Raw genomic sequence first — 236,175 nt, 5'->3', positions numbered from 1 at the left:
GGTTGGAAAGACATTGTTTCTTTCATGGCGAACGCAGGAAGGATCAATAGTGAGTAGTAGTGAAACTGGAGAAACCGTTACGGCGTCAGGTAGAGAAGACGACTGCAATGGTAAAAAGTCAGGGATTGAAAGTCATCGTTTGCTCTGCTGGAATACATCTTCTAGCAGCCAAGATTGTGATCAGTTACAGTTCAGAATAGAGATCGTAAAGTGACATTTTATCTGTGGCAAACACTGCAATCGTTACTCAGGTGAAGTGTACCTCAGATCATCGAAAGACTGCTGGGATCTTTGTAGTCACAAGACAGAGAGAAATTGTAGTAAAAACACGATTGTTTGATGCTAATGGAAGGTCAGAAGTAGTGACGACTTGAAGTCATTATGGATTCATGGAGAAGAAACCAGTAGTCGACACGAAATTAGAAAGACATAGATGAAAAATGAAAAGGCAAAGAGTTCCTCTCAGTGACGACGCAAATAAAAGCACTGACCCATACATTGGCACCAGAATAACCAACAAATCATTTGAATAATGTGTAAATATTTAATAAAATGTGGGAATTTCTCGTCCAGAGAAAAGTGTTTTGGGATCGAGATCCATACCCACGACACCCAAATCTTACTGCCATGGCGACCGGCGCTTCAGCCACTGCGGTTCCCACCAGTTGCCTGAGAAAATGCTGAAGAGCACTCTGAAAATGTACGGACTCATTCTGAAAATACCAATGTATTCCCATGCGTGCAGGCAGACAAAATGTGTCCGGGTTTCAACCTCCAAACATGAACTTGGTCTCGACACTAGACAGTAGCTGCTCTCTCTTGATGCTGATTTACTTTTGACATGACATTGACTGGCACGCCACTATGCCACTTAAAGCGGACACTGTTGAGGGAGATGGCGAGGCACATGTCGGTGGTCATTATCTAATTTCTCCTGGGATGCGGGTTGCTGTCTGATGACTGCTGATCGAATCCGAGGCTGGCCGCGACGATACACGTCAACACTCATTGTGAGTGGGTGTATGTGAGAGTGAGAGAGAGAAAGACCTGTGTGAACTGGAAGTTTCACATATCATTCTGATATGTTGCTTTCGACCCCCATTTCCTTCTCAGCAGTGAAGAAATAATCAACGAACTTCAGGTCTGATAATCCAGCAAGTCGCAGCTCTGGAGAGACAGCAGCCTCATCCGACCTAGACTGCACATACAGCTCCGCTTGACATGCTTATTCTTTATAAAATTGTTGGTTCATAAGAACACATTTTCTTGAAGCTTAAATTTGCTGTTGAAAACAAAATTCGTTCTTAACTGTTAAATTCGATCAGATGCGGAGACCAAAAACAAATACGCTTGCAGCATTGCGGCAAGAACATGTCCTACTTGTTTTATTAAAGCCTGAAGACGGCTGAAGGATGAGCAGAGCTGGAGGCCTAGCCATAAAAGTAATAAAATCAACGGGATATTGATAGAGGGAGACAGGTTTGCCTATAATCAGGTCAGCCATTTTGGTGCTTAGCTATTCAGTCGAGCTTTGACGGAGACTCAAAATAACAGAGCAGCTATCTAGTAATTATCGAGCTTATAATCATTGAAGTCACGAGGCAGCTGTATATTGTTATACAACTTCTGAAGTGTCTCAACTGTGTTATACATGGATGCTATTTCTTCAAATTACCCTAGCTTTGTAATAAGTCTATATAGTCTATATACACTACGACTTTATTAATCCACAAGGGGAATTACATGTAAGCAATATACATTTGAGTGTGTGTGTGTTTTAACTAACTCAATAAATTTTTCTCTCTCTCTCTCTCACACACACAGAGCAACAGTAAGTATAGTTGGTACACTGTACTAGGTCACTTCAGATGTCTTTTGAAGGATTTGCTGACCACGTAAGACCTTCTGCTTGGGTCAGGGTGATATTGGAACAGATATTCAAATGGGAGACAAGACTGTTCCTGTTCCTTAGGGAGAGGTCGTGGGACCAAGAGATGAAAGGAAAAATGATGAGATTTAAATGAAGGACTGATAGAACCGAGTGAGGATGACAGAAAGACTGCATTTCAGTAAGAAGAACAGATGTTGCTGACTGCAACTGAGGATCGTGTCATAGTTGCGCCCCATTTAATCTGGTTATCGAAGATAATATCTAAATGACCATAAATATCGATGGCATCAGCAAGGATAGCACTGTTGACTACATCAGGCGTGTTCATCCTGAAGTCAAAGATCATTTTCCTTTGTCTCTGAGGAAAGGAAAGATTATTAGTCACACAGGAAGAGCGCCACTATGAACATGTTCATTATCATACAAAAGGTGCACCAAGACAGTGTCATCGGCAAATTTTATAAGAAAGCTCCTTACTACCCGTAATGCTTCTACAGCTGTTCTTATATTGTATAAACAGTAGTGGGGACAAACAGCAGCAGTGTGGGAGACCCGCACAGGTGATAGCAATGTCTGATGACAGTTTCCTTCGTGGGTATGACAATGTCAACACAGAAGATGTTATAAGAAGACAACTTCAGCCAAGTCATTAATGTTGTAAAAGGCTGCCAGTCTGAGCAGTCAAAGCACCTTGCAGGCGCTCCCTTCTGTCCAGCACTTTACTGTCTTTACCGCCGGCTTAATTCGATTGTGCTGGATGGAGAAAACACAGGATGGGAGTGGGATGGATATTTTACGCCGAGTCAGCAGCTAAGACTAGATCACTGCAAAGCAACAGATGCCACATGCAGAGAAAGAACAGCGTGCCCGAGTCGAGATCTGAACCCAGGACAGCCAATTCTCACTACATTGGTAGTGACAGGTGCTAACCGTTGCGCCACCGGACCGCCCAAGAAAACGCGAATAGAGGAAGGGCGTGAAGGAAGAGAGAGAGAGAGATGAACAAACAAGATATCGGGGAGGTGCTTTAGGGGTGCATTCAAGTGTTGATAAATATAAGTTGACCTTTGAAGTTCTTTTGGCAGTTTTGATTTCTGTTTCGCCACTTGCATGTTTATCACGCCCGAGGACCACTTGAAGGGGACCGTGGGGCTTATCGTCCTGTGCCATCGGAGCGAGGGACCAGGTCAGGGGATCTCACAATCTGACTAGTTCTTTGGCAGCAACATGTTCTGGCAACGCCTGCAAATTGCGCCAAGCAGAATGTTTCTCCGCTGTACATCAGCATCACTTCATTCTCTCTCATACCTATCCTCAACTAAGTACAAAATTGATTTGGTTGAAAAAAGTACATATATTTTTGAGTGCCACTTCTGGTTTAATGAAATGTCCTTTCTTACAATACGTATTATGAAGAGGCGATCAATGGAGAGGATGATGAGCTGTCTAACAGATGTGAATCTAGTTCACCTCTTTCCATCTTCGCAATTGACAGATATTTCACTGGAAAGAAATAGGACAATGTCGAATCGGAGAGTGTGCCCGAGTTCGGTCCCTAAGACCACATGGATAATGTGGAATATATTTTCTAAACTTTTATAAACAAATGCTGGAAACAGTAAACAAATTGTAATCGTCAAACTGTTAATAATATCTATATTTAGAGTTAGTTTTAAAGTCAACAATTACATTTACCAGTCACAACTCCTAAGCTTTTAACCATCTTTTGGAAAATACTCGAATGAAAACTGACAGGAATTTAATTCCTTCATTATCTGAGCCAGACGCTCTTTTCCGGCCCAGATGTGAGATTAATCTGCTAATCGTTTGTTTATGTAAAAGCCAGCCGCACGCATATCCGATTTAACCTTATCTACGAGAGAGGAGTTCGACTTTCGACACCGTTATCACCGGACACCATTTGGCATGTGTAAATGTTTTAATGTGAAATTAGATGGCGATGATGACGACGATGATGCAGTTCGTCCTGAAATTGATAAAGTTCTCGATGACCACTGCTCCAAACAAACTCGGGCACAATTTTTTTTAAAGTGGCATCAGAAGGTATTTGATACGAAACCGAAACCGAAACAAGGGTGCACCACATTTAAACCCCAAGTTTTCCTGCTTTTTGACTATGTAACCAACCGCTTCAGCTTGAAGTCTGTACTGTCCACAAGTTTTATCTGGGCTCGGAATTCAGGATTTAAAGTAAAGTGGCAGATGAGTTAATCCTTTGTTATGATGCTCTCCTTCCATTGAATGTCCATAACGATTCACTTGGACCCTGAAAGCATCTGTAAACTGAGCATATCTACACTCCAACACATCCCGATTTAGAGTTCTTTGTGCGCACGGGTGAAAATATAATTTGTCAGTACCTCCAGACCAAAAATTCAATCTTTAATAGATTGTTGACCTCTTTTTTATCTTTGTTTTACCAAATAATTTATGTGATAATTAAAAATACTCCTCTTGTTATTTCTTACAAGTCATATTTTTGACACTTATAGGACTAAAGCAGCCGAATAGCTGAGTATGTTTTTAAGGATAGAGGGCACTGCAGAAGCAGACTTTGGCAGGCCATCAGATAGGCGGCCAGCTGTCGCCACAAGCAAGCGCTACATGACACTTCAGGATCAGCTTCGCAAGAACGCGAGACGGAATTTGAACCTGACATCAAGGGAGCTAAGTGCGCTTACAAGATACATGCACTTCCGGTATAAGTGCAAGTAGATAATAAAGGCATTGTATTTGCTGACTTCCACCGAAAGATTGAGAGGAGGGCAGATCTACTAAGCTCCGTGTCACATGATTCGTCATAGCATGAGAAATTAGGAATTTTTAAATGTTGACATTTGGTGTCATGTAGAAGGACATTGACATTTCCGTGATATAACGTGATCTTCCGTGATATAACGTTGTCCGATCCTCTGTAAGTGTTGACAGTATTGAATCAGTTTATCTAATTCCGGGAGAAGTAGAGGAGATAGAAAAGAAGTCATTTCCTGTTTAAGATCCATGGGATAAAGCAATGACTCATGAAAACAATACATCGTATTTAATTTTAAATGTCATAGCAGTGTTGCGTGTTTCTAACATCCCTTTAAGAAAATGATGATATGTATGGACAGATACCACTTAATTCTGACTACAGTGACCGCAAAATCGCATGAAGAATAATAGTCGATAGCAGGAGCAAGGGTGATTTTTTTCCTCTTTCTTTTTTTGTAAATGCGTTCCCTGCCCTCCAAAATCTGGCCGTGGATCCCCTGGAGGAGAACATTGGGAAGCGAGGAGGATACTAGCGGCTTATACATCGATTCAGCGTGTGCCGGAGGCTTGCAGAAGGGACACCTCAAACATACTGGTTACAGGGAGGAGGTGCCTGGGCCAAGTCGATTTTACACCAGACAGAATAGTGGATTAATGAAGCCAGATCTCACCTGGCCTGCGGCTGTAGGAAAGGTCACAAAAGGCACGACTGTCGTGACAGATCGCGTTAAAAAGTTTAGGCTGATCCAGAACGAGCACCTTCTTAATCTGCCATTCGTGACTAAACTTACCGGTTTGGGAAATAATTGTTTCACGTCTCCTGTAATCTGCAGGTCAGCTTCGTCGGGTTTCCAGCAGTTCGGAAGGGCTGGAACCACGAAATGTTGTGAGATTTCTAGCTGGAAGGCCCGTCTGGACTAAATTTAGCTCTAATACTTTGTACGCATCTCTTTTGGATGGTACTAACCCCATCTTGAGACTGCTGTTGCTCGAGGGACGAGCTGCATGAGCGCTCCTATCCCCTGACATACATTTCATTGGGATATATTGTGTGTGGGGAGTGGGAGGGGCAACGGGCACTTCGGGCACCTTTCATGTATGGAAAGTGAGCCAAAGCTGCCCCAAAGCAAGACCTCCTGTCCACTCGTGATAAGAAGGGCTGGGTCTTTTCAGACAAAGTAATCGAGTTACGCCATCTTAACTCGGCCCCACGCGAGTGGTTTTTACCGCCGTCTCGACAGAGGTCGCTGTTCAGGAACAACAAATACTTTTTGGCAGTACAGATGTGTTTCTTCGGCTATTTTTGTTTTGATGTTAATGCTGCTGCTTCCTTGCTCCATTCCTCGCGAAGCTAAAACAGGAAAGTAAAATCAACAAATATTTTGCGAGGTAATTATTAAGCTCGGATTTTTTTTTCTAAGAAATTTAATAAGGGTAGCCCAGTGGGACTTGCATCATGTCACATAACGGATTCATACAGGTCAGCAGAAGAATATATTGGCCGGAAACGGGAATACGCGAAGCGACGGCGGCGGCGATGAAGAAGGCATTGTCGTGGAACTGACAGCCTGACAATCTGGCATTCAAAGGACTAGCTTCCATTTCCCTGAGAGACAGTGCCAGCATTCAAAGGATCAACTGTCGCTTCTCAGGGCCGCATTTCCCAGTATTCAAAGACTAATTTTCTGTCATTTCTTGAGCGGCAAAATATTAGCTGCACAAAGGGCTGTCAATTTACTCTGGAACTTTCCACTTTTTGTGGAATCATCTCTTTCAATGTCTTCAGCTCCTGCTGAGGGAGAATTGCGTTCTTTGGTTTTTATAATCACGTGTACTTGCTAGGGTTATCGTTGCTTTATCTATCATGTATCATGATGAAATATTTATGTGCTTCACAGATTGAGAGATTTTTTTATATTTAGACATTAATGTTTAGACTTCAGGAACCGTCTGCTGAAAGAGATGGAGTCATGTAGTACGAAAATCTTCGTTCAAGTCATTTTTGATTCTTTGTCCACTAAAATTAAATTCAAGTAATTAGAACATTAAGCAGAAGACGATGCTTAGGACTTATCGATGACTTAACAGGAATGATTTTGCTGTCATTTATTAAAGTGTGTAAGCGGCTCTCAATAAACAGTGCAGACTGAACTCTTAAAGAAAAGTACTGTTATTTGGTCAGAACAAGCCCGCAAAGTGTGATGGAAGGTAAAGCATGGCCGGGAGGGAAAGAGGAGGGCGAAAAGAGAAAGAGGGAGGGAAGGGAGAATAAGTTTTTCCCGTTCCTCTGGTTATCGATCAGTGATTTTCGACATAAAAATCTGATCTGTCCTAATGAGGATTATGATCAGAACACCGCGGAGATTTGGGCTGGCCGCGCGTCTGGAGGATGGGCAGCTGGACTCTTTCACGGGTGGCACGTGCCTGTCAGAATCCTCGATCGTATCTGTGGCGGAGCCTCCCGCTGTCTTGCTCGCCCTCGCCAGACCCTCCTGCAAGCTGCGGTGATGGCTTGGGCTTGGGGGAGGAAGTTAAGGGCGTGAAACTGGGTTATGGGCAAGCTTCAGGGATTGTGCATTTTAAACAGGGCGCGCGCTTTGTCGGCACACTTCCCATATGGGCGTCTACAACACGGACTGAAGCCCAGAGATAAAAGTTTGCTGTCACCGAAGTCGTTGGCTCGAAACGGAAATGGTTTGAAACTAGTGCAAATGTTCGGAAACGTTTCACACGCGCGCCCGTGTGTGTGTGTTTGTTTGTTCATGATTTCATGTCAAGGGCAAGTGAACCCTTTGTCCTATTGGTCTATCCCGCAAAAAAAGGCACCTCCCTCTCCACCAATATATAATGGAAACAGCAGCCAGCATCCCTTCCGCCATTAGACTGTTTTGGACGTGCGATTCCAGAATAAGTGCTGCACTCTTGTCATATCTAGCCTGAGGATCGCTGGAATGGGAGGGCGGTGGGTTGGAGAGGGGGTGGACGGCCAGTACAGTTGTCTAGGGGCGCCTGTCGCTGTTCTGCTCAGACAGCCCCCGCCCTGTGGCATCCTGCGATTCTCCGAGGTTCTCGAGTGCGACCATTCTGTCGCCATTTTGACCGCAGCTTTCTCATGCGCTCGCGGCATGCTTCTCTCTCCTAACACAGCCTCTGCGCAGCGATGTGCATCCAGAAAGAACAGACCGCTGCTTTGTCTCAGATTGTAGAGTCGTGGCGCCATAGGGCTCGCTGCTTGACATTAAAAGCCGGAACCGCCGCGAACGCGTGTTATCTCGGTGTTTGCCATCAGCTACGTCTTGTCGCCGTTCGCACAAGCGTCGCGGCTGCTGGACTTGCAGCTGATTGTGAGGCTAGAGTGTCTGCAGTAAGCAGGAACTCGTTTCTTCGCGAAGCACCGCGGCTCCTGCTTCTTGTTGCAAGCTTGAACCCAGCTGACATTTTGTGTATACCTAGAGATGCAAGAATAAAGATATCATCATCATCATCATCATCAATTACGGCTTTAGATAACAACATTGATACAAAGAATGTAGGAAATCGACAGGTTCGCCAAGCAACAGAGGAAATGATATGCAATAATGTGCAAGTAGGCAATAACAATGCCAGTGTAAACACGAAACCCTATTGTGCTGTGTACGGTTCATTTCCTAAGCTGTTTCCGTTTAGCATAGGACATGGAACTCAAAGTCTGTTTGCTTACTAAGTTAATCAGAGTAACACCATAAATTGTGGATAAAATATTTTCTATACTATTGATGTGTGACTGTAAAATCCCCATTGCCTGATTTATGTGGTTTTTATTTACACATCAAAGGATGATCTTATTGTTATTTCTGAAGACTATTAGAATGCCTCATCGTGGTTGCCTATCTTTGTTTTGCTTTCAGATTGCAGAGGATGGCATGATGTTGACATAACGGGATCTTGACGGCTCTTGATGACGTGAAGACATGCGGAAAAGGCCATGCTGCGTGTATGGGCCAGGCATGTGCCTTACCGGAAGTCACTGCTGTTCGTTCTCATCATACTGTCCGCTAGCTTAGCAGGTACAGATAATGAGGACATCATATCTCTGTAGTGTAGTGTAGACAGAAGGTAGTTGGGTGTAGAGGTATGCTACGAGTGTGCAGGAGAACTCCCGACAGTATTGGTTTAGCTGTCGATATGTACTCAGACAGAAGCTGTCGATGCCTGGATGGACTGGGAGAGTAGCAGCTGTTGCGAGTACACGGAGACAAAAGTAGCAGCTGTCAAGAAAAAGTCGAACGCTGGTGTTATCAGGAAGCAGAAGAAGTTTTTATCAGTTACCTTAAAGTAAAAGTGGCTTTCATGAGAAAAATACGAGGTAGCTGATCCCAAGCCTGTGTTTTTAAAAAAAGCTAAACATAGCTCTCACGGGGTAAACATACACATGTAGCTGTCCAGACATACACAAATATTTTTACTTTTTGGATAGGTGTGAGTGGATGTGTGTACTATAAAGGTATACATCATTTTTAATAATATTATATACACTTATGTGCACTTTTTCACTGTTACTGCACAATAAATCCATGATTTATTTTATTGTGTTACGTAAACACTGGTTTTTTTTTCAGTGAATAATTCTTTATTTTCCATTTCACTGTTTCAAGTGCTTTCCAGTTAGCGACAACTTATTTCCACTTTTTTTTCAGTGATTTGTTTTCCATAGTTCCATATAAACTCTTTTTCCGTGGGTCTTAACTAGTTTTTATTTTTTAGTGGACGTGGACACATGCGAAGATCTGCAGTGTCTGAACAGCAACCCTTGCCAGACGTTCCTCACCCAAGACAACCGGACGCATGCTCGATGCAACTGTGGAGGCCGGTGGGCGGGTCCCGAGGTGTGAACACGTCATTCACCTTGCTTCAGAGGTAGTGACATCAACGCGCGTGCAGCTGCGGCTCGACTTGATGAGCTACGACGCCGACAGCGGCGCCTCCGCGGGCACACCAGACCGCTCGACGGCCATGTCCTTGGTGTCTCCGGAGGCGATGGAGAAGATCGTCTGAACTACACGCTGGTCTTCTGGCGAAGGAACGACAGCTTGTCTCCTCCTTCGAGGCAGGAAGCCAGCAACGTTTTGGCTCCTTTAGCAGACGGCCATGTGTCCTGCGTGCTGCTTCAGCGAAAACACTCCAAGAGTCCAGTGCTGGAAGGACTTCTCCCAAGGACTCGCTACACCGTGTGCGTGGAGAATGGATTTCTGGACTCTTGCTATCTCTCCTCCATCGCCGAGATGCGCTCAGCCTCACTGTCCTCTTCTTCTTCTTTGTCCTCTTTCTCTCTGTTCTCTTCTTGGCCTTCAAATTGCGTGACCATCTTCACCCCCGGGGCAAATACTCCGAGAGTGCCTGCCACCCCGTCCACTATGGTAACCGCCGTGGCAACGGTCTCCGTTTTCGTTCTCGTCATTCTCATCATCGTCTTCACGGTCTTTCTCGTCCGGCGACAGAGCGAGACTTTCCGGTCGTGCGTCGACACGGTTTTCTGTGATACCCTGTGCTGCTGTTGTCCAGAGACCTGCGTCCACAGCAACGAGATGCCCGCACGAAGCTACATGGAGGAGCTGACATCACCGCCCGCGGGCCGCGCGCGAAGGTTTCTCGGAGAGACGCCGAGGCGTGGCCGGACGCCCAGGAGGACGTTGCTAGGGAAGCTCTTGGGGCGGAAATCCGCTGCAGAGGACAGTCGTGCGGCTGCCGCTTTGCTCGTGCTGCCTACGTCATCGGAGTCGGGGCTGCCAGGCATCGAGTCGTCTCTGGGCGACATCGAAATCCTGCCAGCCGAGACCGACCCCGCTTTACAGGACCCTATGGCTGCTGACCTGTTCCTCCTTCAAGCGACCTTCGTTCCGCCCGCAGCGAGACCCAAGCGAGGTCACCGATCCGGTAGGCGAAAGAGGGGACACGGCAGGAGAAAGGAACAGGTGGCCCGGCTGACCCCTGTCCTGGAGGCCCCTTCGGAAACGGAAATGACCAGCTCCGAACAGGCATCGCCTGACGATGCAAACACGTGACTGCGTCTATTTTCACGATGATGCTGGAGTATATAAAATGGTGATATCTATGGCATTGGGTCTGCTCATGCGCACACACACACACACATCCATTCACATGCATTCTTACTTCGACAAACATATGGACGCGCAAACCCATTCGAGATAAAAAAAAAAAAAAGTTCAACAACATAAATCTCCCCCTCCATTGAGCTGTACTAGCCTAAGTCTTTATCACCGAGCTTTGGTGTTGTAATAATGCCTGATACCACCAAGAATTAACAAATAGATTTTTATTTTTTTTTTTTATTTTTATTTTATTTTTATTTATTTATTTTTTTGCAACGTCAGTAATGATATCACGCCCCTAAAGTGTGTTGAGGACATTGCAGAGATTATCATGGCCTCCAGATGATGTCTGTTATAGATTCTTAACCTTTCGAGATTCATGACTCGAGTGGCGGACCTGCAGTGGGGTACATGGGCTAGAAGAATGAGTTTTGTTCACAGCACTTGATCATCTGTAGGCTTTTTTGTTTTCCTGCGCTCAAAGGACGCGCGCGCAACTTTCATTTGACCAAGGTGCCTTGAGGCTGGAATCATATAAATATTCTGATGATGCCAACTTCGGAAACAAAACAATCTCTTCGCTATTTTCTGTTAATCTTGAAAGAATTGAAAGCCGATAGTAATTCTAAATTATGGGCCCTGTTGCCCTTACTGCACCGCCCTCTGAACAGTCCGCAAAACAGGAAACTCGACAGCTAATACTGATATCATCTGAGTGATTGCCACAAATTGTATGGACAGACAATGAAAACTGAGTCTGACCAGCGAAGAGTTATTTCCCCACCGGAGGATGACGACCGATAACGTCTCGCCCTAAAAATAAAAATAGATTTGTTGTGTGCATGTTTTGCTTGTGTACGAAAACTACAGACTGGCCTTTGAACCTGTGTGCAGCCTGTGTTACACTTTGTTTACACGAGGTATATTTTGAAAAAAAAGAGCTACGGCGCTGTTGGGGCAAACTTTTCAACCCGAGATAGCTAAGCTGAAATCAACCTAAAACTGATTATGTACAGTTCCCTCCTCTGCCCTTGATGGGTTTAAGAGACTAGATAGCAGGACAAAAACACATCTGTATGGAAGCCCATCAAAAGTCTGCTGTTTTAAGTTATTCTGGCTATATGGCTTTCTTGTGCTTTCTGTTTTATTTATGAGTCCGATCGCTTGATGGACAGAATGTCTCTTGTCTTTTTATTATGCATTTATATCTATGCGTGTTCTGATCGACATTTATGTTCCGGTGCCCGTATAATACATATCAAAGGCGAAGACCTCTCACAGAAAAGAACAGTCGTCTCCTTATTTTCATGCAAATTGCGGATTGAATGTTCGTGTGAGGAACTGAAAAAGTGGTAACTTGCCTATTTCCTTCAATTCATGGTATTGAGTTATCTGTTCGCTGAGCGGATGTCGTGCATATGAAATATTATCAGTATTGTGTATTAAACAGTATGGCATTTACTGCTGAAGCCAAACCACAGAAATACGAGACTTATTGACTGACACCATAATATGTTAACCAGCTGTGCTACTGCATAGTCATAGTTCACATGGAGACAGATACTGCTGCATGGGTAAGACAGACAATTTAGCATCCTGTCCGTGATGTAGACATAAATTGTAACAGCGCCCGGCAGTAGTTGGGTCTTTCGACAGCGCAATTTGTGTTGCAGGCTACGAAAATTTCGGGTCTGTTGGAAATTCTGATCAGTTATCCTATACAATAAATGCTACAAGCGCAGAACTTAAGAAGTTGCTCAGTCCTCAACGGCCTATCAAATTAATTTTTGTTAGTTAAATTGTCGGTAAAAGATTTCCTTAACAGTGTCACTTTCGGGGAAACTGTCAAATTTTTCCATTATTGAAATGTGGTGGTAATAATTTATTTTGCGCATTATCTTGCTTAATAGAAGGCACATTCTGCTTTACATCAGAAAGGCAAATAACGAAACAACGAAAAGACACAAACATATAACACATCTATGAACAACAGACGAAAAGAAATAAACAGCAGTCACCCAGTAGCCAATCAGATGAAAGAAAATTTTTGGCACGCGTGTAAGTGACGTCATTGAAAAAACAACTTTTTAGAAGTCATCTGTTGATTTTTTTTTCTCCCTACTGCTGGACTTTTTAAAAAATTTCAGATAAAATCAGTTTGATGACATGTTTTATGATTATAGTCAGTGCTAAAAGGTGCCCAACATTGTATTTGAAATACTCCCATCATGCACAAGTCTGGACTAGCGATGGAGGATAGATCCAAACACAGTCACGTGTCTGAGGAAGTGAGAGTATTGTTCATGACCTATCTATCTGCTGCAAGTGAAAACATCGCAGTCCGTCGCTCACATCGCATAACGGTATAAGAGTCACTGCATTTGAGAGCAGCTAGCATCAGCTCTGCGTAATCATGACGCGAACATCTGGTCATATGTCCGCACTTGACCTGCACGAGTTGTGGAGAGTTCAAAGGTTGCTTCCTAGCCCGTGTGATCGGAAGCTGACGACCTCTGTTTCCGAGTTCATAATTATGATGTGTTCGTTTACCCATGACGTCACATTTAATGCCCATAAACCAAACATTCGCGTTAGTAAACAAAGTCTTTCCTTGCATGAATCTCCTCGAGCAGCTTTACTGTCAGACCAGTGTAATTGCCACAGCTGAATTAATGTATATTAAATCCTCAGTACCGGAACTACGTCATACCGTTTGAATTGCGAATCCCGGCTAATTACTGGCAAAAGTAGGGCTGACCGAAAACTTCAGCTGTCGACTCTTGGTTTCTGAGTTAATTACAACCATCCTCTTGTCTCCGTGTACTTCTTTAATAGATGATACACGAGCCTTAATATTTCTCTCTCATTCATTCTTGTACTTCATGCGTGCACACACACAAAAAGAGTTAATCACAATCTACCAGACCACTGAGAAAATGTATAACAAATACACAAATAACTAAAGTAATAAATGTAAAAACGCATGGTCAGAGCACAGATTCAAAAGAACCAGTTGCCTGGATCGTTCAAGCTTAGAACTCAGCTACAATACTGATAAAATGTTATAACCAATATAAAATAAAACAGCGGTATAAGGTAACTGATACAGCGAAATCATTTGTCTGGAAAGCTGAAATAAATGTACAAATAAAAAGACCGATAGGGCTATCTTACCCATATAATATGCAATATCAACTAGTATAGGGCTCTGTGATTTCTAAAAAAAAAAAGGTAAGAAATGTTATTTGATATATTTTTGTTTTGTGTGTGTGTTTTGTTTGTTTTTTGCTAGTAGCGTATACATGTATACATTAAGTTCTGACCTAAGTGCTATACAATAATTTCATTTTGCAGTAACTACTAAAAATCCCAGAACCTTGAAATCCTGAATACTTTAATGATACCGTTGCCGCACATGAAGCGCGCTTTAGAACTGATGCTGCTGAACGATAACTCTGTCACAGGAGCTTTAGCAGGATGATGGCTTGTCTCCCTTTATAGCTCCATTTCCGAAGTTTCCTCAAACCAGTGGGATAAGCACTGGGGAGAGAGGGGTGGGGACAGTCGCCCCTAAAAAATGATACTGAGGTGACAAGAATATGAACATCGTTCACTGTCAGAATGGAGTTTGCCCCCTATCCCCCACATCCCTAAAGCCGAGCATCTTCCTACGCCACTATTATATTAACGAAATATTAGTTTCACTTCCAACGACATAGTCTTCATCTTGTTAATAATTTTGGCCAGCATTGTAGACGACCATAACCTGATGCTCTGTATGCAAATTATTTAAAGGAAATCTCCATCTTTCTCTTTCTCCTTTGCTATCTTGTCTACCACCTCTCAGTTTATTATCAAGCCCGCACGCTTATCTTAATCGTAAATGAAAATTGCTTCCTGTTCTTTTAGTATCCAGAAATCTTGTTCATGATCAAGTATTCTTTATTGCACTCTCTTTTCACTCGTGTTCTAGATAGCTACATTAGCTGGCCACTAAGGCCTCGTTACCAACCTAGGTTGTCCGAGCGATCAATACAAACGACATCCACATAGTTGACGACATCATTACTTCTTCCTTTCCAGCAGCTGAAGTCGAGGGACAAAAATCAATGTCGTTACTAGGAAAACTCGCTAATAACCAGCACATTTATCTGTCGGTAAATTTACTTAGACTTACACCCACGCACCTTGATCAAGTCTGTACCGTTGTTTTTATAGACAGGCTGCCCACATTCTACAAAGCTTCAGCTGCAAGCACGCACTGACCGTGGTTGTTGTACTCACAAATATGAGTGTTTGCAGTAGTCCACGCTGTAATTTTACCTGCAGACCAGCCAGAAAACCGACTCCAACGGATTCTACCTTCACAGAACCAGCCTTACATAAAGTCAAATTATATGTCACAGAGTTAAAACACCACATACGTCCTGTTTGTTGGCTTGTCCTTCGCTGGGGTGGAGGATGGGTTGGTTAGGATTTTATTTTTAATTTAGGATTTTAGGCTGCGAACCATGCCTGCCTACGTAGAGAAAGGAGAAAAACGACAGCGGTGTGCATTTCCCTCATATATAGGTACAGCAAAACAAGGTAAGTTTGTGTGTTTTTTTTTCTTTTTGTGATGAAAGACGCGGTAATAGAAAATTAATTTTGATTGGACAAAAGTATTTTTAAATGGAAAATAAAGTTATTTTTGGTTTGGTATATTTCAAAGAAGGGCCTTCAAAGGAGGAATGGATTACTTAATTAACCCTTCTTCCACAACAGGAGAGATGGTAGAACCCTGACCAGTCACAGCTTCCCCAGTATGACAACAGTGTGCACCCCAACTGAGGACTCCATGACCTGGGCATTATTGTATGTTAATTGTACAATGGTCGGAAGTGTGTGCAGCTCTGTCTTTATACTCTATCGCCATTCTTGCAACTTGCTCTGACCAGCGCATATTTCGGGGTCTGATGAGAGGCAGCGTTGCCCGCCTACAGTGAAATGCCGGTGACCCCTAACCCCTTCCCCCGGGTCCCCCGGTCGTTCGAACGCACCGCAAATCTTGGTTTAGTCATCGAGGGCACTGCACTTGCTTCAACGCTCGTGATGATCACTTCCCTTCACGGTCGACCTGTGGTTTGCCCTCTCACCCTTCTATCGAGCGGTCGGAGGTGTCGGCACATGCGCACTCGGTGGTTGCTACCGGTGAAGGCAAACAATTATGGGCTCTAAGGAAGCACTTGAGGCGCGCCCTTGAGTCGGCGGAGGTAAATCCAACGGCGATCGGAGACGACGTTTGTAGGTAAGCTTTGTTCCCTTACAACAACCATCTACATTTTTGAGAGCTTCTCTCATCTTAATGATATCCCCTACAGAGAACAGATCAGTATATATATATATCCGTCATCTGGGACTTACACGGCAACCAATCTGACCTGTGGGTGTGCGAGTGTTGTGTCTCTCTGTGTGTGTCTCTGTGGCTGTGTGGCTGTGTGTCTGTGTGTGTGTAGGGGGAGGGTAGTTGCAATCAAAGGAAAGTGGGTTTTTTTTCCTATCTAGCAAACAATGTACAACTCTATCATAGTCTGTAAAAGCATGGTGTTACATACTAGCTTCTCTGCATATACTGACTACACACACCCGCAATTAATGTTCACCTACACTCTCACGAAGCCATGGACATTCACAAAGAGAAGATGATAATGATTTTAACATTTGATATTCTGGAAATATTGACTGGATGGCTGCACACAAAGTGAGAAAGAGACAGTCTAGGGGCATAACATGCTGAAGAATGGCAGAACCCACCCGTTACACACTCATAATACACTAATATATACAGTATATAGGTACCTTAATGCCGCTACGACTCATGACATACAAGTACCGAGGTCGCTGTCAGAAGCATATCTGGTGAAAGAAAAGAATGGGCTAAAATACAGTGACACTTGCGAAATACTCGATGAAGCTTATTTGAGAGCTGTTTATTGCTAGTTGAAAAGAAAAATAAGTATCAATAAAGATAGAATAACATAATAAAGTTATACAAAATATATAACAAATACAGTGATAAAATAAATAATGATAATGATATAAAGTGATTAAATAAAATAATACTTAATAAATAATAAAATATAGTGATAAGATAAATGGATAAGATACAGGGATACCCGAATATAAACAACCGACTCTGCCTTAGCCTGTGTCTCTCCTCTTTGCTATAGATATATACGCACCACCCCAAATACACGTACACATCAAATACACAAGCACATCAAAACAGACAACTGTCAATGCACCAACACACGACAGGACAGACTGAATGGTATGACTTGGCCACCCCGAATGTACAAAAAAAAAAAAAAAAAAAAAAAAAAGCTGAGCAAAATTCACTGAAAATCAGTGTTATCACGTGATACTGTTTTCATTATCCCCGTCTCCAGGGAAGCATGTCTGAGCGGAAAGTGGTTGCGGTCTTCGGGGCCACAGGAGGTCAAGGAGCATCAGTGGCACGCACCCTCGCACAGACACGTGACTTCATGGTCCGCGGTCTCACGCGCGACGTCAACACCCAGCACGCGCAGAGGCTCCGAGAGGATGGCGCGGATCTCATCCCTTACGATCCGTTCGACCGCAGATCCATCGAGTCGGGCTTAGCCGGAGCCTACGCCTGCTTCGTGAACACCATCACAGATTACTCGGACCCCGACTGCTTCGAGAACGAGAAGCGGCAAGGCAAGCTCATCGCTGATGCCTGCAAAGCGATGGGAGTCCGCCACGTCATCTTCAGCTCCCAGCTGCACACGGCCCGCATCACAGGCATCTTGGTCCGGCACATGGTGTCCAAGGCGGAGATCGAAGAGTACATGCGCGATATAGGACTTCCTGTCACGTGCCTCATTATGCCCATCTACTATGAGGATTTCTGCGGCATCTTCAAGCCAGTCACTGGCGATGGATATAATTTTGAGATCCGTGAGTCTTATTTGTGCAGTGTGTTGTCACGTGTTAGCTTATCATGTGAGTTGTCAGCACCCTTGAGAGCCATTTAATTAATTAATCATCTTTTCTGTGTGGTTTTGTTGGTTTTTTTTTTTTTGTTTTTTTTTTTTTTTTTGTTGTTGCTGTTTTTTGTTTTTTGTTGTTGGTTTTTTGTTTTTTTGTTTTTTTTTGCATTAAAACAGACTATCGTATAGAGCAAATTTTTTCTTGAAGAACATACATCCATTTTATTATTGTTTTTTTAAGCCAATGGGAAAACAATTACTGTAGTTTGATGCGTCTTTTCTGTTGATGGGAAACTATAATATCTTAGATGACACAGTCACTGTCAGAAACCGCTCATTATTTATGTCAGCAAGGACAACAACTACTCATTGACGACTCAGACATTCTACAATATTTATGAAATAAGAGCTCCTTAATAACAAAAAAAAAATTCAAGGTCTTGCTGACATTTTTCGTCCCGGCCCATAGCGATCAGCCAATGCACTTCACGTCGTCTGTTTATACATACCTTCTGTTCTCCAGATGTTTAAAATGATCTTGGCTTATGTTTTATCGGACGTGTTTCATCAGGAACGAGGATTTTGTGTTACCTTTCAGTGCTTGCCAATGGGATTTACGCCCTTGGACATTATGAGTGTCGATGATCTTGGCCCTGTGGTTCTACATGTACTGCTCAACAAAGACGCTTTCCTCAATAAGACCCTCAGCGTCAGCGGCGATAAACTGACGATACATGAAGTTGCCACAGTCCTCAGTAGATATCTGGCGCCAAAAACCTTCAGATACAAACAGGTAAATAGGAATAGTAATCTCATTATTTATTTACAATTCGCCTATCATGCATGTCGAAATTGTCATGCACACTTTTAGTAAAGTTTTTGTCAAAATAAAAAAAATCAGCAGGCTGAACTGATAATTTTTTGCAGATGTTCCAACTGACATTTGCTTCAGTGTATTACTGGTTTGATATTTATTCCAGCCCGTGATCGTCGAAGGGTTTGTACGGGTACTCAGTCTAAATGACAATGTCTGACTTGCAGATAACCGTGCAAGAGTTCTCACGCCTAGGCTTGCCGGGAAGCCTCGACTGGTCTCAGATGTTCAACTTCTTTGTCCGGGTGGACCAGCGCTACAACGTGCAAGCCACGCTTCGACTCAATCCCCACATGCAGAACTTTGAGACGTGGGTCGCGTGCAACGCCGATCTCATCGACAAGGCACTGTCGCGGGCTTCATAAACTAAATGGATAAATAAATAAATTTTTCTAAAGGCGCCATTTTCTCTTGCAAGAGCCTCTTTATGCGACAGCATTCACTGACATCATTTGCGTGCCTAAGATCGGTAGTGCATGATCACAGCGGCATATGAAGACCGCAAAACTGTCCAGCCTGTGCGAGAAAAAAGGACCCTTGTGTAAGGCAATATGTTGTATCTTTATCACCAAAGCGTTCAGCCATATGGAAACTGCAATTAGATTTTTCAAGAATATTGAAAATATCCTTTTGCAGAATCTACAACCACATCATTTGCTCACATTTTCAGAAATAAAGAACTCTATTTTTATCTTTTTGTTTCCTATGTAACTGCAGAAAGTTCATAAAGAAAGTTTTAATATTGCCTTGGTGGCGCAGCTATAGGTTAAGATAAGGAAATCTACAAAACTGGTTTGATTGGCCAATTGCAAAATTTGTGTTAAATTTGTCCTTTCTACTCGATACACAATGATTAATACAACTTGCTAAAGTATACATCCGAACAAACCTATCCATATCCGCTACTATTGAATCCTTTAACTATTACTAACAACAACAGTCCATACAATGCTAGTCCTTTGTCATACTCTTCCTCCCTTTTCCACTTATTGCTGCTTCCCTCTCGTCTTCCTTATGCAAAATCACGATCCTCTCAGGTTCTTCTTAGCGTTTTCCGTATTTTCCGTATTTGTTTTTACTCATCATCAGTACTGTGTTTCTTCTTTCAAAATTCATATGTAGTTTGTTTTCCTGTCCATCGTATGTTGTCCATGTCCAGTTCTTGTTCTTAAGCGCTAAGCTCCTTAGGAGTGTGAGTTTGCATTTATTATTATTATGTTTGCTCAAGGAAATTAAACGAGCATTATTTTTCATAGCATGAAAGCTGATTAAACATTGATGAACCATATAATGACAATAATCAGGAATATTTATAACGCACCTACCTCCTCTGAATGGAGCATCTCGTGACAAATACCAATTTCTACACACGTACCACACACGTACGCACGCACAAATAAAAAAGAAAATAATACCCAACTGCCTAATATGTCTCTGACTGATCAAACCCACATCTCATACACTCAAATATTAATTGCAGCTAGGAGAAAAATAATACCATTATCGGTCCTAGTTTAGATATTAGAAACTCGTCTGAGGAATCCAGAACTGGAAGTTCAAGCATGTCGCAAGAAAATAAATCTTTATGGATCTCCGCCCATCTTTGCACACAGAGTTGTCACGAGTGCAATCCAGAGTGCGGGCCGTCCATCAGTCAAAGTCGAATTTCTCGTTATTCCGGGCTTCGCTCCATTACTGTGGTGCAAAACCACTGCAGAAGCTTTGGGAATCTTGCACATTGAGCCACCTTAATTTATCAGGCGGATGATCACGTTCCTTATCCGGGAATCTTTTATGGCATTGGGAAACTCGAGAATTTTTATGTCACTCTTCATACTGACAAATCGGTCTCTCCAGTTGTTCGGAAACACAGCCATATCCCTTTCCATTTAAGAAAGAAACCAGCCAAAACTTCTATTAAAAACGATGTTACAAAAACAAGTTTCGAGATTTAAAATGATGATTTGAGAACGCTGCTTTACCGGTACAAACGCCTGAGTTTTGATATTATTTTCTATGGAGCACCAAAAAAAACATGGAAAAAGCGAAGTCTGACAGGATGAAGGAAGAAAAGATATTATTTCAGCTGCAGAAATCGTCCAGCACACTATCCACACAGTAACTGAAGGAATAAAAGGAGCAAGAAATGTGTGTGATGACATTAAAGTTCTTGACAAAAATCGAGTTGATCATGACCGCGCCTTACACGATATTTTGAAACATCTACACAAGTGAGGACTTACTGTAAACTGTTAAAATGATGCCTGTTTCATCAACCACAGGCTGAATTTTATGGATCCATATAAAATGTTTGTAAAAAGATAAAGGCTTTAATTAAGCAGCATTTCCTGTAAATGTATCTGAGCTTCGAGCATATTTGGAATCGGCTCAGTACTCATCACGATTTGTTGACTTCCACCTAAATTTCCGAGCCTCACTAAAGAGGATAGGTGATGGTCCTGGCAGGAACACAAGAAGTACATTTCAAAAAGATTGAAAAAGCTAAGTGCAATGCTCCAGCTTATTTTTATGCATATCGTCTTCACAAACTGCAAGAAAGTACAGAACTCTGCTGCACGTCTGATACTTAGAGCTAGGAAACGGGACCACACCACCCCTCTAGTTAGTTTTTACACTGGCTACTCATCCGTTCTTGCAATTGTCCGTGCTATATTTTAATTTCTTTGCTGGCTCCTGTCCTGATTATTTCTCTCAACTTCTCTTCCCTTACATTCCAGCTAGACAGCTCAGCTCCTCGTCTGACAACCCTCTCCTAACATGTCCTGTCATCAGAACAAATGGTCACAGAATTGTTAGTTACTGTGCAGCAAAATCTCTCCCTTTCTATATCCGCCACCTACCCACTATTGAATCCTTTAAATGTACACTGGAAACGTAACTTGAGTATTACTCCTAACAACAGTCCACACAATGCTCATCCTTTGTCACACCCTTCCCCCTTTCCACTAATTGCTACTACCCTGCTCGTTTTCTTTTGCTAAATCATGATACTCTCAGTCCTCGTTACTGAGCCTCTTTAAGTGTTTAGAAGAACAGATTTTTACCATTACTGATCATCATCCATCGCCCATAAATTTGAACAAACCAGATCCATCCCAAGGATTGCTCATTAGCCTTTGTGACTTTAGCCACACATTTTCCGCATGAAGTATTAGCCAGGAAAAACAACCTTTAGACCATCTTCTCGTCATGCTAGATCAAACATCACCTCAATGAACAAACTTAGCTCTTCTCATTAATGAGGTGTGGTTTCCGAAACAATGAATCGAAGCCGTAGGATTCGCAGTCAGCTCTTGTATTCCGTGTGAAGCAAGCAGCTGAACCATTGACAGTCAGATTTGCCGGCAGGTCCCTGGCGACATCTCGGCATTGATTTTGATGGACCACTTCCATTTGGTGAATCCGTATACTTGTTATCACCGACGAATATTACAGGTTTCAGGTTGTAAAATATTATGAAATACAGGCGTATATTTTAATATATTGCAGTAGGAAAAACATTCTCGATGTTCTGACATAACGACTTTGTAAAATGTAAAAGCGCTGGTTGGATGCAGTTCATGAATTTTTGTGGTACAAGACATCGCCTCATCACCCCTCAGTAAGCCGAAAGCCATTCTTAAAGCAGAGTCAAGACAAACCAAGCCTCCGAACTAGCAACAACAACAACAACAACAACAACAACAACAAATAATAAACCTGAAATTTATATAGCGCATTTCCCTGCTTTACAGAAGGCAGTATAGAAAGAATAATTTCTGTAAATCAGACTTCAATTACATTATCAGGGCTTCTGCTAAGGCTAAATTCTTTGGGGTCCCAGTACCCCTTCTTCAGATTTTTAAGGGGTCCCTGTTCTTCGCCCAAATTTGAAGGGGACCCCATTAACGAAAACTGAAGGGGTCCTCCGAACTTTTAAAGCGTACTGTACGCAATTTTTTGCGTAAGCAGAAGCCCTGATTATCAATTGTTCCTTTTCGACGTGATGCTACAAAATTGTCGAACAGATCATATGATTGATAAAGATCATTATTCGACGGTAAAAGTCGCAACAAAAAGCACAGATTAACAGGAAACACCGAATTCAACCGAGATTCAACTTTGACTCATGGATAAAACAAGCAGACGACAGACTGTAGGTGAGGCGAAGGGATATCACTCTCACATAGAATAGAGAACTCTGTAGGCGTAACCAGCTCCTCCAGCAAAAATTCTGTTTATGTGTATTGTTATATATGTGCCAGTGCGATACAGCTAGAAACAAAACATCATCTGCTTATCCTAGTGGCTTCAATGTGTCAGATGTGTTGCAGTTATAGAAGAAAAATAGGGTTGTACATTTTAAAAAAAATAGCGCACGTACGTGACAACTAGCGATCATGTTTTCACTACCAATACATTAATACGCCTTCAGTTAACTATATATATGTGTCTGGCGATTTCTAGGCAAGGATTCAGCTAGGACAACAAAAATTCAAACAGCAGGCTTTAGATAAATAAATGATTAGTTATTTTGCTCATTAGTAGCTTTGATGTCTTTGAACCAACCCATGAATTATCTGCACCAGCTTCAATGAGCTCAGAAATATTGGAGTGTTGAGCAAGCCTTTTTTTCTTGCTGTTATGAGTGATAATTTACTTTTGCGGATTTTAGAGCTGGTGTTTATCAAATAAGGAATTAACCTATCGTAATGGATAACAACGATTATTCTAGCAAGAACAGAAATCATAAGGCGTTTTAAATTATTGTTGACTGAATGCCAGGGTGCAAACTTTTCTTGCAAGTCAAAACATTCAGAGACCACTTAATTGGCACTACATATTTCTCAATTTAAAGACTTTTTAGGAATTAATCTATTCAGATAATCAGTTTTAAAGCAATATGCGGCACTACAAAATTTTAGAGCATCAATTTTGTTTTTAAATAAATTTGTTGAAGTTATACTTTTGCTTCCATCACCCAAATGCTTGTATGCATTTTTACAAAACATCTAAATGACAAATAGCTATTTTTGAAAAATTTTTCTAAATTTGTTTCTTGAGAACAGTTTTAATTTTTAGAAACGTGCAATAATAGCTCCAGAAATTTGTGTGACTGAGCTTTTAAAGCCATTTTAGGATTTCTGACTGGTATCAGCATTTCTTTCACCCACTAAGAACACTGAAACTCATAACACAGAGACTGAGTAACGTGGGCTAGTAATCTAATCATGGTCAGCCGTAGGGCAACAAAAACAACTAGAGCTGGCACAAGTGCTGTTAACGATGAGGATAAAGAATCTTCAGATGGAAAAGATGATGATGTAGAAGAAACCAGGAGACTTATATCCAGTGGTATATGCTTGACAGAGCTTATGTGTCTCATGCTTGTCTTTCGCGGTCCTAGTTAATATAACACTTGTTTGCTTTGCTGTTGTGTTCTTCTTGATCTTGTCCCAATCTATCTGAACTTGTCATACCAGCCTCACAGGTCAGTTTGCTTGGTCCATGCTGGCTTTCTCTCTCTTTTTCTCCTCCTTCTCCAGTGCCAGTATTTGGAATGGCCTGCCTCCTTCTCATCACACAGCGGAGTCAGTACATGCCTTCCAATCTGGATTTAAAACATATCTCTTTCAGAAACACCTACTATGACCCATCCATACTGTTCTTTCTTCCCCATACTTCTGTGTTCCCTCATATTCTTGTATTGTTAACCAGTACATGTTCGTGTATGTATGTTGTGCTTGTTTGTACTTGATTGTGATATCTACATCACATGGATGGCCCACTGCTTCTGGTCTCTTGTGAAGCGCATCAAGCTTGCCTCCTGGTGGGGAAATGCGCTATACAAATCCTATTATTATTGGTTCAGACAGCCTGCATTTTGCATTTCCAAAGATTTCTTGATGAGTTTTTACAGTTATTTTTTAGTATCACACATGAGAGATTGTTTGATGCATTTTGTTGGTTGCATATATTATTCTTCTGATGAATATGTAAACAAAATTTTTGTCATTGTTTTTGCTGATGTTATAGCCCTTGCTCAAAAGTTAATTTTCAAAAACAGGATGACATGCTTCTTAAATTATTATTGCATCAAAACTTGAATTAAATTAAACTATATTTTCAGGTCATCAATATTAAACTTAAAAAAATTAAAAAGTGATTTAAGATCAATCTGTCAACAGAGATACCTCTTGGAAACATGGGGCATTAGTATGATCATGCATTTGATTTAGGTGTGGGATGCTTCAGATCTACATCTTTAGTTTTAATTTCTTGTTACTCCTCGAGGAGCATGGGGCCGCAACAACAATTCAGATCTGCCTGACTGTTGTCTTATTTTGCAGGTGACCAGAAACCATGGTGCAAGGTGGTCTTCAGCTATCCCAGCTATGTCCTGCTTTTATTGCTTTTGGCCTACCTGTTGAACCAGCTGGACCGTTACATGTTGGCCATCACCATCAGATCAGTTGCCCATGACCTCAAGTTTGGCAACATGGCCTGCTTCCTCAATACAACATTAAGTGCAAAGGAAACTTTGGGTGTCAAGTGCAACATGACTTCTAAAGACAGGTTTAACTCTTTATAAGACTCATGTTCAACATGTATAGTCAAAAATAATAATAATAAATGTAAAATTTGTAAAGCGCATACTTACACTCCTAAGGGCATGCTCTTAGCATCTAAGAACAAGAGCAAAACATAGCACCAAGGGACAGGAAAACAACATATGAGAGAAACTAAATAACAAGGACAAGAACTGAGGGTAACAAATATAGCAAAAGGAAGGGTGTGAAAAGGACTAGTATTGTGTGTAAGGGTGTTAGGAGTACTATTTACAGAAGAGGTGCATTTTCAGTGCATGCTTAAAGGATTCAATAGTGAGTAGGTGGCGAAGTAAGCCACCATAAAAACCACCTAGCACAAACTACATTTTTTTTATATTCTACTGAATAATCTTTGGTGTGTTTAGAGGCTGGCAAATAAGTAGACATAGTTTTGGATGTGTAGCCACAAAAAATTCAGGTTTTCTTGAAATCTGTACCTGCACCCTATCCCTTTACTTTTCTCTAGCATGCTGTACAGATGTTAAAATGTCTTCTTTCGTCATGTATTTAGCCTGGTTACACAACATGGCTGTACACTTATCTGAAAGATGTCTTTTTTTTTTTCACATTCTGGTTTCAGCTGCTTAAACATAACAAATACAGCAGGTGTGCCAGCGTGTGCATGGGACTACAATGGTCAGGGACTGGAATATCAGATCCTCGCTGGTCCCATCTTCATTCTGGATTACACTTTCATGGGAATTTTGGTTGGTTTCGCTGCTGACACATTCAATCGCAAAAACATGCTGGCAGTCTGCCTGTTCTTCTGGTCCGCCGTATGACGTCCCTGACTGGGCTGGTCACAGAGTACTGGCAGCTGGTGGTGCTTCGCGTCCTTTTGGGAATGGGGTCAGTCTACAAGATTTCAGCTTTCATTGTTGTAGCCTGTAAGAAAAAGGATTGCTGTATGGTACCGATGGAAGTGTCATGTTTGAAGCATGGCATTATATTTGTATGAGGGTACATTCAGCTATATGAATGTATGCATGCGTGTCTGCTTGCATGTGGAGAGAATGGATGGATGTAATTGTAAAATAAGGTGGTAGGAAAGAATCATTCAGTTTGGATTTGAACAGGACTTTTATATTTCCAAGACAGCATGAGTATTTTTAACTCCAATAATAACACCTATTTTTTTTATACTTAGGACAGTTACTTTAGCCTGCTATTTAGTGTACACAGTTTTGAAAGAGAAGTTGTTGGATAAAGTTTATGACTGGAAAACTTTTCCCACCTACTCGTCAGCTTTGAGTTTGAGTAACTGTCAGGTAAAACGCAAAAGATTGCTGAAGAAGACAATTAAACCTCACCTTCCATATAGATATAGCGAACCACTTACACCTTCACTGTTCCTACAGACACAAGGCTTTGGTACCTTCACCCTTTCACTTCGTTAGATACAGATTGGGACAGAATGAAAGCCATCTGTTGTCATGCGCTGTGAAGGTTTTGTGGGGCTCCCTTTTGTTATTTTGTCTGTTGGTGTGTGTGTGCACATGTGGGAATGGTAGAGAGGCTGGGTGCACACCATTTGCCATCAGCATCCTGACTGACTACTTCCCCCTAGTCAACGTGGAATTACAGTCAGCATCTACAATCTGGGCATCTACACAGGCTACAGCCTTGCTTTTGTTCTGGGAAACTTCATCACTCTTGCCAACATTAACCAACAGGTTTGACAGTGACATGCTCTTGAGTCTAGCAGATTATGTGAAGGATATGGTAAGTTTTATGCTGTCTTAACGTAGCTACCAGTTGTTAGTAACCTTGCAGTACTTTCTAGACCATGACAGTTATTGTGTTGTGCCAGTGTATCTCTATGTATGTCACACATACCTATGCCACACAGTCATCATCGCACCCAAGAAACTTTCTAGTGCTCTAATTGAAGGAAAGAAGAGAACAATAAGAGCTGTTATTGAATTATGGGAGTAACATAGGTGTGTCAGAATTAGTCATTCAGTACAGCCTGGTAAATCTGATGAAAATGACTATACTGATAAAAAAGAAGGCCATTAAAAAAAAATATATGTTGAGAAAGGAGTAAAAGTGATAACAAATTTTCAGTTGAAGTTTTTAGTTTTAAGTTTATAGAACTGTAATGAGTCTATTTAATTGAAACAAACCCCTTTTTCACAAATGCTGTACTATAAAATACAAAGTAGTTATTGACGAGTGCTGCAACTAAATACATATACCCTATTTATGGGAAAATAGTGCTGAGCACTCAATGTGATCGGCATTTGACCAGCCTTCCATAATGGATTGCACTTGAATGCCAAGATGCCACCGTATTTGAGGGTTTCTGCATGTTAAAATACAGAAATTTTGAAACATTTGTGGATGCAGTACTTCTTTTGTAGTGTTTTACCATGTGTGATATTTTTTGTTTCTGCCTCAAAACAGGGCTGGAGATGGGCATTTTACATTTCTGGAATGCCAGGCATAATCCTAGCGATCTTGATTTTCTTGAGTGTTAGAGAGCCACAGCGCACATCATTTGCTTCTTCAAAAGAGGACGCCCCTAACAGTCATGACAGCGTCTTAGAAATGTCGCCTTGTCAAAAACTCTGTCGCACTCTACGGATGTTCTCACAACCCTCTCTTATACTTTTGTGCTTGGGAGGGTCTTTGAGAAATGCTGGTAAGGATCTTCTTTAGGAAATGAAGATGTTTTTAACTTTGTTAATGATATGATAGGAAAAAAAAACCGAACATACAAAAGCATTGTCACTCAGTGACAGCAGAACATTGCCCTCAGCTGTACTAGGGATTAATGCAGGATCTGGTCTAATCAAGTTTCAGTAACATTTGGGGTTGACTGATTTTACATAACATTCTGAACCCAAGAAATGCTTGGGGTTAACACCATGGAGGTTAACTGGGTTGTGTTTAGAATGCTAGGAGTAAGATCATAAATGTCAAAATTGATATTAGTTTTAGGTCATATAACATTTGTTCAGTTTCAACATAGCTGCTTTACAAGCACCTTGAAACTAGGCAGCTATGATTATCACTGTGCACTACCGTACTTACACAAGCCCAGAGGATTCATTTAGTTTGGATTTTGTGTTTTGGTTTAGATGTTGTTACTTTGTGGTAATACAGACACTTTGATTCCATGGGTATTTAGGTTTCAGATAGAGTACTTCATGCTAGACTGAATCTGACTTCTTGCCTGAAGTTAGATTAGTCATAAACTAAAACTTAACTCGTTCAGTACAAGTGTGTATCGATGCAATTAACCTAGAGCTATGAAGACATTCGCATTTGCAGGTGCAAACTGTAAGGGAAAAGTTAAATAAATTGTTCATTTCATACAATTTACCTACTGCATTAGCTAAAGAACATGCTTTCATTTCCTACAGTTTCCACCTTATCACAAACCACAAATATGCTTTTATTTTTTTTTTTTAAATCAGCTGGTTATGTGTGGGCCTACAACTCTCAGCCTTACTTTGAAGCTGTTGGTGAGAGCAAAGAACAGATTGGTGCCTTCATGTCCTGGGTACCACTTGTGGGAGGCAGTCTTGGTGTGATTCTTGGTGGAAAAATATCTGATGTGTGGGTCAACAAGCTCGGACCTATCTCACGGGTTTTGGTTTTGACAGCCAGTCAGGTATTTGTGGTTGACTGAATGTGTCGTGGGTGGGTGTATCAGTTCATTGTTGGGTTGATTTTACCTGGGATGTAGTGTTGGAAAATGAATGAAAATATTGTTAAGATCATTTTTAATTTTGTACTAAAAACTAGTGGATTAAAAGTAAAATTTTGGACTATTTTTGCTTTTTCTTTTTTTGGGGGGAGGGGAGGGATGGTTTTGACACTGATAACATCAAGGTACGGCTTCTTAAAAAGGAAAAAAAAAACCTCCTGATTTTCCTGAAATGTTAGAAGCTATGAGGAGGGGTGGGGCAAGGGATCCTGATTTCAGACACTTGCTGAGAATGATTTTTCTTTTTCAGCTTGTTGCTGCTCCATTTGCTGCAGCAACTCTGTTATTTAAGGCCCCTGTCTCATTCAGCATGCAGATTCCAACATACATTATTGGTGAGTCCTCAGTTTGTAGTTGCTGTACTGTTTGCTTTCAACCAGCATAGTTCCTTTCATTATTTTGCCTTGTTTCTAGTTTGTCTGCTCTTGGTTCTGTCAACACTTTCACCATTTATTTTACTCCATGCTGTAATCTTCTTCAGTACCTGTACAACTAATTAATGATTCACTTTCATTCTTGCGTTGTCATCTTTAAAAGAGTAACAATAGTATTCCATCATTTACAAAGAGAAAAATTCTTCAAGCATCTTTGATCATAGAAATGTACACTCAAAATATTTTGCCATAAATATTTATTGAAACTAAACATTAATTATTAATACCTTAAAAATTAATACCATTTGCTCTAATACTGGCTTTTATTTGGGTTTTGTTTTTAGTTGCTGTAAGATTGGACATATAACTTTCTTCTTGCCTGTCAACTTCAGTGACTCTGCTTGCATTTGATAAAACAAGCATCAAACAAATGATAACTAAGGTCAACTGAAATATAAGAATGCATAATTGACCCATGAGGTCATGGAAGTCTAAGCTAAGCCAAACCATGGGAAAACTTTGGAATAAAGTAAAGGTGGTGCTCTTTACACACACAGGTGAGATGTGGGTAGGGGTAGCCCTGGCGGTGCTGGTGGAGTTGGTTGGGTCAAAATTTAAGACAACTGCCATAGCTGTCTATCTTTTTGTCATCACCAACATTGGGGGATGTGTACCTCTGTTGGTACCCCCTATCCAGCAACTGTTTGAAAATAATGGATACAACATGTCAGATGCTTTGAGAGGTGAGAATAAAAGATTTTACATTTTAAAATGGCTGCTGTCTAAATACACATCTGGAAAGGACAATGAAAATATTATGTCTACATGATATAGCTAACTGCTTATGATGCTCAGTAAAATAGGAAATTACAAAAATAGTTCTTATACAAAGCGGACAAAAATACTGTGATGCTTTATACACTCATTGCTACATTTAATCACATCTTAAGGAACAACTAATCTGACTTCATATACCAATATCACAGAAACTTGCTGAAACTGTTGGAGAGAATGGAATGTCAGAATTCACTGAATGATTGCAATGTTAGCAGTAAAAACATCTGTCAAATTGCAGAAAGTGTCAGCTCTTTATGCACATCCTCCACTAACAATTTCTGCCTGAAGAATGCTGACACAACCTGTACAGAAGCAGTCATACCATATAGAGAAGTAAAACATGGCCTCTATTTAAAAGTGGGATGGTTAGTGATGCAATGTTCAGACAGTCATGTACAAGTGATACCTCTTTTCCATGTTCATAAATGTCTCTTTCTTTGAATCAGCTTGCTTTCCTGATCTTCTTTCCCCAGGTGCCCTATATGTGCTGTATCCTGCCATGTACATAGCTGGTGGGCTGGTGTTCTTGCTGACTGTTGGTATCCTGAGGAAAAACAGACAGCACTTTGAATATGCCACTCTTCAGAATGACTAAGCTTAGATGAGCTGTCGAAACCTAAACTGTCCAGCAGTGTGTACCATCATCAATGAATTGTAACAGATCAACAGGCACATTTGGGGTTTTGTACAACCAGCTATGCTGAGTCCAAAAATGTGAAGCAAAGAAATTTGCAATGAGCAGAACACCTCCCTAAAAATGTAAAAATCGTGTTTTTTTTAACTAAGTATATCCTTTTTTTCAAACTTTCTATATTTAATAACTGCAAGAAAAGATCAGTTTCTGATAACATTTGCACTGTCAGACAATAGTTATAAACAGTACAGACACTGGTTTTTGTTTCTGGTCATGCAGTAAATGAAAATCTTTGTGGTTTTTTTTTTTTGTTATTATTCCTTTTAACTCCTGCAAACACGAAAATCTTGCTAAGGTCTAAAATGACAGCATAAAGTCTCTTCTTGATGACAGCTTGAACATAACCATCCCATAGACTGATTTTGATGCCTCACTCACTGTCCTGACTCAGCTTTCGACTCCATGTTATCTACAAAAAAGAAGTATCCATTAAGGTAATTTTTTAAAATATAGATCATGCGGACAATAGATTTTAAGTTCAAAACATTTCAAGTCAAAATAGCAGATCAATATTATGACTGAAGAACATTACTTGTGGAAATAGGGAGTTGTTCTGCTTATCACAGAGCAAAAAATCTTTTTCATATTGGAAATCAGGATAGTGAATTGTACAAAACCTCAAATGTGCCTCAAAATTGCTGACATCACTACACCCTACTGTCCACTGCAGCAGCATAATGTCATGCACAAACATGATACAGGCTTCCAGTGTCTTGCATCAATTCCATTGATAAGAGTGGTTTTTTCCCCAGTGTTTAATGCTGAACCAGTAAACAAGTACGATAACATGCCAGAGATATGAATCCAAGGCACCCAATCCCCTCTGTATTAGTGACAAATAACGTCACCAGGACACACAACAGGAGAAGGTGCATGATGTATTCACAGATTTGTAAAGTTATTTAATGCTAATCCTATAAAATATTTTTTAAGTCTTGAAATTGCTTTTTTCGGTGATAGTAACGCAATCTACTGAAGTTTTCAACTAGCAAATAACCTGCACTGAAGTTTATGAAATCTGATCATATTAACAGTTTTGACTTAAAAACACCACCAGTTGTATGTTATGATAGTGTATGTGTGTGTGGCTGCAATGATGAGCTGAAGAAACAGGAGGGAAGACAAGAATTTTGACATTCACTTGCACACATTGACAACCGACTCATGACTTTGTAGCACACTTTTTTTTAATTTACGCACATTTCATGAAGGGGAATGCGGGGCAAAAACAGACTATTAAGCAACAGTGATTATTTGTTCCTCATTTTTTCTAATGTGTTCTCTCTAGAAGGTGGTAATGCACTCCACACATAGTGCCTCTCTTAACAGACTGTACATACTTCATTACTTCCCATCATGAATTATGTGACTATAGGGGAAGGGTCCCATATAACGTGACAAAACCATACTTCTTTCAAATAGCATAATTTACACACAAAACAAGTAGTCTAGTAATGCAATATGATGTTCACTAAGAAAAAAAAGCAGTGTTCATACTCTCACCTACACATTCTCGCAGGCTAAATTGGTGACTGAATTTTATACTGTAGAAAAATCTTACAACAATAAATGAAAAACAATGTATAAATGTATGTGTGTGCGTATATATATATAAAAACAATGACCAGTAGTATCAAGATATTAATTCCTTTAAGTGTCTCATGGTCACACAAATTTGAAACTAATGACTATAACCAAGGTACACATTTGCTCATATTTCAGCCAGTCTAAGTAAGAAATGCCTCCGTGGTCAAGCACTGTTAGCATACCAGAATCACATCCAAGAATGTATGAATTTGTAACACAATAAAAATAAAAACAATTAAAAAATGTAAAGATGAAAACTTTCATAAACAGTGAATCTAGTAAACTAGTACACTGAACACAAGTTTGAACGTAACAATTACACTACTACTTTTTTCAAAAAACATTTCTAATATCCTACCCAAAGCTATGGGTAGTAACATTATCAAGGTAAGAAATATTAAAGGACTATCTATTTTTATAAAATCTGGGATTTATTTCAGTCACACGGTCAGTACCTTCCATGCAATGATATGCCTTGAGTGAAGGAGTTTCAAATCACTGTATGGGCAAAGTGATCTGTGCTGAAGCCATAGGAGCCTTTTTTCTTCCTAAGAGGGCATTTTTAGGCCTTAGCTAAGAAGCCCTTCTAAACTCATTCACTTTTTTCCAATTAGACACACATATTCTATTAATTTCCTCTTACTCTTAAATGCAGTGAAATAATGTTGACAAAAAAATTGCATCTTTAAACTTTGAAATGATATATAAATCAATACCTTCTTCACTGTTAACCATTTGACAGACTCTGAATGTCTAAGTATTCTATATTAGTGACACTTACGTGAGGTTACCTTTAATTATTTATTTCAGACATCAAATTTTTAAAAAATGTTCAACTAAGTACATTTAGATGGCATGGCTATCTTCTCCTTTTTGGCACTCAAGTGATTCCTTATAAATTCCTTATTTGTAACAATCTACTTAAATGTCAGTGCACTCCTCTTAAAAAAATATCCTTGTCAAATAAAAACAAGAAAAATATGGAAAAATATCAAAATTCATGAAAAAACAAATTCCCATTTGTGCAAAAAAAAAATAAAAATAAAAATCCTCTCATTCCAGTACAAATATTTTTTAAGTAAGTTTTGTAACAAGAAGAAACCCAAAAGAACTAATCATCACCAGGAGACCATGGTTGGCGAAAATATTCTGGTGGCAGTGGTGTACAGTGGGAGGAGTCAAAGTCTTCAAGGTACTTCTTCGCCTGAAAATCAGTTGTTTACAGAAAGCTTTCAAGCATAATAAAAAAAAAATACTATTCAGTAAAATGTTAAACTTGTAAAATAAGCAAATAAGGTAAAGATTCTACCACAAACCAGTTCTGACTGAAGGCCAGAACCAAGCAAAAAGTAGTGTGTTGTTTTTATCACGGACATGCATAGGTGGACTGCTGTCTGTCTGCAAAGTTCTCCAATGTTAGTCTTGGTGAGCCTAAATAGAGAATGTGACTAAACCAGAAGCTTTGTCCACACCTGCCTCGTTTTAGAAGTTAACTGGAAAAAAATCATCTGCAGTAATACAAGTTTGTGGTTTTTATGCAGGAAATTGAAACAAGTGAGCAATGTTACAGTAAGGAAAGAGAGAAAAATGCTATGATTTTTGTGGAATCTGGTTTAACTTGCCAGGGATAAATGAGCCCCTAGTTGATAATAATGATCAGCTGATGGCCTTAGATCAGTATTTTGCTGCAAATGGAGCATCTTATCAAGGATGAGTAAAAACTGTATTTTAAAAAGAAACAACAGTTTTCTTCTGCAGATCTTCTGTCTCTAAACGTGCTGACAGTTGCAAATAGCAAGCGTTAAGAAGAGAGGCCTGTTGTTAACACTACATGTTAACTTGCTGGTAATTGCAGACAGTATATTTTGTTTCTGTTCCTGACAGTCAACAAGTGATGCATAGAGAGGCATCAGGTGTGTCTCTTTATCCATTATTTTTATCATCAGCCATAAATGCAAGGCCATGGCAGTTGTGATATCATTCAGAACACCACTGTCATTCTTGTCATCTAGTGTGACGTGAGGCAATAGCGTTTGTGCATCGAAGTCAGGGGTGGAGAATGTCCAGCTTGTGGGCCATATATGGCCTGCAAAATCATTTGACCCGTCCCAACCAGACAATCGCAGATTTCAGGAATTCTATATGATAAGCTTTCTTATAGCAACAAATGTATATTGCTTGAATGATAATAAGAGCGTAAATTTTGAGGAACAAGGAAGGAGCGTCCATTACAGAATATACAAGACACTTTCGAGTGCATGAAGGGACAGACAAATATGCTTCTCATTGGCTGCTGCGGACTTATCGACAATTTTGGAAAATTATGCATGCACGTGACCATCCCAAGCTGAGGGTAGACCTCTTTAATGTTGGTTATTAATACACATAGTGTTCTTCAACCATGTTGGCTCATACAATTAAAAAAAATCACAGTGTACAGTTCAGACTTACATTATCCAACATTATCTTTCATGGACTTTCAGAGGATGAAGCTTTAGCTGGTAAAATCTAGTTTGGGTTTAATGAGTTTATTTGTGCTTGTGCAAGCGTGCCTGTCTGTTTAGCAAGTGTGTAGACACTACAACTGACTTAACTTCCTCCATTGGAGTAGATATGTGTGTATCAAATAATCCAGATTATTATTATTAGTGTACTTTCATTGCACAACCACAAACAGAAAAATATGAATTATGAAGAAAAGGTTTTGTTTCTATATCATCTGTCTCCTCTAGGAACTAACACACTGTGATAGCTTGACCAAATAAATCAAGCATTTTCTGCAGGACAGCAGCTGGGTGGGCTGGGTTTTTTTCAGTCACAGGCCCAGGCAAGCCTCAGAGCAGCAACCTTCTGCTCCAAGAATGAGCAAACTAACCTCCAGTCTACTACAGTCTTTCACCACTGAAGGGAAGGCACGGAATGGGCACACTGCTAAAATTTACAGCGTTTATTTACCTGCTTTAGAGGGGTTAATGTTTGACATCACAGAGGAACTGGAAAAGAAAATTTCCCCCCACCTAACTCCAATGTCGTGCCCCACCCAGCATCCATTGCTATTCAGAAATCTCTTATCAGAAAGACCCACAGCTATGTGCAAAGAGTCAAGACTGTACTTTTGAATTTTCATAAAAGATTACAAGTTACTTTCATAGGTTAAACAAAACTTCAGCAGATTACTTAGTGCAGAAAGCACATTGAAAAAAAAAAAATCAACAATAGATTTTAAATGAGTGACAACTGGCATACCAGGAAGAGAGTCATCGCATTTTTCTCAGGCTGGATGAACTGCTGGCCTGAAAAAAAGGCAGGTTAAAAATGAACTTTAAAAATAACTTAAGGTTTCAGCATCACATGCACACAAGGATACATTCTATGTTGTCATTTAACTATGGATGTGGATTACTCTCCTCTTACTAATAAGAAATTAGTATGACAATGACAATGATAATGATCAACTTTATTTGTCCCAGTGGGCAATTTAAACATGGGAAGGTGCTCTAGTTACAGCAACGTTAAAAATAAAGTAGAACAAGTTTGCTACAAGGTGCAGCGTTAAGATGTACATTTGCCCGTATTACAACATTAACACAATTAACACAATTGAACTGATTCTTTTCAAATCTTTGTCAGATACCAGAGCCTGGTATAGCCAGTTTGCCCTCATAACCTGGCCAACTGAACTAATTGTCACACATGCTTGAGTGAATGCCAACTACAGTGGTGAAATTCTCTCAAACCTACCTATTGCCATAGGGTAGACAAGGGAATGGTCCCTGGAGATAATAGCGGAACTCTTCTGCACATTGCTCCATGTCTACACTATGTTCCATTAAAATGTTGTCTGTTGACACAGCATGACATTTGTACAGCATAGCAGGCTAAGCAGAAAAAAATGTATTCTCATAAAGCATTCTCTCTTCACACACACACTCTTTCTATGCCAAATGCATGCAGGTGCGACTGCTGACACACATACACCACAATGAACACATTCTAGGTCGACTCCATGAACTTACCTTGGTCTCCTCTTGATGCTGCTAACCACTGCTCAAGTAGAGGAACTGTACTGTTGTCTACAATCATGGGATATCTAAATACATGACATGCATTTTTAATCATTTATTCATCTGGTGAATGTTCTTTTCTAATTTCCTTGTGTAAAAAAAAAAGGAAAGAAATTTTTCTAACATGACTGCTAATACTATTCCAAGCACCTTTAAAACAGGAATAGGTTACACCATTACACACATAAAATAACTGTTAATAATTTAATAATCATTATATATTTAAAGGTTTTATGCAGTTTCTGTGCTTTGTATATTAAAGGTATGTGTTTAGGTGCGCAGCTGAAACCTGGAACACTTGAAACATTCTGTACATGATAAGATGTTTAAAAATAGCAAATCAACCTTTCAAGGCAATCAACCTTAAAACTGTGTGCAGCTGCACCTTTATAAATACAAAGGTACACCACTGTTTACATACACTTTCACTAAATACAACTTGTGATATTACCAACAGAATCAAAATGGGTAATGAATTCAACAGAGGTCAAAATTACTTCTTTTCTTGCTTCTGTGTGTTCACAAACAACCTTTTCATGCACAGTAAAGGATTAAAGAGTAATCACTAACCTATACTTCAAGAGCTGAATGAGAAGAAAGTTCCCACGATTTGTTGATAGGACAGGCATCATGCTGTTTGGGTTCCTATAATAACACAACAGGTTGAACTGCAGTATTTACTACAATTCCAAGGTTCAAGATTCTTTATTAATCTGTACTGAGACATTAAAATATACACAAATATTCACACACTTTCCTATCTTTATATACAATATCTTGCTCACATCCACACACATTTATTGTTACAAAAAGATGTGAACCAAAGTCCTGAAAAACTGATAAACAGCCTAAAAGAAATTAAACTCTGAAAGGAAGAAAGAGTGCATGTCTCTCATTCATTTACACATGCAGAGTCTGACACACATTCATGACCAGACACACACAGAGAAAAAATTAATACAAGCATACTACTCCCCTGCTTCATATATTCCCTGATCACAAAATAGAGAACATCGCTGCATACACATATATAACATGCATGAATACTTTTTTTTCACATGTGATGCAGTTTTTCATATTTAAAAAAAAAAAATCATGTCTACATTCCAATTGAAGAAAACATGAAGATCAATTTAAAATGGATCAGCCTTTATACTTCGGACTTCACCTTAGACAAAAGACTTACAGTGCTGAAATAACCTCGTCCTTAAGTCTTCGGATCAACTTAACTGGTCCTGGGTACCTATTATTAGAAAAAATAATAACAAGATTGTGCATCAATCAAGCCATTATTATACAGTAATTTACAATAGCTCTTATTCTTGAAAGCAGCATGATATATACTTGCAGAAATTAATAATTATAAAACAGATTTCCTTCCTGTAGATCAGACAGCCCTCTTTTTTTCTCTAAATGAATGGTGAAAAATGAAATCAGAGGCATTTCTAAATACTGCAAATGGTCTGTATTCAAAGTGTCAGTAACACATTATGAAATGGTAATAATAATACAAATAATATTAAATGGTAAATAGGAAACATTCCACTGCAAGATGTGCTTGCAAGGTGCACCATCTCAGATCTTCCTCAAAGATTAAGGTATGATCCGGCACACATCAGAAGGAGAAATTAAGTCTACACTTAGTAAGCATGTGTGCATATGTCTGGCAATAATATTCTCAACCAATAAAAGATAGCTTTCAAAATGAGATGATCACTAAATATTTGAGCAAAACACCTGCTGCAAGATCATTACTTTTAACAGCATGAAAAAGACACCTAGCCATCAATACCCTTATTAGGTTAACAACAAACTTACTTGATGAGTTGTTCAGATACATTGAGGTTCATGTAGTTTCGCAGTGCTGACTTTACTAGTGGACCTGTATAAGGATCAGATCATAACTCACTTTAAATCCTTGTAGAACAATACCTCCACTTTAAAACCTTCATACTATAACTAGGAACCAATTAATGAACAGAAGCAAGAAGTCTTGAAAAGACACATGTAGTTGATCTTCTTTAGAAAAAAAAAAAAAACTAAAGGATTAATAACAATTCTTCTAAAAAGGAAAATAAAACTACATTAAAATGTAAAACTCACTCCATGACTGTGGCATGGTCTTGACGGCAAGAGGAACAATGTCGTCAAAAGTAGCATCCAGAATCTGACACACATAACACATAAAAACGTGTGAACAATATTCAATGTAAATACTCTATTAATCATACTGTTTAAACTATGGTGATCAAAAACATCAACAGCTGGAGTGGATCCCATTCATGAACATCAACAGAATGTGCAAAAATAAATGACATCAACAGAGAACATGAATTTGAAAACAAGTTCATGCAGTCAAGTGAGTGATACTTTTTAGTTTTTTTCCTCAAACTTTTAAGTGTTACAATTTTACAGATACCTGGAACTGGACTGTACTTAAAATATTCAAGAAAAATACTATACATCTTTTGAGATTCTGTAGTAGTCGCAAAAACTTTGTATTCTGTGCATGCGGCTCTTGACATGGTAAACAGAACCTAGGCTTATCCCTAACTACCATGGCATGGAAGGAAAAAAAAGATTGCAAATGACACTGACAATTAAAGCTTTAAAATAGGTTACTCACCATGTATAGTTACTCACCACATATTTCACCTCTGGATAGCTCATGGCAGCCCAGCTAGCACTGTACCCACCAATAGACCAAGCAAAAAGCACAATGTTTTCAGGACTGAAGTCTAGTTTATTGATTGCATACTGCATCACGACATCCACTGCTTTCTGCTCAGCATCAGGAAATGGCACACCCTAAAAATTAGATCCCAAACAATTGGCACTATTTATACCACTTCAACAATACACATGTGACACACACACACACATATATTGTATAGGCTCCATATTCATAAAAACAGCAAAAATACCCCTTTTGTCAGTAAGATTTATTTCCTCGAGTACTTATCAGAAGACAAGACTACATGGAAATACCATCTCTACCTATCTAAATTTCAGCTGTCCACTCATGATCATTGAAAAGGAAAGAGCATCAACCCCCATCCCCACCATCCCTTCCTGCCTGCTAATGAGTTCACCTCTTCATCTTTACACTGGAACTGAGAAAGAGACAGTAGGGTGGCAGGATGGAACTAGCTGTCATATCATTTGTTAAGTGCTCATAGAAAGAAATTGTATAGGTATTTCTTATTCATACTGTACCAGATTACATGACCATATAAAGAAAAGATAACAGGTGGAGGGACTGGTCATCTTTACAGGAAGTAGCACACTGTCTCAATATCAGAAAAAAAAGAGGACATATCTCTATTCCAGCCAGGCTGCGGGACAGGAATGAGCTACAGAGAAGCTGACATGGGGTAGGCAGGATGGTTTATGCTGTGCACGACATGCTGAGCCACCAGGATGTCACCGACTGCATCCAGAGAGTGAGCTATAAGGTCTCTCTGATGAACAAGATTTGGACCGCCAGCCTAAAGCCTGAGTAATGTCTTTAAAGGCTACATTTCTAGAAAAGACTAATCTAGTAGCTACAGTTCAAACCTGTGTCCTGACCTTAACCAAAGATTCTGCAAGTAGAGATCAGTCCATGTATCTGCCCTTATGACTGCTTTTATCCATGCAGAAATCATCTGTGCCACAATCTCAGCCATCTCTTCCCACAAAGGTAAGAACAGGCATAATCAGTTCTTCCTGCATGAAGCCAATCTTCTAATGTAAATGCACAAGGCTCACACCGGATCCTGAAGGCTTTCCAGATCACCAGATGTGGGTGAAAGCAGGTGAAGATTAATTTCCTGTGCACAGAGTGATGGTAACCTATACTTCAGCCCAAAACTGAAGACAGGCCAGATCAGAAAACCTGGCATGAATCTCTGAGACTCCAGCCACCAAGGCGACTACAGGTACAGAAGATTAAAAGAGGCTCAAGATAAAATCTCAAAGGCAGGGTGATTGTTTTCTGTCCTGGCGTCCAAACTGGAGAATGTGTACAATGCACGAATGTTTGTCTAGACATTCATGCGTGATAAATCCTCGGTGTCCAGGGGCCTTCCAACTCCAAGCGCATCCAGTGAGAATATGATACCGCTGACTATACTTCCCACCCAAGACCCACCTACTTTAGGCCTGGAAATTGTATACTATACAAACTTAAAACTCAACGCCTGCATGTGTAATGCTTGGGTGTTCCTTCCTCGCTGTGAAGGGGGCCCAGCCTTAGTCTGTGGATGTTTTCCTTCTTTCTTTAAAAGACAATGAAAAGGAAAAGAAGAACAATAAAATCCACTGACCAAGGCCAGGCCTGGGTACAGCAGACCCCCCTGCCCCCCCCCTTCTCGTCAGGCCTGTCTGCTGGTAAAGGTCAAACAAAGCTCACTCACGCCTGTTTTGGGTGATTGTAAGAAAGTCCTGCACATAATCATCAGTCCACTCCTTAACATTCATAAGCCAGTTCTTCCTCTGGCCACCAAAGCATCGACCGACTTTCATGACCAAGCCAGACCAGCTTACACTGCTTCACTATTGCAAGTCCATTCATCAGTCATCTCTGATCAATCAGGAGTGGACAGGTGGAACCGAGATAGCTAGAGGGTGATATTGCCAATCAGCTGCCATCTGGTACAGTACAAAGAAAAAGCAATCTAATATTAAAAGATAACATAGAGTAAAACAGACATCTAATCAAAATAAAACAACAAAATCCTACTTACTGTGCTTCCTGCAAAGCCTGGGTGATTCCACCCCAGCACAGAAAAGCCACAGTCTATAGCTGTGCCTGAGCTACCCATCTCATAGAATCCAGCATTTCCCTCAAAACAGATCACCTACAAGCAATCGTTCTTCGTGAGTTCCAACAAATTATCAGATTAATCCAGTGAATTCAACACACATCAATAAAATGCACAAATTTGCAAACATGCACCCATGCACACACAAAGAAAAAGAGACATCTATGCAAACACATCTTACACCAATGAATCATCTATATGGACTATGCCAGAGCAGCTCTTCAGAGTGAACATGGCAGCTACTCTATGAAGGTAAGCAGAAACATAAGATGCTTTAACACGATTTGTTTGTGCCAGTCACATGACATGCCACTTGCCATCTGCTACCCCTGGTGATAATAGAAATTACATGTTTCTATCTTCTTGTTCATTTTGGTTCTTGTTTGGTTCCTTGTGAAACTACCTATACCAAATTGCTACAAAATTACTCCATACAAGAAAAAAATGATCAAAGTTACTTGAACTTCTTATGACAGCTACATTGCACAAAAGGCAAGAGATTACAAACTCTTTGGATGTCAAAAGATTTACAAGAGGCAACTCTTTCATACCAGTGTCTTTCCATTGACTCCTGCCGATCCCCGCCTGTCAAGAAACATGGTGTCTATCTCATTGTTGTCTTCTGCCAGTAGTTTAGCTCTATATCCATGCTTCTGTATGGACATAATAATAATTTAAAAAAAACTAAATTGAACAATGAAAATGCAATTATTGCAGAAGGAAATAAGCTGGGTTTAAATGATAGATACTGATGCACTAAATTGTTTCCACTTTCAGGTTTCAGACGAATATTTACAAAGCATAAAGCTGCATGCCAGTTCTTGAAAGATACCATATTTTGGTTTGTTTTTTATTTTTTTAAACTCTTTCATAAAGGAAAACAAACTAATTCATAGTGTAGGTAGTACAGATTGACAAGAATTGTATTTTCTGTAATGACAGTTATCTCTCCTTCAATCAAGCTCTTTCTCGCTGAACTTAATCCTTAGATCCATGATGCCATGAAGTGTTTAGACGACTACACTTAGGAAACTGAAAATGAACACTTGTGCAGAATGGACTAGATGAGGCCACAAGATAAAAAAAAAAATATGGCAGCCTCTTCATGCTGCTCAAGAATTGTATTTCAGATGCATGTATAAGTCATTGTTCTCTACCTCAAAATTTTGACCAGAAACAATGTCAGCATCAATCATTTAAACCCAATTCCCTTGCCTTTTCTTATGAGAGCTTACTGAAAATGGTTTTAAGACCATATCATGACATAAAAGAATATAAAAATACCTGTTCTATCAGTTGTGCACGTCCCTGATTCAGCATGTTTCCTGTTAAGAAAAGATGCAGAAAATTTTTAAATTCTGCTACACTGATTACCAGAACTGGTCATGTGCTTGTTTGACCCATACTCTGTGCCTTTCATCAGCCAAGAAACTTTCTCTACACAGATGTGTCTCTTCCCTATAATTTTGATTTAGTTTTTTAAAAAGTGCTGTAGGCACAAGAAAACACATACCCAAAAGCATCTGCATAAGAGATGTGGCACCAGGATACACCATGCGGCGACCAAATGTGTGAATAGCCAGGTATCTAAAATGGATCCATTAACATGATTTCTCAACTTAATAAAAATCTCGCACAATTTGTCTTTTTTTGTTTTTACAAAGATCTATCTCTCTAAAAGCATCAGGCATTAGCTTTAAGCATTACTTGAGTTAGGGTGATTGATTTTTACATAAAATTTCTAAGTGGTTCTGAGGCTTAATTCCATATCTCAGGTAAAATCCCAAGTGATGCTTGGGAATAACCATTTTTTACATAACATTCTGAGCCTGAGGATCAAAGGTTCTTTTTATCATTACTAGTCCACGCAGAGAGTGTGACCTATCTTGGTAGTGATTCTGCACGATAACATGTGTACTAAATATTATTATTAAAAACCAAAAATAAGTAATACAACAATTATTACCATTACCATTCCTTAAGAACCTGATCATGTCACAAGCTAGTAAAGACTGAATCTTTCTTCTCTCCAACAACTGTACTTGAATAGTAGCAATGACTTCTGCCTGCTAAAAAATTTGCACTGACTCACCCTAGAACTTTAACAATCAAAGACGGGGTTCATTGTCCTTATCTGATGATGTCCTGCATTCTGGTCTTCTGCATCCTTTCCCCTTTCCTGAAATGTCACCAAAAATTGTTTAAAATATGATCAACCATTCTCAACAGATATATTTGCTAGGCTGCTTTAACCTGTATGGAAAATAATTATTCCCTCTTTACAAAATGGACCACACATGCGTGCACGCACACACAAAAATATGCACACCCACACACGCACACATATACTCTGTCTCTCTTTCTTCCTTATTAAACTAGTGACAATATTCCAAGAAAAGCAAAACACACACAAAATAAACTGTAAAAGACTGGCATAAGCTATCAAACATTTATTTCACCTTATAGTCAGCATGATCAACAAAGTTGATTACAGACAGAAGATATTTTATACCAATCATAAAAATGGAAGTGGTTTTTTTAAATAAGGAATTCAGCTTAAAGTTTTAGGTAAATCTTCAAAGTAAAACTGAAAAGTGTCTCAAGCTATTTTTCTTTCGCCAGTCCGATTTTATCTTCCACTCTAAATAAATTAATATGACGTATTAATTATAAATAATATTATATTATCTATTATTATATGTATAAATTAATATGATGTCCTTGCATGCATATATGTAAAGAACCTTGAATCTGGCTGATGCCAGAAAAAGGTGCTATACAAATGTGTATTTATTTATTATTATTGATTTAGTTGTGGGTTACAGTTTACAGGACAATGCCATCTAACAGAAAGTGGAAAAAAACAGGACAAAGAAATTAGAATAACATCCACGTGGATTTACCATCAAAATAACTAACATACCCTTCTGATCCTTCATTCCACCGAAAATCCACTGGCCAGGCCCAGAATTCAAAATCATACCTGTGCAGCAGCCTCTGCAATTACAATACAACATGGCAGGCTTTGTGGTGAGTCCATTATTTTCCAAGAGGCTAGAATAGCTATATTAATTCCAGACTTGTGAAAGAATGGATGAAAGTACTCAAAAGGTGCACTATTTACCATTTCTCCCCTCGCAGGCATAAAATTGAAACTAGAGAGATGTTTTACATGAGCCTGCTAATGGACATAAAAAAAACCTTTGAAGAAAGGCAACTTATAAACTTACTATCAGGTATAAAGAAGAAATGAATAATAAATTTTCCAAAGGCATTTTTGCTATATAATAATAATAATGTGAACATATAATGTGAAGCATCACGACCAAGATTGATCACACTCTGCACAGACCGATAATGATAAATGAAAGATAACAGCCAGTGGACAGTGAGGTACGTATAGGCACAATGAACATAAAAATGAGGTACAAGAGTAGAATGTAAAGCAATGGATGAAGGTATGAATGGATATAGGTAGTGTAAACAGTGTGAGATGGAGTCATTTTATATATAAAAATATAAGGAGCAAATGACAAATGACCAGCAAAATATATGACATGCAATAAATCATCCAAAGAATAAACAACAGTTTATAAAGAGATAATCAAAAGAAAGTGAATGTACATGTTAAATGTGCAAGCATTGTCCACATTGTAAACTAAGCATCCAAGTTTTAGTGAAAGTGTATACAAACCCTGCTGTTTAAAGATGGTGAATGTCATAGCTTGTGCTAACACATTGATGAACACCATATAATCTGCACTGCATAATCTTCCAACACCTAAAACAAATAATGAAAAAAGGATCCGAAAAAATTATGTTCTTCCTTCTAATTAAAAGCACTGCAGGAAGTTTTCATTGTCATGAGCAACAATTTCCAAAAACAAAATATATAAAGGTAATGAGAAGATATTTTTTTTTAAATTTTAAATTTCACTTTTCTGTCATTCCTCTTACTCATTAATAGTACTTTAGCAACAGCTAATCACATGATAACCAGTTAGTAATACTTTAGCAACACCTCAACACAAAATTAATAATTAGTTCAGGATAAAATAGTTTCTTATGACTGTAACAGATTCCCTCGAAAGTCAAGGGAAGTCCTGCTTGCGACATCAGATTTTATCCAAAAAGCTGGAGTGTAGTGAAGGCAGTCAATTAGAACAGTGGTTCTAAAAGTGTGGTCCGTGGACCACTTATGGGCCACATGCATATGTCATTATATGTCAGCAAAGTGATGTTTAAATTGCCAGATACGCTAGTTAGTCCATCTCGCACAAGTTTTCATTTTATCAATGCCCAACTGCTCATTCGCATAAAACACTCGCTTATCAACTGTCTTTATGTCACAGCACGAGCACTTAGTAACACAGTGCACTTCCTTACTTTTAATTGTTATGTGTACTTTGCAAAGTATGTAATTTTTTGTAAACATATTGTCATACTACTATCACAAAAGTACATTTTGTTTTGAATTGTAATGAAACAAATGCAGCAATTTAAATTTAAAATTCGCGGTACAAATGATTTTAGGCCTTGATGGTCCGCCGTATTTTTTACTTTAAAGTGGTCTGCGGTCCAAAATACTTTGGGAACCACTGAACTAGAAATTCAACTAAACAAACTAAGCAAACAAAAACCAAAAAATATCTCAAGACTGGTTATAACAGACACCAAAAAGAGTAGAAGTAGGTGACAATTAGTAAAATTATTATGTTACTGTTCATTTGCCAGTAAAACATACACACACAGACCATTTCTGTGCCACCTACTCAGTACTTGTGCCTTTGGCAACTGTAGTTGCCATGACGATAGAACTGGACCTGCCTGTCTCTTCTCTTCCCTCCTTACCTCCCTGTTTTCAATAATCATCTTAACAATAGCTGTTGCATCATATGAATTATTTTAAAAATAAGCAACAAACACTGCTCACCTCTCAAACAGAAGGCCCCAATGTAAACAAGACTAATGGAACACAGGAACTTTCCTATAGAAGTCAGCCCCTCTTGGTTAAAGTAACCTATAAATTACAGTCATTGCAAGTACAACAAGCAAAAATATAATACACTAAGTAATTAAAAACATTGTTGTATATTGTGCAAGATGTTTATAAAGTGTATGTAAAACCCTAAATAAATCCAGCTAGATAAAAAGATTCACTTTTGTATCAAATCCATATAAGGAAATTACTAGCTTTAAAACTCTCAGCCCCCAACATGTCTGTCCTTAAATGTGCATCAAGCTGTTGTACTGTGCTATTTTCCTGATTATCAAACCACCTTTACATGCATGGCAACTAATGACTTATTTTAAAACTATCAAAAAGATAGTGACCTTTTGTTTCTCATCTATGACTTTCAACTTTATCAACTGTCAGTCTTTTCTGAACTTCCACCCTAATGGTCAAGTTTCTTTACTTGTGAAAAGGGGGAGCAGATGCTGCTGCAACACTGTATGTGACTTGGGGATAGGGTTAACCATAAGACAGCTCTTTTCTTACTGCTGCAGAGTGTCAGTTTCCACATTCCCTTTGTCTTTGTTTCCATATGCGTGTGATGACATTACCATTATTAGTTTACTTTATGCTGGATGCTTCATGGGACATTTTGTCTTTCCTTCTGTGAAAATGTTGTTGGGATTTTTTATTTATTTATTTATTTATTTTGGAAAGCACAGTGAACCTGGTTTTGGCTGGTGAATTTCACCATATAAGATAGAATCATTATTAATATTCTTATTAACAAGGTATAATTATATGCACAACAACAAAAGCTAAGACATCAGCATAATCATGAAATCAAATTAACTATCAGGGACATAGCTATGAAGCAAGGTTAAGTCATTGCCCTGGAGCAATAGGGAGAACTTGAGTATCTTGTTTCCAAAGTTATAAATCAGTGTCCAGACCTCACAGATGTTTCACCCCTGGAGATGTAGTAATAAAGCAATGGCAAAGATGCCCTGGGGCAAAGAAACATGTAGTGTCCATGGGCTTTGTGCATTGATTGGTTACTATGAAAACAAGATGAATTTCCTCAAGTTCCCTTTTTGCTCTGGGCAAACAACTTACTCTTGCTTCATAACTATTGCACATTGCACAACTTACCTCGTCTGTACAGAACTGTCATGATCACTGGTGAAGACCACCATGAGATAGACAAACAGGTGTGTAACTTAAAAAAAAAAAGATGAAAAGGATTCACCACTGAAAATAGAGCTTCTTATTTATTTCCTCTCATGTTTCATGAGCTTTTATTACACTAGATTTACATTTTATACTAGAATGGCATGCAATGACTGAAATTATTTCTTTCTGCATTCTGTATTTTGTCCAGCATTTGTATGCATATGCTCACATTATATAAAAGTCAGGGGTGGGCAAAATTTTCTAAGCTATGCAGCAGGCCACACCAAAAACCCACGCCAAGTGACTACACAACACACCTAGTGATAACAGAATGGACAACAAATGAGTACATAATGGCGTTTGCTTACCAAATTTAGTGTGCAAAGTAAAGCAAGTAAAGCAGCTGCCCACCCACTCCCACAGATGCTCTTTGATATCATCCTTTCATTGCATGAACATACTGCTAAGATATACTGACAGTGAATTTAGAAAAAAAATAAAACAAAGTCTCACCACTCTGAGAACTTTATCTCCACCAGCCTCTAGTATATTAGGTATGTAGTCTCTACCCTGCAATCAGATTACTCATTCATGATACTCGCATTTTTAAAACCTTTTTGAACTAATTTACAACAATAATAAATCTTATAAATGAAATTCTATTTAAAGCTAGACACATGAAGGAGAGTCAATCTGTTAAATACTTACAGAAATAATAATCTCGAAGGTTTTTTAAAAGTTCCTCATGTAGAGGTATGAAATTATATTTACAAAGACCCACAGATTTTGCATAATTTGATTAACCACTTTATGGTGCTGTATCCGGATTTTGTAGCTTTTGACAGAAACACATTAACAATTCACTTCTTGACATTATCTCCTTTTGGCTTTGATATTTATTTTTCTGACCAAGCTGCTAGCATGATCAATATAAAACTTTGTTAAATATTTATTTCTAATCTCCAACAAATTATTCTGGCGTTATTCCAAAATTTGTGGTGGATATTTTGGTAGTGAATGTGAAAACCGGTGTTTTATAACCTCTAATCATAGCTTTTACCAAGCCTTCCACTGTTGGCTGCGTCGTTTTACTTGGTTTCCGCCTCCCCCTCCCTTTCTTGGCGTGAGGTGGTTGTGCCTAATGATTTTAGTCTATTTAGATTTTAGTGATTTTTTTTTTTTACGTTTTCATTTATATCTGTACTTCCAATTGTTTTACCACTTTCTAGAACTAAAGACTGCAGGATTAACTGGTATACGATGTTATTCCCGAGGCTGGAAATCTAGTGATCCTCTGGCAATTATAATCGCGACACGACTGTCGTGCTGCTCGGATCTTTCTGATTTAAAAAAAAAAAAAAACTCATTATTTTCCACATATTGAATGTTGTGCAAATACGTGCTGTTATTTGAAGACGATGAAGGATTGACGGACGACTGAGGGGAGCGAGTTATAAGAAAACGAAAGTTATAGTCACGTTCCGTTGCAACTATAATGCTCTGAATTAAAGATCACTGCTGATATCACGCAATTTTCAGAGGGAGCTCAGAAAGGCCTCCACACTCCTAATCCAAACTACTGGAATTATGTCGCCGGGAAAAATACCTCATTGTTGTCGCATTTCAGCAATCTTATCAGCCGGGGCCCTTTCAAAGCCAACCAGTAGGTCCCCATATTGAATCTGAGAGGAAAAACTGGATCGGAAAATAACGTAAAAATATACGAAAAACGAATGTCTTGATCAAAATCGTTGAAACTTCCTCGCACATTTATCAGTTCACTTTTGCTGCAGTTAAAATTGTAATTAAAAGGATTTTAAGTTTACGTGGTCGTAGCAAACAGTTCACTTCGCATGGAATCATCAATAATTCAATAAAATTCTGCTTCGAAAAACAGAAGAAGTAAAACAGACGTCAACATAAAATAATAAAAAACCGAATTTCTCCTTAGGTCTCAGGATTTTCTTTAATTTGTTTAAGTTAAAATATAAAAGTGTTCATGAATTTCGAAGTTCCAAGAGAGGCCTTAACACTTTTATATCTCAAGTAAAATGTATTAAAGAAAATCCCGAGACCTAAGGAAAATATTATTTTACCATTTTTAGCGGATTTTAAATTAAAGTGCGTTTTTCCTTAATAATACTAATGAATGCGTGATTTGTATAGTGCTACTCTTAAGGAGCGTTTGAGACATTATATATATATTCTCACTCTTTTATCTTTATGAATTTTCTTAACGATTTCTTCGTTTTGCTTGATGATATATTCACTTAGGGCAGATAACCTATAGTTACGAGTCCTAGGGCAGCATTTACCTCTTTCTCCTTATTGGGACTACTATGTTCTCATACAAAATTTGTTAAAAATTATTTTACTGCTTGTGGAATGCTGGAAATAATGTAATATTGCATTGTCATCTCCATTCGCTAGCAAATTAAGTCTTGCAAGCTAGTGCCCCTCCCAGATGGCCCCTCTTTTCCTATAGGATGACTGACGGAAACGTACGTCTTGTTAGTAACACATTAAAGAAAATTGATAAATTGTCGTAGTGCGCAATGCAAAACATAAAATGATGCAAATTACCAGTCCACTGAAATTTGTTGAGATTATTTTAACCACTGAATAAAGAAGTTTATTGTCTCTGAATATCTTATGGAGCGGTGGACATTATACGTTTAAGCAGCCAGCAATCAACATTATGAAGGATGTTTTTAAGTAAAAAGTAAGTAAAAGAATAAAAAGCACACCAATTTAAAATTTAGCACACATAAGAGTGTGTGTGCATGTGCTCTTGTATGAATATGCCTGCACCAAACATGACTGAAAATTTAAGTGATCAAGAAAGGTTTCAGAAATCTCAAAAAGGTCAGCATTTGAGATCCTTAATACCACTACAGAAACTCTGGTTGTAATTCCAAAAAGTAATATTTTAATGTTTACAGAAATTAGTGCTTAACCTACATTACTGTACCTTTCTCTACCAGCTTAGATCTTCCTTTCACTGTTCATTGACTAATTTTCACACACACAGAGATGACCATGCACATACATGCAAAATCACATACACACACAAAAATAATGAAAGATCCTCGAGTGTGTATCAACATCTTTACACAATACATAAACAAGTTTTTCTCCAAAAAAAAAAAAATTTTGATATCATGTACCCCAGGAAGAATAACCACAATACCTGCTGCACTTCCAGTCCAGATGTGAGTGATCCCAGCAAAAAGCTCATTCTTTGTATTTAGCATTACAAAAATAAAACGTTACATATGTAACAAATCGAAGATGAGCCACTCAGATTTACTGTCTGTCTCTAAAACAGATGAATCTGCATGTGCTGAAAACTTACTTTCAACAAACATAGCTACTGAAACTGGTGTTACAGACCACCATAAGAGTCCTGTTAATCACGAGATCTTGAAGCATTAAAAGAATGTCACATCTGTGGGTTCTTCTAAAATCATATATCACAAATTATGTATATCGTCTGCTTTTTCAAAGATAGTAGTAGCTCAGAATGACTAGGATTTAAAACGGTGCAGGTGTTGGCACAGGTACGCTCATAAGAGGAGAGTCAATCTCCTCAGGGACTGGAACTGGACTTGGCTCATATGATTTGATCTTTTCCTTCAGCAGATTATATGTTGAGTGAACCTCTGCACTGTGCTGTAAAGAAAGGGTAGATAAATTGCAACTGCCAAATACTAAAGTACCATTTCTTTCTATTTACTTAGAATAGTCTTTTTAAGACATGTGAAGTTTGGGGTTTTGTCTGATGAACATAACTGAAACTAGCAAAAGTCTGAAAAATATTTCCTCCCTTGACACACTTAAGTGAACTCAAGAGAGATATATCTTATAAGGCTGAGCAATCGTCATAATCATCATCTAACAAGCTGTAAAGTCTGAAAGAATTGCTTTACCTCTTTTTCTGGTTGAAGACTCTCCATAAGTGATTCTAATCGTTGTGGAGGTAAGCGAGGATGAATATGCCATAAAAGCCGCATGATGTGTTTCACTATGTTCTCGTTTGATATAGCAGGCTACAAAGAAACATTTTGTAATTAATATAGACATATTTCTTATTCTCTGAAAATAACATTATATTATTCAATTTCTTCTCTAAACAAAATGACCTAATCTCTTTTTCACAAACGCGTCCCCTTTCCCTCCCACCTCTACAATAACCAAAGAAAATAACTTATACTATCATGATTCATTGTCTTATAAAGACTGCAACAAAAACAACAAAATGACTGTTTTTAAACACTTTACTGTACTCACCAGCAAGAAATCATCAAAGACAGCTGTGCAGGATTCATCATTGCTAAATTCTTCTCCAAAAGCTATGAGGTAGGAGATAAGTGAATGAAGGAATGTGTCTTCATAGGCACGGTCGTTCTCACAGTGGATTAATGTTGGAAGCAACTGACATAAAGCAAGTCTGTCTTTCTGCCGAGCAACCTGATACAAAAACATTAAATTATCTACACTATTTATTGCCTTTCATCTTTTACTTCTGTTTCAAATTTTTTCCTTTAAAGCTCATTATAAAAAAGATCATTAAGATGTAGGTAATTATTATTACTGTCAAATATCTTTCATCAGTTATTTGTATGGCTGTTGATATGATGCTGTCTGTGCTTGTGTATATTCTGCAATGTTTTCTGTATGTGTGTGCTATGTACATTTTGTATTTGTACTTTTAATGGTAAAACAGTTTTTTTTGCTGGGGTGGGTAGGTGTGCCTCATTTCAAACACTTCATCTGTGAACAGTAGTTTTCATAACTTAAGTAATGTTTGAAATAAAACAATTTGCTTTAATCTGCATATACACATAAAAATAAAAATTCTTCCTGTTCTTAACTCAGCATATATGCACAATAGCAAAAACAATCACAAAAAAAATGCAACTGTCCTCCTTAATTGTTCTGATTCCAAGAACATGTAATTCTCTCCCTTGCTTTAGAAATCTGGAAATCCCACCTCATTTTCTTCTTCCTTTTATATATATATGTCAAGGCTGTTTTTGAAGTGATTTTAGCACAAAACTAAAATTCTGAAAAATCACTTAAAGGTCTGTGAGACCTAACACAGTAACAGACATAATTCCACACCTGTAGCGTGTAGTACATTGCAATAAGACTTCCAATAGGATTTTGCTTGATGTAGGTAGCATACAGGTCTGACGGCAGTTCTGGTGGCTTGAAAACTGCATCTGGGATTTTAGAAGCCACCATTCTTACCTGGTCATCCACCATCATACCAACTATTGTTGCCAGATATTTGGTGAAAAAGTGTGCATCCTATCCACAGGAAAAGAAATTAATACATTTGTCAAGATCATAGAACACATCACAGAAACCAAGCCTATAAAAACACACATTATAAAAGCTAGTAAGGGAAATAGATTTAAAAATAAATAATGATATCTTTGAAATAAGACAATCAAGACAACAATCAAAAGGTGCAGGAATGGGCTTGGTTCAAACTTTGTGCAAGGAAATCATTTTAAAATCAACTCAGTAAGCTCTAATATGGGTCTTCATATGCTTATCATTACTGCAATAACAATATTTACATTTTAATGACAATCACTGCTGTTCATGACAGTGTAGTAGCTTGAGATCTGTTGCTTGTAAATTAGATCTCTTTTAAATATCACCAGCCATAGCAAAAAAAAAAAATTCAAGTTCTAATTTGTTGTAAAGTACTAATGAAGCAAAAGGACCCAAAGAAAGTTACTCAAAACTCTTGATCAGGTCTTTAAGTCTGTGGAGAATAAAATAATAAAGACAAACCACTCGAGGCTCCTTAAAGACTTGGCTGTCAACCATGTCCCAAGCATTAAGTCCCAGGGCAATCATTCTGATTAGCAACTGAAGTTCCTGATTATCCTGCAAACCATAATTTACTGTATAAAAAGAACAGAACATTTGTCAACAAATTTTTACAAAAGTCATGTTACTGAAATAAAATTAGTCATTTCTTATCAATTTCTATGTGCTCAAAATGAATGTCCAGCAGTAGTCAGCCAGTATGGTAGTGCAAAATTTTCCCTGGTATCTTATCTTTTTTTTTTTCATTGTTGCGATACCTTGAATAAAGCATTTGCCATGTTCATCACTAACTGTACCACAGTTGTCAGGAAAAAAACACAGTTGGGAATGAAGTGGATCTTTAAAGACTTATTGCAGTTAAAATTCTGATACTGCATCAGAAGTCTTCTACTAGTTCCTTATAGTTTTCTGCCCCTAACATTAGCGAGAAAGTTTGTAGACACTAGGTGAAAAGCATTCTATTCTAGTCCTGGTCTGATGATATTTATGAAATTGATTTTTGAATGTTTATGTTCTGTTTTGGTTTTATAAGTGTTACTGTCCTGTTTTAAGTGATTATTTTTATAGTGTTAGCACCAAGAACAAATATTTTATTTGAATTGTGTTCTTTATATATATAAAATTTTCCAGTATCTTGCAACTTAAAGCCAAAACACAATAAACTGCTTTCTTTATCAAAAACATTTGTGAGAACAACTAGTCATTTCAGATAAAATAAACAATTTCATAATCTGCTGCTAGCTTCAAAATGGAATATGCACGCATAGTAACTCACAATTATTTCCTGGACTTGCAAATATACATGCAAGTTCATATTCTGCAGGCTTCTATGACACAAACTGTAGAAAAATTCTTTTCACAGATTGAAGGTATAATGAAGGGCCCCCCTCCAAAAAAAAAATGTCTCACCCTTGGGAGAATATCTGTGTTGATGCAGTGCTGCAAGGCTTTCATCGCTGACAGTACAATGGTGTTCATGGCGAAAGGGTCACAAAGCACCATAGAGAGGTCACTGCCATTTAGAAAAACAAAAAGCTTTGCATGTGAGATATTTGAAGCATGTGTTAAAGACGAACATTTATTAGGAGAAAAGCCATTAAGTTCCTCACCCAAGGACATACTCCTGCCCCTTTCTAATGCCATCCAGGAAGCCTTGCAGCTCACGAAAACGGCTGCTGTTGACCATACCCTCACGGACACAGGCATCAACACACCAGGCAAACTTGTGACAAGGGTCGACTAAACAAATCTCGTTTACCTCCAAGTCATGAATGGCCATAAGAAGCTCAGATCTAAAATATACAAAAAGAAGGGGGAAAGTGACTGGACCAAGATTTTCTGATTTTGCTATCCACAAAATTACAAAAGTCTAGTAGAAATACTAGGAACATTTTTTGCATATTGTGTATAGTCTGTCAAATAACAATTACAAAATAACAGAATATTAGTATCTCTTCACATAGGTACGATAAGTTACTCTTTATATTCCAACACAAAACAGTGATAGTAGCTGTGAATATAACCAAAGAAAAAAAAAAACAAACATTGCAGTAAAAACGCATTTGTCTCTGCCACTTGCTAGCCAGAAAGAGATGCCAACCTAGATTTTAAAATATACTCTAGTCTCGATCCATTAAGAGAAAAAAGCTATTAACTTTACCTAAGTGTGCAGTAATGTCGGTTGCGTGTGCGTAGAAATAATGTTCGTAAGAAGCGGAGCACCATGTCATAGACTTTCACACTCTTGCCTACCATGTTAACCAGCTGCGTTACCACCTGACTCTGACGTCGCGTTTTTGGCGTTGGAAGGAAGAATGTCAGTGTGGCATTTTCATGACTAAAGAGAGCTTTGTCCTTCTCAGAAATGTACTGTGAAAAAAGGGGTGAGACCTCATCTCCAAAGAGTGCCTGGTTATCCTGCCAAATTTGTCGCTTCACTTCTGTAGCTGCTTCACTATAGAGATCTTTGTCCTCCAATATGGCTGTAAGATAGTGTTCTTTGATGACAGGAAGATGCTTCAGAATGCAGAGCACCACAGGACGAATGCTCTTCACCTTGGCAACAGGGAAGCTCTTCTCAAGAAGATCTTCTAGGATCTTCAAGTCCTCTTCTTTCCCTGATTTTGAAAGCTCTGCTATTCTTTGCAGAAGCCTGTCTCGCATTTCCTCTAAGGTAGACATATGGAATTCATGGCGTTGGACACCATGAAGATCAAGAAATGGAAGAGCAGGTTTGAGTGATGGTAACAATATTCCATTCTGCTGCTGAAACTCTTCGATGGCTTTGATGGGATCTGAGCACACAGTCAACGCTTCCCGCAAGTGGTCCCCACCTGGTATACCCAGATGTTCGAATCCAGCCATGCTTTACAAAGAAAATAAACAAAATAGATAAAAATAAAAGAATTTGCAAATTTCAAGGACAAAGTGAAATAAGACACATGGAAAAAAACTGTATTACGACAAATTTTATATAAAATAATATAAAAATAAACATCTTTCAATACAAACAACTAATAACACTTAATTTGTCCCAGAGGGCAATTAGGGAGAGCTCAATATGAAAGCACAACACAATACCACAACATAATCATATCCACCAAACATATTCATGCATCCATGGTTTAGGCAGCTGCATTCATTGACACACAGTAACATTCAGAAGTCACACAGCTGAAACAACGAAGGACAGCCCCAATCTGCTGCTCCAGCATGCAGGTACACAGAATTGGCAGTCCCGATGGGAGTTGGAAAAGTTCTCCTGACAGGACACACCTGTCTACATAAAGAATTTCCGACACTTTCAGAAGTGCCAGCCTGTTATACAGAAATTGACAAGCACTCTGGGCTGTCCCAATGACTTTGGAGCAGATGGAAACAACATGATGTAACCTGCTCGTCCTTCACTGATAAACTGTTGTAAAAACAGATAAAAAAAGGGCAGCATGCTCTCTTTGTGCAAGAGCTGAATCAGTTGCTGGGGAGAGAGAACAACCAGCTTCTGGATAAAGAAAAGGCATTGCTGAGCCTTCTTCGTGACAGCTTCTTGAGTGTTGGGACCCCAGCAAAGTCCCCTGTCAAAGATAGTGCCCTGGGGCTGTAGACTCATCCCGCTGGCATTTTCTGCACCGCTAAACCTCTTACCTCCCAAGAGCTGGCCGGTTGCCAAGTGAGCGCGTGCGTGCAAGCCGTGTCACCTGTTTGATCGCAGGTCAGCTGTAGGGCTGTCGACACACCGACCTTGAGGGAATACCTAGGGAAATCCACGTGTGTGCATGCACGAACCAACTTGTAGTACATGCGCGGGTTTTCCCCAACAATCGGAAGAGGACAATGTAACATCTTTTCACATTGTGCCCTTGATGAAAAGCTGAAATACGTTGCATTTTGTGTGCATGGTATACAAAGTATTATGGGCTGTTAAAATCTTTTGATATGTTTCCGTGATTTTCAGTTTTTTTGGCAAATAGTATTTGAGAAGGCATCCAGATCAGTGTCAATGACAGTGACTAGCAAGCTTCTTAAACTGACTGAAAAGAACCGAGTGTTTGTGAGAAACGCTCGTAAGTATAGTGTACGAAGTCCTTAGTCTGTAGATAAAATGGCTACATTGGTACTCCATACCATTGTTTATTTGTACCATTACAATTCAGGTGAAATAGGCACACATTTCTATTTTTATGTCATTGTAGCAATAGAAGGAAAGAGAGATGATGCATAAAAAACGAAGGCCAAGACACACTTGCAATGTAGGTGTGACATTGATCCCATGAATCAATGGGATTAGTTTGATCACAAAAAATTCTGTTTCTGCAAAGATTTTTCCCGCGTCATACAGCATCAAGTATACAGCAGCCATCTTTAGCAAGCCCCATGCAAGTTACAGGCGGCCAGGCCCATCTCTACACTTACGGGTGGAAACGCCCACTAGCATAGTCGAAATAGGACACGTGTCTCAGCCTTTGCCGCACATAAAGGGTGAGTAGACCTTTGATGGCCCCTAAGTGCCCTAGCGGTGCAATGAGTCTAAGGCCCAGGTATTTAAAAGTAGGGACAATTTCCACCTCCTTGTTGTGGTTGACACTTATGGGACTTGGTGAAGAATTCTGACAAAAATCAAACACAATCTCTTTGGTCTTATTCACATTAAGTTCTAAGAAATTGTCGTTACACCAGACAATAAATTTATCCAAAGCTACACTATGGGTATATATTAGCCCACTAAAAAGAGAGAGCAGTGCAGCGTCAACTGAGAATTTGACAAGATATTGACACTCACGCTTACTGTGGCAACTGTTGGTATACAGAATTAACAGAAGCAGGGAAATCAAATAATTTGTATATTTGAGTATTTAAATATGAAGTGCTTTCCTTAATTATAACAACTGTGAAATGCTTCTTTTCCGCGTTATCTTTTATTACATTAAAAATGTTAACTGCATACTCTGCTTGTTATGTTGAAAGAGGTGACTTTTGAAGTCAACAATATCTGTTTTGTTCAAGTCCTTTTATAAATTAATCAAAAATCATTATAATAGTAGTTTCTTGCTTTAAGTCATAGTAGCTGATATTACTAAATATTATTGACGATTTGATTACATTTTGAATGTAAGTGAATGTGATTTTCATTACAGCTATTTTGTGAAGTTTCAGTGAAAATGTAGTTTTCATATAGCACACTAAAAGTTTGCCAAAACCCGTGTCGCAAAACTCTTTCTCACTTTGGGTATTTTTTTAATTTGTCATCATGAAGTGCCTTCATTACAAAAGATTGCAAATTCACATGCACAACATTTGGAAACTATATAGCTGTCAGTCGTTGTTCATTTTACAAGTCAATAATCAATTGCTTAAAAAAAAAAAAAACTGCACTATTCGGAAGGACTCGTAAAGATATTTCTAACATCACACACAATTCTTGTCCCTTAGTCATAAGATATCCGCCTAATCTTCCGGCTGTCTTGTGATGAGGATAAATTATTTCCGAAACATTTCCCGTCACATGAACTTCGAAATAAGGTAATGGTTACATAATGTTTCCTCGGATGTTAATAGTTTAGTCCATATTTAGCACATTGAGTTTTTCAATTCTTTGCTGGTTCATAATTATGTACTCTACGTACCTTGCCTGATCCGAAAATGAAAGTACACTTTCTTTTAAATTACGAAAGTACTCCTCCCGCGTTTGTTTACTGCGCCCTCTTCTTGTTCTTAACGTAAAGCTACCTCTAAATAGTCAATTGTCGGAACAAACTATATAGGAAATCCCACATTATGAGACAGAAAAAAATCCCCGTTTTATTTTTACTGTCACGTGATGTCAATAGCTGATACCACGGACGTATATAAGTTCGTGCAGATACAACTAAAATTTGGCAGATGTGTTGAGATAAACGAACGACGAAAGTTTAAAAAGTTAACAGAGTGGAGGAAGAAAAAAAAAACCAAACCAAAAGATAAAATCTATGCGCAGGTAGACCATATAAGTCAAAGAGATAACCAGACTGAGCTTCCAGCAGTGGTGCACTACTACTAGCAGACTGAAGAAATGGGAATTGTATCTCGTTTGGTACAAGCTTCATTCTGCTACTACAACTGATCTCAACAGTTTTCTCAACCTTACAATGCATGGATCAAAATGGAAATGCTGTTGATTGGTAATAAAGTCTTTTAGTCTCATCATAGTTTTCTAGTGCTTTTTCCTTCATTGGTGACTTGGAAATTAACAAAATGCTTTACGTTTTATATGCTGATGTGGTGATGTTAAATATATGCATATATTTACATGCAGTTGTTATCCCCCATCATTTCTCTGTCTTTTGCAGACACATGAGAATGCTTAATGCGTCTTAAAATATTTTCATGTTAACAATTTAAGTGTATATGTTTCAGTGTTCATTAAGAATCTGTACACTACAGCATTCATTGTTTGAAGACAAGCAATATACAAGTTTTAAATAATATTAATGTTAATGATAAAATTGTTTTCACAATAAAGTTTATCTTCTTGCACTAGGTTTCTTGTGTACAAACTGCCAAAGATTCGACATAGGACTGGCACACTCTTCGGTGATGGTCTCGAGTTTTTTTACATGGACAGCAACCACCCTAAATGGCTGTTATCTCCAGTCCCCATTAATGAATCTGACCAGGCAATCGCTTACACACTAAATCAGATTTATCAAGATAAGGTACAGTACTTACACCACATTATAAAACAGAACTAGTGGTAGAATAATGATAACCTTTAAGTTCTGAACTTTCATTGTCTGGCAGAAAAGAATGGATTCGAATCTGGTGAAGGTACTCGATCTGTCGCGCAATGGATAACTTATCTTACGCATTCAACGCACTTCGTTACAACATTCACATAGGCGCATCCTCACAAACAATAAAATGTAGTATACAAAACAAAATATAATGAAGAAAGGAAAACATATGTGAAATGAATCATATCTATATATATATATACAGCAATTATTTGCATCAAGGTCCGTTGCACTTAACTCTGATATTGAATGACTTCCTCTCCAAGTCATTATATCTTTCCTCTCTTTTTGGTCTCAGTCTATATTTCACTGCAGCGTAACTATCCACAGTTCCACATACATAATCCACAGTTCATATATAGTCCACTGTTCAGGTGTAGTCCAGAATCCATATACAGTTCCCTTTTTTATGAGATCGACATAACAATAAGTCCATGCTTGTGGTGGTGTAAACTCCCTATCAAATATGCAGGCCCTCAGTCCTGCACACAACAGCTTTTAACGTCTCCTTGAGAAAAAGTGGTCAGTCTTTCTTAGAGGCTGAGCTGCCTCTTCCTGCGTTGTTGGGTGTCCCTGGTCACCCTTTGATGTTGGACCGATTCAGACAAATTAGTATCTATTAAAAATCTTTGACACAGGCAGTCCTGTTTAGCCTAGCGTGTCCCATGTTATTGTCAAGATTTATGACCCCCGCCATAACCATTAATGGCGCAGCAGCATTTTGACCAGTGCTTTTTGATGGTCTTAATAACTGAAAGTCAAAAATATGTTTTCTACAGGTACCTGTTGGGCCAGATGGATGCAATTAGCAGAGAATTACCACTTGAGTAGCTAGCACTACCTCGGGTCAAACCATTCTTTCCTTGTCATGAGCTAAAAGTTTGGCCTTTAAGATCAAAACATGGATTTAAAAATATTAACACAATGTTAGTGATATTATATATGTCTACTATAGCAGATGATGAGGGGAGGATGATTTTCAAATGTGCTTGCAGTAAGATATGCATTTATTTTGTAAATATATTGTGTTTATTAGTGATAATAGTAATAGCTAGTTTTCTTCTTGTTTTGAACAGAGCTCTGAAGTCAATTACTTTATGTACAATGATGAGAAACCTTCAGGCAGTGTCAGTCTGAATCATGGACACACGAAAGGTGAGAGACTAAAGACAGAAAAGAAACAAAGATCATGTAACATTGTTAGTAAAAATAGAGTTAAAATGCAATCTATTAAAAAAAAAACCTTCATTGGTGTTTAAAGTATTAAAGACAAAATTTATGTGTTGTGAGAATTAAAAAAACTTATCTGCTAATGTAAACTTAGGCTTTTTTTTTGCCTATTAATTCAACACAGAAAATGCAGAACAATAAAATGTGATATTTCAGTTGTTTTTTTTTTTCAAATGCTGCACAGTAATTAATCAAAACAAATTTTGTATCATACAAGGATTTGTATCACACACCACTAAGCTGGATTTGGGGAGGAATAATCCTATAAACACTGATGATTGTAGGAAAAAATACTAGAATTAGTATGCAGCTTGGATCCAGTTATTTTGTTGATCAAGATTTCTTCCTTATTCAGCATTTTTCCAAATCATATATAAATGACAAGCAAGTTTCATCAGAATAATATTAATAAGCATGATGCCTGCTGATATTTCACCTTTTCCTTTTTGACATTACTTTTATTGTCATCTGTAGGCTCAAGAATTTTAGTCCTTTACTAACATACCTCCACCCATATATAGTGACAAAATAATTTTTTTTTAGTTTTCTTTCTTTTTAGATGAATTTTTCAAAGGAAAATGAAACAAAATGAGGGTACAGTATGGTGTTAGATATATGATAGACACAAAAACAAAATTGACTAATTTGTCCATGTTATGGATCATATTATTAAACATAAGTAATTAGGTTTCTTTAATTTTCTTGAGAGTGATTAGGAGATTTTTAAATGTTTAGTGTTAAAATATGTGATGACATGGCACATTCTTATTTGTCCACCTTCGGAAACGAAGAAAATCCCCGTTTAAATTTCAACATAATATTCAGAAGATTAAAAAATATTTTATAAACTTAGAAAGGGTGACTGTAGATACATCCAATTAGTTTTGTAGGAAGCATGTCCAATGATGAAGTGTGTTCTTCATTATATCATTCCCTCATAGAGATAACATATCTATTAAAAAAATGGTGGTCATTACCTAAATATTCATGCTGCCTAGGCAAGAATGGGATGGACAATGAGTCAGATGGACAGTCAGGCTTGCTGAATGCTAGCACCTAATGCCTAAAATCCTTGCAAAAAATTAATTCAGCTGGCTTCTAGGTATTAGTATCCAGCTAGCACAATTGTGTACTGGGCCACAGGATCTTATCAGTAGCATTTGTATAAGAAATTGTGTTTATGGCTAATGTGCTCATAAGAAGAGAACATTTTACTGTACGTGAGCTGTATGTGAACTAGTTGCTAGATGGTCCTTTTGCCAGCATATAGCTAGAGATCAAGAAGTATAAAAGATATTTTGATAAAGACAGATATTTCTTGGATTCTTATAGCTAATTCTCTTGTTGGAATGTTTTGTATCTAGGAACGCTTGGCTTTGACACCCAGTCAGGGTTCTGGCTTATTCACAGTGCTCCAGGTTTCCCTCCTGAGAAGGGTGAAGGTTATCAGTGGGCTGAAAATGCTTCAGATTTTGGACAAAGTTTTCTCTGTGTGACTTTTCTGTACTCAACTTTAGGAGTGCTGGGTGAGATATTTTAAATTTCAAAATTATGAACTTCTCAGATCTTTTTTTTTTTTTTTTTTTTCACTTTTTTACATTTTCCTTCATCATATTTTCAAACTGAGTAAATACTTTTAGGAAACTGTGTGTTCTTTTAATTTCTCTTATTGTTAATTATTACAACTGTTCAAATCATAGAAGTCAGGCTCCATTTAATTTTCATGCTTGCTTTTTTTTCCACTTACTTCATGGTTTGCAAATATTTATTTTTCAGTAGGTAGTCTTGCATCACTTGTCTGGAAAATGTGTTAACCTGTGATACTGTATTTGATAATATTCATTCATAACAAATTTGATTTGCTTAAACAACATCTTAAGAAACCCACAATGTAGGTCTCTGTTTATGTAAATATATGTAGCTAAGAAGGGAATGACTTGTTCTTTAGAATTGTAATTATCTCATGACTTAGAGTTCACAGAATTTGTATTCTTATTTTCTCTTTGTTTTAGGCATTTAAGATTTGGGTATCACATTTCAGATAATTATAGTATGTACAAAACGGTTTTTATAAAAATATAGAATCATATCCTCACAAGCACAGCAGTAGAAAAGTACTGTAGAAATAGCCCTAGCCTAGAATCAGTCCTAACAAGACTTTGGGGGAGTGGGCAATCAAGTAGGACTGGTGTACCGGCCCCGCTGCTGTGGAAGGGGCCTGGCCGTGGTAAATAATTTGTTTGCTTTCTTTTCTTTTTCATGTAAACAGATGTCTGGGTAAAGAATATCAACAGATTATGCATGGAGAAACCAAATTTTAAGTTTACAATATACTATTCTCAGGCCTAATGGAGTAGGGTTGGCAGGGTAGAGGGCCTGGGGAGAGAGGTGTAGTCTCTAGTCGGCACTGTCATGTTTATGTCATGCTGGAAACTGATTTGCTTTACCATCCAGAAATGTTTGTGCACTGAGGTATGGAGTTGGCTGGGTTTATCTGACACTAGGGAAGGGGTGGTCTGCATGCAATTCTGCATTGACATTGAAGAGGAATGTATGTGACGAAAATTGAACTTATGGGGTCATCTACAAAGTTGTAGATGACTATTTGTATGCTGTACTAGACAACACTTATTTAGTCATTGCGTACTATAGCAAAACCTGCCTGCATGTGAATTGTGATCCACAGCTTGTTTTTTGTGTATGTGAGAGCGGTTGGATTGGGTTTGTATCTGCCACTAGGGAAGGGTAAGTCTGCATGCAACTCTGCATTGACTTGAAGAGGAATGTTGTGACTGATGCAGTGGGTAACTCTATGAACAGAGGATCAGTGTTTGGGGCCCCTGAGTGTGCTGTCTAAAATGTTACAATAAAATTTTTTTAGACTTTTTGGAGTTAAAAGGGTTAGTGGGACTTTTTCTCATTATGCAGCAAATAAAATGTAATACATGGTCTAGTCTACACAGAAGCTAGTAAAGATACGTGTGACAAAACACTTCCTGCAGCATTTAGATGCCTTTGCAATGAAAATGCTGCTTACTGCATAAAGAGTAAATATTGCAACTTGAAAAATAAACTGACATTTTCATTTGGTAAAGCCATAGTTTAGATGCCATGTGATCAAACTTTTGCTAGAATATGTTGAATATCAGTGCATTCACTGTCTCGCAATGTATTCAGTCTGAGTCACAAGTACAGGCTTTTAATGCAGAAGATGTCAATATTATTTTTTTCCTTCAGTTGCTTTATTACCGCTCTGTAACTCATGCATCATCACAAAATTAAACTTCAGAGAACTTTACAAAGTTGTTCACTTTTACTAAAGTTTGCTGTGTATATTACCTTACTAAATGAAATGTAGATATTATCAGTTGCAATCTTGTAAGCAATCTGTTATGTACTGGAAAAATAATAAAAAGTACATTTAATGATTAATGCAAGGTGCCCAGAATGGTCGTCGGCCTTGGAGCCTATGCTGGCTTTGGGGCTGTGCCTAAAATACAATTTTCAAATATTTTTGTTTGGATATTTCAGGAAAACAGCTGGTGATCAACTATCCTCAGGTTTATGACAAATATTTGTCAAAAGATGTTATGTCTGATTACCAAATTCTGTCTGATGTTGGAACCAGACCTTCAGAGCAATTTCCCGTCTCCAATGTTGAACATTTTTCAACTAAAGATGGAGTGCCATTGACCAGTTTTGCTAAATTCACCACATTTGGTGCAGGTATAAAATGGATTTCTTTGCTTTAGAATTTTCTGCCCTTTAGTGTTAGACACTCTTCTTCTTGCTCAGTCTTCATTTCACTCAAAAACATATTTGTACAGGAAAGTACTACTTGCAGTGTGTCTTTGTTTTGACTTGGTTAACTGGATATGCCTGAGCATTGCTTTTTAAGCCTAAATGATGGGTTACTTGTAATGTGTTCTGAATGGTGTACGTCTGAATTACTACATTAAATATTCAAGTAGGACTTGAGAATAAATACACTGCTTAAGTAATTAAATACAAAGAAAGCAAATGGTTAACCAGGGGTCTAAATGCAATCTGTTGCATAAATTTAACTTTGAAGAGGTCACTGATTTTTTTTTCATCTTTCTTTGGTCTTCTAACCATGGTGATTTTAGAATGTTTGCTCTCTGTCAGTGTTGGTGTGTTTCAGTATCCTGAAAGATATGCCGTATTCTTACCACCCTTTCTTTGTAAGAATATGTAGGTCTCAGTTTAATGTCATAGATGTGCAACCCTTTGAACTTAGAAGAAGAAAAAAAATTCTTCATTTGATATGTTCTTTGCCTACTCATCACCACTTGCTGAAAACAGCAGTAGGTTCAATGTAAAATTAAACATGACTGCATACGACAGCACCATAAGCATGTGATTTTTTTTTTTATTATATATCACACTTTGCTTGTTGACTACCTTTCCCATCATTCCCATGCTCTGGTTTTTGTACATGCTTCCAGGTCTTCTGTAACTGTCACCATAGGCTAAGCAGTCACAATATGTCAGTTTACTTGTTTTTATTTTTTTATTTTAATACATCTTTTTTTTTTATGAGAACAGATCTTTACGCTGGCTAGTAGCCCCTACTCTCAAGGAACAACTTCTGGTGGAGACATGGAGAAACGGGCCACAACATGATTGGTTGCCTACAAACTGTTCTGGACCATATAAGGTGTGTTACATTTAGGACACTCTTTTGTCACATATCTGTTCTAAAATATGTTGCACCTTATTTTTTAGGGGGCATACTGGTTGTATGATGGTTAGTGCCCGACACCAATGCAGTGAAGGTGGGCTGTCCTGGGTTCAGTTTCATCTCAGGCATGCTGTTCTTTCTTCATGAGACATTTGTTTACAGGGCAGGCTTCCTTGCCATAATATAGCCTTAGTTGCAGTCTTGGTGTAAACCCCCCTTATTTTTATTCAGTCCTCTTTTTCTTCTATTTTTTTAAAGTTGTTTTGTTAGTGAAAGGATGTGTGTTCAGTTTTATGAACACTGACCAACTGCAATTTGAGTACACCAACAAATGTAACAGCTGTTATCTTATTTACTTACAGTTTGAACACCAGTCAGTGACTGTCTTTTAAAGAATTTATCAGCTAATTAGAGGCATTAATACTGGTCTGAACTTTCTTATTATTTTTATGAGAAATACACTATTATGAAATGTGCGAGTTTACAGGCTTTTAAAAAAGCGTTGATGTGAATGTAGTATAGTCAATTGTTTCATTAGCACAAAGGTGTATTTTCAGTTGATTAGTATTTGATTGAAATTGATAATTTTCATTACAGGTATACAACATAGTCCAGGTAGATCTACCAGGCAACTTAGTCTTTAACGTACATAAAGATCATTCGAAGTATGCAATATCATTTCCCGCTAACTCTAACTGGGTTTGTGTTGGTGACATCAACAGAGAGGTTAGTGTAACGTTTTCTCTTTATGAGATGTGCTCCCTCTTTCGCATTTCTTTTCTTTGATTCTGTTTTGTTTTTATTTTGTATGAACACATCTTTAGTTAACAATCTTTCTGTATACTGAAATCTTTATTAAATATTCCTTTTAAATGTATTTCAGATGTTTTCATCATTTGCCATCTTAGCATTCTTGGTCTTCAAAAAGTAACTAATGAACATGCTAATGGAAGCAATTCACATTTATTCTTTTATATCTACTAAGTCCTTATTACTAGAAAGATTACTAGAAGTTACTAGAAAGATTGGTAAAGAGTAACAGCGTAAGATTTCATGATAGAAGTTGGTGTCAGCTACCTAAATGCTGCTTTGTTATCTTGGTTAGATATTTCTTGGTCTCAAGAACCCACTAAGAACTGAAATACCCTATAAAGAGTGTGTATAATGTACAGAAAGCATGGCATTGGCTTTGCTTTTATTAGCTTCCAAGGCTTGCTGTTTGATATATCTCAGAGAGGTATGGGTTGCTTACTGGAGAAAAGAGGTCTCATAAGGGGTGTAGGGACAATGAATTGTTGCGCACTAGAGATGTTCTAGTCTAGAGTCTAGTCTAAAGACGTTCCTTCTGTCAGCTTCTATTCTTCTCTGAAAGATCAAGTACCATTTACAAGTAGGTGGGCACACACAGTTTTCTGGCTCAGGTGAGTCATGAACCTGGAAAGAAGCAGGTCACAAAAAGTATTTATCATCAATGTCATCTGATGGATCATCGCATAAGGTTTTTAATTTCGAATTGTAGTGGACATATTTCCTGTAGATTACTGAATGCACATGGAGATTTACACGGACAAGCATGCACACACACAGGTAATATAGAGATATAATAATAATAAAAGTACTTTCTTCTTTTAGATTGCAAAGCTTTTTTAATTATTTTTCAGACAACTCAGTTCAAGAGGGGTGGTGGAACCTTGTGTTTTCAACATCCTGATGTCTGGCAGTCTTTCATGAATATTGTCACGTTTTTTGAACCCTGCCAACTGAGTAAAATGTGCAAAAGCTAAATTGAGTGGAATAAAGAATGGTGTTCAAATAGGTCTGCACCTTGGCACTGGAATTATGTTTCAGATTCTTGCTTTTATTATTGCTGTTGCAATTGTTTAATTGCTGATAGAGATGTTTGCCATAACCATGTGCTTATACTTGATGATGACTCCCACTCCCCCATCCCCAATAACTCATAAAACTTTTGAAGCCTGTAAGATTTATTTTTAAACAAGCATATTTCAGAAGAATATGATGATGAGAGATTTTGTTAAAATACTATAATCAAAGATTATATATATTCATTTTGTACATGTAAATTTATTCACATGCTCAAGCACTTTGCATAAATGCATAAGGATGTCTCGGTGAACATTATTTTATGAGCTGACAAATCATGATGACATGACCTATTATGGACATTCTTATTTTTTCACATTTTACTGTTAAAGATCTTGAGATTTTATTTTGCTGTCCAGGATGCAATCTCAAATGGTTATGCTGATGAATTTGATATATTATACTTCATGCAGCATTTTATTTCATTCATTTTCACTTTTTCCCTGGAGAATTCTAAAAAATGTTGGCGATTATCTGATAGTGGGATGAACTTAATATTGTAAGGAGTACATCAACACATAATAATAGTCCTGTTCATTTTATAGGTGGTTTTTTGTTCTTCTGAATGACACAGCATATTGGTAGTAGTCTTTAAACATAAAAAGATTTTTTATAAAGCATTTATTGATTGCAATAGATGATCAGTTTACAATCAAAGTACAGTGATACCTCGGTTCTCGAACATAATTCGTTCCGGGAGGACGGTCGAGAACCAAATTGTTCGAGAACCGAAGCAATGAAACTCATAGGAAATAATGGAAACTGGATTAATTCGTTCCAAGCCCCAGAAAATGCCTATTTACTGGCCTAATTTGTATATAATATGTAGAAAAACATGAGTCTCAACAAGAAATAAGAAATAAAAGTGTATTTATTAAAACAAAAAAAATGTACTGTACAGTAAATTGTGTTTCATTTACTGTACCTGTACCAAACTTTATGGCAGGAGGGAATGAATGTGGAGGGAGGAGGGAAGGGGGATGGTTATTGTTTTGAAGGGGAGTCCTCTTCAATAAAAACAGAGGGTAACTGCTCTTCGGGTGTTTCTGTTCTCTGTATCTTTTGCTGAGGAGAATCAGAATCTTGCTCTGCAGTTGCTTGTCTGATTTCTCTACGGAAGAATTTGTAAATTGTTTGCTGTTTTTTTCTCCTTTGCAAAATTTTGCGGAAAGTGGACATAACATTGTCATTAAAAATGTTAACTGATCTATTTGCTACCACTTTATCAGGGTGATGTTATTCAACAAAATTTGCGATTTCTGCCCATTGTGCACACATTTCATGACTCTCTCCACAAAAGCGTGTCTCTCTCTCTCTGCACTCACACTGATGACGCAAGCAAGGCGCGCTGGGCCCAATGAACGCCATTCGGCTCAACTCGGCTCATCTCGGACGTTCGGATGTTCGAGTTCCAAATATTTGTTCGGATTCCAAGACAAAATTTTCTCGAATTTCCTGGTCGAATACCGATTTGGTCGAAAGTCAAGGCGTTCGAGAACCGAGGTATCACTGTATTTCAATGTCAAGTTTTTTTTTGTTTGTTTTGGTTTTTTTTGTTTTTTTGTTGTTGTTTTTTTGTTGTTGTTTTTTTTGTTTTTATCTCAGCACAACATTTTACTATATTTTGCAATGAAATGGCAGAGTTTTTCATTAGCTATTCATATAAATCATTGAACCAACAGCAAGCACACTGTTGTTTCATTATTTTCACAGTAGAACAGTTTATTAATGTTAAATAATGCAATGGTTATATGTTGGTATTAAATATATTTCTTTTATGACAGTCTTTTGTTTGTATTCTTAAAGACTGAGTAAGATATCACATTCTGTTTAATTATATAATTTTCCCACAGCTTTGGTAGTATGCTAGTGCTTCTTTGGGTTTTGATATTAGCACCATAATGGACCTTTTTTGTGAGAGCCATTTTCTTTTTTCCTCTTTGTTTCTTTTTTTGTTTGTTTGTTTATATTTTATTAAAAGAACAAGTCGCAACAATCACAGGAAAGCTTAAATACTTGACAGCTCAATGGCTACTTTAGAAGGAAGGTTAGCATCGTGCCCAACATTGTGAACAGTTTGCTATTGTGATTTGGCCAGATGCTCTGGCGAAACAGGAAGACAACCTCTATTTAAATCGGACTGCGGACAAAATTTAAGTTTCCTTATAACAGGAAACGCGGAACAGGGATTTTTTTTTTTTTTTTAATTTAAGCTGCAAGAAACTGCTTAATCAAGGAAGTAATTGGAATGGTTTTAAGAACAATAACGGGCTATGAAGTGGAAAGCTTCAGTTTCATTTGCAGTTGGATTTGTTCATTGTCTCTCCACACACACCGCCTCCGACCAGTTTTTCGACCCCCTCTTTTCCTTATCCCAACCCCCAGCCCCACAACTTCAACAGGACTTTTGTTGGATTGCAAAGCTCTTCAACTGAGCCTGTGTCATGCTGGCTTGGTCGGTTTGGGAGACCACGAAAGATGTTCCCCTGACTGACCTTCACAAATATTGAAACTACAGGTGCATCCATTGCTAAATCGCTTCGGTCACCAAGAGGATCGAGTTATGGGTGAGGAAGGGAAGAGTGCTTCTCTCCACATTGTGGCCAAGTCTGTGCCCCTGAGATACTTTAGTTTTGGATAATGTATAAAATACCTTCTTTACGTCGCCATCCTCCCTTATATTGCGGATGGAGGTGAGATTAGGTCGGAGGGGTCTTATAAGTTCACGTTCGCACTTTTGTTTTAAAATCCAGCACTGTAAGCTTGTACCTCTCCCAACACGTTTAAAACACATATCTGTACTGCAACAGTATATACAGCAGTCTGGAAGGTTCGGTATCGCTAATGAATGTTCTCTATAATCTCATGAGCGAAATAATACACATTAGGCAACCTCCAAATAATGCTAAAAGTGTATAGGTATTGCTTCAAACTTGCACTGGATGTAGTAAAATACATTCTTTTTTAAACAAAATTTTAAAATAGACCGATCCCTCTTTCCCGAGGAAAGATCGAATGTCAGTGTTTTTGTATATAAGCCCTTCCGCAGAATAATGCCATGAAGATCGACTTCTTATAGAAGGACGAGACTATACATGTTGCAGGTGCGAGACCCGTGTGTTTTTCAACATGTCCCAGATAGGAGACAATTTTACAACTAGATAGCGAGATGCCGTTTGCCCAACAAGGCAGACATTTATGGTTGGGGAGGTGGAGGCGGGGGGACACCGTGTGTTGATGCACCGCAAGGTTAGTGACCTCGAGGAAAGCGAAGTCACGATGACCTAGAACTGTGCTAAGGGCACTGTCCGGAGATCCTCTGTTATGAGACTTCCGACAATGAAGTCATTGCTGCAGGGCATAGCAGTGGCGGAGGAAGACATTCAGCTTTAGGGACTTCGTGGGTACAGCATCTTGTACATGTCTTATATTTCAGCTCATATTTTCCTGCAGGTTCACAGGTTGTATGTCTGCAAGTATACTTTCTCACACACATGCACACTGATGACTGAGGAGATAGAAGATGTGGATTCTTCAGAGTTCAAACAATATACATTGAAGTCGTATAACACGCGGCCTTTTCTGTCCTCGAGGATGACCCCTACCACCACCACCACCACCACCACCACCAAGAACGAGTGTTGCGGAGGTCAAGCTAGTATAAAGATGTCGCTTGAAAGCACTCTCAGATCACGTTTGTAAAACTCCGTCGTCAAGGTGTCTCTACAAAAGTCAAGAAAACGGAAATGGGGATTACTTTGTTCAAACAGATGAATAGGCATGCGCACACACGCGGGGGAGGTCGACATTGCTGTCTTTCGATCCATTCGTCTGTAAGAGAGTGGTAAAGTAATTTGTGTGCCTCTTCATGCAGGCAAACAATTGAGTGCAAATAATTGTTTCTTCTCAGAGAGCGGGAGAAACTAGAGGTGACACTGGAGTCAGAATGGGGATGACTAATGAACATCTCAACGTTGGCCTCAGCAAGCATGCGACACTTTAGTTATTTGTAGCTAACGATATCACAGCAACCTAACAAGCAAGGTTAACTGTTTGGGTGTTTGTGAAAACGCCACAAACTGCACAAACTTGTAATATTTATTCATATTTTCTCATCACAAACTTGTGTACTATTCGTTTTCAAATCAAGTGTTGCGAAAAACTGTTGTGGAGGAAAATAATCGCATAGTTTAGCGCATGATTTTACACTACACATGGGAACTACATTTTATTTCATTTAATGTGTGGAGTGTGATTAGGATCGAGATAATATTTTCCCCTCTTAGCATGAATGCTCTCATTCGCAAGAACCTCTATCTTTGTGAACACTGGTCATGTGATCCATTAATTAAGTCCCTGTGTTAGTGCGAGGTTAATTTGTTTGCGACAGCGCATGCCTGTGACTTTAAAAATTAATTATGAGCGACTTGCATTTGTATTCATCTCTCTGTCTTGACAATGTGTATTAAGAGTAGGTACTACATTTTTTAGGATAATTTTCGGGGAGAAGTTGATTTGCGTGTTGAATTCCATTAACTTAGTTCTCCAGAATGCAAAAAAAAAAAAAAAAAAAACCCTTACTGTAATTGAGAAAGAAAACTTACAGCTTTGATAAATTAGTAAACAAACCTCTCTTGTTTGCTGTACTTTATATGTGACGGGGTTTTGCATACATAGGGTTTGATAAATCATTTATATAACCGTGCATATTGATGCAGAAGATTTAGAAAGATTATTCTAAAAACTTAGCGTTCGATGCAGCTACAACAACAACAACAACAACAACAATTAAATGACAACAGTTTCAGATGCCGTAATCAGCAACATTTTTATTGTTACATTTACTAATATATACCTCGCAGGTGTGTTGCATCTTCTCTTTAAACGCATGAAAGAAGAAGACAAAACTCTTCTTCAAATCACAGGGAAAAAAATGTCAAACTGAACCTCGCTTTAGATTTTTTTTTTTTTTTAAGTTTCAAAATTGTATTATGCGCTGAATATCATAATAGAATAAATAATAATAATACAGTATTTAATGTGTGATGCAACAGGTGGCTTTTCAATCGGACAAATGTCGTTGAACATTTCGGCAAAGTTAAATGTGAAGAAAACAAAAAACCAGAGGCTTGAGGACACACGTTCATGACACTGGAATTTTTTTACAATACGCTAAGTATGAACTTGTCTGACAATACATTTACTAATACACAGGCCAATGAAATGATATTTAAAGGCACTACAGAGGTTTGACGTTTCGGCGCTTTGCCCGGCCTTTAGCAAACCCGCACTTCGCAAACCGTCTAACTCTAACGGTTTCGCATGCATGAATGGGATCACGAATTTGTATTACTAGAGTGCTGGCAGACGATTTTTTTTTTCCAGTTAACTACTAAAACGAGGCAGGTGTGTACAAAGCTTCCGGTTTAGTCCCATTCATTGTTAAGACTCGCCGAGACTCACACCGGAGAACTTCGTAAGCGTTGGTCTCGGCAGACAAACAGCAATCCACCTACACACGTCCATGATGGGATGTTCAAGCGTGGCATTTGGCGTAATCTAAAGGTGGTGGGTTGCACGGTATGCTGCAGTGGAATGGCGGTAGCAGCTGGAATGTCTGCACGTGAGCTCTCGGCAGCACGTGCGGTACGCTGACGAACTATTGGTCGCGACGCGGCGCGACTTTTACAATGCCGTTTACGCGTGTCTGGGTAATGGCGACGGTCGAAAGGAAACTCTAGAGCCGTTCAGAACTGCACGCATTCTTTCGTCCCATTAGTCCGAAACGCTTTTTTTGGCAAACAACGACCTAGACACTAAATATCGAAACGTAAATTCAGAATCAACGTGCCTAGGATGTACGAGGCAGCTAGCAGCAAGGGATGGGAGCTGTAATATTCTAAGAGGCTTGCCATTAATCCTAACACTTTTGGCAAAGGAAATAGGAAGAAGGTAAATAATTTACTGCAAGGGAGCCATGATCCAAGGGGTCAATGACCTCCACTGCGGTGCCATACTGCAACTCTCTTCTTAAACCTATCCTCCCCACACAAAAAATTTATGGAGACAATATATTTTTTGTTGTTCTTGCGATAATGTATGTTTGTGAAACCATAGCTTTGAAATTTGTGCCCCGAATGGAAATCTGTGCCCCTGGGGAAAAAACAAACCGTTCTAGGATTAGTGAATTTTATCAGGAGGTGGTATAGATCAAGGTAAGTGACTAGACACTGATTCTGCCTACATCCATGATTCTAAGAATATTTAATCTATTTCTTTTCATTTTCTTCAGTTCTTTATGTTCTTCTTCCAAAAACAACAACAACAAAACAACAACAACAACAATAATAATGCATCTATAATAATAATAATGCCCCCACTGTCAGAACAGGGACGAACCCGGATTTCATTGCTATTCTTCATTCATTACATTTATGCATCAGTCCTCAGTTCATCAGTCATCACCCAAAGTTTGATGATTTTCTGATGATTTTTTTTTTTTTTCTTCTGACTTTTTCTGAGACGATTTTTTTCCTACGTGGTATCTTAATCAAAACCCTCCTCCATTCTCACCCTAGATTTGAAACGGAGCAATTTATTTATTGAAAATTATTTTTACAGCTCTGTATTCTAGTTGCATTCAATGTTAAGGTGTCTGTTCCGTAGCGCAGAATGGCCTTCGAAAATGTAGGCAGTATACTTCGAAAATTTGATTTTAAAATATTTTTAAATGACAAACTGTGGCTCTCGATCTGATGACAAAGAGGTATAATGACTGTCACTACTTGCTTTTAATGTTCTGCCAGCGAGCAGAAATTTAAGTGAGTGAAGCATGGTTCGTTGATTTGTATTTCGAGAACGGAAGAGACGTTTTCACTGAGATTTTTGAGAGCCTTTACTAAAGATCAGTCCCGCCATTGGAGCAAAAGCAAGCAAACAAACAAACAAGCAAACAAACAAACAAGCAAACAAAATACTGTTGGTTAAAACTTTATTCGAAACTCGAATTTATTCAATATTTACTGCAATTAATTATTACCAACACTCATATAGTCGCACTTCCTGAGAGGACCTACAGAGAGTAGATGAATGTGATTTCTAACCTGCAGCCCTGGCTAGCTCTCTCTCTAGCCATAATCTCGTAGGCAAGACGGAGACCTTTAGATGTTCCGCCTTTTTTTTTTTTTTTTTTTTTTTTTTGAATGTTTCCAATTACAGGACGGACTCTCGGTCACAGCTAACCCTGAGGTAACGATACCACTACTCGATGACCATGGCACCTGAAGGCTTATATCTCCCGAACGGAAGAAGGTTGTACTTTCTGATTTTAAAGTTAGTATCTTGTAAAGAACGAAACCCAAGCCAGAAACTCAGATTTTATGTTAGTATCGTGCAATGGGGGAAACAACCCTCAATTACTTGAACAAATGTTTGCAGGAAAATGGGTTGGTTTGTTTTTTTTCTTCCCGATCCACTTTCGTCCAATTTTGACTTTGTTAAGAAATTGTATAGAATTTCTATTGGTTTTTGTTTGTATTTTACCAATACAGTATTAAGCAACTTCTGGGTCAATTATTTTAAAAAGCAAGAGCTCAGTATTGTTCAGTGCGTTTTGCCTGGCTCATATTTTTAGGTCTCTTAACCTCTTGGTCATTGGTTTATGAGCAGTAACTGGCAAACGCCTATGCATGTTATGTCAACCGAAATCTGGGACAAAAACAGAACAGAGTGGTCTACTTCGCACGTTAATTCCTTGTTTTATAACTAAACACGATTAGTAAACAGCAGACGATGGTATTTCAGCTCTACCTAAGAAGTAAGTTGAAAAGTAAAGATCTTGGATAAGAAACAAGAACAGCAGTCACTTCAAGTGCTCCTTTTAAAGGAAAAAGAATGTTGGGGGAATATATGAAGGACAAATTAAAGGTGTTTTGTAAATTACTTTTATTTCGAGACAAGATGGGCTGAGAAAAATGAGCCGATCAAAGCGATTCTGTGCTGGAGCTTCTGCAAACAAACCAGTTAGTTGCACGATACTAAGCTAATAATAAAAATCAACAAGAACCGATCAGGACCCATTTCTTAACAAGGTCAATAAGCACAAAAGTAGATAAAAGTGTGTTGGTTGTAAATATGAACGAATTAACTCTGATGCTAAATCATCTGCAGTGCAACAACAACAACAACAACAACAACAACAACAACAACAACAACAATTATAATTGTTCAAAAAACGTTATCGCTCATTAAATAGGAAAACACTGCTTATCAAATAACACAAATAGTGGTGAAGGTTCTACACAGGTTCTTACTGACTTTATTGCATCCGCTTTTCCCATCCATATGGATCACCTGCTGTCCTCTCCGAAAAGTTGAAGTTTATTGCCATACCTCAGAACAACATTTAGTTAATCCTTGCAGCTTGATGCATGCCGGTGGTGGTGATGGGGATGGGAATGGGAGGGAGAGGTAGAATGCGATGAAACTCATCAGCGACACAAAAGATCCTGGGTGTTGTTTACGTGACGAGTGCTTTCAAGACGCGAGCTTTCACGTCGAGATGATAACGAGATGATGGCGTTGTTGTTGACACCAGGCAACGAGCATGTCTTGCCCAGGATCATTTATTGTTTTTCATGTCATTTTTTGTCGCTGGGGATTAAGATAGATATCTACTGACAACGATATTTTTTTAAAAAAGTACACAGAGACAACCTTTTGTAGTTATGCTATTTAAAAAGAAGAGATGAATCTTGAGTAAGTCTTTTGTTTGTTTGTTTTTGTAAAAAGATAAGCTTTTGTTTGATTTCGTTGTTTTTTACCCCCCCCCCCCCATACATTTTTCTTGTCAGGTATCAGAAACATGTCTAACAAATCGAAAATAGATCAGCGGACGTAAAATTCACACCGAGAACACCCGAGTTCTCACCCCATCCACCCTTTCCCCCGTCAAATGGGAAAAGAGTCGTCTCCGCATCCAGCGAAACTTAACGAATAGCGGATGATAATGGAGCCGCAGGTGCCACAATTTTTGAGACTAATCAGCCCGTCCTTTCTACTCCGGGGTTATGCCTTATCTTAAACAAATGTGACTTCGCGACAATCATGTTTTAAAACAGACAAACACAAATAAAAATAAATAAACTCCCCTACAACAAACAACAACATAAAGACAAAAAACAAAATAAAACCATAAGTCTCGTTTGTTGAGCAGCGAAGTCACCGACCGTTGGCTGCCAGGCTGCGTTTTTCATGCTCGGCCGTTGACGGGTTCTCTCCCCCTACCCCGTTCCTCCCTCCTTCAACTCCCATCCCCTTTCCCCACGGACTTAGCTCCTCTGAATGAGCAACACGTCTCCGCGGTGACAAGAGGCGCGAACAATGACGGCAACAGCACCTTCAACGGGAGGGGTGGGAAGGAGGGTGAGGTGGCGATGGTCACAGCCGTGGTTCCAGTGTCAGTATCCGCCCGGCCCATCACCCCGCAGCCTGTCGGGCCCGATGCACCCTGTGGCTGTGTTGCGTCGAAGCCGATGCTTGCGTCCACGTGAGTTTCTGGAAGTCGCAGAGAAGGCAGTGTATAAAGTCAAGTGTCAAACGGGCTCGCGCAGCGCATCGCCGTGCAGCCTCCTACATCAGCAGCAAAAGCAGCAGCGACAACTACATTATCATCACTAATAACAACAGCAACGATTACGAAATCTGCACAATAAGCATGAATGATTATATTTCGCCGTTCGCTGACGGCGAGCCGGAGTCGTTCGAAGACTTCAACGAAAACATCGGCAACAGCGGCGATAAAGACGATTTTTATATTTATCAAGACAACAACACAGATGTCCCTGCTGCAGTAGCAGCAGCAGAGCTGCACACGCAGCTGGTGCCAGCTATATTGTTGTTTATTTGCATCTTGGGTCTCGTGGGCAACGGCATGGTTGTCTACGTCATTGTCCATTACGTCACCATCCGCAAAGTGACGTATTTGTACCTCATGAATCTGGCGGTTGTGAACATACTGTACCTGCTGGCCAGTGCTCCTATCACAGCTATCAACTACGCCCTGACCGACTGGCCATTCGGACCTTTTGTTTGTAAGTAGAACATTTTATGAAACCATTGAACTCTACATGAAGGTTGTCATACTATTTTTTTTTCCTTTTTTTTCATGTCATCGTGAGTGCATAACAAATGACTAATGTGAAATATAAAATTGAAAACGTTTTTAAAGAGTTGGGTTAGTACTATAATTTATTTCAAGTTACTACCGTTTGTCGTGCATAATTGTCCGTCAAACGTCCCTGTATGTATAACAGAAAAAATTCAAACAATGACTAGTGTGCGCAAATAACGATCTCTGGTTTAAAAAAAAAAAATTGGTGGAGCCAGAAAGGCAATTACTATAGACGAAATTAGAGGTGGGTGGAACGTATGTGAGTGACATTAGATTTCAGGGCTGGGTCACTTGTCATGGTCGTTCATTGTGTGAAATGTGTGGAGGCACTTGTAAGTATCCAACACTTGTTTGTGTGGCACTTGCATTGTTCTGTGGCACATGTTGTGAATAAATAGACTTTTTCGTAAGAAGACGTGCGAAAGATATGCGCAAAATGAATGTAAACTACTTCCTGTTTATGTAGGTCCTTGCTGTTAGTATGAGACACAAACAGCGCACACCTCCTCTACATATTGATGAAGTTTACAGTCTGTCCTGAGGATGCGCCATCAAAATGACCCCAGATTGAGAGTACGCCTGCCGTAGAGCTACAATAGAGCCGATAAAATTAAATGAAGACATACACTAAACAAATCGAGGGCATTAAACAGGTCACAAGAGTTCTATAAAATATGCATCATGCATATGTAAAATCAAGCTATTAACTTAGGGAATAACAAAGTGCGTAATAATTAAATCTCTGCTTTTTCTTGTACACTTTCCTTATTGGCATTGTATTCACTGTTAATGTACTGTTATTATATTTACTGCGAATTTGCATCATATTGTTTTTGAATAAATCTGCCAAAAATAATTGGGTTATCTCTGTAAAGTTACCCTACACATGTTGAAACTTAATCTTATTTACTTGAAATTTAATTCTTTAAAGATGATAGTGGTTTTAAATGGAAGGTACTAAACGAAAAATAAAATCAAATACAGAAAACGTGGCAACGAACTTTTAATGATAAGGGAATTTTTAAAGGACTTTTTCTCTTTTAAATTTTGTTGAAACCAGTTCTCGCTTCAAAAATGGCACATTTTGTGCAATTCGTACTGCGTACAAAGTTATTCAATCAAAAAAAAATCGTAACTAATTGCTGTATGTGAGAACTGAACACACATTACATGTACTGTTACTTGGAAACTCTCTTCCTACAAAACAATGCTTGTTAGTCCTTCATTTATCACAGTCATGCAAAAAAGTCGCGCGCCAGTCATTCTCATCGAGATTTTTGAAGGTTCCTACGCTCTGAACTAAACCAGTTTTAAGTCGTATGTTGAAATTGTGTACAATTAACAATTCTGAAAGTGCCGACGAAATATCACATTTCGTATTGACACTGTACGTATTTGACACATCATCACCTTCGTCGACGTCGTCATCATCATCATAGATGGGTTTTATGGGAACGAGTTGCGTGTTTCTCAGTGTGGCACATTACCAGGAGTCAGTTGTAACTAGAAAATAAATATGTAATGCTGGAAATTAACCATCTATCAAATAGCAAAATTACAATTTATCTTAGACAAACCCACATTTAAAATGGGTTTATATTTTATGAACAATAATACACATGGAAAAATTAACTCAATTGCGCCCACATAGTATCAGAAAATCAACAATACAAAGTAGATTGCAATGGCCGTGATTGTTACCCATTAAATTTTGATCTGGAAAAGATGTGGAATGAATTCGGTTTGGACCATTTAATTTTTTTTTTAAACTTCAGTGAAAGCTTCTAAATAAATTTCAAATAAGTAGGGCTGTATTTCAAAATCAGCCATTTCCTTTTCTGGGCAAAACATTTGGTTCTTGAACACGACAACCCGAGTGATATTTTTTTATTTACTCGAAGAAGTGCATAGATTTGCTGCAGAGCCACACTCCCTGCTACAAATGCAACTCCCGAACAGGAGAGTAATTGTCTTCTGCTTTCCTTGTGGCAGGTGAGAATTCCGATGTTTGAAGGCTTATATCTTGAAAATGAAGCATGATTTTGTCCCCTTAATTTGGGAATTTTTAATTTTGCTGCCTAACATTTACGACATAATTATTATATATTTTTCAATTCGGCATTTGCCCCACCCCACTATCACAGATTGGCGCATGGCTGCACGTCTGAGCTTGCCAATTCTCAAAGTTTTTCTGTAAGTCTTGATGTCTTATCTTTTGTTGACTGCTTTTCTGTCGTTTTCATTTTTGTTTGCTTGCCTCTTTCTTGAGAGTTATGAGTTCTTGTAGACGTGACTAGATGGTGTCGTGAAAGGTCGTCATGTCTCGCTGTCTCAGAGCGAGTACTGGTATTTTTGGTAGTAAGGAACCCACACACACACAAGTCTCTGTGTGATGTACATTTTAGGGATTAACTTGTTAACTTGTGCGCTAACATGTTAAGATGTGCTGTCATCGCCGTATCATGAGATAGGTGACCGAGAAAAGTGACATTCTTTGCTCAACTGGCACTTTCATTGAATTTTTCAGCAGACTGCTGCCAAATAAAGGAAAATAAGAAAAAGGAAAAAAAAGAAGCGCTCGTGAATTGTTGATAATAATTAAATAGAAAAAATTAATATTATCAACATTAAATAATAATTGTTATTGATTTGAAATGTACTATCACAGCTTCAAATAATATTCTTAACGATAGTGTTTAGTTATATATTAAAGTGCAAGTAAAGTTAATGTATTAAATTGTAATTCCAAACAGCGCAATTAAATTGATAGAATAGTTGGGTACAGTATGCACCTCACAGACCGTATTAATGCCATTTACACAAACTATGATTGAAATTTTAATACTTACGGATAGATCTATGAATGCCCTTAAGGTTTAATAGTAAACATTAATATTCTTACACAGAGAAATGGCTATTCTGATGGCGGAAATCGACATTAGAAGAGTTACTTTCAGTATGTGCTTTCGGTTTGGATTCTTGTGCTTTTCTAAATTTTTGTGATCACTTTATTTGGAGAAGTGTCGTTAATTAGGCTAAAGAAAGTTAGATATTAAGTACGTTTACAGACCGTTTATCAGTCTGTTCTTTTCTAACAGTATAAAAGATATAATTTTTTCAGAGTCCCCTCTACTACAGCAAGCACAATTATTGAAAGGTTATTTAGTAATTATCTACTTTTAAGTTATGTTTATTAATATATAATATTAAATATATTACACTATGTCTAATAATATATAATTTTATTAAATATTGAATTATAATATGCAAAATGTTAAAACAGTATAGAACATTTTATTTTCTTGCTGTTTCCCTATTACGTCTCCCTTTTTACATTATTTTCTTCTCGTTCTCTTCTTTCCTTTCCTTCCTTTTTTTTCTAGTATCTTTATTAGTAATTGTATTGATTGTTTGGAGTAGCACCGCGAATGACATTTTAACAAAAGAGAATTTGATAAAAAATCTGATGGTAAAATATAATATGAAGAAGAGAGATCTATTGTATCAATAAGTTGTTTTTAAGTTGATAAATGACTTCAAATCTTAGTCAGGTCTCCCGATAAAAATGACTTTGTCTTGTGTCCAAGTGAAGGGCTTGACACGGAAAGCGGTCTCTCTAAGTTTTAAGAGAGCGTGCGTTACTAAAATTAACAGGTACTTTAAATAAAACAAATCCAGAGTGGACGTAAAAGAAATCACGCACGCACGCACGCTGACGCGCGCGCGCACACACACACACCATACACACATAAAATGAGGTGGAGGTCGAGCAACACCTTTGGCTTGAGAAAGAAAACATCAGAAGGTAAATGCCCTTGAATATTTCTCATCCCTCACTTCGGACAGCCTGTGTGCTTTTACATATCACTCTCCTCTCTCTCTTATACTTTCATATTCTTTCAATACGCGAGCGTGTGTGTATGTGTCAGAGACAGAAAGGAGGGAAAATGTGAGGTAGGGGGAAGAAGAGGGAAACTTTTTCTTTCCCAAAGAGCAGCTTAACAGGTGACGAAACTGTCCCAAAAGCGTACAGTCCCGATTTAACAACTGGCGAAGTCAGTGCCCGCAGAAGCCGTTGACACAGTTTATTTTTCTCAATATTAAAAACAAAAAGAACTATGTATATTAGGAACAAGTTCCTAAAACAGTGTATGACGCATAGAGTAAAAATTTAGATAGTGTCCAAGCGTCGTTAACTGCTTGTTTACAGTAGGAACATCTCAAGGAGTTTGTCACGATTATTATCTCCTCTTGTCTACCTTTTTCTGTCACCTTGAGTTGCAGGGTAAATTTAGGTGCACAAATTTTGGGAGCGTCTTCCTCTTTCTATTCTTTCTGACCAACTGGCGTTCAGACAGGCCGTAAGTAAATCTTTCCTTGGTTATTTTTACTTTAGAGGTTAATCGGCCTGTAATTTACACGGCATTCCAGCTGAGTGTCTTCTCCATCTCTGTCTTACCCCAGTTTTTAAAGACCAACCTGAATCAAATATGAAATCAAGATAAAGGTTTTTGGCAAGTAAACAACATGGAGTAGTCATCGTTGTGTTACAACAGCAGCAGCAGCAGCAGCAGCAACAACAACAACAGCAACAACAACAACAACAATGAGTAGTGAATTTGTAACACTAGCAGTTGTCATCAAAAGTGACTTCTTAAGTTACAGAAGTTCAAGAGGCTCGAACATTTTTTTTGATAGTGGGTGCCTGCTTTCGGGATGACATGTGCCTGGCCTCTTCAAAAATGAACTTTAACTGTCAGAGACTTGTTATTTGGAAAAAGAGCTTTTCTGCCAAATTGTTCTGACAGTGAATGAAACCAATTTAAACATAATTTTTTCACCCGCGTTAGCCTTTAAAGGGCTGATGACCATTTTACCGTTAAAATATAACATAAAAAATGTGATACACATTTATCGATGTAAAAACTTTTTCTTCCTCATTTAGCTGTATGCAAAATTTACTATTACTTACTCGCACGTGCTCCCGTTTAATCTCCCCATACATTTATCACGGCATGTTCGAACAAAGTTGAGAGCTGTATAAACAGAATAAAGTTAATCCACTGGCGTTTGCTGCCATTACTTTTAGGATTTTCTACATGAGTACAAACTCCATCTGAGTGTCCAAAAGAACATTCAGCACCACATTGTGTCCTGGTCTGTTTTCTTTTCCCGAGAATTGCATCTTTTCTTTTCTTAATCAACTCATGCAGACTGCGTTATTTTTAGAAATACTTCCCTTTAGTTACTTTCTGTTTTCTCGACAAATGCAGGTGTGATTAAGAGAAGAAACATTAATATAATATTTCTCAATTCTCTTCGTCATAAAATTTCACCGGAATATGTTTTTGTTACACTTTATGCTCTATTTTCTGCAATTTTCGCTAAGCTCTCGTCTTGTCCTTTAAGCAGCCTGTTTTCTTAAAAAGCGCCGAAACACACTTTGTAAACAAACAGAGGAAGGCCTCGACCTATTTTAATCATGCTACCTTGGGAAAATATTAGGCAAACTACGGTCTACCCTGATATTTTGCACGATAAATTTCCGAAATTCTTCTCTGCGCCAACTACGCATTATTTGATTGACATATCTTCTCGCTTCAGAATACGAAAAGGAATTTCCACTGTTTTATCTTTGCTGTTAACTACTTCGCGCATATCACATAGTTGAATACAAATAGTGCTTAAAGATTGCTGAAACATTATACATTATTATTACTTCAGAATTTGTAAAGTGCATACTCACACTCCTAAGGAGCATACTCTTAGCGCTTAAGAACAAGATCGAAACATGGACAGGATACGAGGCACAGGAAAACAAACAAATATGAACTATACAAGAATAAATAACCGTACTAAACGAAGAATAAAATCAAATACAGAATTTATGATGAAAATAATAGGCGATATGTCTTTTTTGTTTAGTCACAGTTAGGAGAGCATATTCGTCTTGCGTTCACGAAAAATAAAAAATTGCATATTTTTGAATCACAAGCGAATTACATTTTTCTAAGTAGCAGGTAGTCAAATATTGTAAAAAAAAAATTTGTGACAGACAAAAGAGGATGACGCCCACGCTAGACAAAAAGAGATTCCCAGCTGTGCTTTTTACTTTCTTTATAGCACTGAATATGTTTTTTTATGATACAAAGCTCCTATAAATGTTTATAGGTTGTACTGACCTGCTTATGAGAATTGTAACGCCGAGGAAGAATAAACTGAAGGCGGTGTTCAAACACCAGACAACAACAACTACTACTACTTCTTTCTTTTTCTGCTTTCTTCTGTCGGGTTTTGTCGTAACCTTACTGTCTTTCTTTTTTAAGATATCTTATTTCAGGAAGAAGCTTACAAATTTCTCCCTTACAAAATATTACGGACATCGAGTCAGTTTTTGTCATCTATACATTTCGAAAATATACACCAAACTTTCTTTCTGTCCTTTACGTGGTGAAAATGTGCTCTCCCCCCCCCCAAAAAAAAAAAAATAAATAAATAAATTTAAAAAAAAAAAATTGTACGTGTTACGGAGACCTTAGAATAATTCTGAATGGCAGAAACACAGTCTTCAGAGGCTGCTTCCTAGTCATAAGTGGCATCCACGATTTATCTGTTCACAAGGGGGCGAGACCTTGCCGAGAATTGTGCTGCCTAAAGTGTAAGCGAGGGGCGATAACTTAGTTGCGCGGCAAGGATGGGATGACAGCGAGGCATCCCGACTATGCGCCGAGATGCAGTTCGCCAGTTTGGGGAAGGAGGGAAAAAATTAGCTGGGGGGAGGGGATGGGAAGAGTTGATGGAGAGGGCAATGACCGCGGGCAGGATCCAGTAGCGAGGCCCGCCACACAATGAAGACGAGGAAGTGGAGTTCAAACTGTGGCGATGACGTCACGGAACGTTAGGGCTGCCCTTGTCTTCTTATGACGCACTCGATCGCACGTGTTATTATCCATTTTTGGTTTCGCACGTGTGTGGGTGGGGGGGTTGGGAGTGTGCGTAGTACTTTTGAAATGAAGTGAACACGTGAACGGCTTTTTTTCCCCAGTTGCCTAAGGTTTGCGCGTGCACTTTCTGCGCAATCAAAGTCTCTTATACCTTTTTCTCCCTCCCCGAAGTGTTTTCATCTGCGCTTGTGCCCACTCACTCACACACTTATGCCAGTCTTGTTGATGACACACCTCCCTCACTTTAAATTTGCGTTGTCTTAGGTGCTTACATCTTGAATGTAAGTTTCAAAAGAAAAATGTGACTTGGTGCTCTTTTGCTCCAACACACACACGTACACATACAGGGAGACATGAAAAAGAGAGAGAGAGAGACTTTACATATAAACAATTTTGTTTCATTTTATATTTGCAGGCAAGCTGAATGGATACATTTCGTCCGTCTGTCTGTCAGTGAGTGTTTTGACACTAACGGCGACAGGTTTTGATCGCTACTTAGCAGTGCTGCATCCTGTCCAGTCAAGAAGTTTCAGGTTAGAAGAGAGCTCAGAACCCTCTCTCTTTCATTCACTCTCTCTCTCACACATGCACACACAAAAGAAGCTTGTGATGACAACAAGGAAGCATGGCGTGTGGTGGATTTGAGTCACGTGACCACGAATCGGTTGCAAGGTGGGAAATTTCACAGCAGTGTGTCCACAATCGGATTACCGATTTTCACAGTTTGATAACGCCAGCTCTCAAAGAAGGCGTCCAAAAGGCATTGTTTTTGTTCGTGACGCCTTAGCAACGTGCCATCTGCGACTCGAATTAGAAAACGTTTGTATTTCTGACGAAATGGAAACAAAACATCCTGAATTTATTTATCCCCATCATAAGAGGCCTGTACCAAAAGGTGTGTGCCAATGACATTTTAAAAGTGACTTACTATTTTAACATTGGTTTTTTTTGCGTTCTGAAGCTAATTGAATACCTCCCAAAAATGCCTTTTATTTTGAGGGCACAACACGCATGTGTGACCTGCATTCTAATTAGTAAAGCGTTGCCGTAAAAACTCGACCAAGGTTTTGAACTCGGTCTCTCCTAAGCGTATGTCAGAACTTTGATATTTAAAGACTTGTTTCATGGGAATGTAATTAAACGGCAGCGCGTTTAGTTTTTTCAGTGATGATGATGATTGTCATCTCTTTCTTGTGTCTAGAACAGAGAAGAAGGCTTTGGGTGTGGTAGCGATCATCTGGGTTACCTCCCTGGTGCTGATGGCGCCGCGCGTGCTGTTGTACGAAGTGTTCGACTTGTTTCATGTGCACGACATCAGGACCTTCTGCTCCACGTTGGAGGCCGGGGAAGTGGCACGGCGATGGACAGCAGTCTGATGTTCCTGGGCACCTACCTCCTGCCGCAGATCGCCTTGGCCTTCTGCCACCTCAGGATCGGACTCCACCTCTGGAGGGGCCGCCGGCCCGGATTGGCAACGTCCCATCACCACGACGATGGTGGTGGCGGTGGCGGCGGCAGCGTGCTTGGCCTGACGGAGCGGCGAAAAATTGCCAAGATCGTATTCGCCATCACGCTGGCTTTTTGCATCGGCTGGCTCCCCATGCACATTATTACCATGTACGAGGACTTTAGTGCCGAGGGCGACAGGATCGCATTTACCGATCGCGCAGCGCTGGTCTTCGGGTTCTCATTCGGGGCCAACGCCATTAACCCGATTATTTACTGTCTGCTCAGCAGGCACTTCCGGATGTACTTCAAGTGTGCCCTCACGTGCAGGAGTCCCACGGACTTCACGCGCACTTCCGCGCCTGCCGTACGGGTGAGAATCTTCCACAGGCACGAAGCACCACGAGCCGCGGTCTCCGACCTTGAAGATGTCGTCCGCGAGGAAAGGACTGACAGGGACGAAGAAATAATTGCTGTCGAGGACAGGACCGGTTCTGCCGTGTCTTCGAGTGAGAAACACTGGAAGTCATCGTCATCGTGCGCAACCCACCCTTGCACGCCCGGGAGACAGAGAATCGTGCTGCATGTTGCACCTTTGACCCTGACGTCTTCGGTTTCATTAGACGGCAGCGTCCTTTACTGTGACAGTGACATGTTAAAAGTGCATATGCCTGGCAAACCTCACAGGAAGGGCATTGGGCAGAACACAAACGATCCATGTTCCTCCATACCTCACATCGTATGACAGACTTGGAGGAAAAAAAAGAAACGACCCGTGCCTTTCTCACGGGAGCTGTTCACTGTTTCTCCTTCTCTCTCTCCCTTTTCTCACTTTATGAACATCTCTTTCTTCTCTCGCCCTTATGGCGTTGTTATCTTTATATCTGGCACCGAATGGAATTACTTTTTTTATATTGACGAGTGCTAGCAGTAAGCGAGGAAAAAAAACTGTTAAAAACCTGCTAACACGAAGGTTGTACTCCTCACCGTTAACCATTCTAAAACACAGTCCGAATGCGGAACTGTCGGCATGGGACATTGTGATTACACAACGAAACTCTCTAGTCCCAGCGAAAATCACTCGGTGTAAATAAGTTTTCATGACTAGTCAGAACCTGTCGGTCTTTGAAAATAATCTTCATGCAAATACATCAGTAAGGACATCGGTTAAATAGTAAGGTTGTGGCGCATCTGTTTGATGTTCTAGCTTGTAAATGTTCTTATTTACATCTCCAGCTACATTGTTGTGTCTTGTAATATATTACGTCTTCGTGATTTTTTTTTTCTCCTCCAAACTCCAAAACATTGCTTTGGGAAATTGCACAACTCTACGAACAGCTTCAAAACTGTTTAGGAACAGCACTAAAGATTTACAATTTTATTTTCGAGCGAAATAACGAAAATGATCTGAATCGCAATTGGTATAACGATGGCAGTTGTACATTGGCACAGAATGAGCTACCGCACAGTTCGTACTCAACGACAAAAGATTGCTCGGGGTTCACCAAACTTTCTATGCACAAAATTCTTTACTACGCACTATAACTGCTTTACTAAAATTTTCATCGAAAGAAAATCCACACGTTGTTTTTTTTTTTTTTTTTTTTAATGTGTTGAATTGCTCTGTGACTAAATGAAATCCTCGTTTAATGTGCAGGAAATGAACTTCATTTATTTGCTCTTCAGAAACAGGCTTACATCCAAAGCCTGGCAGTAAAAAAAGACCTGCTTGAAACCGAACATGCCTAGAACCACGTGCAAATGAGAGATGACTACTTTTGTTTCAAAGAAATGCTACCAAAAGAGAATATCTGCTTCAGTTTTTATCTTTCTTGGTAATTTATCGCTTACCCGCGATGACCAAGCTGTTGTATTTGCTTGTGTTTCAAAGAGGCTTATTATTTTATCCATTTCTCACCGAGTGACTCTGATTCATTACCTCCGTATGGATTTGGAATGTTTTTAGTTGTGTCGACATGGCTTGTAACCTTAGACATATACCAACCTCCCTGATTTATTTTTCATCCAGTCAAAAAGTTTATTTATAGTCAGATGTGAACGCATCCAATTTGTTATTTAGAAAGATTGATTCTCTCTTCTCACACACACACACACAAAGAAGTTTGTGTTGACAACAAGGAAACACTGAGAAATAGTGTGAAAGAACATAATAAATAATCAAAAGCACTTTTCAGAGACGTTAAAAGAACTGTGACGTTTATTCCTAAGCATAACGTTAAAATTAAAGTTCAAATATCTTATAAAACTGGTTTGTCCACTCGGTTTTTTTACTTATCCATTAACATTTTTAAGAGTCAGCTACTTTGCTTTGACTGGTAATTAAAGGACTAGCAATGTGCAAATTTTCTGTTGACTGGATAAAGCTCATTAGAATATTTCTTAAATCTGAATGGATAACCCTATTTCTATTATGATAAATGCCTGAAAACAACACCATGCACTAATAGAAGTCAAGAGCGTGACGTCACCTTTGTACACAGATACGCCTAATATGGTCCCAGTTCTCCCACTGCCTGAAACCGTCACAACGTAGCCCATCCATGTACATGTACAATCTTGACGTATGTGCAGTTGTGACCTTTTTCTGTGCTTTGCGATGTTTGTAGGAGTGTGTCTTGGGAACGGAAGAGAAGTATTCACCCAGATCTCGAAAATAAATCTTGCACTGAGCTTTAGCAATCACTAGAAAGAAAAACTGGCACTCTAATAGTTATTAATCACTTCATGTCAGGTTACTGGCGAAGTTCTAAGAGACAAAACACCACCAAAAATCTTCCATCTCTTCCCCTCCCACCCAGCCCAACTAGAACTGAAACTGACTGACCTTTTTTGACCTCTTGTGTTGATTTGAGGAAAGCTGTGAGATTTATAAAGAAAGTCTTTTAACATGCGTTCAGATTTTCATGACTGCGTATGTGTCTGTCTGCGATTTGTATAAGACATGATACATGTGTGCGTTCGTGTGTATGTGGGAAGAGAGAGAGAGATCCGATGTAGTGGCTTAAGAAGATGCCCACTGGTGGGGATGAGAGGCGGGGTGGGGTAGGAGGCAAACTCCATGCTGGCAGTGAAAGACGCTCACATTCTTGCCTCTTCGGTATCTTTCTTGAGGGGGCTGCTTCCCCCATGCCCCCTCCCCTGGTTCCTACTCCACTGAAATATATGTGTGCGTGTGCGTACGTGCATATGTAAGACAAAAATAGCCCTAGAAAATGTTCATCTGGTACATTTTTTATTTATTTATTTATGCAACCAAGAACTCTGTTCATTCATATCCAGCATAAAAAATTCCGCATCCTTCTTAAACTTCTCAGCAGTTAGACAGGATGGTGATATGTTTCTTGATTACATCTTCTCCAATCAAAACACACATCTTAAGATACCCAGATGTGCATGCCCCTAACTGTCACAGCAAAGAATCCAGTTCCAGTGCCGACAAGTCTGGAAGTCTTTATTTGCATGTTAAGGTACAAAATGAAATAGCATTATTTTCTCAAGTTTTCCTGAAGCACAAAAAAAGTTTTCGATATCGTTGCTGAAGATGGAAAATATTTGTAGAGAGAAAAAGGTGCAGGAAAAAAATTATAAAAAGAATACCCGTCAAACTGGATAGCTGAAATCTGAGAGGATTACTATATGAAACAGAACCATTTATATTCTTTTTCTGTACAGTTGCTTAAAACAGTTTAACCATAAGCTCTTCTATTGTCAATTTAATTACCGTTCTCCCTCTTCCCCTTACTTCCCCTACTACTACATTATTACGATTGTTCGTTTCTTCCGATAGCTGGTCCAGTCGATTGTTTCTTAATTCTTTGTATATTTTTTAAAGTGCAATTGTACATATAGTTACAGAAGATAAACGTACATTTGCTGCTTTTAACTTTTCTTTGTTTTATTTTGATTTTTTAAACATATGTTCATCATAGTCTCGTAATCAGCTAAATCTGTAGCTGCTATGGAAACATGTCGGTACACACACGCACGCACTCTTTCTTTCTCGCTCTTTCATTATACACATATACAGCTTTTAGCTAAATGTTTAATAAAGTAATTTATTTATATATCCCAGAATCAAATACATAGGATGTATTTATTGAAGAAATAAATTCCACTTTTTAGATATACAATGCTACAACATAGAAAAGTGGATGAGTCTGGTCTGACTCTTGTTTATCTGATCGGAACAAATTCCTCTATGTTTATTAAACTCTGACAATGTTTGAACATTTTTTATTTTTTATGGTCCCTTCCTTTTAAACTTCTAACTGGCAGAATGTCACAGACCGCATAGCTTACCCCAGTTGACCAAGTGCAGCAAGTGTGTCCATGAAACGTGCACGGGGAATAAAGGGGTGGATGGGTAGCGATCTGCCATGAGAGAACAGTGACTATAAGTTACCTCTCTACATATCTCTGGTTGAACACAGGAAGCAAAATACATATTGAGGTTAAGAAACTGACAAAATCGTCTGCGAGACAGAGATCGTTAGTCTGGGAGAGAGACTGACGCATGCTTGGCTTATTGTTATGTCGGATTATGATAGCACGCTGTCTGGATATGTGTGATATTTTCTCTTCTTTCGTTGAAAAACAAAGGCTTATATATCCATGTATGTGACTGTGAAAAATATCAAACAATGCCATGGAAATGCGACAGCCGCATCACGGACTAGGGTCAGGGTGAACAAAAGAAATCGAGATTGGTAGACGGCTATACCTCCCCTATATCTCACAAGGACAGAACGTCCGTTGTGTATTCGGATAACTGAGTCCCCAGAGGCAGACGAATTTAACGAACGAACGGCGAGTTGTCTCGAGATTTCAGGGCTACAGCCATGGATGTGTAATATATAAGTCCGTGCTGCAAATAGTGACTTTGTATTTACAACGAAATTATCTACATCATTTGAGTTAAAACAAAAGCCGCATCAAAAAATACGCTGGCCAATGGATATAGCGATTATTCGCGCAGCTGCACATTTCTAATTTTAATCACTTTAATGCAGTATCTAGCGGTCAAACCACGAACTAGTATTATTGGACTGCTGGCAGAGGATTTTTTTTTTTAATGTTAACTACTAAAACGAAGCAGATGTGTACAAAGCTTCTGGTTTAGTCACATTCATTCTTTAGGCTCGCCGAGACTAGCAGCAGAGAACTTCTCGAGAGGATAAGCATTGGTCCTGGCAGACAGACAGCAGTCCACCTATATACGCGTCCATACGGTCAAACCAATGTTCAACTTACTGAAGAATACGAATGCCGACGCCATCGAAGACACTTTCGTAAAAGATTGTACAATAATAAAAGGAAAATAGAGACAGAAAAGTGCCATCACAAACTCCAAAACACGACTTTTGTTTGTTTTTTTTTAAAAAAGGTTATTTATTAAGTCCACATTCCGTTCCAAGGGAAGCAATTCAATAATTTTATTCTCTCCCTCTTTTGTGAGATGTTTATTGTATTTTTTATTTTTTAATGTTTGTGGTAACATATACTGGTTTGGAACACATATCTTCTCATTTAAAGATCGTATTTTAAAGTTTCTAGGATTAGTTCTATTATTTATCTGTGCCAAGACTAGCTACAGCTGGAATACATAAAACGCTTAATCCATGGACCATATGTCGATCATTGGTGAAAGTTATAGACTTACATCTGAAACAGGGAAAAATATGAGCTCAATATTAATAATTCTGTTATTTCTTTGTTAAAATTCCCTTTCTGTCGCTTAAAAAATAGAAATTAAATAGTCGATGTCAACTATTCTTAACAGCATTATATATATACACACTACATAAATTTTAATTCATCATCTAATAATCATATAATACACGAAGTATAGTAACATCTGCTAGTGAAGTGACTAGAGCCTATTTGCCAATATTCGCGCGCGCACACACACCTGTTCGGCAAAACGAGTCTGAGAAACACCCACACACACAATAAAGAACCTTACAAGGTAAAAGAAGCTACTATATAATTGTTGCCCTCTGCATAACAGAATGCCTGAAAATGAGGCCACCATGAAAGTTTACACATAATCGCTCAATATTGAATGCCATTATATTAGCTTACTATTAAGCTGAAATCTCACGCATAACTGATCGAGATGTTGATCTTGTAAAGCCACCCACTGTTGACATGCATGTAACCAGCAGTATTAGATGTTGATATGGACCAGATGGCCTCCCAAAAACTTAATAATTATTATAATTACACAAACACAGAGGGACGTAGGAAAATGCTCAGGTTTTGGAGAGGGGGTAAGGGGAGGCAAACTTCATGCTGACAATGTTAACGATGTTCACATCTTTGCCTCCCAGTTTCTTTTTTGAGTGGGTGGCTGCCCCCTGGATTCCTACGATTGCCTCTGACACACACAGACAATATCCAATTGCCTAGCGCATAGCTACACATGTTCATTATCTGTTAAAGTGTGCTCAAGGTTTTATCTGGTCCTTATATTTAGGAAATGAGGTTTGACCCAGGCCTGACAAGAGGGTAGTAGAGGGTGTCTGGTGTACCGTGCATGTGGCTGTGAAGGGGATCCATCCTTGGTCAATGGATTTTTTCCTCCTTTTTTCTTTTAAGGAAAGATTGACGTCACAGTAATCAATCTGGGGATTTTTTACTATGGAGAGGGGTACTACAACTTTGATCCTTTACAGTGATAATGACTGTATGTTCAAGTGGTGATGTAGATCCTAGTGCGCACTTGTCCTAATGTTTGCAGTCTATATATTACGTTACTGAATGAAATGTAGACACTGACAATTGAATTGTAAGCATATTATTTTATACTGGGAAAATATTTACGATTACAAGGGGCCCAGAGGAGGCCATCTGCCTGGGGCCAGTGCTGGCTCTCGGCGGGCCTGGGTTGAGCCACTGATCCTTTTCTCTCATTCAGTTTTTGTTTAACCTTCCCTTGTTCTTCCTTTCTACTTACCTAACTGTTCATAGACCTATGATTCCGAGGTCACCACATCTAGTTTATGGCTTCAGTCTTAATTCGCACTCAAAACACACCTGCACTAAGTGGGTTCAAAGCCTCTCCTAACAAGTGTAGAGTATAAGCTGGAAGTGTCCACTTGATGGCTTAGCCAGTCACTTTCAAACCAGTACATTTGACAGATTCAGCCTTCATTTAGCACAAAGAAAGTTTCTGCCCCACCACCAGTCTTTCACCCCAACCCATTCTCCACCAGCGAATGACGAACTGTAATAAAATTTTAGTGGTACCGTTTTTGGCCTTAGTCTACGGACTGTTGGCAGGAATTTCTCTCATGGTAGAGAATCCTGGAGATGCCTGAGTTGTAATAAGTAAATCCCAAAGTTAGAACAGGGAGAAAGAGGGTGTGTGTGTGTCTGGATGTTGAAGTGGAAGGGAAGTGTAGGCTATGTAATACAATTTTGATAGCTTCAAAATAACCAGAAGGTGGAATTTCGGTTATGAACAAACCGAAAAGCCATAATCTGGCTTTCTGAGGCCTACATTTCACTATAATTTTCACCATTATGCCAAACGTTTTATTTACAAAGTATCCTGGTATCACTGGTAGCTAGTTTTTGCAATTCCTTGGATTTCAAAAATAAGTATAATGAAATTTTAGTTAACAACGGACCGTACATATGGTGGTCTTATATCACTGTTACTCTTTCTCTATACATATAGGTCTACAAAATGCATTGTTTTACATCTTTAAAGAAAGAGTATGTGTGGGCGGTGGGTCCATCATTGACCAAAATTTTGTTTGAGACTCATTACTGAACAGTTTCAAAATAAGTAATAATTTGTGGAGTGAGAAAAAAAAAACATCACAGTAAAATGCTTGATAAGCATAAATTTTCAGGATTTTGTGCAGTTAAAAGCAATAGTCAAATCACAGGTGAGGATACTGTTCCAAGTAGGAAACAGAATATGTAGGAGGTGGGGCGAACCTGGCGTTTTTTTATGATACAAATTCTGGTGAATGGATGAGTGACTGGTTTAATTGTTACTAATGTAATATTTATGTGGACAGCTTCTACAAGTCATTATTCTCATAGTTATATTCCAAATTTTACAATGTAAACACCATTTTATCATCTTCATTTGTTAAAATTCTAAGCTGAACAGTCAAAATCTGAGAAAACTTCGTGCTTATTAATACCTGTAGGTAGATTTAGTCACAAAACAAATGCTTACAAAAAAGACATAATTTATTTTATTTGCAAGCAGACAATGTGGTGGCCTATCACTGTCAAAACCTCATATGACACATGCCACAACTCATAAAATAAAAATATGCATATTCTGTTTTGATAAGAAAGAGCAAAGATAGCATAAAGACTTCACAAATCACAGTGTGTCAGGACAATGACCTTGTTCTAAAGATGTCTAGCATATACACAATAGTATTCTTATAATTTCATTCAGCTGGTATATGTTGTTCTACAGCATATTTATTTTCAATGTTTATTTACTCGTGTTAAGATGTTGCTAGTGGCTTCAAATGAACAAAATCTACTGCGCAGAGAAAACTGCTTTGTACCTTTCTTCTTTAACACTATCTGAGTGTACACAATTTGAGAAGCCAAAAGACAGAAGAGGAAGGAGTCGTGACAGTGAGTTGCAAGGAAGCTGGCATCATCACAATTTTTATTTCCCCACTTCACTACAAACAGCAGCATCTCTCACCTCCCCACTTCTGCTCCGTGTGAATGAACTGATATAAGTGGAAAAGTGAATAAATGAAGAATTGGTTTAGTCTTTATTTATTCCTATCAATGTCTGTCAGTTAAAGTAAAAGTTTAAACAATCTCCAAAGATTAGTTTCATTACTTTTATAATATGCTTATCTGCACAGCAATCTGATAACTCATGTGTTTAAGTTATAGGAAGTCATATTTTTCATGTAACAGGCATAGAACCATGAAGCTTAACAACATCCTCCACCATCACAGCAAACATGCTTAAAAACAGAAGAAAGAAAATTATAAGAAGTTAATAGATGGACGAAATGTTAAAAATTGTTTTAATTAGAAGACATTAGAAATTAGAATAAAACAATTAGCGAGATCAGTTGTGGTGGTTGCATTGTCCATCTTGCATTTCTAAATGGAAAGTAAAATTAAATGTCCTGTAAAATAAGCACAATGGCAAACAGCAGCTCCAAAGTGGCACCTCCAAAAGAGACATAGAAATCAGCAAATGATAATGTGCAAGTATATTCATACACGTTGGTCAGGATCCATCTAAAAATATTGGATGCACACTGGAGTGCTTTCCACATATGTGAATGCATATGCACACACACTTTCACAAATAAAGGAAGTATAGTACATATCCATAGTCATAAACTCACCCTAGGGCACACACTCAAGTGCTAATGTTACTTCCTTTTAATATTACTTTGTATAAGACAACACCTTAAGTACCAAAGTTTCAAAAAGTAAATACATGATATGACATTATTTAGAAAGAGTGTTTAGAAACAGCACTTTAAAAGGCATGAAAAAATAAATATGACTCTCTTTTATACCCCTAAATGCTTTGAGTAAAATATGTAGATGGTTACATTAATAAAATAATGCAGCTCAAATCAGTACGTCCATAAAACTAGTTGTGACCTACGAAAAAATGCATTTACGTCTCTCATACAATCAAAACATAATTAACAACACACTATTGTATTAATCTATGAGTATTTTTGAAATAAATGAAAGGAAAATTTGTATCTATAGACTGCAATGTGGAGTTCAAGTATGACAGATCTTGATAAATAAGATATGGTAAATAAAGGTCTAGAAAAGTACCAATTTTTCTTTCTTTTTCTTAAAAAGATTAAAGCAATTCAACAGGCTCATTTAGTTTTATTATCTTCTCACATGCTTCTCATGAAAATAACCTTGTTTAAAAACAACAATTTTCCAACAACTGCATTCTGCGCTCAAATCAAATTTTGTGGAGCAACAAATAAGCCATGTCTGACCAAGAAGAAATATTTGTACAGGTCCTGTTGCCTCAACAACTACCACTATTACCAGTAGTTTCGGCTTTAATGTCAGCCTGAATGTGTACAAAAATACTCCTGTTATTCTCTACTTCTGCTTCCCCAAGCAAAAGATAAGTTTTAACAAAACTATTTTAATGCACGTGTGTTTCTAAGTCTTACTTAAACATCTTTATCCCTTCTTACAAATCTGCTTTTTTGCAAAAGTATTGCTACACATTCATAATAAAACCACTTACTATTAAGTAATTAACACCCATCTTTTCACAATGTCCAAAAAGAAAAGGGGAAAATAGCCTTCCTTGTGATAAAGCTACCACATAGACAATCCAACAAAATAAAGAAGCACTTTGTTAGTAAGAACTAAGAACAGGTACTCTAAAACCCAAACACAGTCTTCACTATCCCACACAATGAAAAAAGTAGTTTCCAGAAAAATGTATGAGGAAAACAAGGCTCGCTAGAAATAAAAAGCTTTATACTCCTCCAAAAGTGAAAATCAAACATACCAGAATTGCTGTCTGTCCAATTATGTAAACATATCATACAACCAACTACAGAATATGTCTGAATCACATAAGTGGAAAAACCAGAGTATCATCAAAGATCTCTCCTTCTGTGTCCATTCCTCCATTCACAAGGCAAGCCCAAACTGTCTCAATACTATCACTCTCCACAGCAGCACTGGCTTTTTGGCAGTCTTCACGCTGATCTCCCTTGTTGTTTGCTTGCATGCAGCTTGCCTCCTCTGAAAATAGTATCTTCAATGTCAAACAATACAATCAATATATTATGGTGTATTCTCAAACCACTTAAAAAAAGCTCTAGTTTTTTAGAAACAAATTTCAAAGAGAGAGTTAAGGATGTGTATGGATGATGGCAAAGGAATAAATGGTTCAAGCGATCTTATAGTATTTTGACTTCTACTACTTGCTTTCTTTTCCCATTCTTAAACTCTTCTTCTGAGGCATCATTCTCTACAGTGGAGGTAAGCAATGGCTCTTACACTTATAAGTCATATTTTTCCCAACTTGAATTTTGTTGACTATGGTGGCTAACAAGTAGACTTGACTTTGTTTTTATATATATCATAATTTATTTACTGTTAATGACTTCATCAAAAAAACACAGTTCAGAAAAAGATGAAGTGTGATAATACCAATATGTCATGATCACAGAAACTGTGCACTTTTCTGTTTTGAAATCAAAAGCTGTGGGTTTTTCTTTTACTTTATATAGACATACTGATGATAAACCAACCGTCAAAGCTGAACATATGTTTAATGTTTTATCAATGATATTCTGCAGCATGAAAGCTTGTTTAGTCATTGAGAATCCAAGAATGGTTTGAAGTTTACTTTCAGAAATTCACAAAAAAAGAATTTAAGAAATTTTTTTACAAACTTTAAGCTACGACTGAATCCTTCCATTAAACTTTATTCCAATGCTGATGTACTGAAGGCTTAACAGTCATAGGATACTAGACTTTCTGAATGAAATGAAAGTCAATGTTCCTGACTTTTAGCTATCCCTTAAAAAAATATATGTGAACAAGCGATTGTTGGTATCTACACACACAATGGTGTTAACAGGTCAGACTTGAGAAAGACTTACCACCACCATCAGTCCAGCTTTCTCGGGAGCTTGCACTGCCAGGTTTCATCTCATGTTCCAGCACCTCTCGAGCATGGCCACTTGCCTTGCTTAGATTGTCCTCATCATTTCTACCTCCCTTTGTCCTAGGTACATGAAGCTCTATCATGCAAATTGCAAAGTCCAACCGACTGGCAGGTGGAGGACCACAAAGCTGCAGTTGTGTCCACACCATCGACACTATCAACAGCAAGAAAGACCACATCATTAAGTAGTAATTAATCTCTATACACTCACATGTACATATATCCTAATCCTCTGTCCAAAAAACAATCATAATTGTTGTTCAATCAATGTGCCCTTATCAATGATTGAGATGTCTTTTTAATTAAAAAATTACCTTATGAAATTCAAGGTGTAAAAGAACATGATGGCTAATGGCTGATGTGCTTGCTGAACTATTCCTCATCACATGAAGTGGTGAGTACACAGGATGAGTCATCACAATGTGAAGTCCCTACTTCCTAAAATAATTTAAAAATTCCTTTCACACTATACATTTCTCTCTCACATGCATCTAGCCGAACACATACATGCATGCACACACAAATGCACACTCTCAAACTTCTGCCTTGTTGATCTCTTGTGAGTTGTAGTGCATAAGGACTTCTCTCTTGTCACTTCCTGTTTAGCAGCTTTTATTTTTCCCTCTTTCTATTAATCAATTTTAATCATTTAATTGTTCATCATAAACAATAGCAATTCATAATCTCAGCACTCCCCTTCCTAGGATTCCAACTGAAACTGCATCCTCATAAAGCCAGAAAATGAACAATCTGTGTTTTACTACAACAAATTTCAGAATCCGATTTTACTCAATAAACTCTTAGTTTTTTAACACTGAGATTTGAGAACAGCTTCATGGTCATAGTGAAGAAATACTGGGGTAAGGAAACAGACATTGCAGAAAAATTAAAAAAAGGACAAACATCCAAACACACACACATGGATACCAAAGTGCATCCCATCTGCAGGCATGCAAAGTTGTGAAAAAAGAGGGAAAGATGTGTGTGTGAGTGAAAGAGAAAAAAAGAGTGTGTGTGACCTTATTTTTGTTTGATGTGCAGGAGAGAGAGAAAAGTGGGTGGTTAGAAAACTGTGAGAGAGCAGTGCAACTGTTCTCTCCCTACATTTTACTCACGAAGTGTATTCACACTACTTTAGCTTGCAACAGCGATTTGTGCTGCAGTTTATAATGTTGAACTTATTGCTCCTCTTTCACTCAGCAAGACAGCAGCAGATTGACTATCCTAGGCCTTGAAAAGTAGGAAGTTCATAATAGAAACATAAGAGAATCTCTTGTTCCACAGCCATGCTGTTTACACCATTTACCCTTATTTACTGCATCTTAAAAGTCATAAAACAGTAGTGATGTGAACAATTTGGAGGCTGCTGAGAATGGATGTCTTTATGGCACTGAATTTTTTTTCTGAATCTGAGGTATCACCTCAGTATAAATCTTTTTACTGAAGTAATTTTTTAAAAATCTTTGGTGTCCAAAGTGCAAGCTGTTTCAAACTTGATCTCTATAGTAGGAAAAAAAATGCATAACACTTTATCTTATCCCTCCTCATAAAGTGGATATAAAAATTTCTTTCCTAACTTATCTTTCCATGCCTGAAGCTATCACCATTTTTTTCTCTGTCCCAAACTAGCAGTCTTGTGGGGTACTAGTGAGCAGATCTAAGAGTCCAGTCTCACAAAAGGAAAATCAGGATAAATCAGTGAGAAAGTGTAGACCTTGACTGTAGTATTTATTCAAACATTGCTCTTAGATGGCTTTGTTTACAGTGCAGTCCATTTGTAGTGTTGCCCTCCCTCTCTTCCCCTAGAAAGTTAGAAATTTTATTTTACCTGAATGATAAAAACCCCTCCATTATAATAGAATTATTTTACTAATATCAGCTAGAAATATTTTTGTTCACCAAATATGATTTTTTGTTTACCTCTGTTTTAAGCAAATACTATAAACGAATATAAAGATATAGTTCCTCTCCCATCCTCAGCAAATAATCAATTAGCCAGTCAAGCAATAAAGAATAGTATCCCTTGACAAGGGAGGTTAATTACTCTTTTCCTATCCAGAACATGGATTCAGATTACTGTATGTGAGTCTGACTGGCTTTCAACTTAACTTCCAGCCCACATTAAAGTTTCTAAGCCGGAAAAGCATAAAAAAATCAACCAAAGATTAAACAAATTGTAGATGATATGGCTTATCCTATTAGCCCATCCCCACCCCATACAATATCACATCCTACTGTATAGGTGGCAAGGACAAAGATTTTAAGGACTGGCTATAGTTAACACTTGTCACAACAATGCTTTTGTGAGCTACTTATGCTGCAAAGGCCAGGCATTAGTAATAACTTTACTAAATGGCATAATTAAACCTGCCTAATGTCACAAATACTGTAATTTGCTTGATGAAGTCTCTTATGTAGACTTTTGTTCAAACTTGCATTAGCAGCAACAGCATGTGTTCCATTTTGAAATAAAATCCATCATTTAACATTTAACTTCTCTAGCGTTTTCTGAAACTAAGAAATAGAATTTTTCTTCATTTAATCAAGTGAAATATTTACTTTCAATTGCCTGTGTTTCAGTTTTTACTTTTTTAAATAACTGATTTTTACATTAGCTATTTTAATTACTTAACATCAAAACTAATAGTACAACATTACAGGTTACATCTGAATGAACGCTGTGAGTGAGCAAGAGAGACTGGAGAAGAAAGACCCAGAAAAATGGCAAGAGAGAGAGGAGAGCTGGAGAGACAAAGAATTTCCATTGTGCTTGCAAAGGTGACTCATTCACAAGTGACAATTACAAGGCGCCAGAAATGGAAGCAGCTTGCAGCCATACTTTAAACAAATGTATCATAATGAACTGTGCCTTCCTCTTGGATTTTGTCCTGTGATCTTTGGTGAGTAAGCATGGGAAGAAATTAAATATTTCTAAGTAAAACCTGTTGAAGGAGAAGTACACTGGCAGGTCTTTCTTTTCTCATTGATTTTTCCTTTTGAAGATGGGTGACTGGATGAGATAACATACCTTACTGTGTAATTAGGCAAGTAAAGAGACATTGAGCTGTATTAGTCCAACAACAACAAAACCCATTGAAAAAGTCGGGGACAGCCTTCTTTAATTTTTGTTAAATTCTTGTTTAGTGTCTTATCTTTTTTAGTTTTTCTATCTTGGGCCAGTGGCTTTATCCAAAACCAGACTAACAAAGTTACTTTGAAGCAACTGAAATAATCAAAGCTTAAATCTTTTTTTAGATTTTCAAGGAAAAATCTTCAATCACAAATTACATAATACTGTTATACCATGCAACTGTAACAGCTATACAAGTTGCTGCTGCTGTTTTTTGTGATGAAGAGTGATAAATACTTTTTTTTAATTTTAAAGTTAATGACAAAAATCAACACCATGCTGGATTCTCGTGAATTACAAAAAATCCCAAGCCTAACGAAGAAAAAGAATGACTTATTGCTAACAAGTTTTGACTGAGGATCTGTTCATCCTTTGTTTGATGCCTGCTTATGCACCCATTCTGTCTTTTTTTATTTGTTTTTTCAAATAGCAAATCTATACAGACCAACAAAAGAGCTGTTTCAACTGTACATTATGGGACAGACAATGTATTTGCTTCTATGTTTCTACTGATTGTACTTACTTGTGTCAAGTTTATACAAGTCGTCAAGTGCACCATCTCTGTTCATGCCCCCGAATATGAAAATGTTGGTTCCGCTGCATACTGCACCATGAGCAGCTCTAGCTGATGGAAACATCTTCTTTTTCTTTACGTTGATCCAGGCATTCTTTTCGAGGTCTAATATATGCAGATCATCATAGAAAGTTGAGCCGGCCATGCCTCCATGTAGAAATACCCGACTGCCCACACTGACCATTACGTGGCCATGTCGGGGCTTTGGTGACTCTCCTCTGAGGGTCAGCACTGACCACTGTTCCTTGATAGCATCAAAACAGTGAACCTGGCGGTCACCTACTGGATCTGCTCCTTGGTGACCACCACTGTAGACAATGAGCTTGTCCCCAACGGTGGCTGTCGTGTGGTGAGTGCGGGGTGCAGGCAGGCTGCCGGTGACAGCAACAGTTGACCACGTGTTGGAGATAGTGTCAAGAACTTGAATGTCGTTCAAGTTTCCTGCCTGATTGGCACCACCAAACACATAGATCTTGTGTGCACAGCTTGGTGGAGCAAAGGCAGCATGCTCATACCGCGGACGCAGTCCCACGCTTTCCACTACATCCCACGTTCGTGTGTTCAAATCAAGTATGTATGTCTCACAAAAAGGCCCACTAGGGTTTGCACCACCAATAACATAGACTCTTCCAGCATCATCATCTCTCTGACCACGCATGTAGGTACAGGTATGGCCCACTCGCATGGAGGGGCATTCCCCAGTTGTAGTCAGCACATACCACCATCCAGGATTAGGAGGTGTATCCAACTCAAGAAATGGATGAAGTTCCATATTCTTTATTCTCACTGGCACAACTCAATAAGAAGATTCTCCTTTTTTTCTTGAGGGGGTTAAAGGGAATTGTGTGGCTCCTCTGTGCCTGCTGAAGTGCCACTCACAAGTTATCTCTTTATGGATAACAACAAAACTACCACCAGGTGAGCTGCAGGTAAGATTAAAATCTGCATTCAGAAAACTGTCAAAGTGTTTTATAGTTCTGCAACCATCTTGCCACCCTGAATATCTACTCATCTACAAAGATGTGATCCTCACTTCATCCTCTTCCTGCTGAATACAAAAGCAAAGTGTTAAACATGCTCACACTGCACATCCCGTTTTCAACATCAGGTGCTCCATCTACAGAACAATCACGGACACTTTGATACACTTAAAAAAAGCAAACTTCAAATATCTAAATAGTTTTCAGAATACATATCTCACATCTTTATATTATGAGATCAAGACTGAAACTGAAACTTCTATCACAAATATTTGAGTATAGCTACGCAGCATCACATAAAAAATCCCAAAATTTTAAGTTTAGTTCAGAAGCAGGAATCATGCATCCAGAAAGCCCATGGACACAGGCACAAAGAAAATCACTCTACAGTCAAAAACCATAATTTAAAGTTTTTCTAAACATGCTGGAAAACTGGCCATGCAGGAAAGCCCAAACATCATAAAAAAGTACTCCACAAACATTGCACACCTAAAAATGATTATCATCCACGCCAGAAGTATAACTAATAAACAAAAAACACATATCAGGAAAAATGTCATGCACCAGTAAACTGAACTGTAGGGGATGTCCTTTTTCTGTAAATAATAATTTTAACTGCTCATGCTGCCTTCATATCCAACATACATTAAGCCAACAAAAGCTGGGACACACAGTTCCCTCCACTTGTTTATTTATAATGCAACAAAAGTATGGAAATCTTTACACTGGAGGCTAGTCTGTGATGTCTCCCACCCTTACCAACACCTTATTTAATTAAATGGAAACCTTAAAGGCTTGATCAATGCAAACTAAAACTGCAATTTAAAAAAAAATCCCTTTTCACATCGTCACACATATGTGACTCTTTGTGACACTCCGATCTGATCTAGATACTTCTATCTGTCTTCTCACAATAACTCCATGACTACCAAAATGGCCAAACTCCACTCCACTGCCTTCGCGACTTACCCCATCGGAATGTTCTGACTGAAGCGCCTCAATGTGCCTAGGATGCTCTGAACTCTCTGGCAGATTGCGGATGCCTACCTTCATGCTATTATACAACCTGTCACCTTCATAATCCCCATCCCTGTGGTGAAGAACTGTATCATCTGCACCAGGAACTTTCACCCATGGGGAAACGCTCTCAGAAGCATTGTGCAGAACACTTGGCACAGGTGGCGATACAGAACTGGAAAAGCTTAATGCAGATCCTGTATCCAAGGGTGATGTGTGCCCAGAAATGGGTATGCCTGTCTTTGTTTTGCTTGGGGAGTACTTGGGACTAGAGTAAAATACAGTCTCTGAGTGAGGGCTTTTTCCTTTTCCTTTGGATGGTGACAGTGATGCTGGTGGTGAACCTGCGTATGGCAGTTGTGAAGTGTAGTTACTGCTGTCCTTCTTCTTCTGTTGCTGCTGGAATATCACGAGGGCAGTGTCTTCATAGCGCTGGTGAATGAAGTAGGAAGATTCTGTGTAGCTTGGTGGCCGATTCATTTGGAAAGGAAAAGGAATATCCAAACTTGTGTCAGAAAGGGCAGCCAAAAATGTCTTGTCTAGTCGCAAGATACCTGACACAGAAATGTGTGTGCTAATCAGAGAAGATTCCAAAGAAATGGTACAACATTCTGATCATTTGAGAGTCTGTTCTCTAGTGCAATGTCCTGTGGAATGAAATATTAGTTTCTAACTGTACTGTGAAAAAAAACTTTCACATGTATTGTAATATTTATATCACTTCTATTATTAGTTTCAACATCTTGAATGTTCTAGGAAATGTTGGACAGAGACAACATTTTTATTCTTATTCTTTATTACAAATCCTTTTAGCTCTCAGAAATCTTTTTTTTTACAAGAACAGTAAATAGCACATGATATTAGTATGACATCACAGTGCATTCATTGTGGCTTCACTTTTCCATTTGTTTCCATTTTCCCACTCACTGTATATGTGTGTGAGTGAGTGAAATTGGGAGAAAAGAGATTTATTTGCATGACAATTTAAAAGACTTAACATCAAACTCATTATTTTTTCGGCATGAACTTGCTAAAAATGGATATTTTTGCCTGGGAATTCTCAACGCTCCCCACCTCCATCTCTTAACAGAATCCATGCTTTTCTCTTCAGGTGAGCACTAGGACCAAGATAACATAGGACGCACAAGTATACAACACTCCTGATAATATCAGACACTATGGGCCAAGCTCTCAATAATTACGCATTGGTGTTGAAAAGTGTTCCACACATGCAGAAAGAACAGCCCTTAATCCTCCTTATTTAGCAACTGCCTGCAGCAAGCACTCACAGCAAGCCTTCTGGATGCCAGAAGTTATTTAACTAATTTATATACGCTTCTCCCTAGCCTATAATTATCTCCTGAGGCTGCCTTCTGAACTTTTTTTTTTTTTGCAGGAAAAAAAACCAGGCTGAGGTTCATTTTGGGGGAGCCAAGTTTACCAGCCACTAATGCTGTATGTTGAGTTGTGTATCATGGTGGATGCTGCCATTCCTTGAAGGTAAGACAAGCTGCGTTTAAAATAAAGAACTCTAAACACAGTAAGACTGAGATCATATTTTGTGTGGAAACATTTTGTTTCCTCTACTTATGATTCACCACTAAACAGATAGCACAAAATTGATGAGATGTATTTTAGAAAAATACGCTTGGGTATTATCTACATCAAAGAAACACACAGACAGCTGTGCTTCTGACATCAAGCACAGTCTTGTGCTGTTTTTGTCTAGAGTATAAATACGTATAAACTGCACCTCACTCAAGCAAACTATATATGACCCATGTACACGAAAGTCTACATGAACAGGATGCTTTACTTGCCACCACTTGAGCAATTCTCAACAGTTATTTTACTGCCATGCCTATCAAATTTTGCTGGGCCAAAAAAAAAAAGGTAGGGTAATTGATAGTTTTTGCAACGTTTAAGTATATGAATGAACAGTGAAGTCAAGTACATAGGTATATATGTGGACGTATGCATATAAAAACATTTTTATTACCTAAAACAAATTTGTTCTCTTAATTGTTACACAATTCAATGGAGTACAAATGTCTAAAATCAATATAAAAAGGGTAATTCTGGGGGTGGTGATGGTTAAATGCTGCATCTTCTCCATACCCCAGTAGAGTTAAGTATAGGTAATGTTTAGTCATCAACAGCTAGCGTTACAAATAACCCTTCACGCCCACAGTGTGTGCACAGGGCAGATTTTTCAAAGGTCACAGTTAAGTTAGTTTCTAAATTAAACTTTTGCAGTGTAAAGGAGATGGGTTTGAGTCGTGCGTGATTGTCTATGAATGCTTGCCCGCACCCTCAAACACATTTTTTTTAAGAGGATGCTTGAAAGATTTCGCTACGGTACAACGTAGCCTAGCCGGCAACCAGAAAAAAAAGCGTTACTCACGCCTGGGGTCATCGTCTTCGTAACACTCGTTTTTTAATTTTTTTTTTAATACGTAGATCAGTTTATAATTTAAGTAAAAAGTAATACACGGAATAAATGGGTAAAATTTGTGTTTCGTGCCACCCACGGACACAACTATTTTCTCTTCCCCTCTTACATGATTCAAAGGACAGGATCGATCGTTAATCCCGTCAGCAAGGATTGCGTTCTAGGTTGAAATAAATCTGTTTTTCGGTCACCCAGAGCCTCGCCACCGGCGAAAGGTTCGACAGTAAGTGCGGCATCAGAAACTCAGCTAATCTCTTTCGTTGTATTTATGGTGATGGTGTGTGTGTGTTGGGGGACTGGGAGGAGGAGCTTGGGCGTTGATAAACCTGAGCTTGAGAGAGAGAGCTATAGAGACGATCGACGGAAGTAACCAAACTCACATGCACTCAAATTCAGCTTCCGACGACCATGCTCACAAATCGATGGGTGAAGATCGAGGGCTCGATCGTGTGGGCGACCTGGCATAACCAGTGACACCGACAGTGAAGTCGATAGGTGAAACACGTGTCACGGGAAGTCAGCCACGGACTGGTCACAGCTTCACGCTACCGTGAGTGACACGCGTCTGATGCGTCCTACATGGAAAGCGGTGGTCGGAGAGAGGGGTGGGGAGTACATGTGTTGGCAGGTGTCCACGAGTGCACACCGATCGTCACCACCCCGCCAGTAGTGCTTAAAAAAAAACAGGTCGGGACGTGCCGCTCATCAAAACACCCGCCACCACCATCACTCACTTTAGCTTTCACACTCTTCCCAGCAACCCGAACGATATATGGTCGGGACGCCTTAATTACCGGTGTCCCTAATTAGTGTCTAGCCCTTCCTTTGAAACGGCGTACTTACATCTCGGCGTACTTACATCTGTATAGTCTCCACTAATCTCTGGTGGGTAGGAGAACACTGGGATTAGATGAGCGAGGGTGTCCCAGCCTAGAGCCACCCAGAGATGAGCTGTGTACAGACAACTGTTCCGTGCCCAATTAATGTATGCAGGAGTGGAGTAGGGCGGCACGAATGTCGCTGCTGCCGTCTTGCTGTGTCGCCTTGTCCCTATCCCTAGCTGACTTGTCCGCCTGCTAGTCTTCCTCTACTGATTTATGACACTCTCCATCCTTATTCCTCTCCCCCCATTCCGATTCCTCGTGTGTCTTCTATGTTCGTCTCTTATTACTTGTCTGCATACTCGTTTCTCCTTCTGTTCTTACTATTCTCTCACCTACTTGTCATAAGTGCTGAGAGCATGAGAATGATTATGGGCTATATAAATCACACGTTTAGTTGTGCTTGAGTTATGTTTTTGCGGCCGTGCTCCACTGGCGGTGATTATAGGAACAACAAGAAGAAGAAATCACACATTTATTATTGTTATCTCTTCATATCATGACCTTCAGAGCTTTCAAGTTTGGGCTTAAAATCTACCTTTTTCATGAATATTGTCATTAGTTGGTTATCTCCATCATATTTGCCTCCCCTCTCCCCCCCTTTTTTTTTTGTTTTTTTTGTAGTCTGCAGTGCTGCTACATTGAGCTCATTGCCAGAGAACTATGCTGAATGAATAGATGAATATTATTATTGTTGTCTTTCCATTGACCCCATTTGTGTGACTCTAAATTACAGCTTGAGGTCATATGTAGCAGGAAGTAAGTCTGCTGACTGCACAGGCCTCTAAGGTTGTGGCTCATGTAGACAAATTTTCACTACCTGAATCTTATGACTACTTTCTCTTATTAATCAGCCACAAACCCAGCCAGGGGGTCTACCAGGTGCCAACAGCATGCACTTGGCAGTCCAAGGCGAGTCTTTAGTTCACCTGCCATCCTTATTATGCATAACCATAGTGAATTATTTATATTTATGCACAAAATCTGGACATTAATTAATCAAATATATGTTGTGCAATTTGTGTGTGTGTGTGTTTATGGATATTTGCATGAAAATTATTCAGCTTCTGTAATGAAGACTGGTGTAAGACAGGGTTGCATATTATCACCAACAATCCTCCTGATGGTCATAGATTGGATTATGTGCAAGACAACCCAACACAACACCACCGGTATCCAGTAGAGAGAACATCCTGGAAACAGATTGCTTCATGTATCTGGGAAGCATTGTCAACAAGGATGGTGGAGTGAGTGATATCAAAAGCTGCATCAATTAGGCCAGGCATGCTTTCAACAGCCTACAGCCCATCTGGAACTCCCATTATCCTTCCACATTAAGATCCGCATCTTCAACACAAATGTGAAAGCTGTCTTACTGTATGGTTCTGAAACCTGGAGAGTGACACCTTCAACAACAAGCTCCAGACCTTTACCTACGCCATATTCTGGGAAAAGATATCCAACAGAAGCCTGTGGAAAAGAACCAACCAGAATGCCACTAGCCAAGACATCAAAAAGTGCAAATGGGGCTGGATATGACACACCCTGCAAAAACCAGCTGACATCATTGCTAGGCAGGCACTTGACTGGAACCCTCAGGGGAAGAGGAGAGTTGGGTGACCAAAGCAGGATTGGAAAAGAACAGTTGAAAGCGAGGCAAAGGATGTTGGAACCACATGGGCCCAACTAAGGAGGGGAGGGGGCTGCCCCAAACGGGTCTACTGGAAAGGTGTTGTTGCGGCCCTGTGCTCCTCAAGGAGTAACAAGGAATAAACTAAACTTATTATTTTGTTCAGCCTCAAACTTTCTTCATACTTCTTATTTATCCAATTATCTTCTGCAGGCAATGATTTTTTTTGGTCACTCTCAGTATATTTCTCAAAACGGGAAGCCTTCTTTTCCAGAAATATAATTAATATGCTGCTTTCAGTGATGTTAGATGAAAGTGTCATCTGCCACGGTGAACAAATGTTGTGCTCTTCTGAGATGTCAAATGGCACAATTCTTAAACACTAACCAAAATACACAATTATCTGCAAATGATTGAATTTAGTTCACTAAAAGATACTATCCAAAAATCTGAGCAAAAGTGTTTGTTTCATTCAGGAGGTACAAACTACCTTGGTTTTTGAAGGACCTTATTTTCACAAAACCAAAACTGATGGAGTGGGGGGGGGGGAGGAAATGACTCATTGAATGCTTTAAACTACTGCATTGGCTCAGGTCTTAAGTGACAACAGAAGTAAAGCTTTGGATTAATTCACCTGAGCTTTTAGAAAAAAATAATAGTAGGGTGTTTTGTAACGACAGCAACTGTGAGGTTAATTTCATAATTTATACTAGGGTTAGCATTGGGCAAATCATTTTAAAACGCATCTTAGATTCAACAAAGCAGCTGGTAATTATTTTTGTTCTCAACCAACTCATATCGCCACTACTACAGCACTGTCAAATGTGTCTTCCTTAGACCCGAATTGTTTATTACGGCAGAATAACAAAGATATGTAATAAATATGGGGACATTTCAGCGAAACCTAGAGAGTTTTAAGAGTTCGCCTTTAATTTGTGGTTTAGAAAAGAAGTTTCATTATTCATTGGCTGCAATAGTCGGTTCAACATTATTAACAGAACAACTTCAATAAGACTGGTGCTACAGGCATGAGGCATTACCGGCGGATGCATTACTTTCACTAGAAACTAGAGTGACTGTCAACCATTCAATGTGGTCATTGCATTATACTTTAAAAACAGTTTATAAAAAGCATCTTACCTCATTATGCTAATAGCCTCGTGTGGTGATGCCAACAATAGTGTGAATCACTACCCGAATGGAATCATTTCTCTTAGCACCACGCTATCAGAATTGGGTTACTTTGGTAATGACATGGAAACGAAAACAGGAAGTATGAAAAGTTAGTCAGGGCCGAACATAAAGTGAAGACTTTTATATTTTTAGTTTCGAAATTATTATTAATACATGCCAATTGCTGAACAAACATTACTGTCTTAATTTTGTTCAATTTCCACAAATAAAATATTCAAATTTTGTCAAGAATATTTGACTATTAGCTTTCATATCAACATTTAAAATTTGCTCCAGGGAGGAAAATAGTCGAAGGAATAATCAAAATGGCGGCCGACGAGTGGAGGCGGTGTGCGGAATGGCTCGTTCGGTGCCAGATTTTACCAGCTGAGCACAAAGCAACGAAGAAGGATGCAACTGCTTTTGACTTAGCCCAAGCATTGAGAGACGGTGTCTTAATATGTCATCTGCTAAATCAGTTGTCCCCAGGCAGCGTCGATTTAAGAGACTTTAGTTCTCGGCCACAGATGTCACAGGTTTGTTGATAACTGGAACTTCTTCCTGGTCGAAGCTCTGAAAATATATTTTCACCCATTTTGCTGTATGGTACTGTGTACTAATGATCCTTAATAAAAGTAATGATTTTACAGTCTGTACACACTAATTGAGGTCTTTATTCTTTGGTAATCGAACAGAAAAAGAATTTAACAAGTTAAGTATCACCACTAGCTTTATTGCAAATTAGATCCTTACACGGTTAATGGTTAAGAGTGGGAAAAGAGCATGGTTTGGTAATGATCATATAAGTTCATAGAAAATTGCTTGCAAATATGAGTATATCTGTAATTTTTTTTTTAAATCAGGTCTCTGATTTTAAGTAATGAATTCATTTGCAGTCCTTTTCACTCCTGGCTCCAAGATCTCACTAAGCTACACACACAAATGAGATGTTAACACAGGGCTTCTGCTAAGGCTAAATTCTTTGGGGTCCCAGGGACCCCTTTTTCAGATTTTTGAGGGGTCCCTGTTCTTCGCCCAAATTTGAAGGGGACACCATTGACGAAAATTGAAGGGATCCTCCGAACTTTTAATGCGTACTGTACGCATTTTTTTGCGTAAGCAGAAGCCCTGTTAACATACTGACTTTTAAAACTTGCTCAAGAGAGGAAAATGTGAAGGGAATAATCAAATTAAAATGTACAAATAAAAAGAAAAAGTGGATAGTATGATCATTAGATTTACCTATATGAATAAGAAATCATGCTAATGGTTTTAGTTTGTTTTTAAATTTCAAGCTTTTGTATTCATGCTACATTGTTGATATAGGCTTTATGAAATTGAAATATTAGGTTTTCTCATAAATATCTGAAATCCATAGTTAGTCACAGTTCGATGATCATTAGATGATTCATTTTCCTTCTCTATGAATTTTCGTGAAAAAGTAATTTTTTTTTACCAAAACTACTTAATCAAAAAAATTAAATTTTTTTTATAAAATATAGATATAAGATATAACAATAATTTTGAAGGATGAAGCCTATTTTTTATACTGTGTAGTAAATAACATGCTGTATGGTACAGTAGTTTTATAAAGAATATATAAAGTGGAATATTATTATTTATTGTTATTTTATTATATCCTTAGCATTCAGTGTGTTGTGATTCCTCCATGTGGTGAGCATTCATTCCTATTGCAGTTCCTGTGCATGAAAAATATACGAACATTTTTGCAAACATGTTCGAAAGTTTTTGGTCTTCGTGAAATAGACCTGTTCCAGCCGCATGACTTGTTTGATGTGAAAGACTTTAGAAAAGTAAGTATTCCATTCTTTAAAAATGTCATATTTTCTTAAAGTGTTTGATAAGCTTTTTTTTTTGTTTGTCTTTGGTTATTATGATATAGTTGTTACAGTGTGTTTATTGTGTAATCATAAACTGTATGCTTTTCAGGAATCTGTATGTCTGGGTTAACAAAATCAGTTTATTTTTATACTTCTAGTGTTCTTTATTCTAACTATTACAGTTTAACCTTGTTGGATGAGCCAAAGTAATTCATAGACTGCTTTAAAAATGGTGATAACCAGAAAGTCTATTTCTAGTTTTTGCATTTCAGTTGATGTAATCATTATGTCTACTGACTTTTTTTGGAATGAAATTGTAGGTCACTAGGTTAGATTTGTCCATTGACATGAATTCTGGCAGATACATAGCAATCTTGTCTACCTAAAAGTGCTGATGGTTGAATCATATTAGTTCAGTGGAGCATCATAATGGATGGCACTGAAATATTCTAAGTAGCCAGCTGCTTCTTTACCATCTATGACATGAAGTCTGAGGCTAGGTTACCTAGAATTTAGATCAATATTACCACAAATTATTTACCATTGTCAAAGCTTTGAAATAATGCCAACTTTTGAAAACAGAGATAAAAGTGTTCTGTTTGACTTTTAAAAGCATAGGAATGATAATACAATTTTATTGCTTACATATACTCAAATATCTGGTTGGTTACATCATCCATTGACCTAATCCAGTGTGGTTTCTAGCTTAGGTTTTTCAATAGTGCTGTGTTTATTTAAAATAACAAATTTTTCGCAGAATTGGGATACTGCATTTCACAACTAATTTCAAGATCAGGTATTTTTCTAACTGGTGATGTGTAGTTTAGAATCAGTTTAAGAAAAGAAGTGTGCATGTGTTTTAATTGCAGGCATGAATAAACTAGCATTTTACCTTTTTTCTGTAAGGTCCTAGATACCCTATCCAAGCTTTCCAAGACAAGTATTGCACAAAAAAAATACCGGTAAGTCAACATTTTATAAATTAAGTTTGTTAATGTGTTACGACAGTTGAAGGATAAAGATCATCTGATGCCATGCAATATCATTTACTGTTTTCAAGTGCATAAAAGCCATAGAATATCAGAACATAGAGTATATGCACAAACATGAGTTTTACACACACACTTGCTCTCACATACATTTGTGTGTATCTGTGGTGTGGGATTTCAATTTTGAGAGTAAAACTTTGTATTTGTATGTGTGTGGATTAAAAGGGTATTTCAAAAATTTTTTTAATTTTTTTCAAGCAAACAATTGTTTACATTTAGTTACATTTGAGTGCACAACATGGAATGGCTAAGTTGGTTTTTTTTCGGTGTGTTTATTTCACAAGCAAATGTTGTTGAATAAAGGCCTCAATAATACCGTGTTTGATCAGACAATTTGTGGCAGTGTTCCCAGCGCAGCATGTAAACAGCTTTCCTGCAAGAATGACCATACTTTGAGTTGCATATTTTTTCCTAGTGGTTTTGGTCCACATGGCAACGGTAGGGAATCCTCAGACCACCAATATTACAATGATCTGGAGCGCTTGGCAACGTAAGTGTCCCTAGCCCCAAGGCTTTGCCCTGGTAATGCTTGGCCTGCATACACTGGCGACAGAGTGTTTTCATGTGAGCATGTGTCCCTTTGTTGTAGTGGTCTGCTAACTCTGTTGTTGTTTACAAAGACTGCAAGTGCACACCGAAGCCATTTTCACCTTTAGTCTGCGTTACATCAAAATTTGAGTTTGCCTGCTAGAAAGGATCATGGTTTAGCAAAGGAGGAGTTGCAGATATCATTGCAGATGACTTTGTGACTTCAAAGTTTTTTTATAATTTTTTGTTAAACTGCCTATTAAAGATATGGCTGGGTGATTTCTATTGGAATTATAAGCAAAACAGCCAAAACTTGATATTCTAATATATGACAGTGTGCCAAATGATTCCAAAGAAAAAGAATCAGGCCATTGAGAACCCTATTATTACTGTTAGGCTTGCTTTGATGTCACTTGAGATGAGAGAAAATATTATACAAAAAGAAGATGATAATAATGATGGAGGATGTGGATGATTGGTGTATATTTACTAAAATGGGCAGAAGAATTTGGTTCTTTCCTGTGATTTATCTGAGCACGATCCACCTATGTGAAGTCTGGTACAGGACACACCATCACCCTAAATGGATTAATGCTTATCACACAGTGAGTGTGTGCAAACACAGTAGCAGTTCATACACTGTATATTTGTAATGTTAGCATTTTTACTGCTAACAATTGACCAAATGAAATCCAAATTCTTGTCTTCTAGATCAGTTCTGAAAAACAGCATTTTAATTACAGTCGTATTCTTGACATGTTATTGCAATCTGCGTGTGCATTTTTGTAGTACCAATAGAGAGAGTGGCGAAGATAATATGGGGAACAGAACTGACAAGATATCAAAATTGTAACAGTTCTTATCTCCCTAATTTTTGGCACATTGTCATATTATGTTACTGATGTAAAATGTGAAGTTTATCCTGGCTTCATGTTCATAAATTGCTGTTGCATGGAGTGTGTAACAGGATTATTTTTATTGACATTACTTCCAAATCTATTGTAGCAGTTTAGTTTGCAAAAAGTTCCTTTTTAAGAGTATGGTCAGGATAGATCTCCCATTAAATCATTTAAGCAGAACTCTGCACCACAAATGTTTTTAACGACTGTTTTGATTTTGTATAGTAATTTTCAAGGGGATAGCAGCATGCAGAATAGTTTTATTTCTGATAGAAAACTTTTGATTAATTCCATACATACTGCTTATTTGCTGAATCAAAATAATTCACATTCATACATATTAAGGAACCACGACCAATACCAAAGTCTGGAGTAAAAATGCTTTGTAAACTGATTCCCCATCCCATTGTTTTGTGCCATTTTTTTGGTAGCAGTTCTGGATAGGTTTTGATTTTGGTCTAGTAACTGAGAACCTGCAGATACAGGTAATAGACAATACACATTATATACTGCAATCAAAGACTCTTCCACAGAGTCTTCCGGTAAGTAAACATTGTCAGCTTTTCCAAGCAACAGGTTTCTTGTCAGCAGATAGTAATGAACTAGATGTAGTTTTCAAAACCTTATGAATGAATGTGCTTAGCAAACATACATATATATAAAACCAAATGCCCTTATCCTTCAAAAACAAATGAGAACAAACATTTTGCTTAGTTTTGGGAATTTATTGTCAAACTATCTTATATGGAATTACTTTAAGTAGTAATCTGTGAACAGCCATTTTTTTTTATATTCAATAAAAGGGAAATGACCTGGAACTGAATTAAGGATTAAATGTATTTTTGCTACATGTTACATGCAGCTGTTGCAATCAAGTTATTGCTAATGCTGCATGTGAAAACATTAGTGTTAATTTTTTATACCGTAATTTTTTGGCATATTAACACTTTTTTTCGTCAAGCAAGTTTAGAATCGTGAGGATCAAAGGCATTTTTTCATTATTTTGTATTTCAGTGTTAGAAAAAAAAGCATAATTGTAGGAAGTTCATACTTATCTCAAAATTTGTCACATTTTAAAATTTATGTTGGCAACAATGCATGGGATTGGATATGGATATTAGGGAAACTGAATCAGTTTAATTTGTTTCAGTGCACATTTAGTGATAAGGGTGCATGCTGGTTACACTTCTTTTAGACAGAAACAGAATAATAGATCAGTTTTGTAAGATTAATTATGTACTATTTGCACCTAATTTCATAGATCATCGTGATCTTAAGGCATTTAAATTAACTTGCATGGCCATGTATATTATTCTATCCGAATGTTGCCACAAGTAGACAATGCTGTATGTAATATTGTGCATGAAATTTTGTTTGAAGAAGTTGTCAAGCAGTTATTTATTTTATTAATAACACATATTAACAAATGATAACAGGAAAAAAATGGAAAAACATAATAAACCTATTGAAACCATGAATACAAACAGTAGATGATAGTTTTGGCTACTTTCAAGCAAATGGAGGACAAAAACAGAATTCAAGAATTTTTATCCTTGGCAGTAGGTTGTCAAGGTTTGTTATCAAGTAGTTTATTGAAATTATTTATTATGCTCTTAGTAAACCTTTATTGTCCATGTCCATAGAATTGCCTTTTTCAGTGTCTTGCTTCCTTGTTTGACATTTAGGTTATTCTTGAGTGGAAGATACTTTCAAAATTAAGTTGAATGGATGTAGTAGACTTGGTATAAAAGTATGGAAGAGAACTGGAAGTTGAGGAATCAGGAGATCTGAAGATTTAAACAAAATTATGTTTTTATGGGAAAGGGATCAAAACTAGCACCATAAAAAAAAAACACTTAGAGCCAAGAATTTCCAGTTATATAGAAGCTTCTTATACTTGTGTCAACATACAGCAGTCACATTTTTTTTAACAGTTTAGAGTTTCTAAAGTTTACTATCAACTATGACAGTGGCAGGTGGCTAAACCCCGCCTCCAAAAAAAAACATGCCTATTAATTATTATTTAGTCATTAAAAGATTATAGGTGTCCAAAACTATTGGTTTGAGTTCAGTTCAAGGTCCTGTTTCTCAAAATCAAGGAAAGCCCACTTGCAGTTTTACAAGGTAAAAAGTGTACATTGTCATGTACAGAAATGGTCTGACTTGCAATGTCATAAATAGATGTAGATATGCCGGATGGTCCCAGCTGTCCTATTGTCTGTAACCATGACAACATAAATGTACATTTTTGTGCCACTGAAGCATTTAGGCCTGTTTCTTAAGGACCAAGTGTTTACTCATTTGGGGAATATCATCTTGTGTTGAACGCAGCCCAGGTCATTTGAAAACTTCTGTCAGTCATGTACAATTCCCTCCATTGCTTTGACTCTTGCCTGGATATACCTCAGTGGCAGAAAGCAAGCATCTTGTACCAGTTTTAGTTTTTGGGTTCATAGTTAAGAGTTTTCAGAATTGAACGCAAATGCCATCACACACACACATCTATGTGTAAGCACACACACATATATCAGGCCTGTATAATACATAAAGATCTGCGAATAGTGCCTGAGGAAATGCTTGCCCAAATATGATGCATGAAATTATATGGCTGTACTTACCATGTTGTGTTTTTCACTAACCAAGACTTTGGAAACGTGTGTGTAATGTCCACTGAGTGTTGTTGGTGCCCGTCTAATTGTAGAGGTTTTCCGCCTGAGACCAAGACCAAACCTTATGAAGATGATGATGAGGACATATATGGGAACCTACAGGAGCTTGCCATGTGAGTTGCATATTGAGATATTTTTCGTGCCTTAACCCGATAAAAAGTAAGTAAATGTCATTTTTAATTGATGACTTGTATGCGGGATGTGTGTGTATATAATTTAGTATGAAGCTATTTTTCTTAAGTTTTAATTTTTCAATAAAGATGCCAGAAATTCTGAACCTAACTGGGTAGTGTATGGATGCGTATGGACATATATGTACATGCATATGTGTAGTGTATGTGCATGAAAAGTTTGCATGCATGCTTGCTCATTTTTCATACATCTCTTGATATGCAGTATTTGTCAACAGAGCACTTCTTGAAAGTCTTGTGAGCTTGGTCAAATTGTTTTTGTACTTATTTTTAGAACTTTTGTGTTGTTGAAATCAGTAATTGGGTCTTTAATTATAATGGCTTTCATGAAGGTTGCATTACACGTTTTTATTTGGTGTCTGCATGACTTCGCCAGCTTCGTTTTACAAAGTTCGTTACTTACAGTCCTATGCAAAGAGAAGAAAAAATATCTTTTAGGATTAAGTGTAGGAAAAAAATTTATTTAGTTTCCAACAAGTTGTGTGTATTTTTTGTGATTTGAGATCTGAGCAACATTTTTTTTCAATAAAAACAAACAGCAGTTGTTTTTTTTCAAACAAATGCTATTTACATCAAGTTTCTCTCTAGCTGTTTAAAAACTACATAAATGTTGAAGAATTAATGAATTTATATAAAATAATCTTGAACCTGCATTAGCACTTACTTTATTAATTCAGTTTTTAAAATAGAAATGTTACGTATATGCTTGTCACTATCATTCACTCCAACCCTGCAGAAATACTTCTGGATAAATGGACCAGATAGCTAGTCACAAGAGCTATAGTTGAACACACTAGGGTTTTTTTTGTTTTTTTTTGTTGTTTTTTTTAAGATTAAAGAGGTCAGTGTCTCAAATTTTTTTAGTAATTTTGTGATCCTAAATTTTATTAAATTTGTTCTTTTCAGCCATTTCAGAATCAGACTTTTTTTTGTTTTTTGGGGGCGGGTGTTATAGATCTTCTGCAGCCTTGCATGTCTCTACTTTTTTATTGAGTTAATTCACATTGTTCAAATCATTAGGGGTATCATATTTTGTCTTACTTTCATTGCTATCATATTGTAATTAGTCTAGGACCACTGCTGCTAACTTTTGTTTTTAACTTTTTTCCCAGCAGTCTTTGAGCCTCTTTCAAAATGCTTCACTAGATCCAGATTGACTTATTTATGTAATTTAATTATATATTTTTAAAAAAAAATTAATGTTAATGTTAGTGTTCACTGTTGTGTTCATCATGTTCATTCTGCCTGTTAAAACAGTATTCCTTTAGTAAACCACAGATTGAATGTCAGCAATTGGTTGGACATGGAAGTAAAGTCATGTACCTGTGTGGAGGCTCAGAGTTGGAGGAGAACATTAAAAATACCTTATAAATTTACAATATCTAAGGAACAGTTGATGGTTAAAAAAATGTTCTTATTACACTTGGTTTATTGAAAATATATTTGTGTATTTAGTATCAGATTAGAGATTAAAATGATTTTTCTAAACAAACATTAAAAAAACAACTTACCTCACTTGCTGCAGTGAAAATGACCTTGAGGATCAAGAGGACATCTATGATGTGGTGTATCAAGAGATGAGGACAAGATCTATGATGACTTGTGTTACCGACCTAGCAGCAAGCGTCTTTCTACTGCTGTATGTGAACCAAACATAGTCTTAATAGTAACTAGTTCTTGACATATTTAATATTCCGGTGCAAGTTTAGGAAATTACAGTGCTTATAAAAGCTGATAAAAAGTCACTCGTTGTTTTATCCATGGACTGAAATGCTAGTAAACATGATCCACATTGACTTTAAAAAATATAAATGCTGCAACTTATAGGACTGGATAAATATAAACATTTGACAAACTATTAGAGTACTTAAGTCCTGCCAGGATTTATGATGAATTTTTCTCCTCTGGTTACATTAGGGAGCATGTTGATCTATAAACGCTATTTGTGTATAAGGTTGCAATGATTTGTGCACAGAGTACAGCTTTGGAGCCAAAGACAAAACGAGACCACTGTCTCAAAGAGCTGATTGACACAGAAAAGAATTATGTTGATGCTTTACAGATGATTGTTCAGGTGAGTGATTGTCTTTACTTGAGAAACATCCAGCTCTTTAGAATGTAGTGACATTTCCCCTTTTACACTTTTAATTAAGCAAGAAAGCAAAGAATACAGTTTGAAAAATTAATCACACCTAGCTTTCAGTTTGGTTTATGCAGTTATCTGCTGACATACTATGTCAGTATATGAATATTCTTCTGCAGCACTTCATCAGGCCACTGACTAACCAGCTTCAAGCTTCAGACATGGAGATCGTCTTTGCTCACATAGAAGTGAGTAAAAATGTTTTTTGTCACTTTGTAGTTAGTACTTCTTTTTTTGTAATTAGTATTTTATTTCATGACATTTGAAATGCTTCAGTGTCACCCTCTTTGTTTATTATTTTCTCATTTGTTTTTCTTTATTTATCATAATTGTTTTCCATGTCATCCTTAATATGGCTTCTTGGAGGTGGGGGGAGAGGAGTGAAATAACAAAAGCAACTAAAGAAAATAAGATTTGTATGTGCACTGCTGCTACTTTTATCTCATCCTGGTATCAGCCTAGCATAGCAGAGCAGTCAGTCCATCAAAGTGGCAGCAGGATCTTACATGTATTCATGCTTTGCAGATACAGCCTCTCACTTTGGGCAGTGGCAGTGTTTCAACATCTTTTCAACTCTCTCTCTCCTCAGGGCACATTCCAGCACTCTGGAAACTTTCCAGCATCGTCCCACTCCCCAAAAACCTAATACCAGTCAAACTAATGATTTTCGGCCAATAGCACTTAACTCCCTCATTATGAAAACTCTCAAGAAAATTGTCAAAAATCTCATCTTAACATCTGTAAAGAGTAAATTGGACCCATTGCAATTTGCTTATAGAAAGGGGAGTGGTGGTCACGATCCCAAGTTGTTCATTCTGAACAAACTGTACAAACATTTGGATAAGCCCAAGACGCATGCTAGACTACTCTTCACTGATTTTAGTTCTGCATTCAATACAGTCCAACCATACCCTCTGGCTTTGAGACTTATTTCTGATTTTGATCTTCCACATCAACTGGTTTTGTGGATCGTGGATTTTTTTACATGCAGACAGCAGAGGGTGTATGCTAATAGTAATTATTCTGATACTGTTGTTACAAGCACTATGTCTCCACAAGGCTGTTGTGTGTCACCTCTGTTGTTTATCATGTAGACTGACAGTTGCAGAAGCATGGAGGAGAATAGCTACCTCATTAAGTTCTCTGATGATACTGCATTGTTGACTCTTTTGCAGGAGCATAAGAAAAATCATGGTAATGACTTAAATTTTGTACAGTGGTGTGACAAGAACTTTCTGGAGTTAAAAATAGACAAAACAAAAGAAGTAAATATAGACTTTAGGAAAACCAAAGAGGATTTTGTTGCTCCTGATGTGATACACAGTAAACCTGTTAACTCTTTCAGGTACCTGGGAACTATTTTTGATTGCAGCTCAAATGGAATTTAAACACCGAACACATTGTTAAATGTTACCAACAAAGAATGTACCTTCTGCATAAGCTCAATAGTTTTTCAGTTAGTCAAGCAATCTTAGACTGTTTCTACCAGTCTTTTATTGAGTCTTTTATCTTTTTCATTTGTATGCTGGTTTTGCAATCTCTCTGTCCATAATAGTAATAGTCTGAACAGTATTGTCCACATCTGTTCTAAGATGATTGGTATCAAACAGAGAGATTTAGCTTCTTTCTGCGATCAACAAATAGTAAGGAAAGCTTCACAAATTTACATATTGCTTCACATAAGCTTCACATATTGTCAATACCTGAACATGTACTAACAAGAGAATTTATATCATTAAGCTCCGGTAAATATTATTCCATGCCAATATGTGAAAATAGGCACCTGAAATCGTTTGTGCCATCTGTGGTCCAGCTGCTCAACCTCAGATGAAGTGTCAGTGGTATGTGTGTATGATGTTATAGGTGCGTACATGGTTATTCTTGATGTAAGTTTGTTGTTTGTTTTATATTATACTTAATTGTCACTTGCCTTCTTTTTTTCGTTGCTAGTATCATCTTTTAATGCTGCTCCTTGCAACGAACTTTATTCTTACTTTTATTTCTAGCTTTTTTCCTTATAACCAGAGCACCTTCCCATTTTCAAATAGCCCACTGGGACAAATAAAGTTGATCATCGTCATTGTCATGACAGATTTTTTTTTTTTTTTTTTTTTTTTTTTTTGCAGACCCTTCATGAAGTTCACAAAAACTTCTATGTTGAATTGATTTCGTCAGTCACGAAAGGCACTCCCAAGCTGGCAGAGGTTTTTGTAAATTATAAGACCAAGCTGCTGGTGTATGGAGAGTACTGCTCCAATCTCCCACGATCTCAGGCTCACATTGACCAACTCTGCCAGAATGAGTACATTCGCACAAAAATACAGGTGATTTCTCAAGCTAATTGTGCAAAAAGTGGTTCAATAGTTTAAATTATTGATATCTGTCTATTGTGTCTGGCAAGTCTGGGATAAAGTATGGAAAATATCTTTATTACATATGAAAAAAAGAAATGTTTTGTAAAATGCCAAGTTCAAATATCAACATATCGGGCAAAGAAGAAAGTGAAGATGAAGAATTTGAAGTGCACTTATATGCTTTTCTTTCAATCATTCATCCACTAAGCAAACTGTCTCTCACTGACATGCTAGGAGACATGGCAAGATAACAGCTGATAAAAATTGTTGTGTGGCTCATTATTCAAACATAAGAATGTGCTGTACCATGCTGCTGTTGTTATACTTCTGCACTCCCATTTATGCTGAAAAGTTCAGCCTTTTGATAGAAAGTGGGCACAAAGGTATTCCTGACAGAATCATGGCAGCATTTTTGACTAATTTTTGCATAAAATGCAAAGCCATCATATGACGTTATTGTTTTCAGGAATGTGAGAGGAGAGCCAATGAAGGCAAATTCAGGCTGCGAGATTTGCTGCATGTCCCAATGCAAAGGGTACTCAAGTACCACTTGCTTATGCGGGTAACACTTTCTTAACCACCTCACTATTACCTTTTTTTAGCAGAAAATAAATTCTTATTGTGTTGTTATGACATAAAATGATGCAGCTGGTTTTGCAAAATACTCTTATAAACATCTGTTTAGGTAAAGAGTCGTACTAAAGAACATGAGAGCAGTGCAAAAGGACATGAGAGTAGTGCTTAAAAACGTTTTTACTTTTCTGGAAAGATCTTGTTCCTTGTGTAAACAGGACTAATAGGAGTACTTTTCATGTAGTGTTATTAATTACTTAAAACATCAAGGTTGCTTCCTAACTGGTTGAATGCACAACAGGAATCTTTTGTTTGCATGTCCTTTCAACTACATTGTGGACAGTTTTTCTGGTTGATTGCCACAAAGGATTTAGTTCAGGGATTAATTTTTCCAGCAGTGCTGATTTATTTTTAACTGTACTTTTTATGTGTGAAAAATATTGTTATCAGCTACATCATCTGTGATTATATCACCATAATGGTGATTCATTCAAGGATAAGTTTGTGCCAGCTTTAGCTGGACTTCTCTCTTTTTCTGGTGTTAATCATGCCACAAAATCTGCTGTCCTGGTCAAACATGCTGACAATCGTGCTTTCTTGTTTTTTGAATGTTTTCTTGTTTTTCCATCATCATATCTAGGTCTATTTCTAATTTGCTTTGATGAAGACAGGTTAGAGCCATCTGATCAGCTGTGTTTGGAACTTAAAAATGGCATCGTTTGCTGCAGTCACAGAGTTGCACAATTACCTTTATGTTGTTTCCAAATACTTCCATGTATTGTGTGGTTTGACCATAACTGGTAAATGCTGTCAGCTTAAGCTTGCCATGTTAAAGTATCTTTAGCTCCTTTGTTTGTAGATTTTTTTTTTAGGGAGTGGGGGGGAAATGTACTATACAAGTTATCTATAATTATTAATTATAAATATTATTACCCTATCATGAATCAGGTCAGAAAGCAAAATAAAAAGTTTTTTGGTTTAAATTGACAGTAGTTACTGGTGTTATTTCATGATCCAGGAGCTGATCAAGAACACAGATCGCAATCATGAAGACCGAGAAGATCTTGATATGGCACTGGAAGCAATGCAGGTACAAGATTAAATAATAATAATAACAATCTGCTTACTTTCTTAAGTAGCTAGTTAAAACTTCTATGTCTTTTGGATGCATTGCTATGCTCCACTGGGGATGATTAGGAAGAAGAAAAATGTCTTCTGGGTAGTCTAACAATTTTTAGTAACCAAAACTGACACACACATTATTTTGTCTTTGGAGGTAAGAGTGTGTTGTGCATTATAGCTGACCGTTGTCAGCCTTTTTTTTTTTATATATATACCTTTTTTCTTGTGTTTTAATTGTTTATTCATTGGTGCTGATAGTGCAGTCTACTTGGCTGTGAATCAACATAATATAAATGTTCGGTTAAATGATAATTTAGAAAGCCCTTTTTCCCAATAGATACAGAATTATGTTATTTTCAAGTATTTTTAATATAGATTTACCAGAACAATAAATGTTTTTTTAAAAACCAGCTCTAGTGAAGGGGAAAGGAGAATTGGTGTTTTATATGGAGCCAGCAACTAAGGCTATATCAGGGCAAGGCAGCCAGGGTTGTAAAAGCTCAAGTGAATGGATCAATAAAAATGCAGGAAGTGTTAGAGCAGAATAATGCACAAATCATACAATTAAAAACAAATTCTTCTGACACTCTTAAAAAATTCAGTAAACATTAAATATTTTATAATATAGGAGATTTATTAGACAGAAATTTTTGACATTTTAAAATTTAAATTTAAAATTTACTTATGATTGCAAACATTTCTTACCAAATCCAGCAACTGGCATAACACTATACAACTAGAAAGAAGGTCTTTGGCTTTTCGATACTAAAATCAAATTTTTACAAGACATTGATATAAGCAGAAAATCCAAAGAGAAAAATCGTTTCTGGATGACCTGAACCAAGTTGGTTTCACTTGATGTCATTGTTGCCCAGTTGTGGCTAATGTGGAAAGAGCATTTGCTGTAAACACCATCTGGTCTGCTCATTGTTAGAAATAAGTGACTAGTGCTGCAGCACATCAAGAATGGGTTAATTATATAAAACTAAATTTCACTTGGATGTAACATCACTTATTGTTTTCTCTTTCAGGATTTATCTCTCTATGTCAATGAGGTGAAGCGGGATCATGAGGCCCTTCAGCTTATTGATGAAATTCAGCAGAGGTAATTTGATGAAGGTGTATTAGAATTTATTCTGCAAAACTGGCTGTCAATTGTGGACCGTATAGCCTACAAACTTTCCACTTTGATTTAATCTGCTGCTTCTGGCACCAGTCCTCGGTACCTCTCCGAACTCACTATCTCACACCCATCTATACACCCACTTGACTTCTTTGCTCATCTTTTGAGACCAAGCTTCTGCAAGTCCCACTGACGAAGACAAAGATATATGAACAGAGGTCTTTCTCCTACTAAGCCCCATCAACTTCGAATGGATTTGCCATCAGCCTTTGTCACTCTGATTCTTTTACCACCTTTAAGTCCAAACTTAAGACATATCTTTTCATAATGAATTCACTGTAACCCTGAGTGTGCATGATGCGTGTGTCTGTATCTACTTTGTGTAGTCTGTAGTGGGAGTGAACGTGTCTATTACATTCTGATATGGCATCTATGAAATTTTGTGTTACGTGTGCGCATCAGTAGAAGGGGTCAGATGCCACACAATCAACTGACAACTTTATTTCAGTGTCATTGTGTCTCTTCATTTTTACAATCTTGTGTTTACTGTGGTGGCTCTTCTCTGTATTTGCACTATTGGTAATTTTTAATCTTTTTTTTTTTTTTAATAGTCTCATCATGTCCATGCCTTTTGTTATGATCTGCATAATAAATGCAATGCATAAGCAGATATAAAAATACTAGAAAGACAGAAGGTAGAAATGATCTTTTCATAAAACAGATATATCAAGCTATTCCTTATGGAAACAATTTTTAAAAAAAAAGTATATTCCAATAGTGAGCCTTGACCATATCATTTCTTAGATATCTATAAGCCCAAAGAGTCATCAATGAGATCTCCTTGCTGTGAATTTCAGCTGTTTTTTGCTGAGGGAAAAAATGTCATTTGTAGTGACCATTTTATTTAGTAACAAACAGATCATAAAATGTTAATGATTTTATGTTACCTGATTAAATACAGTCTGTAAGTTAAAAAGGAAGCTTTGCCATTTTAGCTAGAGCTACAGTTGACCTGTTTTGCTTGTGTAAGTTTTATAAGGAAGATTTTTGTGTCACTAACCTAAAGTTTTTTAATTTCCTTTGCAGCATAAGTGATTTAAAAATGGTAAGTATTTTTTGTAATATTTTAAATATTATCTGATAACCCAGGTGTCTTTTAAATAAAAAAAAATGACTATCATTAAAATTGTTATGTTGAATTCTTTCTAGGGAAAATATGAGCCTAGTCCAGAAGAAGTACTGTCTTCTTTATTTTGAAATAAATTTGATGACTGTCTATGGGGATTTGCTATTTTACATCTTTTAATTTATCCTTCAGCACAGAATGTGAAAGATGTTTTATGCATGAAAGGGAAAAGTTCAATGAATCTTATCAAGTTTGTGATGTTTCATGTGCTTCTAGCCTCCAAATACATCCCTCAAGGACTATGGACGGTTCCAAAAAGATGGTGAATTAAAAGTCCTGTCACATATGGATAGCCGAGTGCGAAACAGGTAACATAGAGGAGCATGATGTCATTGTGTGTTAGAAGTTTCCAGAAGCTTCCTTGATTGTGTTGTTTGCTGTGGGTTTTTTTTTTTTTTTTTTTGTTTTTTTGGTTTTTGTTTTTTTGGTTTTTGTTTTTGTTTTTTGATTAACAGCAAACTTTTGTTGTCTGCCATAAAAAATTCTTTTAACTTTATTACAGAAGCTCAACGGTGACACATTTGTCATTAACATCAGAAGATGCCCCTTTTCCTCGGCACAAGTTTTATCACTGCCAGTCTCCATCGGCTCTCTTTTAAAAGCAGAGCAGAGACTATTTCTTTGGGTCTTTGATTTAAAAACACGAGTAAAAACTTTTTCAAGGCATGATTATGTGCTTGTCGTTTGGCAAGAATTAGTTTTTCATATGATGTGCAAGATTATGTCAGTCAGAAGACTGTGTTGTAAAAATATTATCTCTAAAATACAAGTTTCTAAAATTAGCTCAATTCGGAACAAGCTAATGTAAAAATTGTAAGGATGCAGTCATCAAGCCCCTGGATATGGCAGACTGATGACTAGTTTCAGAAGGGAGCACCTTGGTAATCAACAGCTTAGTTTTTTTATTTAAACACATTAATCATTAATCACTAAAGGAAAGGAGTTACTGCATTGAAAATCGGAATCAGTCCTCGGTGGAGTTCAACGAAAGAATTTTTTTTGGGAAGCACATAAATAGTATTTAAATGATGCTTTTTCAGTTGTCTTGGCACATAATCACATGATAATTTTTTATATTACTACATAAGAAACTGATACAAATGTTTGGTGTCTAACAGTTTTTGAGTTCGGTTTTTTTTTTTTTTTTTGCTTGCTTTTGACTGGATTGGTTTTTTTTGGTGGGGAGGTGGGAAGTGGATTTATATGGTCAGCTGTTTTATATGTCAGAATCAAGCATTTTAATTGGATATTATTTCCTAAGTAGATATGTGTATAGAAAAAGTCTTCGTATTTCAAATAACATGTTCACAACCCCCAAAAAAGGGTGTACAGGTGAGAGACAATGACTCAGGAAAATACTGGTAGGTTTTTTGTTTGTTTTTTTTTGTAGAGCTTAAACAAATTCAGCGATCTTTGTTCACTTTACTTTTCTTTAGTATTTAACACATTTCTATTATTTTAGAGTTTTCTGAATAAACTTTGCTTGTGTGACAAATGAACATGAAATGGACTCGGTGTGCTAGATTTCCAGTTGTTCTGGCCCTGCATCTTGACACAGGTTATAAAAATGGCCTAATACATTGACAGAGCCTGCCAGTTTACTTATAAAAAAATATCAGAACCATCTGGTGGGTAATTTCAGGTTGGACCACCGGGGTGGAGAGAAAAGGTAAGAACATTATACAAGATGAAAAGTGGCATCACTGCACCCTGTGGGGCTGATAAATTCCTAAACCCCTCTGCTCTCTGGGCTGCTCCCCTTTCCCCCCTTCTTCTTTTTGTTTTTTTTTTAAACTAACCTTCCCAGGTTTCTTTGTAATGGAATAATGATACATGCAGACTGAGATCTAAGCAAAATGCCTCTCTTCATATCTGAGGGTTTTCTTATCAAGAGTATAATCAGCCTCACTCCTGCTTTCTGCCTTGTCAAAGTAAAGATGTCTAATGTTCTTTTGAGCTTATCTTTAATTAACGTGAGAAATGTTATGATCACCTTTTAGATGAGCATGAACCTGATTTATGTTTTAGAGACTTATAAAACTGAGCATAAATATCTTCCTTTTGTGATAAAGTATTGGTCTTTGGATTTTTGGCCTCAGTTCATAGCAACCGGAAACGATATAAATTATTATTTCCTCATGCAGTGGTCTGTACAGTTTATAAATATTGTTAAGTTCAGGAATACACTTTGGTCACATTAGGCTATATAAAAAAATAGCATCCATCTTGCTTACTGTTTTTCAGCTTTTGTCGAGGAAATTGCCTAGACTCCATTCTTAGTGCTTTGGCTGGTCTTTGACTCTTGTTGTCTCTCTTTGTACATAATGCGCTGCAGTTTACTATGCAGTATTGTATGTAAAAATAACAATACCAATTTACTGGGTTTTTTTTTGTTTTTTTTTTTTGTTTTGTTTTTTTTTTTTGAATGGCTTTCTAGCAAATCTGTTAGATACTGTACATCAAACAGGTTAAAAACCTGTTTGGCTGAACAGACTGCTATGCTTGACCAGTAATATTCTAACGTGCAGCTAGTCCCAAAATAAAGGTAAATTTTGAATGTGTAATCATTGCTGCTGTTTTCTCCACATAAGCAGATTCAACATTCAAACTTTTAACCATAATCTATGCACTTGAGCCTGTGCAGCCCTTAAAATGTTCAAAATGTTTATGCTGTACAGTAGCTTCTATCAACATTTCCTTGCACATCTGTAATTTGCTTGGATAACTGATATCATTGTTGTCTGATTAAAACAATTATTTTCTTGCCTAGGCAAAGCATGCATGTTAGTTTCAACTGTACTTAACATTTGTTTTACCACTGTTTTTTTTTTTTTGTTTTTTTTTTTTTTGGGGGGGGGGTGTTGACAGGATAAAAATGCTGATTTTTTTAATTTTTTATTTAAACTGTTTTAAGTTTAGGAGACTTCTAGAGAATCTGATCCTGTGAAACAGGGAGTGGGGAGTGTTTAAAAGTATTTGAAGGAAGCAAGTCTAAAGTTGTTGCTTGTAATCCTTTAAAGAGGCGAAAGGACTGGCGTCAGCAAAGGCATGCTGACCAGCAGAATATGGGTGTTGGGAATGAGTAATAAATTCTGTTTAACATTTGTTTTAGCAAATTTAGAGAATGAGGTTTTAGTTCAGCTTGTAACCACAGCCTTGTGTTTCAGTCTGAAATAGCATTTAGATAAGTTAAATATAACTGCAAGAAACTTTTCTCAGCACAATGATTGCTTTGCCTATATAGAGGTCACTAGTACTTCCTACATTTTTTTAAAAAAAGTTATTAAAAGAGAAATCATCTTGGTTTTGAAATTTGTGTAAATATTTTTTTATGTTTTGGTAAAATCATTAAGTAACCTTTTTCCTCTTGTAACAAGAGTCTGTTGTTGTGTTTTAATGAATACCTTTTAACAAGCAATATAAGCATGTGTTCACTTTTTATTGACATTGTCATTTAGTTTAGATGTACTTTGTGTTGCAATTCTTTATATAAAACAAGAATATCAATGGCTCAGTACCTCCCCAAAAAGAATTATATTGCAAGAACTGTAGAGACTGGTGAAATCTGCTTAAGAGCAATCATTTCAATGATGAATCTTTTTGTTACCATTCTTTCTGTGCTCATTAAATGCATATGAAGTTCCTAAATTCTTGAATGAGCATGCAGTTTTGCAGGTTGGTTTCTTGTTTCTGCTGGGTGCATGCAAACCTTCAATTGCATGCACAGTTTTTAATTGTGCCCTTATGTGGGTTTTCTCTTTTGCTGTCAAAAACCTCCCAGTGTAAACACTTGAACTATTTTTTTTCGTAAATGTTTCTTTAACAATACAGATTACTGTCACTGTGAATAGTTACCATACAATATCTTAGACTAACGATGCATTCCCAATTTTTTAGACATGATAATGCAGCTGCCTATTTGACTTGTCTAAAGCACCCAGATTCTGCCATGCTGCTTTTTCTTCCTTGGTTGTTTATACAGTCATTCTCTTCTTTTCTTTCCAGACATATCTTTCTGTTTGACAAAGTCATGCTTATGTGCAAAGCCAGGGTAAGTATTAGTTTTTGTGTGCTTGATATATAGTAGTGTAGATATATAATGTGTTGCCATGCTGTACCGAACGAAGACATAATGAATCCTGGCTATGGGAGTAAGGGATAGACTGTGAGGGTGACATAGTTACTAATTCATCTCCCTTTAGGTATTACAGCTATGTATATAGCAACCACTAAAACTGCACTAGTCTAAAATCTGTAAGACTACCACAAGGATATGTGCAAAATAGCATCAAGCAGGCCAACAAAAGATCACGTAACTTTTACTGTGCTGGAAGAAGGGGACAAGAACAGAGTGCTTTTTAAGTGGTGTGGGTAGTGTGTGTCAGTAGCTGGAATGCACAGAAATGAATGTCTGAGCTAGCAATGGCTGTGTAAGTCAAAGGCTGAGCATACCAGTCGGAAAGTAATACTGTTGTGTTTGACTAAATTCACATGTGTATTATACTTTGTGGCTAATATAACAAGAACACACTATCCCTGCCCAGCCCACCACCACCCAAAAAAAGATGTTCCTACCCCCAACCATCTTTTTTTATTTTTAATGTCAGAGATTAGTCTGGCTTTTACCCTGCATCTGTAGACATAGCATATGATTTGCGTAGAAATGATATGATTAATTATAGTTATATATAAACAGTATATATATAACAGAAATAGTAATAATTTGTCTGTAAATGTTGTGTATTCTCACCAACATTCCTTTGATGTAATTTGTTAATCCATTTTCCAGTTACAAGACCATCTGTTTTGCTACAGTATAGTAATGGTATAGTATAAAACATGTAGTCTCCCATCCCTACCCTCGCTTCCCCACCCTCACCCCCAGGATTTTGAATTAGGTATATTTGTAGTTTGGAGGTGTTGTACACAGCTTCAGGAAAACTGAGAGGTGCTGTTAAAATCATCATTATCCATTGCTTGTTTGAGGATCTACTGAAGAGGTGAATACATAATTATTATAAAAAAAAAAAACCATGGAACTTTTTAGTTAAAAGGGAGAAGAAAATATGATGCTCAACAGAGGTTTTTTTTTTCCTTTATGTCACATTCCTGCTGTAAATTTAATATTTTACTGAATATTATCATTAAGAGAAAACTAAACAGGAGTATTCATATATTATGGACCTTTGCAATTCTTTTTTTCTTGATTTTCTTTCCTTCATTGGTTATGTTAAATTTCTGAAAATAGTGTATCAGCAAGCGTTGATTTCTGTAGCAGTCTAGTTTGCAAACTTCTTCAATAGCATTACTGTTAAGTAAGGTGAATGTGGCCATTAAGGTGAATGCAGCCAAAACAGCTATGGTTGCAATATCAGTTGTAGGCATGGAAAGAAAACGTATCACACACATATATATATATCAGTTACTGTTGACACATGGTTGATACTGATCCATAGCTTAAAAATGCCAGACCACAAGAGAGGCATCCCAAGTGGCACATGGTTGATGCTGATCCATGTCTAGCTTTAAAACGCTAGACCACTAGAGGCTTCCTAAATGTAAACACTAGGACAGGTATGCAGATGGCAGTTTCTTTGTGACAGAAACAAGGATGTGAAACAAAAAGAAACCTTACATATCAAGTTCTTGAATGTTAAAAAAAGCATATTCATTATAAATGACTGACAGGATCAGTCACCTTTCTCACACAGCTATGATGACTGAATATAATAATATGTGCTAGCATGCAAGTGTATTTGCAGACAGATGTGTATGCATTTTGTGTATTGTAGGATGATGCGTCATATTTGTGGACACGTGCACACAAATATTTTAACTTGTTGTAAGTAATAAAAAGCAGTCTGAACTGTAAACAGTGGTGCATTAGTGAAGTGAACAAAATCTTTGATAGCATTAAATTGTTGGTTATTTAGGTTGCACTCAGCCCTTTTTTTTTTAAATTTTTGAGCTAGATTTTATATAAACTCTGAATTTGATAGGGAAAGCTATTCCTCTTTCCTTAAGAAGTGGGATTAAAAAAAAAAACGAGTCTCTGTGTGTATTTAGTTACGTTAATAGTAGCATTATTTAATGCAATATTTTTAATTAATGATGCTAATATAAGCGCAAAGTTAAAGTTGCCCATTACATGTAAAGAATAGTTGTAACTGTTTATGTGGAAACAGTTTTTTGCAGATACATAGCTAATGTGAGGGATGGAGATGGGTTGTAGTGGCTGGTAAACTCCTAAGGTATCTGGCTTATTGTTTTTTCATCCTGGAGTATATTTGCAAGGCATAATGTAAAACTCCTCTCAGACTTTGCTTATTGTTGTGCACATTTTGTCAGATGGAAAAAAATATATTGTATCAAAAGTGATGTTTGAAGGAGAAAAACTTTAACAGATTGTTTCCTGGATGCAGACCAACATGTGAGCTCATTGCAGACCTTTACATGACCCCACCCATGCAAAATGCTCATCCCTTTTACACTAGGTTCACAGACGTATGCCAAGGGTTTTTTCCCATTAATTCCTGATTGCTACATTGTTAAAATAAGTGTTTAGTAAAGTTTTATGTAAAAGGGATTGTTTGAAATATACACTCTGCTGAAACATTATATTCTATCACAAAATCTGTTTTAATATGATAGGCACTCATTTTTGAACAGACAAGTAGATTTTTACCAGCAGAAGTTTTATTGTTATCTTTGAAGAAAAAGTTTTATTTTTCCTGTTGTGATCCAGTTTGTGTTTTGACAGCCTTTCCCAGCTGCATCAGTATTATTCCACACAGGGATTATAATGGCACTGCCTGTAATCTTAATGGTTACTTGTAAAGCTTGCATGCATCCTCCAGCAAGCATATTACAATGAGACTGATGAACACTATATTCACTGATCACATTCATTCTTTGTGCACATGTTCACCAAGACAAAGCTTATCTTTGTAGATGTACTCCAATTGCAACTTTTGTTGTCTATCTCTCATAATTGCTTTGCACCAAAGTTCATTTATTGTCACACAAGTTGGCAATCACACACTCATTCAATCATATTATTAATAATAGATGGTAACTAATTAAAAGTTGTCTGCAAAGGCTTCTCTAGGCTACTTAAAGCAAACGTTTTGAGAGTTAATATTGTAAATTATAAATTGCATACATTTCCCAACCCATGATAAGGTATGTGTGAAAAAAAATGTGTATGATTATCTGCCTAGTTTTTTCCCTGCCAGGATTAACATGGTGCCAGGTTATGTCTTTGATCTGTCTCCTGTAGCAAATGGATAGACAAAAGCATGTGGAAATTGAAAATAGAAAAAAGAAACGAAATTGTGTATTTGCCAGTAGTTGTACGTAGTAGACTGCCAAATTCTGCTTGTTTTTCAATGACCATGCCATGTTCACCACTTTGTAATGAGTAATTTGTGAAGCACATGTTGACCTCCTGGTCACTCATGTTACTTGCAATTGCAGTTTGCTTGTCCACATAGTCATGCAAATGTTTCTTCTGCTCCTGTGTAGATGGTGGACAAAATACTTTGGGTAAGCTGTCTCTCTGTTAGTTCTTGCTCGGCTACTCTATCAGTAGCAATTTTTTTTTCTTTCACTCTGGGCAGGCATGGGAAAAGAAGACTGCTGATTTACAAACAAATCATTTGAATCACCAAGAGGAATTGAACCCCTTTGTTCTTAGCATCGAAAATTTTGGAACTGGTTAATTGGGTAACATTCAACTTAGCATTTATTAGGGAAAAAGATCCAAGGGAAAGCTAGTTGAATTCACAAAAGTGAGGTTAACAATCCAGACACCATTTTTGCCCCAAACTGCTTCTCAGTGTCCAGATCGTTTACAGTGGCTGTCTTCTTTTCTCACTCAGCATGCATGCCTACTTATGTACCATGACACTTTTCTGGTCTGGGCATAAGCATCCCTAAGGTTTGGTCTTTGTGCAAATTATCTATATGTCAGATGTGATGTTCTGTGTGCCTTCATTTCACATTTCTCATATCATCATCTTTTTTCTTTTTTTTTTTTTTTGTTTTGTTTTGTCTCCCCTCGGCTGCATGCCTTGCGTGCTTAAACTTCTGTCAGATGTATGCTGATGCTGTCATGGTATCCATTCAGTTCGACATTGACCTTGTATACCAAAGAATTAATGATCAGTAACTGATCTGAATGACATTTAGTTTTGTTTTTGCATTTGTGCTTGCACCTGCTTTAAAGATATTTTCCTCGACATCTTACAACCAGACTAATCATGAAGACTGTTACCCATAAATGAAAAAAAAAACAACTCAAAATTTTTTTTGATGTAAGCTTTTGCAGGTTTGTGCTCCATTTTTGTTTGTTGGTTGTTCAAATGGCCACTAATGTAGGATTGAGTGCTGGAGTGGGAAAAAAGGTTCCTCAATAATTTCCCTTGCTTAAGGGCTTGCAGAAGGAACTTAGATTACTTTTGTTTAGGTAGCCATTCATTTTGGTTTTGCAGAGATTGTTCATAGGATAGTTAAGACTCTTTTTAAATGCATGATGGTAAATTTCTGCTTTGCATTTGTGTTAAGAATTTAGATTGTTTACACATTCTTTGATAATATTAATTAAAAATGTTGGGCATACTGAATGGGACTGCTAATTTCAGTTGGTTTGATTTGTACCTGGCATGAATTTTTTTTTTTTTGTAATGAGAGAGGCAATGAGAGAGAAGGTAGGAGGAGAGAATGTATGGATCTTGTGCATGCATAGCTATGTGTGTGTTGTAGAGTGTACAATGCATGCATTCTTTACAAAAAAGTTTACTGTCTTATTCCATTTGATAATTCATTATAAAATATCAGTGTACCTAAGTAAGAACTATACAAAATGTTGTGCCTTAAAGTGTGGTAGGAAATCTTTTTTCTCATAAAATGTTAATTTTGTGGTGGGGGGAATAAAATCGGAAATGCAACAGTCAGAACCAGTGGTAAAGGAAAGAAGACTGCAGACATTTGTCTGCATTATGTACACAGGCTGACCAAGAGGCATTAGTGGCCCAGAAACTGGCTGAAAAGATAACTCCACATTTTATTTATTGGCTATTTCAGAGTGTGCCAGATAGTAGGTGTTGCATGCATCTTGTTACATGCTTGATCATCATGATTGTATGCTGTCTGCGTAATAGATACAAGTATAATAATGCAAGCTGTGGACTGTGAAGTGAAAAAAATGCTTCTGAACAGCATGCAAAAATATATTTTATTAACTCTTGTGTATGCTGTGGGAAACTCACATGTCAAACAGACAAAATGTATTCATGTAGTCATCTGCTGTAGATACTTTGCAAGTGAAATGTCAGGTTTTTTTTCCTTTAACTAAAGATTATATTTGTGTATGTAATTGATGCCGTTTCCAAAAAAGTTTGCAAAGTGAGGTTTATTTTATATTTTGTTTAGAAAACTCCCTTTCCTTTCTCATCTCTTACGAAATGAGTGTTGAATGTCCAGAGGAGACATTGGTTAATTGTCATGTGTCATAACATGGTGTTAGCTGTATTTGGCATGCTTTTTAAAAAAAATGTGCATGTTTGTATAGTTTTATGCTTATGGAAAATGGAGAGATAATTTTGTTCACATACTTTAAGTGTAAGTTACACAGAATTTTGTGTACATTCAAGGTAAGAAGCCGTATTAAGAATACAGTGAAAGTTATAGAATACTGAAAGCTTTAATTATTAGCTATTTCAAAAACAAAGTAAGAAATAGATTAAGGAGAGAAACTGTGATGGACAGCCAGATTATTGTCACAGGAATTAGTTTTTGTAGCAGTGAAACAAATATTTCCATGTATTTTTGTTTCAAACTGACCAGTGACATGCCTATATTCTTTTATGTATTTTCCTTCCCTCCAACTCTATTTAGTGTTGATGTTGAAAAGGTGTGCATCAACATCTACATAAAGCAAACTAGCCACTGTTGATATTAACGTGAATTACTATTTCAAAATTTAAGAGGGGGATTGCAGCTGTCCAGAGAGTCCACCTCAAAAGAGATGGGAAATCTGTGTATACAAACACTCTTTTTCCAAATTTTTGTCTCCCTAAAATACCCGACTTTATTTAGGTCAGTTATCTTTGAGTCAAACTGTCTCTTTTCATTCCTACTATTTTGTGCTGCGTCCACTGTCAGGGTTACAGCCATGGGGTTAGCTTCTGCAAGTCCCAAGCCCACTGCTTTTGCTGTAGGTGGAACTGGTCATACTGCAAGTGATTGCTCTTTAAGCAAGTGGCAAGTTCTCATATCACATTTTCTAAAGACTTCCCAAAGTGGAAGGAAGAGGCGGCCATTAAACCTAACTCATGTAATCTGTAGTCTCTTACTGTGATGCTCATCATCGTGTAGTGAGTGGCTCTTCAGGAGCAGTTTCTGTACCAGGTTCCATTTCCCACTTAGTGTTGTGAAACAACTATCCATTTCTCTCTATCTAGAGATGACATGGGTCTTTTCTGAGGGCTCTGTCTACAAGCTTTTTGCCTTTAGCTTCGGGTGTTTAGGAAAGGATATGATCACTGCTGATGTCCATGTCTGGATATATCCTCATTGTAGCCTTATTGATGCTGAAATACCTTATCTTGTCACCCAGAATAATGAATAGTGTTTTGAATAGTCATTCCTAGCAAAATGACCAGGACTGGCTTAAAGTGTGTGCCTTGACAATTAGGAGAATGAGTTACTGCATGATAATGATTTGTGTACATGTAGAAATAACAGTGATGGGATAGGCCAAAAGGTACAAAGATACAAGACAAAAATTTTGTTGTTACTTGCCAGCTGATGGACTTGCTTTTACAATTCGGTGATGCTGAATATGACTTGTAAGATGCCACAGAAACTGCTATGGGTTGAAAAATGAATTTTGGAAAAAAATTGGGTTGACATGGCAGGAAGTTCATAAATATAGTTTAGGAGGAGGTTTGGGGTCATAGCCTTGATGAAATTATGATATCACAAAGTTATTGTCTTTTATTGATCATAAAAATAGAAAAGTACCAGACCTAAAGAATTACGATTTTATAAGAAAGATACCTTTCCAGTACTTTCCCTCCCCCTGCCCTACTTTCAGGCAAGATAACTTTTCATCTGACAGAATTAATCTCCCTAATTTATTTGATACAGGGCTGATTCCTACACTACTAGTCTTACAAAAAAATATGGAAAGGAGTACATTAATATAATGCATGGAAGATTAATGTTATATTTCCTCAGAAATGCTGACAGTGACTTCATTATTTATTCTAAAATGATGAATGACATTTAATGAACTATTGTATCAAAAGCTTGTCGACGTTGACTAGAAAAAAACAGATATTTAAACAGAGTTTGTAAAATTGTTAGTAAATGCTGATTTTAAGTGTAACAGAAAGTATTGCTTGCATTGTCAGTTTACCTTCTCCTATATATACCTTTGAAGTTTCTAAGCCATTGGGCATATTGGCATGCTTCAAGTGCACAGAACGTAATTTAATTATTGATAGTCCATAGGAAATGTAGATATATGCTGTCTTTTTTTGTTGTTGCTGCTGCTGTTTTTCGTTTGCAAATTTTCCACATTTTAAATCTAAAAATAAGTTATTTTAAGATTTTAAGGGTTTACAGGTTTGTTTGTTTTTTTAATGAGAACTGACCATTTTTATTAAACAAATTATGATTTTATTCATTCCTGTTAAATATTATTGTAATTGTGTGTATGTGTGTGTGTTGCACAGGGAGAGACCTATAGTTTCAAAGATGCCATTGTTCTTGGGGAGTACAAAACTGACGACAGCGGTGGCAATTTGAAGGATGAGAAGAAAGGAGAGAAGGTAAGCCTTGAACAGCTCTGAATGCTGATTATTGGCCCAGGTCATGACACTGATAGTGGTGTTAAGGTCATCAGGATTCTATGTACATGTTTTGTTTTATTATTTTTGTTTCTTTGGTTTAATAATAATGGGTATTTGTAATGTGCAGCACCACAACCAAGGCATTGGGGTGTGTGTGTTTCTTTGTCTTATTTTTATGGGATGCGTGGGGATGTCATTCATGTTGATGGACTGCTGTAGTCTGCTGTTAGCATATTTCATTCACTGAAGTCACTGGTAGATTGTTAATACTTGCTAAGTTGTTTAAAGATTGCTAGCAGATGTGTGTACATGATTTCTATCTAAACCAAGAGTATGTTTGTAAACTGTACAAGGCAGACTCTTAATCAAGGTGTTGGGTCTTTAGGTATTTTGGGTACAACAAAGGTGAAGGGAAAAAATCCTGTTGGTCAACAAAATTTGTGTCTATTTTTAAATTGCTTTGGTGTGTGCACTTAATAATAGGGACCTGCCACCACAGAATGAGTCTTAAATTGGAAATTTGACATTTTGCAAAATGCAGATTTTTTAAATGTACATGTTTTGATTTTTCTTTTGATACTTATTGTTCTTCTCGTCCTAAAATTCTGCGAGTTATAAAGGTTTGAAGTAAGTCCAATGGTAGAAAGTTGACCCTAATCACTTTTCTGGGCCTCTATGAAACTGCTCTGTTAAACTCGTGGTGGTGGGTCCTATATGGTAAGTGAATGTTGTAACATTTTGTCACTTAATTGACTTGTTTGCAGACATTACAGCGAGGGGTAACTCTTTTTCCATTCTTGTTCTTTTTTTCATGTAACTTTATAATGGCCATGGAGACAACAGTGGAACCTGATTTAAAAGACTGGGATGATTTCCAGAAGACAAGCAAATTGTTAAAGCATTATGACATATAATAGTTTGGAGAGAGAATGGTACATTTACTCAGAAGAAGTGAACCTTCATTTCTAAAATTGGTTCAAGTGCCCAAGCTAAAAAAAAAAAGTGATTAGGATATCAATTACAATACAAGCATGAGATCAGGTTTGTACTTGATTACTGAAGATCTCTGGTTTCCTTTCTTCACAAAATCCAGCACTCAATTTTTCGAGGTCTCAGGTTAGTATGGTTAGCACCCTAACTCCACTTTTGAACCCTTAAAACTAATCCTAACCCAACCTCGAATTCAGCCTCAACCCTGCCACTATACTAATACCAACCCCACCCCACCCCACCCCAAAAAAATATAAAACTGACCAGTCATCAAGTTTGGCCTAGATAACAGTTTCTTATCCATTATTGATTAAAAAATAAAAGCTGAGAGAGAAATGTTTTTCTGGTTGAGAGATACAGTTTGCCTATAGGCGAAGCATATTCTTGGAACAGTTTCCACTGTGTCGTCGGCCACAGTTGTTTACTGCTGGTTTTATTAACACTGTATTGTAGAAGCAACAATAACCTTGGACCAAGCTGATCAGCTTGTCTTTTTATTTGCTGAGTCGCTGACTTACTATCACTGTTCAAGCTTTTACTGGAGCTAGCTTTGTCACTGGTACAGGAAGCAGCAGAGTCCCATTTGTAACTAATATTGGTATATCCAAGATAGAGCTTTCATGAAGGCAGACTGGTTGCAGGTTGTAGATGCTGTACTCCAGAGTTTAGCCAGACTCATTGTGGTCACTTTCTGCAGGTGTTGGAAGCCTAGGATGGAAAGCATAATGTTTCGGTCCTGATTATGGAACAACAGTTGGGTTGGTCTTCTGCTCTTTTTTTTTAATGTCTGTGAGGATTCATTGGAAGGATTTGATTACTGTAATTCTATGGCAGTGAGACTTTATTACAGTTCTGTTGATAAATTGTTACGTGCATGATGTGTGAATTTTTGTGTGTGTGCATAATCCTCTACCTACCCACCTCTTTTCTCCCAACAGGGAAGTCCGGTGGCTTAACGGTTGTCACCAATACAGGGAAGGTTGGCGGTCCTGGGTTTAGCTCTCGGGCACGCTGTTCTTTCTCTGCATGTAGCATCTGTTTACAGGGCTGGCTGCCTTGCAGATAGAGTCTTATTTGCTGGCTCCATGTAAAATACCAATCCCCCTCACCTACTTCCTTTCTCTGGACAATCTTGCTCGTGCTCGTGAGATTAGTCCTGATGCATGAGTGTTAAACTGACAGAGAAGTCTAATGTTCAGTCAATTTATCCTGATCTGCAATATGTTAAGTACAAATTATGTACAAATTATAAAGAAAACCCAAATCTTTTAAAACCTAAAAGATTTTTTATGGTGTTAATTCTTACATTTAGTTTGGCATGATATGAATTTAAAACAAAAGTGTTGAAAGGTAGATTGATTTTATGGCTTCACTTTTGTAACCCCAGAGATCAGTTTAGGAGATTAGAAAAGGTTTTCTGGTGTGTAGTGTAATTTAAGATAGAATAAGTATGTAAGACATAAGAGAAGGGACAAGCAATTGCAGATGCATGCTGTTTACTAGAAGATGCAATGTGCATGCTACTTGGCTTTTATTTTCAGGGTTTTTTTCAGTTGTGGCTTAAGAATGGTGTTGGTGATATAACAATCACCTACAAAGGTGCTGCATAAGTGTAGCTTGCACTGGCTTGTGCCTTTTGAGTGAACACTATGGCTGGAGCTAAATGATGTTCATGCAATATTCTGCTTGTGGCAGCTACATTTTGTTTAACCCAAAGTTGATTGCTTGACTAAAGTTCTGTTGAAAAGAGTACAGGTCTGACAACAAATATTGGCAGCATTCAAAGATGTACAACAACAAAAACATATGCGCACACACACACAAGAACAAGTTAGGACTATTTGAAGTGATGTGTTGTGACCATTGTTACAAATATTAACACAAAGTTATAAAAAATGCAGAGTGCATTGTATAGTTACAAGCTAGCAGATTTTCCACCCTGTAGTTCAAGAAGCATCAGAGATCTTCAGAAAGTTGAGACATTGTCTTAGCAGGATCCATCCATGCTGCTGTCTTTTCCATTGCTGCTTCTGTGCCTAGACTAATGACTATCAGGGTGGAGGGGACCATAATCATTTCCTAAGAGATACTTCGTAAGCACTGTGTTTATTTAGTGCAGCCCTACGCTCCTGAAGGAATAACAAGGAATAAACTAAATCTGTGTTTAAAATCAAACATTGCTTCTGCAGCCGCAACTGCTTCCTGTCGTAGGACAGGATCCCACTATCAGTTTTTTGTAACAGAACTGATCTTGTAGTCACCTGTAAAGACCTCACAGCCATTCGAACTGGCCTGACAGCTTTGGGGTGCAAGGATCTGGGGTCTCACAGAAGATAAAGAGCAGTTAAAAAGAAACTTGTGCACTATACAGCTCTTGTAACTTTAAAAGAAGTTGCTGGAACACAGAGAGATTTTGAATTGAAAATTTAAAAATTAAAGACGTTCAAAACAAAGGCATAAACTCAAGAAAAGCAAAATCAGTATTTTATAATGCTGTAAGCCCTTCAGATGTACAACTGATTGTCACACAGCAAAATTGTTAACCTGTCAAGATGGAAGGGAATGATTTCCGGTTCATATGTGTCAAAATTGTGCAGATACATGTCTGTGAGTACTCCTTTACCTAATTTGAATATACTCCCAGCTGTCACCTGACTACCCTCTACATTACACCCAGTCTGGTTATGTGTCTAATGCACTATTTTTTTAAAAAAGGGAAAAAATCTACAGTGTATTTCTCTTTTACAATCCAATTTATATTTTGTTAAATCATTTCATTAAAAAGTCATCTTAGTCATGCTTGAAGGGTAAATCTGAATAGAGATAGGTCACATGTTAGGGATGTTACCTAGCCTTGTGGTTAGTGCACATGATCCTGGACAGATGTTCACTGGTTGATGCTCATGATGGAAAACTCTTTCTGCACTCCCTAGGAGTTGTTGATACCTGATTTATCAGGCCAGGTAACAAGAGGTAGGAAAGATTTGCACTCCACCTTTTTTGTGCTATGTTCTTGACCCTGTGGCCCACTTGCAGTTTACTGTACCTTTAGTTGATAGGTTATGGGACCATTTTTTCTTTTAATACTTTTGGCAACATTACAAATTTATGTTGCATGGGAAAGAAAGAAAAAGAAATATTTAGTTTACATTATCTGGTTAACAGTTTTCTGTAATTTACTTTTAAATTTTTAATGGCTTAAAGATACTTGTTTGTAAGCTTAAGTCTGTGCCATCTTAATTTGCCTCTCATCAAAATTGTGTTGGCCTGATGGTGGGGAGACCAAGAGATTGCATATCAGGGATATCAGGGATGGTAATACTGGCCTTCAGTGACTCTGTGCGATCCAGACATAGGTGGTAAACCACCTGCCACCAGTGCAGTAAAAATCAGGTCTTTGGGTCTTGTCTAGGGCATGTGTTTGAATTTCTTTCCCTCTGTGTATGGCACCTGTTCAATGGACCTGCCTGGCAGATTTACTTTGGTCCAGGCTGATTTTCGTCCCACTTTGTTATTGCTTATTGCATAGTGTGATTGGTAGTTTTGCTCTACAGCACACTTCATATTTATATTTGCAGATCACTTTGAAGTAGTACACATTTGTTGTCAGTGGAAGTCAAATACTTCAGTCTGAGTAAAGAATAAAGCCAAATAGCTGCTTTTTCAAAATTTAAAAGAAGCTGTTAATTTCATTTGTTTTTTTATCGGCCAGTTAATTTGCTGTTTGATTTGTTGTTTCAGTGGAATTTTCCCTTCATCATGGTCAAGATAGACAAACGCAATGCTTTTACTTTTTTGCTAAGACCGAAGAGCAGAGGCAAAAATGGATGGAAGCCATTGCTCTTGCTCTGTAAGTGAGATGTAGATAATCTCCCCTCCAACTTTCCCCTTTTCCCCCTTAGTACCATGTAAATTTATTATCAATAGTGATCTTACCCCATTTTATGCCAGTCACAATGCACTTAGAAAATAGGAAGAACATCTTTCCATATGGTGCATAAATAAACATAAAGTAACAGTACAGCTACACAGCAAAGCAAAGATAACAGTACAATCCAGCATAAAGACATAAATGAGAAAAAAAGAATATTATTGTCCAAAGAGGAAAGGGCAATTAAGGATCAGCATTGTCCAGTCTGCCTGGTAACCCTTTTGACAGTTCAAGAGTTGAGATTTTAAAGATTTTAACCTCAGGTTGTAGATTATGGCCCATGATGTCATCAGTAGGATTACAAACAATGTCATTTATACACTGATTTATTTCAGCGATAACACACAGCCAGCAGCAGCGGGTTCTTGTAGAAGCTACATTATGCACACATTCGAGAAACCTAAAGAATGTGATGTGTGTGGCAAGCTTCTCAGGTATAGTTAAATCTTCCATTTAAATATAATGTTTCTCTAGTCATAGTATTTTCTTTGGATTGTAGACTTTGACTGTTTAAAGGAAAAGGCAAGGGAAATAGCAATGGGAGAGGCGGGGAATGGTAGATACTGGCATTTATTTCTGCTGAACATCTGTGTTTTGAAAACATTCATTTACTTACAGCCACATTTAAAACACTGCTCTTGGGTGGTTTTGATGTTGAGGGATCTCGTTAAAGCTACCTAGCGCAAGAATTAATGTTCAGTCACCAATAACTTTCAGTTCAACATCATAGATCTTGGAAACACTCCATATAATTTCAGTTTCAAAACTGAGCACAGAGAGGAAGAGCTGAATAAAGTAGAGGAGACTGATATGACAGAAAATTTCCTATCAAGTGGTGTCTGCTATAGTATAAGTTAGGATCAGTTTTTCTTCACAGAAGAGTACGAAACTAAGTAGCCTATGAAAACAGGTGCACACCAGTGTTTTAGAAATGATTTCAAGTAAATAATTCATCTGAAACCTGAAATTCCAAGTGGAAATGATTCAAAACATAAGAATCTATCATTTTAGCCCAACTTTTCATAATGCCTTTTCTTTTAGACTTCTTATTTGTCCACAACTGTAAAAGATTCATCACTGGTACATTGGTGCAAAAGTGATGCATTGCAATTGTTTTAAATCTTGGAAACCGAATTTTAAAGAATTCTCACAATCATCAGGCTGGTAGTGTTAATTTTTCTAACATTTTCTGTTATCTTTTATTGATCATCATTGTAGTTTTGTTTTATTTTGGAAAGGCAGAAAAAGTAAACAAATTAAATTTTTTGGTAGAGGACTTTGTTCAAGCATGTAATTTTAATTGTGATTTCTTTTTTGTTGTAACCACATTTTATTCTGCCAGTCATTTTGTAGAGGTAATCTTAAATGTAAGCTTTATATTCCCTTCTTTTTTAATTGAATCATTAGTCTTTTGATCAAACCAAATATGAGACACATAATAGATAATTCAAAATGCATCTTACATGGCACAATACTGTTTCTTCTGTAAAATTGTTCATTTACAAATCAAATCTTTTATTTTTACATGGTGAATTTTTTCATCGATTTTATCAGACTTTTGTGTTTTCAGTTTTTTTAAGAATAAAAATCTTAGCTTTTTTTTTTTTTTTTCCCCCCAGCCTTCTGTTTTCTCAACATGTTTGACTCAACTGACACATATTTATAAATAGCCACCAATATTTCTAGTTTTGAGGTTGCTTTACATATTGTTTTCTGTTTCTGTTGTCTGCAGGGGCATTTTCTTCCAAGGCTATTTGAATCAAGGTAGGCAAAATCATATGTGTGATTTGATATTGATAAAATTTCATTTGAGTGATTGAAATCGCTGTGAGCTTTCCTTACTCCAGGTTATTCAGCAAGTCCAGTTTTTTTTTTTTTGTCAAATAGTTTAAAATATTTCTCATGTCTACTTGATTGGGTTTTTTTTCTTGTGACTAACACAGGAATAAAAATTTAAAATGGCCACATCAGAGTCATCTTTTTGTAGGTTCCATTTAGCCTTAACTTTGCATACAGACATTCAACTACAATGGTCACAAAGGTTAAATCAGCTATCAACTTGTTCATGAAGTACACTATTCTTTGAAACTATTTTATCCTTAATTCTTTGCTGACATTTAGGGGGTTTTGTCAACAGTGACTAATTGATTTTTATGTGTGTCTGTTTATAGATAACAATATGGCTGTGCACAAAGAATGTATTGGAAAACCAGACAAAACGAAAAGTAAGATGCAGCTCACATAAGAGTTGGATTTTTTTTCCTTTGTTTTGTTATTTATATCAGAGACTTGAATGCAGTCTTTTCTGGTGATTGTTCTGCTTAGAACATTCTATGATAATTTTGAAGTCTGTGCTTGTTTTCTGATCCCCAGTGTGATTGTATTTAAAGGATTAGATATGATTACTCCAACAAAATTTTAAACTTAATTTTAACATGTTTATTGTTAAACAAAAATTCCTTGTAATTTGTGGTATGGTCCAGACTATGTTCTGTTCTTATGTGTTTTTCTTTACCCTTAATTGCCAAGAAAGAAAGATTTAATACATCCTTTTGGTCATGAGGCCTTTATTTTAAAAATAAAAAGTCTTAATGGGATGGCATATCACATCAAATATTTAGTCTTGATTTAAACATCCAAGACACAATTGTGGTGTTTCTCCTTACAGTTAAAGAAATGCTTTAATCCCATTGGGCCCTAATGGTTTACCCTTACAATTATTGTCATATTTCTGGTGCCTCGTGTTTTGATTTGTGGATTTGGTCAGCTTTTGTCAGTATTGTGCTTGCATGCAAGCGGTGGGAAATCTTAAACGTCTGTTGCTAAATTCTGCCCACCCTTCTCTCTGCTCTGGTAGTTTTGTTTTCAATTTGCCAAAACTCAGGGGAACTAAAGCTTTAATTTGATGAGCAGTCATGATAAAATATTTATGGAATTAAGTAATTTGACATAAACAGAATAACTGGTAATAGGAACTAAAATATGCTATGATAACACTTTTATCGTGTTCAAATACCTTTAATGAAAGAAAAGGATTCTCTGTTGTAATTTTTTTAAATGACTTTTAAGGATTACATGTGTAGTCTTTTCTCAGATATGTCTGACACTAGTATGAGTAGAATAATTAATACATTTTTTTAAATGGTTTCTTTTGTGGTCGAAAGGGATTGACTTGGGGCAGATGTTTCATTTCTACACTCTTGCTCTTTTTCTTGAGAATTTTTTGGTGCTTTTGTCTTCCTACTTAAAGGTCTACCAGAGTGCAAAACTGTGAGTTGATCAGTGAGTTAAGCCTAAGCCAAATTAAAAGACTATTTTCCCAAAATCTGAGCCTCTCTCTGCTTTCGTGATATTAGCCTACAGATATCTCTGGTACAGAAAGATGTTAAACTTATCATTTACATCAATAGATATGCCTAACACAAACACTTCAGTGATCCCATTAGCTGAATCTTTGACAATGTGTATTGATGAGCAGTGCAAGGTGAAGACTTTGCATCCTGAGAACAGAGAGGATGGGTCGAGGCATCTACTCAAATTTGGAAACAAGTATTTTGTATTGAGTTCAAATCAGTCACAAAATTGCACTTTCGTAAACCTTTAAAAAGTGATTGTGAACAATTGCCAGGATTTTTATCCCCTTTGCCTTCTGCTGCCCTGGTTTGGCCTCTGTTATTTTTTTTTCTCAGTGTGTTTCATGGGTGTTGTGCTTTGTGCCCAGTGTGCTCAGGTGAAGTTTGTCAAGCTTGGCTAGCCAGTGTACCAGGAACTTTAACCATGGAGTCTTCAGAAGATCAGGAGGAAGATACCCAAACACATTGTAGAAAAACTTGTTGTCCTCCACACTTTCATAATGTTAACACAGGGACGAGCTACATTCTCTTCCAGAGCTCATTAACTGGCTCATACAGCAGTATCATCAATTAACTCTTGGTCCAGCTACATTTTCTTTAACAAGACTGATCTGGTTTTGCACAGCACACAGTGCTGGCCACTTCCAAAACTGGCAGTACTGCTGAAACTTCTGTTGAACCCTGTCAGTAGTGACATTCTGTTTTCTGTCTTTTCCACCTGCTAAAGTACTTAAACTTTTCTTTTTTTTATTTTTTAGCAAAGACTTCTGAAATATTGTTAAAACATTTCCTCTTCTGTATCCCAACCTGTGACTGTTCACACTTATCACTCTTCAGAGCTTTGTATTAAAATAAAAAAGTACTTTTCCTGCATTACTTAAAATGTTGTTCTGTTAAAAATATTCAAAAGGGTTAGGTGGGAGTTTATTTATTTATTTATCTGTCAGTGAGAATGATTGCACCGTAGACTATGATGAGAATAACATCATCAGTAGGCTTACAAACAATGTTCTTTACATTTAAAGATCAAGTGAAATAAATAGTTCTTTGTGCTAAACTTGGTCCAAAACAAGATCCCAGCTAGCCTACTAATGATTAAGGCAGCTGAGACAAAGTACTGATTATCAGGACAGAACAGGGGGTTAACACAAAGCAAGTGATTATTTATTGATCAAGAAACAGTTGCACACATAACAGTTTGTTGTCATTGAATGAATCACAGAAGATGAGTCTGTGCAGATTTGTCTAGAAGACTGTACTTTTTTTTTAAACTGTACTGCTCTAACTAGGATACTTTCCACCCACAGACCAGTATGATGCCTTTCAAGGTAGATATAATACCCTTCTGTCACAAAGGCCAACATAGAATCTTTTTAGTTCACTCCTCTACAGCAGTGTGAGAATGACAGTGCCTTCTTGAGACAATAGGCTTTAATGAGTAGCTCTGGTCATGCTGTTCAAAGACCTTTCACACTATTCAGAGATATATTTTTTTAAAGTAATTTATGGGCTGGCATTTTCACTGAAGCTGTTTCACTACTGGCATTTTCTTAGTTGGGTTCTATCATTTTTCTTTATGACACAAGAATTCATTTATTTAGTCAAATCATCTCTCTGTAATCAATTATTCACTTGCATGCACAACAGACCGCAGGCCACCTCGACCACCACAGGACAAGGGGGAGACTAACAAGGAAGGTAACAATAATATTTTTACTTACAGCTATGGGTTTCCACAAGGGTATATTTTAAAAGTATGTTGCATGTGATCAGCTAACAATTTATTAACAGTTGACTAAAACAAATACCCCAAATACTCATTTTATTTGTAGAGGAATTGTATGGTTATTTTATTACTTGTGAGTGAAACTAGTTAATGGCTCCCGGTTCTTTTATGATTGGGCGCTGCAGATCTGAAGAAGGCAAAAACACCTTCTTAAAAATGAGGTTAAGCTGTTGTTCTGTTTTGCAGTGTATAAAGCAAAAGCAACTATGCATTATCGAGGGTTACCTCTACCACCTCCTCATATGCGACCACCTTTGGCTTTTGAGAAGGATGATGTTGTTGAAGTGTTGTCTCAGACAGACTCAGAATGGTGGAAGGTGGGTTAGTTCTTGCGTGATGAGCTGGTGTTTTTTGTTGTTTTTGCATTTTGTGATATTGTTTGCATGCACCTTTTCGTTATTTTTTGTTTTCGAAAAATGTAATCAAAGGAAATGCACCCAAAAAAAGAAAGGATTCTTAGATAAAATGGAAAGTGTTATATTAAGGAAGTTATCTCATCAAAACCAGGCTTCCAGCTTGAAGGATACACCCGCTTTATTCAGTATCCAAGGTTCTAGTGTTTGCTGTGGAACAGATGAGATTTTTTTTTTCAAGTAAAGCAACTATTTGAAAGGTCTGTATGTTGATGTGTTGATCTTTTTTGCATGTAATTATTACTAAGCATTAGAAATGAGATTGAGCTGTTGGCAACCACAAATAACAAAGCAATTAAATTGAAAACAAATTAACCAAAACAGCGAGAGCATTGTTTTGCAGCAAGTCAGATTTGTTGAGATAGTTGAAGAGGTTTTTTTTTTCAGTTTCCCTTTTATTTTTTTTTTATTTTTTTTTTTTTGTTATTTGCAGGGCCGGTTCAGAGGGGAAGAAGGTTACTTTCCTTCCAAGTTGTAACCATCATGAGGTTAATGGTAGGTGACGTATCATTTGCACATCTTCTCATTCATTTTCAGTTTTCTTTTTGGGCTTTAGCAGACTTTTAGAAAGAAAAAAAAAGTTTAATCACAATGATGGAATGAAGACTTGCTCATCAGTGTGTAAAATGTTTTCAATAGTAAAGAATAAATATTAAAACAAACATAGATAACTTAAAGAAATTGGTGAATCAGATAATAACATGCATGATGTAAATGAACAAAGTCATGGGAACCACAAATATGTGAAATGATGAGCTGTTGAATGGCTATCTAGTTTGCACTGTTTTTATGCACAGTATTCGAAGATGCAGCGTCATGGTGTCAGTGATGATTTTTGGTTGGTGTTGAGAATTTCCAAAAACAACTAACCATCCACCTCATTGTTCATTTGGCAGTGTCTGCATTCATTTGTCTTCATCTGTCAGGTTGAGGGAATGAGTGTGTTCTAAACATAGTTTACCCTGAGTGTTGTTTGTTTGTAAGTAAAATACCTCTGGAAAAATGGGTTGGTCTCAGAATTGCTCATTTCACTATTTCCTGCCTCTTAGAGGTCCAGAATTGCACAGTTTGTGGCATGATTCCTATTTTGTTTCCATTTAAGTGTATTACCACCAGCAGATGTTTCAGATGTTTTACAGTTGTTTCCAGATTAATAATGCATCACAGGCATTGATCAATTATTTGGAAAGGGATACATCTGCTTCCTTCCATTCATCAAATGTGCATTTGCATGTGTACATGGATAAACAGTTCACTGCGCGCACACACACACACTTGTTTCTTTCATTCAACAGTAAATTTAGTCAGCTAAAGAAAGGGGTCGTATATAAACATCAGTGTCTTTTTTGTTTTTTCATCTCAATAGTCTAATGTATTTTGCCTTTTTAAATTTAAGGTAATTATTGTTTTATGAATGATTGGTTGTACAAGGCACAAACAGTGTGCCTCACTTGTTGCTTTGTTTGGTACTGCTGACAAGAGGCAGCATTTTCCGTTGTTCTGCATGGCAATATGAATCTGTAGGTGGTTCGGGAAAGCTACGAAGAAGCTGTTGTGCCACGCATGAAGTCTGGTACAGCAACAGATCTCTCTGCTCACCACAAACTGAATGGAACTCCGGTCTCGCCTTCGCAGATGTGGTAGGGCCCTCAGCACCAGGAGATTGTAACTACAGTAGTCTCCCTTAAACTAAAGCAGAAAACTTTCAGGGGGACCTCTCACCACTTTCTGATGATCATACGGCTGCAGCTTAGCAGATAATCAGTGACCAAAAGAGTAAGGACAACAATAGTAACACTGCAGGATGAGCCCAGTCCTGCTTGCGCAATGTGATTCAACAAAAACTATTAATAAAAATAATAATTCCTCGTGGGAACATGTTTTTTTTATTTTTAAAAATAGTTTATGCAGTGTTACTTAACTCTTGGCAGCCCCTTAGAAGGTATGATTTCTCCATAGTCTGTTATTTGGAGCATCAGAAGGATACAAAGTGTGAGGGGTTCACGATATGTTTGTGTTGGTGATGTGAACACTTCGGCTTCTTGCTGAAGTCTGCATGTTATTTGTTTCCCTGCTGCCCCCCAGTGAAGTCTGTCAAGAAAATCCCTCTTAACTGATCATCTGTGTACTCTTTGTGGCTCCTTACTGTTAGTGTGACTGAGGTAGCTGCACAATGGTTGCATCTCTTGACAACTGGCTTTATGACACTGGCACATGCAGCTTTACAGTGCAGCAGTAAGTGCAGTAAAATCAATGTCAGACTTAAAAGGTGAAGAAAGTTTTGCACCAGTTTCACTTCCCTGTCCTTCCACCTGAAGCCATGAGATGGCATCATCAGCGTCAATACACAGGTCACTGACAGTTGTCTGTCCCACTTCAATGAATGCAACATTTCTTGCAAGTCTGCACTATTCTGAATTTTTCTTTAATTTAAGACTCGGGTATCAGTCCGTTTATTTTCCCTAGGATGTATCTAAATTTGTGATTTTATTTTAAATATCAGCTGGCATTGTCAGTATTTTTCAGTATTTTTGAAAATTCCTTTACCATTATCTGACCACATGTCTGGCATCATGTCAGTTTTAATTACCATGAAAGTAGTGCTGTGCAGGATTAGACATAATTGACATGAGCAAACCTAAAACACTTAAGAGAAGAAAATTTTTTTGTAGTGGACAGCAGAATGTAAGCAGCTTGATGAACTGATAAACAAAATATGGTATTTGTCTCAATATACAGTCAGTCTGCACTTAAATGCTGAAGACCTCATTAAAGCTGTGACCTTTGACTATTCCCCACCTCTTTTTAGAGATTCCATTCTTTGCTGTTGTGGTGATGTGCAGCTGATGCTATTTAAAAAAATGCTTGATACAGAGTCTGGCTTTTTGTGAAAATATGTACTGTTAAAAGAAGAAGTTTAAAAAAAATGTTAGTTTGTGTTTCCTTTGAGTTTTTTTTTTCAGGATTTAGAGTAATATAGGACTTGCACAAAAAGAAAACAGTTGATAGAAGATGCAACCACAAGGAACATGTTTGTGAAGTTTGTTTAACCTTATTGCTGTTAACTATAAGGTATTGAATGTTTTATAAAAATGTGGTTAGCCCTTAGCATCTCTCAGGGTAACCTGGCTTGACCTCAGGAGCAGCAGTAATTCCAAGAACTGTTTCAGGTTAACTGTATTTAAATACAATTCTGAGTAATGCTAAGAGTGAACACCAGGCAGGTTCAAGAGGAGCAGCTTTACACCTGAGAATTTGTTGCCACCACTAGCAATATGGCTAACAGCATTTACAACAGTTACCTTACACCACATTTACTCATTTCACGTTAAGAGGCACGGAAGCCACCTGGCTCGACCATGCACCTGTCTGCACACCTCTTCATGTTGTTGTGTTTCAGCGGAAGGAGTCCTATCTCCCTGTGCACAAAGATGGCCGGGTCGTGTCTAATGGAGACTCGAGCCCTGTATATAGAATGAGCCCATCGCCTTCTACCCTTCCACCCCCAGCCCCACATGCTGTACAGGTTGGGCCCGAGTATGTGAATGACCCTAACAATCTTCATTCCTACATGTGGTATGTACTCTGGGTGGCTAAACCGTACAGACAGCTACACCTTCCCAGCCATAACAAAACAAAACATTACAAGAATAAAAATGCTCATCGATGAATACCAAAAAACTAGGTTGTTGCCACTTTCTCCTAGTTGTGTTAGTTTCACACTGTCAGAAGTTTACCAAACAAAAATTGTTTAAGCAGCTTATAGTAAAGGAAAAGTGCAAAACTTTTATACTTGCTAGATGTTATATCATTTTAGTTTACTTTGGTGTGTTACAGCCAGTTGGCTTTCTTAACATGAAATGCATGTATATGTCATTTGAGTACTGTGCATTTGATTTTGGTTTTTTTTTTTTTTTTGAGGATTTTTTGGGGGTCTGTACTTTCCAGTAAAAATGTTGTTGTGAAATGGCAAGCATGAACCCTGAATGAACTGGTTCTTGTTATTTGTTACACCTCATAGTTGGATTAGTAGAAGTACTGCTTGCATGTTGGGCATATGTACATGGATGCATGTGTGTGCACATTAAAGGGGTGTGTGTATGTGTGTGTGTGTAATAATACCTTAAGCATATGCCATTGTAAACACATGCCGATACTTACCTGCAACCATCGGTTGTTCATCTTATCCCATTAATGTGATGAAGCTGTTGAAAAAGATCTGCAACTTGATTTAAAAATAAGGCATCTTTAAAATGCAAAGCAGAATTGTTTTCCATAATAATAAATTAAGAGTGGGTTTTTTGCAAAGAAACAGAATAATAATTTCATTATTTGTGTAGTTCATGCTGGGTCCAAAATTTAAAGAAATATTGTTGAAGAATTATATATTAAAAATTAATGGGGCTTCTTGCACCATATTGATTTTTGCTTTAATCATGTAAATCGTTGTTTGCAGGATGCTAACTTTTGAACTTAGTGAAGTTGTGACACTGAATTTTATCACAGCAAGCTAGTTGCTGCAGAATAAAGAGAAGTAGTTTCTTTTGTATATATTCTTATCAGAAATATTTTGAAAGCCATGTTATTGACCATACGTTATTAATGATCAGGTATGTGGGTGAAATGGAACGCCCAGAAGCTCAAAAACAGTTGGATGCCTGTCCAGATGGCACTTTCCTCATTCGGGTTACCAACAACCCTGCTCGTAAAGGCGAGCTGTCCCTCAGTATTAAGTAAGTACTTAAAGGGGTTTATACTCAATATTAAGTGAGTCATAAAATTATTTATACTCAGGGTATAGCTTTTTTTTTTTCACAATACCTATTGATATTCATGGCTATTCGAAATTACAAAAATTCTGTCAGGAAGGAAAAACAATGCATGCAGGCCAGTAAAGAATAAGAATGGCAACATCATTACCGTGGATGCAGAATGAAGATCTCACTTTTGAAGAAATACTGAACCAGCCACCACCAACAACCACTTTGGACATTGCCCCAGCTGCAGAACAGCTTCAAGTAAATACCAACCCACCAACCAAGGCAGAAATAATCGAAGCTATCAAGTCCTTAAATTCTGACAAGGTGGCAGGCCCAGATGGCATTTCTGCAGAGGCACTCAATGCAAACCAAACAAATGCAGTGGAGATGCGACACCCCCTGCTGCAGAAAATTTGGGAACAAGAGCAAGTTACAGCAGACTGAAAGCTTGGCTATCTAGTAAAGCTACCCAAAAAAAGGCACACTGACAATGCAGCAATCGGCGTGGGATTATGCTATTGTCCATTCCTAGCAAGGTGCTGACCAGAATCGTCCTGGAGAAACTGAAGAATGCCCTAGACAAGAGACTGAGGCAGAGCAGGCAGGCTCTCGGCAGGGTAAATCAGGCACATACCATATCGCTACACTACGAAATATTATTAACTATCAACATTAAGAAGACGGAGGTAATGCCAGTCAACAACAAGCAAGAAGCCCCACTCCAACTACATGGGAAATGTATTACAGAGTCGGACTGTTTCACCTACCTTGGCAGCATAGTAAAGATGGTGATGCAGATGAAAATGTAAGAAGCTGATTAAATAAATCCAGGCTTGTATTCCACATCCTGCGACCTATCTGGAACTCCAAGGCTTTATCTCTACACCAAGATCCGCATCTTCAACTCAAATTTAAAGTCAGTCCTCTGTATCAGATCTGAGACATGGCATGTGACAAACACCATCACCAACAAGATTCGTCAGCAGATGCCTGTGCAGATGCCTCAGCATCAGATGGCCCGAGATCTCCAATACAGACCTGTGGGAAAGAACCAACCAAAAGCCTGCCATCCAAGACATCAAGAACCGGAAGTGGAGATGGATCGGTCACACCTTTCAAAAGCTGGCCAACAATTTAATAAGACCAGCTCTGGGCTGGAACCCACAGGCACAGGGTTTGGAGACCCAGACAGACATGGAGATCGGTCCACAGTGAGTCAGAGGCAGTTGGCATGACGTGGACCCAACTGGAAAGGGATGCCCAGAACTGGGTTCGATGGCGTGGTGTAAATGTGGCCCTATGCTCCACTGGGGGTGATTAGAAACAAGAAGATTGCTATCCGAAATAAGCTGGGTGAGCCAGCAACATTATATTAAATAGTTTTTGCCATAAAGGAAATAAAGCAGCTAGACTCTTTATTTTATGCCTTCCAGATTCATTCTTTTATTTTTCTGATACACAGATTTGCTAATGCAGTTCGGCATATAAAAGTCAACAGAAGCCCACAGAACCGCTTTTACTTAGCAGATGGCAGATATTTTGACTCTGTGCAGGTAAGAGTTTATAGCTTTCATGATCAAGCTTGATAAAATTGTTACTAATTACAATGTTGGAAAGCATTAGTTGAGAATTAGGGTGGTCTGCTATTCGGCTTAAAAGGAGAATAATTTTTATTATACTTTATTCATGCCTTGACTGGTACTGATCATTGGGGAATAGGGAGGGGGTCACATGGATAGATGCAGCAGCTGACAAGTCCTTCCACTCAGGCTGTCAGGTGCTGGTTAGCTGGTCTTACATGGGATGACCAGTCCACTTCTTAAATTCATAAGCCAGTTCTCCCTCTGGCCATCATGGTGTCGACCTCCCGTCAGGGTACCTTAAAGTATGGTCTTCTGCAAAGTGTTGTTCCATAGTCAAACCAGACCAGCTTATGCCACATGACCATTGTGAGTAGAAGTTCCTGGTGTCCTTTGAGTGTGGCAACTGTGCTTCGTACAAAGTCATTGGTTTTATGTTCTCAGTGTGAGTCTGGAGCAGTGTCCTCTGGCATTTGTTCTTGAATGCCCAGATTCTTCTTACTTTGTTGGCAACCAGCATCCAGATTACACGATCCTGATGCAGATATCCATCATGGTGCTTACATCTTTGGAGAGGGGGACTCCCGAGTACTTGGAGGTGTTTACCTCTTCAAACCATACTCTGTTCACATAGATATTTGTTGTTCTGTTACCATTGACTATGACTTTGCTCTTATCAGTAATGGTGTCATCTGCAAAACAGAGGTTGTAAATCAGCCTTCTCCTGATGATAATGGAAGTGTTATTTTCATGGAGGGTTTCATATGTGATATTCTCCACGATGGTGAACAGCACAGGTGTGATAGCAGAACGCCTACTGTTGTGTGAAAGAAAACTCCATATCATCTGATATTATGCATTTGCAGTACATCAGCTAGTTGTAAGGTGTACATAGCATTCCTTTCATCTGCAAACCTCTAAAACTGTGTCTGAGTGATCCTTCCAGTCTGAACTTCATTGAGGATTATCAGAGATTTCATTCTTAACTGGGAAAAAATTTGCTCTGATCCTAATGACAAATGTTGATCATAAACTAGGTTCAAGGTGGGAAAAGGTTTACTTGTCTGGTTAGTCAATCAGCTTATAGCAGACCGACACAGCATGACAGAGATGAAGTATGTTAAATGGTGGTGGTAGTACCAGAGGATACAGTGACATTTTGAAACTGCATGGTTACTGTGTAGCAAAATAAATATATATGTTAAAACAACATAGCATAAATATTACATTCATTTATATTAATTTTTTAATAATAATACAAAAATCAGTGAAATAGTACAAAAACTACAGTGCAAGGCCCCACACTCTTGTCTACAGACGACATATAGTAGCAATACATTTTGCAGCTGTTTCCTTTTTATTTCTTTTTTATCAATAAAGAAGGAAAAAGGATAGCATGTTAGTAATCTGCAATATTATTTATGCATGTGACAGCAGTCACATTTTTTATTATGTCAGCTTTAGGTTTGGGCAACTTCAGAATCTGAACTTGGGCTACTAATTAGCATGAAATGATTTCATAGTGTTTGACTTTTATTTATAACAAACCTTTGACTGGTTCAGGCAGAGAAGGGTTTCTTAATTTAAGACAGTGCTTAATCCTACCTAATTTATTCCGGGAAGAGGGACTGTTTATAAACAAGTTGTAGTACATGAAGGTATATGGAGAGGTGGATGATTGTAATAAAAAAAAAGTGTGTGTGTGTGTGAATCCATGTATGCATATGCACGTGTGTCCTTTGTCCATGTGTTAAAACACTGATAAATGTAGGCTGTGTGATGTATTTGGGAGATAATCCATGCTGCAGTGTAGACTTTGTTTTTCTTTTTTGTTCTTCTTTTTTGTTTTTTGTTGTTTTTTTTTTTTTGTTTTTTGTTGGTTAGTGAGATTTATTGCTTATATCTAAATATTTGCTTAAAATGTCAAGGTGTGTAGCATGATGGAATATCATATTTAAATCTTGATTCATGAATTGACTGTGAACTGGGCAAACAAATGGTTTCATGCTTCAGTGTAGCGTTAAAAAAAAAAAAGCACAAACTGTTATTATGCAAAGAATTGAAAGATGAGCAATGTATTTTGCATGTCTCAGGGATTAGTCGACTATTACGAGAAAAATGAATTGGCAGACAGCTTTCCTGATGTTGCCACCACACTAAGGATTCCATATAAGTCAGTGGCAAGTAAGTAGCCAGAGTTCTTTTGCTGAATCTTTTGTCTGAGCTCTTTGCATCAGTTGTTTGTGGCAAAGTACAGCTTTCCCAGGGACCAGGATTTGGGAGACATAATCATAGCAGTGTTTTAGCTATCAAAATTTCCAATAATACCATTATGCTGATAGGATATTAGTGGTAATAACTGGGCTTAGTCATGTGAGAAAATGTGTTCATGATTACATGTTTCAAATCTCTCATATAGTTTTCAGGAAAGGGGAATTAACCAGAGAAAACAAATAAATCTATTCAAATGGTAGCAGATGCAATTCTAATGTTTTCAACTTGCTTTGTGAGGTAGAAAAGATTCTTCTTGTATTCCTTATAAGAATTAAAATGTCATTGCTCAGAAATCTAGCAATAATAAATATTTCTTTGCCTACAGTTGGTACGCGTATCTTGGGCTATGCACAAGCTGTCTATGACTATTCAGCCACATCCACATCACAAGTTACACTTAAAAATGGTGACCGCATTGCCATTCTCAGCAAAAATGGTCAGGACAAGGGTTGGTGGAAGGGAGAAAACCTACGCACACAGAAGGTCAGCTCTTGACAGATCGTTTCATCTTCTCTTTCCTTTTTTGGGCTGTTTTCTTTATGTGTGCACATGCTTTTGAGTGTACATACTTGTTGGTTGGTAGGTAGATGGTTGTTAGAGTGTGTATAAGCAAGAGTTTGTGTTTATGCATGAGTTTGTGCATGTGAGAGAGTGTGTGCTTGTGTATTTGGGCAAGGGGGTGATCCAGTGGGGCAGTGGTTAAAGCTCTTGTGAGGATTGGGTGCCTTGGGATCAAAACACATCTCAGGCACGCTTTCTTTGTCAGCATATTGTACCTGTTTACTGATTCTACTTTATGCTTATATGTACAGCTTCATATCAGCTGATATAGACATGGCTAGGCACGAAACATTTTTTAAAAGTATTTGTTCAAGTCTTCAAAAATGTGTTTAAAAGCATTATTTTTTTAACTCATTCGCTGTATTTATGTTGTGATTCTTAATGGTAGTCTGTGAAGTGGTGACCAATCTTAGTTAAAATGAGTAGTTACAATTAGTTTTAGTACTACTGCCAGTGGAACAAAAAGAATTAACATTTTCCAGTTTAGCAGCATTATTTAAAAAAACAAAGCAGGTTTGAAAATAAATTATTTTAAACCATTGTCATGTTTTCAATTTTTAACATTGTAAAACTGAGACATTAAACTTCTAATATTGACTGTTTGTTGGCTGTTTCAGGTTGGATACTTCCCACTGGCTTATGTGGATGAAGAAGAAACTTAATTACAGTGTTAGGCAGGTTTTTTTTTCACTGGAGTATAAATCATCTCTTTCATTATCGAGAAATGAAAGTCAATGGACACTTCAGCTTGCAGTTTTGAAAGACTTTATTGCTTGAACATTGTTTGCAGCACTGAACTTTTATGGGAATGAGTTTCATTTCACATAATTTCCAGTAGTAAGCTCATTGCTGACAGAGATACTGTACTTGGATAACTAAGCTGAAACATCCTTGTGCTTTTTGGATCTATCGATTGGGCTTAGGATAAAATGTTATTTGTGATTTCTGAGTGTATGGCGCTGAGCAGTTATAACAGGTAATAACCATGCCCTATTTCTCCCCCCTTTCCCCCCGCTGTGTTGCCAAACTGACATGCATTTGACAGTGTGCAAAGCATTCAATGTCAAATCCAAACATCTCGGACTATGGACTTTTTTTTTTTTTCTTTCAAGTGCTTTTCACAGTGGTGAAATCAGTCTAAAACTTGAATGTTGTCTTCTCCCCCTTCCTATCCCCACTTTCCCTCCCCCAGAAAAAAGAACAAATGATTTTCTCATGCTAGTTTTGCTATTAAAAATACTCTGTGAATGAATGCCCACGTGGATGAGATGTTTGTTTACTGCTACTGATTTGTTGGTAAATTTGTGTTTCCAAAAAATGAAGTCTGACTTGGGTTGCTAAGCATTATGTAGGCAAGACAAGGTTAATGGACACATTTTTAAAACATGAAAAATGTCACAGCTGTGACACACACAGTCTGGACACTGGACCATTTCAGCCACTTTGGAACAGTTTCTTGGACCACCACCACCCCACCCCACCCCTTCCCCCATCCACAGATAACCTTTGTGTCCATATTTCTTATAAATCTGGTTTATAGTGTTGGAAATTTTTCATAAAATTGTGACTTGTTGAAAGTATTTCATAGCAGGAGATAGAGTAAATGTGGAAGGGTGGAGATGAAAGAGAGGGGTGAAAGGAGATGGGGTTGAAAGAAAAAAGCGATCGTGTGTACATAGTTGCAAGAAGGGAAATGAGTTATTAATTTCCAGCATGTGTGTGTGTGTGAGAGAGAGATAAAGATAAATCAATGAGTGATGCAGTTTTGTTTATAAAACAGATGTACACAGTAAATACATTATGTACTGGATAGATGTATTAACCTTACCAATAATTTTGTATTAACCACATGTGAGAGTTATACATCTGTTTATAGCAAGTTAGGGAGTATTAAGTATTAGAGTCTTTTGCTTTAGTTTCCACCATTCTTTGTTTTTAATGTATCTTGCTATCTGAAAGCATTTTTGTTTGTTTTAAAGAGAGTTGTTTGATCAGGCTGTTGAGTGGAAACAGGAGGGGAAGTGAAACTCACAAAAGCCCTCATAAAACTGGCTTTTTTCCCCTCCTAATCATTTTTTTTCCTGTCTTCTTCTTTGTATGCTCTTCCCTTACTCTGACCTTCCTGCTTCCTTGGCCATTTGCTTGCTTCTTTGTGTAGAGTTAATTTAAATGAAGATATCTCAGGAATATTTGAACTGGAGGCAACTTTCGAACAAATGAGTATCATGTTATTTGTGACCAGTGTAAACTAGCTTTTACTTTGTCTAAAATGGAGCTGATTATCTCAGGAGAATTTTAGAGAAATGATCTTTTGAACAAAAGAAAAGTAAACCACCAAATCTAGTTAATTTTATGTTCTGTGGATCTCACCTTGAATTTTGTCATGTTTGGGTTCCCTGGTTGCTTTTTTTTTTTTTTTAATTTTTGTGGGTCATGTTTCATCCTAATCTACAAGTTCAGAAGCAGTTAATTTTCATTTTGTTTAATATTACTCTTGAGTTTTTGGGGGAATGGTTTGGATTTGCTTGTTGTTATGATGTTAGCAATGGCTAAATATTGTTAGGATGGTTGGGTGGGTGGTTTATGTTTGATAGTGCAAGAGCATTCTGTAATGTAATTTAAAATTTTGTTTGATTTTTCTGTTTTCTTGTGCATGACTGTCCCAGGTCTTGGCCAATCATGTGAAAGTTTAATTGAAATCACTTGATTTGTTTAAATCAAATGAGATCTTAGACTTGCCTTCAATTCAATGCTTTTTTTTAAAAAAGAAGATTGTGGCCTCAACTTTGGTAACACAGCTCAGATGGCTTCGTATTATAAACTTGATAGCCACATCAAGTGAAATATATCCTCTGCTTGAAATGTCAGAAGTCCTATTGTAAGCATTTATGTAGACGATTGTAGAAGGTAAGTGAACGGTTCAGATCAAATTAAATCAAGACAGGGTTTAGGACAAAACTGATAGGTCTGCATGCATAAACACAAATACTTATATACAAATGGTGGTAACAAACCTGAAGTAACTCTGTGATGTGCTCAAATTGATGCACTTGCTTTAAGGCATTTGCCCAGCCTGAAAAATTAGTGGGGTAGTAGTGGGCCCCACTAGTTTTACAGGCTGGGTGAGAGCTTCTTTAGTCTTGCAAAAATTGTATTTGTAGTCATTAAAAGTGGGCAACTCTGCATTCATGTGATTATTGCCATTCTTAACTAGACAAATATGGACATGATGTGGATAGTAAAATCTTTAACAAACTTGGTCATTGTTAATTCACATTTGACTAGTTTACGTTTTTAAGGCAGTCAACCAGAAGGCTTTGGGCTGAAGACTCAGGCCAGTGACTGGAAAAGTCTCCCTTGCATGCTGTGCTCAAAACCTTGTGAACCACTTCCACTTATAGTTGACTGCCCCAGTCTCCATTTCATGGCTGTGGAACTCTTGCATTGTTTAACCTTTACCTTTTCTCTGTTTTATGTTCTTAATAATCAAACTTGTGTGGATGGTTCGTCTTATCTCTATGTTGTAGAGCTGCATGAGCTATAATCTGAAGCGGAAGTAGTCGTCCACAGATATACAGGTCTGCTTGAGATCATTCTCAAAAATTCAAATTCGAATGTGAAGCTGAGCAGGTATTTTTCAACCAGCGGAGCTTGACTTTGGGTTGCCCCTTGTGTTTCAACAGAAGAAAGATATAGCAAAATGTATCTTGTATTTCATCATTCAGTATCATGCTGTGTTTGGGCAAAAGGTATAATTTTTCTTCAGGACGTATCATTTTAGTGTTTTAAACAGTGATCAACAAGTGGTATGTTTCAGCAAAAGTAATGCTACAGCTTATAGTTATCCATCAATCTCTTGAGTGGAAGAGACTTTTTGTTTTAGAGAAACAATTTCTTTTTTAAAAAAATCTAAGTCTAGGTTATATTAAAATCTTATTAAGCATATGTGGCCATCATTATAATTCTTTAAAAGGCAGTGTAAGACATTTGTAGGCATTGCAAATGGAAATTAAAAAATTCTACAAATCCATGCTTTCACGTTAGCATAGAATATTTATGATTTGAATTCTGCATGCCAGCCATTGGACTAGTGTCCAAAAGTGTTTCTGCCCTGGAATGGTTTTTAAATTTGTCTGCAGAATCTGTGCCTCTTTGCATACTCGAGCTATTTAGTGGAAATGGTACTTCTGCTAAGCAAAACAATCAGGGAGGCAGGTGCAGCACTATGCATGTAGTCAGTAGGTAGAGTTATTGAAATGCTGGGGGTTTTTTTTAATACTGAAATGAAAATCTGTACTGGTGTTGGAATTTGTGCCTAAGTGCTATTTCCAGGTCTTTTGGCTGGACTTCTATAGAATGGCAAGTACTTTTTTCACCTTCTAGCTGTATTTGTTCAGCGCTTTGCTTGCTTATAATTTAAAGTCTTTGAAGTAATGTAGGGTCTGGCTTTCCAGTTTTGATTCAACAAGGCATGATCTGAGTACCCAGTATATGAATTTATGAAGGCCAGTTTACTAACATTTATTTTAGGAGTGGTATCATCATATGTTCAACAGGTTTCATCTTCCATTTGTTTTCTACCATTCTTGAGTTTTTATTTTCTGGTGTTTTTCCCAACGTACAAAAGGCAGGGGTGCCCGACCTGGACATATTGTAAAACCTCGCAGGCAGAACATGGCAGTTTTGCTAGATTCATGTTACAAATGAATCCTGGTGTCTGATTAAAATGAGTGGTCCAGATGTGGCACCTTTGTATTAAAGAAACTACAGTTACAGCAGCAGAGAATTTTGTGTAGCAAGTACATCTTTTTCCTCCTTTCCAAACCGTGCTCTGCTTGCTGTAGAAAACGAAAGCCAGTCTTTCATTCATAAATATGCATAGGTAGCTATATGGTTTAAAAAAAGTGTAGTTATTTTAATCCCAGACCTTCCAATGTATATTTGTCACTGTCACGTAAACATGAGATGTATGCTTCCTTTAAGTGTGCCTTAAATGAAATGTCCAAAATTTGGACCCATGTGTTTGTTAGTGTCTGTGGTCTGATGTATTAACTATTTTTAAGTTTCTGTGTACAGAAAAATGTCATGATTGTTAGAATCTGTGAAGACACTGAACAGTATTGTATAGGTCTGGAACTTTTTTTAGGTCACGTTGCTTGATACATTTCCGCAGAAGAATGCCTTTTCCATACCAATCCTAATTACTCCTTTAACAAGTTCACATTAGTCATCCACAGATCTTGTTGGATGCAAATCTTTACAGCATGACTGCACTGCTGCTTTCGGTACATCATGTGGTACCCTGCATTGTGCACAAAGAAAGCTGCACCTCATATACAGGTTGTGATATATTTCAATCTGTGAAGACTAGAGTACATCATAAATCTTGACGTGTCCAGCTTTGCATCTTAATATTGCAACTATGCCTTTTTCGGTGGTAATGTACCACAACTGTCTTGTAACCTTGGGATGATGCACAAATTTATTTTGGTGAATTCTGCTGCAAAGTGAAATGGTAATCAAGGCTTCATTTGTGACTGTATACTTGTTTGTTGGTGCAGATAATGCTATACTCTGACCAATATTTTGTACAACTGTTGGCAACAGAGTAGTCAAAAAGTATGCAGGTTCTCAGACAAGCTTTGTTCATGCAGGGCTATATTTGATTTAAAACTACAGGTTTACCACAAGCAGATTTCGGGTTTTCCCCCCAATGGTCTGAATTAAAGGTGGTCCAGACTCAGACCTCTGTTCTCTTTAAAAGTCTTGCACTTAAGGTGGGGGGGGGGGGGCACAAAACAAATCTAGGGCATCTGGCTTCTACTACAAAAGCCATTTATTATGTCCTAACCAGGCATATATTCCTGTTACTTGGGTTAATACCATATATTTCTCTCCTTGAAGTACTTAAACAGTAAAAAGATCATTTATCCACAAGTCTGCTTGTTCGCCCTTAGTCTGCTTTGCTCCAGCACAGCCCATTTTGTGCAGCTGTTTGTGAATGAAACTAGCAGTGCAAAGTTCTTTAAACTTATTGTTAAAATTATGTGGCACGATATTAGAAATAAAGTTTTGATTCAACTTTTTTTTACTTTTCATGCCAAATGTATGAAAGATCAAACTCATATAAAATGGGCCAACCTTGATTAGTCGTGGCAATTAAGCTTGGGGTGGGGGGGAATTTGATGACTTAACACTCTGCAACTTGCTCTATGGGCAGAACTGTGATTGAAAACTTGTTTGTTGTTTGCCAAAGTGTGCACAGATCTGTAAGTGCTACATGAAATGCCCAGCGAAATTTGATGTGAAGATGGCCGATGCAATGATTGCTCGCCCAAAAGCACTGTAAGTTTGGGATTGCATTGTTACAGCCCGCAAAGTTTTTAATTGCTTATTGGTTTTTCAAGCAAACATTCCAAAATGAAAGCATTCAGATTTCTTAAAGCAAACACTCGTGAAGAATGTTCACAAATTATAATTCAAAAACATTTTAAAAATATTTCACTGTCAGGGTAAGTAGAAGATAAATAATGTAACCTGATAAAAGTTATAGAAATGTTATTATGCTCAAATCAACAAGCCATCTGAACATTTTATCTGGTTGTTTCCAATGTACCCCACACACATACGCATGCCTAGACACATTTACACATCAAAGTAAATAAAATTAAAAAATAGAAATAAGTCATATGATATACATAGGTGAGCCACCATTGTTAACAAATGAAAAGATGTTAGTATACAGCGCAAGGACAACACTATATGAGCAAGGAAAACACTCAAACATTTCTTGCTTTACACAACAGCAGAGAAATCAGCATGCCCCACCCATACCGTGGCCAAATGTAAGCACAGGTGATGATATGGTTAAATATTCTATAGGTAGTGATGGAATTGACTGATGCTCAAATCAACAAGCCATCAGAAAATTTCATCTGCTTGTTTCCAATGTACCCCCTCACACATATGCATGCCTAATAGTCTTTTTTATTATTTGCAGAAAAAGAAAACACGAATTTTATGAACAAGTAAATAAAATAACCGCAGATCTTCTTAAGATTGCAAAAGTCGAACTACAAGGTTGTATCTACAATCTCACTAGTGACGCCATTGTGACCAATTTTTTAAACAATCAAATCAATATCGGCGAATATATACAAACCATCAACGAGTAACGCTGAAAATTGAGGCCAGTCTATTTATATATCCTTTTGATAAAAACTTTTTTTTTTATTTATTTATAAACTTTTATAATAAACCCTAAAGTTTACAATACTATTTTTGTTGTTGTTGAGCTGAATAAAGTTGAGGTTAAAAGCACTATACAGATGCACATCAGAACAGGTATGCTGAGAAACAAAGTGCATAACTTCACCAAAATAAGTAGAAGACAAGACAATGACATTCATACGAGCACACAGAGGGATGAGTCAGGCACTGAAAAGATGGGTATGTCCACAGCTTAGAAACTATCCACATACGGCTGTTTACAGATCCAAGGGCAGATGCACATGCAGTTTTGGCTTCACATATGCATGCCTAGACACATTAATTCGCCTACTGCTGGTCATCCCAGCAACCAGGTATAGCGACCTGTCCTGGTCGCTGATTTTTTTTTCCTAAACGTCCCAGTGAAGGGGAAAAACTTCGGAAGCGTGACGTCAGCAACCTTGGCCAACGCTCAGAGAAACCCTTCGCTTCAATCTTTGGATGCTATGAAAAAGCTATGAAACTTGCTCTGGGGCTTATTCAACTACTGTTAAACACTATGAAGGGCTGCATTAAATTAATTGCGACAGTCAAAATAACTCAAAGCCTAAAACTGATGAGAGGTAAAGGTAAAATAAATGAGAGCCCAACACAACACAGACAATGTTTAACTACAAGTAAGCTAGATTAGAGAGCATTGTAAACTGTTCTTTGTGGCCTAGTGGTTAGGATCGTCGTCTCAGAATTGATAGTTGTGTTCAAATCTTGGAGTGGGGTTATTTTTACTTTGTTTTGTTTTGCGTTGGGATGCTTTCGTTTTCTAATATGATCAATTTTCTATCAAGCCTTTCATGAAAACCTATTGATTGCCAAGCGAAACCTTGTTAGACCCACTACTATATATACACAGCATTGGACAATTGCTTCACTAATTGTTTTGAAGATAGAAATCGCATCGGCAAATATGCGTGTTATACTTTAATCACCCTTTTCTTATCTGGGACAGCTCTAACGTGGAAAACACGCGAACGAAACCAACATTTCCTCAGCATCTACTGTCAACTCCAGTTTGATCTGTTACGATGGCATCAGCAAAAATAGATCAGAGAGATTGCGATCGTGGCTTGGCTACTACGTCAGCTGTTATGGGTCATCACGCCTGCAAGGAGCAACAACTTAAGTGTGTGCAAGTAAGTCTATTCATTCAACTGACTTTATTTTTTATCCAAAAAATGATGTAATAACTGCAAGCAAAGTGCGCGAGAATCGGCCACAAGTACGTTGATCTCATTTCGACCGCGCGCCCATCACTGAATTTATAGTCACACGCTCGCACAAGCAAATAGTAATAAGATCATATCACCCCACAAACTTCTTTTGAGATCGGGTTCATACGAGACAGATCGAGTGGTGCAGACCATCCAAAGGTGCCACGAATATCTTGAATTAGGATTCACATCCAAGAAGATATATATATAGGTGTCATACTGCGCTTTGTACCTGACACTTTCTGGTCATACAAAAACAAAAAATACACTCTCAAAATTAGCATGGATCTTTATGGCAAAATTTTTTTAAATCCGGACGCGCGATCTGGAGATCACAGTCACAACCACTGGAATTCTTCCTGTGGTGTTCATATTTACTACTGTAAAAGTGATGCAAACATAATGTGTTATATTAAGTTTGTATTTATATGTATTTATAATACTTGATTAGCCAAATGCTATAAAATTACAGACAAAATTCTTATCTCATTATTTTAAATTTTCCAGGAAATTTTACCACTTGGTTCCAAGAATTCAGAATGTCCAGCTCTGCTAACAACTGCTGTACGGAGACAGCTTGGAAAACTCAGCAGGTACTACTCTTGAAGTGTAAATATTATGAAGATCAAAAGAAAGATAATGAATATGGGCAAAGCAGTATGTTAAGTCTACACATATTTTGTCTGTTAATGTTCAATAACAAAGTAACTAAGGGGGCGCTACTCTGTGGCTTGACCCCGGCTCACAATCATTCTCTACGTTTTTTGACGTGTTTGAATTCTACGGGAATTTCGCTTACTCAAGCTTGTGCATGAATGGTTATAAGTGTTACTTCAATACGTCTGACTGTGAGGAGCACCGTATTGCTGCGTGTGAGTGTCCTGTACGGATAAATTTCTTTTACCAAACCGCGTCCATTTTGTGACCGTTGGTTAGATCTATAGATAGTCAGAAACGGACTGAAACGGACTACATGTGCGGCCAATCGGGACTATCTGGCTGTTTACAACACTCCCTTCAGTGACTGAGTATCGTCCCTACCAAGTAGATCTATTACAATCCCAATACCTAGTTGAATCGGCGATAGATCTGCCATGATCGTGCTACGAGCAGTGTAGTCTATGTGTGTGTGCCTGTACGGGAGACTTTCACACTTCGATGGGTTAGAGTGGCGACACAGTCATGCTGATCTACAGTCGAAACTTTCTGCTATCGCTGCGGCAGAAGGCCACACAGGCCCCTGATGTGAATTTCAGTGACATTCCGACACAGGGCGGGCAAAGAAAAAAGAAACTGAGAGGATCTAGAGGAGGAGTCAGACACAACTGAAGAGGAGAGGGTCCGACATCCACTGCCAGCCATCACCCTGTCGAATGTGCGCTCTCTCCACAACAAACAGGATGAGCTCTCTGCGCTCATTAAATTCGATGGAGACTACCGACGTGTGATCTCTTCTGTTTCACTGAAACATGGCTAACAGAGGAGGAGACATTCGGACTTGAAGAGATCACACAACGATTCGATTTGACAGGAATGCACAAGCGACAAACAAGCATGTAGGGGGAGGCTTGTGTATGCTTGCCAAATGAGAAATGGGCCACGAACTACACAGTACGAGAACAGACTAGTACCCCCCATTATGAGATACTGACAGTGTCCTTCAGGCCGCATTATTTACCTCGTGAATTCGGCCAAATCACTGTGGTCCTCGTCTATGTGCCCGGCCCAGACTTCAACCTTGCAGCTGAGCACATTGCAGACACATATAATCGAGCGACAACAAGATCAGTTGATCAGCCTGTGTTTTTGCTCGGTGACTTTCAACCGCTGTATGTCAGTAAACTGCTCCCCTGTCTCCATCATACGTCACGTGTCCCACCCGCCTCGACAGAACGCTAGACAGGTGTTTCGGTAATGTGCCGGCCCGCTTATGTTTCCAAGTGCCGGCCGCCGCTGGGCAGATCGGACCACAACATTGTTCATCTGCTACCCACATACAGACAGCTTCCTTAAACGTGAAAAGCCGACAACACTATGTATTAGGACCTGGACAAATGAAGCAACTGAGCTGCTCAGAGACTGCCTAAGAGGTCACTGACTGGGATCTGTTCTTCACTACCTGTGGAGACGACCTGGAACTGTTGGCAGACACAATCACCTCTTACATCACCTTCTGTGAAGAGTCTGTCATCCCTACCAAGCAGATCTGCAGCTATCCAAATAACAAACCATGGCTAGTAAAGGACTGAAGCACTGTCTCAATGAAAAGAAGATAGCTTTTATGCAAGGAGACAAACAGAAAGTGAAAGAAAAGGAGAAGGAGTTCAGGGCAAAGCAAGAACGGCTAGAGTGGAATACAGAAAGAAGGTAGAAAAGCAATTAATTGAGGGCAACGCAAGAGATGCTTGGAAGGGCCTGGACACCATGATGGGTAGAGAACGCAAGACACAGAGAGTAAAGTGTGATGACCCAGTGTCATTTGTTAATGAGCTCAACACTTTCTACGCGCGGTTTGATGTGAGAGACTTCAGCAATGAAGCAGAAAATATCTGTTCTTCACTTCGGCAGCCACTGTCACCATCTGTGAGGGAATGTTGTCAAGAATTCTCTCTCATGTGAACCCACGTAAAGCTCCTGGACCTGACCACGTGAGAGGCAAAGTACTCAAAGAGTGTGCTAGTCAGCTGATGGTGTTTTACCAGACTTTTTTCAGCTCTCCCTTGACTCTCATAGTGTCCCCCGCGTGTGGAGAACATCCACAATAATACCAGTGCAAAGAAGCCTCATGCTACCAACTTGAAAGACTTCGACCTGTGGCTCTCACGTCTGTTGTGGCCAAGTGTTTGGAGAGAGTTGTGGGAAGATTGTTAATCCCCACCATGGCTGATCGCCTGATCCTTTGCAGTTTGCCTACAAGCCACGCAGGGTGTCTGATGCAACTCTCACGCTTTTAAATACTATCCTACAACACTTGGACACTTCTGGCACCTATGTTCGGGTCCTGTTCATGGACTTTTCCAGCGCCTTCAACACGGTCCAGCCACACCTTCTTTGTACAGCGCCTACTAGACCTGGATGTCAACACTGGCCTAGTTCTATGGATCAGATCATTCCTGAAGGACCGACCACAGAGGTGGGTTTCAGAGTTCCACCGACAGGTACTATAGGGTCCAGCAGCTCGTCTGACGGAGTTTATTTGTCAGTGGATGGAATGATTCTGTCAGATGAGCAGATCCTCAAAGGGTACCCCTCAGATGTGTGCTTTCCCCCATCCTGTTCTCTGTATATACAAATTGGATTACTATTAACAGTGCTATTCTCAAACTTGTTAAAATATGCAGATGACATGGCCCTTGTGGGCTGCCTGAAAGACGAGCAAGTCCCTGTCACAGTACCTGGCCTGTTGGGGGAGCTGGAGGAAGTGGTTTGACCCGCAGCTTTCTGGATCTGAACGTTGACAAAACGGAGAGATGGCCTTTGGAAGAGCCTACGAAGGAAGAGATGGCACAACCCTCTCTCCCCACCACTCCAAATCAAGGGACAGCAGGTTCAGAGGGCTGCTGTGTTTAGGTACCTTGGTACAGTGATCGACGGGAGGCTCTCATTAGTGATCACGTGAACCAAGTGTACAAAAAGGCCCAGCAACGGCTGTACCTTCTGAGGAGACTTCGCAGCTTCGACGTCAGCTCTGGGGTGCTGAGACTGTGTACAGGTCTCTTGTTGAGAGCATCCTCTCATTCAACATCGCTGCTGGTATGGTCACCTACTAGTCAAAGACAAGGCAATTCTGGCCAGAATCATCCACCAGGCAAATAAATTATTGGTCAAGCACAGCTGCCACTTTCTGACCTTGTACCTTCATGCAGTCAGAAGGATGGCACATAACATCATTTCGGACCTGAAACCACCCTCTCCCACACCAGCTTCCAGCTGTTGCCCTCAGGCAGGCGCTACTAAGGTACCACGCATAAGGAAAGCTGCCTACCAGAGGTCCTTCGTGCCAGCAGCCATCACCATCCTAAATAAAGGCACAAGGACTCAGGAGGAATCAAACAGAGACTGAAAAGAGTGAGTGCTACATCTGTTGTCAGCCATCACCTCGTGTGTCATTCTTGTCAATGACATTTTCTGGACGCAGCCGCGGTAAAGTTGAAGAAAAATGAACAATTAGCAAAATAAACAACTGATCAATGCTTACGTGTCATCTACGTGTCACCGATCACCGCAACTAAAAAATATATCCATGGTATTCATATTGCCATGGCATAGCGTCGCACGAAACTGTTTCATCCTACACTTTGTGCGAGTTTGCTGCCTGTCTCGCGGTAAGTCGCTGCGATATGCGCGGTTCGGACACGATAGGGACTTTATTTCTGGTACTGTCATCTGACACCACAGACACTGTTACTTCTGCACCACAGGCATTGTCACAAGAGTTCTGTGGTGATGGTTTGGAAGAGTAGCATACCACCCCTGGCGTTTCCTCTTCACTGTCGTCATCCTGAAGGTATGGCGCCTCCCGCAGTTGAATGTCCTTTATCTTGGAGTATACCAAATGATCGTCTAGGTACACAAGAAGGACTGAAATTAAAAAGTTCGGCATGTGGTCTGCATTAACCTCTGGAAAGTGGCTGGTGTGGACGTCAGACCCATTGGCATCCTGGAACGGGCGTGTTGCCAGCGGCCCTAGCCAGTCTTTTGTTGACAATGTCTTCTCAAGATGAGCTTCATGCACGGCTGCCTGTACTGCCTGCGCCACATCTGCGGTAGAGTCCATTATCCGATCAAGAACGTTCTTCCCTAGTAGAAGCGACACGCGCCTCCTGCGCTCACTTGTGACCACATCGACCAGGTCCTTGACCACCAGGATAGGAACGTCCTCAGACGCTGGCCGTAAACATGTCCACCCCGCCACTCCTGAGTTTGTTTTAGCTGTAAGTCCTGTATGTGCCCTCGTGCCCACTCGTCAGTGACCGTCGTTACCTCACTGCCGGTGTCGAGCAACGCCCAACACTCAACTGCCATAAATGACAACCTCCGCCGTCGGACACTTTCCAGTCAGGCCAGCTACACTTTATTTCCCCTGTCATCCTGTTACGGAAAACGGGGCAGTCACTTTCCCTGACCGGTCGGGCTGCAGTCCTCCGAGATGTGTCAATCGCCGCCACTTCGACGCTCTGCGCCGCCTTCTACCTCGCCTGCTTTAAATTCTGGAGCTTCGCGGCGTATTCGTCAACCACCTCATCACGTTGCTGTGGCACTGAATTTTTTCTTTCCGTTCGCCGTACGCCTCCACTAGGACACCAAGATCTTTCTCGGCGTATCTCTTGCGTCATGCGGAAGCATCATAACTCGACGTCTGGCAGGTCCCTCCAGCGAGCTCAAGATGTAACCACGAGCCGCATTCTGACACATCGGTTTAGGGCGAGAGCTAATCGACCTCTGTTTCAATCTCGTCGACACTCGTTGGTCCACCGGCAAACTACTGAAAGCGACTAACTAGTATGCTCGTAGAGCCTCTGCCCACCCAACGGATAGCATCATGTCCTCTCTATGTACTAATCTTCTGTCGTGGGCTTCTGCCCGTGATGAACAAATGTTTCTTTTTGTTAAGCAGTGCTTTTAGGCCCTTGGTCACCCAAGGTTTGTTGTTAGGATAAACATACACTGCCTTGATGGACTGGTGCAATCAACACTATTTTACTCCTCACTTTTACTTCTAACTGTGTGTTAAATGTCTGTATGGGTATGTGAGCAAAGACAAATTTCTGTCCTCCTGGGCAGACAATAAAGTCTGTTTTGATTTGATTTTGATTTTGATTGTATGTCATTAATTTTAATAGTACCAAGCACTCCTCTTGAATTAAGAAATGTTTGTATGTATTGTTTTAGGATGTGCATCCATGTGGAACACTTCTTTTGTTCAACACTTACATAGTAAATATGGGGAAGACGACATTTGATCATTGTTGAAGCTGTGATGGGTGTATGGTTATGTAACTTTTGTAGCAATGAACAGTCAGTGAGATGTTACATCCTTGTTGCATCCTAACACACTCACAATCATAGTCTGTATAGTGGTGATTCTCTACGTCATAGGGATGTAAATGATGAGACAATTGCCAAATTCAAGGGGCTTTTTTCAAAGGGCCACTCTCCATCTTCAGCACTTGAAATTCATAAGATGGATCTCCACATGGAACATGGAGTAAATTACATTTATCAGGCTGCTGACAGAGCTTTTTGTCCTGATCTGCAGTTTTGCCACAGGTACTTAATAATCTGCAGCTGGTTTGTCAATATAATTAGATGTTCATAGCATTTTACACATGACTTGACCATAATTTAATTCACCCGTTCTACATAATCCTGAAGTCCCTAGTGTTTCTTTACTTGTGCATTCTTATATGTTTACTTTACAATTAAAAATAAGTTCACATTAATAAATATGTGCCTTGAGCATTAGAGCACAGCATAGTTAATAATGTTATCCCCTTACAATCAGGGTTTGGGGAGTTCATTATATTATAGAATTTTATCAGAAACTGCAATATTGATTTGATGAAGAAATGAGAAGTAAATAGTTGCTAAAATGTCTATGATTTGACCATTGAGCTATTTTTCTTCTATTATAAGGGGTGTTGAATGTCAGGATAGAATCCTTAGTTTGGACAGAGCAATCATGAAACATGTCAGTTTTTAAAATTTGTATCTGTTTTTATTTTATTCTTGTAGCATTATTTAGCTCTTGTAGTAAAGTCTTCTTTTGATGAGCAAATATCACATGTGTATTTGGTCGATGTAAGGACTGAGCCATTTGAATAATTAACTCTAATTTATTCCAAACAAAGAATTAGGAGGTGAGCTGTACTCAGACCGAGGTTACACGCGTTTTTGAGTGCTCTCGATGAAACCTTGAGAAAACCTATTAAGTTTAGTTTATCTATATCATCTGGACCAAAAGTGTAAACTGAATTGTGTGTTATATATCCTGTGGAAATGCCGTTGGAAATTACATCTTTCCGTGTGAGTTGTGGCCTTTTTTATGGCGATTTGCTTACTTCATGTGGCGAAGGCGAAAACTGCTGCAATCATACTTGGCAAGGTGAGAGCAAGGAAAGCACAGTGTGTATTGCTAGCTGTTATCATTTCAAGTCTTCTCATGTGTGCTGGAGATATCGAACTAAATCCTGGACCTCTTAACGGCGAGATTATTCATGCTTCTCATACAACGGACCACATAACGAGCAATTGTGGCTCTACTGACACCTCGATACCGGACATACCTGTCTCGCAACACCTGGTTGCAAGTGAAAGCGCTAACGAACACCACACTCAGACCGGACTTGTGTCAGACCAACCGACTATCCAAAGCAATATCGTCCACTCTTGCGTTCTATCTACTTCTCTTTCCCGCATGGAGCAGTCTCAGACCACTTTTGTTGGCACCATACACACTCAGCTGCGTGTATTGAGGATTCAGTTACTCAACAGATTTCGCAACAAATTCAGACTTCCTATCAATCCTTGATACAAAACATTTCCAGGCTTCAACAAGTATTGATTCAGTCAAGAAAAGGTACTTGGAAATGAGAGACGAATCAACAAATTAGCAGAGGAAAATGAACTATTAAAAGAAAAAAATGGATGAAATCATAACGGAAATGGACAAGCTCGAGGCCGTGTCCAGGCGAAAAAATATTAGGCTGTTCGGCATACAAGAAAGTACCAGTGAGACTACACAGAGTGCAGCTCAAAAGTGATTAGTCTCCTGAACGAACTATGTGATGTAAAATCATGGTGTGCGAGGACATTGAGCGGGCCATCGACTTGGGTTTAAGAGGACTGGTGACAACCGCCCCCGACCCATGATTGTACAATTTCATCGATGGTCCGATAAAATGGTGCTACTAAGCGACAAAAATGTGAGGGACAAGCTTCGAACAGCCGGTATTAGAGTAGCCTCTGACCTGACGAGACTTCAGGCTAATAACATATCAAAAGCCCGTGAAGAAGGGAAGTTCGCTTTCTACAAAAATGGACAACTCTACACAGAACCGAGACGCACACGTCCAAGAATCGACAACGAGGCTGGTGTTAACAAAACAGTTAACGAAGATGGCAAGTACACGACAGACCCCGGCCACCCTGGTGCCGACACCCTAGGTGCCTCCAACTGTCAGGAATACATAAGTCAAACTCAACCGAATAGACAAGATCGGAGTGAGAGACATCAACAACCTACCCGACCTCCCCCACTCCAGACATCCTTCGCTGGCGACACCGACACCAACTGTGAAACGCACGGTGAGATGTCTCCTAAACGCTCTGTTAGCAGTGTGTGTGCAAGTGATCAACATGCCAATCAGAGTGAATTCAGTGAATACAGTGAAAATTCGGAGCAAGATCGTACAGATAGACACTCTTCAGGACGTAGACAGCCCCCTCGTACAGCTCGTACAGCTCATGCAAAGAATGGTAATCAAGTAAATCAAACATCTCGTACGAGTGGGCAGAGTTGCCTGAACAGTGAATGGAGGACCTCGAAAACGACATCGAAAATGGAAAACAGGACCCAAAAAAGAACACCAACAAGGAAAAAGTGACAGGATGGCCCGGCCTACTACAGTTCAGTAGAATCCCTATCAGATAATATCCCTATCACAAGTTTTTCCCGTGCGTCTGAAGACCTAACTGCTAAGGCCAAGAAAGCAGTATTCTGCATCATTAATACATTATACAAGATAGGAAACCATTCTGTTAATGTTTTTACCAGACTATTTGACATGCAAGTTAAACCAGTCTTATGTTATGCAGCCGAAGTTTGGGCCTTCATGGAAAGTCTGTATAGAAATTGAAAAGTTCACACATATGCTATGAAAACATTTTTGGGGGTGGGTACACGCACACCCAACATGATGATATACGGTGATTTGGCAGATATCCACTTTTTTGTTAGCATATACATAAGCTGTGTCAGATATTGGATAAAATTAACAAGGATGGAGCAACAAAGATCCCATGGAGAGCTTACAAAATGTTAGAACGATTAGACAATAATGGGAAAACAAACTGGGTATCTGAGATCAGGTTACTTCTTTTTAGATATGGTTTTGGACATGTTTGGCTAAATCAAGGAGTGGAATCAGTAAGCAATTTTTATAAAATGTTTTAAACAAAGATTGATTGATTGCCACTGGCAAGAATGGGATTTTATAATCAAATAGCAGTGAAAGGTATAGTTTCTATAAGTCAATTAAATCTGCGACTCACAGAGAGATGTATTGACTTTAGATGTTAATAGCTTCATCAGAAATGCATTAGTGAGAATTCGATTTGTATTTCAGATATAATGACACATACTTTAAGATATTCTGACAATAATATAAGTAAAATATGCCCTATGTGTCAAATGATGAAGAGGATGAGTTCCATTTTATACTATGTTGTCCATGCTTGAAAGATCTGAGAAAAATTTCATTCCACCAATGTACTACACTAGACCAAATAATTCCAAACTGCAGATGCTTATGTCAACAAGTAATGAAACAATACTGTCCAATCTTGCCAAGTTTTTATATTTAGCGACAAAGAAAAGATATGCTATTCCATGATAATAACACTATGTATTTTTTGTGACATGTTGAATCCTTTTGAATGGGCCCAAAGGCCTAACAAATAAACTATTCGTATTCGTATTCCAAACAAAGAATTTAAGACACTCTTTACTATTTAATTTCTTCCTCCCCCTACATTTCAGGCTGTACAGGAAAGTATTTGAAGAGAAATACTCTCCAACCTCTTCAAAACTGTTGATTGACAGCCTAGAGACAGCTTGTAGGACATTCAATGCAGAACAAAATGGGGAGTTCTGCAAGGTAAAACAAACAGCATCAGGGAAGATAGCCATAGCTGTCTGCACTCCCCTCATGATGAGAATGCACACACTGCACCGTGCAAGAGGTGAACTCGTTTTTATTGATGCCTCAGGGGGGTGGACAGGTATGACTTCAGAGTTTTCCTTCTTCTCACTCACAGTGTTGCAGGTAGACTCCCTTTAGGCTGCCTTTTTTATGTTATTGCTGACAAATGATAAATCTTTATTTACTAGGGTAACAGAATAAGCAAAAGTTGAGTGGGGTTTTTTTTTACATCTAGCCCTGTATGAATATATGAGAAATGTATTATGCATTTTATATGTGAATGCTTTTTTTCACTTTTTAGAAAGGAAGCGACTGAAGTCGTTGCTTAGCGTAGCTTTTGCCTTTGCCTTTCAGTTAGTGCATAGCTTTACTAAAAATGTCACCACGTACACTATACATCAGCCCTTTACTTTTCCTATGTTTTACCTATGTGAACTTTACCTATACCCATCAATCGCTGAATGCTAGCTCGATCGCCTGGGGCTGACCATCCGCGCGGGGCCGGGGTAATGGAGTATGTGTATCAATATCCCTATTGATGTGATGCCGGAAGCACTGAGTTAGATATACAGTTAGATAGGCTGGATCAATTTCACGAAATAACGAATGAATTTAGTGTTTTAATTGTTCGTAACCTTTCCCACCGTTTGTGACAGTAGCGGTTTTTTTCTTAAAGCGAAATAATATGGTGACGATAACTTAATAAACTGCTTGTTGTTATTGTCAGGTTTAACGAAAAGACATGAATAATTTGCTTAATTAGAACTTAGAAGTGTTTTCTGAACGTCAATTTTTTTGTCACAACTTGTTTACCACAGCTAGCAATAAGTCATAAAGATGACCTTGGGGCTGAAGCGTGGGGCCCCTTTGAGAGCGGGGCCTGGGGCGGTGCCCCATTTGCCACCCCCACACACCGCCGCTGACAGCAACAATGAACTGGGGATTGGGTTGAAAAATACTACATCAGAATATCAGGCTGGTTTCAAAATTCCGTAACTTTTCAACTTTCATTGCAAACCTTATGAATCATTTACAGACTGAGAAATGATAGGATTTCATAAATATAAATTCCATGTTTCGAGAATGTAAATATAAATCTCGTCCAATGTATTCAACAGTATCTGGGTGTGAAAGCTTGCTTTAGAAATAGACCTATTCTTATAGGATATATTTTTTCTTCTGGTGTCTACCAGGGGATGCCTGTAGCCTTTTTTTCTATTTATTAATAAACTTGCCTTTGAACTGATAAACAATGGAGAATGGAGTCATGTTCGCGGACACCTGTGTGGCAAAAGATTTTATCTTTGCTGCTTTATTAAATTATTCATTTTTCTTGATGTGATATGGTAAATGAATCTAAAACTTACCAAGGTAAAATTTATAGCAACACTGTTGTAGCTACAGAATTGGAGAAAAAGAAAGATACATGTGGAATTGTTTAGTCTGTTGTAAATTTTTATAAGTACTTGGATATCTACCATACAAATAGACTCAGTTTTGTGTATAGATAATTACTCTGTAGATTTGTGTGTTACTAACACTTTTTTATGATTTAGTACAACTGTATGTAACCTTTCATGTAAATATGGGGTTGAGAAAAACAATGAGCTGATATACAATTACCATTATTTCAATGCTATGTTCATTCACTAAAAGTTATTACAAATGGATAACAGCATAAGAAACTGCAATAACAATTATTTAATGCTGTTGAATTTTCAACAAAACGGCTATGTTTACTTCAAAGTTCATGAACTGGCTGACTGGCTGTGCGGAGTGTAAAGCGCCATTTAGAGTTGGAGAAGGAGGAGCCACAATCAAAGACCTGCCTCAAAATTTCATGGGCAACAATCACAGACATTGCACTTTATGTTGCATTATTATTGATTCTATGTTACTAAGTGGGTGCATTTTTCCGGGTGAATTATTGTTAATAAAATATATTGCATATTTAAATGTGCATTTGTCTGAGATAAGCTCCAGTAAATTATTTCTTTTTTGGGAGGGGGAAGGTTAATTTTATAATTTTGAAGTGACTTTTTTCTTGATAGGTTTTCAATGAGCGGACAAAAAAATAAATGCAGGAGAGAGAGTTGCGACCGCTCAAACCAGCCCGGAACAAGCACAGATCCAGGCCCGGCCCCGGACGCAAAGGAAGACTTTTTCAACATGTTGAGACGACTCACAAGAGTCCTAGCTCTACTTGAACTGATGCTGGTGCCGCTGCGCCAAATCGTGGTGCAGAGTGTTAGAAACTATGTGCAGCAGCAGCAAAAGACGAGAAAGGGGAGTACTATGACATTTTTTTGTGGCCAAATGATACCACAGGTGATGATTTGGTTGAATCTTCTGTATGTAGTGATGGAATTGACTGATGCTCAAATCAACAAGCCATCAGAAAATTTTATCTGCTTGTTTCCAATGTACCTCCACACACATATGCATGCCTAGACACATTAATTAAGTCTTTTTATTATTATTCGCAGCAAAAGCTGCTGCCTGCTGGGGGCGAGGTTGATAGTCTCCCCTGCCTACTGCTGGTCATCCCAGCAACCAGGTACAGCGACCTGTCCCGTCTCCCCTGTATTCCCTCCCCCCCCCCTCCATATCTTACCTCAGTACAGAGACGTTAAAGCTAGGGATAAAAAGTCTCGTGTTGAGATAAGCTACAGTAATTTTTCTGTTGCTCATGGCTTTTTTACCATTAAAATTAATAATTTGATACATATTAAGTAAAAACTTCTTTTCATGTGTCTGAAAGTCCTAAACTTGTTTGTACTGTATAAGTCTTTTTATTATTATTTGCAGCACGATAGAAATGAGGACGAGGATCCGGAACAGGTGCAGGCGGAGCCGGTGCAGCAGGCACCGATAAAACAGGAACCGATACAACAGGCACCAATACAACAAGAGTGGCAGCCAGAGCCGCCATACATAGAACCCAATGTAAGCACTATTCGTCAATTATAGGGTATAACGTCTCTGGTCAGTACCAGTGACGACAGACATCCCAAAGAGCATGCGGCATGTAACAGTGCAAAAGTTGTCATTGCTGAATTGGTGAGTAGCGAACCTGTTCTACAGTTTTACATGAAACATTTTGAATTGAAATATTTTAAAACGTGTAAACAAATGTGTCTGAAAGTCCTATTTTGTTTGTACTGTATAAGTCTTTTTATATATTATTTGCAGCACGATAGAAAATGAGGACGAGATCTGAAACAGGTTGCAGGCGAAAGCCGGTGCAGCAAGGCACCGATTACAACAGCAGGCACAAATTCCACAACGTCAGTGCAGGTTCCGCCAAGAGTGGCAGCCGAGCCACATACATAGAACCCAATGTAAGCACTATTCGTCAATTATAGGGTATAACGTCTCTGGTCAGTACCAGTGACGACAGACATCCAAAGAGCATGCGGCACGTAACAGTGAAAAAGTTGTCATGCTGAATTGGTGAGTAGCGAACCTGTTCTACAGTTTTAGATGAAACATTTTGAATTGAAATATTTTTAAAACGTGTAAACAAATGTGTCTTGAAAGTCCTATTTTGTTTGTACTGTATAAGTCTTTTTATTATTATTTGCAGCACGATAAATGAGGACGAGGACTCTGGAACAGGTGCAGGCGGAGCCGGTGCAGCAGGCACCGATATCAACAACAGGCACCAATTCAACAAGCGCGCAAAATCAGCAGGAGGGGCAGCCAGAGCCGCTATACATAGAACCCAATGTAAGCACTATTCGTCAATTATAAGGTATAACGTCTGTAGTCGCACCAGTGACGACAGACATCCCAAAGAGCATGCGGCACGTAACAGTGCAAAAGTCGTCATTGCTGAATTGGTGAAGTAGCGAACCTGTTCTACAGTTTTAGATGAAACATTCGCTTGAATGATATTTTGTTAAAACGTGTAAACAAATGTGTCTGAAAGTCCTATTTGTTTGTACTGGTATAAGTCTTTTATTTATTATGCAGCATAGTAGAAATGAGACGAGGCATCCGGAACAGGTGCAGGCGGAGTAGTGCAGCAGGCACGATTACAGCAACAAGAGTGGCAGCCCCAGAGCCGCCATACATAGAACCCCAATTGTAAGCACTATTCGTCAATTATAGGTATAACATCTCTGGTCAGTACCGTGACGACAGAACATCCCAAAGAGCATGCGCACGTAACAGTGCAAAAGTGTCTTGCAATAAGTATCCTGTTCTCCAGACAATAAAATCTACAAAACCTGTATAGATGACTTGTGACTATGATTCCAGGATGGCTGGCCACACAAAAGAGAGTGTGCCGTGTGCACGAATGACTTCACCATTCAAAGATTCTACCCTGTGGTCATCTGTTGTGTCGAGAAGTGTCATTTCCTGGGCTATGACACCAAAGATGATGCGGGTGTCCGCTGTGTAATGTCCGTATAGCTAGAGCAGTCGGATGGAAAGTTCGTCCGACACGTTGACACCCTGCCGACAGACTTTGTGATGGAAGCGCTGGATGGCGAGCGCTCGTGTGCTGAGTATAGATCACCTTTGGCGTTTTGGTGTGAGGACGTCAGGGCGGACTTCATCTGTATGGCAGTGTCAGGTCATGTTGTGTACAACGGTACAAAGGCTCATAAAAAAAATTCCTGTAACCCGCAGCTCACGATGTGGGAGAGTCAGTCACGCACTGTGACACCTGAACGTCTGGCTGCCAGCCGCCCTGCACTGTGTGCTGACCACGGCGACAAAACACGCGGAAGTTCTTCTGCCGCGAGCACCGCCTCGCTGTCTGCTCAGCCTGTAAGGCTAACAAACACAAAGTATGCTAGAAACAAACTATCTTGACGATGAAATTGAATCAGATAAAAATTACACTGAGCGGACTTGACAAAGATTCTGTTAGAAGCGGAGCAAGAGCTAGAGGAAGTTATAGGTCAACTGACGTCATGTCTACAAGAAGTTGATGTCGGCAAACAAGAAGACATGGCGGAGGTAGACAAGACATGTGACCGTCTTCAGGAGGTGGTGGAAGATTTCCGTAGGAATCTGAAGGAAAAGACCCGCACGTCCCATCTCAAAGTCAGGAATACATTACGTGACGCCAAGACTGACATAAGCAACCGTTTAGGTAAGGTGACGTCACACAACACATTGTGACTCGAGTCACGCAGTTCCCCACATCCTGCATCGATACACATGACACAGGCTCTGACAGACAGGGTCAACAGCCTTGACCTCAGCGCCGACTTGCAAAGAAAGTGTGGGAAATGCCCTTGTGTAGTGTAGAAGTTTTAAACGAGTTCGAGACGGATACATCAGGAGCTAATGATGTTGAAGGAGCACTGACATGGAATTGACTGTTGCTCAAATCAACAAGCCATCAGAAAATTTTATCTGCTCGTTTCCAATGTACCTCCACACACATATGCATGCCTAGACACATTAATTAAGTCTTTTTATTATTATTAAATAATAAACAAATGTAAAAGAAATGTTTTCTAAACATTTAAACAATAACTCATTCGCTATGCGGCTGCGCAAGCCCATTCTACCCAGGTGTACGCAGCGGCGAATGACCGTGAATGAAATCTCCACTGGTATTTTTAAAAATTTATATATTTAATATCCTACATTAACAACAACTATCTGTGATACCCCATTTTAAAACTCATTTAAAACCGATTTAATTGGTGCAATTTCAACAAATATACATTTTGTCATAAAAAGTTTCAGTGCTGCAAACAATGTTCAAGCAATAAAGTCTTTCAAAACTGCAAGCTGAAGTGTCCATTGACTTTCATTTCTCCATAATGAAAGAGATGATTTATACTTCAGTGAAAAAAAAACAGATGTATAACTCTCATGTGTGGTTAATACAAAATTATTGGTAAGGTTAATACATCTATCCAGTACATAATGTATTTACTGTGTACATCTGTTTTATCAGCAGGAGGGGCAGCCAGAGCCGCCATACATAGAACCCAATGTAAGCACTATTCGTCAATTATAAGGTATAATGTCTGTAGTCAGCACCAGTGACGACAGACATCCCAAAGAGCATGCGGCACGTAACAGTGCAAAAGTCGTCATTGCTGAATTGGTGAGTAGCGAACCTGTTCTACAGTTTTAGATGAAACATTTTGAATTGAAATATTTAAAGCGTGTAAACAAATGTGTTTGAAAGTCCTATTTTGTTTGTACTGTATAAGTCTTTTTATTATTATTTGCAGCACGATAGAAATGAGGACGAGGATCTGGAACAGGTGCAGGCGGAGCCGGTGCAGCAGGCACCGATACAACAACAGGCACCAATTCAACAAGCGGCGCAAAATCAGCAGGAGGGGCAGCCAGAGCCGCCATACATAGAACCCAATGTAAGCACTATTCGTCAATTATAAGGTATAACGTCTGTAGTCAGCACCAGTGACGACAGACATCCCAAAGAGCATGCGGCACGTAACAGTGCAAAAGTCGTCATTGCTGAATTGGTGAGTAGCGAACCTGTTCTACAGTTTTAGATGAAACATTTTGAATTGAAATATTTTAAAACGTGTAAACAAATGTGTCTGAAAGTCCTATTTTGTTTGTACTGTATAAGTCTTTTTATTATTTGCAGCATAGTAGAAATGAGGACGAGGATCCGGAACAGGTGCAGGCGGAGTAGGTGCAGCAGGCACCGATACAGCAACAAGAGTGGCAGCCAGAGCCGCCATACATAGAACCCAATGTAAGCACTATTCGTCAATTATAGGGTATAACATCTCTGGTCAGTACCAGTGACGACAGACATCCCAAAGAGCATGCGGCACGTAACAGTGCAAAAGTTGTCTTGCAAGGTAAGTATCCTGTTCTCCAGACAATAAATCTACAAAACCTGTATAGATGACTTGTGACTATGATTCCAGGATGGCTGAGCCACACAAAAGAGAGTGTGCCGTGTGCACGAATGACTTCACCATTCCAAAGATTCTACCCTGTGGTCATCTGTTGTGTCGAGAATGTGTCATTTCCTGGATGGACACCAAAGCTGATGCCGGGTGTCCGCTGTGTAGATGTCCTATAGTAGAGCAGTCGGATGGAAGTTCGTCCGACACTGTTGACACCCTGCCGACAGACTTTGTGATGGAAGCGCTGGTGGCGAGCGCTCGTGTGCTGAGTATAGATCACCTTTGTTTTGTGTGTGAGGACGTCAGGGCGGACTTCATCTGTATGCAGTGTCAGGTCATGTTGTGTACAACGTGTACAAAGGCTCATAAAAAAACTTCCTGTAACCCGCAGTCACGATGTGGAGAGTGTCAGCACTGTGACACCTGAACGTCTGGCTGCCAGCCGCCCTGCACTGTGTGCTGACCACGGCGACAAACACGCGGAGTTCTTCTGCGCGAGCACGCCCTCGCTGTTCTGCTCAGCCTGTAAGGCTAACAAACACAAAGTATGCCTAGAAACAAACTATCTTGACGATGAAATTGAATCAGATAAAAACACTGAGCGACTTGACAAAGATTCTGGTAGATTAGCGGAGCAAGAGCTAGAGGGAAGTTATAGGTCAACTGACGTCATGTCTACAAGAAGTTGATGTCGGCAAACAAGAAGACATGGCGGAGGTAGACAAGACATGTGACCGTCTTCAGGAGGTGGTGGAAGATTTCCGTAGGAATCTGAAGGAAAAGACCCGCACGTCCATCTCAAAGTCAGGAATCATTACGTGAGCGCCAAGACTGACATAGCAACCGTTTAGGTAAGCGTGACGTCACCACAAACACATTGTGGACTCGAGTCACGGCAGTGTCCCCACCTGCATCGATACACATGACACAGGCTCTGACAGACAGGGTCAACAGCCTTGACCTCAGCGCCGACTTGCAAAGAAAGGTGTGGGAAATGCCCTTGTGTAGTGTAGAGGTTTTAAACGAGTTGCGGAGACGGATACATCAGGAGCTAATGATGTTGAAGGAGCACTGGACAATGGAATTGACTGTTGGCTCAAATCAACAAAGCCATCAGAAAATTTTATCTTGTCGTTTCCAATGTACCTCCACACACATATGCATGCCTAGACACATTAATTAAGTCACTTTTATTATTATTAAATAATAAACAAATGTAAAAGAAAATGTTTTCTAAACATTTAAACAATAACTCATTCGCTATGCGGCTGCGCAAGCCATTCTACCCAGGTGTACGCAGCGGCGATGACCGGCGAATGAACATCTCCACTGGTATTTTAAAAATATATATATTAATATCCTACATTAACAAACAACTATCTGTGATACCCCATTTTAAAACTCATTTAAAACCGATTTAATTGGTGCAATTTTCAACAAATATACATTTTGTCATAAAAAGTTTCAGTGCTGCAAACAAGTTCAGCAATAAAGTCTTTCAAAAACTGCAAGCTGAAGTGTCCATTGACTTTCATTTCTCCATAATGAAAGAGATGATTTATACTTCAGTGAAAAAAAACAGATGTATAACTCTCATGTGTGGTTAATACAAATTATTGGTAAGGTTCAATACATCTATCCAGTACATAATGTATATTACTGTGTACATCTGTTTTCATCAGCAGAGGCAGCCAGAGCCGCCATACATAGAACCCAATGTAAGCACTATTCGTCAATTATAAAGGTATAACGTCTGTAGTCAGCACCAGTGACGACAGACATCCCAAAGAGCATGCGGCACGTAACAGTGCAAAAAGTCGTCATTGCTGAATTGGGTGAGTAGCGAACCTGTTCTACAGTTTTAGATGAAACATTTGAATTGAAATATTTTTAAAACGTGTAACAAATGTGTCTGAACAGTCTATTTTGTTTGTACTGTATAAGTCTTTTTATTATTTGCAGCATAGTAGAAATGAGGACGAGGATCCGGAACAGGTGCAGGCGGAGTAGGTGCAGCAGGCACCGATACAGCAACAAGAGTGGCAGCCAGAGCCGCCATACATAGAACCCAATGTAAGCACTATTCGTCAATTATAGGGTATAACATCTCTGGTCAGTACCAGTGACGACAGACATCCCAAAGAGCATGCGGCACGTAACAGTGCAAAAGTTGTCTTGCAAGGTAAGTATCCTGTTCTCCAGACAATAAATCTACAAAACCTGTATAGATGACTTGTGACTATGATTCCAGGATGGCTGAGCCACACAAAAGAGAGTGTGCCGTGTGCACGAATGACTTCACCATTCCAAAGATTCTACCCTGTGGTCATCTGTTGTGTCGGAATGTGTCATTTCCTGGATGGACACCAAAGCTGATGCCGGTGTCCGTGTGTAGATGTCTATAGTAGAAGCAGTCAGATGGAAGTTCGTCCGACACTGTGACACCCTGCCGACAGACTTGTGATGGAAGCGCTGGTGGCGAGCGCTCGTGTGCTGAGTATAGATCACCTTTGTTTTGTGTGTGAGGACGTCAGGGCGGACTTCATCTGTATGCAGTGTCAGGTCATGTTTGTACAACGTGTACAAAGGCTCATAAAAAACTTCCTGTAACCCGCAGTCACGATGTGGAGAGTGTCAGCCACTGTGACACTGAACGTCTGGCTGCCAGCCGCCCTGCACTGTGTGCCTGACCACGGCGACAAACACGCGGAGTTCTTCTGCGCGAGCACCGCCTCGCTGTCTGCTCAGCCTGTAAGGCTAACAAACACAAAGTATGCCTAAGAAACAAACTATCTTGACGATGAAATTGAATCAGATAAAATTCACTGAGCGACTTGACAAAGATTCTGGTAGAAGCGGAAGCAAGAGCTAGAGGAAGTTATAGGTCAACTGACGTCATGTCTACAAGAAGTTGATGTCGGCAAACAAGAAGACATGGCGGAGGTAGACAAGACATGTGACCGTCTTCAGGAGGTGGTGGAAGATTTCCGTAGGAATCTGAAGGAAAAGACCCGCACGTCCCATCTCAAAGTCAGGAATACATTACGTGACGCCAAGACTGACATAAGCAACCGTTTAGGTAAGGTGACGTCACACAAACACATTGTGACTCGAGTCACGGCAGTGTCCCCACATCCTGCATCGATACACATGACACAGGCTCTGACAGACAGGGTCAACAGCCTTGACCTCAGCGCCGACTTGCAAAGAAAGGCTGTGGGGAAATGCCCTTGTGTAGTGTAGAAGGTTTTAAACGAGTTGCGAGACGGATACATCAGGAGCTAATGATGTTGAAGGAGCACTGGACAATGGAATTGACTGTTGCTCAAATCAACAAGCCATCAGAAAATTTTATCTGCTCGTTTCCAATGTACCTCCCACACACATATGCATGCCTAGACACATTAATTAAGTCTTTTTATTATTATTAAATAATAAACAAATGTAAAAGAAATGTTTTCTAAACATTTAAACAATAACTCATTCGCTATGCGGCTGCGCAAGCCCATTCTACCCAGGTGTACGCAGCGGCGAATGACCGTGAATGAAATCTCCACTGGTATTTTTAAAAATTTATATATTTAATATCCTACATTAACAACAACTATCTGTGATACCCCATTTTAAAACTCATTTAAAACCGATTTAATTGGTGCAATTTCAACAAATATACATTTTGTTGTCTTGTATTAAAATCAACTGAAAATATATAATGACCGGTAGAAGAAACCGCAGAAGAAGAGGAGAGAGGTTTAATCTCTGGGATCTCTTGGGCCAGGTAAGACCCTCATGCTGCTTCTGATTTTATGTACTGCCTGGGGGAAAAAACCCTATAAAACCCAACAGCTGTATTTACTTTGCCTGCTTGAGAGTACAGTCCTACAGATTCAAATTTTATTTAGAAGCTTCAACTGAAGCGTAGGAAAGAAAACGGTCCAAATAAAATTCACTCAACAGATAGTGAGAAAATTTTTTCCAGATATATTTCCAGCGCTATGTCGAGCAGGGAGCAAGAAACATCAGCACCAGAAGACCCTTTCTTTGAAGTTATTAGGAACCCGAAGGTCTTCCAACTCAAAATTCATGAACTGGCTGACTGGCTGTGCGGAGTGTAAAGCGCCATTTAGAGTTGGAGGAGGAGCCACAATTAAAGACCTGCCTCAAAATTTCATGGGCAACAATCACAGACATTGCACTTTATGTTGCATTATTATTGATTCTATGTTACTAAGTGGGTGCATTTTTTCCGGGTGAATTATTGTTGGCCCTGGACGCAAAGGAAGACTTTTTCAACATGTTGAGACGACTCACAAGAGTCCTAGCTCTACTTGAACTGATGCTGGTGCCGCTGCGCCACAATCGTGGTGCAGAGTGTTAGAAACTATGTGCAGCAGCAGCAAAAGACGAGAAAGGGAGTACTATGACATTTTTTTTGTGGCCAAATTGATACCACAGGTGATGATTTGGTTGAATCTTCTGTATGTAGTGATGGAATTGACTGATGCTCAAATCAACAAGCCATCAGAAAATTTATCTGCTCGCTTCCAATGTACTTCCACACACATATGCATGCCTAGACACATACATTGAGTCAAAATCAACAAGCCATAAGAAAATTTTATCTGGCTGTATCCAACGTACCCCCACACACATATGCATGCCTAGACACATTAATTAAGTCTTTTTATTATTATTCGCAGCAAAAGCTGCTGCCTGCAGGGGGCGAGGTTGATAGTCTCCCCTGCCTACTGCTGGTCATCCCAGCAACCAGGTACAGCGACCTGTCCCGTCTCCCCTGGATTCCCTCCCCCCCACTCCATATCTTACATCAGTACAGAGACGTTAAAGCTTTAGGGTATAAAGTCTCTGTCTGAGATAAGCTCCAGTAATTTTTCTGTTGCTCATGGCTTTTTTACCATTAAAAATAATAATTTGATACATATTTAAGTAAAAACTTCTTTTCATGTGTCTGAAAGTCCTAAACTTGTTTGTACTGTATAAGTCTTTTTATTATTATTTGCAGCACGATAGAAATGAGGACAAGGATCCGGACCAGGTAGGTGCAGGGGGAGCCGATGCAGGTGCCGGAGCTGCAGCCAGAAGAGCCAGACCTGACGCCGGATCCGACGCCAAATCCGCCGTCTCCATCACCGCAATCTATAATAATCTGCAGGTAAATCCGGCGGCAGGAGAAGGAAATGCCACCAGGCCTGCCGCCGTGCCGCCTGCTGTCGTGAAGCCTTCCGTAGTGCAGCCAGCCAATGCCGGCACCAGCAGACCGCAGCCAAGTCACCGCAGGGTGCCTATACGTGAATCATGTTTTGCAGTTGCTGCCCCCAGAAGAGGCATATCGCTTTGAGGCAGACATTGTACAACAGGCGACAAATAGAGTTAGGGAGCGCTTTCCGCTCACAACGCCGAATCCGCCGGCTCCATTGCCGCAGTCGCAGCCGGAGCCGCTATATTACAACTCTATGATCAGCACTATTCGTCATATATTCTTCCTTAGGAATACGACTAGAGCAAATTCAAAAACAGGTTGTGTCCTTAGAAGAAGAGACACATAGTTTGAAAACACAGTGCACAGAACACAAAGAACAGATCAATTAACGCGCTAGAGCAATATTCATGGCGTGACTCGGTGCGTATGTTCGGAATACAAGGCGACACTAAAGAAGAATCTGAGACCGACTGTGAGAAAAAAATATTGTTTTTGATACAGCACGTGCTTGGCCTGAAGGAAATCGACGGTACCAAAATCTCGGCTCTTCATCGAATAGGGAAAATGAGGGAAAATAAACCTCGACCAGTGATTGTGAAATTTGTGTCTCGCAAGGACAGGGACAGTGTTATCAAATCGCGTAGCCGACTTAAAGGCTCCAAAACTGTGATTACAGAGGATCTCACCAACTTAAATGCACAAAGATTAAATCGTCTCAGACAGCACGAGGGAGTGCTAGATGCTTGGTCCGCGGCAGGTGGACGGCTGTTTGTGAAACTGCTGGACTTGTCAATAATGGAAGTGAGGAACGGCAACACAAACACTATCGAGAAAAAACTGCTAGGGATAACCAAGGAAGATCACCAACAGAAACATTAGAGTGGGGATCGGAGCAGACAGCGTGGTCATCGTCCGGGAGAACAGCGACGGCGGGTAAAGGCACCGATAAGAGAGACGGAAATATCTACGAGCGAGGAGAGCAGGGGACAGCACCAGCACGAAGAGAACGGGGAACAGCGCCCACTTCCGGGCGAGGTCGGTGGCTAGTCATGGGAATTGCAGGCAGAACAATGGAAGGTTCGTTCATGCAAAGTGCCGCATAACTGTCATAACAATGTGAGCAAAGATTTTCTGCTTGAGGCATCTGATGAAACCAGCTATAGTGGTGACGCTGACATGGGGTCCACGGATAGTTGGTGCATTGTGTTGGTGGAGACTGATAATTCGTGGATATAATTATTTCAATCTGTTCTCAAAACCTGTATGTAAGTGAATTTTAGGATGTTTTATGAGTTGACCTTCTTTCCTTTCTTATATATATATAAAAGTCTAGGAGTAAGAGGACAGGAATTATTAAACCACATAGTATTTAGTATAGAATACTATATTTTGTAAGTCCTGCTTTCTATTTATCTATGATACACCCCTTTAAGGAAAGAGGGCCAAAGAAAACAGAGTTGGGCGATTTAGGAAGGGGAAAAATACTAACTCTAACACACAGGTGCACAGGGGAACCTGCATTAATATCCCACTCTGTAACAAAATGCATCATCAACATTGGCTCGACACTAAATATCGCTAATGGCAAAACATGCCAGTACTCTTTTTGTTTTTTACCTTTACTTATGTCTTTGTTACTTTTCTTTCACCCTTTTGTACTGTCTACTTCTGTCCACATGTGTCATACCTGGTTTTGCTTTTTGACACCAAGTACATTGTTCTTTGTTTACAGTTAATAGTCAGACCAAGAATAGATGGTATAATATGACAACTGTATTGTTGCCTAGAAACAAAATTAAAAATGACAAGCATTAAGATTTGCTCAGTTAATTGTCAGGGACTGGGTAACTTACAGAAAAGGAAAGATGTATATTTAACTATATTAGACAAAAAAATTATTCAATATATTTCCTACAAGATACACACTTTCACCCTAAGCAAGAAAGGTATATTAGATCTGAATGGGGGTATACCTGCCTTTTTGCATCCAACAGCACCTCCTCTAGAGGTGTTGGAATTTTATTTAAAAATAATTTTGAATTTAAAGTTAATAAAGTGTATAAAGATGAGAAAGGAGATTATATTTTGGCAATAATAGAAATTATGGGAGAGAACCTATTATTAGTCAACATTTATTAATTCCTATGGCCCAGCAGTCTCAGACCGAGTTACTCATGTGAAAAGGGGAGAGAAGTGGGTGCAGTGTGGGCATTAGTAAGTCAGTGACTACAGGTGATTGGATATAGCTAGGTAGCACTAGCAGAATGGCAGGAAGTAAGTCTGAAGTATCCTTGACCAATCATAAGAGAGGATGATCCTCGCAGAGGAGATTGAGCAGAATTAGCGAGAATAAAGAATGTTTGGGACATAGCAACACACTCCACCATTTGAGAAGGGGGGGGGGGGGGATTTGGTGTTTTACGCCGTGCCAGCAACTGAGGCTATATTACGGCAAGCAGCCAGCCCTGTAAACAGATGACACGTGCAGAGAAAGAACAGCATGCCCGAGATGAGAAATGAACTCTGGGCAGCCAACCTTCACTGTATTGGTGACAGGCGCTAACAGCACTAACCGTTGCGCCACAGGGCCGCTCCACCATTTGAGAAACTGTGTAACATTGCATATTGTTGGATAGAGCTTTCAATTGCCTTTCAAATAAAGGCTAGGTCAAGGCTGATAGAAGGTTCTCATGCTATGATTTGAGCTCTTTTCTAGACAAGACAAAGGATCGGAAATGTCCTTATATAGACGTATGTATAAACATACTTTGCATATACCCAATCAGAATTCATGCCAACCTTGATGGGGTCATAGGCTACATGTACGAACGCTCTTCGAAAGTTTTCCAGGGTTCCCAGGGATCAGGGATGGTGCCAGGTAAGGACCTCATAAGAACCTTTCATGCATTTGTAAAGACCTAAGAGATAATCATCAATGCATTAGTTTTTCTCACGTGTGGTCGGAAAGAGGTATTATTTATGAATCTTTGGTCTTCTCTATTTTCTGAGATACATGTATTACTATTCCAGTAATAAATAATCAAAGAGTTAATTTTGATGCCTATCTGGCGTATTTAGATAACTTAAAAAGTATCTTTAAGGTGCTGATAACATACACCGTTAATGTTAATGTTCCAAGTTTTATAGAAATCTAAGTAATAATAATTGCAAGACCTGAAAGCCATTCTTTCGTGTAATATAAAAGTCAGTTCATGTCTCTCTATCACACTCAAAAGAGGAAAGAGAGAGAAATAGAGCTATGCACAATACTAGAAGATCAAGGCTCTGGTTCAAGAAAGAGATAAGTATCTAAAGACATTTTGAAAGAAAAGTGCATTTTTTGCGAATACGGAGGGGCAACTAGTGTAGTACAGATGTGTAGACCAAATGTTTTTTAAATTAAGGTGACTACAAAAATCTGCGCTATCCCATAAAGTATAAACAAATTTTTTTACCTCAGGTGCCTGGCCTTAATTGAAGATGAGGATAATAACGATGTCACAGTTTTTAATTTCAGTTTCTTTGAAGTCTCTTTTTTCCATCAGAAATTAGGTGATGAACTGGTTGCGGGGGTTGGGGGGGAGAGAGGGAATTAGCACACAGTCGTTTGGTATACAGAGGTTGATACAGTGCAGCAAAAAGATGGATAATCCAAGATAATTTTCCAAAAAATGAATAAAACGTATACACAGCAGTTCAGCATGCAGAATTCCAACGAGGAAACGTAGCCACACAATTCTGCCATAATACTACAGTAAATTCCAGAAAATTCACAGGGCACAGAAACACAGTTGTCACCTCCTTGAAATATGCTAGTTTTGTTCTCTCCTCTGCTTTCTACCCCGACTCTTTCTGCTGCTGCTTTTTTCGATGATGTTATCTGAAGCCACCATGCACCCATTGTTCTTCTGTACAGCTTCTGAAGATAATAAAAATGGAAAAATTGGGATTTGTAAATTGTGACCCTCCACAACGAAATGAATCTTAAGTCCCGCGGAGCAGTTTTGTGCTAGAAGCCCCGAAAGGTGATAGGGGTCAGTTTTGTACAGTTTGTTTTTTCTTTAAAAATGAATTCCTTGGTTATTAAACTATCAGGAAAATATACTGTTATGTTAAAATAAAAGTTAGAAATCGACTTAAAATACATTTCAATCGAGGTACCCTACTGCGATCCGTACTAATTTCTGCAGAACAAAAACAAAATTAACACGCTGTCATAGCCCCATCGTGTTATACCTTGCCAGAAAGCGCGGTGTCTGTATGTTCAACTTCTTTAAAGAACGATTCAAATATTAAATGCCTCGCTTCAACATCGAGTCTTGCTCAAAGTTCTATATCTTGCTACACCGCGGCACAGTACAGTACAACTCACCCACATGGATAGTGCTACAGTCCGGCAGTCACCCGCTCTCCACAGCAGAATCTGAAGCATACACCCGTCGAACGTAGACATTGGTGGTGTCAGCCGAATACACGTACTGTATTTCCGCCAGCTCCTGAACTTCCCACAACTCCCGGCGGTCACTGCTGGCTTCAACTCAACATCAGAACCAGCCTCTCAGTGCCCCCGTCTTGTGGTCAGTCGTGGCTGAGTATACACATAGTACCTTGCCTATTTGCACGGTCTCCAACCGCTTTCTCTTCGAAACTTTTCCCGCCTTGGTAAGAAAAAACGCTTCGAGAGACGCTACGCTCTGGGGTCACCACATAGTCTCCCAGGGGCTGCAACCAATAGCCAGCGCCCACGACACCTAAGCCACGCGCACTCAAGCAGACGTGGCGTGACGTAGCAAGAACATGACGTCAGGCGCTGCTACCGTCAGCAGGAGAATGACTTTTCCCGCGCACCGGATTTAAAAAAAGCCTGAAACAAGACGTCAACCGTCGTCTGTTGCTAGCTACCTTTCTAAAATAGGAGCGTCCCCAAGCACTGAGAGAAAGGCCTAGAACCAAAGTATGACACGCGACACGATGGTAAATGAAAACTACAACTTGGCTAATAATCAGTCTGCAACTGATTTAAGGTGGCTGATGAGGAAATAGAGATTATAGAGTATATTAGAGGCTATGTGCTATGAAAAAGAAAAAAGAAAAATGTTTTTTTTCATGTTTAAAAAAACTCACACTACATGAACCTGACACCAGAACAGAAGCTTCTGCTGTGAAATCAATGACACATTCTGAATAGAGGGTGACTTACAGAATTAAAACCCACGTGATTCAAATTTTTCTGAAGTTCAAGTCTACATTTAGACAGTGCTTTGATGGACAGGTGGATTTTTTTTTCCTTTTCACCAGGCCTTTTCATATTGCCTACTTTGCTGTGAAAAGAAAATGCCGTTTGCAAACATATTTAGTAAAATGGAAATTAAAATATCTTTACAATCAATTAAGCCCATAAGAATTTAAATTGTTATTTAAAAAAATTAATGCATACTGAGTTGATTTTTCGCAAACGTCGCAATGAAGGGAAAAACTTCGGAAGACTTCGGAAGCGTGACGTCAGCAGCCTGGGCAGACCGCGCAAAATAAAACCCCTTCGTCTCAATCTTTGACAGCTATGAAACTTGTTCTGGTGCTAATTCAACAACTTTTAAACACTATGAAGGGCTGCATAAAGTTAATTGCGACATGCAATTGAAGTACAATGACAGGTGTTTCCCCAATCGCCTGTTTCTCCCACAGAAACAAGCCATTTCATATATTTTATATGCAACCCTGAGCAAAACACAAGCTTAATTATTCTTAAGTATATTGCTGTGGCACAATATATGTGTACAGACTATCATTCGAGAAAAGAATCGTACATAACAGTATACTGCCTTCTGATAGCTCATTCTCCTCAAAGTTTGAATTGATGGTAGTAAATAAAACAGGAAAACAAAACAGTTTTTGGTTTGAGCAAAATTAAGTGAAAAGAATGTTCACTCGTATATCATGTTATTTACTTACAACATATTCTTACTAATCAATGAAGTTATATAAACAGGTATGCTTTGTTATAAATTTTGAATTCTTATGATCAAGATACAGGGTAGTAAGAAAGAAATGTAAACAGTATTACCATCTGCTTTCCAGTTATCCATGCTGGTAGAAAATACTGGCAGGTTTTTAGTTAATAATGTAACTAATAATTGAATATTGGACTCTATACAGTTCGTCTAGATTATGATGTGCTTCTTGCATTGTATTGTATATTGTTTGGATTCCGCTTGAAACCGGCCGAAGGCCTTTTCCAGAAATAAAATCAATTAATTGTTTCTTTCCCCGTATTTTGCATCTAGCAGGGAGACTTCTGTGGTCAGACAAACACTATCCCTGTAAATCCACCGCTTGACCTAGCACGAATAGCTATTTTACTGTACTTCATTAAAGTGTATGTTCAATAAATTGAAAAGGGCTTGAAAAACGAGAGTGTGGTATTTGTTGTAAATGAGAGACAAAATTTTACGCGCTCGCGTGTGTACGCGCGTTTGTTTACAACATATCATAGAATAGAAGTAGTAGGCTCTGGCTATGCTCGGGTTCGTGGCATTCAGGATGATTATGTGTCGGGGTAGGTAGCAGTTCCGTTGGTGTAAGATGCCAACTATACAAATCGATGAACTCCGCGATTGTGATTGCAGGTATAAGGACGAGTCACCGTGAACGAAAAGGTGTGTTGATCCTTAGTGTGTTCGCATAGACTGCTTTTCGACATGATCGGGGGTCAATCACGATTGTGCGGACTGTCATCAGTAGTTTTATGTGTAGATCACTTCCAATAGCGCCCTCTTATTGCTGTACACAAACACACACCGACTACATGAGCACAACTTCCTTGACTGCACCAACAAGTTTTCCCAAAATGGCAAGAACAGTTGTTGCAGATCAGGAAAATCTTCAGAGGGAAGAATGAAGCAGGCAATGTTAGAGAAGAATTAAAGTAGCACAATGCTCCTAAAAAAAAAAAAAAACAACAGTTATACGTACTTTCACACTACAATGGGTGTTCGTTAGAAAAATCACGCCAAAAAAGACGACCAACGGACCACCTAACACCACCTGCATCTGTATCTTTCTGGGCAAACCAATGTTACAAGATTTTCCCTAGCTTGGCCCAATCTTGCGTGTTTGCTGGGAGTTATTCAGAAAAGAACGGTTGAACAAAATGGTAAATTACATATTACACCTAATGTATAAGAGACAATGCAGACAGAGAAAAGGGGGCAAAGACAGGAGTAGATGAGATATAGGAACAACAGACACAAATGCAAACTGGATACAAGCTGTCAGCTTCCTTTCTAAAAGTAAGGTTAGACAGGAAGGCTTTGGTTACTTCTGGGACTCTAAAGTTCAACTTCCAATAATATAGAAATTTTTCTTGAATATATCATTTCTTAATATGTATTGGATGTATCTTTTTCCGCTACGAGACGGGCGGAGAGGATGGAATCAGTCAAAGTGACGAGAGCCGTCCCGTGACACGTAAGACACCTATGACCACAAAATAACAATGTTAGCAAAACAGAAACCTATGTGAATAAGCAGCTAGTAGAGATAAGCAGCTTCCTTTAAGTGGAGAACAGCCTTGTAGCATTGTAGTAATTGTAGAAATTTTGGCTTTCCTTCGTCGGGTGCGTTATCTAATGTACCTAGCGTTGTGTTGGTGCGGTTTTTTTAATTTATTTTTTTGTTTTTTGCTCATCTACTGCACACCCGCACCTAGCCGACCTTGGAATGTACAAACGTCCCTGCATTTTCCCGAACAAAAGTGTGTTTTCTTCTGCTATATCACAGCTACGGACGACACAAATCTCGTTCACTATTTTCGCATGACCAGAACATAAGTGCGAGCATTCTTGTCGAAAGACATGCTCCCACAAGTAAATAGGTTCAAAGACAGATTTATTTACATTACTTACACATACACAACTGCTATTTCTATTATAGTCCACCTACCTAGCCTACTGAATTTTAGTACCAAATTCCCCGGGGTGGGTGAAGAGGTGCCACACATAAGTATGCCCGCGCGATTTTCTATTTGCCTGTACCTATAAATCTGTCATTTGGCTTGTGTTAAACCATCGTCGATTTGTTTTCCCTGGAAGATTATTCATTCATATCTTCTTTTACACACGGTTTGAGCGGTTAACGCCTGTCACCAATACAGTGAAGGATGGCTGTCCTAGGTTCAGCTCTCGTCTCGGGCACGTTGTTCTTTCTGTGTAAGTTACATCTGTTTACAGGGCTGGCTGCCTTGCCGTGATATAACCTTCGTTGCTGGCTCGGCGTAAAACACCAATCCCAATCTTTTACACAATATCGTCGGGGACATAGAGACAGTTCTTGCATCATTCCTTCTGAGTGGCATGTTTAGTCTTTTATTTTATGTTTGTTCTTCTCTTAACCCTCATTGTCTTTGTCCTCGCTCAAGAGATTCCCAGAGGATGCTCTTCACTGAAGAACCAACCAAAATGGCACTAGTCAAGACATTAAAAAGCGCAAATGGGGCTGAATAGGACACACCCTGCGCAAATCAGCTGACACCATTGCCAAGCAGGCACTTGACTGGAACCCTCAAGGACAGAGGAGAGTTGGGAGACAGAAGCAGACTTGGAAAAGAACAGTACAAAGTGAGGGAAAGGATATCTGTGCTGTCCAAAGCCGGGTCCTATGGTGAGGTGTTGTTGCGGCCCTATGTCCCTCGAATAGTAACATGGACTACTTATCTTCGGCATCCCTACTATCTAGCAAACTGTATGATATTGCTTCTTTAAATCATGTCCAATGTGTCAATCGCTGCTGTGGCCTTTGCGATCCATGTGCTTAATTCAACGGTTTGATCAAGAAGAGACCAAATTCTAATGTGTTGATTAGGGAAAGAAAGCTGTAGGATTTTCACCAAGAGGGATATAGACGCCAAGTATTCAGTTGCTAAATATTCCGTCATTATGCACTTACTATATATATTTTTTACGAATGTGTGCTCTATTGTCTTATTGGATGCTGTAGTCATAGCCACATAAGGTTCGGGGTTCTTTATCATCCTTTGTTGTCTTGCCCATCCCTTTAAAGCCGGAAATAGTGTAAACATAACAGTTTTCAATTTTGTCAGCTAGTTGAATTATCTTTTTGTCAGTGCTGTTCGGTCTTTCTTGTTAAATCATATCTTAAGGTCTTACATCAAGATCAGTTCTAACACTTTTTTTTATCTTCATCAGAAAGAAATTACCAATCAAAAGGATGAGGGGGAAAGTTTTAAGGTTACAGATGAAGGCTGTGACCTCTTTCCACCATCCATACTTTTTTGTTACACCTTATTTGCTTTCCACGCAACAGCATACCTACTCCCATATATACATGACAGTATTGACTTGATGATTACATGTCACAATCTATTAGGACTGCAATGGAAAATCATTTAGCACTACTCAACTTGAAAGCCAATGCAGTTACTGAAGCGCAAATGCTTACTTTGTATGTAAAACCAGAGGTCACAATATGCCAAGATGGTTCATCTGACTAAATTTAAATCCCAAGCTATGCACAAATAATAAATGTTATTTTCTTTTCATTCAACTGGATTGTTCGCCCTTAGTCTGCTTTGCTCCAGCACAGGCTATTTTGTTTTCTTGCCAAATGTATGAAAGATTAACCTCATAAAATGGGTCAACCTTAGCAATTAAGCCTACAGCTTGGGGGTGAGTGCAATGACCAAACACTCTGTAACTTGATCTATGGGCAGAACTGTGATTGAAAACTTTTTTGCTTAAGTGTGCACAGGTCTGCAAGTGCTACAGGAAATGCCCTGGAAAAGCGAAGATGGCCGATGCACTGATTGCTTGCCCAAAAGTTTGGGATTGCATTGTTACAGCATGCAAAGTTTTTAATTGCTTATTGGTTTTTCAAGCAAACACTCGTGAAGAATGTAGAATGCTCACAAATTCAAAAACATTAAAAAACATTTTAACATCTTTTTAATGCAATAAAAATTGTTATCATTGCAATGGCTTAATTTGTGAAGTAGGACATCACAATAGCTCTTCTTTTTGATGCTGCAAGCTGAACTCTCCCCAGTGAACACACCTCTAAGGATTTGGCACATCACTGCAGTAAAACAGTAAAATAAAAAGTTAAAACAACAGCTACTTTACATTTTTTAATTAAATGAAAGATAGTAAGAAATGCCCAAATCAGATAAGATAAATAATCACGCAATATCATTTGTCCCTATCTTAGCATCATCACTTTAGGGCAAATAGTAACATGCTTGTTTTTGCAACCAAAAAAAAAAAATGGGGGTGGGCATGTTTAGTCTCGATCAAGAAAAATTTCAAATTTTTACACTTAACTGCTTATAAAACAGAGTCATCAGACACATGGAACAGGCAGTTAGAATCATGACTGATCATATGGCGGAATTTTTGTCATCATCAACTCTTTGCACGTAAATCAAGGATTTTTTTAAAAATTTGTCAACATTTGGTTAGAGTCAACACTACTTAACATGTAACAGTACACTCGTATACACTAGTCTATATCATTAACATTATGCTCACATACACTGCAACAGCCAAAATACTATTCTGCTAGGGTAATCTTACCTTATCGTAGTAAAGCCCAAACCCCAAAATAATCTAGAACATTTGAAAGGTTGCTCTTTAAGGCAAGGATTTACAAAATCAAACAAAAGATGAAGACACATGAACAGTGGGTATAGTAAGGGTGGGCTGTGTCAGATAGGGGCGAAGATTTGCATCACCAACAGTAAGCTGAACTATGAAATCATCATCCACAGCCACCCACAACAGTAATTGAACAGCAATATCCTGTGTACAAACCTTGAAGAATGACACCTTTACTTTTGACACATTCCACCTCATGAATTAGAAGGCACTGCAACAAAATACTGATCAGTCAATTTAAAAAAAAAAAAGCCAAAAACAAAAAACAAACAAATGAATGAAAATGTCTCAGATACTAAAGTTTCAGTCAGCACATCAGAGAGAGAGTTCAGAGTATCATCACAGACACTTTGCCTAATGATATAAATTGCTCCTTGCAGTTACACCCATGAATGCCTTTTTAGATCTTAAAACCGGCACAGCACATTTACTAAATTTCAATGAAATAAGTTTGCATATAGGTATGCCATGTTGCACTGCTGTTTCAACTTAACAAAATCACGTTAGACCACCTATCACCATAAATGCAGCATCAGAATGTTGCTCATCAACAAAATCAGAGAGATTCCCATTTAACACAAAGTATCATCACCTGCCGCAGAAAGAAAGCGTACTCGATGTTTCTTGCAACTGAGTACTATACCAGTAGCACATTAGTTTTAAAACACTGTAAGAAAATCATCACTAAGAAACATTCTTACAAACAAAGCACTACACTTACAAAGAGACTACTAAAAACCAGCCAGTGGAAAATTTTTAATCAAAGATGGTCTTTTCTCAATCTTTATTAGATTGCTGGAGGAGGGTGTTAACTACTCTTCTTCCTGATAAGTGACACTTATTCGCTTTAACTCAACCTAAGTAACAACTCCAAAACAGCTGGGTTTAAACAGTGAGCTGAGTAATGTCACAACACTGGGTAGATGAGAAAACTTTCCTTTAAGGAGAAAAAAAATCACAGTGAGCAAACACAAGCTGACTCATGTCAACTGAAAAACACAAGGATGGCAGGTGTCTCAGTCGGGGGCATTCCTTATCGATCACAAAATGATCAGAAAATGCATTCATCATTAACGCCAGCCAGCACATTAACGCATTATTTCCAAAGATACCAAACCTAAGACACACACACAAAAAAAGCCACACACAACAGTGTAAGAATTCCGAGAACATCTTTTGTACATACCTCTTACACCAACCATGAGCAAGAGCTGACTTGGTATGCTGTCACCTAAAACACATATGCTGAAGTTAGCAAATTGCATTCAAGCAAATAAGTTTGATATCTAATGTGCTCGGATCAGAAAGAATTGCCGCTGATTGTTTCATAATAAATCAAATGGTAATTCCATTTATCATCACAGCAAGCACAAGCATAAAATTGAGCACTTCAAGACACTCCATTCATTTTCAACAGCAAACTTTTATCAACGGACAAGGCAACATGCACATACCTGTCAGTAGCAAACCAAGTGCAGTTTTCATGTGCCGGCCAAGTCACCACCTTCCAAAAAAAAAAAAAAAAAGATAAGCGCCATTGCATGCAACACTAATCCATATTTAAGTGAATTATTGAATGCCCTCCTCAGAAAAATTAGCCGCAGATGGTTTCATTTGGAGATCAAACGGTAATTCCAAGTTTCATCACAGAGAGCACAAAAACAAATTTATTATTAAAAGGTATAAATTTTTAACCCTGTGAAAAACTATTGCTACAATCTATGCTTCAAAAATGTGTTCCATAAAAATTAGACAACTCTGCCCAGGGAGTCGACCCCTTTCCTTTTGGCTTTTAGTTGACAGACCCATAAGGCAAGAAAACCAGGTCATGCAACGGGACAGAAATGGCATGTAATATGGCTTGGGTTTTACATACACGGTACTATTCATCAAAACTAAACAAAAAAACAAAAAAAAAAAACAAAAAACAACAAAAAAAAACAACCTCTTAATCTTGGAAACTTAGCCATGTTGGTAAGAAATGAAAATTAGCAAGTCTTTGTAACAATTAGTACTTAATCATGCATGACAATCGTGAAACACTAGAGTTTTTTTTTTAGAAGAGAACTGACTTGCAACACCAGCTAAGTATTTTACTTAAAACAGATCAAGTTTCAGTTGATAATGCGACATCAATGCAGATCAGTGTCAGAAAAGTAAGTACATCATTAACTTGACCAGGATACAATGATGTACTCAACCCTATAACAGTAATCATGCATGACAATTAACCCACCTCTTCTATGTGAAAGCCTGAGCCAGCTGTTCCTAAATGCACAAAGACCTGCTAAATGATTAGCAAAGCCTGAAAATGAAAATTAACATAAAATCAGAACAATGTTTTTGCAACAGCTCTTTGTAGAAAAGGCTTTTACTATTCGTACTTGCGTCGCCAACTGTACACTACTGACATCAAAACAGTGGATTCAGTGACAAAAATAGTTGATATCACTTGCAGGTTTATTTTTACATACATAATCTGAAGCAGTCGTCATGGATTGCTTATACAGCTGCCCCCATCTTTTGCTATAAATGCCACAAAAGGTTAAAGAATGTTTTTACTTGGAAAAAAGATCTTACGTCTTTGGTTTCCACTCAAAGCAATCTTCACCTCTTTAAATACATTAACCAAATGAAGTACTAGGGTGTAAAAAAAGTTACCGGCGCAGATTTGAGAAGTTACAAAATGAACGATTTGGAGGACTCGCACCCTTTGCAATCTTGCCATGATTTATGCAAAAAGAACCTGATCATTTAATCTAAAAGCACACTTTGCCTCAGACCTGAAGACAGGTGGTTAGATTTTCGTCATTCCTCAATGTCAAGAGTAGCAAATATGGTCATCACAGGCAGTTTCTTGTAACAACGCTAATATACAGCAGCATTCCTTTGGTCAGAAAACCCACGACAGTAAGATTTTCAAACGGAACATTCGTGCCACTAGTCCTATTGGCTACCGCATTTCCTCCCACATCCGTGGACTGCTAAAGATCACTAACCACTAACATCACGAACCTTCTGGTAACGAATAGAGCCGAAAATTTCGTTAAAATCGCTATTTTGGCATCAGTGGACATTTAAAAGATATGTGCTGTCCCTGTCTGATAACTTAGCAAACGAATCAATTATTCTAATTGGCAGGTAAGTCGAGTGGCAATCATTGATTAAAGTGAATATCAAGCATCGTTTGATATGAACAGGTCAGGAACCACGTGCACTTCGTAGTTAACGAAGTGGTAAAATAATTATTTTCGCGACAAGAAATGGCCTACAACCTTAATATCTTTTATCGCCTTTCAATGATAAAGAGACAAGCAATAATCACCTTCTTTCATTGTGAGTTCATTTATGAACGATATCATCTGAAGATTCTCCATTCTACTATAGGCTCTGGTCCGACCGGCTCCACCAACGTGAGAGGAAAGAACGAGAAGGAGGAAGTCACGTGCTATTAAGAGGGCGACGGAAGTACAATGTTTCTCGAAACTTCGAGATATAACGAGAACCACGTCTTAAGCGACTTTTTCAGTTATTTATACAATATTTGGTATATTTGTAATTAGCATGCAATCGATTTGAAAATTTTTTTTAAGCATCTAAAATTATTGTAGAATACTGAACTCAGAATTAGTTTAATGATAAATAAACAAAATGTGAAGAAACACGTGAAAACGTTAGAAAAATACAAACTATTTATAGTGTTTTTTCTAATATGAGTATGCTAATACAAAATATTTTTGTTTTCGTTTATCTGATAAATCTTTTGTGCAGTAAGTTTACGTGTCCTTCCCTAAAAGTAGCATCTAGAAATTACGTTGGTGTGCATTGACCAATCAAATCACTAGTAGTGTGCTTACGTTGACCAATCAGAAGAAAGCACGTAGCACGTACAGACAAGAAGTACGTGTGGAAAACACCCCATATATTTAGGCACCGGCAGGCAGTCGTAACTGTCGAAAGTTCAAATCTGAGAATTTTGGTGGAAGTATCAAGGAACCAACTGCACTATTGGCAACAAAGCGACTGAGAAGGTAGGAATGTGTTCTGTTGTTAAAGATCTATATATTATGTTTATGTAAATTGATTCGGAAATTCTCCCTGCACTGGCTTCAGACATCCTCGGTTTTTGACAAGCTCCCATATTACCCATTACTGGCTTGGTGATTTACTCATTTCTTTTCACCTTCTTAGCACCCTGAACTTTGCTGACTAATAATAACACAAGCAAAGAGAAGAAAAAGCCCACATTGCTTTTCAAAGTAGAAACGAGCATTTGCAGACGTGTACTTCGATAAGAATGGCTTGTGACATATTGACGGTTCCATATATGATACATCATCAAAAATAACTTCGCCGACAAAGCTGCTGTTTCACAAAATCCTTTCCTTATTGCATATGAGCAGGAATGAGTAGAAATAGGTTAACAACATGTTTGTCTGATACTTGTATGCCTGTATAGTGTATCTACGCATAACACAAACTAGACCAAAAAAGTAGAACTTTACGATTTCATGTCGTAGACCGATGCGTATCCGATTCATCATTGCTATACAGCCTCAATTTTAAATGTAAATTAAGTAATTTGGCTATATTTTCTTGACTGTTATTCTTTCAGGGAGACGTATTCAACATGAAGCATTTCATTGTGTCGTACTGCTTCTTAGCACTCATTTTGAGTGCAGCATGGTATGCTAAAGCAGATGAAGATGATGACGATGGAGGAAAGAAGAAGAAAGACAAAGAGACTGTTGGCACAGTTATTGGAATTGATTTAGGAACAACATATTCATGGTAAGCTGTGAAGACAGGAGTAGACAGTGGGGTGTCTGATTGTGGCTATTGGTTGATTTAGATGGCGGGCTTACAACAATGGTACTTGTGTATTTCTTGGCAAAATTAGAAAAATATGCAGATATGAGGATGCTTTAAGTAGAAATGAAACACAATAAAGCATTTTTATAACTGAAGGATAGAGATTTATTACAGAAGTGGTAGGGGTTCTGTACTACTAAAAAAGAGTGGATTCATGTTGCACATCATTTGTTCATTCAATTGCATTATTAATGTGTTTCAGTGTTGGTGTGTTTAAAAATGGACGGGTAGAAATTATTGCCAATGACCAAGGCAACCGCATCACACCCTCATATGTTGCCTTCACACCTGATGGTGAGCGACTCATTGGTGATGCTGCCAAGAATCAGTTAACATCGAATCCTGAGAACACCATATTCGATGTCAAACGGCTGATTGGTCGCACATGGGATGATAAGTCTGTTCAGCATGACATCAAATTTTACCCCTTCACTGTCATCAACAAAGGCAACAAGCCTCATATCCAGGCCACCGTGAGTGGTGAAACACGTACCTTTGCACCAGAAGAGATCTCAGCTATGGTGTTAGGGAAAATGCGTGACATAGCAGAAGCCTACCTAGGCAAAAAGATCACAAATGCTGTTGTTACAGTTCCTGCCTATTTCAATGATGCTCAGCGTCAAGCCACAAAGGATGCTGGAACCATCGCTGGCTTAAATGTCATGCGTATCATCAATGAGCCGTAAGTTAGTCATGATGTTTCAGTGAAAAGATCAGTGTCTTGATGAAGACAATTTTAAATAGAAAATTCTTAGATTGTTTTTAGAATAAATGTGTGTTGTTTAACCAGGAAGGAATAGTTTAAGATTTCAGCTACTGTGAATGTGTTCAAATTGCTTGAACTGACTTACAAAATGAAATGACATAGCATTAGCTCTGTTAAACTTTTGTTTCCATGGGTTTGTGAAAACAGTCTTGTGTTTTTTACAGAACTGCTGCTGCTATAGCTTATGGTCTGGACAAGCGTGATGGTGAGAAGAACATCCTTGTGTTTGACCTGGGTGGTGGCACTTTTGATGTGTCTCTTCTGACAATTGACAATGGAGTTTTTGAAGTGGTGGCAACTAACGGAGACACACATTTGGGTAAGGTTTTATTTTCATCTTCTGATAGCTAATTTGTACATTTTGTAAAGAGCACTTTAGTCGTGCATGTACATATCATAAATTATCTATACATTAAATGAATCCATGATGTGAAGATGAAACGGATAGCTTATTTTTAACTTAAATTTGAAGTCTGTAAATTTTGCTAAGAAGTATTCATTTCCGAAAGTGCAGTTCAGCATTTAGGCATTATTTTGACATGCAGTTTTGTGGAGTGAATGAAAATATATTTTTGATTTTGTGTCATTAGGTGGTGAAGATTTTGACCAGCGTGTAATGGACCACTTCATCAAATTGTACAAGAAAAAGACGGGCAAGGACATGCGAAAGGATAACCGTGCTGTGCAAAAGCTGCGTCGTGAGGTGGAGAAAGCCAAGCGTGCTTTGTCTTCCCAGCATCAGGTTCGCCTAGAAATAGAATCCATCTATGATGGAGAAGACTTCTCTGAACAGCTCACACGTGCCAAGTTTGAGGAGCTGAACATGGTGAGTTCCATTGAATTATCCAAACAAAAAATCCAGCATCCTATTTAACAGCATAAGAGACAGCCATAGCTGCATCAAGAAGAGAGCTTCCATGTATGTTGAAACCCAGAACTAGTATGCTCATTTTCACATTTTAAAACATCTTGCTTTTATGTTAAAGAGAATCTGGGGTCATTTTTGAAACAAGCTTATTTTTGGCTTTGAAGCCCTCTTAACAAGTTTGTTGTTATCTTTCAGGATTTGTTTCGGTCAACTCTAAAACCTGTAAAACAAGTTTTGGATGATTCCGATTTGAAGAAAGAAGACATTGATGAGATTGTGTTGGTAGGAGGTTCAACTCGTATCCCTAAAGTGCAGCAGCTGGTGAAGGAGTTTTTCAATGGAAAGGTGAGCTGCCTCATTCTGTTCAGTTATAACTAACCCAGGTGTGCTGCATTCTTTAGTCGGTGTTTTAAGTGATACATTTATTAGTTTTGGTGAATGCTGTGCAAACTCTACTAAGGCTCGCTCACTGCCCTCATATGTTTGAACTGTGGTCGGTGTTATTTTTATACAGAAACACTTGCATTATACACAGATCTATGCTGGATTTTTGTCAGTGGGGACATACTGATGCTTACTTTTTTTTTATTTTCTACTGTTTCCAGGAGCCCAACCGTGGTATTAATCCTGATGAGGCTGTGGCATATGGTGCAGCTGTGCAGGCTGGGGTGTTGAGTGGAGAAGAGGATACTGGGGATCTGGTGCTGCTTGATGTCAACCCACTTACTTTAGGCATCGAAACTGTTGGTGGTGTCATGACCAAACTCATCCCTAGAAACACTGTTGTTCCTACCAAGAAGTCACAGATTTTCTCAACTGCTGCTGATAACCAGCCCACTGTCACCATCCAAGTATTTGAGGGTGAACGCTCCATGACCAAGGATAACCATCTTTTGGGCAAGTTCGATCTGACCGGCATCCCACCTGCTCCCCGAGGTGTCCCACAAATCGAAGTTACCTTCGAAATTGATGTAAATGGCATTCTTAGAGTTTCTGCTGAGGACAAAGGCACTGGAAACAAAAATGACATCGTGATTAATAATGATCAGAATCGTCTGTCACCCGAAGACATTGAGCGCATGATTAATGATGCCGAAAAATATGCTGATGATGACAAAAAATTGAAAGAACGAGTTGATGCTAAAAACGAATTGGAGAGCTATTGCTATTCTCTCAAAAACCAGGTAGGTGACAAAGAAAAACTAGGTGCCAAGCTGAGTGAAAGTGACAAATCAAAGATAACTGAAGCAATTGATGAGGCCATCTCGTGGTTGGAGAGCCACCAGGATGCTGACACCGAAGACTTCAAACAGAAGAAGAAGGAAGTAGAAGAAATTGTACAGCCAGTCATCAGCAAACTTTATGAGGGAGCTGGTGGTGCCCCACCACCATCTGGGTCTGATGAGGATGATCAGGAAAAGGACGAGTTATGAGAATGCATAGACTAGTGAACTTGCTAAAAAAAAATTTCAATTATATTGCTGTGAAGGATACATGTCGGATGGTTGTATGTTGTGAATTTGTAAGTGTAATGGATGGTTACATAGGATTCACAGAAGGGACAAAGGGAGATGTCTGAATGTTTAAAAGAAAGGTGTGACTGGTTTCATGGACTTTTCATTTGTACATAATAAAATAATATATCCATTAAGAATGTGTGGTGGTTTCAATAATGTACAAACTACATTTGGTTTGAACAATTGCTGTTAATAAAACATCATCATATTCATTAAATTGTTGAAGTGTTATGTTGGTGAGGAGTTGGCCTGCTTTTGTGAAGAAATCTTTTATACTAAACTTGGCTAACACTGGGAAAAGGTTAGATGGTCTCCATTCAAACTCTAAAAGTGGATTTAAAATGAGCATTAAAAATTTGTTTGGAAAACAACAGGATGTGAATAGTTCATACTGAGTGAGGAACTGCAGCAGCTTGTTCAAGTTCCTACCATTTCTTGCAGGATTTTCACTTTGAATCCATAAAAAAACAGGTTATTCATTGTATTATATAAAATGCTGAAGCAAGTGAGGAAACGCCAATCTCTGGGAGAGTAAACAAAAGGTGACCCTGCTACTTTTTCATTCCCTGAAATGTTTTCTGTTTCCAATATTTTTCTGCTGTACTATGCAAAGTTCAAAACAAAAAAGTCTAATTATTGATGGTAAACTGAATGATCTAAAGTGAAACCTTATAATGCTAACCACCAATTCTACATCATTCGAGCGGAGTTTGAAGGCAACGTAATTTCTTTTTGGCTTCTGATGTGGTCGAACACAAAGACCATAGCGAAATGATCACAACACAAGGATACATTTTTGTAAGATGTAATTATGTATAAAAGCAACAGTGAATACAGACCAGCGAAATGCTTAGACTGATTAACGAACTGAGTATTAAAAACATCTTTGAGCAGCAGTCAAAATGTACCAAAGCCTTTTATTGATATACTAATTGAAAATTTCAACCCTCACAGACTGAAATGCCTATTGTGGCAGGGCCTGGGTATTTTCTAATTACCATCACTAAATTTGAAATTATTTTGAAAATTTTACTTTTCAGTTCTAGAGAAGGAATTACTGCATTCAAAAATGGATCAAAATTCTCCATAGATCTGCATACCTTTTATTTCTTATATGGCATCAAAGTTGAGTGTAGGTGACTAAACTGATTATCATGCAACAAATATCAACAAAAATGTTTTAAAATGATTTTTGCCATGCACATGAACAAGTGGACCTGTTGAAGAATTTTTACATCAATAACAAGATGCTGTATACACACATCTGAGACATGGATACATGGTACTGTTCCTCTCTTACAATACTGAACAATTTCATAAGCCCAACCCTGGAGTTGAAACCTGAAAGTGGGGAATACTTCCTCCCTACATCCTCCCCTCTTTCTGTCACTCAATACTCTAGTATTGCAGTGGCACAGGAAGATGTTCAGCTTTTGGTGTTGGTGGGCAGAGGGGCTCCATGCTGACAATAAACGATGTTCACATACTTGCCCCCCCAGCATCTTTTTGAGGGGGCGGCTGGTTCCTACACCACTGATGTTGCACTGGGGCAACCATCACCGTACAGTGTTACTTCTAAAATCATTACCTGAAAACAATAAGCTCGCATGTTTGGGGACAGGTGCACAAAATGTAAGTATAAACATGGATGAACATGCATACATTTACCCAGACTTTGAACTATTTTGAAAACTGACACATTTCCAGGCACCTCTTTTGAAAAAAAAACAAAAAACAACAACAAACAAAGAAACAAAATTCTACACCAAAAGACTGAAAGAAAATTGATTTACTATCAGTTAAAGTGTATCTTCTCAAAATTAAGTAAGAAATTATGACAAAAACTAAATTTAGAAACAAGATTAGCCTGTTAGAAGTTCAAAACATTGAAGATGACTTAACTAGATGACAAATGCAGCTTAGTTATGTCAAACTTATATTTATAAACTCCTTAATGTTAGAATTAAACACCCTTGCTAAAGATGTCACAAAAAGAAGGCTTGGATTGGTTAATGCTGTTTATTGTGTAAGAACAGATGCTGATGCATTAAACATTTACCAGTTTACAAACTAACCTGATTGTCTAAACATTTCTCAACAGCTAGTGCTTGTCATGTTAACAGAACCCTTAGAGAACCACAATGGCACCAGCTTAATCTGCATTTAAAAAAATACTAATGCCCCAAACTTGTTCTCACGTTCACAATATTTGTTTTACACTTACTCAGACCACACAAATCAGCAGCTTGGGAGGACAAGGGATTTTTTGTAAGGACTATTTCAGATGATTAAAGGCAAATAAACTTATGAAAGATGAAGACTAAATTGCGTTTTACACATAAACAGTCTCAGCTGCTCAGACTATAGGTTGTTGGTACTTTTGTTCCTGAATCCCTGAATACATGTCTTGCCAACAACACACAGTATCAATTTTTCTTCAGCATAAATAGTAAAACAAACAGCACATCACCATCAATGCAGACTAAATATTTTGCACTCATACATAAAAGTATGATTCTGTGCACCTGTTATACAACCCACACACACATACATATATACCCAAACAAGCATGATTTGTATAGGCATACATGTACAGTGAATTTATATATTTATAGCTAAAGAATTGCTGCAAGGTATACACAGATGATTTGTTTTAATAATAATCACACAGTGCATTTGTATAGCACATTTTCCCATCAAAGTGGGCTTAAAGCACTTTTCATACAACATACAAGTGTGCACGAGCACTTTTTTAGGTGGGCCTCAAATGCACACACACACACAGCATGCAGCACACACATGAACACACAAAGGGTGAAGGGAACCAGAGTACTTGAAGAAAACCACTGATGGTCATCCCTGTAAATAGGTATCACAAACAAAGAAACCCCAAGGAAAGATTTGAACCCATTGCACCGGATTCTCTTTCATTCCAAGATATTCTATGACTCAGACACACTTGCAAGATTCAAACATGCATAACTCTCCCCTTCTATAAGAAGTCCTAATCTCCATTTTAATGACATACCTAAAGTAGGCTTGCCTCATTAATGTGTGCTTCAAATGCTTTTCATTGATCCTAACACATATCAATTATGTTTACCTGTGTATTCCTGTGATAATCTAATAAATCTATAAGCAATGTGATAATGACAGTGATCGTCTTTATTAACTTGTCAGCAACTTTGATTTATGTTTGACTGGGTGAGCCTATAACTGTTGACACTCGAATGCACACAAGTAAACCATCATACACATTATGTTCTTGCACACCACATTCTGAAGACAGTAACTTTCTCTTTCCCTTTTTTTAAGAAAAAAGTTATTTATAGTTTTTCGTGTACTTTGGTATCAAGACATACAAATATTTGATTTAAACTTCAAATTAATTCAACGTAAAGAAGAAAAGAACTGGCATTTATGCCAAGCTAGCAACCAAGGCTAAATCTGGCCAGGCAGCCAGCCCTTTAAAGAGGTGACACAAGCTAATAAACAACAGCAGGCCTATGACAAGATCTGAACCTAGGACAACAATTATTCCTGTATTTGTAATAAGTGCCTGGTTGCTGCATCATTAGAATACATTAAGTCTATGTAAATATTCAGGGCTAACAATAATATAAATGCTTAAACAATGTTCAAAAAATTCAGAGCTTGCTTTCAAGATTTGTCTTCACTCATTTATGTTGTTGCAATTCTATCTCAAACATCAGCAGTAAACTAGAAAACCACCACCTACCCACAACCACAAGGTCAGCGAAGAAAAATAAGTGCTTCTATTTTTTATGATTTTTCAATTGGTAAAGGGTGTCCTTCACTATTAAAGACATAGTCGTCCAAAGATATTAAGTTGGGATCATCACTAAACAGCAAGTATAGGTATTTTAGTGTTTCTGCCAAAAAGAAACTTTCCATCTTGTCTCGGAATCGTGGATTTGTAGCATCTTTCACGTTGTGAATGGATGAGTAGCCAGCATCAGGAACTTTTGTGTGTTTCTCAAAAGCTAGGAAAATTTGCCACCCCCATTCCCGATATTTTTGTTCACCAGTTATCCGGTACAGCACAAAAAGACTCTCCACTGTCTCAGGTCGCAAAAGGTTGTGGGCATCCAGTGGCTGTAATACACATTACAGATGAAAAAAAAATAATTCAGTGAGTTAGAATAAATCAATGTGAAAAAATCTAAATTTGTGGTTTTGAATATAAAGAAAACAATAAAGAAAATCACTGACAACAAAATTATTGAAACATTTACAGGCTGAAGAATCACAAAGAATGGCAACAAAAGACTGCCAGCCAAACCAAAAATACAAATTTAATAATTTATCTTTTACAATTTGACTCTGTGAACCCCAACCCTTTCATTTATTTGTTTAATGCCGGTAATTATCTTTACCTTTACAATCAAGTCTTCCGGTGCATCAGGAGCCAGATTGAAATATGTGATCTCTGGTGCTAGTCTGGTTGGCATACGGGAATATGTCTGGTAACAGGTGTAGGCAATGTCCTTGGCCAGCTGCAGGTGGGACGCATCTAGTCCATTATGATACCCAAGGGCAAGAGTGCCGGGTAAGAAACACACCAAGTGATCCTGCAAAAAAATTAAAACTGACAAAAGGACAATGAAAGCAAAGAAAGATTTTAAAGATTGAAAAATCTGAGATGATGACAAATGATAGTGAAGGTAAATGAGGATTTTTAAAGATTAAAAAAAAAATGCTATCTTGATCAGAAAGGGAAAGCAGCATGTGAAGCAATTAATTCATTGAAGGCAGCCTGAGAAATGAGCAAGCCCCTTAATGACACTGTCATTAATCTTTTCATTTGTCAAGTAAAAACTATATCACCGGTCAATTTCTGGAGACAGATGCAGTCATCTTCTACAACTTAGCTGCAAAGTGAAATGGTGATGGTAGTCCCATGACCTTATAGTTGTAGGGAAGTGAGGTGTTTGAACCTTCACTTTCCTAAAAGCCAGATTTATGAAGGCGGTGCCTATCTTCTCTTCCTCGCTGTCGTCTTTCTCTGCATGTGGCATCAGTTTATAGGGCTAGCTGCCTTGCCATGATGTAGCCTTAGCACACCAGTCCCCCCACCCTCCTTGATGTCTTACTGTCCCCAATCCTTTATGGCAGTTATGTACCCACTCTACAGCTGAGTCAAGAAGAGGAGGTATGATGCATAATGCAGGTATTAAGCCACCTAGTGTATGCACCTTTGAGTCTGGATGCCATCGGTCTAATGGGCTGATCACTTTCTCTTGGTTGTGAGATGGGGAGTGGTTGGTCATGTTTATGGTGAAAGAGGAGACCATCTTCATCAGAATACCTCTAAATATGCTTTAAACTATGTTATGTAACAACCAGCTCGTTCTATTTTCAGACATATCTTTTTAAAACTTAAATCTTATGAATAAAGCAGAATGGGTCGGGCATTGTTTGCAAGCATGTTTAGTTTAGTTTATTCCGTGTTGCTCCTTTGTGGAGCATTGGGCCACAACAACACCTTGCCAGTGGACCCGGTTTTGGGCAGCCCCTTCAGCTGGGCCCAGGTGGTTCCGATGCCCTTTTCAAGGTCTGTTGCAAGCATGTGTGTGTGTGTGATTTGAAGTCACACTCCATGCAAATCCACACTGTTTGTCTGTTCCTCGCCAAATTTGGTCGGAATATTCCTTTTCTCCACAAAGGTCATAAGCTATATTTGGCTGATGTACGAAGCTCTGTACATGTTTATTTTCCACATTCTGAGAAGTTGCAGGTAGCTCCAAAAGAAAAAAATACTATGTAGAAAAAAATGTCAACACCTCTACTATGCAAGACAAACTTAGAAAACATCCAAGTTTGAGAGAGCATTCAAGAGAGAGAGAGAGAGAGGAGCCTGCTTCTGTCCTCCATGACTCCCTCCTCTTCTCCCATTACAAAAATGTTTGAATCTGTTATAGTCGGGAGGAGAAGGGATAGGCACCCAGGCAAATTACCAACTTATCTCCCCTTGCCTCCTTTCCCCCCTCTCCCTACTTCTGTTGCCTGCAATGAACCATCAACCTCAACAGGTTATTAAAGGATGGAAAAAGAGCAGTAAGTACAAGTGTACAAAAGTCTTATTATTTCTCTACAATGTAGCCATGAACATCAACATCATTAAGCTTGACTGAAATGAAGTGGCAGATTGAAAGCTGGGAATAAAATCAGTTGGAACAGTTTGAAGGACAAATCTAGATGACAATTGGTACCAGGACAATGTCAGGTACTCATACATATTATTAATAAAATTGCAGCATTCAGCTGCATTTGAAATACTAATACTAACCATCTTTGGACTGAAGTTGCGACCACTCAGGAGCTCACCAACAAACGTCAGTTTGCTGGGCTCCGATTTCCGTACCAGCTTCTCTTTAATTCCATTTACTGCCTCAAGATAGTCCTCTTTGAATCTGAATTAAATAAAGGCAGCAATGTGTGACATTGATAATTTAATTCTCACTTTCTGAACAGTTTATGAAAATGCAAAATGTTGAATAATTTCAGTTTAAGAAACTCGGTCACAAAAAAAATATCTACCATAATGGAAATTACTACTTTTAAATTACAAGCAGTCTATATGCATGCAAAGAATCAATGTTGATATGAGTTCTAATAGGAAAAACCCAGGTGAGGATTTAAAGTAGCAACTGAGGCCCAAAAGCACTCCTGGAATGAAAAGATCTTACTTTAAAAAAAATAAAAATGAGAAAAGTGCAATGTACTTCAAAGGCAAATCACAGAGATCACACCCCATGTTATGTTTAGTTATCCCGAAGACTCCATCTTAAACAACAATTATTAACACCGACTTGAAACATTTTCCCAAAACACAGAAGCAAAGGGAGGTAGAAAGAAAGGGGTATGAGCCTTACACATCAAGTTTTTTGCCGCTTTGTATCCACTGCTTCAGAAGGTATTCATAATAACTATCTCCACGAGCTCCTACTGTTATGGTAGACTGTCGGAATTTGCCATCATTGGCATTGATGAATATAGGAACCAGACCTTGCTCCTTGGGCAGCTCATGAACGTGCATAGATACCTCATGTACCACGTCCTACAATGAAGCAAGTGAAATCTTGAAAGTTCAGAAATGCATTGTCTTTGACGATATATTAAGTACTGCACTGAGTCTAACATGATGGTGACATGAATACCATTAATATAAAATAGCTAACAAGTCCTTTATTGCATTTTGTAGTTATGAAAACGTCAACAAGAAAAACACAAAGCTTCTACAGGAATTTCTCTGTTCCTCTCACTTCCACAAATTTCAAATAACTGTGTCTCCTGCACTGGTATTTAAAGATGATTCTTCCTTTGTCAAATAAACTGTAACCAGCTTGCAAAAAGCAAAAACTGCTGCTACAAAATCTAATTTTGCATGAATGTTGTGTTATCATAATGTAAGCACTTAACTCTGATTACTGATTGGATATTACTGATTAAGTATGGTAGAAAACAAAGGTATTCTTGGCTGATTCAGCAATACCATGGTCCTCATTGTCCAGCTGGACAAACAATGATAATGACAACTCACAGCATATTTTGATTGACCAGTAACCTTGGACAGGTCTCTGAACTCCAGCTGGATGGTCGTGACTTCTGAGGTGCTGCTATCAGGTCCCCAGCGTGGGGGATGAGCATTTCTTGTCATCAAGTTCACATCGGAGTATGGCACTTTTGATTTGGAGTTAAAACATGGAAGTAGTCTGTCTGCTAGCTCTATCTAAAAAGGGACAGCAATGTGGGTCAAGATAATCATATGTGCACACATTCTCTCGATGAACATATGCCACACTCCTGGATCATGCTATGCCTAAAACTGTTTAGTTAATACAAATAAAAGCTCGTTTTAAAAGCATTGTACACAGTTATAGCACAGGAATACCAATGTATAAAGTACATTTATATGTATAAAGCATTTTAGAAAGAGGTTGGCACATTTCACCACAGGACTGGGTTTTAAAAGAAAATAAGGATGAAGAATAAAATCTACATCTCAAACCTAGCCATTTCCAAATAGATTGTAAAGCGAAAATAAAAAAGTGTGCATTTTCCATGCATCATTTTTTCCATATTTTTGAGATTTTTCCCATGTAAGCCATGCCCTTCATGACTGCATGTTTTTGTGGATTTCTTACGGGGAAGAATGTCATTTGACTGGCATTTCAGTGCCATGCACAAAATGTTTAGTTGCTCCCTTTTTTTTTGGCTGAATGTACTTCAGTGTACTTCAAGTCAGTTGCATATGATTTATGAGAGGTCTGCTTTTATTTTTAGCACCAGAGGAAATATTGGTACTTGCAACCAAAGATCTCTTAGCAACTTTCTTAGGTGGGGTGGTTGCAGTCCAGATGTGCACACGATGCATTGGAAATGGTAGAGAGTTAAAAATGGTGGACAAGAATCTAGAAATGGACATTGAATGAAATGGAAAAATCTTGTGCCCTAAAAATCTGTACAGTAAGTTCCAAAATAATACTTTTGTACTTTCCAGATTTGTTCATAAAAAATCTAAGAGTGTATGTGTTCTTGGTGAGAAAGAGTACTATTATTGTAAACCTTTCCCTATAAACTGTGTCCCATATTCATGACCTTGTGTGGAGAGCCTGGCCACATGCTGAGATTTCATGATATACAAGCATATTTTTATATACAAAGTGCAGTATAGGCAAAGATGAGGAATAGAGGACTGAGTGTGGAAGAAATTGCTAGATTAAAAAAGGCATTTCTCTATGATGTAGTTCTGAGGCCAGACTTCCAACAGTTTGAGAAAAAAAAAAGGGCGACATAATTCCATATGGTGGAACCAGAGAAGATGAAGGTGATTGTTTCTTTCTCATCTGATTTGTGTTTCTGACAGGAGGTCAGCATAAACAGATGTGATTGTGACTCAATGACATGCAGTTTTAGATGTAAAGCTTACAGTCACTTACAGCTCGCTGTTTGAAAATCTCTTCTCCAGTCAGATGAAAGGTGCTTAGAAGTGAGCCTAAAACACGGATGGTAATTTCAAACAAATTCACATCTTTGGAAATGGAAAAGGTCAGTTTCTCCTCCACCCACTGTTTGGCTACATCAAATTCTGAAATGAACAAACACATAAAACATCAATACTATACATTATATAAAACATTTCCCAAAACATACAAACTTCCAATTTTTACAGATTCACAATGTTACATTTTTTTATAATAAAAAAATCAGTTTTTATCTTAAATCTGGATTTCACAACAGCTGATCTACTAAATGACAAAAGTTTCATTTTTGTTGACATAATTCCCAGTCATGTATCTTTAGACTTTGCACTGACATGATTCACAATTACTTTTTTGTAAAGCACAATTATTACTGCACTCAAAATGCCTCATTATGTTTCTAAGCTTCAGTACTGAATTAACTGCTGACAGCAACAATAAGTTCTACATTAGGACGCTTTCTGGCAATTTAGCAGGTCTAAGAATAATTTGCTGAAGAAGGAAGCCAAACTTGCTTCCAAATCAACACAACACTCAAAATGTAGTGAAGGTCAGAATACTAGGATGAATGCAGCAGATGTAAAATATACCTTCTTTAAGTCCCATTATGACCATAGTGTCCAGAGCATCCACCAAAGTAAGGCCAACTCCAAACCACTCAGATGAGGTCTTGCTAACTGGACGTAATTCATCATGACCCCACGAGTATTTGCGATAAGCATTCCATGCATGGAGAAAGGCATCTACAACAGCCTGTTGTTTTTCATTTCGTTTCTTGCCAGCTTAAGAAAAATTTGAATCAAAGGTGAAATTAATGATGATATAAAACTTTAAATGAGCCTATGGGCCAGGACCTACTAGTGTAGATTTCCTTTATGTTACAACTTTTCACTTTTAGATTTTCTTGTGGTAAAGAGCTATATTTTAACAAGCAAAGGCAATGCTTTTTAAAACAACTCTTATACATTTTACCAGTTCAGAAGCATTAATCAAAAGTAATAATCTATGTGACTAGGTTACCATCATTGCTAAATACTTAACATACCAGCAAAGAAATCATATTTGGACACAAATACTTTAGGACCGTCCTTGGCTTTGTCATCTGCCCCAGAAACAGGAGGTTCCTATCCACAAAAAAGAGAATAAATCAGCCCAAACTAAACCATTTCTAGAATAATTCTCATGCCACTTGGATAACAGCAACAGCAAATAAGAGCAGCAAATGGTTTGTGAGAAACTCAAGTTTGCAAAATGATATAATACTGGGGCAGTCAACAGCTGAAAGGTGAGAGCATTAATGTCCAAGTCCAGAGGTATGTACTCTAATAGGCACACTTCCCCCACCTGCCTGGCTCTATGGAATCAGAGTTGGTGAAGCTAATGCAGCAAAGAAAAGGAGATGGGCCTTACCCTTACAAAAATGCTGGTCCCAAGAAAACTCCCACCTCAAGCACTTTGTTCATCAACAACTAAATGGTGCAGGGACTACCTTTAACTTTTCACTTTTCACAATTTTAAAAGTGCAAAATGAAAACTATAATAGTGAAAATTATGTCATTTACCATAAAAAGTGGCTACTTTTGTCAAGTAGACCTTGATATGGTGTATGAGAGTGCAGTTCAGCAGATATAATACATTTAATTTGATATACTACCACTAAGAGTAGGCTTTAACAGAAAATATAAACTTTGCCTACACTAACTGTCAGGCATAAGAGAGGGCTAGATCCAAACTTTAAATCTTGGATGATGAAATGTATAACCAGACTGCAGAGACAACTCTGGTCCTCCATTTTTTGTCTAAAGGATATCTTTTTAATAATTTATGCATTTATTTTGACTTTATAGACTTGTTGGATAACAGACTGTCCATTCAGTTGTTAATCATATAGCACTACACTTTCTTTTTCCTGTTCCACACTTTATCCCTTCTCTTTCTTGTCTCTTGGATGGTTTCTTCAATTTCTCCCTATCATGATTATTATTAAGGCTGGGATATAGTGCTATATTGATAAACATTATTATTAAAAGTATTTACACTATGTAACACTCTCAAATGGTTCATCATTAATAACCTGCTCACAGTCCTTTGTTTTCCAGCTGATGTGTCTTACCCACATTCAGTTCTAAATAAATGTTTTGTTTTGTTTTTTTACTTCAGGTGACAAATTGGTCTACATTGGCACGGTTTTCAGAAGCTGCATTATGTACAAAAGATGCAGCCTACCATGGCAGAGGCATCGAGGACTTTATGATAACGACAGGAACTGTTATCATTTTCAAACCTCTGGTCTGCTTTGTATAATAAGAATGAAAATGGCCCAATCCCATGTGACATCCCAGTGAGTGTGTGGATAAGATGTATTTGCTACTACAGTTAGTGCAGTCAGCTGTGCAAGCATCAACCCTACCTGGTAATCAAACAAACCAGCATCTGTCAATAATGTAGTAAAGTACTTATTTTAAAGATTTTCATGGCTTTAACTCTTTGGGTTATAAGGTGTGGCTGAATTGTACTGAATACATTGGAAAAGTCAAAGAATATGACCCTAACATACGCAGAGCTTTTACAAAGCAAAGAAACTAAAAATAAAGCTTAACTGGTGGAGGAACCATAAGGGCAGTTCACTCTAAGAGGACATGCAGAAGACAAGCAGTTACACTTTAACAGTTTATGCAGAGTAATAGAATATAAAGAACTACTCACAATCTGCTCATCTGCCTTCTTTTGATTTGCTTCATCGACTGGTAGGTCGATGACATTTACAAGTTCTTGTTTCTTGGGAGATTTTTTGTCATCTTCCCCAATTCCCAATTTTTCTTCCTCCACTATTTTCACAACTTTGCTTTCTTTATCTTTTCTTTCACCCTTAATAAAATTAAATATAGTAAAATCCTCATGTTAATGAAATGTTTTCATATGATTATAATAATTATCAATATTAAATTTAACCATTCTCCTTATGACAAGAATAAAGAAATATTAAAAAAATTCTTTCTCTATTATGAAAATACTAAGTGTGAGGTAAAAGTTGAAAAGACTGAAACTCTTATCAAGTTATGCCCAATCCCAGCCAAGATTGAAAGATTTTTAGAATGCTATTAGTCACACAAGGAACATCTGGGCAATGAATCTTAAAATTGAGCAATAAGGATATATGTACTGCAAGATAGAGATATATGTTTTTACCATAAAGTCCTTTAGTTCTTGCTGAGCCTTTACATTCAGCTCTTTCAGTTTTTCTGCTTTCAGAAGGTCCATCTGATCCTCATCTTCCACCTTCATTTCTTCCACACCATGCCTAATTTTCTTACGACCAACCACACTGTCCACTTCTGAACCATCTTCCAAGTTCTCCAGCATCACAGGAATGAAATAAGTTACACAAAGTAGCCCCAATACAGTGCATGTCAAAATCACTGACCTCTGAAGGCGAGACAGACGCCACCATGACTGGAAAAAAAAAAACAAACAAAAAAACGGCAGAAAATAAGCTGCAATTCATAGTAAAAAAATCAGTCTGTTTACTTTTTTGTAAAGTCTTCATCCCTTTGTTGTAAGCACTTTATGTTCATTACAACTTGATGATAGGTTTATTCGACTATAAAGTTATACTGAAACTAGTTTAATTGAAAAAAATAATAAATATCATATGCTAATACTATATCGTGTTTAAATTGTTGTGTGTGCGCACGCGACAATGTGCATGTGCTCATTGTCTGTGTAATATCATCGCTATCAATCCCTGAACATTGGAGGCAGTAGAGGTATCAGCGGTTTTCTTGTTATTGTTTTGTTTTAATGCAAACTTCATCTTCCTTTCGGTCTGTTTTGCCTTTAGTCAAAACAGATCTAAAAGTCTGTCATAACTGACACGCCTTCCCATCTGTTAATGAGTGAATCTCTATAAATTAGCTTATTATACATCATTACTCCAAAACGTACCCGAATAATGGACTGTTTTTTCCGTTTCTGTGCATCTTCAGGGGCATTTATTCCAATATTGAGAGCTGTAAAATCTCGACGACTCAACATTTTTCCTTAAGTTTAACAAACCACACCTCTGTTACAGTTTTTCACTCAATCATCATGAACGGATAGGCTTTGGATCTGCATGTTTATCACACGTTCACAGTCACATTTATAACAAATGATTCCTTAGCTATTACACGAAAAGAGAAGAAACGTTTGTTTCTCAGCCAAGCTATAGTTTATTAATACAGCCAAACAAGAATCGTCATATATGCCATTTGAGTATTGTATTCTTACGTGTCAACTCAGTGCGTAGCACTATTTTTGTTTCTTTTATCGGTCTGGTATATATGAAAATGGCATAAATACAAAGAATGCACTTCTTTGAAATAAAATAAATATTTTTTTTAAATCTTCTCAGTGTACAGTGTACGTGAAATTGTTTCATTCTTCACACATTGTGCACTACCGGAACAACGGCTAGCTTCAGCTCGTTTCATTTCTAGCTTGTTTTGTTGGGTTTTTTTTTTTTTTTCTGCGAAGCGTGGAAAGTTCCCTCTGAAACCACAAAGTTTTATTTATTTGTGTGTAATTAAAAAGTCAGAACCTATAGTCCATAATGTTGTCAGAAATAATAAGAGAAAATTAAGAACTTGGCATCCGTACTGAAAAGTAAATAGAAGAGTGCATGAGAGGCATCGTTATTTACTACAGACAGTTGAGACAAGAACTATATTGCTCGTAGAAACGTGCGTAAGTATTGTATATCAATCACAAGACATGGAGACTGTTTCAGACCACTTGGAGCTGCCACCTGGGTGGATAATGCAAAAGTCAAAAACTTACCCTGATCGAGTGTATTACTTTAATACCCTCACTGGGGTTTCATCTTGGGCGTTTCCAGGAGCAGCATGCAGTGATTCAGATGAAAAAGCAGTGTCAACAGGCAAAAACAAGTCAAAACCAATCAGTTCTAAGAAACTGAGAACACCAGAAAAGCACGAAACCAAGGTTTTAGACTTAAGAACACGACAGAATAGCAACGAGAAACAGCAACAAAAAGATATTTTATTGGCTGCTGATTCTAAGTCCCATACCAGTACGGTTGTTGGTCGTCTAAAAATGGCTAAAAAAAGCTCCAAACTTCTGTTAGAAAATTGTACAAGAGAGCAAAACAAGACACAAATGTGGTCTACTGGGTGTCCCAAGTTAACCAACACAGAAAAAGATCGAACATGTGAAAGAGTAGCAAAAGAAGATATTTCACATACATTAGCTGGTGATGAGGGTTCTTTAGAACAGAATAAATTGGGACATTTGGCTGTTCCTGTAGCAACAGATTTTAGAAAGACAGTTGATTCTTCTCTTTCTAGTAAAATGATCTTCTCAGACACATCTTTTAAGATATTGAATCCTGACTGTAAATTAAAAAATGATAATTTGAATAGCAATAAAAAGAGGAAAAAAAGAAAGAAAAAGGGGATTCATATCTCTTGTAATGAAACTGATGATAAACAAGTTGCATCAAAACTTTCTAAATCTGGTAATAAGCAGTCTTTAGAAGGCATTTGTTCCACAAACTTCAAAAAGCAAAACTCCTCTCTATGTGAGAATTCTTTACATAAAGTATGTGATTCTAGCAAACATTTAAAGAAAGAAAGAAGGAAACAATCCAAGAAATCTGTATGCCCAAAAAGCAAGATACAGCAATGTTCAGCTGACAGTCAAAAGAAAGGTGAGCCTGGATGTGATAGTGCACTATTATTCAGAAAATGCCAAAGTGCTGTTAGCTGTCCATGTTTCCTTCTTGTTCTTAAGCGCTAAGAGTATACTCCATAGGAGTATGAGTATGGGCTTTACAAATTTTGCATTTTTTTAATTATTATTATTATTATTAAATAAAAGTTGATGGTTCTGATTCATTGGTAAACAGTTTCAGGGATCTCTTCTGACAGACATTTGAGGACTGAACATCTAAGTGCTGTTAGCAGAGCTGTCACACAAGGTGCTGATGTGCTCTCAGGTTCAGCAGTTAGTGTTCCAACTTCAGGTATGTAAGGCATGTCATCAACTATCCATCATCCATTATTTTTTCTCTCTCTCTCTCAAAAAAAACCCCCAAAAACCAAAACAAACTTAAATGCCTCTCAGAAGAGTTTCCTGAATCCTGCTGAAAATGTTTTGGTCACCAGCATCTTAAGTTTGTAATTTATCTTCTAAGTTATAACCAGATTGCAATGTGTCCCACAGCACTGGTTATGATTTATAGTTTTATCTGACAAGTATTTTTCTGGCTGCAACAGAGACTTGAATGAATGGTATTTTGAGAAGTGATCACTTCCATCCAGACAACTGTACAAGCCCTGCTTGTAATGATCCACCATTCTTTCTCTGAAGATTGTCAGAAAGACTTTTTAATTTCCCACTCCTACCTTTACCCAGATTTCAGATATGCTACATATATCAAAACATATTTTTAAATCAGTCCTGGGTGATTCAGATATTTCTTCCCAGAGATTATGGTAAAAAAATTTTAAAGGTTGTTTAAATAAAAAGTTTATTGATAATTTGCATCAAGATTGAAATGGACAGCTTCAGTTAAGATCATTTATTACATTGAGCATTTGAATAAAACCTCTCTTTGTGTACATATCTAAACAATGTTAAATACATAGGGGTTCATAACATAATGCTTAATTTGTTGTGTTGGCATTTTATGTTTCATGCCACATTTTGTTATTGACCCTAGTTACTGCTTTATCATGTCTTTCTGGCACAGGTATGATACAACTGGAACCACATTTTATGTTTTTCTGTCCACATTATACTGACTTATATCTTCTTTAAAAAAATGTGTCCATTATCCATCAGCTTTTCATTTGTCTTTGTTATTAATTAGTGAAAGTAAGACCCCATCTATCGCTGTAGATCTGTGAGGCTTTCAAGGTTCAAAATTTAAATCGACAGCTGGCTTTTTAATATAGTATTCAGTGTGTCCAGCAAAACTTAAGATGCTTACATTCTGTTGTTTTGTTTTACTCAATTGAAATGGGGCAAAGACCTACTAAGTAAATAACAAACTTTGTAATTTTCTCATGCAGACTGAAAATCTATTGTGAATGTCAAAAAAGACAGATCTAACATGAGAAAAAAATACTTGCATCTATTTGGGATAATACATGTACATCATATTAGATTCACAAAATCAGGTCCTACAGCTTCCAAAGATGTTTCTGCAAATATTCACACATGCACCTAAAGATATATACTGATGATCTCATTGCAAAGTTATGATAAAGATGGGCAGTAAGAAAGTTATTTGCAATCTGTATGTGTTTTCATTTATTGTTTTGCAGAGTTAGAACCATCATATCCTGTTGCATTGGCCATGGAAGTAGAGTATGATGAAGATGACAATGATGTTGTTATGTTCGACGTAAGTACAGTATCAACATTTCAGTTATAGTTTACAAAAATGTATAGGTCATAGTGTGTGTGTGTATGTGTGTGTGGGGGGATTGTAGAATTGAATGAAATCATGCACACTTACACATGTGGTTGTTTAATTACTTGACTGTATCCTCTGAGATTGCAGTATGTACAACAGAACAGCAAAGAATGAGATGTAGAGGGACTTTCCATAGTAAAATGTTCCTGAAAGTTATTGTCTAAATTAATAATGATAAAGATCAGAACTCATCTGTGGTAAATTATTCACAGATATATGCCTTAAGTAATCTGCAAACCACATGTGAAATACATATAAAGAAACAAGATGGTTTGTTGCATACAGAGATGGCCTTTTTGTGTATTTATTTTATGCCACTTTTTCCGATCAGATACAAGAAATTCAGGAGCATATTCGGATGCTAAATCCAGCAGTTAATCAGGTATGCTGTTTGATATTTTAAACACAACTCTTATGAGTCTTATTCTTATTCTGTGACATTTGAGTGATCATATTCTTTGTGTTTTTTGCTGTCAAGAACGCACCTCTTTTTAAAATGATAACTAAAGAAAAGCTTGAGGTCTGACGGGGATGTTCTCTGGAATGCAGAAGAAAGAAAGCAGTACCCGTTAATAAAAGATTTTGCATGTACATGCCCATGTTGTTGACCGAGCTGCCCTCCCTGGGGGCAAACCCAAGGTCCTGGTCTCTGAGTGGCGTCCCCCATCATTGCAAGTTCCACCCAGTGAACCAGAGTCCTGGCCGGTGCCTTCATCAGGGAAGGTCATGTCTGGATGCGGCATTATCATCCTGCTTTTCTGTAGGAGTGTACTCCTCTACCTCTCCCAAGATGACCCACAAGACAGCAGGACCAGAATGCCTAGCAGCATCTCATTTCATGTATATTATTTGTATTTTGTTATGGCATCATTCACACCATGTCACGCTTATTGCGACTTGATAGTAAAACAAACTACAAAGGTGATAACAATTTACATCATCAGAGGCATTTTTCACCAAGTGAATATTGTTTTTATGCAGGTAATGGGCATGCTGACAGAGACTGTTCAGAAAGCTTCCACACTCCAAACACCTTCACCTTTGACTCCTCATCCAGACAATCGGGTCAGTACCATCAAGTAAATTTCATTGTACTTACACATCTTTACTTGCCTTATCTTCTACTTTTCCCAACATTTTTAAATTCTTATAGCTTCTGATTTGATAAATCTAAAACTTTTTTTTTTTTGATTTGCACATTGAATATGCCGTGTACTTTACCAGGTCTAGACCATTTATAACACAATTAAATATAAAATAAGCTATTCAATGAAAAAAGTGTCTCTTTGCAGGCAACTTTCATCATTATTGACACAAATGTTCTCATTCAATCACTTGGTTTCGTAAAAAACTTGCGAGACTTGACAGTTAAAGGTAAGCATCAGTAGGGTAAATAACACTACTCAGCAAGAGAACTAGCTCTGGTTAACTAAGAACATATACAGACATCCCATCCCCCTTGTTTTTCTAATCCTTTGGTGGTCAGTAAATCAAAGGGTTATTTAATTTAGAATTATTAATGTTTTTCTACATAGCCTGTGCGAAATATATAGAGCCTCCTTGGGTCACAACACTTTCACTTTTGTCTTTAGAATGATTTGGGTTCTTATAGTTCAAGTTCTGTTTTGGGGTCAGCTGGCTTCTAAACTTTGTTAAATATCTTTCTGTGTTACTTTAATTTTTTTATTGTTATTTTCATAATTCATTTTTACCATTTTTATAGTAGATTTTATTGTCATCAGAGATCTGTGAAATGCAGGGTTATATTTTAGTCCGATTTTAGTGTTACCTTTTTTTACAATGATCGCCCCTTACTGCCAGAACGCAGGGAGTCCTAGCATTGTTCTTTGTTATGCATCTTTGTTACTATTTTGTGATTTTGTTCTACATCTTTGTTACTTTTTTGTTAACTTGTTCTACATTCTTATTACTATTTTGTGATTTTTTTTCAGTGCAGTGAGTCTGCCTTTGGCTGAGATATTGCACTTTATAAATTCCAACTTATATAATTGTTATTATATCACAGTTTAAATATATTCTTCCTTTCTTCTTCATAGTACTTTTTAAGAATCAGCTTGGACTTTCAGATATATGGTTAATATGGATTTAAATAATCTCTTTGCCACAGAGTGGGGTCAGCAACATCTGGTCATACCCTGGGTGGTGCTGCAAGAACTCGACTCCTTAAAGGAAAATAAGTACAAAATGGCATTGGTACGTGCATGTTTCAGTAGAGGATTTTTCTGTCTTATTGTTTTCTTTTGTTTTTTAAACTAGTTTATTCTTATTCTGTGACATTTGAGTGATCATATTCTTTGTGTTTTAGAATGCACCTCTTTATTATGTTATTAATTTTGCAAAGGGAATCACCCGAAAAACTTAATTTTTGCACATTTTTAAGGTTTTTAGTTTGCTCTCCTTGTATCCCACTTTTGGGAGAGAGTTTTGATACTTAATGACATTATTGCCACATGCTTTTCCACAACAGGGAGAATCAGTTCAAGCTAAAGCTCGAGAAGCTGTACGCTATCTACATTCTTGTCTGATCTCTGCACATCCGAGGGTCACAGGGCAAACTCCTGCTGATGTAAGTAAAAAAATTTGTTTGTCTAAAAAGTTTCACAATATTTTATAAATTTTCATCAATGCTGAAAAAGTGTTATGACTTGATATCATTATTGATGTACCTCGACAATTTTCTTGAGTCTTTTTTTTATATATTTATATTATGTCTAAATATTTGAATGTTGGCTTTATTTTTAAAAGTTTGTTCGGAAGTTAAAATGTTTTAAATAATTTTCTTAAAATGTAAACATACTGTTCAAAAAAGTTCATAAAAAATACTAAGTTTTACTTATTTCAATATTAAAATATAGAGCTTTCCATAGGGGTAACTGTTTCAAAAAGAACTTTGAGTTTACTCACAAAAGAAATAAAGTTATAAGCTGTAAAAATTGTTTGGGTGCCATTTTGGATCGTTTTCATGACAAATGATTGTGTGATATTTCAAACAAAATAATTTCTGAAATGCAAAACAAGTGATATTAAAAAAATAGTGATGAAATGTAAATCATAGATTTTGAAAAGCTGACCTTTTAACAGCATTTTCTGGAGTCAGTGTTCTCCAGACAGCTTTAGAGAGGTAAAAGCAAAAAAAGAACTGCTTGACTTTTGTCAGTAAATTTGTTTTTTATTTCCCAGGCTTACCAGGTGTGTCAGGGTTCAGGATTTGTGATGGTAAACAATGATGACAGAATCATTAACTGCTGTCTTCAGTATCAGCAGAAATGTAAGTTTACATGAAATCATAATATACTTTAAAAACTAAAAAAGTTATTTCACATTACCTATTCCACTCTTCCACCACCTCTGTTGAAAAAGTCTAGCAGCTAAATATTTAGTAGGATGTGTGTGTATTTTTTTTTTTTTACAGAAAGTGTGAAATATGGTGCCTATTTTAATTACAGTATTTGGGTTTATATGATCTTTGTATCCCAGATCCTCAGTCAGCTGTGCAGCTGCTGACAGAGGACAAAAATCTTCAGAACAAAGCCATGGTCATAGGTCTGCATTGTTCCAATGTTAAGGTAATTTTTTAATTGCCTGATCATACATTTGTCCAGCAGATTAGTGGTTAATGCAAGTTCTGGGAATATTGACATTAAGATTAAATTTATCTAATATATACTAGAAGATGTACAAATTTGATGTATATACGTTTATTCTTTATTGCATTTTTCCACTTTCCCATTTCAGACACTTCACTGCAAGCTTAAAGATAACAAAGCATTTAAAGGTAATTGTTAATTTGCTATTTTTTAATTGTTGATTTTTTTTTCACACACTTATTTAATTCACCATGTATGCACATATCTATCTGGTCAGTTGAATTTTGGAATCGATTTTTTACCTTCCTAGCAATCTGATATTGTCATCATTTACTCATTTCCAGTGACAATACAATAATAAATCATTTCCAATAGTAGTAAAATAATTATAAAAACATTTGTTAATTTTGTAAGCTAAATTAAAGGAGATAGGTAACTGCTGCTTTGGGACTAGTAAACTATAGGCTATCTTCCCAAATTCAGGTTTATAAGAAGGGAATAAAGTCACAAAGTAAAACAACAGTAACAACAAATCAATAAACCTTGCCATGCAGAACCATGCATGTGTATGCATGTCACACTACAAAAAAAAAACTCCAATAAACCCTGGCATGCAGAAAGCATGGAGAAATAAAATGCTGTGCCTCGGTCAGTCATGTAGCTTGATGCAAGATTAGCAAATGTCACATTGTGACAACACTCGCTTCTCTAGTGAGAAAGAGAACAAAGATTGGTGAAACTGCAATGCAAAGAAAAAAATACCTACAAAGGAAGAAACAAAAGCATCAGGAGAAATTATCATTGGAGACAGAAGCTGAGAAGTATTTGCGAAGTGGAAGAAAGCCATAATAAAGATCAACAGCAACAAAAAATAAAAAAGACTAAAAAGTTTAGAATGTTCAATAAGTAAAAATGTTTTTTAAACACTCTTTTATTAGAAATGTACTGTAAAGGGGTAAAGGGTAAAACAATTTTTTTCCTGAGGTCTCTAGTTTTTTTTTTTAATACATATGTGTGCTGTTGGAACTTGGAACACTCCAGAACACCTCACACTTGTATATTTTAAATTATGCATATTAAAGAAAATTCAGAGACTTTGCTATCGTACATTTCAAATAAAAGATGCTTTTTAAAAAATTTCTACTTAATTTGTTCTTTTCCCTTATTTTCATGTAACCATTCTTTAAGACCAGTTGTATAGCAGTGTCTTAAATCTCTATCACCATTAATAAATTTTTATTATTTATACTTTCATGGAGGTTTGTGTTTTAGTTATTATGATTTGTAGGATTTAACTGTGAAAGTCATATTTATTTTCAGGAAAGTGGTGTATGTATAATTATTCCTTGTTTCATTCAAATTAACATTTAACTTTTTTCATTGGAATTTCTATGAATCACATATTAAGGTTATTTGCAGGGGAGTTTTGTAAATAGCCATTAATGTAATCCCAGTCCAGTTTTTTCACATAGCTTAATTTTTAAAAGGATAAATATTTGGTATGGTACATTCACATTAAAATGGTTCTTTGATTAAAATAACAAGATTTTTTTACCTGCTGAACGGATAAAGTAGTGAAATTAATGTTTTTGTGACTTTCTTTCCTTGTAATCCTAGTAATTGATATAGGTGAGCTAATTTCTGTGCCCAAGTCTGCATTTATCTTGGACAATGCCGAACAACATGCAAAAAATTCTGAGGTAGGAATTTTGGATTAAATGTAGATATTGGACTAACCATTGACCTTTCAGGTGCTAATAATTCTTTTGAAAATTTTGTTTCTTTATCTGATTTCTGATTGTTGTTGGTTTTACTCCATCAAGGCATTTCACCATGAAGACAGGCTAAACAATGTGATGTCTTAAGTGAGTTAAAAGAAACAGATATTGGATTATAATTGACATGTATACCGGAGCTAAACTGGAACTGTGTCTTATTTTTAGCAGATCTGGATTCCTTAAAATTCTGTGAAAGACATTTTGATGGTAAACGTGTGACATTTATTTGATTTTTTAAAATAAAAAGCATGTTACTCAAATAAATGACATACATTTCATATCGTTGTATAAACAATTGACTACATTGCAAGACATCTTATGAGAAACTAGGAGAAAATTTATGGAGTTCTTTTACATTTAGTGCATTGCTGTTACTAATGACGTGGACTTTGCGAAAAGGTTTCTGCTGGTCATGCTTGTTCAAGAGTAAAGATGTGCACTTAAAACCAACCATCCCTGACACAGTAATTTGCTCATGTAACTCCAAAAGCCATTCAGTAATGCAGTTATTGCATTCAATAACTTGAACACATTTTCTCTAGGGTCCTGAGATTTATCAAGCAAATATCAGAATATAACAAGAAATGTGACATTAACATGTATTTTGATTATTATTATGTTGCAGTCTCATTTACCAGATTATGACAGTGAGAGAGACCTAGTTATGACACAAGAAGAGGAATTTTACAAACAAAGGAATCAATAATAAAGGAGATTTTACTTTCTTCCAAAACTACTCCATGCGTAAGTTAAGTTTAGAAGATTTTGTAAAGGTAAGGTAAAGGCCATCCCCTAACCTTTTCAGGTCGTTGGAGGGTGAGGTGTTAGAAACCTTACTTTTCAAGGGGCCAGTTTTACCTGAGGTCTTTGCGCGTCTCCTCTCCTTCACTGCCTCATTTCCCAGCTCTCTATGGAGTCAGGTACCCATTCTCGCCAGCTGGGTCAACTTAGGGGAAGTTTGCTGCACCAATCTGGTATTGAACCAGTGCACTCTTACTTTTGATAGTTATAATCACATAGAGTGTCATCTGTCGAAAATACAGACCCAGACAATATAAGTGATTTTTAAGAGGGGACCTTAAATAGTCTGAGGCCTAGGCAATTGGTAGCCAGTTCCTACTACTACTACTGGTAGGGTGCAGGGATATATAGTGTGTGTGTGTATTGGGTGGGTGGGGGGTATCAACTGTCGAACGAAGCACACAGGATGGAGGAAAGAGGCCGAATTAGGAAGGGAGGTAATCAGGAACGCATCGATGACAGCAAAGTCTAGTTTGTAAAGATGTGGTCAGAGATAGGCAGCCAGTGAATGGCATTAAGCTGTGTTGAAATGCTTTAATATTGTGTGTAATAGATCCAACCTACGCTTACCCCACATACACACGACAGTCGCAGACTCATCGCTTGCATCTAGCCCGCTATAGTCTCTGATGCATTCTGCCGCCGCCTTGCCTACTCCTATAGTTCTGTCAGCGGTTACAAATCCACGCCACTCGTTGCCATGGGGACAACGACGTGAGAAGTGTCCTTTCCTGCAACTGTACGTAGCACTTCACACCAAGAGGTGTTTTCAGTTTGTCTGCCTTTTTAGGGCAGAGTCTAGAGACATGTCCTGCGCTGTTACATCTGTAGCAAATAATAGGGGATGCTACTTGTTGATTTTCCTCCATTACGAGTGTCCGCGCTTCACCCCCATCCCGCTGACATGTGACCTTCACTGCCACAGATGTAACACGTCACTGACTGGTCTTAGTACGTCCACGTACTGGTCCCTGCCGCATTCTGGTGGAACCTTCAGACTGTATTTTTATAAACGTATTGCCCACGTTATCAACCCACCTAGAGTTTATGTAATCTACCTCATCACCTCCGCTGGTCAATTTCTCAACGTCGCCCTCATCTGTCTAGCTACTATTACCATTTCCAACTCTGCAATTTGATGATGTTGCCACTATTTTCAGAGCTCCCGTGCTCGTGTTTTCTTAGTGAAGATCATGACACCACGAACTTATAGGTCCGTGATGACACCCTCTAGCTTTACTGTTCCCAATGCAAGCTTTATTCCTCTTTTCCGACACTGTCCTAACTGTGGAAAGATATTGCACCCTCAATATCACTGGAACCACTATTATCGTTTTTACTGTTGCCACTTTGTACACAACTGCCTCGTTTTAGTTGTTAATCTGAAATGTGAATAAACCGGAAGCTCTGTACAAGCATGTCCTCGTTTTAGTAATTAACTGGAAAAAAATATCGTCTGGCAGTAGTCCAGTAATACAAGTTCGTGGTAAAAATGACTATGCTAACACTATTATCGTTGGCCCTAACGGTACTTACACTTCGCGTTACTTAATCAACTTCTATGATCGAGCTTCCCGCAAGTAGCTAATTAACCAGCTAAACACAACACTATTCAAATCCCGGACGAGTTACCCAATATGCAATATATCCTAGGTACATGACCATGACGTATTACAAACAAGTAACGGCACGACGAACCCCCGCAGATAAAGATATTTGCAGCTGAATAGAAGTCGCAGAAGTAAAAGTTAAGTGGAATGTCACTGAAGAAGACGGCTGAAGAAGAACATTGTTTCTTCGCAACTCACGCGGGCATAACGAAACTGCTTTGTTATGACGTCTTTTCTGTTTCAAATGACGCCAGACAAATGACGCACACAAGAGGTCAGACGCAAGACACCATTGGTTCAAGAAACGATACAGACCCACAGTGTGAAACATTCATTTTGATTGTGTGGTGTATAGGAAAATACTTTTGATCGAAATAATGGGTGAAACATTTTCCTGCCATCAGGTTTTGGAGGAAAAAGCTAATGCTGCTAAGACAGCCATGGACAGGTTTGAGGCAGTGTGGAGCACCATTAACAATGGTTGGTGAGTCGTCTTCAGCTTTTGTCTCATTTTAAAGATATTAATAGTTTATTTACAGATCATTTTTTATCACCGCTAAAGGTAGGCTTAAAGTGCTTTACATAAACATAAAGATGTATGAGCATTAACAGTGAAGCAGACATCAACGCACCATAAGTCACTATGATTCATGTATGCACATCCACAAGAAATAGAAAGTTGGAGTACTCTAGAGAAAGATCATCTTTGGTTAGGTCTGTGAGGCTAAACAAAGGTTTGTCAGCCTGCAAACCTGAGACACCTGATTACCACAGCCATGGTGACGAGCTTTGTCACTTTGCCACCCACCAACCAATTTTAACTTTGTAACTTTGGTGTATATCTAACTTAATGACAATGATGCAGGTACATACTAGATACTTTGAACCTGGATAACTTGATTAGGAAAGCAATGAAGATTGTTATTGAAGTTTTATAACACATTTAGGATCATACCTTAGTGCAATGATCTTTCAACCAGGTTCAAGTGGTTGCTGATGTGAGCTGTGGCAAGACTGGTTCCCAGGCCATCAGCGCCTTTTGTTGCCTCTGGTGACATCACTCTGTGGCCAGAGTAAATAATGGTTTCTCCTGATGTTAGTCTGGTCACTTCCATTCCATCTGGTTTCGCATAACCCAAGAACCCTGATGTTGTATTTTCTCATTTCGCTTGCCACTTTCATAGAGGATTCTGATGTTCCAGGTCTCTATCTTGACTTTTGCCTTGGTTGTCAAAAGAGGAGCCGGCAAGCTGGCTTCCCTAAGGCTTTCACCAGCACACGTCATAAGCTCTTTTAGAGAGGAATCTTTCTGACCAGGCCCTTGCTGTGATACTATTGCAGTTTCTGTAACACCTTTTTTGTTTTTTTACATGAGTGGGTTGTTGGCCCAAAGCAAAACCCCCAACCTGGAGGGCCAGTGTGCAGCATTTTAGTCTGGCCTCTCTCCTGACAGACCTGTTCAGCTTGGTTAGACCTGTCAGGAGCACAAGGCTCCTGCCGATATAGTTCTGTGGATTGACAAGGCGCGCAAGCCACCACACCACTTTAAGTTTCACCAACTGGTGGGGGATTTATGACAGCATATGGCCATAAAAATCATGTGAGAAAAATTATCTCAAAATAGAATCCTAGAAGATACTATATTGTGTGTATACAATATCAAGACCAAGCTTGGTTTATCAACAAAATTGATTAAATCAATAGTGACCTGTTTGTTTCAGTTCCATGGCTGAGGAGAAAGTTAAAGGGCAGCTCACTCCAGAGGAAAAGACTGCTTTTAGAGAAACCATCTTGAATTTCATCCCTCTTTTGAAGCAGCTGTATTCACAGTTTGATCAGTGAGGGTTGTTAATATTAAGTATGATAGAATATTTTTATTTAGATATCTTTTAGGTTCATTAAAGAACCTTCACTGCCGTCCCCTAAAATATAATGTACTTTGGATTCGATCCAGGCGGCGTTAGGGGGTTGGGGCGGTCTCGAAGGGGCCCGCGCTTTAGTCATCTTTATGACTTATTGCTAAAACAAGTTGTGACAAAAAAATTGACGTTCAGAAAATCTAAGTTCTAAATGAAGCAAATGTGTCTATTATTAGAATCAGAGGCATGGGTGATGACAGTACATGTTGGACCAGATAGAAATAATTAGTAAGGAATGACCTCTAGAGTCACCAGCACTGCATGTGCTCCTTGCTTTTCCTTGCTCAGGTTGAACCATTCTTTCCCACTATAAGTTTGGGGCTTTAACACAGATTGAATATTCTTCAATTGTTTTGTGAGAACTAGAAGGGAACATTAGAATAACTGGCATGTATAATATTTAGACATAGGATACATAGATGTGCTTTGGTATCCTAATCAAAGATCAGTACAAGTAGATCTTCCCAAACAGCTTAGTGGAGTTGCAGAGGAAACAAAAGAACCTTAGTTATTTTATTGTTACCATATTTCTAGCTTCTGATGTTAAGCCTTTGACCAAGTTTTTTTTTTAAGAGTTTTTGAAATTTTGTAAGCTTCAGCTTAAATTTTTTTTTAGATTGATTGACAGCATTTACCTTTCAGATGTCTTACATTCTCACCCGTCAGTCTTGAAAACCATACACTTGAATTTCATCAGTTTTGCACCTCCCTGAACAAGTTTTTTGCTCAAGCCAAAATTCCTGCTCCATATATTGCTGATATCTCAGCCAGCCAGATGATTGCCCTTATGTCACAAGGGAAAAACAGGTAAGCAGGGAAAGCACTAATCCAACATTAATTCTTTCATTTTTTTTTTCAAACAGACTCAACCAGTGTAGGAGAAGGATAGTTTAGTTTAATTTAAAGATAAAGTGTGTATGTATATGCATGGGGGAAAGAGAAGGGAACCAGAGAGAGCTACTGTATTTTCACACAACTGAGGACTATACAAAATAAGAGACAGTTCTTGGTTTTATAGCATCATTTTCTACAAGTCAGATTTTCACAAAATCACTTTTGGGTTGGTGTGTCATTTTTGATCTTCCATCTTTAGTAGCTAGGTGCTCAGTTTCTTCAGAAGTTAAGCCTCTGCTTTGGCATATAGACTTAAAACTTACATTTTTGCCTTGAATTTCTTTTATCTAGAGTGACGCTTGGTGAAGGACTAAAGCAGCTGGCTGACTTCATCACTAGACTTGAAAACATTTGGTCCTGCCTGCAAGTCTGAGATCGTTCTTGAGCATGCTGTTCTTTGCTTGTGGCATCTGCTTACAGGGCTGGCTGCTTTGCCATTGCTGGCTCGGCATAAAACACCAATTCTTCCTCTTATGCAAGTCTGAGAATGGAAAGCATCTCAATCAGATGCTGCTTCCTGATAAGATCAAGATTTATGACAGCATATTAAATCCAGGCATAGACGTGCCAAAGCGTCAGTGGTGGAAGGGTGACAGTGATTATTGATGTCAAAGGATAATCACTCATTTGTCAGTCATTTCCTTTTCAGGATAAGTGCGTGACAGGTTGATTTCAGCTTGTGTCATAGTCACTTGTGAATGACAAGTGCACATTATTTTGTTAGAAGTAGCTGCTCAGCAGAGCAGGATTCAGGTCTGATTGTTAATCACTCAGTCACTAAGGAGCCATTCCATTTTGAAAGTTTCAAATTTGCTGTTAACAGGTGACCACTACTGTCAAAGAAGTTCTGATCTGTTAATGTAATCAGAAAGTTTAGTAAATGTTGTGGGGACAGGGGCAGTGTGTTTGCGTGTCTGCAACTCTACATTATGTGCATGTATGGCACATTTAATCTTGTGAGAATGGTCAGCTGCTAGTTTGTTCTCAGACACCAATATTAGCTGTGGAGAGGTGTTTTGATCTGATTTTTTTTTAATCTATAATTTTTTTCTTAAGTTTCACTCTTATCTGGACAAGTGCTCCATTAAGTACTCCCACTCATAAGAAGCAGCTTTTGACCATAATCAGTTTAGCTCAGGGACATCATCGCATGTGATTCTAGGTAGATTTTAGCCTGCAGCAATATGCAAATTGCTAGAAGTTTTGTTTTTCCTTTACCATGGGCATATCTCTGGATTGCTCGCACAAATTTTGGAATGAGTCCAAACCACAAATTCATTTCTGGTTTAACATCATCAAGAAAAAGAGCAGACTATGCAAACTCTCATGTTAACATACAAAAGCTTTATCGTCTGTTGTGGTTTTTTTATTTTTTAGTTTTAAGTATGAGAAAAGAAGGTCTAGGACTTCTGCCCCCCCCTCCCCCCCCAAAAAAAAAGGAAATAAAATAACAAATTCATTGCAAGTCCACGGTTGTGGATATTAAACTGTTAAATGGTTTGCCAAGACCTGACAGCGTACAACTAAGAGCTGGTCTTGGCAGACAGCAGCTGTCCACAAATTTGTGTCTGTGGCATTACAGATGTAATTTGTGCTTTTTTAGCCAGTTTTCACTCTTATTATCCTTTTTATCCAGGTCACTGTTTTCAGGAATATCAAAGCACTTTTTATTAAGAGCACATTGCAAAAACTTTTTTTAAATGAAGTGTGTTGTATGGTCTGTTAATGTGAATTCCAAATGGCAGCATATGTTAACAAATTTTTGAGACTGGTAGCAAAATGTTAAAAAACCCAACTAAGATTTCAAAAATTTTCACATTGCCATGTTGAAGTTTAAAAAAAGCAGTTTAATTTCACAGGCACATAATTGTGTGTAGAAGTCTATGCAAATAATATGGCCTTATAATGTCGTGAAAATAAAAGAGAATAAATTGAGTCTCTGATTAGTGTTTTGCTGCATGTGAAACAAAGCTTTACTTGTGCGTAAGGAAACTGAATTTCACAGCCCATGATTGATATGAAAAATATTTTAGATGCTAAGAATATTCAACCAGTATATAAGTGTTCCATCACCTAAGAATACTTTCAACTAAGTGTACATGATTAGAATGAAAAAAATTTTACAGGGGAACTGTAGAATTGTAGAACTTGTCTGCAGTTTAAGGATCCACATAGGCATTAGTGTTGTCCAGTTTTTGCAATCATCTGGGAATATTATTGACTTCAGCAGGAATTCACAGGTAGTCTGTTGCCAGAATATGCCGATTTCAGCTGAGCTAGTTTTTGGCTTGGTGTGATAAACGTCTTCCTTCTCCCTGGTGAGGTCAGAGCTTATTGCTGGCGATGTGGTCCAGGACTACCCAGTAGACGTCCTGGAAATTGGATGTCGAGCTACTTACAAACAGTGCATGCAAACTGAGGATGCGCATCATCTTCCTGACAAGTTCTGCCATTATACTGTTCATATTAAAACTTGTTCCACTACAATCGTTCAATAATTAATAAAGTGATTAGCAATTTTAAACAGAAATTTTCTTTCTTCCTGTCCTGTATATTATTTATATCGTCACCACCATGAAAAGGTCAATGCAATATTCCATTTTCCAGCTTGCTAGCATGACAAAATTGATGATGATAATTTATAGCTGCTATAGGTCTAGTTTCACTTTCCGCCACCTGCGGCCTTCTTGACCAGATGTTAGTTTTGTTGGCCGGCATGTTTAGGGCCTTTTGACGTCGCCCCTGGCACGATTCGTTGCGACCAGTGATGGGGACCTGCCCAGATTGGTGGACATTGCTTCATAGGGGGATTTCGAGACGATTCCCGCAACCGTTCTTCTCTCCTCGCTAGGGAAATACTTGTCGGCGTCGTCAAAAGTGCCGCGACGCCAGTGATGAACAAAGCCCTCGACATCGTCATGAGGCATCGGGTTAGAGAAGCCCCTGTGGTGGACCCTTCCAACCCCCACGTGGCCCCATGTAGAGACCTGAGGGACGTACAGGAACCGCCTTTTGATGATAGGGTTGGCAGTGAATTTGGAAACAAACTCGATCATCGGCTCTCCACGGGGTCCGCAAGTGGCGCAGGCGCTAACGGTGTAACCTTTCAGATGGCCACTGAGAACGTCGCCCACGCCATGGGGCGTCACCCCGTCCAGCGGAAGTGCCTGAAAGTGGGCCAGCGTGCGCTCGAAACCACCGTCTGTGTAATAATTCTGAAAAAAAAATGCAGCGGCAAATTTAAATATAGCTT

The 236,175-nt window shown here is 38.2% G+C and overlaps 13 protein-coding genes, 2 long non-coding RNA genes and 1 other non-coding gene across 22 annotated transcripts in view; 8 read left to right on the top strand and 8 right to left on the bottom strand.

Annotated features, from left to right (window-relative positions):
- The first annotated feature begins 15,922 nt into the window (after positions 1-15,922).
- On the top strand, positions 15,923-19,312 carry LOC112575749 (nmrA-like family domain-containing protein 1). The gene is made up of 4 exons (XM_025257755.1): positions 15,923-16,042; positions 17,184-17,747; positions 18,346-18,540; positions 18,789-19,312. Exons 2-4 carry the CDS (start codon positions 17,190-17,192, stop codon positions 18,984-18,986), a joined length of 951 nt encoding a protein of 316 aa, XP_025113540.1. The 5' UTR covers positions 15,923-16,042; positions 17,184-17,189; the 3' UTR covers positions 18,987-19,312.
- A 3,509-nt stretch (positions 19,313-22,821) lies between these two features.
- Positions 22,822-29,802, top strand: LOC112575246 (protein spinster homolog 1-like). Its single transcript, XM_025256957.1, is given in 10 exon segments — positions 22,822-23,976; positions 24,972-25,197; positions 25,813-26,008; positions 26,011-26,081; positions 26,744-26,790; positions 26,793-26,905; positions 27,639-27,876; positions 28,655-28,851; positions 29,198-29,282; positions 29,666-29,802. Coding segments are annotated over 10 exon segments (1,320 nt in total). The 5' UTR covers positions 22,822-23,852; the 3' UTR covers positions 29,689-29,802.
- Positions 29,562-49,214, bottom strand: LOC112575748 (protein ABHD16A-like). The gene is made up of 22 exons (XM_025257754.1): positions 49,042-49,214; positions 47,949-48,005; positions 47,415-47,481; positions 46,242-46,328; positions 45,003-45,089; positions 44,232-44,291; positions 43,401-43,431; positions 42,822-42,895; positions 42,593-42,633; positions 41,860-41,961; positions 41,231-41,344; positions 39,147-39,311; positions 38,607-38,670; positions 38,322-38,385; positions 37,690-37,746; positions 37,074-37,148; positions 36,456-36,529; positions 36,181-36,280; positions 35,726-35,732; positions 33,562-33,643; positions 30,565-30,702; positions 29,562-30,021 (listed from the first exon to the last, which is right to left on the bottom strand). Exons 1-21 carry the CDS (start codon positions 49,108-49,110, stop codon positions 30,578-30,580), a joined length of 1,602 nt encoding a protein of 533 aa, XP_025113539.1. The 5' UTR covers positions 49,111-49,214; the 3' UTR covers positions 29,562-30,021; positions 30,565-30,577.
- A 1,127-nt stretch (positions 49,215-50,341) lies between these two features.
- LOC112575398 (negative elongation factor B-like) lies at positions 50,342-58,552 on the bottom strand. Its single transcript, XM_025257250.1, has 9 exons — positions 58,406-58,552; positions 54,943-55,647; positions 54,392-54,574; positions 54,192-54,294; positions 53,244-53,339; positions 52,560-52,748; positions 51,726-51,905; positions 51,365-51,484; positions 50,342-51,107 (listed from the first exon to the last, which is right to left on the bottom strand). Exons 2-9 carry the CDS (start codon positions 55,644-55,646, stop codon positions 50,970-50,972), a joined length of 1,713 nt encoding a protein of 570 aa, XP_025113035.1. The 5' UTR covers position 55,647; positions 58,406-58,552; the 3' UTR covers positions 50,342-50,969.
- A 41-nt stretch (positions 58,553-58,593) lies between these two features.
- LOC112575747 (plancitoxin-1-like) lies at positions 58,594-67,457 on the top strand. The gene is made up of 9 exons (XM_025257753.1): positions 58,594-58,939; positions 59,299-59,473; positions 60,628-60,706; positions 62,146-62,307; positions 64,313-64,507; positions 64,609-64,624; positions 65,348-65,459; positions 66,081-66,209; positions 67,145-67,457. Exons 1-9 carry the CDS (start codon positions 58,911-58,913, stop codon positions 67,265-67,267), a joined length of 1,020 nt encoding a protein of 339 aa, XP_025113538.1. The 5' UTR covers positions 58,594-58,910; the 3' UTR covers positions 67,268-67,457.
- A 6,585-nt stretch (positions 67,458-74,042) lies between these two features.
- LOC112576150 lies at positions 74,043-79,251 on the bottom strand. Its single transcript, XR_003101772.1, has 4 exons — positions 79,186-79,251; positions 78,949-79,041; positions 78,042-78,128; positions 74,043-76,922 (listed from the first exon to the last, which is right to left on the bottom strand). It is a non-coding gene; the product is annotated as an uncharacterized LOC112576150 (long non-coding RNA).
- Positions 76,937-85,893, top strand: LOC112576148 (allatostatin-A receptor-like). The gene is made up of 3 exons (XM_025258424.1): positions 76,937-77,458; positions 84,898-85,015; positions 85,684-85,893. Exons 1-3 carry the CDS (start codon positions 77,083-77,085, stop codon positions 85,856-85,858), a joined length of 669 nt encoding a protein of 222 aa, XP_025114209.1. The 5' UTR covers positions 76,937-77,082; the 3' UTR covers positions 85,859-85,893.
- On the top strand, positions 85,809-87,504 carry LOC112576147 (substance-K receptor-like). The gene has a single exon (XM_025258423.1). The coding sequence runs from the start codon at positions 85,843-85,845 to the stop codon at positions 86,671-86,673; it is 831 nt and encodes a 276-aa protein (XP_025114208.1). The 5' UTR covers positions 85,809-85,842; the 3' UTR covers positions 86,674-87,504.
- A 6,635-nt stretch (positions 87,505-94,139) lies between these two features.
- On the bottom strand, positions 94,140-109,567 carry LOC112575509 (rab9 effector protein with kelch motifs-like). Of its 7 annotated transcripts, none has more exons than XM_025257426.1 (5): positions 109,434-109,567; positions 103,283-103,884; positions 101,283-102,381; positions 97,565-97,783; positions 94,140-96,698 (listed from the first exon to the last, which is right to left on the bottom strand). In XM_025257426.1, exons 3-5 carry the CDS (start codon positions 102,103-102,105, stop codon positions 96,523-96,525), a joined length of 1,218 nt encoding a protein of 405 aa, XP_025113211.1. In that variant the 5' UTR covers positions 102,106-102,381; positions 103,283-103,884; positions 109,434-109,567; the 3' UTR covers positions 94,140-96,522. The 7 variants fall into 7 exon arrangements, with proteins under 7 accessions (XP_025113211.1, XP_025113212.1, XP_025113214.1 ...); XM_025257427.1 differs by having other exon boundaries at positions 101,283-102,378; XM_025257429.1 differs by lacking the exon at positions 109,434-109,567 and adding an exon at positions 106,626-106,901.
- Positions 109,434-151,013, top strand: LOC112575508 (guanine nucleotide exchange factor VAV2-like). Its single transcript, XM_025257425.1, is given in 27 exon segments — positions 109,434-109,575; positions 109,764-110,002; positions 111,164-111,280; positions 112,214-112,269; positions 112,772-112,846; positions 116,485-116,565; positions 118,169-118,215; positions 118,218-118,282; positions 118,619-118,717; positions 118,906-118,974; positions 120,913-121,110; positions 121,607-121,702; positions 122,732-122,803; positions 123,867-123,940; positions 125,045-125,063; positions 125,361-125,452; positions 129,150-129,195; positions 136,886-136,981; positions 141,734-141,779; positions 141,782-141,842; positions 142,259-142,357; positions 143,656-143,687; positions 144,095-144,148; positions 146,924-146,974; positions 147,249-147,379; positions 147,909-147,970; positions 150,876-151,013. Coding segments are annotated over 26 exon segments (2,196 nt in total). The 5' UTR covers positions 109,434-109,439; the 3' UTR covers positions 147,954-147,970; positions 150,876-151,013.
- A 46,066-nt stretch (positions 151,014-197,079) lies between these two features.
- On the bottom strand, positions 197,080-201,284 carry LOC112575284. The gene is made up of 6 exons (XR_003101594.1): positions 201,130-201,284; positions 200,041-200,109; positions 199,259-199,308; positions 198,991-199,035; positions 197,961-198,015; positions 197,080-197,226 (listed from the first exon to the last, which is right to left on the bottom strand). It is a non-coding gene; the product is annotated as an uncharacterized LOC112575284 (long non-coding RNA).
- LOC112576386 lies at positions 198,330-198,404 on the bottom strand. The gene has a single exon (XR_003101826.1). It is a non-coding gene; the product is annotated as a small nucleolar RNA SNORD79 (small nucleolar RNA).
- Positions 201,285-201,679: 395 nt separating the features above from the next.
- On the top strand, positions 201,680-206,039 carry LOC112575283 (endoplasmic reticulum chaperone BiP). Its single transcript, XM_025257014.1, has 7 exons — positions 201,680-201,835; positions 202,420-202,595; positions 202,879-203,358; positions 203,607-203,761; positions 204,033-204,268; positions 204,506-204,655; positions 204,916-206,039. The coding sequence occupies exons 2-7, from the start codon at positions 202,435-202,437 to the stop codon at positions 205,741-205,743; spliced, it is 2,010 nt and encodes a 669-aa protein (XP_025112799.1). The 5' UTR covers positions 201,680-201,835; positions 202,420-202,434; the 3' UTR covers positions 205,744-206,039.
- An 877-nt stretch (positions 206,040-206,916) lies between these two features.
- LOC112575110 (endoplasmic reticulum mannosyl-oligosaccharide 1,2-alpha-mannosidase-like) lies at positions 206,917-219,038 on the bottom strand. The gene is made up of 11 exons (XM_025256692.1): positions 218,778-219,038; positions 218,022-218,285; positions 217,539-217,700; positions 215,878-215,956; positions 215,423-215,614; positions 214,791-214,939; positions 213,392-213,580; positions 212,724-212,908; positions 212,138-212,261; positions 210,225-210,419; positions 206,917-209,943 (listed from the first exon to the last, which is right to left on the bottom strand). Exons 1-11 carry the CDS (start codon positions 218,865-218,867, stop codon positions 209,611-209,613), a joined length of 1,962 nt encoding a protein of 653 aa, XP_025112477.1. The 5' UTR covers positions 218,868-219,038; the 3' UTR covers positions 206,917-209,610.
- A 252-nt stretch (positions 219,039-219,290) lies between these two features.
- Positions 219,291-234,854, top strand: LOC112575111 (transcriptional protein SWT1-like). Its single transcript, XM_025256693.1, has 17 exons — positions 219,291-220,539; positions 220,738-220,854; positions 222,161-222,240; positions 222,644-222,694; positions 223,294-223,377; positions 223,605-223,686; positions 224,441-224,526; positions 224,801-224,899; positions 225,514-225,601; positions 225,811-225,899; positions 226,069-226,108; positions 227,538-227,620; positions 228,324-228,442; positions 230,514-230,593; positions 231,831-231,947; positions 232,671-232,835; positions 233,214-234,854. Exons 1-13 carry the CDS (start codon positions 219,585-219,587, stop codon positions 228,402-228,404), a joined length of 1,935 nt encoding a protein of 644 aa, XP_025112478.1. The 5' UTR covers positions 219,291-219,584; the 3' UTR covers positions 228,405-228,442; positions 230,514-230,593; positions 231,831-231,947; positions 232,671-232,835; positions 233,214-234,854.
- Positions 234,855-235,005: 151 nt separating this feature from the next.
- LOC112575745 overlaps positions 235,006-236,175 on the bottom strand; it is a 2,976-nt gene continuing 1,806 nt past the window's right edge. The window contains exon 4 of the mRNA XM_025257752.1: positions 235,006-236,137. Within this exon, the coding sequence (XP_025113537.1) occupies positions 235,643-236,137 (495 nt within the window). The 3' untranslated portion in view covers positions 235,006-235,642. The remainder of the gene's footprint in view (positions 236,138-236,175) is intronic.

Source organism: Pomacea canaliculata, linkage group LG11 (genome assembly GCF_003073045.1).
Source record: "Pomacea canaliculata isolate SZHN2017 linkage group LG11, ASM307304v1, whole genome shotgun sequence".
NCBI lineage: Eukaryota > Metazoa > Mollusca > Gastropoda > Architaenioglossa > Ampullariidae > Pomacea > Pomacea canaliculata.
The sequence above is the reverse complement of the archived record's forward strand: the minus strand, read 5'-3'. Positions and strand labels throughout refer to the sequence as shown.

Bases quoted from the DNA above. Each gene is read 5' to 3' on its own strand.
- LOC112575749 (XM_025257755.1), top strand. From the start codon at position 17,190: ATGTCTGAGCGGAAAGTGGTTGCGGTCTTCGGGGCCACAGGAGGTCAA. The intron at 17,748-18,345 runs GTTAGCTTATCA...GTTACCTTTCAG, and splicing joins TGTGCAGTGTGTTGTCACGT to TGCTTGCCAATGGGATTTAC. The intron at 18,541-18,788 runs GTAAATAGGAAT...TCTGACTTGCAG, and splicing joins AAACCTTCAGATACAAACAG to ATAACCGTGCAAGAGTTCTC.
- LOC112575748 (XM_025257754.1), bottom strand. From the start codon at position 49,110: ATGGGGACCTACTGGTTGGCTTTGAAAGGGCCCCGGCTGATAAGATTG. The intron at 39,312-41,230 runs GTAAGTAGGATT...TCTAATTTTTAG, and splicing joins CAGGCTTTGCAGGAAGCACA to GGTGTGCCATTTCCTGATGC. The intron at 30,703-33,561 runs GTGATGATTAGT...GTTTTTCCTCAG, and splicing joins TCGCCAACCATGGTCTCCTG to GATACCAACAGTCAGCAAGA.
- LOC112575398 (XM_025257250.1), bottom strand. From the start codon at position 55,646: ATGGCTGGATTCGAACATCTGGGTATACCAGGTGGGGACCACTTGCGG. The intron at 51,485-51,725 runs GTGAGTACAGTA...GTTTCTTTGTAG, and splicing joins TCTTTGATGATTTCTTGCTG to CCTGCTATATCAAACGAGAA. The intron at 51,108-51,364 runs GTAAAGCAATTC...CTTTCTTTACAG, and splicing joins GTCTTCAACCAGAAAAAGAG to CACAGTGCAGAGGTTCACTC.
- LOC112575747 (XM_025257753.1), top strand. From the start codon at position 58,911: ATGGATCAAAATGGAAATGCTGTTGATTG. The intron at 62,308-64,312 runs GTGAGATATTTT...TGGATATTTCAG, and splicing joins CTCAACTTTAGGAGTGCTGG to GAAAACAGCTGGTGATCAAC. The intron at 66,210-67,144 runs GTTAGTGTAACG...ATTATTTTTCAG, and splicing joins TTGGTGACATCAACAGAGAG to ACAACTCAGTTCAAGAGGGG.
- LOC112576148 (XM_025258424.1), top strand. From the start codon at position 77,083: ATGAATGATTATATTTCGCCGTTCGCTGACGGCGAGCCGGAGTCGTTC. The intron at 77,459-84,897 runs GTAAGTAGAACA...TTATATTTGCAG, and splicing joins GCCATTCGGACCTTTTGTTT to GCAAGCTGAATGGATACATT. The intron at 85,016-85,683 runs GTTAGAAGAGAG...TCTTGTGTCTAG, and splicing joins GTCCAGTCAAGAAGTTTCAG to AACAGAGAAGAAGGCTTTGG.
- LOC112576147 (XM_025258423.1), top strand. From the start codon at position 85,843: ATGGACAGCAGTCTGATGTTCCTGGGCACCTACCTCCTGCCGCAGATC.
- LOC112575509 (XM_025257426.1), bottom strand. From the start codon at position 102,105: ATGGAACTTCATCCATTTCTTGAGTTGGATACACCTCCTAATCCTGGA. The intron at 97,784-101,282 runs GTAAGTACAATC...TGCTGTTGATAG, and splicing joins CTTGTATAAACTTGACACAA to TGTCGATGGTGTGGACACAA. The intron at 96,699-97,564 runs GTAAGTCTTTCT...TACTATTTTCAG, and splicing joins AAGCTGGACTGATGGTGGTG to AGGAGGCAAGCTGCATGCAA.
- LOC112575283 (XM_025257014.1), top strand. From the start codon at position 202,435: ATGAAGCATTTCATTGTGTCGTACTGCTTCTTAGCACTCATTTTGAGT. The intron at 202,596-202,878 runs GTAAGCTGTGAA...AATGTGTTTCAG, and splicing joins TTAGGAACAACATATTCATG to TGTTGGTGTGTTTAAAAATG. The intron at 204,269-204,505 runs GTGAGTTCCATT...GTTATCTTTCAG, and splicing joins AGTTTGAGGAGCTGAACATG to GATTTGTTTCGGTCAACTCT.
- LOC112575110 (XM_025256692.1), bottom strand. From the start codon at position 218,867: ATGTTGAGTCGTCGAGATTTTACAGCTCTCAATATTGGAATAAATGCC. The intron at 212,909-213,391 runs GTGAGTTGTCAT...GCTTCATTGTAG, and splicing joins CTGGTCAATCAAAATATGCT to GACGTGGTACATGAGGTATC. The intron at 209,944-210,224 runs GTAAAGATAATT...TGTGTATTACAG, and splicing joins CGGAAGACTTGATTGTAAAG to CCACTGGATGCCCACAACCT.
- LOC112575111 (XM_025256693.1), top strand. From the start codon at position 219,585: ATGGAGACTGTTTCAGACCACTTGGAGCTGCCACCTGGGTGGATAATG. The intron at 224,900-225,513 runs GTAAGTAAAAAA...TTTATTTCCCAG, and splicing joins CAGGGCAAACTCCTGCTGAT to GCTTACCAGGTGTGTCAGGG. The intron at 226,109-227,537 runs GTAATTGTTAAT...TTGTAATCCTAG, and splicing joins AGATAACAAAGCATTTAAAG to TAATTGATATAGGTGAGCTA.